Source organism: Dreissena polymorpha, chromosome 3 (genome assembly GCF_020536995.1).
Source record: "Dreissena polymorpha isolate Duluth1 chromosome 3, UMN_Dpol_1.0, whole genome shotgun sequence".
In the NCBI taxonomy this organism is placed as follows: Eukaryota; Metazoa; Mollusca; class Bivalvia; order Myida; family Dreissenidae; genus Dreissena; species Dreissena polymorpha.
This window is the reverse complement of record NC_068357.1, coordinates 58,682,219-58,939,622: the sequence shown is the minus strand read 5'-3', so window position 1 is coordinate 58,939,622 and position 257,404 is coordinate 58,682,219. Positions and strand designations below refer to the sequence as shown.

The 257,404-nt window shown below is 36.7% G+C and overlaps 11 protein-coding genes and 3 long non-coding RNA genes across 21 annotated transcripts in view; 6 read left to right on the top strand and 8 right to left on the bottom strand.

Annotated features, from left to right (window-relative positions):
- LOC127870730 (uncharacterized) overlaps window positions 1-1,732 on the bottom strand; it is an 8,349-nt gene extending 6,617 nt beyond the window's left edge. Inside the window, exons 1-2 of the mRNA XM_052413168.1 lie at window positions 1,659-1,732; window positions 1-348 (exon numbers count right to left, since the gene is read on the bottom strand). The exon at window positions 1-348 is cut by the window's left edge and continues 598 nt beyond it. Of these exons, the coding sequence (XP_052269128.1) occupies window positions 1-314 (314 nt within the window). The 5' untranslated portion in view covers window positions 315-348; window positions 1,659-1,732. The remainder of the gene's footprint in view (window positions 349-1,658) is intronic.
- A 13,573-nt stretch (window positions 1,733-15,305) lies between these two features.
- Window positions 15,306-50,573, bottom strand: LOC127874335 (cysteine-rich protein 2-binding protein-like). Of its 5 annotated transcripts, none has more exons than XM_052418582.1 (21): window positions 50,544-50,573; window positions 47,940-48,013; window positions 47,232-47,351; window positions 39,139-39,250; window positions 35,939-36,070; window positions 34,189-34,334; window positions 33,240-33,385; window positions 32,325-32,544; window positions 31,920-32,075; window positions 28,171-28,329; window positions 27,320-27,538; window positions 26,745-26,910; window positions 26,072-26,192; window positions 20,825-20,917; window positions 19,692-19,763; window positions 19,194-19,309; window positions 18,209-18,295; window positions 17,688-17,806; window positions 16,695-16,743; window positions 15,898-16,030; window positions 15,306-15,643 (listed from the first exon to the last, which is right to left on the bottom strand). In XM_052418582.1, the coding sequence occupies exons 3-21, from the start codon at window positions 47,329-47,331 to the stop codon at window positions 15,470-15,472; spliced, it is 2,520 nt and encodes an 839-aa protein (XP_052274542.1). In that variant the 5' UTR covers window positions 47,332-47,351; window positions 47,940-48,013; window positions 50,544-50,573; the 3' UTR covers window positions 15,306-15,469. The 5 variants fall into 5 exon arrangements, with proteins under 5 accessions (XP_052274542.1, XP_052274541.1, XP_052274545.1 ...); XM_052418581.1 differs by lacking the exon at window positions 50,544-50,573 and adding an exon at window positions 50,320-50,412; XM_052418585.1 differs by lacking the exon at window positions 47,940-48,013 and having other exon boundaries at window positions 50,546-50,564.
- LOC127874342 (uncharacterized) lies at window positions 29,909-30,545 on the bottom strand. The gene is made up of 2 exons (XR_008046826.1): window positions 30,413-30,545; window positions 29,909-30,085 (listed from the first exon to the last, which is right to left on the bottom strand). It is a non-coding gene; the product is annotated as an uncharacterized LOC127874342 (long non-coding RNA).
- On the top strand, window positions 50,431-56,243 carry LOC127874341 (uncharacterized). Its single transcript, XM_052418594.1, has 3 exons — window positions 50,431-50,590; window positions 53,186-53,479; window positions 55,937-56,243. Exons 1-3 carry the CDS (start codon window positions 50,438-50,440, stop codon window positions 56,027-56,029), a joined length of 540 nt encoding a protein of 179 aa, XP_052274554.1. The 5' UTR covers window positions 50,431-50,437; the 3' UTR covers window positions 56,030-56,243.
- Window positions 56,244-57,427: 1,184 nt separating this feature from the next.
- Window positions 57,428-73,554, bottom strand: LOC127874338 (prostaglandin E synthase 2-like). Its single transcript, XM_052418588.1, has 6 exons — window positions 73,254-73,554; window positions 68,702-68,923; window positions 67,157-67,356; window positions 63,523-63,735; window positions 63,083-63,197; window positions 57,428-60,539 (listed from the first exon to the last, which is right to left on the bottom strand). Exons 1-6 carry the CDS (start codon window positions 73,512-73,514, stop codon window positions 60,381-60,383), a joined length of 1,170 nt encoding a protein of 389 aa, XP_052274548.1. The 5' UTR covers window positions 73,515-73,554; the 3' UTR covers window positions 57,428-60,380.
- Window positions 73,555-73,723: 169 nt separating this feature from the next.
- On the top strand, window positions 73,724-125,686 carry LOC127874334 (valine--tRNA ligase-like). Its single transcript, XM_052418580.1, has 24 exons — window positions 73,724-74,053; window positions 82,805-82,889; window positions 85,712-85,812; window positions 90,838-90,962; window positions 93,878-94,042; window positions 95,681-95,762; window positions 98,936-99,164; window positions 99,674-99,853; window positions 101,000-101,124; window positions 101,552-101,655; window positions 102,425-102,506; window positions 103,252-103,328; window positions 105,439-105,635; window positions 110,324-110,394; window positions 112,846-112,971; window positions 113,513-113,617; window positions 115,350-115,497; window positions 119,388-119,515; window positions 120,175-120,330; window positions 120,803-121,009; window positions 121,971-122,085; window positions 122,612-122,784; window positions 124,722-124,871; window positions 125,194-125,686. Exons 1-24 carry the CDS (start codon window positions 73,874-73,876, stop codon window positions 125,260-125,262), a joined length of 3,180 nt encoding a protein of 1,059 aa, XP_052274540.1. The 5' UTR covers window positions 73,724-73,873; the 3' UTR covers window positions 125,263-125,686.
- Window positions 74,261-76,349, top strand: LOC127874343 (uncharacterized). The gene is made up of 2 exons (XR_008046827.1): window positions 74,261-76,099; window positions 76,229-76,349. It is a non-coding gene; the product is annotated as an uncharacterized LOC127874343 (long non-coding RNA).
- Window positions 125,687-132,110: 6,424 nt separating the features above from the next.
- LOC127874340 (uncharacterized) lies at window positions 132,111-134,788 on the bottom strand. The gene is made up of 3 exons (XM_052418593.1): window positions 134,559-134,788; window positions 133,250-133,428; window positions 132,111-132,773 (listed from the first exon to the last, which is right to left on the bottom strand). The coding sequence occupies exons 1-3, from the start codon at window positions 134,729-134,731 to the stop codon at window positions 132,403-132,405; spliced, it is 723 nt and encodes a 240-aa protein (XP_052274553.1). The 5' UTR covers window positions 134,732-134,788; the 3' UTR covers window positions 132,111-132,402.
- Window positions 132,912-142,381, top strand: LOC127874339 (uncharacterized). 4 transcript variants are annotated; one of them, XM_052418592.1, is made up of 6 exons: window positions 132,912-133,032; window positions 137,717-138,174; window positions 138,524-138,983; window positions 139,203-139,259; window positions 139,406-139,582; window positions 139,948-142,381. In XM_052418592.1, exons 2-4 carry the CDS (start codon window positions 137,725-137,727, stop codon window positions 139,214-139,216), a joined length of 924 nt encoding a protein of 307 aa, XP_052274552.1. In that variant the 5' UTR covers window positions 132,912-133,032; window positions 137,717-137,724; the 3' UTR covers window positions 139,217-139,259; window positions 139,406-139,582; window positions 139,948-142,381. The 4 variants fall into 4 exon arrangements, with proteins under 4 accessions (XP_052274552.1, XP_052274550.1, XP_052274551.1 ...); XM_052418590.1 differs by lacking the exon at window positions 132,912-133,032 and adding an exon at window positions 135,439-135,596; XM_052418591.1 differs by lacking the exon at window positions 132,912-133,032 and adding an exon at window positions 135,546-135,676.
- A 2,587-nt stretch (window positions 142,382-144,968) lies between these two features.
- On the bottom strand, window positions 144,969-174,770 carry LOC127874337 (lipoamide acyltransferase component of branched-chain alpha-keto acid dehydrogenase complex, mitochondrial-like). The gene is made up of 11 exons (XM_052418587.1): window positions 174,623-174,770; window positions 168,605-168,704; window positions 167,444-167,519; window positions 166,380-166,555; window positions 165,197-165,342; window positions 164,043-164,139; window positions 152,350-152,678; window positions 151,665-151,742; window positions 150,285-150,476; window positions 148,598-148,669; window positions 144,969-148,020 (listed from the first exon to the last, which is right to left on the bottom strand). The coding sequence occupies exons 1-11, from the start codon at window positions 174,704-174,706 to the stop codon at window positions 147,853-147,855; spliced, it is 1,518 nt and encodes a 505-aa protein (XP_052274547.1). The 5' UTR covers window positions 174,707-174,770; the 3' UTR covers window positions 144,969-147,852.
- Window positions 174,747-194,883, top strand: LOC127874336 (serine/threonine-protein kinase Nek8-like). Its single transcript, XM_052418586.1, has 16 exons — window positions 174,747-174,921; window positions 175,293-175,498; window positions 175,897-175,952; window positions 176,538-176,714; window positions 177,827-177,876; window positions 179,776-179,857; window positions 180,637-180,845; window positions 181,992-182,068; window positions 182,980-183,152; window positions 183,671-183,892; window positions 184,111-184,228; window positions 187,334-187,484; window positions 188,540-188,697; window positions 189,686-189,844; window positions 190,518-190,676; window positions 193,556-194,883. Exons 1-16 carry the CDS (start codon window positions 174,875-174,877, stop codon window positions 193,576-193,578), a joined length of 2,067 nt encoding a protein of 688 aa, XP_052274546.1. The 5' UTR covers window positions 174,747-174,874; the 3' UTR covers window positions 193,579-194,883.
- A 2,305-nt stretch (window positions 194,884-197,188) lies between these two features.
- LOC127874331 (uncharacterized) lies at window positions 197,189-199,342 on the bottom strand. Its single transcript, XM_052418578.1, has 2 exons — window positions 199,033-199,342; window positions 197,189-198,435 (listed from the first exon to the last, which is right to left on the bottom strand). Exons 1-2 carry the CDS (start codon window positions 199,039-199,041, stop codon window positions 197,719-197,721), a joined length of 726 nt encoding a protein of 241 aa, XP_052274538.1. The 5' UTR covers window positions 199,042-199,342; the 3' UTR covers window positions 197,189-197,718.
- On the top strand, window positions 199,264-209,535 carry LOC127874332 (uncharacterized). The gene is made up of 7 exons (XM_052418579.1): window positions 199,264-199,343; window positions 204,294-204,413; window positions 206,229-206,361; window positions 207,569-207,800; window positions 208,375-208,584; window positions 208,821-208,907; window positions 209,381-209,535. Exons 3-7 carry the CDS (start codon window positions 206,285-206,287, stop codon window positions 209,465-209,467), a joined length of 693 nt encoding a protein of 230 aa, XP_052274539.1. The 5' UTR covers window positions 199,264-199,343; window positions 204,294-204,413; window positions 206,229-206,284; the 3' UTR covers window positions 209,468-209,535.
- A 2,453-nt stretch (window positions 209,536-211,988) lies between these two features.
- On the bottom strand, window positions 211,989-215,781 carry LOC127874333 (uncharacterized). Its single transcript, XR_008046821.1, has 3 exons — window positions 214,123-215,781; window positions 212,283-212,389; window positions 211,989-212,092 (listed from the first exon to the last, which is right to left on the bottom strand). It is a non-coding gene; the product is annotated as an uncharacterized LOC127874333 (long non-coding RNA).
- Window positions 215,782-257,404: the final 41,623 nt, after the last annotated feature.

The window sequence follows — 257,404 nt, the reverse complement described above, 5'->3', positions numbered from 1 at the left end:
CATCTGGCGCATAGTGTGTCTATATGATCTGGACAGAATAAAACCAAATTTTCTGTTGTATGTCTGGCGCATTTATGAGTATGTATATCCCCAGAATTCTGTTTTAAAAACTGAAGTACATCATTCTCCGAAATACAGATATCTAGATTCTGCTTAGTTTCTTCAATTGCAAAAGCCACATGGTTCTGAAATAACTTGGTTGATTTTTTGTGCATTTGAAAACATGATCCACAAATTCTAAAATTACAGTTTTCGCAGAAAGCAACAACTGACTCCGCGGCGCAGACGCCACATTCATTTAAGGAGCATTCCATTGTGTATGATTTCTGTATCTATCGTGCCCTATTTCTGAAAAAAAATGTCAGTTACATGTAACAACACAACAATTTGGATTTAAAAATATCAAATATATTAAACATAAATATTAAAGATATATAAATATTGCAACTACGGAAAAAATATATCAGGATATACATTTTTTCCACTTATCTTTAATTTAAGACAAAATACCGATTGCTTACAGCACAACACAAGTACATAAAATGTGATATAAAATATAAAAGCATAGTTAAAGCTGGCTGACAACCGCCTAAATAATAAACCCACAAGGTAATTTAGTAATAGCGTGCATTTCGAATATTGACTTCGAAGATTTCATACTTTAATCGGGTCAGATCGACGACGTGTAGGTCACGCAAGTTGTGTATCGTGTTATTAAACACAATTTGACCCAGCATTTGTTAAAATATTGCAATATAATACATTTCCAGAAAGGAAATTCATTGTTGCGTTTAATATGACCGAGTTCATGAAAATCGCTGCAAAATTGATGACGTATAAATGGCTGTTCAAATCGATGCACCCTATTGTCGGTGAATACCTTGTTTTATTCACACACACACATTTATATGATAGTGAATTTTTTGTAGAGAAGCTGATAATTCGTTGTAATTGGATTATTTTCCATTCAAAATGATGCTTTTACTAATTAATATCAAAGCCACACGCTAATCACCTGTGCGGAAATGGGCAGGAGTACTGTTCTAGTAATGTAAATTTAAATGAATTGTTTTTACCAAATGAAATGTGCGGTAGTTTTTTGTTTTTGTTTTAATTGTCATTGTTTCGGCCAAAATAATCAACTGAAACGCACGCTTACTGTATTTGTTCCGTTCTGACAATATTCTTTTCTATAAGCCTTTGCTAAGATGTACCACTCTGGATCACGATTGTCTAATTTACGGAGGATTCCGGAGATAGTCGATGTATCACGATTGAAGATGTACATGTACAGCGAGAGCATAGAAAGACAACTCTGTTAAAACTGTAAGGTTTTGTACACGGAAATCGAAAGTTAACGTAATCATTAATTTAATAACAAAAATAAAAGTATGTATCGCTCAGACTTGTATGCATTTTATCTGTGAAAAAACTAAGTCCCACAAATATTTCGCACAGCCGTGAATATATACTGAAATAACATATACTAGACTATCGTATAAACAAGGAAACTACATAATCGTGCTGGTGTGCACAATATATTGAAACAAGAGAAGACATGTTCAATTACAGACAGGCTTGTCGCAAACAGGTTACATTGTTTATTAATGTACTAAAATTGATGAAAATTAAGACATAAAGAATGATATAAAACGTACCTACGTGCATGCCTTAATGACTTTGCAGCTTACGTATGTTACACCCCATGAACAGTGTTATCTTTAAACGTATGGCGGTAGTCTGGATTTTTGGAACGCCTTGTCTGCCTCTTGTTGACTATCGCTTGTTAATTATTGATTTATCGGCTGTTTCATTGAAATGGTGTGGGTTTCAATCATATGATATAACGCCAACTTACAGAATAGCGAATAAAAAACATCATGTTAAATAAACCCGCATGATAGTACATCAAACCATAGCAAATAAAAAAAGGACATCATGTTAAACAACCCCGAATGATAATACATAAAACGCACATCATACCATAATAAACACAAAACATACCATGGCAAACACACAGCATACCATGTCAAACACTCTTCAATCCATGACCAACACACAGGATACCATCAACAACACACAGTATACCATTATTAACACACAAACTACTATGTCAAGCACATATCATATGATTTAAACTTATATCATTTCAATGAAGCACACAGCATACCTTCGGAGAAATCAGTGACTTCCAGGAAAGACTGGATGGCAACCAGGAATAGATTGGTGACAACTGGAGAGTCAGTGGACATCCAGAAGAGACTGGAATTGGGCATCAAGGGCCGGCACCCCAAGATGATGACTCCGTAAGGAGTTACCCACAGAGCAGCTACAACAAGACACAAAGAAAGATATCCACAGGGTCTTCCGAAAGGGGGTTGTGAAAAAAAGATCCAATAGGACGGACATTACGGAATCGACACGGCTAGTACAATGGACATTGACAGGTGAGGCCTATCCAGAGACGGCTCGGTGTGTTTGCGGGAAAATCTGTAAGAATGCCAGGGGTCTCAAGATCCATCGGTCTATGAAGGGTTGTCAGCCTGATCCGGAGCAGTGCACAGACTTGTCTGGTGAGACACATGGAACCACAGCCAGGAAGAACACCACAGTGCTTAGGATCCCCACGAATCTGAGGTGGAACAGGTGGATGAGCATACAAGAACAGAACATGATCTTGGTAGCCAGGGCAGTCGTACAGACGACAGACTAGAGCCAATCAAATGGCTAGCTATGAACGATAAATCATAGAAGGAGTTTGACGAAGATGTAGATGACATCTTGGAACAGGTGTAGAGGAAATTGAGAAGTATGTCGAGATTGGTATATGCAGTCGGTAAGGAAAGGTTTGGTGTGACACCATCGGAAAGGAAGCAGACTACAGCCGCCAAGATCAGACGGCAGATAGAAATAGAGAAGCTGAGGAAGGGCTTTCGCAACTTGAGGAACCAGTACAGACAGGCATCAGAGCTGTAGAAAATTGGTCAACAGGAACTTCGAGACCACACCAGACGCAGACTGCAAGACCTGATGAAAGCGGAGAGGATACAGAAAACCAGGAGGAAGAAGGCCAGAAAAAGATCACGATTTCTTTCCAATCCCTATGGTTTAAGCAAGGAAGTTCTCGAAAAGAAGAAAGCGGGACAGCTGAATTGTTCTACAGAGGAGGTTGAAGAGCATCTGAAGAACACGCACTCTGATCAGGCGAGACATATGCAGATGGACTGTTGCATTTACTGGAGAACCAGCCTTCAAGGAGGTTCAAGAGATAATCAAGAAAGCTAGATCAAAGACAGCACCAGGCCCAAATGGAATACCTTACAACGTGTACAAGTCATGCCCAAAACTGCTGAGACGGTTGTGGAAACTATTGATGGTGGTCTGGCGTAAAGAGATGTACCTGTGGAGTGGCAGCGAGCAGAAGGCATCTTCGTCCCAAAGGAGGAGGTTTCCAATGATATTGGACAGTTCCGGACAATATCATTGTTGAAATTTGAGGGAAAGATCTTCATGTCAGTGGTTGCCATGCGTCTTACAACATTCATGACCAGTAATGGGTACATCGACACATCATCACAGAAGGGAGGTGTTCCATGATTTTCCGGCTGCATTGAACACACATGCGCTATCAGCCAGTTAATCAGGGAAGCTAAGATCAACAAGACAGATCTCACAGTTGTATGGCTGGACCTAGCAAATGCGTATGGCACGGTACCCCACCAGGTAATAGATTTTGCTCTAAAAAACACCACCACGTACCAGAACATATTCAGAGCATTGTCAGAAGCTACTCCAGAAACATCAATGTGCGCTTCACAACCAAGAACTTTACATCATCCTGGATACAGCTTCAGATGGGGATTGTAACCGGCTGCACGGTGTCAGTAGTACTTTTCATCGCCGCTATGAATCTCATCATCAAGGCAGGAGACGGGGAGTCTAGGGGACCGAAGACCCAGACAGATATCAGACCTCCACCACAGAGGGGATTTATGGATGATCTGACCATCACAACAGAGTCCGATGGATCCTATCAGCACTATAAGATGTTGTGGCATGGGCTAGAATGACTTTCAATATAAAGAAGTGAAACTCCAGCTGCTGGAGCAGTATTGAATTTTCATCAAAAACAATTAGTTGGTCCTTTATTTAAGGCAAGTGACCGATTGCCCAAACAGTACAAAACAGCACAATACAGCACAATACAAACCAACATAAACACAAAATATGAATAAAGCTGGGGTCACCGCATTGGAACGGTCAATGCAAAGCATTGGGGGTTTAAACCTGGTTATAGAGCGCTCAACCTCACACTTGGCCCAGCAATATTCATAATACATTTAAGTGTAAATAAAATTTAACGTCATAGCATTGTAACTCAAATTAAACAATAATAAAAGGGAATTAAAACGCATTCAATTTAATTACTATTTAATTTCTCAATTGCATTGAAGATACAAGAGTAACAGAATTACAACTTTTTGACGAACGATCAAATAAAACTATTAACAATTGTCAACTACATTCCTTCTTTATAGAAAAGATTTGAGAATATAGAATCATTGAGTTAATATCTCAAATAATCATCGCGCGAATACAGGAAGAAGCAGCAATAATGGGTGTAAAAATTCCATATTACATAGCTTGGTTGTTTATGTGATTGCTAAACAAAATAAAAATAATTAAATCAAACCAAGGAAGTCAACATTTCTTATCTTGAGAAGAGGCAAAGTCTGGCAGAAGGCAACACTCCGGGTACAGGGCGAGTATATCCCATCACTTATTCACAACCCCATCAAGTGCTTGGGTAAATGGTTTGACACCACACTGGGTGATAGCAGAAAAAACACAGAGCGCATCAGGCAGCAACTAAGGAATGAGCTTGCGAAGATAGAGGGAACGGGCCTACCAGGGAAGTTCAAGACATGGCTTTTTCAGCATGGCCTCCTGCCCCGTCTTCTGTGGCCGCTTATATTGTTTGAGATCCCAACATCGGTGGTTGACAGCTTGGAAAGCATGATCAACAAGAATCTGAAACGATGGTTCGGACTTCCATCATGTATGACAAGTATTGGACTCTACAACAGAACCGGAATGCTGCAGCTCCCTTTTTCATCAATCGTAGTGGAGTACAAAGTTAGTAAGGCAAGGCTCGTGCTGACCCTAAGAGACTCTAGTGACATGAGCATCAATAATGCAGGGATAGAGGTCAGAACTGGAAGAAGATGGTCAGCATCGAATGCAGTTGAGCAGGCAGAGAGTCGACTGAGACATCGAGACATAGTGGGAACAAGTTGTCAAGGTAGACAGGGACTCGGCTTGAACACTAGACAACCGTGAAGTTCAGCCACAACATCCAAAAAAGAGAACTTGTCCAGATCGAGATCCGAAAGGATGAAGAAGAGACAAGAAAGGTGAAAGCAACCCAGATGGGAAGTCAGGGAAGCTGGACAAAGTGGCAGAAACCAGAGAGGAAATTGGAATTGACAGATATCTGGAAGTACCAGTTTTTTCAACCGCAGTTCCTGATCCGGGCAGTTTATGATGTCTTGCCAACACCGGCAAATCTCCAGAGATTGGGGCTGATAGAGACAGCAGAATGCACCCTATGTGGAGGAAGAGCTACCCTGGACCACATCATGTCATCGTGTAAGGAAGCACTTGCCCAGGGGAGACCAGGTACTCCGAGAGGTAGCTGATACACTTGAGAGACATTTCTGCGTTGAATAAGACCGGGTTCATGAAAATCGCTGCAAAATTGATTAAGTAATGGCTGTTCAAAACGATGCACCCCGTTTTCGGATGATTTCGAGTTGGATACCTTGTTATTTATATATTTGATAGTGAATTTGTTTTTTCCAGAAAAGTTGATTTTTCGTTATAATATGATAATTTATCATTCAAAATGATGTTTTCACTAATTAATTTCATAGCCACACGCTAACCACCTGTGGTCAACAGGTCCTGGAGACAGACGAGGCGTTCCTTATGGATAACCTGAGTTAATCGTGCACGAAAATATCACCGAAAAAAAAACGTGTTATGGGGAATTTAAGTCGATAAATAATCTTAGTTAAAACTTAAAAGTCAGCTAATTAATATGCAAGACATTATTTGAGTTGGTAGACGTAAGCGTAATTTAATGAATTATGTTATGATCTCTATGCACATTGTTTTGATAAACTTGAAAAGATGATGTAACGATTCGCCTCACTAACATTCGGTTGGTCATTGTCGACTCCGGTTCTACTTAAAAGTGCCCCGGGTACACTTAAGTATACGAGAAAGTACCCGGGGTACGGAAACTATACTAAAAGTACCCCGGAGTATGACCAGCTGCTTTTAAGCGTATGTTCCGTACCCGGGGTACATTGTAATATGCTTAAAAGAACCCGGGTCTTTTTAAGTACTACCTGAGCCGACAACGACTTATTGAGCCTCACTAACGCATTGCCACAGTCATCTGCCCAATTAATGGTTGTGGTAGGACTCCGTAATATTTCAATAGTTTTTAATAAGCGTCAATGGTGAAATCATTGATTTATAATACTTTTACATTACCTCACAATTATATGAATAACATGAACACCAAATACATTTACAAAAATACATATAATTATAACGAGAATTAATATTACAACTGAAGTTGTTTTTTGCTTATATATTCTGCAAAGTTGTACTTCAAATTAATATTACATTGGGTATCATATTTCAATGCATTGTAGCATGACTGGAGGCAAACGACATGTTTTGACAGATTTGTGATGCAGTAACATAAACGCTTGTTGTTGTTGGAGTATATTATTATAGTGTATACGTTTGTATAAATTTTCATCAAGGTTCATCATATGTATACACATAATTGAAATCATTTCCAGTGAGTTATGTATGAATGAATATCAATGTTTAGGTGGTGTACCTGTCCTGACTGTATGGCAAGTTTCAAGTTATTACTTGAGTTAGAAAGTATATGTTATTAGTTGAATAAACCATATGACATTGTTTCTTGTTTAAAATGACACTGCAATACAGTTTTAACAGAATGTGTTCATACCACACTGTTCAATTAAGGATTTGATATTTGCGACAACTAGAGAGGTATTTTTAAAAATATAATCGAATGCATAAACAAGACGTACATCAATAAATAAAAAAGCACAAACAATGTGGAATAGCTCTAATAAGAACTTTGCCTTCTTTATTTGTTAAACGTGTGCCAAAATTGGTTATGACACTTAAACAATGTTTTAAAAATTTTCACAATACTATTCAGATATATGGCAGCTCATATTAATATGTAATACATTTTTTTTATGTCACATGCCTTTAAATCAGCCTAATAACCACGTAACCTAATAACCCAAAAGATATTTGGCTAATCGACCACGTGCAGGGCCGGTTTAAGCTGTTTTAGCGCCCAAGCTGCACACGTTACGGGGGCCCCCTTCCCTCTTGTCCCCTTCTGTATATTGCAAATCATCGTTGGTACTACAACTACAGAGACCAGTATATATATATATTGTATTCGGAGGCGGTTTCAAACCGTCACGTCCGACCGTATTGTGGAATGTGCCGGGCAATTTTTACTACGAGCCGGGTACCAGGCTACTTGAGCGATATAGCAATCGGTTATTCACAGTTATTAAAGGGGCCGTCCAACAGATAAAGCGTCGTATCGACACGATTTGATATTTTGTGAAACTACGAGGATTGCTCATATAGCTAAACAATACGTCGCCTCTTAATGTGAGCGTGGATGGTGAGTGGTCTAGGCGGGAGGCTTTTTACTCCAGGACTCAGTGGTTCGAACCCTGTTGAGGGTTACTTTTTTTCCTTTTTTTTTAAATTGTATTTTTGTTTTTTTACTGGAGATTTATAGTTCAAATGTTTAAATTCATCAATATAAAGCATTTAATGACAAGCTTCAACACATGCCAAAATCTGTTGGACGGCCCCTTTAAAATCAAGTATGTATATTAAATATACATACCTGTTAAAATTAAAGAAGTGAAACGAGTTTTATCGACGAAACCCAACAAGATAACAAATTAAGGTTCATCCTTTACGCAGCATATATGTGTATCAGCAAAATAGGAGGCTGTTTACGTTTCTAGTAGATAATAAGTAATAAATAAATGTAAAGGAGATCATTTAATTCAATTTTCATATAGACATATTTCTACTAAAAATATTACAATACCAACACCTCGAGAGTGATTATATTTATATGACATGACTTTAAATGTGTAAACGGTGTTACAACATTTGCAAAACATTATGTATATTCTACTATGTTATTTTTATAAAATGGTTGCTTATGATGTGCACTGACGCAGGGAATAATCTAGAATTTACTATCTATGGGTCCCTGAACTCGTAGATTTTAGACCAATAAGTCCCAGGCCAAAATTAATGAGTCCACCTTGAAAAAGAATGGCTCCCAAATTTTGAAAGATACCAAGTAGTGAAGAAAATGAGTCTAAATCACACTAGCTCAAAAACTATATTTTGCAATAAACTTTTAATAATCTCAAAAACATGTTGAAACCAAAAAAAGCAAATTCAGGGTCATCACTATCTTGTTTGCCTTCACATAGGCTTTAAAATTATCTGTTACATGAATGTAACCTGTTACAACATTTCAACTTGATTCAAATCGATGATAATATAATTGTTAACATCCGAATTGCGAGCTTGATAATATTATTGTTAACATCCGAATTGCGAGCCGTTGACCAACCATTATTGAAGTTTAGAGTTGTTTGTTTTGGATTTAGCTTCAACACCTTATTTCGGAGGCATTTTTCTATATTATTTATGACTAAGTTACAAAAAGTTAAAACAGGTTTTCATCCAGGGACTCTAGAAAATATCATAACACACTCTATTTAAATGGTCGATTCTAATTGGTATGTATTATATAGCAGCGGCTCGACTAGAGCCTATCAAAAGACTCATTTGGTTAAACTCAGCGTTCATCGCTACACTTTAGACTCATACCCAAGATGGTTTGTACTTAACGTGATTCGCGTATGTGTTAACGGATTTGTTTCAGCAATGCGTCTGAGTGGACGCACATATTTCAAAACTATGCGTCTATTTCGATATTTGTGCGTCATAGACGCGGGACGCACATGTAGATTATTCCCTGTGACGTAAAAAACACAACTATCAACGAATTATAAATACGACAAGAAATACGTCGCTGATAAAAAAAATATTGCATTTCGGCCGAGGTTTGCCTTTATAAGGCATACGTATGGTATCCCCACTCCTAAACAATGAAATGTATTCAAACATTGTATAAACCTATTTCTTATGCATACATTTAACAACTACAAATTCAATGATACAATCATCAATAAATATAAGAATAATATCAAGCAAGCCAACATGTTTCCTAGGTACATTCCTTCAAGCCTACATAAATCGCCTACTGCAATGAGAATTTTAATACACTACAGTCTCGTTATCGATAGTATGCACTTCTTAACTTCATGTAAATTGCATTCATGAAGATTTATGAACTGATTTTTCCGCGCCCGCTGGAAGTAGCATGACTATTTTATTGAGATTTTATGAAAACAAGATATACTGGTACATCTAAAGCATCCATTAAGTAATACTTATTATATAATATTATTAATATAAAAACAATACCTCAAAAACCGTCGATATGCCTCTTGAAATATGTTGTAGATATTTATAAGAAATTAAATCATTGATCTTTTTAATTTATCGCTATTCAGTATTTTAATATTTCCCAATTCTGCTCAGTATTATCAATGGTGTGTACATAAATATAATTTGTCATTATAAATACAGTGGAAAAATAGCCACGCGTTAAACACGGATAAATATATGTATTATTTCAACAAATATTATGTGTGTTCAGTATATAGGCAGGGTGTTTGCTACTATGTTTAATAAAAAATAAATAACAATCTTTATGGAATAAGGGTAAGGCAACGTTTATACATCAACGATCACTTTTGTAAGAAGCGAAAATTGATTCATTCATAATTAATTAACTACACTTAAACGTTCACTCTTTAATGGTTGTTAAATGAACTAATTGTTTTAACTAGTGGCAAGTTTGGCTTGTATCCCATTGAACTCATATCACTAGGCAGTGTTTTACTAATCATGACAGCCCAAACCAACAAGAACGCCGTAAAAACCACTGCCAACAGAAATAAATTTCAAAATGCTCAAGTGTACAACAAAACCTATTGCGAATTTCCCCTATAAGGCGTTATGCCATTGCCATCAAGGCCATGAAAAAATCTTATGTTTGCTATATACAAGGGCTAAAACGGGTCAAACATTTATTTGGGTCGGGCCGACGGGTCAAAATTTGTATAAAAACAAAACGCGAATTTTGCGTCATATCGGGTCAAATTGAAAATAAATTTTTACCAAAAAAAGTTGCGTTTAATTACCCGTTTCCCTTTTCAAATTAATATGTCAGACATATATATTATTAATCTATTAGAAGAAATAGGATACCTAATCAAATACTGGTGCATTATACTTTTTAGTAAGCATACACCACATTGTTGAAAATAAATGTACGGTAAGTTTTGTAAGGCACTAATTGCATTATTTAAACACGATTAACTTAAAATAACGATATATAACACGCACAAAACTACTAGCTCGTCTTTAAAAAACTCAATTATCTTCATAATTGTATGTCACTGAAATCACGATCTCACAAATGGACTCACTTACTGAGACTTAGATCGAGTAAGGACACTCCAAAATTTCAATTCGCGGTATGAACATAAAATAATATTCGCGGCGCACTTAGAAAACTAAGCTTAATGAATTTACGTCAATATAAGCATGTGCAGTCGACGACACTTTCCGCTTTGATAGAACTTTTCGTCTAAAGAAATTATTATTTTAACGAAAATCCAGTCTAGGTGAAAATAGTCGTCACTGATTAGCCTGTGTAGGCTAATATTGAACGACACTTCACGCACATGCATTTTTCCGCGTTTTCACATGGCGCGGCTAACATCTTTTTTTTTTTATTAATTCGATAAACTTCCACAAATCATAGTATACAACACAAATTGTAACCCCAACCAAATTCCTTCCTAATCGCGCTAAACTGATGCATACCCGTGTGCTTGATTATTGTAATGCAAATAGATTACGATACAACTGTCAAGAAATCATATAAATACATTGTATCAAAAATTATGATCACTTTGTTTCAGTAACTTTATCCATTTTCTTGGAATGCTGTTGGAACAGGATGATCATAAACGACCATTTATTTAAACTACAAAGTTCTATAATAACTTAAGCATCCCGTAAGATCGTTGATAAAACGTGACCCTGATAATCCAAAATTTATACCAAACAGACTTAAATGCACAAGTAAAACGTCATCTAATTCCAAACATGTAAATTCAGGTTGTATTGTATTTCAAATTGTGATACTCCTGCAGTTAAGACTTCGGTATTTGATTTTGTTTAACTGTTAATATGATAGAATATTTTAAATTCAAAGCACCGGGAGTGATTTATATGATTGCGAATATTTCTCTAATTCTTACATTGGTTGTAATCAACAAGTAAAGCAAAGTATCCAAAGAATCACTAAAATCTCGCTTACCGTCTTATTTTTTAGACTGCAATAATGGTATGTTAATAAAACTTGCAGCATGCGTTTTTTGATAAGGAACTGGAAAATTAAGCCAACGCATTATAGAAATGTGATTTGTGAATATGACCCGTGACTTTAGCCGCTGATTCATTGTTTTTTTTGTATTGCAACCAATCGCAATTTTACGTATATGTACATGCACGTTTGAAATAAATATGTACAGGTATATGCGTTTCTTTGGAATTTATATCAATTATAATATTAGTAAGCACATAAAAAGCTTCCTTCAAGTACAAAAAACAAGTCCGCTATAGTTTGTATAACAATCTTATCCAAGCTGTTTAATTATTTATTATTGCATAAGTACAAATGGTGACGCTTATATGCGGCGCGTAGAACTGTTGGCAAAATCAACATATGACGGTTTCCCAAAAAGACGACCAGGAGGAATTCGTCCAAAATGGCAGCTGATATGTGTCGTCGGCTCCATAATTTGTGTTGCGCTCTACATTTGGCCACCCTTGCAGCGAGAATGATAAACCTTCACAGAGAGTCCTGTTTGTACATCCAATGCCCACGAGGAAAGTTGATTACTACACGGAGTCAGTCGGAGTGATCTAGAACGGGGTTATTACCGCCAGAAAAAAATACGAATTATACGACGAAGATACAGCTGAAAAGAAGTTTAAGCAAAACGCAAATGCCGAAGAAAAGTAATGGGTAAATAATGATGAATACGAATTCGATCCTTACGACAATGGAATGCAAACGAACTTGTCTTAGCGCTATGAACATGAAAAAAGACTACTCCTGACGAAAATCAAAGCAAGTTCAAAAGCTTCAAACAAACCGAAAGGACATTGAGACACTTAATTTACATTAACAGAACAGATTCAAACGCGCTGTCTGCAAAGCGTTTTGAAAAGCCTACTCGCCGAATTTCAAGCCATGTTGACGGGTTTAAACATAACAAGAGCTGTCACCATAGGATGACTTATGCCCCCTATATATGCTTGATAGAAGTTATGAGCTTTTTTCGAAACCTAAACGCAGATTTCGAAACCTAATCGCGGACCCTAAGTTCAAGTTCAAGGTCACAGGGGTCAAAATTTTTGTGCGTATGGAAAGGCCTTAACCATATACACATGCATACCAAATATGAAGGTTATATCTCAAGGAACATAGAAGTTATGAGCATTTGTCGAAACCTAAACGCAGATTTCGAAACCTAAACGCGGACCCTTAGTTCAAGGTCAAGGTCACAAGGGTTAAAATTTTTGTGCGTATGGAAAGGCCTTGACCATATACACATGCATACCAAATATGAAGGTTATATCTCAAGGGACATAGAAGTTATGAGCATTTCTCAAAACCTAAACGCAGATTTTGAATCCTAAACGAGGACTCTAACTTCAAGGTCAAGGTCACAGGGGTCAACATTTTTGTGCGTATGGAAAGGCCTTGTCCATATACACATGCATACCAAATATGAAGGTTATATCTCAAGGGACATAGAAGTTATGAGCATTTTTCAAAACCTAAACGCAGATTTCGAAACCTAAATGCGGACTCTAACTTCAAGGTCAAGGTCACAGGGGTCAAAATTTTTGTGCGTATGGAAAGGCCTTGTCCATATACACATGCATACCAAATATGAAGGTTAATTCTTAAGGGACATAGAAGTTATGAGTATTTTTCGAAACCTAAACGCAGATTTCGAAAAACCTAAACGCGGACCCTAAGTTCAAGGTCAAGGTCACAGGGGTAAAAAATTGTGTGCGTATGGAAAGGCCTTGTCCATATACACATGCATACCAAATATGAAGGTTATATCTCAAGGGACATAGAAGTTATGAGCATTTTTCGAAACCTTAACGCAGATTTCGAAACCTAAACGCAGACCCGAAGTTCAAGGTCAAGGTCACAGGGGTAAAAAATTGTGTGCGTATGGAAAGGCCTTGTCCATATACACATGCATACCTAATATTAAGGTTATAACTCAAGGGACATAGAAGTTATGAGCATTTTTCGATACCTAAGCGCAAAGTGTGACGGAAAGACGGACAGACAGACAGACAGACGGACAGTCCGATCACTATATGGCCCCTTTTCTTCGAAAGGGGGCATAAAGACCTTTCAACAGAAAGACAAATTGATTCACGAACCAACATCTCTAAATGAGGCAGTTAAACATTAAATGAAACGCAAACACACACTTCAAGACAATTTTCAACAAGAAACCGTCGGAGACGGGTGATGCTCCACAAAGGTTTTTTTGTCACAATATTGCACTATATATTAAGATAAAAGGAAACGTCTTGAGGGGCATAACTTTGCACAAAATAAAAGATTAATGGTTTAGCAACTTAAAAATTTCAAAGGGTCATAACTCTCTCAATAAATAATCTAACCAGAACCCACAAATAACATGCGCATCTCCTCAAGGTAGTTAAGCTTCCCATAAAGCTTCATTGAATTCCAGTCAGTATTTGGGGGGACAAAAATTGCACTATATGTACAGTTAATGGAAAATTTCAAAGGGCCATAACTCTGTAAAAAATCATCTGACCAGAACCGGCTGATAATATGCACATCTCCTCTCGGTAGTGAAGCTTCCCATAGGGTTTAATTGAATTCCGGTCATTAATTGCTGAGAAATAGCCCGGACAAAAATTGTGCACGGACGGACACACAGACAGACGAAGCGGCGACTATATGTTCCCCCCAAAAATTTTGGGGGAGCATAAAAATCACTGACATAAAGCGTCCTGGGAAATAATACCAGCAAAGTTGCAAGAATGTAGGTTGTAAAGAAACACATGCTTGACGATGTCAGGTAATCAGATTGTGCTGTTCTGCAAGGCCAATGAAGTGAACACAAAGGGTAATACAAATACTAATCCAGATTGTACTATATGTTAATCAACCAATAAGCTATTTAAGCACAAACACATAGACGCGTATATTTATATGCCACATGTTTTGATTTATGTAGAACACATAATAATTCTTTGTTGCTTATTCCATATCATGTGTCAGAATTGTGTTTCATCGTTATTCTTATTGTTACAGACTACACCATGTTATGGAAAAATTGGGCGTAATGCATTCCTATATTCCCAATTTAGCCTGGGAAGTGCTAACAGGTTTATCAGTGAAGATACTTTCCCCCTAGACTGGATTTTTATTTAGAAAAGACTTCCTCGAAACGAAAAATTCCTCAAAAGCAGAAAGCTTTGTTCCTAATAAGCGTGAGTGGCTGCACAGGCTAATCTGAGACGATACTTTACACACATGCATTAAGCCCAGTTTTCCATACTAAGTTTATTGAACACGTTTCATGATTTAAAAAATTGTAAGTTAGTATTTTTTCTTTGATCTATTAAACAGATTCCTTAACAGAAACAAGTTCATTCAGTATAATGATACTGATATTTCATGCATTAATGTCTGTTTGGTGAGCTTTCATAAGCTTCAACCATGAATGATAAAAGACAATCTTTGAATAAGTATTTATTGCAGCGTTAAAAAAATCATTGAGCCTTGCTCTAAGAAATTTGGGCTTAATGCACGTGAGTAAAGTGTCATCCTAGATTTACCTGTGCAGTCCGCACAGGCTAATCAGAGAAGATACTTTCTGCTTAGACTGGATTTTTGTTCAGAAGATACGTCCTTTATACGAAACATTCCATATTAGCGGAAAGTACCTGGTATTGTTCCTGATTAGCCTGTGTGGACTGCACAGGCTAATCTGGGCCGAAACTTAACGTCCATGCATTAAGCCCCGTTTTTCCAGAGCTCAGCTCACTTATACGAAAACACAAAATAAGCGTTGAAAAGTCCAAAGTATCATCTGCGCAGCCTAAGAAAGAAGGCATGCTTGCAGTCTTTCGTGTCAGCTGGGAAGTATTTGTCATAGAAGTCGAGAATGAACTCCTCGGGCTTAAAACCGAACCGTTGGTACAGCAGCATGGCGTTGTTAGTAGCTGAGCAGTGGAGCGTCACGTCTTTGCCCATGCATGTCTGAAAAAGTTTATCAGTTTTTAAGATCTTCCCAAAAGACACCAACTACAGGTTCTATCCAGGAAACGGCCTAGAAAGTGCTTTAATATGCACTGGGCTCTCGAAACAATCAAACTTAAATAAATACATTTAAACTAACTTTAAAATACTAACATGAATCTATGAAATAATTGAAAAAAGCCAATAACTTAAAACACACTTAGTTGTTGAGGAATTGAGGCTGAGAAATGATAACCAATTCTTGCACCTCTCACCTGAATTAGATGGTACAGCATGAAGGTGGCAATGTTGGCCCGACGCCACTCGGGATGGGTGAAGATAAAAGAGATGTAGGCTTCATTCTGCTTCACATCAGGCACCATGAACCCAAACCCAATTACAATCTTCCTGGAAAAAATACGAGCAGCATTCTGGGAAAACAGAGCTTAATACATGTGCATTTAGTGTCGTCCCAGATAAGCCTGTGCAGTTTGCACCGACTAATCAGGGATGACACTTTTCATTTGCATTTTTTTCCTTGAAAGTCTCTTCATAGCAAACATCTTGTTAATGTACAAAGTGCCCTCCCTAATTAACATGTGAAGCCTGCACTGGCAATTCTGGGACGACAGGTTATGCACAAGCTTTAAGCCGCATTTTTTTAGAGCAAGGCTAAAGTACCAATTTAAAACCAGTGAAATTATCTGCAGATCAAACAAGCCCTTGTATCCAATAGATTTACATTGTCACAAGCTTTTTCCCTGCGTTAGGGATGTTAGGTGTCAAAGCCAAAGAAAAATACATTTAAGCAAGGTTGCTATGAGTGTTACTACAAATAAAGTTTAAAAGGTTTCATATCATTAAGAATCACTTTTTTTATGATTTAGTTGATGGTTTATATTTTATTGATTATATAACAACACATGTATCATTTTTCATTCATTTTAAGCCGAACATCAAGATAAGCTCAGAATGATCACGATCCTCAAGTTAAACCATTATTTGATGGGGAGGGGCTTTACCATAATAAACATGGTGGGCGAAAAAATGCAAAATGACAAAGACTGCAAACCTGAATAGCACCACACAGCTGAAGTCCGGATACTGCAGACACTCGGACACTGCAATACAGAGGAAATAAATTTAGCCTCTCTTTGTGGTAACTGGGTTTAATCAGCTCAGCCTTTTTCTACTTTTAAGAAATTTTTCAATTAAAGGAAGTCTCTTCTAAACAAAAATCCAGTTTATGCAGAAAGTGTGGTGCCTGATTTGCCCGTGTTGACAGCACAGACTTATCTGGGACGACAAGTCAAGCACATGCATTAAGCCCAATTTTCCCAGAGCAAGACTTCAATAATAAACCTTCAAACAGGACTCACATAAATGTTTCAATAAGAATTGGGTTTTCAAAACAATACATCTTGGCCTGCCAATTTATTGACGCATTTTTTTCAAACTCAGAATTTTTTCAAATTGTGATTATCATGTAATCAAAATTCTGTAGAAAGTTAAAGGTTAAAAAAAGGGGAATAGTTAAGCTTTATTTATCCTAGGATAATTAAAATTCCATATACATGGCTTAATGAAATAAAGACCAACGCATGCAACATATCAAGTTTGTATTTGTAAAAGGTTAGGAGTTCTTGGTAAAACAAGTTTGTGTCTACGGACAGACAAACAGATCAGCTTTTATGGTGAAAATCAATAATATTAAATGTATCCAGAACTTCATTTGCACCATGTCTGCAACATAAATGTACTGTAAAATCGTTAATATTAGTGAATATAATTTTCATTGATTTTGTAGTTTGATCAATCCAAACACAAAGACGCAAATTTCTCTTCTTTTTTTCTAAATTCAGAAATCCACAAATTTATGCGTCCACGAAAGTCTTTTTTTTTTTAACCACTCAAGTTAATGAAAACCAATATAAATGATTGTAAAGTATTTATCTTAACATAAATGTACAATTTAATAATACTTTAATAAAAGTTCAGCTAAAGTTTGCAAGAGTTTAATTGTATACGAATACATAATATCAGCTAAGTTTGATTCTATACATACGGTCTATTCCAGGCCAGAAGAACTCTCTGCACAGTGTGTTCACAGAAGGTATGTGTTGTGGTCTCACATAGCAGTAGTCTATAGGAGGACTTGGGTCAGGGGTCCATGAAGTGTCATTTCTGAAATATCAAACTATCAAGATGTAACATCAGTGTTTTGGACACAATGTGCTTTGTAAACAGTGTGATTTGGACATGGTGTGATTTGGACAGGGTGTGATTTGGAAACAGTGTGATTGGGACACAGTGGGATTTGGAATAGTGTGATTTGAACAGTGTGTTATTGGGAAACAATGTGATTTTGACACAGTGTGATTGGGACACATTGTGATTTGGACACAGTGTGATGTGGACACAGTGTGATGCTGACAAAGTTCTTTTTGAGAACAAAGTGCGATTTTGTCTAATGTATCAATTGTTAATAGAAGGACTTAAGGTCTTAATTTCAACATATTTCACCTTGATTTGCGCACCTGTGTGAACATTCCTTAATTTCAAGGTTGTTCACCTTGACATTCTCACCTGTGTGGATAGGCCTTGATTTCTTCCAAAAGTTTCAGTTTCAAGGGTCTAGATTCATAGTCACGTCTAATAAATGGCTTCAGAATTCTGGAAAAAAATTGTCAAGTTTACTTAGACTGAGTGGTTTACATGTTCAAAACATATATACATAACGCTATAGCCTTAATGAGGAATGCTGTGGCGTAGAAGATACATTGTCAGGTCTTTTATTCTCACTTATGGAGTATTCTTAAGATATTTTCATTACACACTAAGTTCTGCTATTACCTAGTATATGTAATTACGATGCAATCAAGATGTGCTTTTAGTGTTGAATATATTATTAGTCACTTGCAAACTAAACTTATTTGACAAAATATAATCAGACTTAATTTAATACCACTTTAATTCTTCTAAATGAGCATTGCTCTTAAAAAAAACAGGCTTATAATGAATGTGCATTAAGTTTGTCCCAGATTAGCATGTGCAGTCTGAACAGGCCAATGAATGTCATTCATTTCTGCTTAAAGTTTATTTTTGCTAAGCATAGGTTTCCCTTAAACAAAGAAATAACAACAGGGCCATAGGCCCTAAGGTTTCTCACCTGAAACCCAAAGAACTACACTATTCTGAAAAAGTGAGAGCTGATTCATGCAGATCGGCATGCCCAAAACAGTGACTTCTAGAGTACTAGCATGTTTGTTTTTTATTTGACCAAATGACCTCAATTTTGAACACATTACCCAGTTTCAATCTCAGCCGAGATTTCATTGGGACAAATGTTCTGGCCAAGTTTCATGATGATAGGCCAATAAATCAGGCTAATATAGCGTCAAAAAGTTTTCACTATAGACATATCACAAAAACTGCCCCACCCCCAGACAGCCAAAATGTCTTATGAAGATTTGACTAAAAATGAGACTTTTAGAGTGTTAACAACGTTTTACCATAGCCATATCATGAAAATATGCGCAGACTGCACAAGCTATTCTCAGAATCAGCAAACCTTGAAGTGTAGGGACTACAGATACTGTGCAGCTGATCATCTTCATAGCCCACGAGACGATTCAGGAATGACGGCTGATGTAGAGTCAGCACCCGTGACTTGCTGAATGTGTCCATCTAGACAATAATTGAACTTGTTGAGTCGAATGATTCTTGTGATAATATGTTGTTTTTCAAGTGATGACAATTGAAAGCTTGACATATTGTTGTTGTTGATGTATTTAAATAAATGATCAGAAAAAAATTAAACACACACCTGAGCTGGTATTTACAAAACTTGAAGAATTAAATGTAATAATTAATCGTTGTAATCTTTACATACCAGTACATTTTGATAGATATAAATGTCATGCTTATGTTTTCTTTCAACATGATGTTTTAAGATTTCATCAATTCCTAAAATAATGAACGAATAACTGATTTTATAGCAAATCAATGGACCCTAAATTTTTAAGAAACAAGAAATTGTATTCACAAAAACGAAAAACTTAGGAGATACCTGAAACTTGTCTAGGACTCTCATATCGCCATGATAATAGCTGCCCGGTAATCCTGAGCTATTGGGGAAATCCTGCAATATGCAGTCACATTCAGCAAGTCAATTAAACAAATACAGTATATGCAGGATTGTGTACACTTTTTTTTTAAATATTTATTCTGGTGAGAATATTAATTTCAAATAACAGTTTTTGTCTACAGGTCCATTTAGTGTAAATAAAATCTAGACATTACATATACATGTAATCAGTTTCAGCGTGAGTTATACACAGAGGATAGTAATTGAGGTTGCCATGTTGTAATGGATATGGTGTCTGCCTAAAGACTGAGTGGTCTCGAGTTCCATCCCCACTATGTGAGCTTTCCAATTACTAGTACTGGTTCTAGGCCAAGGAAACGGACTTGAGAGGGTTTCACACAAGTAGTAAGTACATAAATGCATTTGAGCTCAAATAAATAGGTCTAAACTATAACTAGTTATGGATTTTGTTTTATTATTTATTTATTTCCCAATAAATTAATGATAATTTTCTATGATAAAACTCAACTGCCAAAGTCAAGCATTTTTTTTAATGAAGTCAATGCTTTCTCCAGTTCACATTTCATTTGTAATGGAGAAATTTGTGGGAATCATAACGCCGTGACATCAAAAAAATGAATTGCAGCAAGTTTTTAATGACTGATATATCCCTACAAAAAACATGAAAGCATAAAATAACCATGCAGTCAAATTGAATGGCAACCATATTATTTTTACATATTCTAATTTAACTGAACATTTTTGTTTGTTGGAGAATGTATCGCTAAATTGATATAATTGTGCAATCTGTGTTCACATGTCCTCTCTGGAATACATCAGTCATACTTTAAAATGCCAAAGAAGATTCTTCTAGTCATACTATGCCTATATACACACTTCAAGTACATGACCTTCTTAGTATATATCATGCATGCATAAATACCCTTTGGTGAAAATTAATTCTTGCACAAAAAAGGCAAAAAAGGTCTTCTCAGGTTTTGAGCAAGTGGGTTATTTCATCAAGACAATTTATCAAACTCATAAACAACCAAGAACAGTACTGTAATATTGCCTGTATATTAAATAATGCCATAGAGTAATAAAACTGCACCCACATGTTTATGAGTCTGTAAACCCCAACCAACTTGGGCCAATTTGTTCATCTCAGCGTCCAAATCAAACACAGGTAGACCATTCTCCCGTTGCAACTGAAATGGTAAATTATCACAGGTAATTAAAACGCGGGTTCTACCCAGGATACAGATTCGAGAGTATTTCAATAAGCATACGGCTTTCAGTGCAATACAGCTGAAATAAAGTGGATTAAACTAAAAGCAGCAACACTATGGAAAAACTTGTTTATTATTACATAATACACTCAACTCACTACAAACAAAATACTTGCAGGTAATACGATGTAAGAACCTTTTGCTATGAAACACCGTAAAATTACACGATCTGTAAGATTTTGTTGTTTTCCGTATTACATTGAACAGTCAAAGCCAAACCAGGCAATTAAAATGGCAGCAAACACAGGACCTATCGCCTACAGAATAATATTAAAATAACCCGGTTTCGCAACTTCGATATATCTCAAGAACAAACTTCGTAATATCTCAAGAGTTCCAAACGAGAAAGTAGCCCATACCTGAAGAGTTTGAGTGCCCATGTCAGATAGTAGACTGGTCAAAACAGCCTTAACTGACAACCAGCCTTTTTCATGCCTGAACAATGACAGCCAATTTCATGACTTTGCAAATGAATATAATATTTATAATATTATTTATAATACATTTCTATTCAATTCAAAACAAAAAATGACATTTGTATCCCTTAATAATCACATAATCTTGCTAAGCAACTAGGCTATCATGGATTTGGACCGTCCTGACCCGTATTCAACAGTTATAACGATGCAAACAAGAGCACTGCATAACGGGTGCCACGCTCGGCTGCGAAAGCTTGTCAGAATTTTTTATTTTAGAGGTCACAGTGACCTTGACCTCGTGACCCAACAAGAGATGTGTTTGTCAGAAACACAAATGCCCCCTACTGCGCCACTTTGAAATAAAATTTCTATTTATCATTTGGCAGGTATAGACATCATCTCCCTTTAAAGCTTTATTACTTCCCTTGGATTTTGTCCAATCCAACCGGGGTGGGGAGGTCTGTAGACAGTCAAAAATGACCAAGTCAGACATCACTGACAACCAAGGCCTGTGGTTAATCAAAGAGATCATAGCCAGAGTTCATCATGTATGTATAGACATAAGTCCACTGGTATTTAATGAAAACTAGCATTCACAAATTAGAACAGGTAAGAAATGATAATTATATCAAGAGATGTGTTCGTCAGAAACACAATGCCCCCTATTGCGCCGCTTTGAAAAAAAATTGCTAGTTATCATTTGGCAGGTATAGAAATCATCTCCCTTTAAAGCTTCCCTTGAATTTTGTCCAATCTAACCGGGGGGGGGGGGGGGGGTATAAAAGAGATCATAGCCAGAGTTGCTCATGTATCTATTGAAATAAGTCCACAGGTATGTAATGAACATCAAAGAAATTATAATTATATCATTACAAAATACACTTTGACAAATCAATCATTTGAGTTATAAATAATCAAAATAATAAATCTGTACAGTATCTGTGAAAAGAACTTCAATTCTTGGTAATTTATAATTATATAAATTACTTCCCTTGAAAATAATTGTCTCTAACAAATCTCTATTTTTAGTAGCAAATAATTAAAAGCCACTACCGTGACTGTGATTGACACTCGAAATGTGCAGCTCCATGAGATACACATGCATACCAAATATATCAAGTGGCTATGTTCAATATTGAATAATTACCTCCCTTTTTAAAGCTTGTTACTTCCCTTAAATTTGTATTTTTTACCGTAGACCGTAATGGATGACCTTGACCTTTTACCACAATGTGCTTGTCAGAAACACAATGCCGCCTACTGTGCCGCTTTGATTTATTTACCAAAAATATATACGTTGGCAGGTCAGATAACTATGAACATTTAAAGCTTATTACTTCCCTTGACTTTGTTTTTTCGACCCTAGACCTTGAAGGATGATGTTCACCTTGAAATTTTACCACTCAAAATGTGCAGCTCCATGAGATACACATGCATGCCAAATATCAAGGTGCTATCTTCAATATTTAAAAAGTTATGGCCAATGTTAAGGTTTTAGCACGACGCCTACGGCGGACGACGAGCTGGCTATGACAATAGCTTGGGGTTTCTCCGAAAACAGCCTCGCTAAAAATGGACCAATCAGGTGCCCTCAGAAAATTCTGTCAACAACAAGTGCGCATTGGTTCAGAAAAGTGGATATTCCTATTTTTGCAACACAGAAACTTACAGACTTAAAAACTCGGCAAACCAACTAACTCACTCTCAATTTTTTACTGGACAATCAGCCCTGCAAATTGGACCAACATGCCTGAACTTATATGCCTTATTTTCAGCAGGACAGTCCTGCTTTTGGGATGGTTGTCCTTACATCAGATAATTACCCGACATTGGTCAAAAACAATGCTTGTCCTATTATATTACTATAAAAGTTGCAATATAAGCCCGGTAAGGCCAAAACGTACACAGTTATTCATTATTGCCGTGTGAATCTAAATTTAAATTCCCTTGTTGATTGGTTGTTTCAATAAAATAAGAACAGTGCCCGATGCATGCCCATCATGTAATGTTCTTACACATGATCAATAGGAAATAGCCACATCCCCATAGATGTCACATAAATAATGTCAAATCTTTCAATAGAAAATGGAATCATTATTTGCCACAATTTACTTCCTTGTTTTTTCCCCACAATTCACTTTATAGTTTACTAAAGAAAATGGAAAAACATGGTATACAGATCACCTTTTACAGGTATACAGATCACTTTAGAGAGGTATACAAATCACATATTACAGGTTTACAAATCACATTGGACAGGTATACAAATCACCTTAGACAGGTAAATAACTCACCTTGGGCAGGTAAACAAATAATCTGGAACAGGTATACAAATCATGGACAGCTATACAAATCATAAATGACAGGCATACAAATCTTATTGGACAGGTATACAAATCAACTTTGACAGGTATACCAATCATCATGGGCAGTTATACAAATAACATTTTACATGTATACAAATCACATTGGACATGTATACAAATCCCCTTAGACAGGTATATAAATCACATTGATAGGCATACACATCACCTTAGACAGATATACAAATAGTCTTGGACATTCATACATATCACTGTAAACAGGTATACAGATCACCTTGGACAGGTATACATATCATCATAGACAGGTATACAAATCACCTTGGGCAGCAGTGCCTTCCCCAGGAATTTGTTCAGGCGCCCCGGGGGTGGGTTCGGGAGGGGTGTCCCCTCCTGACGTTGATTTTTTTTTTTAATTTAACGTGTCAATTCACGTTCTGTGGTGCGTTATAACTAAAAAAAAACAGCGTCAAAAGACGTCATTTGGTGCGCTATGACTCTTCAAAAAAAATCCCCCAGTCATTTAAAAATATATTTTTTTATATTGTTTAATTGTTTTAAAACTTTTCCGCACAGATAGTAAAATCCCGACTCGAACGATTCCCCAATACATCCGTTTCAACCCGACTCTATTACTGTATACTTACTATTTTTCAAGTTTCTATTTATTACCCGATAATCTCGTTTATTCCGTTTTTATCAATCTCTTTCTGGTAAATATTTACGATAAAAGCTTTCAGTTATTTCTTTAACACAAACCTTGCCATTTTTTAAGTGACTATTTATAGATTTGATGAAATATTGCCTCTGAATATGCGTCAATCCCCTGACCTGTTGTGTGCTTGTTAAAACGCTCAATACACGCCATTTGTATGCAATAGACGCCACGTTGTACATGCTGCATAATTTTTCGCGCTCTTTTTAATTGAGAAAAAGATTCGACACAAAATAAATTTGCACTGCTAATTTGAAGCAAAATATATAACGTTGCGGTAACATTTACATTCGGAAGTGTGTTTCGGATTAAAAACGCGTTAACATCGACTTACGGTAATGGGTTTCGGATTACAAATTTAATTATTCCCATTTGAGATTTCAACAAATATTAACCGTTGCGTTATAAATTCAACGATAATTTGTTTACATACTTTACGAGTCGAATAAATGTTTTGACGGAATTATGCATGAAATTCACGTTGTCCAAGAGGATCACGGCCGGTTGCCATCATCAGTCTTCTAACTATCGATTATCGGATGAAACATTTACAAGTGTGCGTAATTAGAAAAACGAGGTGAATCAGTTCTATAAATGGACATGTTGAAATATACATATACTGGAATTAAATTAATTGTTATCACATAATTGTAACTGGGAGTCATTTGCACAACTTACTCGCTATAATAATTTATTGTTTACCACTTGCAATTAATTTCTCGTATTAATTATGAGTCATAGGTAACACTTGTTTACAGTAAAAAGGTGTGATGATGATGCCCGAAACCGTCTTTAATGTTCTGTACTGTACTAATTACCGGTTTTATATTACTCAAATGGAACAACTTCTTGCTAATCAAGCTGCGATAAACTCTTACTTCATGCCCGACGTCAATCAAAAATAATGGTCGATAGTTAACCCCGCCCTCATAAGCATTCGCGTAACCGATTGGACGATGAACTTCACAGTTTGACGACTGGAAATTTACCAGATACATCCTTGTCAGCATTTAAATGACCGTGTAATGTGGCTAGAATAATCGATACGCGCGTCATGCTATTCTCTTATCAGTGGATTATCCATTACCCCGTGTGGTGTTTATGGCGATTACTTGTGAAAGTAGGTACCGAGTGCTCTTTTAAAACAGGGAATTTTGATACACTGATAGGGAAACCTTGATTTTTTTGGAAAATCTCCACTTTCTTTTACTGAAGAATACACTGATCGGAAAATTTCAAGCGCCCCGGGGACTCTGATTTCGAAATTCAAGCGCCCCGGCAAGGGGCGCTTAAATGGCCTGGGGAAGACCCTGCTGCGGCAGGTATACATATCACTGTAAACAGGTATACAGATCGCATTATACAGGTATACAGATCATCGTAGTAAGGTTTACAAATCACTTTGGGCAAGTATACATATCACCATACACAGGTATACATATCACCTTGGACAGGTATAAAGATAGGTATACAAATCACATTTGACAGGTATACACATCACCTTGGACAGGCATACACATCATTGTAGACAAGTATACGAATCCCCTTGAGCATGAATAAATATCACAGAACACAGATATACAATTCACCTTGGACAGGCATAAAAATCAAAACGAACCTGTCGCACAATGAGCTTTCGTCGAAATCTGTTGACATGTGGTGGCAGTGTGCCTTGTCGAGACGCTGCATCAAGTTTCCGTAGCAGCAGTCGCTCCTCATAGTTGCTTAGCAGCTGATACCTGAAATACAGACCAGAAAATGTTTACATGAACCTTGCTCTGGGAAAATGGGGCTAAATGCATGTGCATAAAGTGCAGTCCCATAGGCTAATCAATGACGAAAATATCCACTTCTAGTAGACTTCTTGACCTGAGGTATACAAATATATATAGCATCTGACAAGAGTTGTCATATCATACCATATTTTATTAAACGTGTTCAGGAATTTTGTTAGTAAGCGAGCCTTTGGCGAGCTTACTAACGAATTTCCTGGACGAGTTTAATAAAAAAATGGTATGATATGACAACTCGTGTCAGATCTTTTTTATCACATGCTTTTAAATGAGCAAATTTAATAAATATTTACACAAAAATAATGATAAATCCCGAATGTTGTTTACATTTCATGACGTCAATTGATGTTGCAACGTCATTTCAGCAAATTAACAAAATGCTATTGGTCAATAAACAAAAACTAAGCCAAATGTGTAATGGTTGCATTACATGGGAAACAGGGTATAGCATGTGATAAAATGATCTATAGATTCAAGAAACAAAAAAAAGTCTCTCACGTGACGTCTGGCACATTCACGGTGACTGGTTCAGATTCGGTATTCAACTTCCTCTTCCTGCCAGCGCCGGTGGGTGGCCGTTCATCTGTGGCAGCCTGCGCATCAGAATCAGAGTCACTGTCACTCTCTGAGTCCACCACAGACCCTGCCTCATCCTCTTGTGTGTCTAGAATTAAAGCGATAGGCTTGATTTGAGACAATTGAATTGAGATAAAAGACTAGAATCAAGACAATAGAATTTGATTTGTGTACCCTTTACCACTCAATATGTCAAGGAGACTTAAGGGCATGTCCTGCGCTAAATTACATAATCAGCATCCAATCAAAGTAATACCCAAAATCTACCTTTTTCTTTCAAGATTGGGGCGTTGTTGCCAAAATTGAAGATAAACAGCTGATTACCTGCCATGTTAAAGAGGATTGCTTCTTTTGTTGCATGGAAAAAATAGCAGTAAAACTCACCTTTAAACTGACTGTCTACATTATTATCTTAATATTAAGACATTTTACCCACAAAATCAATGGAAATGAATGTCCCACAAATATAAATTACAGTAAACAGATTGCAGATGTACCTTTACTTTGTTCAGTTTCCACACTTTGACAGTCTTCTGTGCTGTAAGTCTGGAAAAAAGCGGCCTGCTCTGCGCCCTGGTTACTGTTGCTATAGCAACTGGTATTGTCCTGGATACTGGTATCCATGGAGACACTCTCCTGGTAGCTGTTGTCGTGGTAACTGCTGTCATAATTACTGCTGTCCTCATACAGAAGTTGGCTAGTTGAGGAATGTGAGTCTAAACATCAACAAATTCAACTCATGTAGTATTTGTGAAACAGGCACGACCACTACAGGTAAAATAAACCTTAAAAAAAAAGTGTTATCAGAAATAAATTCTGTTGTTTTCTTAATCTTCTTTATCTTTAAATCATCAAACAAACAAAAAAACAGAAAATCAGAAAATGACCCAAATAATCCAAAGTTGACTCCACTTGTACATTTGAGCCTAGTTCTAGGAAAACAGGGCTAAATGAAGTCTGCCTCGGCTATTCAGGGACAAAACTTTCCGCCTAAACTGGATATTTGCTAAGAGCAGACAACCTTTCAAACAAACAATAACATAACAGCACAAGCTTATCTAGGATGACACTTTAGGCACATGCATTAACCCTTTGCATGCTGGGAAATTTGTCGTCTGCAAAAATGTCATCTGCTGAATTTCTAAAATTAGCATTTTCTTCGATTTTTTTCAAAGAATACTATCAGAATAGCAAACAGTTTGGATCCTGATGAGAGGCCACGTTCTGTGGCGTCTCATCTGGATCCAAACTGTTTGCAAAGGCCTTCAAAATTCGGTTCCAGCACTGAAAGGGTTAAGCCCAATTTCCCTAGAGCAAGGCTAATTTATGAACAATACAATCTGCTCACCAATAGCAGACAACATCTCCTGGACAGTGGGAGAATCCTGCATTCTGATTGGCGAGCCCGGTGGGGGTGGAGACATAGTCCCAGGGTCGATCTCAAAGTCACTGTCGTCCATTTCCTGTCCAGAGACGTCCTCCGATAACAGAAGATTGGGAACTGTGGCTGATAAAAAATTAACCTAGTTATTTCATGAATAAGGCAGTGAAAGAAACTAAGGTTTTACGGCAGGTTGCCCAGACAACTAACCCTCTTTTGTATTTAAGTGGTGTGTGAAAAGAAAAAGAAGCCCACAATCAAGTACACGTCATAATTATCTAATCCTTACTTTTCAGAAAAAAAAATCACACAACTATATAAGAGTGCTATTATGAATCAATGCATTATCCCCTTTAATGAGATTGAATCTTCATGCTTTCTAAAAATAAAGCAATAAACTGTGGAACAAAAATATGTTCAAGCTTTTCTAAAAAGCTAGCTGCCAGGTCAGACTATCAACTTTTGAAATTTAAAAGCCCGGCTCTAAATCTACTTACCCCTGGCAAATGGGAACCAATTATTTCTATCCCTGTAAGTGCATGACTTTGTTTTAAGATTTTGAATAAACTGACACCATTATACACTGTAATCTGTATATGATGTATTTTAAATCTCATTTTATTTTCAATCAATGATATTGAATTACTACTTGATTTTTCACAACATCATAAACATATTTAAGTGTTACAAGTAGCCAAAATAGCCAAAGGCAACTGAAATCTCTATTTGTTTACTTAATCCTAAAACTGGCTAATACAAGGGCTGTTTGTAAAACATGCATGCCCCCCATATGGGCTCTCCGTTGTAGTGACAGCCATTGTGTGAATATGTTTTTTGTCACTGTGACCTTGACCTTTGACCTAGTGACCTGAAAATCAAAAGGGGTCATCTGCCAGTCATGATCAATGTACCTATGAAGTTTCAGGATCCTAGCCATCAGCGTTCTTGAGTTTTCATCCGGAAACCTTTTTACTATTTCGGGTCACCGTGACCTTGACCTTTGACCTAGTGACCTGAAAATCAATAGGGGTCATCTGCGAGTCATGATCAATCTACCTATCAAGTTTCATGATCCTAGGAATAAGCGCTCTTCAGTTATCATCCGGAAACCATTTTACTATTTCAGGTCACCGTGAACTTGACCTTTGACCTAGTGATCGCAAAATTGATAGGGGTCATCTGCGAGTCATTATCAATGTACCTATGAAGTTTCATGAGCCTAGGCTTAAGCGTTCTTGAGTTATCATCCGGAAACCATTTTACTATTTCGGGTCACCGTGACCTTGACCTTTGACCTAGTGACCTCAAAATCAATAGGGGTCATCTGCAAGTCATGATCAATGTACCTATGAAGTTTCATAATCGTAGCCATTAGCGTTCTTGAGTTATCATCCGGAAACCATTTTACTATTTTGGATCACCGTGACCTTGACCTTTGACCTAGTGACCTGAAAATCAATAGGGGTCATCTGCCAGCCATAATCAATCTACCTACGAAGTTTCATGATCCTAGGCATAAGCGTTCTTGAGTTATCATCCGGAAACCATTTTACTATTTCGGGTCACCGTGACCTTGACCTTTGATTTAGTGACCTCAAAATCAATAGGGTTATCTGCGAGTCATGATCAATCTACCTATCATGTTTCATTATCCTAGGCCTAAGCGTTCTTGAGTTATCATCCGGAAACCATTTTACTATTTCGGGTCACTGTGACCTTGACCTTTGACCTAGTGACCTGAAAATCAATAGGGGTCATCTGCGAGTCATGATCAATCTACCTATCAAGTTTCATGATCCTAGGCCTAAGCGTTCTTGAGTTATCATCCGGAAACCATTTTACTATTTCGGGTCACCGTGACCTTGACCTTTGACCTAGTGACCTCAAAATCAATAGGGGTCATCTGCGAGTCAAGATCAATGTACCTATGAAGTTTCATGATCCTAGGACCAAGCGTTCTTGAGTTATCATCCGGAAACCACCTGGTGGATGGACAGCAAACAGACAGACAGACAGACAGACCGACATGAGCAAAGCAATATACCCCCTCTTCAGATTTTAAATGAATTTAAGGGAGGCAAATGCTGTAACAAAAAGAACATGCATAAACGGTAGATGTTTCCCTTGTTTGAACCATGCTAAATCCTTAAAATGCCTATTTCCAGTAACTGTGACCTTCACCTGTGACCTTGACCTTTGACCTAGTGACCTCAAAATCAATAGGGGTCATCTGCGAGTCATGATCAATGTACCAATGAAGTTTCATGATCCTAGGCCCAAGCGTTCTTGAGTTATCATCCGGAAACCACCTGGTGGACGGACCGACGGACCGACAGACAGACAGACAGACAGACCGACATGAGCAAAGCAATATACCCCCTCTTCTTGGAAGGGGGGCATATAAATGGATAACAATAGCACCGCATAACGGGTGCCACGCTCGGCTACGGGTGCAGTTATGAATAAATGAAAGCTTGTCAGATTTTGATTTTTTTTAAGGTCACATTGACCTTGACCTTTGACCTAGTGACCCAAAAATGGGTGTGGCGTGTAGAACTCATCAATGTGCATCTACATATGAAGTTTTAAAGTTGAAGGTGGAAGCAATTTGATTTTAGAGCCAATGTTCAAAACTGTAACAAAATGTTAAGGTTTTAGCCCGACGCGGACGGCGGAAGACACGACGAGCTGGCTATGACAATACCTCAGGTTTTCTCTGAAAACGCAGAGCTAAAAATTACTTTTTATAAAGCTGATTTTCACACTTTCTGAGCTAAAATTCTAAATAACAAGCATTTTGGCTAATAATTCAGATTTCTTAGTGCCAACCTAAAAGCACAGAAACAAATGTAATGCACTGAAGATAAAATATGATGTTTTTGACTAGGGATAAGTCTGAAGTGATGATCAAGAATTCTTAATCCACAACTAGTATAATGAACCATAGTTGACAATCATTTAAGTTATGTCAATAATAATAAGCAATTGCAAAAACTAAGCATGAAATAACAACAGAAAAATCCAGTTTTTGACATAAGGACTGTTAAAAAAATAGATTCAAATCAAGTCAGACTTCCTTATATGAAAGTTTTCATAATACTTTTTGAAATATTATATGGTGGAAAAAAAAAGTAAGCCGTGTCAAGACATTTTAGTTAAATGACAATATATTCACACCTGGCCAATGAATAAACAAACAAACTACATCTTTGTCTAATGTCATATGCTGAAAGCAAAAATGCTCCAGGACAGCCTGCGCATTTCCACAGTCTGGTCAGGAGCTATGCTGGCCACAATGAGCCCAAGCAATGTTTTGTGTTCTTATTATCCCACAGGCTGGCTCTGGACAGCGTTGCTCAAGAGCTATGCTGGCCACAAATCAAATAACATACTAGTACATGTTCATATTACGTGGCTCATATTATATGAGCTGCACTCTGAGAAAACAGAGCTTAATGAAATACAGTACGCACAGGCTAATCAGGGATAACACATTCCGTCTAAACTGGATTTTCACTAAGAAGAGACTTTCTTAAACCGAAAAATAGCATAAAAGCGAAAAGTGTTGTCCCTAATAAGTCTAAGCGGACTTCACAGGCTAATCTGGGATGGCACTTTAGACACATGCATTAAACCCCGTTTTTCCTGAGCAAGTCTAATATCTTGGCATATTTTTACATGATATTGCTCAAACATTTTCTTAGCACAACACTTACGCTGCAGCTTAAGGTCTTTCTCAGTCAGGTAGCTACTCTGAGACACATTACTGTTCTCGTCGCTGTAATCATGCATCGAACTGGAGCATGGCGACACCAACATCCCCGTTGCCATGGAACCTGATGAACTGGCAAACGACGCCGAGCCGACGATTCCTTAATACATTTTATACATCCATTGTTTTGACTATACACACCGGAATTATTAAAACAAAAATCTGACATGTTTTTCCCAAAACAAAATTACATGTTTACCCCATTCAATGATGTAGCAACTTCTGAAGATGCATTTGATGTTTTATTTCATTCCTATTTGCATTACATTACTGTTTTACTTTTCATGTCAGATGAATATGTATTTGTTTGGAAAAAGGGCAAAAAATTATATAAAAAAAAGGAAATTACCTTCCCCACGTGAGAACAGACCGGTAAAAGTCAGGTTTGAGCCAACGTCAATCTTCCCAGGAGATTTCAGTATTGGGGTTGATGACATCAGGTGCTCTGCATGCTGGGATTGAGGGCACTGGCTGCTACTGCTACTGTTGCTAGGAGACAGTGACGGAGCAGATGTGGCGTGGTCAGGCTCTGTCTTTGCCATCTTGGTCTTCCTGATCTCTTTGGCTTCCTGTAATTGTTTTTTGATGCTTCTTGAAAAAGGGCAGTATAAAATGTAAGTGTTGTTGTAATTGGTCACTTGCAAAATTTAAGTGTTGTTGAAATAGGTCACTTGCAAAATTTAAGTTATGTTGAAGTAGATCTCTTTCAAAATGTAAGTGTTTTTATTTCCATTTTTGGACAAATAGTTGGTGCTTAAATTTAAATTTAATAAATTTTTGCTTTACAACTTAAAGCTCTTAAATTAACTTTCAAACTTGGTTTATATCAAAATGTTTAACTTTTTTTATTTTGCACAAAACTCAAGTGAATTTATAATAAGTTTACCAAGCACAAAACCTGTTTGAAAGTCAAAGCTGAATGCACACTTTAGGCAATGAAATACCTCATTAGAAATGTGTACAACAAAGGACCTCTTAAAAAAGAAACACCACCAAACCTTCACACAAAAACAAAAATATGTTTAAAAAATCATATCTGTTGGCGTAACATTTTGTTATTATAAATGAAAATGACTTTTTGGTGGCCACGTAAATTAATTGATTTCTGTTTTTTGGTAAAAATATGCCTCTGTTGTTTTCCATTTTATTTATATTAAATGTTGGATTGTTCAACCCACCAAATCACCAAAATTAATGTCCAATAAATTTCAATCATTTAACAATACCACACAAATCTGCAAAAAGAAGTGTAACCACAGTTTACCATAAGCGTGGCCCGTTTTGCCTTGAGCTCCATGGCTGCCTGTATGGAGCTCTGCCCTCGACGACTTCTCAGGCCCTCTTTAGGGGGCTCAGTAGGACTGGGGGTGGCTTCCTTCTTCTTGGAGGCAGGTTTACTCAAGGGGGTAGCTGAGAAAGAGAACACATTTCAGCCTCATTCTGGGAAAACTGGGCTTAATGCATGTGTCTGAAGTGTCAAGATAAGCCTGTGCAATATGCAGTCTATGGAATTTTTTATTTAAAGGAAGTCTCTCCTGACTAAGCCAAAAATCATGTTTTAGACTAAGAGTGTCTTTCAAGATTAGCCTGTGCAGACTGCACAGGCTAATCTGAGATGAATATGAACACACTTGCATTAAAACAGGTTTTTCAGAGCGAGCCTCATTCAGTCATTAAGGAACAGAACACTGAAGTACTTAAGCATTAATATAGTCATATATAAGTTCTGTCATGTCATGTCAATTATTTCAGGAAATATGTGAATAAACAAAACTGAGTATCAATTTTGGAAACAATTCATGAGTGCATTCATGTCAATAGAGTTCACAAATATTGGGTAAATGTTTCCAAGCTATACTCAAACCAATATTCAGGTGTGTTTTTTTCACAATTTTGGGAATGGGACCAGGGCCCTTTGGATTGAAAATTTTTTCGTTGTTTTGATCAAAATAGGGAAAATGATGCCCTTGTTGTTTTTGCTAACAAACACTTTAAAAGTCAGGATACAAAAGTGTCCAATATTATATTGACTAAGGTTCAACTGATATAGCTGCACTAAATGATATAAATGTTACAATTAACACACACAAAAATTAACCTCCGCTTAGGAATTTAAGGAAGTCATTTGGGAAAAAAATTACTTTTTTAGATAGGGAATGTGGCAGAATTCTGCTCAAATTTGACCCCCCAAAAAACAGACTGCAATATCTTACCAATTTTATGTGGGCTGGGTGGTTTTGTCTCTGCCAGTCTCCACCAGCCGGTCTCCTTCAACTCCTGGGCCCCGGAAAGGAATATATTGGGGCAGCCTGAGGACAGAACCCCGGCAACTGTACCGTGCCAGAGAGACGTCTTCTTCCTGGAATACATGAGGGTGCAATAACCCTTTCAGTGCCGGAACCGAATTTTGAAGGCCTGTGCAAACAGTTTGGATCCAGATGAGACGCCACAGAACGTGGCGTCTCATCAGGATCCAAACTGTTTGCTATTCTGATAGTATTCTTTGAAAAAAAAGAAGAAAATGCTAATTTTAGAAATTTAGAAGACAACATTTTAGCAGACGACAAATTTCCCAGCATGCAAAGGGTTAACATGACATGAACATGACAAAATGAGTGATGCTCTGGGAAACCGGAGCTAAATACATATGCGTAAAGTGAAATTAATTTCTCACTCTGGGAAAGTAGGGCTTAATGCATGTGTCTAAAGCTTCGTCAGAGATTAGCCTGTGCATTGAGGCCTGCTCAAGCTTCGTCAGAGATTGGCCTGTGCATTGAGACCTGTTTTCCCAGAACAAATAATGTACAATATCCATGTCTTATCAAACCCACACGAAATTTAACATGTGTTGTGATTTCCCACCTTGATGCAGAATGTAATAATTAGCCAAATAATCATGTTATGGAAATTTCAAAGATGTTACAGAGGCAAAACTTTCACATTGGATAAACACAATTGGATTTGCAAATTTTCATATTATACAAAATGATGAATTCAAATAGTCATATTGTACTACATTGCAGATGTTTGTGTCTAAGGAAATAGACATGGACAGACAGATGGATAAATGGACAAACAGATGGACAAAACAACTGACAGAAAGAACAAGAGATGTGTTCGTCAGAAACACAATGCCCCCTATTGCACTGCTTTGAAATAAAAAAATAAATATTTTTGTTGACCTTTGACCTTGAAGGATGACCTTGACCTTGAACTTCCACCACTCAAAATGTGCAGCTTCATGAGATACACATGCATGCCAAATATCAAGTTGCTGTCTTCAATATTGCAAAAGTTATGGCCAACGTTAGTTTTTTTTCGGACGGACGGACAGACTTGACATACATACTGACGGACAGTTCAACTGCTATATGCCACCCTACCGAACAGTTCAACTGCTATATGCCACCCTACCGGGGGCATAAAAACGGACCAAAAGATGGACAAACAGACAGACAAATGGACAAACAGAAAGGCAGATGGACAATTGCACAGACAGATAGACAGACATTCATGGTGTATCCAGTATACCCCCTATAATTTCCTGCATGAACTAAACTGGAATCTTCAGTATTACTACTATTAGCCAATAAATTACACACGATGAATGACACATGACATGGGACCATAAGCTATCGTCCCTTTTACCAATTGCTCAAAGCGGTATAGATGAGCTGCATTGTGGAAAAACTGGGCTTAACGCATGTGGGTATAGTGTTGCCCAAGATTAGACTGTGCAGTCTGCACAGGCTAAAAAGAGACGACACTAGCCGCCTAAACTGCATTTTCATTTAGAAAAGACTTCCTTTAAACAAAATATTCCATAAATACGGAGTGATGCCCCTGATTAGCCTGTGCCGACTGGACAGGCGAATCAGGGACGACAATTCGCGCACAAGCATAAAGCCCACTTTTCCCAGAAACAAAATGTGTTAAGTTCAGTAAGTTAAATATCAATATTACCTGTGCGAGCCAAAAAATGTTGTCCAGTGTTTGTCAATGAAGGAGCAGATGTGTTCTTTCCAGCGGAAGTACCCACACATGCCTGTACCGGCCAACTGGAGGTTATACAGAGCCAACTGTACCACCTGTATCCTGGGATTGGAAACATGTAGGATTTTATGTCAATTGACTTGTTGTGGTGAAAAGATATCCCTGATCCCAAAGTCATGAGCATAGCTTTGGGAAATTGAGTCTAAATGCATCTGTGTAAAGTGTTGTCCCATATCAGCCTGTGCATTCCGCACAGGCTAATCAGAGACAACACTTTGCGGCAAAACTGGTTTTGGGTTAGAAGGGACTTCCTTAAAACGTAAAATTCCAGAATAGGTAAGTGGCGTCCTGGATAAGCCTATGCGGAATGCAGAGGCTAATATGGGATGACACTTTGCGCACATGCATTTAGCCCTACTAAACTATGTTAACAAATGGAGTTGCCTTCCAATTGAGCTATGGCCAGTAAGAGTGTCACTGTATACCAATTTATCAGTATATCAATTAATGAAATGCTTTATGTAACAAGGGCTGTTTGTAAAACATGCATGCCCCCATATGGGCTGTCAGGTGTAGTGGCAGCCATTGTGTGAATACGTTTTTTGTCACTGTGACCTTGACCTTTGACCTAAGTTATCATCCGGAAACCATTGTACTATTTTGAGTCACTGTGACCTTGACCTTTGACCTAGTGACCTGAAAATCAATAGGGGTCATCTGCCAGTCATGATCAATGTACCTATGACGTTTCATGATCCTAGGCGTAAGCATTCTTGAGTTATCATCCGGAAACCATTTTACTATTTCGAGTCACAGTGACCTTGACTTTTGACCTTGTGACCTAACAAGATCTGTCAGACGACAGCGCGCTCGACTATTCAAGTGCTTGACAGTATAATGTAAGCCATCATGGGGAAATTGTTCATATTCAATAATTTATTAGACGATCTTTCAAAAATAAAAAAAGGGAAACAAAATAAATTAGGGGGAGGGTAGGGGGGGGGGGGGGGGTATGGGGGGTGAGAGGCGGGTATAATGTGGGGTGTGGTAATTTATTAGATGTTTAAAAAAATTTGGGGGGGGGGGGTAGGGGGGAGTGAAAAGGGGGGTATAATGTGGGGTGGGGTAATTTATTAGATGTTTTAAAAAGAATTTTTTTTTTGGGGGGGGGGGTGGGGGGGGGGTAGGGGGGGGTGGAGGGTTGAGAGGGGGTATAATGTGGGGTGTGGTAATTAATTAGATGTTTAAAAAAATTAAATTTGGAGGGGGTTGGGGGGGAGTTAGGGGGTGGGGGGTGAGAGGGGGGTATAATGTGGGTGCGGTAATTTATTAGATGTTTAAAAAAAATTGGGGGGGGGGGTGGGTAGGGGGTAGGGGGGAGTGAGAGGGGGTATAATGTGGGGTGTGGTAATTTATTAGATGTTTAAAAAATATTTTTTTTGGGGGGTTTTGGGGGGTTGAGGTTTGGGGGGGGGAGGGATTCTGGTAGGGGCGTGGGGTATTTTTTGGGTGGAATCCATTGTGGTATTCAGGTAAGTGTTGTTTTGTCAAAGTAATAATAAAATGTGATCATAAATAAAGAAGTAATGGCAATTTAAGCAAAATGTTCAATTATCTAAGTGTAAAAGGGGCCATAATTATTTCAAAATGCTTGATACAGTGGTCTGCTCTTGTTTATAGGTTGGGGTCATGTTGGTAAACAAGTATGCAACATATCAAAGCAATATGTCAAAGGATATAGGAAATATTTGGGGTAGTACGCAAACTTTAACATAAATTTATCAAATATATGCATATTCTAAGTATAAAAGGGGCAATAATTATGACAAAATGCTTGATAGAGTTGTCTGCTCTTGTTTATAGGTTGGGGTGATGTTGGTAAACAAGTATGCAAAATATAAAAGCAATATGTCAAGGGACAATCAAAAAAATAACAAATGATCTCACACTGACATGAACAAATATCCTCTATTTATTAAACATGAAATTTTAACTTACTGCATTTGTTTCCTCTGTATATAAGAAAGATATAATAGTGTATTACCTCCCCTGTCCTGCTTATATTTATATTAATCAACAAAATTAAACATTAACACAATATTTAATATACAAAATATACAAAACAAGGGACAAAATTGTCACAAAACCAGGTTTTCATTGTGAAAAAAAATCTGATAAAGGGAGAAAACTCAAACTGAACTTTTGAAATGAACAAAAAAAATTAACCCCCTTTGTAAGTTTGTTTTTAAAAAAAATCTATTTTTAGTCGTGGCGACCTTGACATTGGAGATATTGACGTGATTCTTTCGTGCGACACACCGTCCCATGATGGTGAACAAATGTGCCAAATGATTTAAAAATCTCACAATGAATGACATAGTTATGGCCAGGACAAGCTCATTTATGGCCATTTTTGACCTTTGAACTCAAAGTGTGACCTTGACCTTGGAGATATCGACGTAATTATTTCGCGCGACACACCGTCCAATGATGGTGAACAAATGTGCCAAATGATTTTAAAATCTGACAATGAACGACATAGTTATGGCCCGGACAAGCTTGTTCCGCCCGCCTGCCAGCCCGCCAGCCAGCCCGCCCGCATTCGCCAATCTAATAACCAGTTTTTTCCTTCGGAAAACCTGGTTAATTTCCTTCGGAAAACCTGGTTAAAAAACCTGGTTAAAAAAATCACATATTCTGATAATATTTTTACTGATCCACTTTATTTAACTCAAATGATGATGTTTCATTGGACTGATAATTATAGATTTAGGATTACAGACCAGTTGCTTCAGTTATATTGTTCAGAGTTCGCCCTGTTGGCCGCGTATGCGTTCTTGAGTTATCATCCAAAAACCATTTTACCATTTCGAGTCACCGTGACCTTGACCTTTGATCTAGTGACCTCACAATCAATAGGGGTCATCTGAGAATCATGATCAATGTTCCTATTAAGTTTCATGATCCTAGGCCCAAGTGTTCTTGAGTTATCATTCGGAAACCACCTGGTGGACGGATCGACGGACCGACTCACATGTGCAAAGCAATATACACCCTCTTCTTCGAAGGGGGGCATAATAAGAAAATATTTCGCCCAAAATTGGTCTCAACTATGCCAATTAAAGGCTGAAAATGGCTGACCTCCATTAAGCCAGAAATGTGATGCGTACCACTGCAGCCTCATGCGTGTAAATTCTTCCTCTCCTCCACCACACGCCTCACACTTGAAGTGATATAGGTAGTCTCCCTTTAGCAACGACACACAGCTCGTCTTCAAACATTCTACAATTGCAAATTCTTTTTCATATTTTTTTCACCATTTTTGGATTGAAACCTTCAATTGGGAATTTTAGGCACTTATTCTGGAAAAAAAATACTTTTTGAGATTGGAAATGGACCCAGATTTTGTCCAACAATAAAAACACTGTTTTTGTCAACCTCCGCACAGAGATTTGGAACCACAATAGCTGGATCAAATCCCTGCCTTTGTTAATAACAAACCAAGTGATTATAGCCTAGCAACATGGTACAATAATTTACCCATGTTATTTTTACTTTTTTTAATTAGTATAATCTATTTCTTATTATGAACCTTAACTGATTCACTATTTTTAAAACATAAAAGAAAAAGATACTAATTTTCATCAAATAATACTTAAACAACAACAAGAGATGTGTTTGTCAGAAACACAATGCCCCCTTTTGCGCTGCTTTGAAGCCATGTATTTGACCTTTGACCTTGAAGGATGACCTTGACCTTTCACCACTCAAAATGTGCAGCTCCATGAAACATACATGCATGCCAAATATCAAGTTGCTATCTTCAATATTGCAAAAGTTATTACCAAGGTTAAAGTTTAATGACAGACACACAGACAGACAGGCCAAAAACAATATACCCCTGATCATTCGATCAGGGGGCATAAAAACAAAATCCTACCAAATTTTGTAGGATTTTCTTGGGATGGCAGAGATTGTATGTGAAAGCATGGAACAACAACTCTATGTGGAGATTGTTTTGTTTTTTTTTCCATTTTTTTATAATATGTAAAAATATTTTTAAGAGATAAATTCCACTGTAAAGAAGCTGACTCAACGGCAAAACACATGCTCTAGGAATGCAGGATCAACTGACCACTGGGCGAGAAATAATGGACGGGTTCTGTCAGCCAACAGTACAGCTGTACTGACAGGTGGCTCTCTACAGGAGGCAACCATTGTCCTCCTTGCCTCTGGACTGTAGGTGTACTGGTATTCAAAATGAAGGGGGAAAAAAAGAAAAAAACAAGGGCTGTTTGTAAAACATGCATGCCCCCCATATGGGCTCTCCGTTGTAGTGACAGCCATTGTGTGAATATGTTTTTTGTCACTGTGACCTTGACCTTTGACCTAGTGACCTGAAAATCAATAGGGGTCATCTGCCAGTCATGATCAATCTACCTATCAAGTTTCATGATCCTAGGAATAAGCGTTCTTCAGTTATCATCCGGAAATCATTTTACTATTTCGGGTCACCGTGAACTTGACCTTTGACCTAGTGACCTGAAAATCAATAGGGGTCATCTGGGAGTCATGATCAATGTACCTATGAAGTTTCATGATCCTAGGCATAAGCGTTCTTGAGTTTTCATCTGGAAACCATTTAACTATTTCGGGTCACCATGACTTTGACCTAGTGACCTCACAATCAATAGGGGTCATCTGCAAGTCATGATCAATGTACCTATGAAGTTTCATGATCGTAGCCATTAGCGTTCTTGAGTTACCATCCGGAAACCATTTTACTATTTCAGGTCACCGTGACCTTGACCTTTGATATAGTGACCTGAAAATCAAAAGGGGTCAACTGCGAGTCATGATCAATCTACCTATCAAGTTTCATGATCCTAGGCATAAGCGTTCTTGAGTTATCATCCGGAAACCATTTTACTATTTTGGGTCACCGTGACCTTGACCTTTGACCTAGTGACCTGAAAATCATTAGGGGTCATCTGCGAGTCATGATCAATGTTCCTATGAAGTTTCATGATCCTAGGCATAAGTGTTCTTGAGTTATCATCCAGAAACCATTTTACTATTTCGGGTCACCATGACCTTGACCTTTGACCTAGTGACCTGAAAATCAATAGGGGTCATCTGCCAGCCATTATCAATCTACCTACAAAGTTTCATGATCCTAGGCATAAGCGTTCTTGAGTTATCATCCGGAAACCATTTTACTATTTCGGGTCACCGTGACCTTGACCTTTGACCTAGTGACCTGAAAATCAATAGGGGTCATCTGCGAGTCATGATCAATCTACCTATCAAGTTTCATGATCCTAGGCCTAAGCCTTCTTGAGTTATCATCCAGAAACCATTTTACTATTTCGGATCACTGTGACCTTGACCTTTGACCTAGTGACCTCAAAATCAATAGGGGTCATCTGCGAATCATGATCAATGTACCTATGAAGTTTCATGATCCTAGGCCCAAGCCTTCTTGAGTTATCATCCGGAAACCACCTGGTGGATGGACCGACCGACAGACCGACATGTGCAAAGCAATATACCTCCTCTTCTTCGAAGGGGGGCATAATAATAACAGGTGTAAAAAAATCATCAACGAAAAAAAATGCTAACAAGGTTATATTTATTAATTTGTAAAAAAGGTAATTATTAACATATTACAATTTCCCAAGATTACATAAAAATTAACTTCCATCAGATATGCTACTGAACAAATTAACCTGTGAGAACAAGTCTATGCTAAGTATATAAATGTATGAGGTTGTTTTTGAAAAAGCATTGTTTTTTTCCCCTAACAGTGGCACAATTGAGTATGAGATAAATACAATGCTAGCTATCTGTTGTATAAAGTTACATTTGTTTGCTCAGCACAGTTAGTTAAGATTTGTTTCTATGCTTTCCTAGTGAAACATGTGTATACCATATTGACTTGCTGCACATTCTGTATATAAAGATGAGACACATGTCTGAACCTTTAGACAAACTCTACAGCAACAGTTTTAAGCTATCAGCGTTCAATACATCAGAAACTGATAATGCAGACACAACAGTTGATTCCAAAACAATGACTTAACATATATTTATATATATATATTTATATATACATGTATATAAATATGTACATGTTTATATTACAGTAAACTTTTAAAATGTACAGTGGTTTTCAACATTCATTTTTTCTGTGAGGGAGTGTTATTTCCATGTATCGTCAATGCTACTTACAGCATTTACAAACTCAATCACAACAAATTGTGCTCTTCAAAACACATAAAATCATCATTGTATCACCGTGAGTCTTTAAAATATGCTAAATAGTTGTAAAGAACAAACAGTTTTTCATAAAATATTTTATCATAAAAATGTCTCAAGCACAAATATGTTTGTATGTTAGTTAAAAAAGTGAACACAAAAACACTAGTACAAATGTATTGCAGTCAATTAGTTGAAAGTAAAAACACACTATATATAACTATAGAAACAACAAAAAATGATACAAAAGTTTGTACACTCCCCCAAAAATGACTTGTAATCTTCCAGAGAGAAGCAGTGTTAACAGAGATATAACTACACAGCATAAATGTTGACAGATACCATCAATCTCCACGCAGAGTTGTTGTTCCTTGCTCTCTCTGCACATATCTGGAAGGATTTTTTTTTAAGTATTACATTATCAAAAGTAGTATCATTTTCTTTTATATTTTGAAAAATAGTATATAAGTTTAGGTCTATATATTTAAAAAAAAAAAAAAAAAAAAAAAAAAAAGTAAAAATAACATCAGGAAAATTATTGTACCCAGGTGGCTCAACTATCATCACGTAGTTGGTTATAACGGCAGGGCTTTGATCCAGTTATGTTAGTTCCAAATCTCTGCGCAGAGGTTGAGATATAATAACAATATGTCATCTTCCATAACAAACAGATTCGCAAAAAGATATTTCGATTGTGAGCCTCATTTGTTAAAATTCATATTGAGTTCATCTTTACAGAAAGAATTTCATGTAAATAAACAAATATCACAACCAAATCCACTGAGTTCAAATCAAATGACCATTTTAGTGATTACATTTGAATGTCTAAGATTTTCTTAAAAACAACAACAAATATCTGAAAACATAAATATTTCTTTTATAATGGACTGTTATCTACATTCAATTGTATTTAAGTTCACATTTCACAAGAAATAAGAGGACCAAATGCTGCAGATGGCTCACCTGAAACCCAAAGGAATTTGTTCTAAGCAGCTTTTGCAATGTTTTTGGAACCATTAAAACACTTGTCCAAAGTATCAATTAAACTTATTTCCTGAGCAAGTTTCAAGCTAATGAAGCCAAAAATGTGACTACTACTAAAGTTTTACTAGGTTTCACTACAGCAATATAAGGAAAACTGTGCCGCGCTCCTGGCCACAATACATTTTAATAGATCAAAACCATTTTTGAACTCAGGAAATAGTTTATGTTCTGAGCAAGTTTCTTGAAGATTGGATATAAATTGTAACTTCAAGAATGTCAACTAGCATCTTCTTTCATTTAACCTGGCAACCTAGTTTCATACATCACCTGACCTAGTTTTGAACTTGGCCAAAGGAGCAATGTTTGAACCAAGATTTATCATGATTGGGCAATAATTGTTGTGTCTAGTGTTAACAAGATGATTGTTCACAAAGGATAAATCACAAAACCTGCCCAGGTTAGCTTTAAAGATTAATACTAAGTAATTGCCATTTTCTTAAATTCTTAAACCAAAATATGTTTAATTAGTTTGCAATTAGGAATTGATAAATTACCAGTTTGAAATAAAGAAATGTATCTGAAACGCGATTTCATGTTTTACCCCTACTAAACTTTTTAATTAAAGAGGTTTGTAACATAAACTTAGAATTCATTAAAAACAATTATATTTACTTCCCTGCCAAGTTTGTATTTCACTAAATTAAAAATTTGAGCAGCATTTTAAACTAGAGCTGGTCACAGTATCAACAAATAACTCCCAGATGATGCATGTTGTCACATGCTGCAAGTTGTAACCATCATGTTATGGTTTTTTTAAGTTGGCAAAGAGGCATAACTTTAGCAAATTTTAAACATAGGGTCATAAAGAATGCATATGCATAATGTCAAATCATGAGGAACAACACATGTAAATTTAAATGGTGCACATTTTAAGTCTACTTACAGATGTCCATTGTGAATCCAGTACACATCACTCCAAAAATATGTTTTAGCTGCTATAATAAGCAATAAACAAGTCTTGAAGTAGGTTTTAAAATTCTTAGAATAACAGAGCAGCAGAGATTGTATATTAGAAACATTTGTATAAGGCAAACGTTATCAATCCACTTTACAGGTACTGCACGAAAAACAGTCAACAATATTTAACAGCGAGCAAAAAATGGTGGTACACATTTTACATAAATCTTGCGACAAGTCAATAATGCACAGTTTTGCACTGAATCTAGTTTATAGAGATTTTTCCAATGACTGTTATTATTTTCAGACAGATTGCAAAAATAAGACTCACTTCAATGACAAAAATGTAAAGGAGCAGAATGGACATATTAAAGTGATGGAAAATCCCTCTTTACAAAGTATTTTACGTAAAACATCAAAATAGCACAAAGAAAACTGTATCTGAAACTTATACTTAATTAGCCACACATAAAAATTACAAAAAGACTGTTCAATATAACAAGAGTCACATGATCTACATGCAGGCACATTTTCTCCAGAAAAGTCATATTATTTGGATGCTCAGCCGCACAACATATTCTCTTTACTTTATACATGGAACAATATGTGTGTGGACATTGGCCAGTTATTAGGAGAGCTATCTGCATACATAATATATATATATTTGACTCTTGGATGATATATTTTATTGACAATGCAGTCTGTTCTGGTTTTATTCTGTTTGCAGATCACCAGTATCTAAAGGTTGGAAATGAAGCCTTTAAAACTTAAATCTAGTAGGTCTTTAATTAAATTTAACTTTCTAAGGGACTACAAATGCGTCAAAATATGTATCTAAGTGGTAAAGGGATAAAGCAATTCAGAAAGATTGACTTTATTAAGTTAATTGCTTAACAAACAAGTCTTGTTAAAGTCCAAGGCAATGAAAGATAGTTCAAAGCATTTTAAAAGAAGACAATTGAAGAAGATACTTCATACAGCCAGGTATAGTTACATACGTTTGTTTAAAGTTCAATGAATATTTTCTTAATCAATTTCAAAAGTTTCATGCTTACCATACACTCAATTATTACTGTGGATTATTCCAGTCATATTCAAAGTCTTCTTTAGGTCAGAATGATGGTCACTGTGACAATAGTGACAATTAAAATGATGGTCACTGTGACAATAGTGACAATTAAAATGATGGTCACTGTGACAATAGTGACAATTAAAATGATGGTCACTGTGACAATAGTGACAATTAGATTAAAACTAGCGACCTGAAAATCAATAGGGGGTCATCTGCGAGTCACGATCAATGTACCTATGAAGTGTCATGATCCTAGGCCAAAGCGTTCTTGAATTATCATCCGAAAATCATTTTACTATTTCGGGTCACCGTGACCTTGACCTTTGACCTTGTGACCTCAAAATCAATAGGGGTCATCTGCGAGTCATGATCAATCTACCTGTGAAATTTCATGATCCTAGGTATATGCGTTCTTGAGTTATCATCCGAAAACCATTTTAATATTTCGGGTCACCGTGACCTTGACCTTTGAATTAGTGACCTCAAAATCACTAGAGGTCATCTGCGAGTCATGATCAATCTACCCATGAAGTTTCATGATCCTAGGCGTATGCGTTCTTGAGTTATCATCCGGAAACCATTTTACTATTTCGGGTCACCATGACCTTGACCTTTGACCTAGTGACCTCAAAATCAATAGGGGTCATCTGCAAGTCATGATCAATCTACCCATGAAGTTTCATGATCCTAGGCGTATGGGTTCTTGAGTTATCATTCAAAAACCATTTTACTATTTTGGGTCACCGTGACCTTGACCTTTGACCTAGTGACCTCAAAATCAATAGGGGTCATCTGCGAGTCATGATCAATGTACCTATGAAGTTTCATGATCCTAGGCCCAAGCGTTGTTGAGTTATCGTCTGACAACCACCTGGTGGACATACAGACCGACCGACAGACCGACATGAGCAAAGCAATATACCCCCTCTTCTTTGAAGGGGGGCAAAAAAATAAGCAGAAGAAGATGAAGAAGAAAAATATGAACAAGAGATGTGTTTGTCATAAACACAATGCCCCCTAATGCGCCGCTTTTTTGTTGTTGACCTTTGACCTTGAAGGATGACCTTGACCTTTCACCACTCAAAATGTGCAGCTCCTTGAGATACACATGCGTGCCAAATATCAAGTTGCTATGTTCAATATTTCAAAAGTTATCGCAAAACTTTAACCAAGGTTAAAGTTTTGAGACAGAATGACAGACAGACAGGCCAAAAACAATATGCCCCCGATCATTCGATTCGGGAGCATAAAAAGAAATGGTAGAAAATGAGGAAATAAAAGAAGAAGAATATTTGCATAGAGAATGCACAGTTTTATTGGTGTTTTTTAACTTCACAAAAAGTTATAAATGGTTTAAGAGACTGGTATCTTATATCACAAAAAGTTATAAATGGTTTAAAAGACTGGTATCTTATATCACTGGTGTCAATACATACATGTAGATGTACTCAGGGCCCTCACACTACTTTGGGGGAAGGGGTCCGCAGCCCTTAGGAGGGGGAATTTTCGCGGCGTTTCCCTTTTTGGGGGATTTTTTTACTTACTCTCTCATTATTTCATTTGTACATGTTTGCACTATATTCATTGCATTTTTCATAATTTAGTATGTTTGAAAAGATTAAATTGAAATAGAATTGAGATATAATAATCATGAGACACATTTTTCTATTAAAAAAAAAAAAAAAAAAAAAAATCTTTTTTTTTTTAGGGGGAATTTTTCCCCCCAAAAGGGGAAAAAAGTATACTTTTCAGGTGGGGGACTGCCGCCGAAATTCGGCGGCAGATTTGATAGATTGAGGGCCCTGATACTACTGTAAAACAAATCTTCTTTCATAAAGACAATGCACATTATAATGCAAATATGTTGAACTAAGAATAACGCTTAAAATGTTAATCTTAAAACATATAAATCTATTTATATAAACAGTAAATAATTTTTAACATTACTAAATGTTTTACTAATTAACTTATCTCTCCACCAGTCCCAATTACCTTCGTGGAATTTCCGTTTACACAGATCACACATGAAGTGATATGTTGTGGATATATCCTGAGCCCCACAGTAACAGTGTCCTCCTGACAACAGAGACATTTCACAGGGTCGGAATCACTCTGAAAAACATAACATAGACCTTAAAACAAATTATAGACTAGCATCCTTGTAAGCAAATATTGAGCTTTATTTATGTAATGAAAATATTTACTGTATATCAAATGTGAGCCCAAAAAAACACACAAATAATCGTTGTGCCTGTAAATAACACTTAGTCACAGTAAAAAAATGACACGGTCCTATTCAAACAAATTGTATTCAAATCATCAGAGATCTTTTTATTATGTCAGGTGACCCACAACTTATTTGTCTTTTCCTTACTGATCTACATTTTTGGTTTTCACTGATTGACAGAAAAAATAGGGTGTTTATGAACTACGCTAATTGTAACACTTTTCTGACATACATTACATATAGAAAATAGATATAGATCTACTTATGACTCATAAAATTTCTGCTTGCGCAATCTATTTTTGCCATGCAAAATCCTAGACCAATTTAGCAACATAGACACTTCTGCAAATACCATATTACATGTATAGGCATACCCAAACAAAAATACCACAGAAAAGTCATTATTTTGTTGCGAGTTGTTCTCTAATTTCTTGGATTATATGTTTTTCACCACACAATTTATTTATTTTTGCCTTAGTTTGTTTTGCTTCTTCTTCTTTGTTTCCCCGCCTTAGTTTGTTTTGCTTCTTCTTCTTTGTTTCCCCGCCTTAAGGAAACAAGCAATGACTTTACAGTGGAGAAAATCTATGCAGTAATTACGGGAGACAGAAGGTTACATAACCTTTGAATATAACCTTCACTTTTAAGTCAACTTGGAGCTAGGGATTTTTGCGTCCAACAGGCCATCTCACCGTACATATCACATCTACCAAGTTGTTTACAAAGTAATTAATTTTGCAGAAAGATATATCATTTGTATATTATATTTATTTTTTACCTTATATTATGACAGAGGGTCAACAAACCTGTTTCTTCTGCATAACCCTGTCTTTCTATGCCATTTTCCCCCTTGCATATTAAACAAAAAACACAGACAAAAAGTGCTCAGGATCATTTTCTTATATGTGACCTCGTATATATGATCTAAATTTTGACATTTGCCTTAGACCTGTGAGCAAATTGCCCCCTCTACAAATGTTGTCACTTCTGACAAATTATTCAAATATCCCTAATTTACATTGAAATACATTGGGCTTTTGACCTGGTAAATAATCAATTTAACATATTTTACTTTAAAAACAAATTCAAGGCAACAGATAATTTAATTGCAATATTTTTCTATTTTTCTACACTGAATCAGGTCAACTTATATAAATAAAGGCTCCCCCCAAAAAGGATATTGTTTTAGGGAAAATTTCAGTCAGATGGGAAAAATAAGTCTAGGAGAAAAGGCGGATATTCGGCGGGTCTCAAAGAAGGAAAAAAAACAACTGTTAAGTAACATTACAGACTGAGAGAAATTTTGCTATCCATTAAGATTTATGAGCTCCTTATTAATAAAATAGCACTTAAATTTATACAATTAAATTATGGAAAGCTAATTTAAACTGACTCAATAATGGTAAATACATCAAAAGCCAGCACTGACATGGCTTTTTTTAATACTGCTTTGTACCAGTGAAAGGGGCCGTCCAACAGATAAAGCAGGGCCCTCAATCTACTTTGGGGGAAGGGGTCCGCAGCCCTTAGGAGGGGGAATTTTCGCGGCGTTACCCTTTTTGGGGGATTTTTTTACTTACTCTCTCATTATTTCATTTGTACATGTTTGCACTATATTCATTGCATTTTTCATAATTTAGTATGGTTGAAAGATTAAATTGAAATAGAATTGAGATATAATAATCATGAGACACATCTTTCTATTAAAAAAAAAAAAAAAAAAAAAAAAAATTTTTTTTTTATGGGGAATTTTTCCGCCCCAAATGGGGAAAAAACTATACTTTTTAGGTGGGGGACTGCCGCCGGATTTGATAGATTGAGGGCCCTGTAAAGCGTTGTGTGACGCGAAACGATATTTTGGGAAACTACAAGGATTGCTTATATAGCTAAAAAATACATCAGCTGTAAGCATATGAGCGTGGATGATCGAGTTGTCTAGACGGGAGACTTTTTATTCCAGGATTCCAGGGGTCAGTTGTTCGAGCCCTGTTGAGGGTTACTTTTTTCCTTTTTTTTAAATTGTATTCTTGTTTTTTTACTGGAGATTTTTAGTTCAAATGTTTAAATTTATCAATATAAAGCATTGAATGAAAAGCTTCATTACATGCCAAAATCTGTTGGACGGCCCCTTTAATAGTTCCTGCTGACTTGGACACAATGTACCAATAAAATGTACCATAAATTGTTTAAGCCTAATTAAACTTTTAAGAACTATGGCTGGTACAGTCAGGTAACTTCTACATCGAGCATAGTTCTGGCTACCATAACTTTAAATGTTGCTTTTTATGATTTTTGACTGGCGCCACAGGTCTGTCAATACTAAATAAACTGTTCGCTAAAGTTTCTTTTAAATAGCTACAATGTGCACATCTTCATCTTGTATATTACAGTCGGTCGGGTAGTTCCGTAATTGTAAATTGTAAAGACTAAGACTAGATTTACGTTGATCTTCGGGCCGTAATATTAGACAAAGTCTATCGTGGCCCCTCTTCTTTAAAATGTTTATACGCGACATAGAGTGCGATACACAGTTGATTTAAATATTTTCTCTAGTAAGAGTTTTGGGGGAAACGTACAAAGAGGCCTTCTCGGAACAGCTTGTTAGTCACAACTAAGGTTTATTATAGACAAACCTTTTACTTTGACAACTGTTGCATATTGTTTTAATTATCAAATTCAATTAATGCATTATCATTAATGTAATTAATGTTATGCAAATCAATATTGGTGGCGTGTAACCTTTACATGTTGTATTTTAAGTCCAATTTCTAATAACATCGCATCAAGTAGTTAATCATGCATAAGGAATATCATGAAAGTTATTGATAATAAAACAACACGAAGCAAACTTACCAATGATAAATAACTATTGGGTCAAAAATCAAAATGAATTCAAATGCATGAAATTGAAAAAAGCACTGTTTAAATTAATCGAATAAAAAATAATTTCGGATCAAAACATATATGTATTATGCAAAATTTACACTTTAATTCTAATAATTACAAAATACTATTGAATTTTGTCCTTTTATTGCAAGAGATTTGTCTATATGCACCACATGTTAGAAAACTCTTACACCTTATTTCGTCAATCGATACGACCATCTTGTTTGACCTTAGACAGGTTTGTGTGTTTATTGATACGAGTTCCTTATCAATATCGAAAATATGTCTGAAAAGATTGCATTTCTGAAACTTAGATATTTTATCATGGTCTCTGTTTATTTCGTTAAAATGCCGCGTACATCTGTTATATTACGCTAAGAATTTTGAGACGTCAATCATTTTTGTTTTCGGAAGTAAAGATTTCGGATATAGTACTAATAGTAGACAAATTTATGGACCAGCATCTTAATAACGCCTAAGGCACGTGTCAATAACATTAAGAAATCATAATTTTGTAAAAAAAAAGATTATATATTTTATAAGCATTGTTATTGTAAATTAATATTCTATGTATTAATGCTATCCAGATCTTGTAATCGCAATTTTTGTGTGCAGGCATACTGGAAGAGGAAAGGTTTGGCTTGGGATAGGAACACCTGCAAATCATGTGTTTTTTTTCAAAGCAAATAATGTTTGGTGCATTTTGCTATTAAAAAAAACTAGTACTTCAGTTTCTTTGTTTGCACATTTACATTAGTCCATATAAGCGTACTCTTTGATAAACACAATTGCAAATCTGCGCACAGATATAGTGTGCATCACTGAACAGATGTCTTTCATTACCAATTAAGGTCAATTTAAGGAAAGCCATGAATAAACTTCATAAACACATTAAGTTTACCTGAATGGCAGCCTATGGACGTTATACTTTGCATGCAACCTAAAAAACACAACAATATTTCAACACACTATTCTTGCTGTCATTTTCATTTTGAAATTTCAAACAGTGTTAATATTCTACAACTCTCCACATCGCTTTCACCTTAGGGGTACATCAAATATCACGATGTGCAAAAGATTGGTGTAGTGACTGTGTGACCTAACCGATAACGACACTTTTTGTCGGCAACATAACAACAGTTTCCAATATGGTGGATAGAGCGTACGAAAGAATAAAACAGTAAATAAAACTAGAAATGGCGCGGCAGAGGCCGACGCGTATCCCCACGCCGAATGTTTGACCTAGGTGTGCCCCAGGGTTGGTAATGGGGCCATGCATAGCTGAGATTGACCGTATTGTCATAAGAGAAGTTCAGTATCAATTTGAAGTGAATCGGTGTAGAAATGAAGAAATTATAGTAAAAGGCAATTTTGGGTGGGTGTGGTCTATGTGGGCGGGGCGCCCCAGGGTTGGTAATGGGGCCATGCATAGTTGAGATTGACTGTATTGTCATAAGAGAAGTTCAATATCAATTTGAAGTGAATCGGTGTAGAAATGAAGAAATTATAGTAAAGGCAATTTTGGGTGGGTGCGGTCTATGTGGGCGGGGCCCCAGGGTTGGTTATGGGGCCATGCATAGTTGAGATTGACCCTAATGTCATAAGAGAAGTTCAGTATCAATTTGAAGTGAATCCGTGTAGAAATGAAAAAATTATAGTAAATGGAATTTTTTGGTGGGTGTGGCCTATGTGGGCGGGCGCCCCAGGGTTGGGATTGGGGCCATGCATAGTTGAGATTGACCCTAATGTCATAACAAAAGTTCAGTATCAATTTGAAGTGAATCCGTGTAGAAATGAAAAAATTATAGTAAATGGAAATTTTTGGTGGGTGTGGCCTATGTGGGCGGGGCGCCCCAGGGTTGGAATGGGGCCATGCATGGTTGAGATTGACCGTATTGTCATAAGAGAGGTCCAGTATCAATTTGAAGTGAATCGGTGTAGAAATAAAGAAGTAAATGTAAAATAACCTAAAAAAATGAGTGATAATTTCTGACGCGGCCCCACCCATACCGCTATAACTTTTGACCCAGGGGTCAGATCAAAATTCCAAATAGTGCAGGGTCGCACATATGCTCATAGCTACCATGTGTGTAAGTTTCAAGGTTCTAGTGCTTTTAGTGTAGGAGGAGATAGTGGCCAGGACGGACGGACAGACAGACGGACGGACGGACGGCGGAGATAACCACAATATCCCCACCTTTTTTTCAAAAAGCGTGGGGATAAAAACAAAGATTACTTGCTTTAATGGTACCATTTGCATGAGTTTGTGCTTTAGACAGGTAAACATTGATATGTTTTTGCAGTATCAGTGTTCCTAAGCCTTTGCAGTGGTGATGAAATTTTGCACCTTTGGACAATAGACGGCGCATTGCAACTCTCAGCAAAAAGGGTTATACAGCTGAGAGTTGAATTATTGCAACTAACATATACATCTTACCTTTATTTCATGATTAACATGGGTAAAAATTTACTCCCAACACACATGTTTAGGGCTTTTTTTGCTGTTTCTGGATGTGTGCACCAATATTTTATGAATTAAGCCGCTAATATGACTGCAGCTGTGTGACAAAAATCCTGTAAAAGCTTACCCTTCACAGCATAATATTCTTTTAACTCGCATGACCATACCACAGTCACCAATACAATATAAGCCCTGTGCTATTTTTAGGCGCACTAGGTATGTCCAAGCTTCAAGCGCCTGGGAGGGCCCTGCTATGTATCATTTTATAGAAGAATATCCCACAAAACAAAAGGTGATTCGGCAGGAAGATTCGACTTGAAGAAATCGTCAATTGCTTCAGAATAATGTCTTGTTTGAACATTTTTTCTTCAGAAAAACAAGATGGCAGAGACAGTAGCTTCTGCCCCTGTGGCAGAGACCCCAGCAAAACCGAAGGAAAGGGCTGGTTATGACACTGAAACTGGGAAGAAGAAATCCACGTACAGACTTCTGATGCTTCCTTCCAGGGTTCCATACATCGACTATTTTGGTCTCGGAGATCTGCGATGTGGTGACATGGAAATTGAGTGGCGCAAGTGTGCGCAGACCACTGGCCTCGTGCAGTCCAAAACTAAATGCAAAGTGGAGTGGGAGGATTTCTTTGAATGCAAGAAACAAATAAAAACGGTAATGTGTGGGTTGGATTGCTTTTGAACAATGAAAAATACAAATTAATTAAGGCAATATATAATTATGAAATTAATGTTACATTCCTTGTGATCATTCTACTGTCTACCTGAGTGTGATATGATAGTCAACAAATGGTATTGTTATATTTCAATATTTATGGGATACCAAGTATTATTTATTAACATATTAACCTTCAACATATGTGTGTCAGAAAGCTTATGACACCCTCCCAGTCTTTGTACCATTGACAGACACACAAAGCAGTGGTGTACAAATGTTTTTAAAGCCACTCCCTCCAGGGCTACCAGCTGACAAAATCATGTTGCTGTTACTTTGTGGTTGCTCTTTAATTTCGATAATCTAGTATTGTAATACATAATACATATATATAATTATTTTATCGTCTGAAGCATTTTTGTTCAAATGAATTTCTAATATCAAATTGTCTGGACATTTTGACATTTATCTTGAAAAGAATGGCATCAATGATTGTGTAAATATTACCCCCATATGTCATAGATTTTAACTGTTATCAAAAATATGATTAAAATAATCAAAAGTGTGCAACAGGGGCACAGTTTAAAGCGCTGACTGATCAGAAAATGTGAATGCCCAATCAGGGGAGTATTTTCAATTTTTGGAAATCATACATGAACACAGTAAAATTTAAATGCTAGTCCGAGCAGGTGATCAGATTTATTAAACCCCTGCAAACATTTGCCACCTTGTCACGGGTACATTCTTGCTATAAATGTATACATAAAATATTTGTTTGTGAATGAAATTTAAAAAGGTTTTGTTATTGAATTATTTTTTTTAGCCTGGGACATATTATTGGGTTATATTATTGGATTATCAGAACACCCTTGTCTGGTAGATGGCAGATCCCACTCTCTGATTTGTACAGTTTGCATAAAATCTTTACCAAACTTTCTTGAAATGTTTGTCGGCATAAATGGAAGCTTAGTTTGATAAGGCCAAACTAGATAGCCAGGCGTAATGCGCAGACACTCGAAAGCTTTTTATTTATACAAAAAATATATAATATACCATCTCAACTAACTTTCCACATATATTTTCTCCTTTAAAATGGAAGTCAAATTGGAAAACCTGCAATACAATTATGGCATCCCATAGGTTTCATTTTGTACACTGGGTGTATATTTCTTTCCATGACCTAGTGTTCCATAACGGGCATATATAATATATATATATTATATTTCTGTTTCTGGCCTAGTGTTTCTTAAATGGGCATATATTTTTGTCCATTACCTAGTGTTTCTTACATGGGCGTATATTTCTGTCTTTGGTCTAGTGTTTCTTTAATTTACTGTGATATACATATTTACATAATAATCACATAGAAAATGTTCACTGATCATAAAACTGATTTGACTTTAGTTTCCATAACAGTTATGGATCTGTTTATTATGTTCCCCCAAAATTTTTTGGGGGAGCACATAGTTGCCGCTTCGTCTGTCCGTGCGTGTGTCCCTCCGTCCGTACACAATTTTGTCCGGGCTATTTCTCAGCAAATAATGACTGGAATTCAATTAAACTTTATGGGAAGCTTCACTACCAAGAGGAGATGTGCATATTATCAGCCGGTTCTGGTCGGATGATTTTTCACAGAGTTATGGCCCTTTGAAATTTTCCATTAACTGTACATATAGTGCAATCCTTGTCCGGGCTATTTCTCAGCAACTAATGACCGGAATTCAATGAAACTTTATGGGAAGCTTCACTACCAAGAGGACATGTGCATATTATCAGCGGGTTCTAGTCAGATGATTTATCACAGAGTTATGGCCCTTTGAAATTTGCTATAAACTGTACATATAGTGCACTTCTTGTCTGGGCTATTTCTTCCCAACTACTTTCTGGAATTCAATGAAGCTTTATGGGAAGCTTAACTACCTTGAGGAGATGCACATGTTATTTGTGGGTTCTGGTTAGATGATTAATTTAAAGAGTTGTGGCCGTTTGAATTTTTTAAGTTGCTAAACCATCCATCGTATTATTTTGTCCAAAGTTATGCCCCTCAAGACGTTTCCTTTTATCTGAATATATAGTGCAATATTGTGACAATAAAAACCTTTGGGAGCATCATTTCTTGTTATTTTTGTGTTCATATTCACTAAAGGTCAAACTTTATGTGTAAAATGTCCAAGCTAGCATTACCAGAAGCCAAAATAGACTATGTAATATTAATGTACAATTTTTAATGTCTTAACATTTCTGAATATTTTGTTAAAGCACAATCTCAAACTTCCTGAGGTAATAACAAAAATGTATTTCTAAAAGGTATACTCTGGCTGTTTCTTCAGATTTCTTAGCAACAACGTAGGAAATGTACACCCTGATTTTTCATTCATCAATTGTGTGCAGGTACGTGTATGTAAACACACTTTCTGGTGGTCTGGTTCTATATTTAATTATCTCTTCAAATTTCAGCTTCACCGTCGACAGGAGATATTTAGAGCCCGTTTGAGAGAGGGCTCAGAGAAAGGCAACATTATCCATCCAGATGGCGACTTTTTCAAATAAAGGCCCTCATAAATTACAGCGGTGTGGTTACATGTAATAGTAATAAACTTAGTAGTTTAACAGGATTGACATTTTATGAATAAATAGTTTGACTGGATGGACATTTTATGAACATATTTCCATTATTATTTAATAAAAACAGCAAGTATTGTGACTTTCAGCTGTTGAAACAATAAGCATTTGTTTAGTTGCTAATTAAATCAGAGGAACATAAGATTTGGAATGTTACAAACCATCTACCCTTCAGTGTAAACCAAATGCCTTGCATTTGTTATTATGTATGTGTGGATTATTCTCAAAAGGGTGGCACATATATAAACAAGGGCTGTTTGTAAAACATGCATGCCCCAATATGGGCTGTCCGTTGTAGTGGCAGCCATTGTGTGAATACGTTTTTTGTCACTGTGACCTTGACCTTTGACCTGGTGACCTGAAAATCAATAGGGGTCATCTGCGAGTCATGATCAATGTACCTATGAAGTGTCATGATCCTAGGCAAAAGCATTCTTGAGTGATCATCCGGAAACAATTTTACTGTTTCGGGTAACTGTGACCTTGACCTTTGACCTAGTGACCTGAAAATCAATATGGGTCATCTGCGAGTCATGATCAATGTATCTATTAAGTTTCATGATCCTAGGCGTAAGTGTTCTTGAGTTATCATCCAGAAACCATTCAACTATTTCGGGTCACCGTGACCTTGACCTTTGACCTAGTGACCTCAAAATCAATAGGGGTCATCTGCGCGTCATGATCAATCTCCCCATGAAGTTTCATGATCCTATGCATGTGTTCTTGAGTTATCATCTGGAAACCATTTTACTATTTCAGGTCACCTTGACCTTTGACCTACTGACCTCAAAATCAATAGGGGTCATCTGCGAGTCATGATCTATCTACCTATGAAGTTTCATGATCCTAGGCGTATGCATTCTTGAGTTATCATCCGGAATCCATTTTACTATTTCAGGTCACCGTGACCTTGACCTAGTGACCTCAAAATCAATAGGGGTCATCTGCAAGTCATGATCAATCTACCTATGAAGTTTCATGATCCTAGGCATATGCGTTCTTGAGTTATCATCTGGAAACCATTTTACTTTTTCTGGTCACCATGACCTTGACCTTTGACCTAGTGACCTCAAAATCAATAGGGGTCATCTGCGAGTCATGATCTATCAACCTATCAAGTTTCATGATCCTAGACCTGTTTCTGAGTTATCATCCAGAAACCACCTGGTGGACGGACCGACCGACATGTGCAAAGCAATATACCCCCTCTTCTTCGAAGGGGGGCATAAACATTTGACTTGTAAAAGCATGTGTAAAGTCTTGACAGATCCCAGTAAGAGTGGTTGCAAGTCAATTTCTATGTTCAATAAAAACAAACTTGACGTGCACATTTTTAACTTTTATTCACATCAATTCAAAATAATTTAATTAAAACAAGCTTCATACTTCAAAATCACTGAATAATGTACAAACTTTGTATTTACCTTTACTACTTATACCCAGAGAATGCAATATAAACATGTAAATTCGTTCAATTCAATTGATATCCCCCGCAATTTCTTCTCATTGATATACATGTATATATATATAGAGAGAGAGTTTCTGAGATAAAGCCATCAAAAGTTTGTGAGAGACAGATGGACTGACAATGCCAATTCTATATCCCTCCACCTTTGTTGGGGGATAACAAGCAACTTTGTTGAATTAATATTCCCCGCCAAACACATTTTGTTTATCGATGGGTGCACGTCCCTTGATATACGGTATAATAAAAAACAAGAGATGTGTTTGTAAGAAACACAATGCCCCCTACAGCCCCACTTTAAAGCCATATATTTGGCCTTGAAGGATGACCTTGACCTTTCACCACTGAAAATGTGCAGCTCCATGAGATACACATGCATGCCAAATATCAAATTGCTATCTTCAATATTTAAAAAATAATGGGCAATGTAAAGGTTTTCAGACGGACAGACTGACTGACGGAGAGACAGACGGACATTTCAACTGCTATATGCCTCCCTGCCGTTAAAAGGTGTAGGGTAATTTTATGCATTGAACGTTGAAATCTTGTATGGTATCTGAGGTATAGCCCTGAAAAGTAACATAATACAAAAAGCAAAGGGCAATAAATCTTTAAAAAAGGGTGATGTATCTTAAAGGGGCCTTTTCATAGATTTTGGCATGTTCTGAAGTTATTAATTAAATGCTTTCTATTGATAAATGTAAACATTTGATCGTAAAAGCTGCAGTAAAAAATAAAGAATGAAATTAAAAAAAGGAAAAAAACCTTGCCTGGAGCAGGTTTCGAACCAGTGACCCCTGGAGTCCTGCCGAGGTCCTGAAGTAAAAACGCTTTTACCTTCTCGGCTATTCTGCCGAGTATACATAGGAGACGAATTTTATACCTTATAAAAGCAATCTTTGTAGTGTCACAAAATTAAACGACAACAACAGAACTCTCCAAATTATTCAATCGTTTAGCGTTGCAACGCTTTATAATTTTTAGGTTTTAAAATCGTCAAAAGATGCATATAATGGCTATATTAGACCATGGTAAATGTTCAGTAATACTGTTTCCTCACAAATATCATAACTAAAACGAAAATTTGCAAAGCTGAAACAATTTTTTCAATTTTGTCAATTTAACAAAACGTAAAAAGATCCCTTTAAGCATGGCATTTCTCCTCATTGATATCAATAAACCCATGAAGTTTCATGTTGAAATCTAGTATGATATATGAGATATAGCGCTCAACAGTTACAGCATTAAAAAAAACAAACAATTACTTTTATTTAAGAAAAATGTATATTGTAGGTTTATGGTTCTTGAGCATGGTACTTCTCCTGATTGATATCTATAGACCTATGAAGTTTCATGTTTATATATTATATAGTTCTGAGATATAGTCCTAAAACGTTTGTGACAGACGAACGGACAACGCCAATGCTATATGCCTCCGCCTTTGGTGGGGAATACAAAGATTTGAAAACAGTTTATTTTGTTAATCAAGAGAATAATAAAACAAGAGCTGTCACCATAGGGTGACATATGCCCCGGAAAATCGCTTTTTTCAAAACCTAAACGCAGATTTCGAAACCTAAACGCTAAGTTCAAGGTCAAAGGGGTCAAAATTTGTGTGCATATGGAAGGCCGTGTCCATATACACATGCATACCAAATATGATGGTTACATCTGAAGCGACATACAAGTAATTAGCATTTTTCGAAACCTAACCACAAAGTGTGATGGATTTTCAGACAGACGGACAGAAATGTGATCAATTTATGCCCACCTTCGGGGGCATAACAATTCTTCAATGTCTGTTTAAGAGATTGACACAAATATTTTTCAAAGTAACAACTAAATCAACAGGTATTTAAATTATTTTGGCACTATTGCAAGTTATATATGTTATGGCATTTTTTAGTAAATGTTTTACCATATCAAGTTGTAAACTCCAGTAAAAGATTACAAAATTAATTTAATTACCTGATATTACGTCACACTAATTCATTATTGGATTTCATAAATATATACACACACTGACTTACACATGATTATTTTTAAAGGAATTTCTCTGATTTCTATCTACAGCAGGGTAAGAATATCTGCTCCAAACACAAAACAAAGCTATTCTTTCTATTGCTCATCCCTTAGCGAGGAAAGTGTCTCATAAGCAACTTTAACAAGATATAAAATCCTGTTTGGCAAATATTCAAGAAAATTGAGCAATTACCTATAATTTCATGTAGATATTCAATATTTTCTAAACGAAATAAACATTTCCAGGGGGAGGGGGAGAGCAAAACAATATTTTTATTTGATCTTTACTACTTTTTGTTACAATGCTATCACAAATTACCAAAAGCAGCAAGGTACTTAATTCAACTAAAAGGTTACAAAAAGGGCTGTTCTTACTCAACTAGCAGACATGAGCAAACTGGGCTTTATTCATGTGCGTGAAGAATCGTCTCAAGATTAGCCTGTGCGATCTGCACAGGTTTATCATGGACACAACTTTACTTTTATGCCATTAGTCCTTTCACTTAAGTCTCTTCTATAATAAAATCCAGTCTAGGCCGAAAGTGTTGTTCCTGATAAGCATGGGCACATGCCTTAAGCCCCATTTTCCCAGATCAAGGCCCAGTTGATGATCAGTGAATTAATCTCAAAGTAGTGATTACTTATTCATTTTTTTGTTATTCTTTCAAAAAAAATAGTTCCCCAAATACTGGCTAAAGAACACCAATCTTGCACCAAATCCAACCAAGAGTTGTTCAAGACTTCCATACGCCCAGTGGATGGTGCACAGGCTTGCAGCCTACCAACAAGGCACTATGGATGGTGGGCAGGCTTTTTGCCTAGCAACATGGCCCCCTGGTGGGTGTCTATCTGCTCCTCAGTGCGCTCATACCAGTCCTTGACCTTGTGGCACTGCATGAGGTCCTTGAAGGCCTGACAGCCTTGAAAAGAGTGCAGGGCTCCATACACTGACTGAAAGGGGATTGTATTTGTGTAAAGATCGCTGATGAACACTTAACCACTCATATAGGCACTTTGACACATTTGTTATCCCATAGAAAATCCCTGTAATTTCAAGTACTGAATTCAATTTCCAACCCTTGAGCAGCAAACAGCATAAAATCTGAACTGACAGAGTAACTTGCAGACTGTTTGGTTTTATGCTGGTTTCATATTGCCATTTAAACTTTGCTTTTAAGCTGAAAAGTATTTACTTTCACACCAGTGAACTAGGCAATACAAAGAAACAAGAGGGCCTGAAAGGCCCAAAGTCGCTCACCTGAGATTCAAAGGAACTGACCTGTTCTGTGCAACCCAAGATGTCATTATAACCAACTTTCATGAATAGTAAACACCCTGGCGGCAACATCTTTAAACAGACTGGATACATTTTCGTAAACATCCAAAATATCATTAAATCAAATATTCTAACCAAGTTCCATGAAGATTGGACAAAAAATGTGACTTAAAGAGTATTAACAAGTTTTTACAATAGCCATATAAGGAAAAATGCCCTTTTTTTTTCAACCACCTGGAACAATTTTTCAACTCGTCCAAGATATCATTGGGACAATTCTTGTGACCAAGTTTCATGAGACCAGACAATAAATGTGGCCTCTATAGTGTTAACAAGGTTTTTTCTATAGCCATATAAGGAAAAATGCATCGCCCATTGGTGCCCATGTTTTTCAACCCACCGTCATTTTTTTCAACTCATCTAAGATATCATCAAGACAAATCTTCTGACCAAGTTTCATGATGTTCGGACAATAAATGTGACATCTAGAGTGTTATCAAGGTTTTACTATAGCTATATACGGAAAAATGCCCCGTCTCCTGGTGTACATGTTTTTCAACCAACCCGAACCATTTCCAAACTCGTCCAAGATATAATAAGGATGAATGTTCTGACCAAGTTTCATAAAGATTGGAAAATAAATGTGGCCTCTAGAGTTTTACTAAAGCTATATAGAGCCATGTAATTAAAAATGCCCCACCCCTGGTGGTCATGTTTTTCAAGCAACTGAAACCATTTTCAAACTTGTCCAAGATATCATTAGCACAAATCTTCTGACCAAGTTTCATGATGATCGCACAATAAATGTGGCCTCTAGCGTGTTAACAAGGTTTTACTATACCTATATAAGGAAAAATGCCCCGCCCCCTTGGCGGCCATGTTTTTCAACCAACCGGAACCATTTTCAAACTCATCCAAGATATAATTGGGACAAATCTTCTGACCAAGTTTCATGAAGATTGAACAATAAATGTTGCCTCTAGAGTGTTAACAAGGTTTAACTAAAGCCATATATAACCATATAAGGAAAAATGCCCCGCCCCCTGATGGCCATGTTTTTAAAGCAACCCATTCCATTTTCGAACTCATCCAAGATGTTATTGGGATGAATCTTCTGACCAAGTTTCATGAAGATCGGACAATAAATGTGGCGTCTAGAGTGTTAACAAGGTTTTACTATAGCCAGATAAGGAAAAATGCCCTGCCCCGTGGCAGCCATGTTTTTCAAGCAAACATTACCATTTTTTAACTCATTCAAGACATCGTTGAGACCAATCTTCTGACAAATTTCATGAAGATTGAAAAATAAATGTGGCATCTAGAGTGTTAACAAGGTTTTACTATAGCCATATAAGGAAAAAGGCCCCGCTCCCTGGCAGCCATGTTTTTCAACCAACTGCCATCATTTTCGAACTCATCCAAGATATTATTGGGAAGAATCTTCTGACGAAGTTTCATGAAGATCGGACAATAAATGTGGCCTCTAAAGTGTTAACAAGATTTTACTACAGCCATATAAACCCATATAAGGAAAAATGCCCCGCCCCTTGGCAGCCATGTTATTCAAGCAAACGTTACAATGTTCGAACTCATCCAAGATATCAATGAGACCAATCTTCTGACCAAATTTCACGAAGATTGGACAAAAAAAATGTGGCCTCTAGAGTGTTAACATGGCAAATGTTGACGCTGCACAACAGAAGACGGACAAAAAACGATCACAAAAGCTCACCATGAGCACATTGTGCTCAGCTGAGCTAAAAAAGGATACCAGGGAATGATTGTACATTTCATTAAATAAAGGACAGCAATTACACGGCGTTAAAGCACTTCAGTATCCAAAATGCACCCTTTCTGTTATTTATAACCCAAAATGCATCCACTCCGTGACTTTCCACCCAAAATGCATCTTCTCTGTTTTGTATAACCCAAAATGCCATTGATTTATTATTTATAACCAATTATATCCCCCTTCAATTTATTACAACCCAAAACGCCTCCTTTCTGTTATTTATAACCCAAAATGCTCCCGTTTCATTATATTTTCTTAAAGTCCACCTGTCTCTGGTCTCTGACTGTTTTGTGTTTAGATCTATATCTTGTTTACATTAAAATGTTGAAAGCTTGGAATATTGCTTCCAGGTTTGATAAAATTGATATCTGTGAATTCAAGCAGGCAAACCAATGCAACCAAGTTTCCAGTGATAACCATTCCTACCAGATCAACAAGGCCTGGTTTGTCCCCATGAAAGAACAGCCCACTCCCCACCGCCTCCATCCAGGTATCGCAGGCTTCATACAGGGATTCACGCGAATTGTCTTTGATATTATGTCTGGAAATATAGTTAAACTTCCAATGTCAACTATCCTGCCTACAAGCCACTCACCTACATAAACAAGTATAACCAAAGACTTAATGACTGGGACTAGTAATTTTACTTATTCAAAGATAAAGAATGGTGCAATACATAGATATATTGACACTAGTGGAATTATCAAGAAAATTCAATGCCTTAGACATTTATACATTGAGCTTGGTCAGATTCATGACCATTTTAAGAAAATATTCCATAAGAACTTCGAAGTGTTTCTACTCCGAGATTAAAAAGGAAATCTGCATTTAACTAACCATTTGTCATCTAAGAACTTTTATTATACCTCTTCTTCACAATTCGACCAATGAAGTACATGGCAACAGCCCCTGCGTACACCACAAAGAGTCTTGTAGGCGTGGAGAAGTTCTTTTCCCACTCACCCCAGTCCGAGAAATGATGGAAGGCCTCAAGAGATTCTCGTGGTGTCCGATACACATTTGGAGATATTGTATGCATGAGGACTTCATCCACCCATTTCCTCCACTTTCTTTCCTCACTGCAAGAGATTGCGTGAACCCCACAAAGTGAGTTTGATAGTTACCTGCATTGTCTAGATTTGAAACATGAGGGCCAAAGGCACTTAGCTGAGACCCAAATGAACTAACTGTTCTGAGCAGGTAGTGTTCACAAAATTTCAAAGCAACATTTCCTGAAAACCTGGCAGCCATGTTTATAAGAAACCTTAACCCATTTATGCCTAGTGGACTCTCCCATTCTTCTAAATTGGATAAATTTATTTTCAAATTAGGGATGTCTAGTATATTTATTTCTATATTTTAAAAAATTCGTACAGAAATTCCTTTAAGCAAACAGCGCAGACACAGATGAGACGCCGCATCATGCAGACAATATTTCATGAATATTAATCATTAAATGTTGCCTAATGAGGTTCCTCGAGATTTTTCTTTAAATTTATCTAATGACCTAGTGTTTGACACTAAGTGATACCAAGTTACAAATTTGGTTGAGATATAATTGGGACATATGTTATGACGGTGTTTCTTAAAAAAAAGTGGCATTGTGAGTGTTGGGAAGCTTTTCTAAATTTGACATAGTGATCTTGTTAATGACCCCATATGACCCAGTTATAAACCTGGTTGAGATATAATTGAGAAACATGTTCTTAGCAAGTTTCGAAAATAATGAGGCCTGAAGAGTGTTTGCGTAAAGCTTTACTTTTACTTGGACATACAAACCTAGTTTTTTTATTTCACATTACAGATTTTAAATCTCAACTGAAATATCATTGAGGACATTGCTCTTAAATTGTTTCACAAAAATTGGGCAATAAATGTGTCCTTTTGAGTTTTTTAAAAGGTTTTTCTTCCATCTGACCTAAAAAGTTGTTCGAACCCCATGAGACCCAGTTTTAAACTCGTTCAATATATTACTTAGCCAAACTTACTGACAAGGTTTCATGAAGATTGGGCAATAAACGTGGCTCCTAGAGTATTAACAAGAAATCTGTCAACTTTGACCAATTGACCTACTTTTTTTCTGCTAATGACCCAGTTTCCATTTGGACTGTGATTTAATTGGGAAAAATCTTTTAACCTATTTTCATAAAGATTTGGCAATAAATTTGGCCTCTAGAGGGTTTATTTGCTTTTTCTTTAATTTGACCTAGTGGCCTAGTTTTTGATACTGTGTGACCCAATTTTTTTTTAACTTTATTGATACATTATTGTGATAATTGGACTAAGCTTCGTGAAGATTATGCAATAAATCCAGTTTCAAACTCAGTCGATACATAATTGGGAGCAAGTCTAATGCAAATTATATGTGAAAAATAAAATTGGATATTTAATGTAACTGAAATTAAACATAGGATATTTAATGTAACTGAAATTAAACATTGGATATTTAATGTGATCTCACAACTTCACAAGTGGTCACAAAGTTTTACTAAAGGGTAACTTGCACTTGAGTAGACTTGTTTAAAGGTAAAATAAATAATAACAAGCTCTTTGATCAAAGCCAGGACTCTTAAGTGGTCACAATGTTTTACTATTGGGTAACTCTACCTTGAGTAGAACTGGTTAAAGGCAGGTACAATCATGTTCGCAATAATCTGTTGTTTTAGTAGCTTATCTGAACAGAACCTGCTTTTATTGAACTTTTGTTAATTTGTTAGCTTTTTGTCTGTTGTTTGTAGGGGTCATCTGTTGTGGGACTTTGCCTTAGAAGCCACCTTTATTGCCCAATCTTCATGAGACTTTATAAGAACATTTGAAGCTCACGTGAGTTTGAAACTGGGTCACATGGAATCAAAAACCACACCACTAGATAAAATTAAAGAAAAATCTTTTGAACACTACAGAGGCTCCATTTATTGTGCAATCTAAATCATGGCACTTCTCCTTATTGAAATCTATACACCCATGATGTTGATATATTATATTGTTTCTGAGATATAGCCCTGAAAGGTTTTGTGACAGAAGGACGGACGGATGGGTGAACTGACAATGCCAATTCTATAACCCTCGGCCTTTGGGGGGGGGCTTAAAAAATATTTTTTCAATTAAGTATTGAAAGGCCAGGATTTCAATTTCATAGATTGTAAGTTTGAATCACACATGATATGAAAGACACAACCTTAACATTTAGCTGTCACTAGCAGTAATTAAAACCATCTTTTGCACAGCCTTGAATATCAGTATTATACTTTTATTTCCAAGTATAATCTTCACAGTAGCAACATGGTTCTTGTGTGCAATTGACCATCTCATATAGCCTTGAATGTGTCCAATTTAGATATGTTTTAATGCATGGTGAAGTTATTTGGTTTATAAGCATATTTTGACAAAATGCTTGCTGTACTTTGACTTTTGATCTTAAAGTATGACCTAGACCTTGAAGGTGGCTGTATGATTCTTGTGCTCTGTATCATGTTGATTATCATTTTTGCCCAGTCATTTTAACATCTACCATTGCATTTAAAGATGTTAAATCCTCTTTCAACAAAAACTGTTTTAGATCGTCGAATTCATGGCATGTGTAGCTAAAAGTCTGGACAATTTCTGGAAATACAGACTCAACCGACTTATGGAACACAATGATTGCCATGAAACCCTAAGTCATAATAAACTTTTTATACTTCAACAAGTTTTTAATATAATTTCAAAATAGAGCTGTAACAGCTGCTACCTGGAAAGGAACGGAAACATGTGTAAACCAGTCAGGTTCAATCCTTGATTTAAATGAAATTTTAGTTGTGTCAAAACTGAAAGTTGTGAAATGAAATCAGATAAATTCTTACCAAATAATTGCAAATCAAATTTCATTTCAAATCTTGAACAATGCCAAAAAATTAAGTTTAAAAGAACCAGCCACCTCTTTACAGACATTTCCGATTTTAAGAACACACACACCTGTTTTATTATACAGATTAGCCCTAATTAGCCTGTACAGTCATCACAGGCTTATCAGGTATGACACTTTTAATGTAAACTGGACTTTCATTAAAGGGGACGTCCAACAGATTTTGGCATGTATTAAAGCTTGTCATTAACTGCTTTAAAAGCTTTATATTGATAAATTTAAACATTTGAACTAAAAATCTCCAGAAAAAAATAAGAATACAATTTAAAAAAAGAAGAAAAAATGTTAACCTCCACAGGGCTTGAACCACTGACCCCTAGAGTCATGGAAGCTTGGAGAGAAATGTCTCCCGACTTTACCACTCGACCATCCACGCTCACGTCAAATGCGGAGGTATTTTTAGCTATATAAGCAAACCACGTAGTTTCCCAAAATATCGATTCACGTCGAACGACGCTTTAATCTGTTGGACAGTCCCTTTAAGAAGAGACTTCCTTAAATACTTTACAAGCGGAAAATGTGATCCCCAATCAGCCAATTGAGCCCAGTTTTCCCAGAGCTCTGCTCAGAAACAGACAAATCTCTAAACAGCTTACCTCCTTTCTTTTTCCGATCTGTTGTCAGCTATATTGTCTCCATACATGATGAAATACTTATTGGGAAACTCCCACACCGTTTTACGACCTTTCTGTTCTTTAATTCCAGGGTAACACGCCTGTAGCTTGTTCAGTGGGGTATTTTGATCAAAAACATAACTGGCAAGGGCACTCATGATCAGGGAAGAGTCACAAAATTGCTGAAAACATTTAAAACACACTTTTTATGCTTTTCAATTCTTGTTTTCTTTGCCTTGTATACTGATTTTATACTATTACATTAAACTTCAGTCTTCAAATCTGTTACTCAGATTATTTTAATATACATATTTTTTTTCCTGGAAATTACCTTGCAGTTTAAATTACACACAGTAACCAAAAATAATTCCATTTGCAGCGAAAAAAATCATTTTATCCAATACAGTGGAACCCTTCTAAACCGGACAATCCCGGGACCGACATAAAATTCCGGTTTAGAGAGGATTCCGGTTTAGAGGGGACATCGACTATTTTACTTTCAGACAGTCAATTACATAGCCTAATGTGGAAAAAACTCTTTCAGCAAATTTTAAAAGTTTATTTACATATATCAGCAATATCAGTCACAACATAAATCAAACAGTGCACCCTGAAAAACAAACTATTTTATACATGCATGCATTTGTTATGTGAATTTACTTTTTCGCATGATATCCCCGACCGTCGATTTTCATACCCCATATTTCTCTGACAGCATCTTAAGTGTAGGTTTAAGGAACATCTCTGACTCTTTGATCAATTTGATTTTGTCTTGTAGGGACAATCCATGCGCATTCGCTTAGAAGGAGGTTTGGACATTTTCTTAGTTATCTTAGACACTAAATAAGCAATTGTGATACACAACACAAAATTAAATAGCATTAAGATTATTAAAATTTAGCATGGCTTCCAACATCAAAAACAAAACACACTAAAGAACTCTATTTCGTTATCAGTAATTATAATCCGTATTATCACCTCCATTGATCGATATGTACATCACAGGACATGAATCTTTTAATTGTTTTGCGAATTTTACAGTTAGCTATTTTTTCGACCACCTTTATTAATTTCACGCATCTTTAATCCGCTATTCACAAGTTTTTGACACTAGGTCTAAGGTGCAATAAACCGGCCCTGAGCGGTTAAGAGAGGTACAATTACGTATGGAATGACCCAATTTTGATCCAAAGAATGACCGGTATTCGGAATTGAGGGGATTCCAGTCTTGAGGAGATATTTTACGCATGGTTTTATTTGGGGAAAAAATGGGACCAGTATAGAGAGGATCCGGTTTAGAGGGTTTCCACTGTATTTGTCATCTTTCTGTATTCTGAAGTGTATATAAAAATATAGTTCAACAGACATGCAAATGAACATAAAATTAATGTTATTGAATTTGTTAATGGTCTGCATTCTACAGCAATGGTGAAAATGTATTCTGTACATGTAAATTAATGTTATTTTGTCAAAACAAGATTGTTTGCCAATCTACTGAATCTACACAACTCGGAACAAAAAAATTACCAGGCTAAAATCTGTGTCTCCTTGCTTTCCATCGACAACCAGGACCGGTACTTTCTTGTAGTCTGAGAAGTTCAGCTGGGACTTGGTGATAGAGTTCACCTCCACCACGCTGTAGGGAAACCCGAAGAAGTCCAGTGTAGCACGCACCTTACAGCAGTAGGGGCAGGATTGGAACTGGTACAAGGTGATATTCTGATCCCCAATATCTATGATACCTTTTTCCTGAATAGAATTGAAATAATTAAACATATATAAACAAGGGCTGTTTGTAAAACATGCATGCCCCCCATATGGGCTGTCCATTGTAGTGGCAGCCATTGTGTGAATACGATTTTTGTCACTGTGACCTTGACCTTTGACCTAGTGACCTGAAAATCAATAGGGGTCATCTGCAAGTCACGATCAATGTACCTAAGAAGTGTCATGATCCTAGGCAAAAGCGTTCTTGAGTTATCATCCGAAAACCATTTTATTATTTCCGGTCACCGTGACCTTGACCTTTGACCTTGTGACCTCAAAATCAATAGGGGTCATCTGCAAGTCATGATCAATCTACCTATGAAGTTTCATGATCCTAGACGTATGCGTTCTTGAGTAATCATCCGAAAACCATTTTACTATTTCGGGTCACCGTGACCTTGACCTTTGACCTAGTGACCTCAAAATCAATAGGGGTCATCTGCAAGTCATGATCAATCTACCTATGAAGTTTCATGATCCTAGGCGTATGCGTTCTTGAGTAATCATCTGAAAACCATTTTACTATTTCGGGTCACCGTGACCTTGACCTTTGACCTAGTGACCTCAAAATCAATAGGGGTCATCTGCGAGTCATGATCAATCTACCCATGAAGTTTCATGATCCTAGGCATATGCGTTCTTGAGTTATCATCCAGAAACCATTTTACTATTTCGGGTCACCGTGACCTTGACCTTTGACCTAGTGACCTCAAAATCAATAGGGGTCATCTGCAAGTCATGATCAATCTACCCATGAAGTTTCATGATCCTAGGCGTATGCGTTCTTGAGTTATCATTCAAAAACCATTTTACTATTTCTGGTCACCGTGACCTTGACCTTTGACCTAGTGACCTCAAAATCAATAGGGGTCATCTGCGAATCATGATAAATGTACCTATGAAGTTTCATGATCCTAGGCCCAAGTGTTCTTGAGTTATCGTCTGACAACCACCTGGTGGACGGACCGACAGACCGACCGACAGACTGACAGACCGACATGAGCAATATACCCCCTCTTCTTCGAAGGGGGGCATAATAAATATGCAATGTGGGACTGAAAAACTTGTTTGATTAAATAGGTAAATGTAGAGTCGTATGTTTTACAAATGAAAAATATATTTGTGGTTTGATTATTCAATAACATCAAGTTCATGAAAATCATTGATGCAAAATTTAAAACGTTATGGTAATTGAGACAGATACTTTTTCTTTGGTAATTATTGATTAATTCTATATGAAGGGAGAAGTAAGTTTTACTACAGCCAACCAGTCAGAGAATACTCCACTGACTACTGGGGCAGGATCTGAACCAACTTCTGCAACTCTCTGTGTTCAGTCTGTCAGCAAGGCTCACATACAATGAAAGGTCTGGCTGCCTATACTGTAGTGGTACAGCTTGGACAACAGACATTAGTGGGAGACATTTTCAAACAGTTTAAAGAAGTCAAAGACAAAAATGGCAGGGCTTTTTTCCAGCTTTTTGGGAAGATAGCCCATGGCTTTGAAATTGGGAATTTTATCGGCATTTTCAAGAAATTGGTAAAATAAATTGGGATTTTAAACTACAAGAATGAGTTCAGCATCTTTAATCACAAACAACACCATGATCAACAGTTTTCCACATAAAAAGCTCACACAAAGTCTTCAGTCACATCAGGCACCATTTTATTAGGAGGCGCTTCATCTTCTTCTGAAGTACTTCTGCTTTCAAGATGTTGAATATCAGTCAGCACTTTGTTTTCGGAAATCAACGATGATGCAACGATGCAAAACCATGAAAAGAGTCACTTGTTATTAAATTTCTATCATTAACAATGGAAGAAGTTTCAATGGGAAGACTTGTACTTCTTGACGATGTTTGTTTATTTAATGACGCTTACTTAACAAAATTAACAGTTTTCGTTTTGCCGCCAGGGTTTTGCTTACGAATCTTTTTCACATAATATTTCGAATTGCGCGACATATTTGTTTTCCATGCAGCCGAATCACATAACGCTTGAATTACATTGCAATTATAAGCGCCTGAACAACACGTAGAGTATTGTGCACATGAATAATGCCGAGGTTTTCCATATTGAAGTATAGTCTAAAACCCGTACAAGACCAGATCCGACTACGCTTTGCGTAAAGCGAAACAGCCGATGTCATTAGCGTATTTTTTTCCCTTTTGGGAATTTTTTAGCAAATTTTGGGAAAAAAGTATACTTTTTGTGATTGGGAATATAGCCGAATTTCGGCTATAAAATCGGGCCAAAAAAAGCCCTGGATGGCTAGGTCATGTTTTTCATTTGTCTAGGGACTTCAGGAGTTTGTATGACAAAAGGTAAAGAGCTGGGGTCTGCAACTTGGCCTCCTTTTAAATACATGAATCTTCTGTTTGTTTGGTTGCTAGACTTGGTCTGCTTAACTGACTTCTAACAGGTGTTCATGATTATGCCAATGAGCCTGCCTCTCAAATCATTGAGTAGTTTCTAACCCGTTTCTTTGGACTTCAGATAGAGATTTTTGGTCGTTTGGTTTACGAGTATCTCTTTGGCGTCTGAAGAGTTTGTTTTTCTTGCTTTGGTGATCCAAGGTTTGTGGACCTTGTTTCCAGACCTATCCAGTTGTTACACCTCCCAGATGTTACACCCCTAGTCTTTACACCCTCTAAGGCTGGACTTTACACCTCTCAAGGTGTAGTCATTACACCTCCCAAGATATTTATTAGATAAGTAAGGTGTGATCACACCTTGCAATAGATAACTTATGAACCACTGATTGGATTTGTCATGAAAGATGACATTGATGAGATTAATGGTTGCTCAAATTCATTAATTGAGCAGCCATCATCTAAAAGTGTGGCTTATTAGGTCATTGTCGACCTGAAATGGCTTGAAGTCACCCAGGGGTGACTAGAAGCCGATTCATGTCACCCTGGGGTGACTTCAAGCGGACGCTAGTCACCCCGGGTGACTAGAATCGGCTTCATGTCAACCCAGGGTAACATGAATCGGCTTCTAGTCACCCCAGGGTGACATGAATCGGCTTCTTGTCACCCCCGGGTGACTCCAAGCCATTTCAGGTCGACAATGACCCAATGAGCAAAAGTGTGCCATATTCATTACAATATAAGTTATTTATTTGTAGCTGTGATCATAATTTTAATCATATCGTAATTACTCTATTCAACTCACATGCATTGCTCACTGAAACACACATTAATATTGATTAATGTTTGAAGGGTTACATGCCAGGGCCCTCACACTACTTTGGGGGAAGGGGTCCGCAGCCTTTAGGAGGGGGGATTTTTGCGGCGTTTCCCTTTTTGGGGGAATTTTTTACTTACTCTCTCATTATTTCATTTGTACATGTTTGCACTATATTCATTGCATTTTTCACAATTTAGTATGTTTGAAAAGATTAAATTGAAATAGAATTGAGATATAATAATTATGAGGCACATCTTTCTATTAAAAAAAAAAAATTTTTTTTTTTTTTTTTTTTTTTTTTAGGGGGAATTTTTCCCCCCAAAAGGGGAAAAAAGTATACTTTTCAGGTGGGGGACTGCCACCGAAATACGGCGGCAGATTTGAAAGATTGAGGGCCCTGCATGCAGGCAGTTTGATACTTAGCACACATTGTTCAGTGTATGGTGCTTAGGATTTGTAAAAATTGCAAATGGTTGGTTTTGGTATCAACTGGAAGGTATATTTTTAAGCAATAAGAAAAAAAAGCCATTTTTGTGCTTTACTTTTTGTGTTGATGGTTCCTGGCTTTGAAAGTAGGTCATACTATTTGAGCCCAAAATGGCCGTGTGCACATCTGTCAAAACCGGTGTGCCTATTTTAAGGTAAATATTTTGAGTTACGGTGTTAAGAATTTAATGACATGCATTTTTTTCAAAAGATTGTGTATTTATCTTTCCAATGATTATGATGATATAGTGGGTATGCGCTTGATCATGTTAAAAACTGATAGCGAACTTCAACTATTTTATATGTTATAAAGAAGGAAAATAATTGCGCATGCGTAACCTAAAGCAGAAACATCATTAATCAAGTGAAGTGTGCCCCATTATAGGTGTGAACCCACCTGCATATTCTAATCAATTATGTTAATATCTTGGGAGGTGTAATGACCACTGCTTGGGAGGTGTAATGACCAGGGGTGTAACGTCTAGGAGGTGTAAACGACTTGAAATCTTTCCAGACAGTGTCTTGTCTTGAGCTGTTTAATTCACTTACTGGCATGTCCTTGGTAGCTATTGACATTAACGTTTAGGTGGAGTTACACTATAAGAAAAACAAAAGATTTCCATTAACAACTTACTGTTCTTGAAGCAGGTCGTAGCTCTGTGGTTGCCAGTGCATCTTTCATCATTTTACCCGCAAAAACAGATGAAAGTAGACCAATGCTGGCACCAATTCGTATATTTCGCCAAGATAATCCTGTGTTCCTGGTCTGGTTGTAGGCCCTACAAAAGGTTTTATTAAAAGAATGACGAATGGGCTTTGAATCATTTCCATTCCGAATGAATTTTGAAAATATTGTAATATTTGACAGCCGTGACCGACAAATGGGGGCCGCCATCTTTGTTGTTGTTGTAGTTACAAATCAAATGATGCACACCTATCTAAAACAAAATACAGTTTCAAAATGTCTTTGTTTTCAGATTATGCATGCAATTTATAGGTTTTACTATTGAAGATCATATCAAACATGTCTAACGGATGACAATCATTTCGATTTTAATTTTTGCTAAAACTGGTTCAAGTGCATTAAAAATAAAAAAAGACAATCACTTCCGGGTTAAAACCAAACCTGACCTCCCCTGACGCAACTCTGACACAACTCACATGTGTCAAATTCAACAAGCCGGTATATAATTACAGAAGTTATTGATTAAATCGTGTCAGTGCACCAGGTAGTTGTTTCTTTTTACTTAAAAAATGGCCGATTCACCAGCAACTGCCGATCAATCCGGGGCAGGGGAAGGTGCTTTGCCCAAAGTGAAAAGTGAGAAGGAACTGGCAAAGGAGCAAAAGAAGGCAGAAAAGTTGGCTAAGTTCGAGGAAAAAAAGAAGAAGAAAGCTGAGGAGGAAGCACAGAAGAAAGCAAAGGAAGCAGATGTAAGATTATGTTTAAATTGTCATTATAGATCTCTATCTATATATACTGCTAGTCGCCAACAATTAGCATTACAAGCAGGTGCGTGTCAGTGCTAGGAAATTAAGGAAGAAGTGTATAGGAGATAAAAGTAATACATAATGTATTTGTGAGACATAGAAACAAAGGTGATAGTGTTAGTTAAAAGAAGGAATATACAGATTAAAGGTTAAAAACAGCCAACCTGCTTAGAAACTGTGGTCTAGTTTGGTCACCCCCAGCCTAAACTGGTCCAGGGTAGGTGCCTGTACAATATTGGCTGGTAGAGAGTTCCATAGGACAATAGTGGCTGGATAGAAGGAGAATTTATAGTAGTTGCTTGGAGTAGGGATTTGTCTGAATGAAAGAGGGTGCAAATGTCTAGTGAGCCGGGTCGGAGGAGTGACATAGGGAGGCATTGGTACAGCAACCAGTCTGTTGACAATTTTATAGAACATCAGTAGCCGGGAGTCATACCTTCTGTTCTCAAGTGAACGCCACCCTAATTTGTCTAGCATGTGTGTGACACTGTTGTGATATGAGTAATCATTTGTAACCCATCGAGCGGCCCTGCGTTGGACCATCTCGATCTTGTTTATGTTGTGTTGTGTGTGTGGGCTCCACACTGAGCTACTATACTCAAGTTGTGGGCGGACCAGGGTTTTGAAGGCAAATTCTCTAATGCGTGGGTGTTTTATGGGAATGTTTCGTTTGATGAAGTTTAGTGTTTGACTGGCTGTTGCAGTAACCTGGTTTATGTGTTTATTCCAGCTGAGGTCAGATGTGATGCTAACACCCAAGTATTTAGCATCACTAACTGTTTCTAGAATATGACCGTGGAGTGTGTAAGTGGATTTGTAGGGACGTTTTGACCTGGTGATGTTCATAACCGTACACTTGGAAGGATTAAATTCCATATCCCAAGTGTGTTCCCATTTTTGTAGCCGATCTAGATCTTCTTGCAGGGTATTTTGTTCAGTGGGATTGTTGACCGTGATGTAGACAGCAGTGTCATCAGCAAATAACCGGACCTGTGACACTATGTTTTCTGGCAGATCGTTTATGTAGAGCAAGAAGAGGAGAGGGCCGAGAACAGAGCCCTGGGGGACACCTGATGTGACTGGAACCTCGTCTGAATTGTCACCATTTACCAAGACAGACTGAAGTCGACCTATAAGGAAAGATTTGACCCATTGTAATGTACTATCTTGGATGCCGTGTTGGTGCAGTTTGTAGAGTAACTTCATGTGATTGACCTTGTCGAACGCTTTCGAGAAATCCAGGAGTATTAGATCTGTTTGTTGACCATGAATAAGGTTCCTGGATAAGTCCTCTACAAGTCCTATGAGCTGTGTCTCGCATGACAGTTTTGACCTAAAGCCATGCTGGAGATGGAAAAGAATGTTGTTGACCTGGAAGTGTTTGGTGATGTTTGAGGCGACGATATGTTCCATGACTTTGCAAAGAACACATGTCAGTGAAATCGGCCTGTAGTTAGCAGGGTTACTTTTGTCGCCTTTTTTGAAAAGGGGGGTGACGTTCGCCTTGATCCAGTCGGAGGGGACCGTGCCTGTGTCTAGAGATTTTTGAAAGATTCTGGTAACCAAGGGGGCAATTTGTACGCTTAGATTTTTAAGGACAATAGGCTTGATATTGTCAGGGCCGCAAGCTTTGCCAGTCTGCAAGTTGGACAGAAGCTTTTGGACACCACTTACACTTATGGAGATTTCGGGCATTTTGGAGTATTTTGTCTTAGGGGTGTTTCTAAACAGGGTTTGGGCTTTCATTAAACAGAGTTGACCTAATTTTAGAGGATTCATTGGGGTGAAGACGGACTGAAATTGGCGATTGAGGAAGTTTGCTTGACCCTTGCTATCAGTGATAAGATTATCATTTTCCAGTAGAGGAGCGATACCTTGGGTATCCTGTTTAGCATTTTTGATTGTGGAGAAGAGCTTCTTACGGGAGAAATTTTGACCTATGTGGGGGGTGTCTGGATCACCGGACTGCGCTTCGAGTACGTATTCAAGGTAACTGTTGTGGGCCTGATTTATTTTATTTTTAACCTGATTTCTGAGTTTTCTATACTGTTGTTTGACCTTGGGACTGCCAGTTTTCTGTTTAACATACAATTTATTTCTTTTTCTTATTTGTCTTAGGATACTTTGGGTGATCCAGGGAAGAGAGGGTTTTGATCCTAACCTCTTTGAGGGAATAAAGAGGTTTGATCCCTCTCGGAGAAGGTCCTTGAATTCAGTCCATAGCTCTTCGATGGACTTAGATTGGTAATTTGTGAACATGGTAGGGGACCTAGAAACAATGTATTGTTGAAAGTTGACCCAATTTGCTTTATGGAATAGGTGTACAGTGCGGGGCTTTTGTTTTGTAGATCATGGAAAAGGCATGGAAACACCGAATTCCACTTTTCACCGTTTTACAACCGAATTCCACTTTTCACCGAATTACAACTGAGTACCGAATATCATTACCGAATTACACTATACTTCAACCAAAATTAACTGACATGTTTTTATTTAACTTAATAGTAAACTACATTTTTTAGGGTTGCGTCATAGTTTTGTTAATTGTGTCATGTTTCAGCTTTTTAGCTCACCTGAGCGATAGCTCGGGGTGAGCTATTGTGATCACTCTGCATCCGGCGTCCGTCCGTCTGTCTGTCTGTAAACAATTTGTAAACATCTTCTTCTACTAAACCATTGAGCCAATTTCAACTTAATTTCATGTGGAGCATCCCTAGGTCATGGGACAAAAGAATTGTTAAAAAAAATTTGATCACATAACCAAGATGGCCGCCATGACCATATATGGTAAAAACCTTAAAAAATCTTCTTGTCAGAAACCGCTCATCAGATTTTCAAAAAATTTCACAGGGATGACCTTTGAAGGCTCCCCTGAAAAAGTTGTTCAAAGAAATTTGATTCGTCAAAAAACATGGCCGCAGGAGCTCGTTGAACTTTGCATGTTTATTCGTTTTTGCCTATTTTGTGAAAACTTTCAAAAATCTTCCACATTTTTTGTCCGATCCTTTCCAAATTTGCACAGTGTCTTTATATCAATGAGGACACGAACCCTACAAAAAAATGAGCATTATTGGTCCGTGAAGTACAGAATTACCTCCCCTTGAATTGAGAAAATGGTGTTTATGCAATAAAGTCCAAATTTTTCATCCCATTCTTTCCAAACTTGAAAGGATTTAGCATGGTTCAAACAAGGGAAACAACTACGGTTTATGCATGTTCTTTTTATTACAGATTTGCCTCCCTTTAATTCATTCAAAATCTCATTTTACAGCAGAGATCCCAAATCTGACCTGTAAATGAGCCCCATATTTACTGCCAGTGCTAGGTTACCTTTTCCCATTTGATCATTCTTAAGTATTGGTCTTGTATGCTGCTACTGCTTCTGCTACTGCTACTGCTACTACTACTACTACTACTACTTCTACTACTACTACTACTACTACTACTACTACTACTTCTACTACTACTACTTCTACTACTACTACTACTGCTACTACTTCTACTACTACTACCACTACTACTTCTACTACTACTACACTACTACTACTACTACTACTACTACTACTACTACTACTACTACTACTACTACTACTACTACTTCTACTACTACTACTACTACTACTACTACTACTTCTACTACTATACTTACTACTTCTACTACTACTACTAGTACTACGACTTATATTACTAGACTACCAGCCACCACCACCACCACCACCACCACCGCACCCACCACACACACCACCGAACACCACCGAACCACCACCACGTCTACTATTACGACTTGCTACTTACTACTTGCTAACTACTACTACTAGCTTTTAAACCACTACTCTACTACTACTACTACTACTACTACTACTACTACTACTACTACTACTACTACTACTACTACTACTTCTACTACCACTACTACTACTACTACTACTTCTACTACTACTACTACTACTACTTCTACTACTACTACTACTAATACTACTACTACTACTACTACTACTACAACTACTATTACTACTACTACTACTACTACTACTACTACTACTACACCACCACCACCACCACCACCACCACCATTCACAGTGACAAAAAACGTATTCACACAATGGCTGCTACTACAACTTATAGCCCATATAGGGGGGCATGCATGTTTTACAAACAGCCCTTGTTTCTATGGGATTTTAACCACAACTGTTCATGTTTATCTCCGACACATATTTTTAGGTCACCTGTCATGAAGTGACACGGTGAGCTTATGTGATCGTGTGATGTCCGGCGTTTGTTGTGCATGCCTGCGTGTGTCCATGCGTCTGTCCGTCAACAATTTGTTTGTGTATACAGTAGAGGTCACAGTTTGCATCCAATCTTGATGAAATTTGGTCAAAATGTTTATCTTGATGGAATCCGGTTTGGGATTGTATTTGGGTCATCTGGGGTCAAAAACAAGGTCACTAGGTCAAATAATAGAACAACCTTCTGTAGACAATAGAGGTCACAGTTTTCATCCAATCTTTATGAAATTTGGTCAGAATGTTTATCTTGATGAAATCTTGGTTGGGATTTTATTTGTGTCATCTGGGGTCAAAAACTAGGTCACTAGGTCAAATAATAGAAAAACCTTGTGTAGACATTAGAGATCACAGTTTTCATCCAACCTTTATGAAATTTGGTCAGAATTCTTGATGAAATCTGGGTGGGATTGTATTTGGGTCATCTGGGGTAAAAATCTAGGTCAAATAAATAGAAAAACCTTGTGTTGACAATAGAGGTCACAGTTTTCATCCAATATTTATGAACTGTGGTCAGAATGTTTATCTTGATGAAATCTGGATTGGGATTGTATTTGGGTCATCTAGAGTCAGGAACTAGGTCAGTAGGTCAAATCATAGAAAAACATTGTGTAGACAATAGAGGTCATAGTTTTCATCTGATCTTAATGAGTCAGGTGAGCGATTCAGGGCCATCATGGCCCTCTTGTAATCTTTTAAGACGACAGTTGGAAAAGGTGAAATGTGCACATATCTTAAAACCAAATTCCACTTAAAATATTTAATTGATTCTTTTATCACAAAATGCTCAACATGTCGATTTTAATTTGATAAGAGCCTAAAGATGATAAAGAATTGCTAAGTAATTACCCAATTACACATTTTATATTTAATTGAGGACCGAATTACACTTTCACCGAATTCCAGTCCACTCCCATATTTACCCAAGAAATGAATTACACATTCAGTTTGGTGTGCGATTTGAAGGTGTAATTCAGGTAGTTGAAAGTTATAAATGGAGTAACGGAAAAAGCAATAATAGTAAAAAGCAAATGGATATTAATAATATTACATACTTTATTATAAATGAATTAAGCATCATCATCAACAAAAGCATACAAATTATATGAAATAAAAGAGGGAAATGTAAATGAACACGTACACAAAAATATTTAATGAACTTAAATGTAATAGAGTTATCCTTAATCACAATGTTTTCAATTGCTAAACATGTCGGAATTAATTTAAAAAGTGAATATAGATTACCGAATTACACATTCGTGAACTTATCGGGTAAATGTAATACTATGGAAACTGCTGTTAAATTGTATAGCACTTCCGAAGGTTAACATAACATGTAAGATGTAAAAGGTTTAAATAGTTTGACAATGTATGTAACAAGTGAACATTTACATGTACTTCAAGATTAAAATAGCATGAAATATGTGTAAGCGTAAATCCATTGTATAATTTTCTGATATCATACATATAATTTTTTGAAATTATACATTGCAAATTCTAAAATAAATAAGAAAACATTGTAAAATGTTATCTAAGCACCTATTACGTATTGAATAACAGTTTTTACTTGAAAACTTACCACCACGTATTGCATAACAGTTTTTACTTGAAAAGTTATCACCACGTGTTAACACGTGACACACAAGAGATTCGCGGCGTACTTGTCAAGCAAAAGCAAGCTTAGTCCTCCTTTTTTCTTTTGATGGTAGTAGTCTTAGCATTGACCTTTCGCTTGAGCTGATTAGGTTTTTTACCATGAGTCTTTGGTGCGACTATGGTTGTTTGTGTGTCAGTTGAGGTTATGAGACCTTTCGAATCTAAAAGAGTCGTCCGAAACCTCTTGTAGTGTTTGTCTCTCTGTCCGTCCGTCATAGAAATCCAATCAGATTTTGAAACTTTGAATGACTGGAACATTTCAGACAGTCTGTATTCTCCAGTGCCCAGCAGTGCACTCTTTAAGTCCCGATATTGTCGGTTAACTATGGATCGTAGCGTATCCACTAGTTCAGTCAAGGGCTTTGTCTTCCAGTCAATTGACTGTTTCAGAACATGATTTATTGACTCACAATTGTTGTTTATCTAGTTGTCATCCACCAAATCCAAACGGTTCGGTCTATTTACAAACTCTCTTAACTGGGGCTTCAGTTTTGATTTGAAATAATCAAGAAATTTGCTGGATACACCTGTCAACTGCTGTTCCAGACGGTGGCATCGGTGATCAAAGCAGATGTCGTCATATGCATGTATGATGCCATCATCACCGTAAATTGTATCTAAAATTTCATTCCTCAACTGTTTGTTGATGGCATCGTCGGTTAGTCGATGTTTAGTGTTTTGGCGTAAATGACGTGTGCAAAGCACATGCGTACTGTCGTGAAATACTGTCTTGGAGGCTTTGACTATTGACCTCTCGTCATCTGACCCAATTACAAGTCGATCAAGTTTTGTGTTTGTCGAGTCCAGTTTTGTCTTGAGATGAGATAGAAAATGAGAAAATGTTTCAAAGTCGCTATTGTCGCGAAGAAACATGGGACCTATGAAAATTGGTGGTTGGTCAGTCTGTGGCCGGGTTACAGAAACTTGTTTAAAGCAAGTTACTGTTATGTGCAAGTCGCAAAGGTTGAATGTTTTGTCTATCCTCAAAACCGATTTTCCAGTGCAGCAGATATTGTTTATATCCGTCAGCTGTTCGTCTGTATAAAGAACGACGAATGGTGTCTTTCCGTTCGTCCTGATGACCGAGCGAACAAAATCATCACTATAAGAAACCAGGTTTTCCAAAACGACTATTTGATTAACCTGTTTTTTTCTATGCCCTTGTCCATCTTGTCTGGCTGTATTGTTCACATATTTCTTTATGTCTTGTATCTGAGCGATACTTTTCGGTCTGGTAACCTCGTCATATTTTGACTGTAGCGCTTCGTAAATTTGTTGGGGATGCATTTTGGGCAATAAGTCCCGAACATCGTCAAGTACATAGTCAGGAGTTCTTAAGAATTCTGTTTTTTGTACCGAATTTCCATGTGCAGTCAGCCTAGGAAAGGTTCCGATATACTCAACAATAGCATACGAACTTTCTATACCGCCTTCACCTAGCCAAGTGACTCTCTTTTTGTAATTCGCGCCTGAATATTCATACGAGCTATATTGTTTTGTAAATTAATTTTATGTTTTCCTTATGTAAGAACCCACCTAAAATAATTAAATTGAAATAAAACTAGAATTAAATCACGTTTCAACATTTTCACGTGCAAAAATATAGAACCACACCTACCCCACGTGCTGAAGCGTCCAATCGTCACGGATGAATGATTTTAACGTGAGCTTGCATAGAACATAGTCATATGATCCTATGTAAAATGTTAAATCAATATCTGCCCCCCCTGAAAGTTTTAAAATTGAGCACTTGATTGCCTGCATTTTGGGCCATTTTATGGCTATTTTAGTGGTCAACCAGACACTTAAATGTGAGCATTTGTGTGTGTATTTTATGAATTTTAGCTTTTTAACTAACAAAAGATCAATGGAACAAGCTTTTTATTACTTTTGTAAAATTTTAACTTTATATGTGATGAACAAAACGTCAAAATATTTTACTGCTTTTTGACCGATTCCAATATGCGCCATTTCATTGTCGTTGTTGTAATGCGTTAAGGGAGATAATGAACCGACGTCTTTGCTAAGTAGCAAATGGGAGCAAACGTACCGAAAAGACATGCACATTTCGAAAAATCAAATTGCCGATTTTCCAAATCAAGTTTTCAACCAGCCAAAATCTGATTTCAAAAGGCCTATTTGGCCGGCAGCCGGCTCTTATTGAGAACCCTGCCCTGTCTGTTGGTTTGTGTGTTTGTTTGTTCATTTGTTTGCCCCAACTTTAACATTTGCAATAACTTTTGCAATATTGAAGATAGCAACTTGATATTTGGCATGCATGTGTATCTCATGAAGCTGCACATTTTGAGTGGTGAAAGGTTAAGGTCAAAGGTCAAATATATAGCTTCAAAGCGGCGCAAAAGGGGACATAGTGTTTCTGACAAACACATATCTTGTTGAGTATGTTCTTTACATGTTCCAGTTTTTGTGTCACATATTTAAACATGTACTTCATTATTGTCCAAAACAGATTTGAATATTGTTTTCTTAATTGTCAGAATAAAAATTAGCCACATCAAGTAAAAATGAATTTTGTTTGTCCAGAAATTCAATAATTTTACCAATCTGAACATGATTTATGACTCCTCCTGCACCACATGGAAGGTGATTATTCATTGCAAAACAAACATGCACATGCACAGAATGTGGTGGAATATTTTACCATAATGCAGTCTACCTTTGGCAGATCTTAACTTAGAATTGAGATGCTGGTCAGTGACATTTTATTTCCTTACTAATAATCTGTTTGCAGGGTGAAAGTAAGAAAAAGAAACCTGAGCCAAAAGAAAAAGCTGTTGTAAAGTATGAGAGTAATACACCTGATGGAGAGAAGAAAGGTATTCATGTTGTGTTATCATTCCGCATTATATGAACTGAATTGGAATTTAAGTGCCTCTAACTTTTCGGACATACAGATTTTTGTCCATAATTAAAGACTCTTAATTTTCGGACAGTCAATTTTACAGTGATATTTTAAGAGATTTTGGTCCTGTTTTTGCTTATCTGATGACCCCTCGATAATGTGTTTTTGCAATCAGATTGAAGTCATAAAAACTGGCAGATTAAAGCCGGAAGGGAATGCCCCATTACATTTGCATTATTGTGTAACAGATGATAAACAATGTTTTTTTCAAACAGCGTTGAAATGATACTGATTAAGAAAGCTATAAGTTTAATGTTTTTATATTTTAATGAATAATTTCAGGTAATAGATTGCAAAGATGTGAAGTTGTATTTATTTTATTGCAAAGACAGAAGAGTGTACAACAATCAAATTATTGCATGTTGATTCATTGTTTTTATTTCAATTTAATAATTGACAAACAAGCATAACACACATTCTCTAAATTTTCTGACACCTATATTTTTTTGTACTTTTTTGGGATACACATTTTTTAAATTAATTTTAAGTGTCTGAACACTTAGAGTAGTTACGGTAATTCATATTGGTGGGCAGTGCTATTTTTTGCCAAATTGAAGCTGATTTCAACCCCATTCTCAATCTCATAATGTATACAATTTCTGAAATGGATGTCTTAAATTTAGAATTTAAGATTTCACACACACACACAAACAAATCTTTTTTTTAAATAAATGTAAACGTTTAGTTCATCTTCCTGTTAAGCTGTAATAGAAACAAAAATTGTATTCTCTATTTTAAAGCATTTTTGGGGAAAAAACAACATTTTTTTCCCCAATATTGTCAATTTGACTGTGTGATTTTATAGCTCCACTGGATAGAGGCCAGCAGGGCTTATGTCATGGTCCTGTGTCTGTCGTGCGTGCGTCCGTGCTTTTACTTTTTCTTTAAACATCTTCTTCTCCTAAACTACAAGTCCAATTCTGATAGAACTTCTCACAAATGTTCCTGGGGTGAACCTCTTTCAAATGTTCAAATTATGCCCCGGGGGTCAATAAATTGAACATATGTAAAGCCTATTTTGTGCAAACTTTAAAAATATTTCTGTCCATAACCATTGGGCCTAGTGCTGCCACATTTGGTATGTAGTGACATCTAATAGTCCTCTACCAAATTTGTTCAAATTATGCCCCTGGGGTCAAATTTGACCCTGCCCCCGGGGTCACACAAATGAACATATGCTTATATAAAGCCTTTTTTGTGCAAACTTTTAAACTCTACATGTCCATAACGGTAGGGCCTAGGGCTACCAAATTCGGTATGTTGTGACATCTAATAGTTCTCTACTAAGTTTGTTCAAATTATGCCCCTGGGGTCAAATTTGACCCTGCCCCGGGGGTCACAAAAATGAACATACGCTTAAATAAGGCCTATTTTGTGCAAACTTTAAAAATCTACTTGTCCATAACCGTATGGCATAGGGCTACTAAATTTGGTATGTAGTGACATCTAATAGTCCTCTACCAAGTTTGTTCAAATTTGACCCTGCCCCTGGGTCACAAAAATGAACATATGCTTATATAAAGCCTATTTTGTGCAAACTTTTTAAATCTTTCTGTCCATAACCGTAGGGCCTAGGGCTACCAAATTTGGTATGTAGTGACGTCTCATAGTTCTCTACTTAGTTTGTGCAAATTATGCCCCTGGGGTCAAATTTGACCCTGCCCCAGTGGTAACAAAAATGAACATACTCTTAAATAAGGCCTATTTTGTGCAAACTTTGAAAATCTACTTGTCCATAACCTTATGGCATAGGGCTACCAAATTTGGTATGTAGTGACATCTAATAGTCCTCTACCAAGTTTGTTCAAATTAAGCCCCTGGGATCAACTTTGACCGTTCCCCATGGGTCACAAAATTGAACCTATGCTTATATAAATCCTATTTTGTGCAAACTTTAAAAATGTTCTTGTCTGTAACCATTGGGCCTATTTCTACCAAATTTGGTATGTATTAAAATCTTTCTCTACCAAGTTTTTTCAAATTATGCCCCTGTCCCGGGGGTCACAAAAATGAACATATGCTTACCGGTAAATAAGGCCTATTTTGTGCAAACTTTAAAAATCTTCTTGTTCATAATTATAGAGCATAGGGCTACTAAATTTGGTATGTAGTGATGTCTAATAGTCCTCTACCAAATTTGTTCAAATTATTCCCCTGGGCTCAAATTTGACCCTGTTCCATGGGTCACAAGACTGAACATATGCTTATATAAAGCCTATTTTGTGCAAACTTTAAAAATCTTCCTGTCCATAACCATTGGGCCTAGGGCTACCAAATTTGGTATGTAGTGATGTCTTATAGTTCTCTACCAAGTTTGTTCAAATTATGCCCCTGGGGCCAAATTTATTTATAAAAATGCTCACCCTTCCAACTTTAAGCGCCCAGTGGGACGAGGGATAGAAAGAGAAAGTCACATGCTTGAGTACATTTCAACCCATGCGCATTGCACGCTTTTTTCGCATAAAAACAGTGGAGCGATACAGGGCCATCATGGCCCTCTTGTTTCCCACTCCAAAGGGCTCGCCCTATTTCCAAAATGTTAGAAAAAAGCACTGTTAGGTTTTGTTTTTTCCCATCAAATGAGAAAATTTTATGTTTACATATAAATACAAAATTGTTGCTTGCCCTGGAAACTTGGACTTCTGTTAATGTTAATTCTAGTTTTTTCATTTGATAATCATTTTCAAATATTACCGGTAAATGTCAACCCTTACCCAGATATTACGTACATTCTAGACACATCATGCCCAATGCCTGAGGCCTACAGTCCTTCCTACGTGGAAGCTGCCTGGTACAAGTGGTGGGTCAAGCAGCAGTTCTTCAAACCTGAATATAATGTACGTAGTATTTAAGGAGTTCACATTGTTGGGCCATCATTTTTAAATGAGCTTTGTTCACCTCCGTTTATCACGGGCGCCACCTCTTTTTTGAAGTGCATTAAGAAATGAGCCTATGCAACTTCAGATGTGGCGCTCAGGCCCGGATGTACTGTAATTTCATTTTAAATGGCTATAACGGTTTATATGTTTTTAGCTCACCTGTCACGAAGTGACATGGTGAGCTTCAGGGGTCTAGCTAGGCTCAAAATTTAGGGAGAAGTCACTTCTTTGGGAGAAATGGTACATTTGCGTCATAGATCTTAGTTTTACGTATATTTTGCAGCAACTTAACGGATAAGTGGTTTCTGTTCAACGTGCAATCAACTCTTCACTCGTTTTATACAATAAGACATGTTAAGTGTATAAAACCAACATTTTTCTTATATTATTAATTGTTGATTATGATTGTACTTTTAATTATTTTTTCCTGAACAGGTGTATCAAATAAACTTCAATTGTAACAAGCCAGTAATGTTTAGAATCTTTTTACTTCCTTGTTAATTTTAAGCAATTCAACATTAAATCAAATTCATATTTTGTCACAAATATTTGTTTTAAATTTAAAATTCATTTAAAATCTCATTTTACAGTAGAGATTCCAAATCTGACCTGTAAATGAGCCCCATATTTATTGCCAGTGCTAGGTTACATCTTCCCATTTGATTATTCCTTAGTATTATTTTAATGGGCCATTTAACATTGCTGAAGCATAGTTATTGGTAGCCAGCACAAGGCAATTAATCAAGGCATCGTCTATTAACAATTTCAAGAAGTGTAATAGCTCCAGACTGTTCTTTTTAATGGTCAACTTTGCATGACCTGTACATGGGGCAACTTATGGCTGAGAATCCTTCTGTGTCCAATTCTCCACATCAAATTGATTTTAATCAGTCAATTTCTGGCACAAAGTAAATCATAAAAGGGAGGAGAAGTCACTTCGCCTTCATGAAATTAATGTGCGAAGTTAAGATTAATTTGGCGAAAAAATCGCCCACTCGCGAGACCCCTGGAGCTTATGTGACCATGTGATGTCCGGCATCCAAATGTGTGTGCGTGTGTGCATCCGTCCATCCGTCTGTCAACAATTTGTTTGTGTAGACAGTAGAGGTCACAGTTTTCATCCAATTTTTATGAAATTTGGTCAGAATGTTCTTGATGAAATCTGGGTTGGGATTGTATTTGGGTCATCTGGGTTAAAAAACTAGGTCACATGGTCAAAAACTAGGTCACATAATAGGTCAAATAATAGAAAAACTTTCTGTAGACAATAGAGGTCGCAGTTTTCATCCAATCTTTATGAAATTTGGTCAGAATGTTTATCTTGATGAAATCTGGGTTGGGATTGTATTTGGGTCATCTGGGGTCAAAAGCTAGGTCACTAGGTCAAAAACTAGGTCAAATAATAGAAATACCTGGTGTAGACAGTAGAGGTCACAGTTTTCATCCAGTCTTTATGAAATTTGGTCAGAATGTTTATCTTGATGAAATCTTGTTTGGGATTGTATTTGGGTCATCTGGGGTCAAAAACTAGGTCAAATAGTAGAAAAACCTTGTGTAGACAGTAGAGGTCACAGTTTTCATTCAATCTTTATGAAATTTAGTCAGAATGTTATCTTGATAAAATCTGGGTTGGGATTGTATTTGGGTCATCTGAGGTCAAAAACTAGGTCACTAGGTCGAAAACTAGGTCAAATAATAGAAAAGCCTTGTGTAGACAATCAAGGTCACAGTTTTCATCCAATCTTGATAAAATTTGATCAGAATGTTTATCTTGTTGAAATCTGGGTTGGGATTGTATTTGGGTCACCTGGGGTCAAAAACTAGATCACTAGGTCAAATAATAGAAAAACCTTGTGTAGACAATAGAGGTCACAGTTTTCATCTAATCTTTATGAAATTTGGTCAGAATGTTTATCTTGATGAAATCTGGGTTGGGGATTGTATTTGGTTAGTCAGGTGAGAGATTCAGGGCCATCATGGCCCTCTTGTTTCAGTATATATCGCTCTTTTAATTCTCCCCATATATATATATGGGGAGCATATAGTTGCCAGTTTGTACCTCCGTACTTCCTTTTGTCACACTTTTGTTACAGTTTCTCATAGCGCCTTCACTATTTTACCGATCTCTTACATATTTGGCATGTAGGTATCTTGCATGGACCTCTACCTTTTGATGATGATTGACATCACTGGGGTCAAGGTCACCGAGGCTAATAATAGATTTTCCGTCACACTTTTGTTACAGTTTCTCATAGCGCCTTCACTATTTTACCGATCTCTTACATATTTGGCATGTAGGTACCTTGCATGGACCTCTCCCTTTTGATGAGGTTTGACGTCACTGGGGTCAAGGTCAAGGTCACGAGGCTAGTAATAGATTTTCCGTCACACTTTTGTTACAGTTTCTCATAGCGCCTTCACTTTTTATGTCCCCCACTATAATAGTGGGGGACATATTGTTTTTGCCCTGTCTGTCTGTTGGTCTGTTGGTCCGTTGGTCTGTCTGTCTGTTTGCGCCAACTTTAACATTTTGCAATAACTTTTGCTATATTGAAGATAGCAACTTTATATTTGGCATGCATGTGTATCTCATGAAGCTGCACATTTTGAGTGGTGAAAGGTCAAGGTCAAGGTCATCCTTCAAGGTCAGTGGTCAAATATATGTGGCCAAAATCGCTCATTTTATGAATACTTTTGCAATATTGAAGATAGCAACTTGATATTTGGCATGCATGTGTATCTCATGGAGCTGCACATTTTGAGTGGTGAAAGGTCAAGGTCAAGGTCATCCTTCAAGGTCAGAGGTTAAATATATGTGGCCCAAATCGCTTATTTTATAAATACTTTTGCAATATTGAAGATAGCAACTTGATATTTGGCATGCATGTGCATCTCATGGAGCTGCACATTTTGAGTGGTGAAAGGCTAAGGTCAAGGTCATCCTTCAAGGTCAGAGGTCAAATATATGTGGCCCAAGTCGCTTATTTTATGAATACATTTGCAATATTGAAGATAGCAACTTGATATTTGGCATGCATGTGTATCTCATGGAGCTGCACATTTTGAGTGGTGAAAGGTCAAGGTCATCCTTCACAAGGTCAAGGTCATCCTTCAAGGTCAAACATCATATAGGGGGACATTGTGTTTCACAAACACATCTTGTTTACCAATCTCTTACATATTTGGCATGTAGGTACTTTGCATGGACCTCTACCTCTTGATGAGGTTTGAGGTCACTGGGGTCAAGGTCACCGAGGCTAATAATAGATTTTCTCAAGATCACACTTTTTCTCCACACAATTAACCCATATATCGACAAAGCATCATTGGGGAGCATCCATCAGTTTTACTGATATCCTTGTTTTAAATCGGGCAATGTTGTGCGATTGAATGAAGATTAATTCATCAAAAAATGTATAGAAACATACCTTCTCAACCCATTAAAAATGCATGTGCGTTACGTGTCCTCCAAGATAAGTTGGTGCAGTTTGCACTGCCACAGGTTAATCAGGGACGACACTTTCTTCTTAAACTGTTTATTTCCAGGGAAAAGACTTCTTTAGAAAAAAATAATAAACAAGCAGAAAAAGTGGTCCTTGATAAGCCAGTGCGGACTGCATAGGCTACTATGGGATCGCACTCATTGCAAATGCATTAAGCCAAGTTTTCCCTGAACATAAAAGCTCATACTGAGCTCTTATGGTCACCCTATGTCCACCTAAGCTCTTATGGTGACCCTATGTCCACCTAAGCTCTTATGGTCACCATTTGTCCACCTAAGCTCTTATGGTCCCATTTGTCCACCTAAGCTCTTATGGTCACCCTATGTCCGCCTAAGCTCTTATGGTCACCCATGTCCAACAAAGCTCTTATGGTCACCCTATGTCCGCCTAAGCTCTTATGGTCACCCATGTCCACCTTAGCTCTTATGGTCACCCTATGTCCACCTAAGCTCTTATGGTCACCCTATGTCCACCTAAGCTCTTATGGGTCACCCTATGTCCACCTAAGCTCTTATGGTCACCCTATGTCCACTTAAGCTCTTTATTACAATACACTCCACATACTGAGCTCTTATGGTCACCATATGTCTTCCTAAGCTCTTTATTACAATACACTCCACATACTGAGCTCTTATGGTCACCCTATGTCCACCTAAGCTCTTTATTACAATACACTCCACATACTGAGCTCCTATGGTCACCCTATGTCCACCTAAGCTCTTTATTACAATACACTCCACATACTGAGCTCTTATGGTCACCCTATGTCCACCTAAGCTCTTTATTACAATACACTCCACATACTGAGCTCCTATGGTCACCCTATGTCCACCTAAGCTCTTTATTACAATACACTCCACATATTTTATCCATTCTTGATAAAACTTGCTCAGAATATTTAATCTGAAAATATATAGGCTGAGATTGAATTTGGGTCACATGTGTCACCCAGATTTTATGACTAAATCTTAATGAAACTTGGTGAAAATATTTACCTTGACAAAATTTAAGAGAGCTTGATTCTGGGTTACATGCTGCCAAAAACTACGTTATCAGGTCAAATCTTAGGAAATTCTTGTTACCATCCTAAAAGCCACATTTAGGCACAATCTTGATGAATACTGTTCAGGTTTAATGCTGCTGCTCATCAGTATCTAAGGGTTGGAAATGAAGCCTTTCAAACTTGAAGAAAGGTCTTCAATTAAATATAATTTTCTAAGAGACTACAAACACATCAAAATACGTATCTAAGTGGGAAAGGGTTAAGATATATCCTTGGAGTGTAGCTCCAGATATTCCTTTGCATCTCTATACTCGTATGAGGAGTCATAATAAGCCCACCACACCTTGCATGAGTTTATGGTAGACATGGTAGCTCCTGCCCAGACTGCTTGAATGCACAGGCTGGTCTAGAGCTACGTTGGCGGCATGTGGCAGATTGTCAGTTTTTGCACATCACTTCTCAATTTGTTCATGATAGGATCCCGCAATGGACACGGAGAAGAGAGGCCTGTTTATGATGGTGATCCCTCCACCAAATGTCACGGGATCCTTGCATCTGGGGCATGCACTGACCAACGCTGTAGAGGACTGCCTAACAAGATGGTACGGGGGTTAAGGTCCCTCAGATTCTGTATAAACTGGTTTATTTGAGATTTTTATGCCCCCAGTAGGGTTGTATAGAGCAGTCTGACTGTCCGTCCGGCAGTCCCCCCCGGGATTTTTTTTCACGGAGGTTTTTTAGGCAACACTTTCAGATATGGAGCTGGGTTTTGGTATGTGAGTCTACCAACATGACTTACAGATGAAGTGTGAGTTTCGTTCTGCTCCATTGATTTTTGGCAAAGTTAATGGGTCTTGGACTTAAACAATTTCTGATTTCCAAGTGTTTTTTTACACAACACTTACAGATATGTACCGTAGCTGCTTTTTAGTATATGAGTCTTTATACATGACTCACAGATTAAGTGTGAGTTTAGTTCCGGTCCATTGATTTTCGGCGAATTTATTGGCTTTGGACTTCAATTTTTTTTCTAAAATAGCTGCAGTGCGGTTTTAAAGTGCAGTATGGTCATTGTGTTTTACAAACACAGGTCTTGTTATGCCCCCCCCATCGGTGGAAGGATATTGTTTTGGCGTTGTCCGTCCGTCTTTCCGTCTGTCCAGAGCCATATCTCGGAAGTGCTTTGACGGATTTCATTGAAAGGGGTATGAGTATATATATGGATACTAGGATGATGCACGCCAAATGGCATTGTACACCATCTGTAAATAACGGAGTTGTGGCCCTTTGTATCGTGAAAAAATGCTTTTTTGAGTGTCAAATATAACACTTTTGTGTCCAGAAGCATATTGGCGGGGGATATCTATTCAACGAATTTGCTTGTTTATTTAAGTTTTGTGCTCACACCTCAGGAAGAACTTAACATTTTTTTCTGGTAGCAATTTGTCTTCATAGATTATTCTCATGACATAAATAGAAACTATAACATGACTGAAGTGTTCAAATGTGTTGATTGTGCAGAGTTGTATTTCACTTTCTGGGTGAGTTGAATACATCACACAATCAACAAGTGCAAAACAAAGGATTGGAACATCACAGCCATTAAATATTCTATTCTTTTACAAATGAAAACAGCATTACCAATGCAGCTAATTATGCAAAAATTCCCCCCCCCCCTCCATCCCAAATTACACAAATTTGGGGGTAAACTACGCAAATATTTAATACAATCAGGAAGACATTATGATGTGTATATTTTTGACATCATTCAAAAGGTTTTTCCAGCCTTTGAATACTGTATTTGGTTCCACAAAAACGGGAATGTTTTTGTCAGATTATTTATAAATATATAATAAATACTGATATACTGTAGGGAAATATCTATGGTCACAAAAGGTACTAGTTGCTGCTCAAGGTGGCTATGATGTATTGGATATAATGTCTGCCGAGAGACCAGGAGGCCAAGGGTTTGATTCCCATTGTGTGGGCGTTCTTCACAAAAGAAAAGTACTGGTTATAGCCCCAGGAAAAAGACCCAAGAGCGTTTTAATAGGCCTAAAGCTTTTGATGCAATCTAGCTAAAATAAATAGGTTTAAACTAGTTGGTGCTAAAAAGGGGCAGGGTAGAAAGTCAGAGCAATCTTGTGACTTCATGTTATAAATAAATAAATTCTATTGTGACTTGTCAAATACTTGTAATTAAGGTTTAAGTTGGTATCCTTTTTATACGCCAGTTTAAAAAAAAAACGGGACGTACTAGTATTATAGTTTCACCTTGGCAGGGGGCGGGCGGGAGGCGACCACAGCAGTGTCCGCTCTCTTATTCAAATAGTTTTTATTCGATCTTCACCAAACTTGGTCAGAAGTTGTATCTAGACAATATCTAGGTCAAGTTCGAATTTGGGTCATGCCGGGTCAAAAACTAGGTAACAGGGTCACTTAGTGCATTTCAAGCATCTAGCATGGTGTCTGCTCTCTAATTGAAGTAGTTTTCATCCGATCATCACCAAACTTGGTCAGAAGATTTATCTAGACAATATCTAGGTCAAATTCGAATATGGGTCTTGCCGGGTCAAAAACTAGGTCACGGGGTCACTTAGTGCATTTCAAGCATTTAGCATGGTGTCCGCTCTCTAATAGAAGTAGTTTTCATCCAATAATCGCCAAACTTGGTCAGAAGTTGTATCTAGGCAATATTAAGGTCAAGTTCGAATATGGGTCATGCCGAGTCAAAACCTAGGTCACAGGGTCACTTAAACCATTTCAAGCATTTAGCATGGTGTCCGCTCTCTAATTGAAGTAGTTTTCATCTGATCTTCACCAAATTTGGTCAGAAGTTGTGTCTAGACAATATCTACATGTAGGTCAAGTTCAAATATGGGTCATGCCAGGTTAAAAACTAGGTCACGAGGTCACTAAGTGCATTTCAAGCATTTAGCATGGTGTCCGCTCTCTCATTGAAGTAGTTTTCATCAGATCTTCACCAATTTGTGTCAGAAGTTGTGTCTAGATGATATGTAGGTCAAGTTCAAATATGGGTCATGGTAAAGTTATCAAGTTGTCAAAAGCCTTAAAACAGGCGTATCTTGTGACAGTTTGGCACTCTTGTTTATTTGTAATTTCATATTTCCAAAAAAAATAATATAATTTCAACAGATTTCCTTTTTTGGGGGGTCCACCAACCGTAAGGGAATGGGGGGTTAAAACAAAGGAGCATGGGGCAGCATGTTTATATTTCACTGTAGATTTTCCCCTTGATAGAGATTTTTCATCTCTCAACATTTAGCCAATTAAAGCATTTGTTCAACTCCATTCAATATAATTTATTGTTATTCAGGTAAGTAAAAAAACTAATAAATAGAACACATGAATGTACACTATGTATTAAAATATTGTTTCCACAGTAATTTCAATAGAATTTAAACTAAACTGTGTCTGAAATGTAAATTCTATATTATTTATTGTTTTATGTAATTATATTCTTATACCTAATGCCTGACCTATGATATCTTCTTAGGCACAGAATGAATGGTAAGGTTACTCTATGGGTACCTGGATGTGATCACGCAGGCATAGCAACACAGGTCGTAGTGGAGAAGAAAGTCTGGCGAGAACAGAAGAAAACCAGACATGATTTGGGCAGAGAAAATTTCGTTGATGAAATATGGAAATGGAAAAGAGAGTGAGTTGTTTGATTGTTAATACTGTATTCTTAGTGAATACATGTCCTATAATTTTTCATATGAAATAACAAGTTTAACGTAATCATACCTTAGAAGGAAACATGTTTTTTTTCTGAAAGTGGTGTGATGGTTAGTCTTGTGTTGTTGAATTATTATCAATAGATTTGGTTTTGGAAGGTTTTGTCAATGTTAGAAGACCTATGTATATTAAAATGTATTCTATCTGTGGGGTTTATCTCAGGAGGATAAAACACAAGTTTATGTACATGAAGGATTGAAAAGCTAGTTAGGATAAAGCTTTACTTACTCAGTGATGTTGTTTTTTTCACCAATTTGGGAATGGGGCTGGGGCCCTTTGCCTTTGGAAAAAATTGCGTCTTTTCGACTAAAATTAGCAATTGGTGTGGGGTTTTTTGCTTAAAATACTTATACCGTAGGTTTCCACGTATAGCGCGCTCCCGTGTATAGCGCGCAGGCTGTTTTTTAAATGCAAAAATGGAGAACAAATATTTAAAGACAATGAAACCACCAAATCGGACCGAAAATGGCAGCCATTTTACTATTGCACAATCCAATAATCCGGGGCATTGGAAAGCTTAATTAAGCATTCAAAATAGAAAGCGTCATTATGATTAGGAGCATTGGTTGCATAGCACTATACTTTTCTGACAATTTTGTAATTTTCTAGCAAAAGATTGACAGTTAACGTGCATTTCGTGAAAAACGTGAGAAAATAAGAATAAGTGTACATCCTGTGATTTTTCCTCGGGGAAAGTATGGGCATTACCGGTAAATTTGAATGTCGCATGGGAGACGGGGATACAGTTGTTGAGGTACACCACTGTTGAACGTTCAATATTTATACACACAAAATGCAATTGCATATCTTCACGTTCTCAAGTGTCAATTAGTGTCTCAAATGTCAATTAGCGTCATAACAAGTCGTGGCACATATTACTCAATAACATCTGCCAATTACGAAGTGCAAAATGACCCCCTTTCACACCTACCGTTACCCGCAAAAAAGACCTCGTTGGCACATACCCTTGCCTGCTCTCTGGAATGTCGACAACAATACCCATCGGAATTCATCAATAAAGAAGTGTAAAAACACAAACAAAGAAATGTCCGCAAGTTTATTCAAACAAATTTATTTTTGACCAAAACTTCTTCTACCGTATTCATATCTACGAGTAGCGACTTCTTGTTGTTTCGACAATGGCCTCTCAGTCTATACGATTATAGGGTGGTAGTTTTCTGGAAAAAAAACATGGTGGCCATTTTGATTATTTACGATTACACAAGATATTTTTTACCAATTTAGCAGCCAGGATAGCGTTGTATCAATGTATAGCGCGCACCAGCTTTTTAATTTGAATTTTGGAGGTAAAACACTGCGCGCTTTACGTGGAAACCTACGGTAAATTGAAAATAATAGGGTTTGTAATATTATGTTTACCAAGGTTCAACGTATATAGCTGGATAGGGAAATGACCATACTGTTCAAATAAAAATTAAGAATTTTTGTTGGTGTGGTAACCTTCAATTAGGAATTTTAGGCATACATTGGGAAAAAAATCTAAAATTTAACATTGGGCACCAAATTTAAAAAAAAATGTAATCATGAATGTTTTCAGGAAGGGCGACCGAATCTATGAACAGCTGGAAAAGCTTGGCGGTTCCTATGACTGGGACAGGAAGTGTTTCACAATGGATGAGGTTAGAACCATCTGACTTCCATATATGAAACAAACATTAAAATAATATTCTGGCATTCCGATCACATTTTTATCCCTGCCGAAAAAAAAATCGGAGGTGATATAGTAATAGTCTCCGTCCGTCTTTCCATCCGAAACTTTGTCCAGAGCATAACTCCAAATCTATTCAATGGATTTACTTTAAATTTAAACAGATGGCAAATAGGAGAAGTGCAGTGGCCAAGAACCATAACTCTATCTAACCTTAGTTTTTTAATAATCTCCCTTTATATAATTTCAAAGTAAATTTTTTTGTCTGGAGCATAACTCTAAATCTATTGAAGGGATTTACTTGAAACTTTAAATATAAACAGATGGCAAGTAGTAGAAGTGCAGTGACTAAGAACCATAACTCTATCTACCTTAGTTTATGAATTATTTCCCTGTATTTAATTTCAAAGTAAATTTTTGTTCGGAGCATAACTCTAAATCTACTGAAGGGATTTACTTGAAACTAGAAATATAAACAGAAGCCAAGTAGGAGAAGTGCAGTGAACATGAACCAAAACTCTATCTACCTTAGTTTTTGAATTATTTCCTTTAATTTAATTTCAAAGTAAATTTTTGTCTGGAGCATAACTCTTAATCTACTGAAGGGATTTACTTGAAACTAGAAATATAAACAGATGGCAACTATGAGAAGTGCAGTGAACATGAACCATAACTCTTTCGGCTGTAGTTTTTTAATTATCTCCCTTTTTTATAACTAGCTCGGCTGTTATCGGAGAAAACCCGAGGTATTGTCATAGTCAGCGTGTCGTGTCTGTCGTCGTGTCCGTCGTTGTGTCCGCCGTCCAGGTTGTGCTTAAACCTTAACGTTTTGTCAAGGTTTTGAACATTGGCTCTAAAATCAAAGTGATTCAACCTACAACTGTGAAACTTCATATGTAGCTGCACCTTGATGAGTTCTACATGCCACACCCAATTTTGGGTCACTAGCTCAAATGTCAAGGTCACTGTGACCTCTTATCTATTTAAAAGAGCACCCATTATGTGGTGCTCTTGTTTTTATACGCCAGTTTTAAAAAACAACCTTGGCCGCGGGTGGCGTCCACAGCAGTGTCCGCTCTCTAATTCAAATAGTTTTCATCCAATCTTTACCAAACTTGGTCAGAAGTTTTATCTAGACAATATCTAAGTCAAGTTCGAATATGGGTCATGCTGGGCCAAAAACTAGGTCACAGGGTCACTTAGTGCATTTCAAGCATTTAGCATGGTGTCCGCTCTCTAATTGAAGTAGTTTTCATCCGATCTTCACCAAACTTGGTCAGAAGTTGAATCTGGACAATATTTTGGTCATGTTTGAATATGGGTCATGCCGGGTCAAAAACTAGGTCACAGGGTCACTTTGTGCATTTCAAGCATCTAGCATGGTGTCTGCTCTCTAATTGAAGTAGTTTTCATCCGATCATCACCAAACTTGGTCAGAAGATTTATCTGGACAATATCTAGGTCAAATTCGAATATGGGTCTTGCCGGGTCAAAAACTAGGTCACGAGGTCACTTAGTGCATTTCAAGCATTTAGTATGATGTCCGCTCTCTAATTGAAGTAGTTTTCATCTGATCTTCACCAAATTTGGTCAGAAGTTGTGTATAGACAATATCTAGGTCAAGTTCAAATATGGGTCATGCTGGGTCAAAAACTAGGTAATGAGGTTAATTAGTGCATTTCAAGCATTTAGCATAGTGTACGCTCTCTAATTGAAGTAGTTTTCATCTGATCTTCACCAAATTTAGTCAGAACTTGTGTCTAGATGATATGTAGGTAAAGTTCAAATATGGGTCATGGTAAAGTTATCAAGTTGTCCAAAGCCTTCAAATGGGCGTATCTTGTGACAGTTTGGCACTCTTGTTTATTTATAGCTCCAACACTACATAACTAATTGATCCTTGAAATATAAATATAATGACACAGGTGCCATGTTTTACAAATACTATTCTACTCTCTAAAACAAATGTTGTCATATAAGCAAACACATTTCGGCAGGGATTTGGCACTTCTGTGACAAGCTCTTGTTATTGGGGTGATATAAAATCTATGCGTCATAATTTAACATCTCGATGGGAGATTTTCAAGATTTTGTTAACGTAATTACTTGATAAACGATGATGCGTATTGGCTTTGACTCACATTAAAAGAGTTGTGGTCTTGTGTTTCATCAGCTAGACAATTGTAGCATATTGTATTTAGAAATAACTTTAACATATCATAGCTTATTGGCCACTTTAGAATGATTTGAAGCTTTGAGAAAAGAAATTAAAACATGATAGATTTAGCCCAAGTAGTAGCAACATAAATGATATTGACCAATAAACCATCGAAATGCAGGAAATATTTAAGCCACATTCTGGGAAGATCTGATTTATGCATGTGCATAAAGTGTGGTCCCAGATTAGTCTGGAACGCGACTCATTAATATATTAATGTTGCATTTAACTTCAAAGTGACTTAGATTTTTATTCTAAATTGATTATCCATGCAATAAGCCACTTATATTTTGTTATGCCCCAGAAGGAGGGCATATAGAAATCGCACTGTCCGTCTGTCCGTCCGTCACACTAAGCGTTTATGTTTTGAAAATTCTCATAACTTCTATGTCGCTTCAGATGTAACATTCATATTTGATATACATGTGTTTTTGGACAAGGCCTTTCCATACGCATACAAATTTTGGCCTTGACCTTGAACTTAGGGTCTGCGTTTAGGTTTCGAACTCTGGGCTAAGATTTATCAGGGGCATATGTCAAAGTGTTTATCAGGGGCATATGTCATCCTATGGAGACAGCTCTTGTTGTATTTCAAATGTATTTTTCCGTGCAATAAACAGTGAATACTATCTAAGATCTGGTATAAATAGAATAATAATATATTTTCTACAGTTATTATAATATAGAAAACATTATTTTCTTTAAAATAATGTTTGGCTCTGATATTTACCCATTCTCGCTCAAAAGCAAAATGAATAAGGCTATATGCGTGTTACTCGCAGTCTGTTCAGGTTTTATGCTGTTTGCTGCTCATCATTATCTTATGATTGGAAATGAAGCCTGTAAAACTCGAATCAAGGGAAAGGTCTTAATTTGATTTTTTGAGGGACTACAAACGCATATCAGAGGGTTCAATCCTTTTGCAGAAACTGAGCACAGCAGTAACAGAGGCGTTCATACAGTTGCATGAGAGGGGTCTTATATACCGCAGTGTGCGACTGGTCAACTGGTCGTGTACCCTGAACTCTGCCATATCAGACATCGAGGTCGACAAAGAGGAACTGGAGGGGAAAACCATGATTGCTGTACCAGGGTACAAGGACAAAGTAGAGTTTGGGGTGCTCATCTCATTTGCCTACAAAGTCGAGGGCTCCGGTTAGTAAATCAGAACGTTTTTTTATAAATGATATATCAGATGTTATTTTGGCTAATTTGATTGCAGTCTATTGGTCAGACAAATCTGACAAATGATAAATACAAACATTTCGGCACAATCATTTGTGTGGTGACAAGAAATTTGCAAAGACCACAGACAGAACAAAAATCTGTCAAAAGTTTTAAGTATTTTTGCCAATTTTCAATAGCAAATGAGAAGATTGTACTTATTCAAAAGTTCTAGACTAAAAAATTCTATGGATGCTGATTCATGACAAAATTTATTCAAACTTCCTGCTTCCCACCCCTTCCCCTTTCAGGCAGCATCCTCTACTTTTTGTGATCCTTGATCCCTGCCGACTGACACTATTAAGTGTCTCTGAACTAGCATAATATTCATAAAATCTCTTTTTCGGAAAGCATGACTCATAAAGAGGCAAAACAAGAACTTTAAATGCAAATTGATTCAAACTAAGGCATGGCTGCATCGTTTCTTCTCCTTTTTATAGATGATGAGATCGTTGTGGCCACAACTCGTATTGAGACAATGCTTGGAGACACTGCTGTGGCTGTACATCCAGATGATGATAGATACATGAAGTATCATGGGAAATACGTAAAACATCCCTTTGTTGATCGACGGTTGCCGATTGTGTGTGATTCCTTTGTGGAGAGAGCATTTGGAACTGGTAGGCTACTGTACTTTGTATAAATTTGTGTTTAAGGGGGCTTTATAAGAGAATCTATATTTTTTTCTTTAATTTGAATTAGCAAATTGACAGCCATTGGATCATTTGGAAACTGAGATAAGAAATTAATTGTAAGGAACGATTACAGTTATAACAAGAGATGTGTTTGTCAGAAAGACAATGCCCCCTACTGCGCCGCTTTGATACATGATTTTATTACCTTTGATCTTGAAGGATGACCTTGACCTTTCACCACTCGAAATGTGCAGCTCCATGAGATACACATGCATGCCAAATATCAAGTTGCTATGTGATAGCATTTTTCGAAACCTAAATGCGAAATCTAAATGCAAAGTGTAACGGAATGACAGACAGACAGACAGATGGTCCAATCACTATATGCCCTCCTTCGGGGCATTATTATGGATATTTCAATAATTTTTGTAATAAGTCCAAGATATGAAAGTCAAATAAATTGAATCAAAGAATGTTTTATAATATGATAAGAAAAATTAGTCCCTGTGATATGTTAGCCAAGTTTAGAACTTGATTATGTGGTGTCTAAAAGTACACATTGTCAAATATAATAATTACTCTCAAAATGTTATATGTTTTGTGCAATCTTCTTGAAACGTGTTCAGTCTTTTTTTCCCATACAAGGTGTTCTTAAAGGAGTTGTATATAACATAAAATCTGGTGAAAGTCGAGTGAGATCACATATATTCCTAATCTTCATCCTCCTGCTCCAAATTTGTTGTAATATTTCAACCAGGTTTTATAAAGGTTGCCATTAATTGACAAACCTTGTAATCAATGGACAGGGCTGTTTTCCATCTGTGGCTTGTTCAAATCTTTGTGAATGTTGTTAACACTTTATCACTCGGATACACACATTGACGCATTTGTAGTTCCTTGGAAAATGAAATTTAATTTAAGACCTTTTGTGCTATATTAAAGTCTTAAAGGCTTCTTTTCCAACCCTAAGATACTGATAGCAGCAAACAGCATAAAACTTGAACAGACTGCCAGTTATTTGCAGACTGTTCTTGTTGAATGCTGGTTGCATTAGCCATTTTCAATTTTCTTCATGTGGTAATGGGTTGAACACTCTCGAGGTCACATGGCTATTTGTCCTTTCTCCTCCAGGTGCAGTGAAGATCACCCCGGCCCATGATCACAACGACTATGAGGTCGGACTGAGACACAAGCTGCCCTTCCTCACCGTCATTGATGACAAGGGAAACATGACCGGAGATTGTGGCGTATTTTCTGTACGTATTTTATGCCTTTTCTCACTATCATTACTAACATTGAAAGCATGACCGCGGATGGTAGAGTTTTTTTCTGAACATGAGTTTGTGCCTAAGCTTAAGTCCATGTTTTTAAATACAAAGGTTGATGAATGATGTTCACATAATTGCTTATCCTTAGGATTTATGTAGTTTTTTACGTTTATGTAATTTTTCCGTTAACCATCACTATGAAGATTGTCAAAGACAATCAGGTTAACCGTTTTGTATTTTATTGAGCGTGTAGCTCTTATGACACAAATAATTAAACAGTGCTTCACATTTGACAGATAACTTATTAATGCAGAAATTAATTGAACCAAAAAATTTATAAATGTTTCTTCCTTAACAATATCAAGCACATAAAAGATAATGTGTCAAAAACTGTGAAAACTTTCTCTCATTCAAGGGAATGAAGCGATTTGATGCAAGGAGGGCCGTACTTAAGGCCCTTGAAGAGAAAGGTTTACTGCGTGGGAAGCTGGATAATCCCATGGTGGTCCCTATATGCAGGTAATATTGGTGTCTTTATATTAGCCGCGTTCTGAAGCGTTTATATATACTTAAATAACTTCAAAAATCTTCATCTCAGGGGATAAATATATGGGGTATAACATGGTATAATGATCCTCTGCTTAGTTCTCTGTCAAATCATTCCCCTGTGGTCAAAACTAATAATTGTCCTGAAGTCAAATGGTGTATATTGACTTATATAGTAAATAATAAAAAACTTTAATCTCTAAAACCACAAGGGATAGGTGTTAAATATTTGGTGTAGACATACTATGTTGGTCTGCCACTAAGTTTGTTCAAACCATAGCCTTAGGTTCGATAGTGCTTCCACCTTAGGCGTTACTTGTTTAAGCATGCCTGAGCACAATATGCTTGCGGAGAGCTAGTATGATCACCCGATATCTAGGTGCGTGTGGCAAAAACCATGTAATCTGTTCAAATCTTAGAAAAAAACATATCCCTTTAGAAGAATCATTTATGATAAATCACTGTCAGAATTATTATCTTTTCAACAATTCAAGGCCATGTTAGTATCTGGCTCAAGTAGGGTCAAACACTTTGTCACCAGGTGATATCTTTAACAATATGTTCGCCTTTCACTTTGTTGAGCGTAGTGCAAGATTGCCTTCTTGTTCAGCTGTTGGTTCTCAATTGGTATTCACTCTGCCTGTAAAGAATTAAGAACATATGTGTTCAATTTTAACAAATTCTTAACACCTATGATTGTCATTAGTTATTTCAATTCTGTATGCATCCAATCTTCCTTCAGTCGTAGCAAGGACGTGATAGAGCCGTTGTTAAAACCTCAATGGTACGTGGATACTAAGGACATGTCTGCAGACGCTGTCAAGGTATGCATGCTGCGTTAAAAAGGGCTTGTTAGTTATTGAATGCTGTTTCCCATAAGTATAGGCTAGTATTAAATCAAAATATGTTTCCTTTTTTGCCATATTTGTTTTTCTTAAACAAATACTATTTTGATAAAATTGTTAAAAAAATGTTTAATGCATGTATATTGTTCCTGCTTTTTCTAACTTAAATAAGAAATTGCACTCCTCCCTAAAAATTGCATCTTTAAACAAATGTTTTCTTATATCAGTATTTGCCCCCTTTAATTGCTTAATACGGTGTTGTTTTTATGCCTCCCGGTAGGGTGGCATATAGCAGTTGAACTGTCTGTCTGTCAGTCTGTGCGTCCGTCCGAAAACTTTAACATTGGCCATAACTTTTGCAATATTGAAGATAGCAACTTGATATTTGGCATGCATGTGTATCTCATGGAGCTGCATATTTTGAGTGTTGAAAGGTCAAGGTCATCCTTCAAGGTCGAAGGTCAAATATATGGCTTCAAAGCTGCGCAATAGGGGCATTGTGTTTTTGACAAACACAGCTCTTGTTTTTATAAGTTTTAAGACATATTTGAGCCTTTTATTCCAAAATCTTGAATAGAAATTTTTGTTGGTGGTCTGTTAACCCAGAAACTGTTACAGAAAGTTCTGTTGTTAGGGTATACTTTTATTAAGTGTAATAGATAGTTCTGTTCTAAGTCTCTTTTTACAGTCTGTTATTTTAAAAATTGTCTGTTGTCATTTTCAGGTTGTGCAGGACAAGGAATTAAAGATCATTCCTGAATCCCACGAGAAGACCTGGTTTAACTGGCTGGAGAACTGCAGGTGAGAGTTAATAACTTAATCTCTTTCAATTATTTAACATTCTAATCTAAATGTCATATTTTTAAATCACTTTTGTGCAGATACTGATATCTCTTGTTACACTAAAGGTGTCGTTGCCAGACTTTTCCTACCTCTGGTTCTAATATGGTAGTTTTCTGCCACTTGTATTATGAAGTACTTTTTTGTATGTGAACTTAGTACTGGTATAACAGCTTACTGAGGAAAAGTAGGAATCAATAGAGGTTAAGGGAACACTATTATATTACTAAAAAGTAGGGATGGCAACAGTTATTCGGTTTACCTGTTATCCGTTTCTTAAGGAGGTTAACCGGTTACAATATTAATATTCGGTTATTCTTCAGAAAACACCATTTTCGGTTTAACGCAATAAATGCTCAAATGGTTAGTTCAGTTTTACTTCATTTCACCGTATTGGCTAATCCACTTATCTTATCGCAAATAATCGGCAATTACCACCCCGTGATGCCCCATGCGGATCAAAAGCGATTAGAGTTGTAAACTATCGGGGTACAGCGGATTAATGAACATTGAGTATAAACAGGCCTTAACAACAGAGGTTAGGAAACCACAATGCCCATTGCAAAATATATTTACGCTCATTGATAATTGTGATTAATCAGCAAACTGTTAATGCACGTAATTCTTAAAGGATAATGAGTGTAAATAAAACACAACATAATTCGAATTCTGCACTAGCTTTCATTGGTCAAGGTGTAGAACAATAATTATGTGTAAATGACATGAAGGTAATATTACAACAGAGAAACATCACAGTTCACCGACAAGCATGTTAACAATGTCGGAAATGACTTTCAGAAATGACTAAGTATTGGATTCCAAATGTATATTCCCAATTTAAACGACCAACACACTTTGTAAAGAAACAGTATTTAATTGATTACATGGTTTCAGTAATTAGGTTACAAGACAATCAACAAGACAGAGTATATTTGATATACATGTGATTGTTTATAAACGTTTATGTTTTGCGGATTTTTTTTCCATATATGTGTCAATACGACATTCGGTTAACCTGTTAACCGCTCGAATATCGAAACAGGTTAACCGGTTACGGATTTGCTTAGGTTTGCCATCCGTACTAAAAAGCCCTTAAACACTTAAAATCAACAATTATTTCGTAAAATATATCGAAATATAAAGTTTACATGTAAGTCAGTGTTCCTTCTAGCAATAAGCACAATTTCAAATCTAGATGCGGTACAGTAACATAGATTTAATGCAATACAAAATGATTTTTTTTATTTTTATTTTCTGCCACAATATCCGAATATTTATGAGCAAACATGAGATTAGCTTCAGGCAGAGTTGGAGGAATGATGTTGTTCTCATAAATACGTTGTCCTTCCAAGGCTGCCTGAAGCCAATGTTACGTTTTCTCGTAAATGTTCGGATATTGTGGCTGATATTCACATGGAAAATATTGTGGCACAGAAAATAAAAACCAACAATTTCTATTTGTAAAATCTATGTTACCATACCACATCTAGCTTTGAAATCTTGGCTATAAGAAACACTGATTTTTTATGGGTCAACTTTATTTGATGAAATATTTTGCGAAATATTTGTTGATTTTGAGTATTTATGTGACTAAAAAACTGACTGTTGAGTAACCCTTATAATCTATATTTACAACACTTAAAATCTATAATTGAGCACCCCTTCCGATTTTGTTATTTTATTATGCTCCCCCAAAATTTATTTTGGGGGGAGCATAAAGTCGCCGCTTCGTCTGTCCGTCCTTGTGTCCGTCCGTACACAATTTTTGTCCGGGCTATTTCTCAGCAACTAATGACCGGAATTCAATGAAACTTTATGGAAAGCTTCACTACCAAGAGGAGATATGCATATTATCAGCGGGTTCTGGTCGGATGATTTTTCCCAGAGTTATGGCCCTTTGAAATTTTTTATAAAAAAATTATTGTGCCCTCCAACTACTGTGCCCTCAAGACGTTTCCTTTTATCTGAATATATAGTGCGATATTGGGACAAAAAAAACTTTGGGGAGCATCACCTGTTTCTGACGGTTTCTTGTTTTATTATTTCATTCCAATAAATTCTCTGTTTCCAGAGACTGGTGTATATCCCGACAGCTGTGGTGGGGTCATCGTATCCCAGCATACTTTGTTACTGTGGATGACCCGAGCGTTCCACAGGGGTCTGATATTGACGGGGAGTACTGGATCGTTGGCAAGAATGAAGAAGAGGCTAAAGAAAAAGCTGCAAAGAAGTTTAAGGTTCCGAAAGAAAAGATCACTCTTCGTCAAGGTTTTTAGCAATGTTCTAGGTTTTGTCATATAATGTTATATCTTTGTAAAATATCAAGTTTTTTTTCGGTCCTGTTTGAATGCATGTTTACCTTTTTTTCTTATTAAAGTTTTGTACCTGTCCAGTTAATAACTAAAAACTGTGTACATTGATACTTATGGTTTCCCTTCTGTTTCTTCTCAGTCAATAGCTAAATGCAATCTACATACATATGTAGTGTTTTTCCCAGGCCGTTTTAGTGTGGCGCGGCGCCATGCCCTTTTTTTTGTAGCACCACACTACCCCTTTCAAGGCCATTTAGCGCCACACCAGCCTTTCCAAAGGCCGCCACCCTGCCCTTTCATGAGCACCTGCTGTATTCCGCCCTTATTGATAACATCTTAATTTCCCCTTGACCAAACTTCTAAGCCGACTAGTATCAGATTATGGCCCCAAGGCAGCGAAGATTCGCGGGGTTGTGATTAAGTCATGCGTGAATAACCCCGTGTCAATATCAATTGATAATGTCAGAGGCTATGTTATACCAAGCGCACTTATCGGTCAGTGATGTGTTCTCCACCACGATAAAGTTGTGGACTGTTACTTCGGAGACTTTTGATAAAAAACAAGATGTTGTCCTCGTGGAAATTGTGCATTTCATGCATAATTCAGTTATATCAAAACATATATTTCTAAGCATATTTACATTTAAAAACACAAACAAATTAATTCTTTATTGTTATTGTCTTTAAGATAATTAATTTTTGAAATAATTACTGAGACTTGTACTAATTTAACAAAATGCGAATCGCATATTAGGCGGACGTATTGTACAATTTTACTTTGCTATGCGCACCTGTTGCTTACATTATTTTAACAAGATGGCGGACATACAGAATTATATTGTGATTGGCAAAAATGGCAAATAACGTCGTTAACGATCGAATTAACGATGGAGATCATACATTTAGAAGGAATTCATGAAATGTCTGTCAGGGGACAAAAATATTTATAAATTGCACTCGTCCTGCAGGACAAGTGCATTAAAATTTTCACTCGTCCTGCAAACACATGCACTTGTCCTTCAAATATGTGTGAAAGAAAGATTGCAAAGGACTGATATGACTAACAATGTTTCCTATATCACTGCTAAAATGCTGCTTACTTAGTTATTCATGCCAGCTGATCACAGAAGAAATGTTAACTTACTTTATTTATGAGGAACACAAAATAAATAAATGAAGACAAATTTGTTTTTTCCTTTTTCTAATGCTTGCGTGCTTTCCATTTCGGATGGTTGAACATCGCTTGTGCCCCCTTTAAAGAACGCTCGTATGTCAGACATTTTTCAGATGAAATTCAGACTGGTTTAAAACCGTACTTCGCAGTAAAATAATTCTTTAAAAAAATCAATACTTACAGTGAATGAAGTCAGATGGTTTCCTGTCAACATGGACGCGCAAAGTTTACACCAAAAAGCCAATATTTACTCGGGACACAGTCTCGCATAACAACGCGCACCTGCTGTATGAAATTTTCAATTACGATTTCTGGTTCATTATCGTTCTACTTTCGGAATAGATATGCTTTAAGAAATGATTTTATCTAATGAAAAAGAGTCTTACTGGTCAGAAAATACATATTTTAACATCAGTTTTTTTTCACTCGTCCTGTAGGACGAGAGCTTTAGGGAAATTCACTCGTCCTTTCAAGATTTCACTCGTCAATACGAGCGGATGAGTGGAATTTTTGTCCCCTGTCTGTGATAATCAACGATGCATAAAACTGTTTAAGATAGCAACAACATATTTATTTGTCATCTACTCAGTGGATGTATGTCACAGAAAGGAGTGTTTGCATATTGTTAGCCATCAATTTACTCGCAAGTTAAACATCTTACAAGATTATCGTTAGAAATTGGGATAAGACAAACATGGTTTTATTTATATGTTAGTGCATCTGTGTATAATCAGATTCATATGCATATATTGCTTTATTATGTTTGTCGTGCTGTACAGTGTATTGAAATAGCATGGAACTTAAATGTACATTGCAAGGTAAATATATTAATATAAATCAAAGTAAGTTAAATCCATCAATTACCATTAAATGTGCTTGTTTATATTTATTTTTTTTCCACAACTGCCTCTGATGTGATTACATGTTTCTCCCTAATTCAGGTATTCACGAAAGTTAACGTTTTTGCCCTTTTTTGCCTAAACTGCGCACTAAAATGCCCTATTTCAAAGTAATGCACCATGCCCCTTTGCCCTCCTGGGAAAAACACTACATATGTCAGACTACCCTTTTATGTCTTCTCTGTCTCTAGCTAAATACAGAGTACATACATATGTCTGACTATCCTTCTGTTTCTTCTCTGTCTACAGCTTAATACAGAGTACATTCATATGTCTGACAAACATTCTGTTTCTTCTCTGTCTCTAGCTAAATACAGAGTACATTCATATGTCTGACTATCCTTCTGTTTCTTCTCTGTCTCTAGCTAAATACAGAGTACATACATATGTCTGACTATCCTTCTGTTTCTTCTCTGTCTATAGCTAAATTCAGAGTACATACATATGTCTGACTATCCTTCTGTTTCTTCTCTGTCTCTAGCTAAATACAGAGTACATTCATATGTCTGACTATCCTTCTGTTTCTTCTCTGTCTATAGCTAAATACAGAGGACATTCATATGTCTGACTATCCTTCTGTTTCTTCTCTGTCTCTAGCTAAATACAGAGTACATTCATATGTCTGACTATCCTTCTGTTTCTTCCTGTCTCTAGCTCAATACAGAGTACATACATATGTCTGCCTATCCTTCTGTTTCTTCCTGTCTCTAGCTAAATACAGAGTACATTCATATATCTGACTATCCTTCTGTTTCTTCTCTGTCTATAGCTAAATACAGAGTACATACATATGTCTGACTATCCTTCTGTTTCTTCTCTGTCTATAGCTAAATACAGAGTACATTCATATGTCTGACTATCCTTCTGTTTCTTCTCTGTCTCTAGCTAAATACAGAGTACATACATATGTCTGACTATCCTTCTGTTTCTTCTCTGTCTCTAGGTAAATACAGAGTGCATTCATATGTCTGACAAGTATTCTGTTTCTTCTGTGTCTATAGCTAAATACATAAATACAGAGTACATACATATGTCTGACTATCCTTCTGTTTCTTCTCTGTCTCTAGCTAAATACAGAGTACATTCATATGTCTGACAATCATTCTGTTTCTTCTCTGTCTATAGCTAAAAACAGAGTACATTCATATGTCTGACTATCCTTCTGTTTCTTCTCTGTCTATAGCTAAATTCAGAGTACATGTACATACATATGTCTGACTATCCTTCTGTTTCTTCTCTGTCTCTAGCTAAATACAGAGTACATTCATATGTCTGACTATCCTTCTGTTTCTTCTCTGTCTATAGCTAAATACAGAGTACATTCATATGTCTGACTATCCTTCTGTTTCTTCCTGTCTCTAGCTGAATACAGAGTACATACATATGTCTGACTATCCTTCTGTTTCTTCTCTGTCTATAGCTAAATACAGAGTACATACATATGTCTGACTATCCTTCTGTTTCTTCTCTGTCTCTAGCTAAATACAGAGTACATTCATATGTCTGACTTTCCTTCTTTTTCTTCTCTGTCTATAGCTAAATACAGAGTACATTCATATGTCTGACTATCCTTCTGTTTCTTCCTGTCTCTAGCTGAATACAGAGTACATACATATGTCTGACTATGCTTCAGTTTCTTCTCTGTCTATAGCTAAATACAGAGTACAGTCATATGTCTGACTATCCTTCTGTTTCTTCTCAGTCTATAGCTAAATACAGAGTACATTCATATGTCTGGCTATCCTTCTGTTCCTTCTCTGTCTCTAGCTAAATACAGAGTACATACATATGTCTGACTATCCTTCTCTTTCTTCTCTGTCTATAGCTAAATACAGAGTACATACATATGTCTGACTATCCTTCTGTTTCTTCTCTGTCTCTAGCTAAATACAGAGTACATTCATATGTCTGACTATCCTTCTGTTTCTTAACTGTCTATAGCTAAATACAGAGTACATTCATATGTCTGACTATCCTTCTGTTTCTTCTCTGTCTATAGCTAAATACAGAGTACATTCATATGTCTGACTATCCTTCTGTTTCTTCTCTGTCTCTAGCTAAATACATAGGACATTCATATATCTGACTATCCTTCTGTTTCTTCTCTGTCTATAGCTAAAGACAAAGTACATTCATATGTCTGACTATCCTTCTGTTTCTTCTCTGTCTCTAGCTAAATACAGAGTACATTCATATGTCTGACTATCCTTCTGTTTCTTTTTTGTCTATAGCTAAATACAGAGTACATTCATATGTCTGACTATCCTTCTGTTTCTTCTTTGTCTTTAGCTAAATACAGAGTACATTCATATGTCTGACTATCCAGGTAACATGCAGTCCAGAAAAGTTTGATAATAATTGAAATGTTTTTTTTTTTAATTTTATTATAACCTATCAATCTGATGATTTTCATAAACATACACATTTTACCTGTGTCACGATGGCCAAGAAAAGAAAGACTTAAACAATTATTTTAATTCACATAATTTAAGAAAATTGGAAGCTGTATAAGTACCTCATGTGATTTGACATGAAACTGTCTGTCTTTTATTTCTTTTGACTTCATTTCAGACCCAGATGTGCTGGATACATGGTTCTCGTCAGCGTTGTTTCCATGCTCAGTATTAGGTTGGCCAAACAAGGTGTGTGTGGAGATATATTATTTGTACTATACGATTATAAGGCATGTAGATCTTTACAGAAAACATATCTAGTCTATAGTTTGAATCTATTTATTTCTTGATATTTTATATCAGAGCTCCAGATAAGGGTCGCATTTTCGTAATTATGAATTATTTCCAAGTCCGTTTCGTATTTATTTTAAAATCTTGTATTATTAAGAATGACAAAATCAGGATACGAATATTATTTTAACATCGGTTCGTATTAATTTTTATTGAGTTCTTTTTGCGTATTAAAGGTCTTTTCGGAGCTTATATAGAATGGTTATCAGGTTTGTTTAACAAAGCGCATTTTTTCAAATAAAAGCGGCGTGTACAGTCTATCTGTCAAAAAACAATGGCGGCGCCCAGAGAGCGTCCTAAAAAACTGCAACGCGTGCAAAAGCATATTGTACGCAAATGAGCCGAAGTTGAATGTTAAGAAAGACATTATAGAAATGATCTTATACAATGTTGTATGTTCAGTTGCCAACACAGTCGGAAAAGCTAAAAAACGCGACACGACGGGTCCAAACTTTAACAAAAAAAAACATTGAACGAGTGAAAGGGACAATTCCCTTGGCTAATTGTTGAAAAGATTGAAGGGGAGACCCATTTTAATTGTGAAATATGTAAAAATTCATCGAGGCATGCAATCTAGGCACAGTTTGGGCATATGAAGGTATTTGAAAAATAAACTTGTATTATGTAAATACTGAATAGACACTGTTGAACTCATATAAATAAAGTTGCTTGTATGTTTATTTTGATTTTTATGCCCCCCTTTGAGGAAGAGGGGGTATATTGTTTTTCACATGTCGGTCGGTCCGTCCTTCCACCAGATGGTTTCCGGATAATACTCAAGAACGCTTAGGCCTTCATAGGTACATTGATCATGACTGGCAGATGACCCCTATTGATTTTCAGGTCAAAGGTCAAGGTCACAGTGACTCGAAATAGTAAAATGATTTCCGGATGATAACTCAAGAATGCTTACGCCTAGGATCATGAAACTTCATACGTACATTGATCATGACTGGCAGATGACCCCTATTGATTTTCAGGTCACTAGGTCAAAGGTCAAGGTCACAGTGACTCGATATAGTAAAATGGTTTCCGGAAGATAACTCAAGAGTGCTTACGCCTAGGATCATGAAACTTCATTGGTACATTGATCATGACTGGCAGATGACCTGTATTAATTTTCAGGTCACTAGGTCAAAGGTCAAGGTCACAGTGACTCAAAACAGTAAAATGGTTTCCTGATGATAACTCAAGGATAATTAGGCCTAGGATCATTAAACTTTATAGGTACATTGATCATGACTGGCAGATGACCCCTATTGATTTTCAGGTCACTAGGTCAAAGGTCAAGGTCACAGTGACAAATAAAATATTCACACAATGGCTGCCACTACAACTGACAGCCCATATGGGGGGCATGCATGTTATACAAACAGCCTTTGTTTGCATGAAAATAACCATTATTATTTATTTTTATGTCATTTAGAAAAGTTAAGAATTATTTTCCAAAACTTAGTAGTAACTTTAAGAAGAAAATTTGAGAGTTAACAATTATTTTTGAAAATCTGGTAGTAACGTTAAGAATTTCACAAAACCTTATCTGGAGCTCTGTTATATGCCTCATAATGCTTTACATGAATGTCCAATACTAGTATAATAATGGTATGTTAAGATTTTATTCATGTTTATATCATGTGTTGTTTTTCTCATTTATGAATATTCATGACTGCATTAAAAATGATATTAAAAGTGAAAAAGCTTGTCATGCTTGTGCACATTTGGAATATTTTGAGTCTCTACATGCACGTGTTTCAGTTTAATATGTTTTTCATGGCACACATTAAGTCCATGTCAGAGTTCATTGTCATATCTTCAGCAATCTTGCTCTGATTCTGTTATATTATCACACAGTTTACAGTCCTTAGCTCTGTGTCGGAGACGTAAATTACCTGGCACCAACCAGCCTATGACCTCTTTAAGTTGTAATGGGCTCCTTTGTTTTCTGAGCCAACTCCTGTTAGCCTCTGTATGTTAAGTAAGACAGACCAAATGATAGAAACAATGGCCAAAATGTTCAGATAGTTTTTAATCCTTCCTATATCAATAATTGAGCGAAGCTCTGGGAAATAGAGCTTTTTTGCTTGTTCGTAAAGTGTCGTCCTAGTTTGCACAGTTGAAAGAGGGATGACACTTTCAGCTAAGTCCTTATTTTTGTTTACAAAAGACTTCCTTTAAAGAAAAAAATCAGCAGAAAATGCAAACTGCACAGGCTAATCTGGAATGAAACTTAGTGCACATGCATTAAGCCCCATTTTCCCAGAACCAGACTCAAATATTGGTAATATTGTCCAAAATGACAATTTTGAACCCTTCATTTCATTACTTGTATTTTTCCTTCTGGATGTGTAGACTCCTGATCTTGAGAAGTTCTACCCGGGCACCCTGCTGGAGACTGGACACGACATCCTGTTCTTCTGGGTGGCAAGGATGGTGATGTTTGGGCGTACACTGATGGGGAAACTGCCTTTCACGGAGGTAAATGATATAGGCAGAAACATATTCAAGAAAGTTTACAAACATAAATGATTGAAAACATCTTGAAGACTAGTATATGAGATTTTTTTCTGGAAAAGACATACTGGAGAATGAAGTGTACATAATAAACATGACGTAGATTGCAATAAATTTTCAAACAATGTTTATTTTGATGCAAAATTAAAAAATGCAATGCAAAGTCCCAACGAGAATTTTGTAATAATTACATTTTAAATAAGTAAATAACTCCAAATTTAGCTTACACCTGTTTTAAAGGCTAAGATTAATCTTTTTGTGATCCCCCCACCCGCCGAATAACAACAACAATTTCTGTTTGCGGTAAACGTTCATTTGACATTTACCACCTCAGAGCATTACACTAATGAGATCGAAACAGTCCACCACTATACCATTGCTCAGTAAGCATAGAAAAAAAGGAAGGCAGAGAAGGAAAATAGGTGGGCCACTACACAGAATGGAATACCCCATAGAGAGATAAGACATTCCTTAAACGTAGCTTCTAATTACTTTTCACTTGCAGGTATTCTTGCACGCCATGATCCGTGACGCCCACGGGCGGAAGATGAGCAAGTCACTGGGCAACGTAGTGGATCCACTGGACGTAATCCAAGGCATCACACTGGAGGTGGGTTGGGTTATCTCTTTACCACTTAGATCCATATTTTCACGCATTTGTATTCCCTTAAAAAGTTATATATTTTTATAGTTTTCGCACTGTCCGTCAGTCTGTCTGTCAGTCTGTTTGACTTTTCGTGTCCGCTCTCTAATTCAAATAGTTTTCATCCGATCTTTACGAAACTTGGTCAGAAGTTGTATCTAGACAATATCTAGGTCAAGTTTGAATATGGGTCATGCTGGCTCATAAACTAGGTCACGGGGTCGAAGAAACAAATCCAAGGGAAGTAATAAGCTTTAAATGGACATAGTTATCTGCAAGCCCACGTATATATTTTTGTTAAATAAATCAAAGCGGTGCAGTAGGCGGCATTGTGTTTCTGACAAACACATCATGGTAAAAGGTTAAGGTCTAAGGTCAAATATACAAATCCAAGGGAAGTAATAAGCTTTAAAGGGAGATAATTATTCAATATTGAACATAGCAACTTGATATTTGGCATGCATGTGTATCTCATGGAGCTGCACATTTTGAATGGTGAATCTACAGTCACGGTAGTGGCTTTTAATTATTTGCTACTAAAAATAGAGATTTGTTAGAGACAATTATTTTCAAGGAAAGTAATTTATATAATTATAAATTTCAGATTATATATTTCCTTACCAAGAATTTAAGTTCGTTTCACAGTTACTGTACAGATATTTTATTTTGATTATTTATAACTAAAATGATTGATTTGTCAAAGAGTTTTTATGTCCCCCACCACTATAGTGGGGGACATATTGTTTTTGCCCTGTCTGTTGGTTGGTTTGTTTGGGCAAACTTTAACATTTGTCATAACTTTTGCAATATTGAAGATAGCAATTTCATATTTGGCATGCATGTGTATCTCATAGAGCTGCACATTTTGAGTGGTGAAAGGTCAAGGTCATCCTTCAAGGTCAAAGGTAAAAAAAAAATCAAAGCGGCGCAGAAGGGGACATAGTGTTTCCGACAAACACATTTCTGGTTTAAATGACATAATTATCATTTCTTTCCTGTACTAATTTGTGAATGGTAGGATTCATTACATACCTGTGGACTAATGTCCATAGATACATGATGAACTCTGGCTATGATCTCTTTGATAAACCTCAGGCCTTGGTTGTCAGTGATGTTTGACTTGGTCATTTTTGACTGTCTACAGACCCCCCCCCCCCCCCCTGATAAAAAGAAATTTTATTTCAAAGCGGCGCAGTAGGGGGCATTGTGTTTCTGATGAACACATCTCTTGTTTAAGACCTTTTTTACTATATTCAAGTTTTAAAGGTTTTATTTTCAACCCTCAGATACTGATGAGCATCAAACAGCATAAAACCTGAACAGACTGTGCATTACTTGCAGGCTGTTCTGGTTTGGTGCTGTTAGCCACCCACTTTGCCTCTGAGTTGGAAAGGGTTGAGGGAATTTTAGTATTTATGATTGTTAGTGTCCATGCATGAATAGTTGTATACATCTAGACAAATGTTTCGTATAAAGCCAAACTTTTCAAAGCAGACTATGTCAGGATAGGTCAATCTTTTAGTTTTCAGGCGTTTGGTTTATGAAGATGTTACTCAATTGTATTTAATGTTATTGCCATGAGAATGTGCATTTGTTTCTTGCTAACTGCTTAGGTCTGCCGATCATTCCGAGTTGAAATGTTAGGTATGTAAAACACAAAGCAATCAATAAAAAAAAAACAATCTTCCTGTATTTACAGGATCTCCACAAACGTCTCGAGGAGGGGAACCTGGATGAGAAGGAGTACAAGACAGCGAGGGAGGGTCAGAAACAGGACTACCCGAATGGGATACCAGAGTGTGGCACAGACGCTCTACGATTTGCTCTGATTGCATACACCTCACAAGGTATACTAGTGGTTAGGATAGGTTACATTGCCTCACAATTAGCCCTCTTTGCCTATCACAAGGTACGTGTATACTAGCAGTAATCCACATTAAAGTTGTTTTACAATGCTCACTCAAAGCCTTGTCATCAGAGCAGTATTCTAGTAATAAGGATGATGATGGTAGACAGTATACTCAAACCCGGTTAACTCACGGGTCGGGTTGACTCGCGGTATTTTATTAGCGCCGTCTAGATTTTGTTTATAAACAAACCTGCGTGACCTACTTGTCAAATCTGAAAGATAATATCTCTCGCTACAGGTTGGAATCAAATTTTGGTAATTGAATGTCGTAAAACTCAGACTTTAACTATATTTGGCTTTGTATAGTTCAGTTAATTGTCGTAACGAAAAAATACGACAGTGCATGAAAATAACTTTGCTATTTATTTTATTTGATATCTTAAATTCCATATATTTAAATTGTTATAGACGTTATTGATTGTTACTTTGAATGATATGTCAGAGCTTTGATTATTCATGTTAAATTTGATATTGGTGCTGTTTAACATATTTACCGCGAATCTACCTGGAAAAGAAATAAACAATAATCGCCGACAGTGGTGTTGGATTTTTTTCTACGGCAGTTAATTTTGAAGGATTTTTGTCATAAAAAGGCATTTGTGCAATAAAGTTAAGTATAATTGTCCTTTGAATCATTTATCAGATATATGAAGATGGTTTCTAAACGCAAGTGAATATTGCTGAAGTACCGCGAGTCAGCCGTGTTGCAGTATATATATTGTTGCACTCACAGATACACTACATGTCACATGGCAAATAACTGATGATTATCGTGTCGATATGCTGTAAAAAAAAAAGTGTATGCATGCATATCAATTGATAATACTAGTAAGCAGTAAAATGTATGTTGTGACCCAACAATAAATATTGTTATAGCAATTCTCATGGGCACTTTTAACCCTTTCCCTCTTAGATACGTATTTTCACGCACTTGTAGTCCCTTAGAAAGTTATATTTAATTTAAGACTTTTCTTACAAGATTCAAGTTTTAAAGGCTTTATTTCCAACCCTTAGATACTGATGAGCAGCAAAAATCATTAAACATGAACAGACATATGTTCTGGCTTTATGCTCTTTGCACATAGCCATTTTTAGCTCATCTATTTTTTGAAAAAAAAATATGAGCTATTGTCATCACCTTGGCGTCGGCGTCCGGTTAAGTTTTGCGTTTAGGTCCACTTTTCTCAGAAAGTATCAATGCTATTGCATTCAAACTTGGTGCACTTACTTACTATCATGAGGGGACTGCGCAGGCAAAGTTAGATAACTCTGGCGTGCATTTTGACAGAATTATGTGCCCTTTTTATACTTAGAAAATTGAAAATTTTGGTTAAGTTTTGTGTTTAGGTCCATTTTATTATGCCCCCCTTCGAAGAAGAGGGGGTATATTGCTTTGCTCATGTCGGTCGGTCTGTCGGTCCGTCCACCAGGTGGTTGTCAGACGATAACTCAAGAACGCTTGGGCCTAGGATCATGAAACTTCATAGGTACATTGATCATGACTAGCAGATGACCCCTATTGATTTTGTGGTCACTAGGTCAAAGGTCAAGGTCACGGTGACCAGAAATAGTAAAATGGTTTTTGAATGATAACTCAAGAACGCATACGCCTAGGATCATGAAACTTCATGGGTAGATTGATCATGACTTGCAGATGACCCCTATTGATTTTGAGGTCACTTGGTCAAAAGTCAAGGTCACGGTGACCCGAAATAGTAAAATGGTTTCCGGATGATAACTCAAGACGCATACGCCTAGGATCATGAAACTTCATGGGTAGATTGATCATGACTCGCAGATGACCCCTATTGATTTTGAGGTCACTAGGTCAAAGGTCAAGGTCACGGTGACCCGAAATAGTAAAATGATTTTCGGATGATAACTCAAGAACGCATACGCCTAGGATCATGAAACTTCATAGGTAGATTGATCATGACTTGCAGATGACCCCTATTGATTTTGAGGTCACAAGGTCAAAGGTCAAGGTCACGGTGACCCGAAATAGTAAAATGATTTTCGGATGATAACTCAAGAACGCTTTTGCCTAGGATCATAACACTTCATAGGTACATTGATCGTGACACGCAGATGACCCCTATTGATTTTCAGGTCACTAGGTCAAAGGTCAAGGTCACAGTGACAAAAATTGTATTTACACAATGGCTGCCACTACAACGGACAGCCCATATGGGGGGCATGCATGTTTTACAAACAGCCCTTGTTCCTTAAGTATCAAAGCTTTTTCTTTCATACTTGCAACACTTACTAACTATCATAAGGGGACTGTGCAGGCAAAGTTATGTAACTCTGACTGGCATTTTGACAGAATTATGTGCCCTTTTTATACTTAGAAAATTGAAAATTTGGTTAAGTTTTGTGTTTAGGTCCACTTTATTCCTACAGTATCAAAGCTATTGCTTTCATACTTGCAACACTTATTAACTATCATAAGGGGACTGTGCAGGCAAAGTTATGTAACTCTGACTGGCATTTGGACGGAATTATGGGCCCTTTATACTTAGAAAATTGAAAAATTTGTTAAGTTTTGTGTTTTGGTCCACTTTACCCCTAAAGTATCATAGATATTGCTTTCATACTTGGAACACTCGCAAACTATTATAAGGGTACAGTAAAAGGACAAGTTGCATAACTCTGGTTGTCATTTTTACGGAATTATGGCCCTTTTTTGACTTAGTAACTTTGAATATATGGTTTAATTTTGTGTTTCAATCCACTTTACTTCTAAAGTATCAAGGCTATTGCTTTCAAACTTCAAATACTTTCATGCTATCATGAGGTTACTGTACCTGGCAAGTTGAATTTTACCTTGACCTTTGAATGACCTTGACTTTCAAGGTCAAATTATTAAATTTTGCTAAAAATGCCATAACTTCTTTATTTATGATTAGATTTGATTGATACTTTGACAAAACTACTCTTACCTGACATACCACAATAGACTCCACCCCCCCCCCCCCCCCCCCCCCGAATCATCCCCCCTCCTCCTATTTTTTTTTTTTTATTTTATTTTTTTTTTTTTTAAGATCAACTCACAAATGACCACCACACCCTCACACTATACTATACCCCCCACCCCACCCCACACCCCCAAGTTGTTTTTTTTTTAAACGGTTAAAAAACACAAATATTTATTTTTATTATTTTATGTTTGAAATACCGTCCAACCATCGCACCCAGGAACCCCCCCCCCCCCCCGACCCATCCCCCCCCCCCCCCCCCCCCCCCCCCGAATGCATTTTTGCATTTTTTCCCGCATTTTTGGAAGATAATGTAAAAAATGTCCACGCCCCCACACTATACACCCCTCTTCACTCCACCCCTCCCTTCTTTGTGATTGAAAATGAGAGTCCCTTCACCTTTAAAAAGAAAATAGATGAGCGGTCTGCACCCGCAAGGCGGTGCTCTTGTTACTTAGCTTCTGAGTGGGAAAGAGTGAACTGATCTTTTCTCCTTTTTATTAACATTTTGTTTTAGTGCCTTTATGGAAAGATTGAAAGTATATGTTGTATGGTAAAGGGCGCAATGCCTATACATAAACTTAAGGAGAGATGATCAGAAGTCTGCTTATTACTAGAATGTTTTACTAGAAGTTATTTCTAAAACTAATTCAAATACTCATTTCTAGAACCTTTTCCCTAAACTTATTACTAGAACATGGAAATTATAACTAGGACCTTTTATTAGAACTTATGATCTCTTACAATAGTTCCACTAAGCTTTCGTTCATTTTACAATTTTGAAAAAACGATATTGTGCGATACACTGATATGTTTACACCTTATTGATAGTGTTAAACGTATGATGCAGGTCGAGACATCAATCTGAACGTGCTGCGTGTACAGGGTTACCGGTTCTTCTGCAACAAGCTCTGGAATGCCACACGGTTTGCGCTCATCGCCCTGGGCCCTGATTTCAAACCAAAGCCATCTGCTCAGGTACTGATCCTTTGACTGTTCCTTTAAACCTATTTATTTGAGCTTGATTGCATCGAAAGCCTTAGGCTTATTTCAAATGCTCTCTCAAATCTGTTTCCTGGGCCTAGAACCAGTACTTTGTGTCTATGGGGGATATCTAAAGAAAGCTCCGGCATTGGGTATCGAACCATTGACCTTCTGGTCGCTAGGCGGACACTATATCCACTCATCACAGTAACTTAAAACTCGTAGGATTGTGTTGCTCATAAATAGGCAATGCTACCACTTGTTATCACTGGGGCAGTGCATGTAAATTGTTTAAATTATAATAACTTGCATGTTACTTTGCAACATATCTTATGTGAGACAGTGGGGAAAATGTCAGGCACTTGCATGTTTAGTCGTTGGATCTATTTGTATAAACTATGTTTTATTGTTACCCCATACCATTATGATGTCTAAAGGCTTCACTGAAAATAATTTAGCATTAGCAGATCATGTGACATAGACACGGTGGAGTAGTGATGTAGACATAGTGACATACTTGTGACATATGCTTGTCTGTCAAAGATCAGACTCCCAGTCCAAGAAGTTCTTGTTCATGTAAATGCGTAAAAGATGTTTCAGATTGCAAAAGAATTGATTATGGCTCTAGGTTTATTATTAGTTAATAATTACAGCTGACTGGATCTGAAAATGAGATGGAACTATGGATCCTCAGTCGACTGTCATATGCCGTAGAGAAGTGCAAGGAAGGGTTCGAGAACTACGATTTTCCACTCGCAACCAATGCACTCTACAACTTCTGGTTGTACGAACTCTGCAACTGGTACTTGGTAAATAGACCGACTGGTTTATGTTCATATTTACCATTAGAACATTGTTAACTGCTGTGATTGTTCACAGCCATTGTATAAAAAGATATGTTCTCATGGTGGATGTTGAGACACCATGATTTGCAGTCAAGTCTTCATAATATACCTGTATGCTTTTGATCATATTTAACTTTGATTATTTATGGAAACGTTTTGTTATTTGTCTTGACAGAATATTGCTAAAATGAATTTAATATAAAATATTAACTTTTAGTTTGACGCTTTCAATTGCACCTGTAATTTTCAAGTCATCTCAAATTTTTAAGCAACACAAATCAATCTTGAGCATAAAGAACAATCTCATTGTTATCTACATAAGTTTCTACTAAGATGGAAATTGAGAAATATTTCTGTCATGTTATTTCCCATTTTACATGTTTAAGCATCTCATAAGCATCTTTGTACTTCACTGTCTCCCTCATTGTTTGTTCAGGAGAACATCAAGCCGACAATATACGGAACTGACGAGAAGGCCAAGGTAGTGTGTCAAGACGTGCTGTACACGTGTCTAGATACAGGCCTGCGTCTGCTGCACCCTTTCATGCCATTTGTGACTGAAGAGCTCTTCCAGAGGTTGCCAAGGAGATCTGCATCAGAACCCCCCAGCATCTGCGTGACCCCGTATCCATTAACAAAAGACGTGAGTAGTTTTAATAAACATGCTGTAATTGACGGAAAATGTATTGATTTTACGTGATATTGTTAGAATTTAAGTTTATGCAAAGATTTTTTTTTAAAGATTTATCAAATAAGATTAATGCGTAAACTGAACCGTTTTATCTCATTTGCAAATGTATTGAGCCTCCATTATATGAATGAATGTTTGATTTTAAGCTGTAACCAGTTGAAATTTTAACTTCTTTGATAAAAAACAACACTGTTCCTCTCGTATTAAACACAAATGACAAACATGTGTATAGACATTTCAAACCATGATTAACACTTACAAATTGTATTTAAACCTCACTCTGATGAAACGGGGCTTAAATCATACAGTAGCGTGTTTTATCAGATTAGCCAGTTCAATCCGCACATGCTTAGCAGGGATGACACTTTCCGACCAAAACTGGATTTTCTTTTTTAAAAAAACTTCCTTTAAACAAACAATATCAATACAAGCTGAAAGTGTTGTCCCCGTGAAACCTGTGCAGTTTACACTGGGACGACACTACACACATTAATTAAGCCCTGTTTTTATGGCCCCGGTAGGGTGGCATATAGCATTTGAACTGTCTGTCCGTCCGTCCAAAAACTTTAAAATTGGCCATAACTTTTGCAATATTGAAGATGGCAACTTGATATTTGGCATGTATGTGTATCTCATTGAGCTGCACATTTTGAGTTGTGAAAGGTCATCCTTCAAGGTCAAATGTCAAGAAAACAAATCCACAGGAAGTAATAAGCTTTATAGGGAGATAAAAAAAAAATTTAATCATATGGCAGGTACAGATCATTTTTTCAAGGGAAGTAATATTTTGTCAAGGGGATATAATCAAAAACAAAAATAAATAAAATCAGCGCAGTAGGGGGCATTGTGTTTTTGACAAACACATTTCTTGTTGTAGTTGTATTTCTAGTTTGATTGTTTACCTTGTTTTCAGTTTACCTGGCACAATCCTGATCTTGAGCAGGAAGTAGATTTTGTGCAGAACATAGTAAAGTCTGTCCGCTCTGTACGTGGGGACTACAACATCACCAATAAGATGAAGCCAGACTGTGAGTTACTGTGAAGTCATCTTCTTTTATAATAAAGAAATAAAGTACAGTTTATACTTCTGTATAATTAATAATGGTTACAATTTTAATTACCTTCTTGGTAAGCTGATATGGTTATATATTGGTTATGGTGCATAACTGGATGGAGATGATTCTATGTTAAATAGTTAAAATTCAACGTTTTGCCAAGATTATGTACAAGTCAAAACCTGACGTAATTGCTCTTTATGTTTGGACACTATTTGTATGCAAACACGCTTACAATTAATTGTAATAATTGTGCTAATGTCTTAAAATTTCCATGTTAACTGATCTTAAATGTTGGTGCTTTTTGGTATCAATTTCCACAACTTGATAGTAATAGTACAGTGATAAGGCTTACACAAAAGTCAGGGACTTGTAAACCTTAAGCTTCTTTTGCACACACTTTTAGGATTTCTATTTCACATGGTATTTTAAAATTTTACCTCACACATTACCCATACTTAAGATATTTATGTGCAATGGCTGTTTGTATCCCCATCAGTGTTCATTCGCTGTTCTGACGAGGAGACAGCGAAACTAGTGCAAAAACACACAGACACCATCAAGGTCATTACTCTGGCCGCAGACGTTAGGGTCCTCACAGGGGAGACGCCACCGGCAGGCTGTGCTGTACAGACTGTGTCTGCAAAGTGTGAAACACACTTCATGATTAAGGTGGGTGCTATACAGACTGTGTCTGCAAAGTGTGAAACACGCTTCATGATTAAGGTGGTTGCTGTACAGACTATGTCTGCAAGGTTTAAAACACGCTTCAAGATTAAGGTGGGTGCTGTACAGACTGTGTCTGCTAAGTGTGAAACACACTTCATGATTAAGGTGGGTGCTGTACAGACTGTGTCTGCAAAGTTTGAAACACGCTTCATGATTAAGGTGGGTGCTGTACAGACTGTGTCTGCTAAGTTTGAAACACACTTTATGATTAAGGTGGGTGCTGTACAGACTGTGTCTGCTAAGTGTGAAACACACTTCATGATTAAGGTGGGTGCTGTACAGACTGTGTCTGCTAAGTGTGAAACACACTTCATGATTAAGGTGGGTGCTGTACAGACTGTGTCTGCAAAGTTTGAAACACGCTTCATAATTAAGGTAGGTGCTGTACAGACTGTGTCTGCTAAGTGTGAAACACACTTCATGATTAAGGTGGGTGCTGTACAGACTGTGTCTGCTAAGTGTGAAACTCACTTCATGATTAAGGTGGGTGCTGTACAGACTGTGTCTGCAAAGTTTGAAACACACTTCATGATTAAGGTGGGTGCTGTACAGACTGTGTCTGCAAAGTGTGAAACACACTTTATGATTAAGGTGGGTGCTGTACAGACTGTCTGCAAAGTGTGAAACACACTTCATGATCAAGGTGGGTGCTGTACAGACTGTGTCTGCGAAGTGTAAAACACACTTCATGATTAAGGTGGGTGCTGTACAGACTGTCTGCAAAGTGTGAAACACACTTCATGATTAAGGTAGGTGCTGTACAGACTGTGTCTGATAAGTGTGAAACATACTTCATGATTAAGGTGGGTGCTGTACAGACTCTGTCTGCAAGTATGAAACACACTTCATGATTAAGGTGGGTGCTGTACAGACTGTGTTTGCAAAGTGTGAAACACGCTTCATGATTAAGGTGGGTGCTGTACAGACTGTGTCTGCAAAGTTTGAAGCATACTTCATGATTAATGTGGGTGCTGTACAGACTGTGTCTGCTAAGTGTGAAACACACTTCATGATTAAGGTGGGTGCTGTACAGACTGTGTCTGCAAAGTGTGAAACACACTTCTAGATTAAGGTGGGTGCTGTACAGACTGTCTGCAAAGTGTGAAACACACTTCATGATTAAGGTGGGTGCTGTACAGACTGTGTCTGCAAAGTGTGAAACACACTTCATGATTATGGTGGGTGCTGTACAGACTGTGTCTGCAAAGTGTGAAACACTTCATTATTAAGGTGGGTGCTGTACAGACTGTGTTTGCAAAGTGTGAAACACACTTCATGATTAAGGTGGGTGCTGTACAGACTGTGTCTGCAAAGTGTGAAACACACTTCATGATAAAGGTGGGTGCTTTACAGACTGTGTCTGCAAAGTGTGAAACACACTTCATGATTAAGGTGGGTGCTGTACAGACTGTCTGCAAAGTGTGAAACACACTTAATGATTAAGGTGGGTGCTGTACAGACTGTGTCTGAAAAGTGTGAAACACACTTAATGATTAAGGTGGGTGTTGTACAGACTGTGTCTGCAAAGTGTGAAACACACTTCATGAATAAGGTGGGTGCTAAACAGACTGTGTCTGCGAAGTGTGAAACACACTTCGTGATTAAGGCAGATGCTGTACAGACTGTGTCAGCAAGTATGAAACACACCTCATGATTAAGGTGGGTACTATGTCTGCAAATAATAAAGCACTTTTTATGATTGAGGTGGGAGTCTTATCTACAAAATAGTAAACCTGTTTTATTTATTTTTTATTGATGTATTGGCAAAGTTTGAATCTCACTTCATAATTAAGATTGATGTTGTGTCTGCAAAGAGTAAATGCAATTTATATGTTTCATCCATATCATTAAACTTGACTTTTCCAATTCCACTCCCACAGGACTTCATTGACATACAGAATGAGATTGGCAAGTTGACGAGCAAGAAAGACCGTCTCCAGGGGCAACTGAAGAAGATCCAGGACTCGATGGCTCGAGACGATTACCTGACCAAGGTGCCAGAGGGCATCCAACAGGAAAACAATACCAAGGTGAGATTAACTTAGCATCGAAGATTTCTAAATGTCCATTAAAGAAATTTTACAAGTTCATAATTCGTTCTTAACTTTTAAGAGTCTGGAAAGTTTATAAGACACTTTCTGCATTTATAGAGTTTTTTGTTTAAACGTTTTTTGAACACTAACATCCAGTTTTTGCAGAAAGTGTCGTCCCTTGGTTAGCCTGTGCTGACTCCACAGGCTAATCTAGGACGACACTGTACACACAAATAAAAAAATACATCAAAGTTTACCAGAGCGCGCCTCATATAATTGTGTCTTCTGTTTATTGTTGTTGTTTGTTGTGTCTTTTAAGCAAGCTGAGTTGAATGAAGAGATAGAGAAGTTGACTGCAGCCATGAATATGTTGTCATCTATACAATAACATTCACGTTGTTAGAGAGAGAAGTTGACTGCAGCCATGAACATGTTTTCATCTATACAATAACTTTCACGTTGTAAGTTTGCTGCAGCCATGAGCATGTTGTCATCAATACAATACGGTATCATTCGAGTTGTTAGTAGACTGCAGCCATGAACATTTTGTCATCAATACAATAATTTTGACGCTGGTAGAGACCACCCATATCTGTCTGATTGTGAAGAAAATGTGTTGTTTTTGGAATGAGGTTATTTTACTGACATTATTGATATTATTTTGAATAAACATATTGTAAGGTTTTCTTGTGAAAGAATATGTTTGAATACATCACTTTTATGATTTTTGCAGAAAAATGTTCACGACTATTTATTTACACCCTCAAAGATCGGTAAGATGCGTCTAAATAAATATATAATCATGTATGAAATGATTTGTGTTTTGAATGTGGTATATGGGGCTACGTATGTCTTTAATTTATTAGTCATTGTTGTGTTATGATTGTGCACGCAATTCTGTATCTGTAGAAATTTGTGTCTGTGCATCACAGTCTATGTCATCAGCTCAACACATTTGTAAAACGAGTCATGATCAATCTACCCATGAAGTTTCATGATCCTAGGCGTATGCGTTCTTGAGTTATCATTCAAAAACCATTTTACTATTTCGGGTGACCTTGACCTTTGACCTAGTGACCTCAAAATCAATAGGGGTCATCTGCGAGTCATGATCAATGTACCTATGAAGTTTTATGATCCTAGGCCCAAGCGTTCTTGAGTTATCGTCTGACAACCACCTGGTGGACGAACCGACCGACATACCGACAGACCGACATGAGCCAAGCAATATACCCCCTCTTCTTCGAAGGGGGGCATACAAATAAAGAAGTGAAAACACAGCAGTATAGTGTTTTTTATGCCCCCGGATCGAAAGATCAGGGGCATATTGTTTTTGGCCTGTCTGTCTGTCTGTCATTCATTCATTGTGTGTCCCAAAACTTTAACCTTGGTTAAAGTTTTGCAATAACTTTTGTATTATTGAAGATAGCAGCTTGATATTTGGCATGCATGTGTATCTCATGGAGCTGCACATTTTGAGTGGTGAAAGGTCAAATATATGGCTTCAAAGCGGCGCAATAGGGGGCATTGTGTTTCTGACAACACATCTCTTGTTTTCTTTAAGCATCACAAACCACTCTAAATTTAAAGAATTTACATATTTCACCAGATTGCCTCAAAGTAGTTTGGCTGTCTTGAAAACGCAGTGTTTTCGGTAGAAGATATTTGGCCACAGAGTAACGCATTTACTTGCCCATTCTCACAAGAAGACTTGACAATAAGGAATAGGGATCCACTCCAGAAACAAACTTAACGGCTGGTATAGCAAACTCATGGGTAAACAGTAAAAATTAGATTTAAGATCAAGTAGGCAAATATCAAGAGCACTCATATGAACAAAATGGTTCTAAAAAATATTCTATATTCTAAGATTAAAGGATTTTAAGGGAATACAGGACCTGTTCGTTGTGGTTTTCTAGGACATCTCTGACATACACAAACATGTTTATGAAAATACTTTTAAGTAAGATGCTTTGTGAATACCACCATGGCTATTAATGACCGAGTCTTTTGTCTGAATAAACCATTGTCGGCAGATGTTTTAGGTCAAATGGTTTTACCGGTTGATTGGTAACTTAATCTTTGTTAAAAGCATACTTTGTTAGCTCCACTGGCCAGAGGCCAGCGGGGCTTATGTCATGGTCCTGTGTCCGTCGTGCGTGCGTCCGTGCGTTAACTTTTTCTTTAAACGTCTTCTCCTAAACTACAAGTCCAATTCTGATAAAACTTCTCACAAATGTTCTTGGGGTGAACCTCTTTCAAATTTGTTCAAATTATGCCTCTGGGGTCAAATTTGACCCCGCCCCGGGGGTCAATAAATTGAACATATGCTTATATAAAGCCTATTTTGTGCAAACTTTAAAAACTTCTTGTCCATAACTATAGGGCCTAGTGCTACCACATTTGGTATGTAGTGACATCTAATAGTCCTCTACGAAAATTTGTTCAAATTATGCCCCTGGGATCAAATTTGACCCCCCGGGGGTCACAAAAATGAACATATGCTTATATAAGGCCTATTTTGTGCAAACTTTAAAAATTCTCTTGTCCATATCCATAAGGCCTAGGGCTACCAAATTCGATATGTAGTGACATCTAATAGTTCTCTACTTAGTTTGTTCAAATTATGCCCCTGGGGTCAAATTTGACCCTGCCCCGGGGGTCACAAAAATGAACATACTCTTAAATAAGGCCTATTTTGTGCAAACTTTAAAAAATTTATTGTCCATAACCGTATGGCATAGGGCTACCAAATTTGGTATGTAGTGACATCTAATAGTCCTCTACCAATTTTTTCAAATTATGTCCCTGGGGTCAAATTTGACACTGCCCCAGGGGTCACAAAAATGAACATATGCTTATATAAAGCCCATTTTGTGCAAACTTTAAAAATCTTCCTGTCCATAACTGTAGGGCCTAGGGCTACCAAATTTGGTATGTAGTGACATCTAATAGTTCTTTACTTAGTTTGTTCAAATTATGCCCCTGGGGTCAAATTTGACCCTGCCCTGGGGGTCACAAAAATGAACATACACTTAAAAAAGGCCTATTTTGTGCAAACTTTAAAAATCTTCCTGTCCATAAATGTATTGCATAGGGCTACCAAATTTGGTATGTAGAGACATCAAATAGTCCTCTCCCAAGTTTGTTCAAATTTAGCCCCTGGGATCAAATTTGACTGTTGCCCAGGGGTCACAAAATTGAGCATATGCTTATATTGGGCCTATTTTGTGCAAACTTTAAAAAAATTCTTGTCCATAACCATTGGGCCTATTTCTACCAAATTTGGTATGTATTAAAATCTTAAAGTTCTCTACCAAGTTTTTCAAATTATGTCCCTGGGGTCAAATTTGACCATGCCCCGGGGGTCACAAAAATGAACATATGCTTAAATAAGGCCTAGTTTGTGCAAACTTTAAAAATCTTTTGTTCATAATTATAGAGCCTAGTGCTACTAAATTTGGTATGTAGTGACATCTTATAGTTCTCTACCAAATTTGCTCAAATTATTCCCCTGGGCTCAAATTTGACCCTGCCCCGGGGGTCACAAAACTGAACATATGCTTACATAAAGCCTCTTTTATGCAAACTTTAAAAATCTTCCTGTCCATAACCATTGGGCCTAGGGCTACCAAATTTGGTTTGTATTAAAATCTTAAAGTTCTCTACCAAGTTTGTTCAAATTATGCCCCTGGGGCCAAAGTCATATATAAAAATGCTTACCCTTCCCACTTTAAGCGCCCAGTGGGACGAGGGATAGAAAGAGAAAGTCACATGCTTGAGTACATTTCAACCCATGCGCATTGCACGCTTTTTTTGCCTAAATAACAGTGGAGCTATACAGGGCCATCATGGCCCTCTTGTTGTATATACTGTTGTATAATCCTCATGCTTAACTGTGATCATACAACAAAATTGACTTAAACTTCTTTGCCGCTCTGTCCAACGGTCCGTTTACACAAAAAGTATCTTCTCAGGTTACTGAAACGTAACATATACTTTTGATGTGATTGACGTTGCAACATAATAATCATACTCTTATCAAATATGTCTTCATCGTTCTCGCAGTAGAAGAAAATACAATTTAATCCGCACTTACAAAGGATGCAATAAATTGTACTGTTTTGAGACCTTAATCGACAAATTCCCCCCACCAGCGCACAGTACGCTTTCATAGTTAGAGTCACACTGGCAAGGCCTACATAGGGTTCTTTCGTCATAAGGGATCACGTGTGAGAGGTATCATTCCAATTGAAAAAGTGTTTTATAAACGTGGCTCAAAATTGATTTTCTAAAAAACTGTCTACCGGGTATTTTTTATCGGGTATCGCAATTTTACAATACATTGTTCAACAAAACGTTTAACGATAAACGGGCTCTATAAACACGTTTGGTCCACTTATATAAAACTTACCAGTAACAGCTAGTTATTTGAAAGGTTGACCGGAATACGGATGGTCGGTAGTCAAAGTTCTCTTCTTAAATTAGTATACCGATTAAAGCATCGCATCGACCATTGAGTCTCTTGTTTCTGAAAGATTTTGTCGTGCACGATTGCGCTTGATTCTTAATATGCTTCAATCCGCGAAGAATGTTTCTGAGAGACCAAGCTTCCGTGACTAAAAGTTCGATTCCCCATATTTGTCAAACTTTGTGAACTTAATGAACATGGTGAATGTCGACAGCCTGAAGGGTGTCAAACTTGGGCTTAAAACGTTTGGTAACTAATTCATGGAATATGCATTTACCGGGCTCCGTCTATGCATGATTGTCATCGGCGATACTGTTTGTTTCTGAACGAAACTGTAAAGGGCGATGATGTTTATTTCTGATTTAAACTATCATTTCCGATAATATTTGTTACTCAATAAAACTGTTATTGGCGTGCATGTTTGTTTTCACAATGAAACAGTCTCCGGCTATAATTGTTTCTGAATTCAATATATTTCATCGATAATGTTTCAACGCAAAACAGTGAACACTGACTTTGTGTAAATATTTTGCCACGACTACGAGAAACAAAATAATACTTTTAAGCTGCGATGAAAACAGCTGTTTTGCGACTTCCACAACCTCAATCTTTCGTCAGGGACCTACGGAATCCGGATAGTGCCATCTATAATCTCGCCCTTATTTCATCAAGGGCGACACTAGACACACGAAGCGACGCACGATATATTTAACACGATGTATCGTGCTTGTGTAGGTAGCCCAATTTATCGCGCAAAATATCGTTTTCGCTTCGTGTGTCTAGTGTCGCCCTTTTGAACGCGAGACACGACCCACAAAGCGATACACGATATTTTTCGCGACAGTCGCGGCGACGCACGATATTTTTCTCGACAGTCGTGGCGACTCATTATATTTTTCGCGACAGTTGCGGCGACGCACGATATATTTAACACGATATATCGCCTTTAGGGCTACCTACACAAGGGCGATATATCGTGTTAAATATATCGCGCGTCGCCGAGACTGTCGCGAAAATATCGTGCGTCGCCGCGACTGTCGCGAAAAATATCTTGTATCGCTTCGTATGTCTAGTGTCGCCATTGATGAAAGAAGGACGAGATTATAGATGGCACTATCCGGATTCCGTAGGTTCCCCACCGCTGGCACGCATGCTAGCAACGGTCTATCCAGCATGGGATTAAGAAGACAAACCATTTTTGACGATGCTGGAACAGCAGCGTCCAAGGTTTGATAACCAATAAAAAAAATCTTCACAATGGCGACCTATGTAAAAGACCGAGCCAGTCCGATTGAGATAACTCGATTTTTCAGTTACTTCCCTTGGCATTCGCCACTGCGTAGGAGATTGCTCGTTGATTTTCATTGATAACATTCTCCTAGCATGAATGCGTTCGTGTTGATAAAGGTAAATATTAATAGAACAGCATATCCTGGGGAAACAGATTCAATAAGTGTATCAGAACGTTAATTTCAAATTAGTAATTTTACATCCATTTTATTTTTATGGACCAATGAAACAACTATATATTTTTTCTATTTTGTTTGATGTTTGTTCTCGATTTAGTAAATAAATTGCGAATAAAAACATGCAAAATTAACTTTTTACGTGATCACAAAACTAAAGAATGCGAACGATTTCGAACCTGCAAATTGTAAACGCTGCACTGCTATGATATATATAGATAAAACAACATATCTTAGCGTAATTGTCCGTCCCGCTAGCGCAGTGGTAAGGACGTTCGCTTTTCACCTTTACGACACCGGTTCGATTACCGCTTCCGGCGCAATGTTATATTTTGTATGTTTTGTGGTCACCACAGTGTTTTTTTCCGGATAATCTCATCCCCCCCCCCCGCAGCATTTGACCATATACAAAATTAAAAAAGTATTTCAGTACAAAACAAATAGCTGGAAATTGCAGCTATTATTCAAAATTCGTCCCAACTGTCGTCAATCTAATCTTATTAGGTAGGAGTGCTGGACACACTCCGGGACCCAACATTATGCAGCCTCAGCGCGGAGGTAACTCATTACCTTGGAAAAACACAAATACACACACTGGGTGCAGCTTAGGCGCGTATAGACTCAAACAAGGCAACAAACTCAGGTGCGGGCACAATCATTTAAAAATTACACATTGAATACGATATTCTAACAGAAATTACACAACCACCTAAGTGTACATACCATGTTTGATATTTCGTTCGATTGTTAGATTTCAGCATATACATGTATAAGGTCATTTCGCTATTAGTTAACTTATCCATATGTTCGTGCGCGAACTCGGATAGTCAAGTGCTCATACGATTGAGCTCACATGGTCCGGCTATGTGCTCATACCTACTTTCGAGAATCATCATGAAGGTATTGCCATACTTAATGAACAAGAATGTGACCCGCCTCCCAGTTTCGCTCAAAGGGTCAAGTTACCCACGGGTACTACTTCCCCGTACCCCTAAACTTTTTTTCGTACCAAAAATGTTTCGTACGCAAATTTTTTTCGTACCAAATTTTTTTTCGTACCCAAAATTTTCGTACCCAAAATTTTTATCGTACCCGATTGTTCGTATCAACATACACAATTGTGGTGATATAGATAAACTTAAATTGATGTTTTATATCCATCCTCTTCAAAAGCATCGTCACACCAGTACTGTCAGTACTTTGATTATTCTACCGTGGTCATAAATGTAAAATGTTTAATGAGCAACTTGTTTCCACCGTTTGTGGGTTACCGGTAATGTAGTTATGACCACAATATGCTTTCAATTATCTTTTTCTTTTGTTTTAGTAAACAGCGCGTGTTATGTTTGCATAATTCAATGACTAAGTCACCTTATGTTAGTTCTCAAGTACATAAAACATCTTTTTAATTGTTAAATTTATTCTTTTAAATATAAGTCTATTAGTAACTTAAGACTATTGTCTGTATTTCTAGCTGATTCGTAGGGCGTAATAATTTGGCATCGTATTCACGCCTTGGAGAACATTACATTAATTACCTATGTTGATTGAAATTAACATTTTCAATTTTTAAAGAAAGGAACTGAAAACATCATTCCGTAGGATTGCATTGTTTCGATTTGGGCGACATGCCCGAAAAATTGAGATGATGTTCGTTCGCGCGCAGATGCTGGTCCCGGTGCTGCCGGAACATCGCCCGGTAACTCTTGGGTGTCTCGCATTTTACGGGCGGCCTCAGGGGCGAAACCTTTGCCAGCGGCTTCCTACCGCCACCGCCAGTCTTACGTGGCGACGCCACCGCTTCAATGGACGACAGGACGGCAGCGTCCTCGGCCTCCTGGTTGGTGATAAGCAACGCCTGAGAGAGCCGGATGTCCCTCGAGAGTTGCGTCAGGTGGTCGTGCGCCCGGTGGTACGCCATCGACTCGGCGTCCAGCTGCTTCTCGTACATGTTGCGCAGACCTGGAGGTGGAGGACGCCAATAGAACTGTATCATTCAAAACATGCGTTACGTAGTAAACTCGATACATAGTATATGAACGTTTAGCTCAGTCACCATTTTTTTTCAATCTAAATCACATAACAAATCGTTAGGGTTAAAAAATGTCACATACGTCCATACATATATCGTCTAGAGAATAATGAGTTGTTTGAATTACAGGTATTTTGTGTGAAAAAACGGCTGCCTACGCAATTGTAACACAATACCCGTGTTGTCGCGGTAAGTGAATCATTTTTTTTTTGCATTTTATTACTATAAATAACATGAAATATGTATGTATACCCAAGTTTTTATTTCCAATATGTATGACAATGCACATGACCATGGTTAATCGGGGTGATAATTTTTTTTTATATCACCAAACGTCGTTAGCTAGCTGAGTTAATCTTACTATAAAAATGTGTATGTAACATGTGGTAGTTTCGGAGCAACTTACTTTCCATTGACCATTTCTCAACGGTAAGCTTCTGTATTTCTGTGCGCCATTCCCCGATTGTTTTAAGACCCGGTTCTTGAAGCGTTACGTCATTTCCTTTATGAAGCATCCGTATCTCAGCACGCATGCGCTGTAGATGTCTCATCAGCATCCGGTTGTAATCCTTTTGGCACTCAAACCTACAAACGTAACATATTTAAAATCAAGTTGCATATACTCTTTTTGTTGGAAAACAAATAACACGAAAAGATGACAAGGTTAAAACGCGATGACGACAACGCTCAATCGCGAGTACTAAAACGATCTACTAACGTCCAATTGGTCGTTGTCGGCTCAGGTATATTTTCCGTACCCCGGGCACGTTGTAATATTCTTAAGAGTAACCGGGGTACATGTAAGTAGTGCCGGAGCCGACAATGGACAATTCAGTATAAGTAACATCTACAGTATGTACACGCTTGCTTTGCGATTTCGTCGACGTGTTTTTGCGCGTCTCATCGTCATCATCAGTACTTACGTTTATTTGTGCATTATATTATTTTATTCAAAGCGTAACTGGTATCGGCCATCGGATGTTGGTATGTTTGCTTATTTGATGACCACTTTGTCGCAGAAGTCTTAATAAATGTGATATCGATTATAAGAAATATGCCTAACAGAGATGCGCCGCGCTCTGGAAAAACGATTCGTAAATGCATGTCCGCACAGTGTCGTCCCAGATTTGACAGGCTAATCAGGGACGTCACTTTCAGATTGCATGGAATTTTCGTATGAAGAACGTCTGTAATAAACCAAAATCCAGTCTAGGCGAAAAGTGTCGTCCCTGATTAGCCTATGAGGAATGCACAGTCAGAGCTGGGACGACACTGTGCGGACTTGTACTTAGCCCCCTTTTCCCAGAACGAAGCTCATGTGGTTTTAGCGTACTAGCGCACTCCTTAAATCCGTCACATTTATAAGGTTTTTAATGATATTTTAAATTGAAGGAAAAATCTGATCTAGACAAAAGCTCGGATACATCAGGCTTGGTTCAATATGCATTTGCCTACATATTTTCTGAACATTCCGATCATTTGGTGTATGAAAATTAAAGGCCTAAATTGTGTAATTCAGGGTGTCGTGCGGCGAAAACAATAAATTTATTAAATTAGTTTTGTTAATGAAATCAACAGTGACAGCCAAATAATCGCATTTTTTTTCAATAATAATGAGGATGCAGTCGCACCGCACCATTAACACCATGTGAGCTATTTAATTTGAAAGTTTGTTCAAGTTGTTTTGTCACGAAAATTGTAAAGCTCTTGCTTACTTGATCTTCCACTCCGTGCTCGACCCATCGGCGTGTTCGATATCAGACGACAGTTCATCCAAGATCGTCTGCCACTTCGCAGCCGACTCTTCCAATTTATCCCACGTGCGTCTCTCGTGCCTTATGGCTTCTTCGATATCCCATATGGTGCTGTTCATTGTTAACAATGCCATCTCGTGACTTAGTCGTGGTGAGGTACAAAATCGTACTAAATCACGTGCGTTCGTGACGTCATAATAATTCACTATGACGTAAATATTTATTACGTGTTTTCGCTGTATGGAATGGATTATCTACGTCAAATGTACATGTTATGTTATTCCATGACATGACAATCTCAATAAAGTATTTATCATACAACAATACCTATTAAATTTATAAACCACGATACTCGTTAAACATTCAATGCCTTTTAAGTCGATATACATGAAAAAGAATGATTGCCTGACAAAATGAAAACAACCACGCACGTGCTAACTTTTTGGAACGTGTTTTTTGTGAAATCTTTGCGGCCAAAACAGCCACCGCACGTGTTAGCTTTTTGGAACGTGTATTGTGGAAGCTATGCGGCCATGCATATCAAAATATGAGCCTCGTTAGGGTAAATCTGAGCTTAATTCATGTGCATTAACTGTAGTCCCCGATTAGCCTGTGCAGTCTGCACTGGCTAATCAGGGGCGACACTTTCCGCCTTAACTTGATTTTTTAGAAGAGACTTCCTTTAAACCATCGTCGGATACCCACGACTAATTCATTCCGTTACTCTCAAGCATTAAATGGAGAGGAGCGGAATGGGTCGAACGTGGGTATCCGACGATGCCTTTAAACGAAAAAATCCATAAAAGCGAAAAGCATGTGCGGACGATTTTATGAATTACACCCGGGTTTCCCAGCGCGATGTTTATGTAATCAATATCAATTGCTTTTTCTAGTGGCAGAGTTGACATGATCTTGTTAACTCATACATTGATTGGTGTTGAATGAGTGTGGACGGTGGATTATTCACAGCATTAAGGATTGTTTAAATTCATTTTCTACGTGAGTTATTCGTGTATAAAGAAGTTGTTATATAGTGAAGTGCTTGACATTAATATAATACATCGTCTTAATTAAATCGGGTACTTGCGGATATGTGTTACTTAAACTTATTGTCTTAAACGTCTAACTAACGTTCATTTCAATTATTTACGTCACACTAAATTAACAGTATACTTGCATACAGTGCCAATTACTAGCATACATATGTCTTACAACACCACAAAACGCACTCAAAAAAGCTATTAAATCGTCTTCAAAACGAAATTTAAGTTTAACTGTTGGGATATAATATGTGCCCAATTTTATTCAATGTTTTGAAAAGTTCTTATAGTTCTTATTTTTTTCTGAACACAAAGTATATTTTGTGTTTATAATTATATGAGCAGCAGAACCGTTAAATATGTATATACATTTGTATTGAATCTGTTGTAGAAATACAAGCGATTCGACAATGGAAATAGTAGGGGATTTCCAAAAAAATATAAATATATATTCTCAAGAGTTCTGTTTTTGTTTAATACAATACTTAATTTATCGAACACTATAGTAATGATAAAGTAAATAAGTGTACAGTAAACAGAATATAATAATGAATCCTCGTGCGGATGGTTTCATTCGTGGGCGGATATGTTATAATAAACTACGACGGCGTATGAATCTTTTTTTTTACTGCGGTGTTTCTCTATTATTGATTGTGTGCACTTAAAATACATTCGATATTGGACACCGTTTATTTTTCATTCAATAACATACCCAACCGTCTTGAACATTAAGTTCGCTGTTTTTATAAATACCGTACGCATAGTATTAATAGATATTGGTAGTCGTGCGTTGTAGTCGTGCGTTGTTGAAACTCTCACCCATTGAATACTAACGCTTTTTTTCCAGTAAGCAAACTAAAAACTCAGTTTATTTTTATTTGTGTTTTTGATGCCCGACGCAGAGAACAGGCAATGAATATAGAGCGCAAAACCTGTATTCCAAATTGATTGCCCTTCATGTCAACATTGAGACCGCCTGTAACAAATCTCATTAAACATGTGGCAAATTATATGTGACAGATTATATGTGAAGGAGTATATTTACAGATTATATGTGGCATTATATGTGACATTTTATATATGACAGATTATATGAGAATCTGTTCGGCCAGATGCTCAAGTACACTGTTGTAAAGTATGAACATAAATGTATATAATAATAATTGTATACATATATATCTGTTTGTTTCATCAAATCGATACATGCCTCAATGTTTTATGCTGTAAACGTAAAAATCCTAAATGGGTCATATACTAGTACATTAAGTGGAACGGAAGAAAAATATGCTGACGTAATGTTCGTAAGATATTACTCAGTGGGATACCAGGACATGACCTGATATCACATATAGCAGCCAATGAGAATATAGGTTACACGCATAGTCAATCGTCTTGTTGACATCATTTCTGCGTTGAATAAGACCAAGATCGTGAAAAGTCGCTGCACAATTGATGAAGATATGGCTGTTCAAAGCGATGCACCCCGTTTTGGGGTGATTTTGAGTTGCATACCTTGTTATATATATATTTGATAGTGAATTTTTGTCAAAAAAATAATTTTTCGTTATAATATGATTATTTATCATTCAAAATGATGTTTTCACTAATTAATATCATAGCAACACGCTAACCACCTGTGGTTGACATCGGTTAAAAGACAGTTCTACTTTGCCTGTTGTATTGTTCTATATTGGTTCTGTTAACAGTACTTTTTTTAATAAATTGAGCCATCACTGTTAAAACATAAAATTAACTTTAACCACGGTGTATATGCACAATTATAACAATGTATTTATTTTTGCCGAGATGTAAAACAAAATGCCTTGCCTTCAAAACGAAAATCCAGTGTAAGCGGAAAGTGTTGTCCCGCATTGACCTGTGCGGACTGCACAGGCTAATCTAGGACGTAACTTTACGCATATGCATTAAGCCTCGATTTTCCAGTACGAGGCTCATTCGAACTTCTTTTGTCTTATATAGGCTCGCATATGTCTACCCCTCCTCAGTGACTTCTTTTGTCTTATAATTATAGGCTCGCATATGTCTACCCCTTCTCATGACTTCTTTTGTCTTATATAGGCTCGCATATGTCTACCCCTTCTCATGACGCCACTTTCCAGAAAACCTTATTCGGAGTAGGCGTACAGGAGACCAGCCGGTCCCAGGATGATTTGTTACATCCTAGACTCGAGGTAGACCTCCAATATAGTGGCAGTGGCCCTGCTGGAACAACCGGAAGTGGCGCCACGTTCCGCCTTGACAATACTGCTTTCAACCAGGACATAATAAGAGAGAGGATATTGCACCTGGAAGCGAGTGAAAACGCAAAACATGCGGAGATTCTTCGCCGCGACATTCGCGATGCGGAACGTGAACGGAAGACAGCGCAGCTTGAAGTCACGTGCGAAAACTATAGGTCGAGGATCGTGGATCTTGAACATATGCTGATTCAGCGAAATGAGGCGCTGAGCGAAAACCAGCGTCAGATGACAACTCTAAACGATGCGTTGGACGATACTCTGGTTGAACTCAATAAGGTAGCCATCAGGGTTTTATGATTAACATACGATACAAGCGTCTTCATTGCACCTTGGATATGCACATTTTGATCGACTGTGTGTGTATATATATATTTAGCTAAATCAATATATATTTAAAATCCCAGACACGTGTTTTTACTTTTATTATATAATATTCACAATCTGGATTATTACATTTTACTTATATAACTATATATATACATATATATATATATATATATATATATATATATATAGATATATATATATTCAAAATTTTAGAAAAACAGAAAAACAGAAATAATTATATATTCTATAAGACTTTACAGGCTTATATGGGACGACACTTAAAACACGTGTTTTACAGGCAAGGGTTCTACAGGCAACGGCGGAGCAGAAGAGGGACGAGTATGCCCTCGAGATTAAACACATGCACCGCGAGAGCGAAAAGTGGTCCCAGGAAAAGGCGCAGTTGGAAGCCCGCCTCCAGGACCTACAGCTGCTGAATGCGCGTCTTCAAGACACCCGAAGTACGGAGGCTGAATGGAGGCTGCAACTCTTGGAGAGGCACGCTACTCAGGCGGCGAGGATCGGGGAGCTTTGGGCATTGGTCACCAACCACGAGACGTTACGGACGCGCGACGCAGACGATATTTCGACTCAAACAGACGTCGTGTACAATGAAGCAGACGTCACTTACAATGAGGCAGGCGTTTTTACAAACAAGACAGGCATTATTTACAATGAGACAGACGTTATTTACACGGAGCTTCGAGCATTGATCGCCAATTGCGAGACGCTACAGATGAGCAGGTATTCAAGTGCCTGTATGTACGTCAGTGCGCATTTAGAATGCATATTTGCAGTACATTTATTTTAGTTGCAATAGTTGGCAGTAGGCATGTTATTGATATTAAAGTACCAAGAGATAATGCGATAGCTAGAAAATATAAAAACGAAGTATGGGGTCAACCCTTTGTTGCATCTTTGTATTCTTCTATGTGGTTCATAATTGATTAATAACATACTTTGCATATGTTTGACAGGGGTCCCAATTTAATGCCCCTGTGGCACCCAGGGTCCAGGACTTGCAGACTCCGCCGGTAAGTGTACGTTAGATCGACATTCACGAAGCGCACCATCATCACTTATCAAAAATACATTTTTAAAGGCAGCGGATAATTACTTACGTAGAGTAATGTATACTAAAGTGTTTCTAAGAAATAACAGTTTGTTGTTTTCTTTTCAGCGTCGTCCCAAAAGTTCGAACACCGGTATTCCAACAAGATCAGCGACTAGACGGACGCGTTTCACGATGACGAAGTCCGGGGCGCCCCAGTGCCGGCAGTGCGACACGGTATTTACAGACCGGGAACCATACACCGTCCCCTGCAGGTTCCACGCGCATGCGCCGGTACTCTACAAGGTGGGAGTTCGTCTGCTCCCGGCTGATATACTGTATTGGGAGAACATAATTATACTGTCTGTTTCAAGGTCCAGTCAAATTAGATTTTGCTTTGGCGTTAATGTAAAGTCGAAAAAACACCGGGGTTGTATGTACTAATTGCATAATGTTTATTAAATATCGATTTTATATTAATATTTTATGTACAAGCTTTCTTCCGTTCATACCTTTGAAATGTTTTAAATGCTCGCCAGTTTTATTTTCATTCAACATGTCATGTAGACTTCTAAAATCAGCATTTAGTTTTCGACCATGATCGTTTAATAAGCATTAACGGGCATAATCAATCAAGGACTCAAATAATTCTAGTCCTCCGATATTTTCAGATCTTGCACAAGCAAGAAGACCCCACCGATGCGGACCCACCCATGTCCGACAAACTGCTGTTCTGGCCGTGCTGTCAGAAGCGCGGGACCGTCGTACCCGTCGGCTGCCGGCAGCTCAAGTTCCACGACATTCCAGGAGAAGAAACCGATCGAGACTGACAAAGTTTCGGTATGGGCAAATGACGTACTTCTGGAATGCACCACTTGACGTAGTTCCGATATGCGCAAATGACGTACTTCCGGTATGCGTGCACGACGTAGTTCCCAAACGCGCTGAGGTGGGACGGAGTGTGAAGCGTGTTTTAATTAAGCATGATACTATACATATATATAAGAACTCGATCTTCTTAGCTCTTTTTGAATGCTCTGAGCTTTTATGAGAACATTCGTACAGATCAGTTTCTAAGAGTTGGATTATTGCAACTACCGGTAAATACTTTCTCTGAAAGTGAACCATTGTAAGTGTACTAATATAATGTAGAGGATATAAGTTTGTTTCGCTAGAATATCGATTTTAATCCTAAGATCCTGACATAATCAACAATTTCTCTGCCAAGACAAGCTCAGCCCTCCATATTTGCGTTCAGTGTGTTATTTTGGTATTTTTCAGACTTAAAGGTGAACAAGATGTTCCATAATCAAAGATATAACGTTTGGAATTACCACTATGCCGAAAAAAAATTCACTTGTGTTTCTTTATCGGCCAGCTGATATAACATTTTTCTTTATACAAACACAACTGGTATTTCCAGATTTAAGGAGTAAGGTTCTGGTTTACGAAAGCTGCCTTTAAGTAAGCAAAAACTAAACAAATGTGTACATATTGTTTTTTTGTGAATTAACAATAATAGTATTTTGATTGTTGGAAGTGAAAATGTATCAAACTTAAATATTATTTAATTGTAAGGCATTTGTTTTAAACCCGGTAAAGAAAAAATAATAAAGACACTTCTTTTTCATCGAGGAAAGCCGTCCGTATGACTCCATGAAAACGAGCGTATTAATGTAACATCTTCCTTAATTAACATACCAGTATCTTTAAAGAGGGACGATCAAAATACATCAAGCTGATATACCATAGGAAAACATAAGGTGCAAAATTAAGAGGGAATTGTATTTTTTATGAACACTTAATATAAGCCAGTTTTTAATGTCTTTCTTTGTGTACAACGTTAATTCTGCGCGTTTATTTCTGTACATAGTTTATAAATGTCATTAAAGATAGTTATCGAATAGTTCTGGAAGATGTTTGATTTTTCCGTGTACATGCGTGCAGACTTTTTTCTAATACTGATTTTGTCATAGTACAGATGTTTGTTTAATTATCACACGATTTGCTAAAGCTTAATGTAGCTTTTAACAATATGTTGTGTTATTTTTAAGGATAATTGACTACTTAAAAAAAGATTTGTGTACAAATACGATTCACGCAAAACTTTGTTATATAATTATACCGAATTAATTATGTTTTTATATCATAGCTTAGCAAATAACAGTTTGATTGTATAAAAACATAATTTTTAAATTACATTAAAAATCCAGCATCAAACTGCGGATTTTCCTTGTAAATATAAAAGGTTGCCTTATCAAGTCTTCCAATATAATGCTTAATTAACACTGATCATAACGCTATTTAAATATGCTACACTTGATGAAAGGGTAACTTAAATTTCGTGCAATCAGCATACATGTATATTGGTAATATCTCTCAGGTAACAACATTTTTCAGATATTCATATCTGTTTACCTTTGCATAATTGGTATAATTGGTCAACGAGACGCATAGCAAATGTAACATTTTATCACTTTTTTACTTGCCATTAAGGATTTGTTGTTGTATTTTGTCGCTGCTTTCAGTTTTTGTATACACTGTACTCAACAAAACACACGTATGTACGTTTCATAGTACTAATCTGAATGGTCTATACGAAGGCTTATAGAATGATAATGTCATGTACAAATTAACTTACGTTTTGTTGCCTCAAAGTTGGTAGGTGAAGAAATTCTGGATATCATCCTCGCTCTGGGGAAACGGGGTTAATGCAAGTGCGTGAAGTGTCGTCCCAGATAAGCATGTCCGCACAGGCTAATCAGGGACGACACTTTCCGTCTAAACTTGATTTTCGCTAAAACATTCACTTGCTTTAAACGAAATATACACGAATAATACAATACAGAAAGTTTTGTCCCTAATAAAGCCTGTGCGGACTGCACCGGCTAATCTGGGACGACACATTACACACATGCATTAAGCCCCATTTTCCCAGGGTGAGGCTCAGATTGTCTCCATTGTGCATCTAGCATCTGATCTTATATTTGTAGTATTATATAATGCGTAGTGTTTAAACAAAAGTTATTATAAAAGTGACCTGTTTTGTGTACAGTTGTTATTAAACGTAATACCGATTTATTATAAATGTATGTATACTTCCAACTACGGCTTTTTTATATTATCTCATTGCAAAAACATGCGTAGAAGGCAAAACATGGAACAAAGAAACATGTCCATTTCAGTTGTATGTAGTTTAATTTGGAAACCCAAGAAACAAGTCATACGCGCGTGATTTTGTTAAATCTTCTGATAAGAGAGAATATCTCAGATCCAACCAATGGAGATCCCAATGTGACCTGGCACTGTTTAGGAAGCGTACATGCGGTAGTTGTCTGGCAAGGGTTCTCTCACACAAGAGCATATTATGTTCCCAGATCAGTTGCATTCGGCTGACACTAAATTACAGATCGTATAGTTTGTTAACCAGTAATATTTATAAAACATTATTATATCCGGTATTTTCGACAACTTCTTAAATATTTTAGTGATTCAGTGTGAAGTAAGTGTATTTTCGTATACTCCAATTTAACATATATGTATATGAGATCCAACCCTTATTCGTGATAAAACAACTTTCACAGTTGTAAAGGGCCTTTGAATCGTAACGATTGATAAGTGGAACTTTCAAATTGAATTGTATCCTCCTAAGTGGAAAGATAAACATGTACCACTTAAGTTTCATTTAAAAACCTATTTCAAACAATATACTATAGCCGCATGCAGATTAAGAACACGGCGACACATGCGGTTTATGTTTATATATGTAATATAAAGGTGTACACGCATCTCTTACAGATGATATATTTTACCTAAGAAGGACGGTTTAAGAAATTTATCCTATTACCAGATGAAAATCGATAGTATAACAACGATCGTATAAACATTAGCTTTATACTATCGCTATTTTAAGATCAGATTTGGGTTTTTCCGAAATTAGAGAATCTGTTTTTGCCAACACGAGAAAAACAAAATCGTCAAAAAATGCGATATTTTACAATTATTAATCGAAAATAGGGAGGAAATAATAGGATAAATAGAATATTATGTGAATTTGGGATAAAGATCAAGTTTATCATGCTCGGCACGAACCATGATAGCGCTCGGCAAGCCTCGCGCTACATCGGTTCTAAGCCTCGCATGATAAACTTGATCTTTATCCCAAACTCACATAATATTCTGTATCTACCGGTAAGCCAAACATTTAAACACGAATCAAACATACAACGCTTGAAACAGATCAACCAAATGTAACATAGTTAAAGGTATTGATTACAAGGATTAACAAATCGTAAATGCTTGTTTTGGGGGCACGTTTGCAGTTGCGGCTTAATCTGCAAATTATAACAACCAACGTATTTTGGTAAAAGTACAATATTTCCAAAATATCTGGACAATTGAGGTCATCAGGCATGCACATAATATGTGTTTATAGGTCAAATGTTTTTTGTGTCAGATATTTGCATGACTTCACCAGGCATGCACATAATATGTATTTATAGGTCAAACGTTTTTTGTGTCAGATATTTGCATGACTTCATCAGGCATGCACATAATTCGTATTTATAGGTCAAATGTTTTTTTTTGTGTCAGATATTTGCATGACCTCATCAGGCATGCACATAGTATGTATTTATAGGTCAAATGTTTTTTGTGTGTCAGATATTTGCATGACTTCATCAAGCATGCACATGATATGTATTTATAGGTCAAATGTTTTTTTTGTGTCAGATATAGCTAATAGTATCAGCTATTAATATTAACTAGCGCACAGTGACAGTTACACTACGTTTAGCACCAACATCAATTCACAAGATGAGTTGTTGATGTACTAGTTTTTAAAGAATTTTAAATAATGTTTGATTGTGATTTTGTTAATGAATCTACCTTATTTATCGTTTTAACCCGCTTACTGGTATTCTAGCGTTTCCAAGTGTTAAATAAGCTAATACACTTGATTTTACACAGAATATATGCCTATGTCACTCGATGAAACCCATTCGAATACGACAACACTCTGTCATTGTCGGACAAAATGTCGGCGGTAAGACGCTGCTAGGGGTGTGTCGCAAATCGATATCTTGTTGGTTGATCGCGGGCTCATCAGCTCATTTGATTGACATCTGACTTATTGTCAATCAACCTATCACTGTTTGTTAATCGATCACCTTTGGTCCATTGATCTCTGTTAATATACCTCTTTAAGTTAATTTACCTCCTTTAATTAATATACATGTTTAAGCCGATTTGCTGTTCATAAATGTTGGTTAGTTTATAACGTGTTTGGCTTACTCAGACATTCTTGAGTCCGTTTGATTGAAGGAACCAGTACTTAATCCCTTTATAATGGTCCTGAGATCACTTGAGAACACCATCAAGTGGGCATTGAACCAGGGACCTCTGACCACTCTGGGTCACAAAGGGGACATAAAATCCAGTATGACCTTGGTTATAGGCGAATGCCATGATCAATAAACTTTATACAGACTAATTTACATTTTTCTGTTACAAAACAATACTGCGTACAGTATATAAATGCTTTTTAGATTTGTATGATTTGGAACATAATGTGTACATCACATACATATGTTGTCAACAGAGCATACACTATGATTTACTTACTTCCTTGTGTAGTTGTGTTGCAGGGGATCATGTGGATTCATTGTACATAGATTGCATAACCAACAACACAATATTTACTGGTGTTTTTGTGATTTAAATATTTGGCATATATCTGTACACATATTCTTTCATAAATAAATGCATCTCAAAACATTATATTTTATTGTTATTTTGTTCAAAATGCCATAGGAATTATTTTCATGCAAAAATTTTCCTCTACAATAATACACAAGTAGAACCATTGTTATGCCACAAAAACTCTAAACCATGCAATCCCAGGCAAGGTCCACATTTTAGTCACCTACACACACAATTACAGTAAAAAACTATTGAGTGAAAACTCTTTTATTCTATTTTAAGTACAGTGATCTCTATCTTTCTGGCCCCAAATGCAATCCAAATCTAGTTATGCATGTAAGCTACCTACACACACAATCGCTAATGAAATATCTCCAGTCAATAATACCCGCAAGGGGAGTTGGACAGTATAGATAGATACATCTCAAGTCAAAATCAAGTTATTGAGAGGAAACAGTTTGTTAGATACAATGTCCTTGACCCCATTAGCAGCAAATGCAATCCCCAGTAAGGTCTCTGTGCAAGCTTGCTACATCCAAAGATTCCTCAAGGTTGGTCAAAGTAAACTGAATTTAATCACTGGAACCCAGTTTACAACTCCAACCACCGGCTGCAAAACCCCAATTTATTTCATTTTATCCATTCTCATTGAAGGATTTGTATAATACGCACCAAAATTAAATTTACAGAAAGAAGCAATTATAACTTCACTTCTGGAATAAATTATAAAGACTTGTTCTGGTATGCATGAAAATAATTCCAAGATAAACAACACTTTTACACAAAAACAGTTTAAACATATTGCATGTTGTTACATAGTGAAACATTCATGAACAAACAAATTTGTTAAATTGATATCCCCGCTAAATAAACCGTTTATGGATCTGTGCAAATTGCTTGATATACAGTAGAATCATTAAGTGTCGGATAATAATAAATAGGTAACTAGTGACCTGAAAATCAATAGGGGTCATCTGCCAGTCATGATCAATGTACCTATGAAGTTTCATGATCCTAGGCGTAAGGGTTCTTGAGTTATCATCTGGAAACCATCTGGTGGACGGATAAAGACCCCACCACAACAGTACATAATATAATCTGCAAATGTGGTCCTAAACTGCATCCAAAAACGAGTCACTGTGACCTTGACCTTTGACCTAGTGACCTCAAAATCAGTAGGGGTCATATGCTAGTCATGATCAATGTACCTATGAAGTTTCATGATCCTAGACGTAAGCGTTCTTGAGTTATCATCCGGAAAACATTTGGTGGACAGACGGACTGACCGACCTTCCGACCTACTGACATGTGCAAAACAATATACCACCTCTTCTTCGAAGGGGGGCATAATAATTAAGTGTACAATATACCCCCTCTTCTTCTAAGAGGGGCATAATAATTAAGTGTATGGCAATTATTTTTTATGAATTGCAATGCTCCTTATTGATATCTGCACACACATGAAGTTTCATGTTGAAATCTTGTATCTGAGATATAGCCTTGAACAGTTACATCATACAAAAACAAGAAAGGGCACTTACTCTTAGTTAAGAAAGTGCAGGGTAATAGTTCTTGTGCATGGCACTTATTCCAATTTATTTTTTTTAACACCCACCAATGAAGTTTCATGTTAAAATTTTGTATCATCAAAGGGCAATAACTCTTATTTATGAAAGTGAAGAGCTATGGTTCTTAAACATGGCACTTCTCTTCATTAATATCAATACACCCATGAAGTTTCATGTTGAAATCTTGCATGGTATTTGAGATATAGCCAAGAATAAAATCATCATACAAAACAACAAAACGAAGGGCAACAACTCTTATTTAAGAAAGTGTACGGTTATGGATCTTGTGCATGGCACACCTATGAAGTTTTATGTTGATATCTTAATTTAGTTTCTGAGATATCGCTCTAAAAATTGTTGTGACAGACGGACTGGCAGACTGATGGACAAGACCAATTCTATATCCCTCTGCCTGTGGCCGGGGATAATAATACACCAAAATAAGAAGTTAATCAAATAATATCAAAGGAAGTCTTTAAACGATGTTGACAGACAATAATGCAGATTCTAGCAAAAGACCTTTAGCATGAAAACATGACTTTACTTACAATTGTGTCATTCCATATAACACGGTCACCAATGTGAAACATTCATGTTTAATACATCAAAATATAAAACATTTTTAGTATAACACTTATCGCATCAAATCCAAAATAATATATTATAGATTCTGCATTCTTTAATAATTGATAACCATTTTTAATCCAAAACCCGGGAAAACCAAACTTAATGCATGTGCTTAAAGTGTCGTATTGAATCTGCCTGTGCAGTTGAGGTAACAACAGCTGATCAAGAATGAAACTTTCCACTGGTATGTTGTATTTTAAATGAAAGTCTCTTCTTATCAAACTCCAGTTTAAGCCGAAAGTGTCGTCCCTAATAGGCCTTTACAGAATGCACAGGCTTATCTGGGGCCATACTTTATACACAGAAAATTAAATCCCCTTTTCCCAGAGAGAGGCTTATTTCATTATATAACACTTTGCATGCTGGGAAATTTGTCATCTGCTAAAATGTCGTCTGCTGATTTTCTAAAATTAGCATTTTCTTCGATTTTTTTCACAGAATACTATCAGAATAGCAAACAGTTTGGATCTTGATGAGACGCCACGTTCTGTGGCGTCTCATCTGGATCCAAACTGTTTGCAAAGTCCTTCAAAATTCGGTTCCCGCACTGAAAGAGTTATACAAAGAAAATTAACTCCCCTTTTCCCAGAGAGAGGCTTATTTCATTATATAATAACCTAGAAACAGTCAATGCTACAATCCTTTCATCAGAATCAGGACTCTACATAATGATACCACTTATCACTTCAAGTCTAGAATCATGGAGGTGGGATTCTCGAGGTATGCCTTCCACATGTTGGAGAATCTTGCCATGGTAGCGCCCTCTATAACGCGATGATCCGCTGACCAGCTCACCGCCATGATGTGGCGCGCCACTACGCTACCATTCTCATCAAATCTTGGAAGAGTCTAAAAATGAATTGCAAACTTTTTAAAATTGTGAAAAAAATATTGACGAACATATTTAAAATGTGAAAAGTTTGGTAGCAAACCTCTCAAAATTGTGAAAAATGTCATTCCTTAGGAGATGAATCAAGAGGATAGTTCAGATTAATTTTTTTTTTCTGTGTTATGACAAGTTCTCTTAAAGTAACCAGTATACATCAATGTATACGGTCCACATATATTCCCCTTAAACACAAAAAAATTCTCACAAGTTTCAAAAGGCCCAAAACATTTTTTTAGTGTTTCTAAAAGCTTAGCAAAGCCCCATTCTAGGAAAACTGGGCTAAATGCATGTGAGTTAAGTGTCATCCCAGATTAGCCTGTGCAATCAGCACTTGCTAATTAAGACTGACAATTTCCACTTATACAGAATTTTTGTTTAACTGTAGTCTCTTCTAAACAGAAATCAAGTTTAGGCGTAAAGTGTCATCCCTAATAAGCCTGTGTGTACTGCACAGGCTAATCTGGGAAGACACTACGCACATGCATTAAGCCCAGATTTTCCAAAATGCAACTCATAAGTAGAAACCGGGCAACATACCTGTATACGTCCAAGGGCTCCTATGGCTACTTCAGGAGGTAATATCACTGGTCGTGCATAGGTGCCACCAATCTGATGAAGAAAAGAAACAGGTTGGATTTTTATGCCCCCCTTCGAAGAAGAGGGGGTATATTGCTTTGCACATGTCGGTCGGTCGGTCGGTTGATCGGTCCGTCCACCAGGTGGTTTCCGGATGATAACTCAAGAACGCTTGGGGCTAGGATCATGAAACTTCATAGGTTCATTGATCATGACTGGCAGATGATCCCTATTGATTTTGAGGCCACTAGGTCAAAGGTCAAGGTGACCCGAAATAGTAAAATGGTTTCCGGATGATAACTCAAGAACGCTTAGGCTTGGGATCATGAAACTTGATAGGTAGATTGATCATGACTTGCAGATGACCCCTATTGATTTTGAGGTCACTAGGTCAAAGGTCAAGGTCATGGTGACCCGAAATAGTAAAATGGTTTCCGGATGATAACTCAAGAACTGCTTATGTCTAGGATCATGAAACTTCATAGGTACATTGATCATGACTCGCAGATGACCCCTACCGATTTTGAGGTCACTAGGTCAAAGGTCAAGTTCACCGGGGACCCGAAATAGTAAAATGGTTTCCGGATGATAACTGAAGAACGCTTATTCCTAGGATCATGAAACTTGATAGGTAGATTGATCATGACTCGCGGATGACCCCTATTGATTTTCAGGTCACTAGGTCAAAGGTCAAGGTCACAGTGACCCGAAATAGTTAAATGGTTTCCGGATGATAACTCAAGAACGCTTATGGCTAGGATCATGAAACTTCATAGGTACATTGATCATGACTGGCAGATGACCCCTATTGATTTTCAGGTCACAAGGTCAAAGGTCAAGTTCACAGTGACAAAAAACATATTCACACAATGGCTGTCACTACAACGGAGAGCCCATATGGGGGGCATGCATGTTTTACAAACAGCCCTTGTTGATTTACCAATCAAATGAACCTCACTCATACAAGAAGGGATACAAAATGTTACAAGCGACTTGCCATCTCTTCATGGTGAATATTAAATGCATGCTGTATAAAAATTGCAAACTTAGGTCTTCTTCGCTAAGTGGATATGATGTCCGCTTAGGGACCGGAAGGTCATGGGTTCGATCCCCACTGTGGGGTTCTTCAGATCTTCCCCATAGACACCAAGTACTGGTTCTTAGTCCCAGGAAACTGACTTAAGACGTTTCAAATAAGCCATAGGCTTTCTATGAAATTGAGCTAAAATAAATAGATTTAAACTAATGACAAACTTTCACAGTTTTGAGGTAGGAAAATGAGCATATCAGGTAACATGACCTTTAATCAAGCATAATTTTTTGAGAAAATGGATGTCAAAGCACACACGCTCATACACTCAAGCATTGTTATGTGTTATCAAGCAATACAAACTCTAACTGGTCAACATTTTCATAGTGCTTTATGACAAGACTACTAAGGATTTTAATTTAGAAGAGTTTTGGGGCTATTACTTTGTTAACAATCTACCCCAAATAGGCATGAGCACAGAATAATGAAATAAGGGCCACACACCTTTGGTCATTTTATTAGACATTGAATTGTAATTACTGATCCAATATTTGAAAGGGAGAAGGTACCTCTACTTACTGATCCAATATTTGAAAGGGAGAAGGTACCTCTACTTACTGATCCAATATTTGAAAGGGAGAAGGTCCCCCCAGTGAGTTCCTCTGTCCCAAGTTTGCCTGCATCCCCTAACACTTGCAGTCGATTAAGCTCCGATGCAATCTCAAAGATAGTCAGTGCTTGCACGTTCTTAATATTTGGCACCAGTAACCCATCTTTTGTGTCCATGGCAAGACCAATATTGTGTGAGGCCTGTAGAACATGGCATTATTGTGAGGCCTGTAGAACATGTCATTATTAATTAATTCATTATTTTCTTTAAAACTGTATACAACTTGAAAGAATTGAACAAAACCATTATTTTTTTAAAACTAATCTAAATATTCTAGAAATGGGCTTAAGGCATGTGTGTTAAATGTCGTCCCACATAAGCCTGTACAGACCAGTCCACACAGGCCAGTCCACAAAGACCAGTCCACACAGGCTAATCAGGGACAGAACTTTGCCCTTTAATGGTTTAAAAAAGTCTTCTAAAGGAAAATTCTGTCTACGCCAAAAGTGTCGTCCCTGATATGCCTGTCAACACACTAATTTGGGTAAAATTTAGGCACATGCATTAAGAGTTTTTCCATAACACAGCTCAGATAATAAATTCTGCTCTTTTAAACTGTACATTAACTTTGAAAGAATTAAACAACACCATTATTTGTCAAAAACAAGTCTGAATATGCTAAACTTCTTTATTGAAATGTTATATTGCCAATATATTTTCTTACCATGCAGGTGATATATTAACTATTTATTTGTATGTTTGTCTGTGCAATGTTGAATAGTATGCAATAATTATTTTGCAAGTGATATATGCACAACTTGCATTCCTTTCTTGTGCATGGCAGATATGTCGTTACTAAAAAATTCATACCTTGCATACGAGTTTCACAATTTTGATGTCTAACCCAGAATGGGATATCAACAGACCTTGCAATTTTTAATCTTGTTTTAAATATTTTACCACTTTAAACTTGTTATCTAGCATGCTATATTTTCACAACTTGAAATTCTCATATTGTTATTGATATTTTCATAATGTGTTTATCTAAAATTGCACATACTGATATTTTCACAACAATGAGCCTCTTTGTGGAACAAACTGTGCAAAATCCATTTCATAAAGTGGAATCACAGATTCGGTAGCTTGTGCATTCTGCACAGTCTTATCAGGATTCTGCACAGTCTTATCAGGGATGACGCTTTTTTTACTGGATTTTCATTCAAAAAGACCTCCTTTAAACAAAAAATTCCAATAAGCCAGAAAGTGTCATCCCTGACTAGCCTATGCCGACTGCACTGACTAATCTGGGATGACACTTAACGTATATGCATTAAGACCAGTTTTCCCAGAACATGACTGATTTTTTCACACAAAACTGTAGGTCTAACCTTGTATGTGATATTTTCACACTTGGCATCTACGCTGGAGTTCAGGATTGGGAAATGCCTCAATGCCATGGACACAGCCTAAAATGGTTTACAGATCAATCAATCATTAAAATGGTTCACAGTTTAATCAATCATTAAAATGGTTCACAGTTCAATCATTCATTAAAATGGTTCTCAGTTAAATCAATTATCAAAATCACCCTTGAAACAATCCATAGTAGCTTCAGAATACCTTGCAATTTATAGGAGTATTGTACACGAAACATTGTTTTCCTATGGAAAAAAAACACTAAATATATTGATATTTTTTTTTTTCAGAACTTAAATTATTTGTCAACTTGTGTGAATATGAGCCATGTGAAGGTCAAAGTCAGCTTAATTCATATGTATAGTGTCAACCCAGACTTTGCAGCTCATAAACTAATCACTGACAACAATTTCCGCTTTTATGGAATTTTTTGTTTAAAAGGAAATCTCTTCTAAATGAAAATCCAGTCTAGACGGAAAGTGTTGTCCATGAATAATCTGGGGTGACACTTTACACACATGAATTAAGCCCAGTTTTCCCAGAGCCAGGGCCATATGAAAAGAGTACTTAACTAATCAAGCAATAGCATTGACCTACCACTTGATGCAATCAAATGACCTAATTTTTTTAAACAGAAATCATTTAAAAGAAACTCACCTTTATAAATACGGGCATGTAGGAGAATTTCACACCTCTCTCAAGTGCCTTCACTTTCATATCCCTTCTAAATTTCACAAGAGCTGTCATGTCGATTTCGTCATAGTAACCGAAGGGAGGTATAGCCTGCGCAGCAGTCATCGTCTTTACCATCGCTCTCCTGATGCCCCGGATTGGCTCAGTTACGTCCTTGCCAATCACGGGCGGAGTCTGAATCTTTGGAGGCACGACAACAGGTTCTTGTGGGAGTGCAGTGGGTGGAGTTAAGGGTGAGATTTGGGGCCGGGGAGGGGCTTGGGTCTGGACAGTTGGTGGGGGTGGAACAATCTCTGGAAATGATAAAATGAGTATAATATCTTGTTTAAATTTTCATAATTTGTAGATCTTCAATTGCAAATGTTATTTTTACAACATATGAGTTGCGTTCTGTAAAAGCTGAGTTTATGCATGTGCAAAAAGTGTCATCCCTGATCAGCCTGTGCAGTTTGCACAGGCTAATCAGGGACAACACTTTCCCCTCTTAGGATTTTTTATGTTTAAAGAAAGTCTCCAAAAAACAAAATCCACTACAGGCTGAAAAAGTCGTCCATGATTAAACTGTAGGGACTGCACAGGCTAATCTGGGACAACACTTTAAGCACATATATTATGCCTAGTTTTCACAGAACAAGGCTGACATAACTCAAAATAGTGATCTTGCATTAAATATTTTGAAATAAAACCACATGAAAGCTCACAGTAAGGCTACATATTAAACAAATCTCAAAAAATATATCAACTTAAATTTTTATAAATCAAATTGAATTTTATCATATACATGGACGAGCTTCTTACAACATCAGAAACTATGCATGCTTTCATTTTTCACTTTCATATTATTATTAATACTCCTATACATTAACTAGCATTCCTTTAACACTGAATGAAAACATTGAAATGTACCAGTAATAATTACTTTTTATGCTCCCCCAATATTTATTTTGGGGGGAGCATATAGTCGCCGCTTCGTCTGTCCATGCATGTGTGTGTGCGTCTGTCTGTCCGTCCGTGCACAATTTTTGTCCGGGCTATTTCTCAGCAACTTATGACCGGAATTCAATGAAACTTAATGGGAAGCTTCACTACCAAGAGGAGATGTGCATTTTATCAGCGGGTCCTGGTCTGATGAATTTTACAGAGTTAAGGCCCTTTGAAATTTTCCATTAACTGTACATATAGTGAAATTCTTGTCCGGGCTTTTTCTCAGCAACTAATGACCGGAATTCAATGAAACTTTATGGGAAGCTTCACTACCAAGAGGACATGTGCATATTATCAGCCGGTCCTGGTCGGATGATTTTTCACAGAGTTATGGTCCTTTGAAATTTTCCATTTACTGTACATATAGTGCAATTGTTGTCCGGGCTATTTCTCAGCAATTAATGACCGGAATTCAGTGAAACTTTATGGGAAGCTTCACTACCAAAAGGAGATGTGCATATCATCAGCCGGTTCTGGTCGGACGATTTTTCACAGAGTTATGGCCCTTTGAAATTTTCCATTAACTGTACATATTGTGCAATTCTTGTTCAGGCTATTTCTCAGCAATTAATTGCCGGAATTCAATGAAACTTTATGGGAAGCTTCACTTCCAAGAGCAGATGTGCATATTATCAGCCAGTTCTTGTCAAATGATTTTTCACAGAGTTATGGCCCTTTGAAATTGTCCATTGTACATAAAGTGCAATTCTTGTCCGAGCAATTTCTCAGCAACATATATCGGGAATTCAATGAAACTTTATGGGAAGCTTCACTACCAACAGGAGATGTGCAAATCATCAGCCGATTATGGTCAGATGATTTTTCACAGAGTTATGGCCCTTTGAAATTTTCTATAAACTGTACATATAGTGCAATTCTTGTCCGGGCTATTTCTCCCCAACTACTGACTGGAATTCAAAGAGGCTTTATGGGAAGCTTAACTACCTTGAGGAGATGCGCATGTTATTTGTGGGTTCTGGTTAGATGATTTATTTAGAGAGTTATGGCCCTTTGAAATTTTTAAGTTGCTAAACCATCCATCGTATTATTTTGTTCAAAGTTATGCCCCTCAAGATGTGTGTGTATTTGAGATTTATTTACAGGTCGTCCAGCGCCTTCTCGACTACAGATGTATCGACCTGCCCCTGTGACCCTTTAGGGGAGAAAATAAGGTCATATTATACATCATAGCACGATGGCCAATGAGACCTTAATGTGACTAGAGTTTTTTTTTAATGGATTATATAGTGGTTTGCCTTTTATCGAAATGGTTTTTGCAGTATTCCTATTATCTCTAGGTTAGCATTATCCTTATTGGCATTAATGTTAATTCCTTATAGTTTGTGTGTGGTTTTTGTGCTCTCCGCCCCAAGAGGTGTTAGTGGGGGGTTCGAGCGGGATACAGAGGGCGCCCCGATTCCAGGGGCGCCCCTGGTTCTTTTAAATGCCCGGTGTACAGCACCCCCGTTTAACGTCCCTCGCGGAGGACTAGTTAGTACATAAACATAGATTAGTACAGATATTACTCTACAGCCCTGTGTCTTGGTGTAAATTCACATGGGCTCTCTCTGTTGTGCTATTGGATATTGTCAGGTGTTTTAATGGTGTTGCAAGGGTCAGAATAGTTTTGAAAGGTATTTTAGTTTAATATAGTAGAAAAGGGGCTGCGTTTGTGTGGTTGGACCGAGATGACTGGTTGGTTGTTGGGGGTACAGGGAGGACAATATCTGGTCCTATATTGGTTTGTTTTTGAGAGAGAGAGAGAGAGAGAGAGAGAGAGAGAGAGAGAGAGAGAGAGAGAGAGAGAGAGAGAGAGACAGAGAGAGAGAGACAGAGAGACAGAGAGACAGAGACAGAGAGAGAGAGAGAGAGAGAGAGAGAGAGAGAGAGAGAGAGAGAGAGAGAGAGAGAGAGAGAGAGAGAGAGCGCACGTTCTTCTTCCTGTTCATATTGCTAGTGGTTACACAGATGGTAATTATATGTATTAGTGCTTTTTGTTCAGGAGGGAATAGATCTGGGATGTTAATGCTGACCATCCCTCTTATTCGATCTGACCCTCATAGTGACAAGGGTAATACGTGCAGGTTAGCAGTACAAGGGTTACAATTCAGCGTCAAACGTAACAAGGCACAGGCATGCAAGGAAAAAACTTACACTACATTACAAGAAAACATCACCTACGCTACAGTAGGGGAAACAACAACAACAAATACCGTCACCATTCTCTTTTTATTTTTATTTTTGTCATGTTGGGTATGTCATGTCAACGGAGCCAGAGTGCACGGATGTCATGTCAACGGAGCCAGAGTGCACGGGCGAGAGATATCTCTTCAGGCGCGCCCTCTGGCCCATCCGACACGCTCTACTCAACATGTTTAAGTCTTGTACATATGGGAAAAAATGTTACATATATTTACAACAATATTTACACCCATAGGGGTTGCACTGTGGGTAAATTTGCCCACGTGTGCACTTACTGCGTCTTCCGATCCTGCGTGGAAGTATGTTGTCTGTGTGCTTTTCCCCTACCTTCGTCGTTGTTGCTGATTACAGCTTAAGAGAAGGAAAACGAGGGTCTCGCAGAACCCTGGGTTTTGTTACCTAGAGCGCTATTTGGTTGTAAAAGAAGGATTAGAGCTTATCCATAGTGGTCGAAAGGGGCCAAGTGACATATGTATTGGGGGGGGGGTACTCTTCCGTTGTTTTAGTATTATTAGTCTTTATCTATTTATTTATTGGTGTAATTTTCCTATATATCTTAAAGCGCAGACAAGGAAACCGCGAACGTTCGTTATAGACAGCTCCCTCATCTTTGCCTTGTTTATAGTATTGTTTATTTATGTATTGACGTCAACAAGGTGTTATTGGACACTGCATTATAATGTACTACCAATCCAAAGTACATTTGGACCCCAAATACAAATATAGGTTCTCGGCGTGCACATTACATGCAGTGTTTCTATATCTATTTATTGTTGATGAAAATTTCCTCTTGTCATAAGTACATAAGATAGTCATTATTAATTGGAATCTTTAAAATTACATATATCATGGATTGTTTTACGGTACAGTTTTAGAACCAAATTAATTAATAATAGTATATAAGTTCGAGCCGGGCCCAGACGAGTGGCCATATGGGCAACACCGGAGTGACCATCGTCCGAGACCCGCCCGTCATTAGTACATAAAGTTGCCATTATTGATCTGAGTTTTTATTTATTTTAATTTTCCTATAGGGCCGGGATAATATGGTTAGGTTCAGTTCGGGCCCAGACGAGTGGCCATATGGTGCACACCGAAGTGACCATCGTCCGAGTCCCGCCCGTCATTAGTACATAAGATTGCTATTATTAATTTGAATAAATGAAGCAGTATATAACTGACGGTATGTGTTGTTATTTCTATCTTTCGCTAATAGTCCAACGGAATATTATATTTTATCTAAGTAGCCCGTGTCGCGCAAAAATTTAAACACGTGCAGTCGCACAACAGGAGCGATTCCGCTTGGAGGCATCAACAGTGAGTCGCGATTAATGATAAGTGGGTTTTTGTAGGCCGCTATTACCCCTGCACTTAGTTCTAGTCTCTGTTCAGTGTGTTTAGGGCATATAAAGAAAAGATGTTCAAACGTGTTATGAATGTTGCACTGGGGGCAGAGGACAGTTTTGTAATAGTCGCCGTGCAATCTAGTCACCCTTCGGCGCATGCGCGAGTAAGCCCTGTCCTCACTTTTAATGGGACTATAGATGTTAATCTTATGGCTAGGGTTGGTTAATAGCGGTAAATTATGATCGGCGCAGTACATTGACCATTTGGGATCCTGTTCATTATACCCTTTTTGGTTAATGATCGCAATTAGTTCGCGCGCGCTAGGCTTTAAATCAGAGGGTAGACCTTCATGGGAACCTATTCTGGCAAGTTGGTCAGCGTGTTCGTTTTTGATAGATTTCTTAAGCTAAAGTATGTAGGTTCCTGAGTTTTAATGTCAATAGTCTCATAATATTTGCCTAGCTCGAGCACGTTCTGCGCGTACGGGAGACCACTCTTCTTTTTCCTTTTTTGGTAGGCCGGGTCTTCAGTAACACTAAGATTAATTGGGAGGTGTGGTCCCATAGATAGCATGCGCGCGCGGTATTTTAGTTGGTTAATTTGCCTTTGTTGACCCAGTTCTATCATTCCACATTCAGCGTGCAGCAGAATGGTGCTTGTAGATTTACGTGTACCAGTTATAATTTTAAGTGCTGTATTTTGGATTACTTGTAATTTATTGAGTAATGTTTTACTGGCTGAATTGTACGCAATGCTTCCGTAGTTTATTCTTGCCCAGATAGTGGCTTTATAGATACGCATAAGGGCTTTTTTATCCGTACCCCAGTTGTTTTTTTGGATGCATTTTAGAAAGTTGAGGTCCTTTTGGCAGCGTACAACTAGTTTAAGGATGTGGTCTTTCCATGTTAAATATTTGTCAAATGTCATACCCAAAAAAGTAATGTTGTCAAGAAGCGGAAGAGGAGCACCACATAGAGTAAGTTGTGGGGGGTTAGGGGTTTTCTTAGATCGAGTTGCTTTACGTGCATTGGCCGCTACTTTTTGTGCACTGGCAGGGAATAAGATTGCTTGGGTTTTTGTGGGATTTATTTGGAAGCCATATGATGCGCTCCAGTTTTCTATTGCAGTTAGGGCTTTTTGGATTTTAGTAATTGCTAGATTCGGCGATTTTGATGTGGTCCATATTGCACTATCGTCTACAAAAAGTGATAAATTGATTAGATCAGTGTTATTTTGTGAATTATGTGCCTTAATTTCTCTGTCTAGGGTGTTCATAGTCACGGAAAATAATATTGGAGATAGGACACTACCTTGGGGACAGCCGTTTATAGTCTCAACTGATTCTGATGTCACGTCATGCAGTCTCACTTTTATTTTACGCGTTGTAATAAAAGCTGCAAGCCAGTTGAGCATTTTACCCTCTATTCCTAACGTATTAAGTGTTTTAATGGCGTTTTCGTTCCATAGTTTATCGAATGCGGCTGTGAGGTCTAAAAATACGGCTGCTACGGTTTGACCCAGATTTTGGGCTCTTTTAATATCAGCTTCAAGGCGTACTAAATGATCTTCGCAAGAGTGGTTAGATCTACAGCCCGATTGGACTTCTGAGATTTTGTTATGTTTTTCTAGATACGCGCAGAGTCTCGGTTTTATCATTTTCTGCATTAGTTTGGTGAACGTAGAGGTTAAAGAGATCGGCCGATATGAGGCTGGAGAGTCTTTAGGCTTATTGATTTTAAGGATCGGAATTATTGTGGCCTCGTGCCATTCATCAGGAAGAGTACCTTCAGACCATGAGTTATTATAAAGGGCAAGTAATTCTTGTTTCCCCGAGAGTGGAAGTTGTTTAAGTATCTTATAATGGATGTAATCGTCGCCCGGCGCGCCGTTTTTGCATGTTAGGAGAGCTGATTCGAGCTCGAACAGGCTAAAAGGAGCATTGTACTTGTGAGTTTTTTCCTCGGTAAGAGATTGTAGCCAGACAGGAAATTCATTTTTTGTTTTTATTTTCTTTGCAATAAACGTTTCAGAGTAGCCTTCGTCCCTGCTTACTTTTTGATAATGTTGTACCAGAGCAGAAGATTTATCAGCGTTAGATACAAGAACTTCGTTGTTAACCCGAAAGATAGGTGTATTAGTAGGGGGTCTGCCTTGCATGCGCTTAACTTGATCCCATAGTTCTTTTCTAGTTGTTTTATGTGAGAGATTATTACAAAATTCGTTCCAGCTTTCTAATTTTGCCTTTTTTAATACTTGTTTAGCACTTTTGCGGGCTTCCCTATATTTGTCATACTTAGGTTCGGTTCTGATTCGGATACATTTTCTCCTACATTTTTCACGATATTTAATGGCGTCTGTGCATTCTTGATTCCACCATGGTACAGACCGTTTGAGTTTTTTAGGTGTTTTGCTTACAGGGATTGAGTTATCAAGCGCAGTTTTAAGTTTTGTTATATAGGATTTAAAGTAAGAGTTGGTGTCAGTATTATCTACATTAGGAAGGAACTCATTATTACACAGTTTTAAAGTTGTTCCATTGTTCAGGTGTGGCTTTGTGTATTTTCCATTTGTGTTGTGCGGACGGAAGGGTATTCTCTATTCTTGTCTTAATGTTTATTATGATTGGAAGATGGTCACTTCCAAACGAGTCGTCAATGACATTGAAATCGCTTATAGCTTGAAGATGGGCTGAGGTAAGGGCTAGATCGATCGCGCTGTCCGGTTGATCTTCGCGATCAGACAATCTCGTTTTTTGACCGTCGTTAAGGAAGTTTATGCTGTTATTGTTAATTAATTTTAAGAGATTTTCAGAGTTATCGTCGCATCGTGGATCACCCTCGGGGTTCCAGCAGGGGTGTTTTAGATTGAAATCGCCAACAATAATATTATTCTTTCTATGTTCAACTGAATGGAAAATTTTTGCATAATTTTTACACGTATTATCTTTAGTTTGAGCATATACGCATTGAATGCGGAATGATTGGTGCTTAGTCAAGTACAGTGTGAGGGCACACGATTCAATAGGGCAATCTTGATCAATGTTTATTTTAGTAAATGAAATGCCCGATTTTACATATATTGCTACCCCAGTGCCTATAAGTTTTTCTCTTTGTTCACCTCTCACAGGTTCTTGATATCCTTTTAAATGAACATGTCTGTGATTACTTTTGTAGTTCGTTTCCTGGAGACATACTACATGCACTTCGTTGTTATTAACATAATTTTGAAGCTCGTACATTTTTTAATTTGAGTTATGAGTAACCCCTCGGGCGTTCCACGACATAATTGTAAGACTGTTTATATTATGAGTATGAACTGTCGCAGACATTGGGGGTTTGGTGTGTTAAATTGACCTAACGTACGGGCTTAAGGCTACTGGATTAACTTAATATATTCCGTACGCGTGGCGAAAGAAGACCGGAAACGGCGGTGCAATCGCGTGTCCTTTGCGGAGGCTTTGGCGCATGATCGGGGTCGAGCTGTTACGGGCCATGCGTAGCCGGTTTCTATGTATATTGAAGGGAGAATACGCGGGGTGGTCGGATATCTTGTGTCGTTGCTGATGATGGCGTTGTTGCCTAGGTTGTTGTTGTTGCCTTGTTTGTTGCGGTGATGGTATAGGATTGAGCATTTTTTTAGGGTGATCTGAAGTTTGTGAGCTGGAGGGTAGCTTATGCTGTTGTTGTTGCTGATGGCAGAATGTATGTTCAACATTGTTTGTGGCTACATTATTTGTGGTTGATGTTGATGCCGGTTGTTCGGGCGGAGTAGGAGTGGTATGCTCAATATTATATTGCGCCTCATTTTCGGGGAATTTGTTTTTGAGTATGGACAAAATTTCTGTTTCAGATTTACCAACTAACTGTTTAGCTATTTTGGCAAGATAAGGTCGCTTATTTATAGCTTGAAGGTTATTGATGTATTGATTGGTAACCTTTAAGTTTTTGCTGTTGATAGTAGATTGGTATTTGAGATAGATCGGACACCCCTTATACGCCGCGCTGTGCCCGCCGCCACAGTTTGCGCATTTCCTAGCGTGCCTGGTATTGCACGACGCGTGCGAATGATTCCCCGCGCAATGTGGGCACTTCGCGTTATTGTTACAAACATTGGACGCATGGCCGAACATCTGGCATTTAAAGCATGGAAGAGTTGCTAGGAACGCGGGCTTAACATTGTGGCCTAGTATATTTGTTGGGGCGTTTTCCGTCTTGAATGTGACCGTAATGACATTGTTTTTAAGACCACTATGGACTGCTTCTACATTGGATTTGTTTTTTAGATCGTTTTTTTATTTGTCTATATCCGCGTTTTTGGGAACTTGGATGACACCCCTTGCAAGTTTAGTTTGAGCAATTAGCTTGAAGTCAAATCTATCAAATGAGAAATGTTTAGCTTGGTTGAGTGCGTCGTCCCTAATTTTGAAGAGGAGACCAGCTTTGGACTCTTTTAGGGGTCTTACTCTCTCAGAGCCTAGCAGTTTGATAAAGGCTTCCCCTATTGCCTTAGCCTTCTCTCGCGGGAAGATCACCGCGACAGTGGTAAGGCAAAAGGTAAGCCATATTGCCGGGGCATGTTTATGGGTTTCGGAGCATGATGGCCCGTTGGAAGGGGGAGTAGTCTGATTCGTGGTCGATGGGGTTTTGGTCATATTGTCATTAATTGTCTGGGGTGTCATCGGAAATACGCGTCGCTGAATACGGAGCCCCAGACTCGGAGTCAATTGGGATGTCCCAGGGGCGGAACATTGCGCGCTTGATTTTAGGGGTTTCCGTCATTAAGGTGTCCTTACTGGAGAACGACCTCTTCATTCTCCTGAGAACTTTCTTAAATGGCCCGGACATAGTAATGATAGGAAGTGCGGTAAGGTTTGATTAAGAATAATACGTGTACGGTAGTCGTTTTTCTTAAGTTTATCTTAATTATTATTTCCCTTGTAAAATCTCAGTCTTGTTTTCCTTAAGCTGTTTGTATGTAATGGAATGAAGCAATTGGGTACTTATGTTTGCAATTTCGCCGCTCGCGCTGTGTTTGGATTTAAGTTGATTGAGGAAAATTCTTTGTTCTTTACGTGCGAGTAGTTAATTATCTATCAATTATTTGCGGTTCGATAGGGACTTCGCGAGTAGTCTAGTAGGTCTTAATTGAGAACTAAATAGGGCCCTTTTGATCTGTTAATTAGTACAGCGGTAATTAGTAGTAAACAGATGGTCCCTGTTTTCGCGTTCTAGTTAGTTTATTTTCAGTTATTAGCGGTTTGATGAATGATTCGCGAGTAATCGAATAGTAAATGGTATCTACTTCTAATTGGTCTTAGCCTAATAGGGGTCTTTGGGGGCTTAATTGGTAGTCCGATAATTGGTAGTAAACAGAGGGTCCCTGTTTTCGCGACAATTGCAAATTGCAAGTGCTAATTGTTACGAGATCTCTAATCTTAATGAGCGTAGGTTTTTATACTGTAAAGGGTCTTTTTATATTACACAATTAAAGCGCTTATTCTGTATCTTATTTTCTTATCAAATAGCTTTTCTTGGAAAAATATTGTATGTTGATTAACTGAATACAATATTGAATTGATATAAAACCATGTATTATACTGTTTTCTTTTGTTTAAACTTTAAAAGTACACTCTAATGAAAAACTATTGAAATTGACGTGATTATCTTTTAAATGTTAAATTGGCTAGATTCTTTATGTCAGATAATTTCACAGTGCTATTACAGTAAAGACATTAAAATACTAATCGATCACTATCTTTCGCGTTCTTTTTTCAAAGGATATTACCAAAGATATATAAACTATGTATTGCTGTTATCAATTAAAAGAATCTCAGGTAATCTTAACCGAGGAAAGAATTTTATAATGTTAAAGTCACCTCTTTATTAAAGAAAAGGTTGGTAAAAAAAAAACGTACTACGCTATAGACTTACTATTTTTCCGTAGCCCTTCTTTTTCCCTGTTTCTACCGATTTTATCCACACAATTATCACTTAAATATTACCGTTCCTTCTAACACTGGAGCACTTGCTTTTAAATTAAACACTTAGATTTAATTATATTCCATTAATTAATTAAATAATTTTAATTCTTGCACTGAAGCACTTTAACGCTAATTACGTTTTTATTTAACTCCACTATTCGCCTTCAAATAGAAGATCTTATTAGACCCTAAATTCGATTTATTATTTCCAAATTAATTTAACTATTAATCCAATTTTATTTTATTAATCCAATATTTCCAAGATAATCCGCTTAATTTCACGACCTAACAGAATGCAACGAAAATGCAGAGGTGCGAAGAATACGTCCGAACACCGCGAGATGAGCGACACTAATGGGAAATTATGCCGCCCCTCAAGATGTTTCCTTTTATCTGAATATATAGCGCAATAGTGTGACAAAAAAAAACATTGGGGAGCATCACGCGTCTCCGACCGTTTCTTGTTTTACTGCTGACCCTTTTTGGAACATCTCTAGAATCCACATGTATGAGTTTTACTTGATGAAACTTGCGAGACAGTAGATCTTAATAATAAATATATCTGAGTTTAAATCTGGGCCACATGCATCCAAAAACTCTTTTTACTCAATCGAATCTTATTAAAAGCTTTTAAATACTTTAAAATCCACATTTATGACCCAATATTGATGAAATTTGTCAAAATGTTTATCTTTACAATATGTAGACTGAGTTTGAATCTGGTTCACATGTGACCACAAACTCAAGGTCAAATCATAAAAGCAACTTTTCTTACTCAGTCTTGATGCAACATGGTCAGAATGGTTATCTTGACCATATCAAGGTCATGTTTGAAAATGGGCCAAGTGGTGGCCCAGAAGCCCACATCTGAGTTCATAGCCATAGTTCATAACCAATTGTCAAAGATTTTACCAAATGACCAAGTTTTTAAATCCACTTGACCCATATACAAACATTTTATCTAGCTTAAAAAAATATAGCGAACACACAGATGAAAAATGTTTCCTCTTGAGTAGTAAAAAGAAAAAAATTAATGAGAGTCAACACAAGACACATGATTACAGAAGGCATACATTGGGGGACTACAATAGCTCACCATGAGCACTTTGTGCACAAAACAGTTAAGGACACAAACGACACATACCTGGTGTAACTTTCCTCTCACCACCAAGGTGCCGTAAGATGTCTTCTTTCAGAACTCTGCCTTCTTTACCAGAGCCTTGTACATCACTCAGTTTGATCTGAAACAGCATGGGGGTGAACATTTTAATGAGCCTTTAAAAAACTGGGCATAAAGCAGGTGCGTCAAGTGATATTCCAGATTGCAGTCTGCACAGGCTTATCAGGGAGGACACTTTCCGCTTGTATGGAATTTTTTGTTTAAAGGAAGTCTCTTCTAAACGAATATCCAGTTTAGGCGGAAAGTATACTATGATAAAAGTTGCCTGCCAAAATTTTCTTTAATGAATATTAATGAACCACCTGTAGACTGCTTAAACAACATTGACTGTTAACTTTTGTTGTTACATGTATTGCTAGATTGGCCGTTAAATTGGTTGACAAGGTTTCTAAATAGTGTTATTCTCCTTGGCCATTTTCTATGACCCAAATCTCACAACTTTATTTTCCTAGGCCATTTTCTTAGAACCAAAATCTCACAACCTTATTTTCCTGGGCCATTTTCTTAGACCCTAAATCTCACAACCTTATTTTCCTGGGCCATTTTCTTAGACCCCAAATCTCACAACCTGATTTTCCTTGGCTATTTTCTTAGACCCCAAATCTCACAACCTTATTTTCCTTGGCCATTTCTTTAGACCCCAAATCCCACAACCTTATTTTCTTTGGCCATTTTCTTACACCCCAAATCTCACAACCTTATTTTCGCGGCCATTTTCTTAGACCCCAAGTCTCGCAACCTTATTTTCCTAGGCCAATTTCTTAGACCCCAAATCTCACAACCTTATTTTCCAAGGCTATTTTCTTAGACCACAAAACCTTATTTTCTTTGGCCATTTTCTTAGACCCAAATCTCACAACCTTATTTTCCAAGGCCATTTTTTTAGACCCCAAATATCACAACCTTATTTTCCTTGGCCATGTTTTTACACCTCAAATCTCACAACCTTATTTTCCTTTGCCATTTTCTTACACCTAAAATCTCACAACCTTATTTTCCTTGGCCATTTTCTAAGACCCCAAATCTCACAACCTTATTTTCCTTGGCCATTTTCTTAGACTCCAAATCTCACAACCTTATTTTCCTTGGCCATTTGCTTAGACTCCAAATCTCACAACCTTATTTTCCTTGGCCATTTTCCTCACAGCTGGCGTGGCCAGGACCTTGTGTCCTCGGATTTCCTGCATAGAGGAAGATTCATCGTCGCTTGATGATGAATTATCGCTAGACTGACCGTCATCTGACCGCTCCTCTAGAGTCTTCCCTTAAAATTACAGCAGTGGCAATATTGACTTGATATATAACTCGGACCTTCTTTTCATGTAATAATAATGAGTTTTCCATTAAATACTGACAATTGTAAAAATGCTCCAGAATACAGATAAAAAAACTGACCACTATCAAAGCCAACATAAAAGACTGGTAAATTACTTATAATTTTACAGTAAATTGATTAAAGAAAAATATAATGAAAAATTCACCTTAAATGCAAAATGGGAAATGAAAAATTAAAATCTGCCTGTCAATCTTTCTTGCTTAGTTTGCAGAGTTTTAAAATGGAAGTATTGAAGGGATTCAAATGAAATGAATCAATAGACAGATATGAGGGGAAGTGAGGGGAGGTGCAGAGTACAAGGACCATAACTTTAACTTCAGAATTTATAGAGTTATTGCCCATTTGTAAATTGTCTAGTGTGAAGCATAATTACCTAAGTATTGAAGGCCTTTCAGACAAATATCGTAAATTGAAAGAGGACATTAAGAGTAAGTGCGTGGTACAAGAACAACAGCTCTATTGCCAGTATTGTTGAAGGTAATGACCTTTTTTTAAATTCTGGTCTTCGTCTGTCTGTCCCACTTCTACTATAACTCCGAAACGATTTCAATACAACTTCAAGTAATGAGAAAGCACTTTAATTTGCTGTATAGAGTACAAGAATAACTGTCACTTCAAATTTTTACACAGTATTATCCTTTTTGGGACAAAACTATATTTCAGGGGGATTTGGCACGTACATTTACAGTATTTTTTCTGTTTTTTAATTCATGGTTTTGAAAACATTGTGTACAGTTTGATTCACTACAAAATCCTAATTATCATTCACTAGCAGCATATGATTTCAGTGGTTTAGAACCTTTCAAGTAATCTTATCATCAATATCTCAACAAAGTACTCACGGTTTACCTATCTGAAATGAAAGAACTTAATACATAAAAAAAATTCATGCTAAATACTGATTGTTTTAACTTTATTTATGAAATCAACAAGTTGAAATATTACTACAAACATCGATACGATACCTCCAGACGTTTCAATCTCCACGAGGACCTTGCCGGTTTGGGCGATGTCATCAACGTCGTAGCACAGCTTCTTAATCGTGCCATCATAGCGACTCGTGATCGTGACGGAGGCCTTGTCACTCTGTACCTCACACAGTGCATCAAACTGCTTCACGTGGTCTCCAACCTTTACATACCTGAGACAGGTGTAAGAAATACATGTTTGACCCTTTACCGCTAAGAAACGCAATTTGACCTATTTGTTTTCCTTTAGAAAATCAAATTAAATCAAAACACTTTTAATAAATTCAAGTTTAAAAGGGTTCATTTCCAACCCAATGATACTGATGAGCAGCAAACAACATAAAACCTGAACAGACTGCGAGTTACTCCCAGTCTGTTCTGGTATTATACTGGTTGCATATAGCCATTGTCATTTTGCTACTGAGTTGTAAAGGGTTAAAGGTATAAAAGTAACTTGTTTAAAGGTGTAAAATGGACTTGTTTGCAGGTGTTTAAGAGAACTGTTTGAAGGTGTTAACAGGACTTGTCTACAGTTTGGTGAAATTACTTTTTTCAAAATAATTGTCATATATCCATAAATAAATGTTTGCATTAGGTTAAAAGAAGCGAAATTGACTAAGAAAAATGTTTAAAATATTGGTTTATTAAGGGATAATCACCATTCAAAATCAGTCAAATAATTAAGCTTTTGTAATGTTTATCCGCAATGATTTGGCATATAGAGCATCATTAATGCGGTTATGTTTTGCGCATGATGTTAAATGGCTGCGTGGTGCAGTGATAGCGGGTTCGCTTTTGCTTCCAGAGGTCCTGGTTTAAATCACCAGGATCCAATACTTTTTATTCAACTTGTTTGTGTTTAAGTGCTATATAGGTAATAATGTTTTTGCTAAATTATCAATTAAAATCTTTTTACTTTTCCTTTGTGAGCTGATTTACCAGTACTAAGTGCAAATACTTATGAAGGTAAGTGACAACAGACCTTCTTGAATCAGAGGTAGAGGGAGAATGGCCAATGGAAATATATACATTTGTAACTGTAGACCACTGACGATACTTACCATTCCTTGATCTGCACCTCTCTAATACCTTCACCAATATCAGACAGATAGAAGTTGACCAGCTCATTTAATTTGGCTGAAATGAAAAACAATAAAAATTATTGCTCTTTTCGGTAACATATCCATGTACATACATGAATGAGCTAGAGGACAATGATATTTAGCTAGAGGACTATGATATTTAGCTAAAGGACTATGAGATTAAGCTAGAGTACTATGAGAATTAGCTAAACGACTTTTAGATTTAGCTAAAAGACTATGAGATTTAGGTAAAGGACTATGGTATTTAGGTAGATAACTATGCAATTAAGCAAGAGGCCTAAAAGATTTAGCTAGAAGACAATGATATTTAGCTAGAGGAGTATGAGATTAGCTAGAGGACTATGATATTTTGCGAGAGGAGTATAATATTTTGCATGATGACTATGTGATTTATGTTGATGACTATGAGATTTAGCTAGATGACTGTGAGATTAAGCCTGAAGACTGTGAGATTAAGCTAAATGACATAAAGATTTAGCGAGAGCATTATGAGAATTGGCTAGAATACTATGAGATTTAACTAGAAGACTATGAAATTTAGCTAGAATACTATTAGATTTAGCTAGTGGAATATTAGGGAATTATGAGGTTTAGCTAGGGAACAATGATTTAAGCTAGAGGACTATGAGATTTAGCTAGTGGACTTTAAGGTTTAGCTAGAGGACTATGAGATTTAGCGTGTGTACTTTTAGGCTTAGCTAGAGGACTAAGAGATTTAGCTAGTGGACTATTAGGTTTGGCTAGAGGACTTTGAGATTTAGCTAGTTGACTATTAGGTTTAGCTAGAGGACTAAGATATTTAGGTAGTGGACTATTAAGTTTAGCTAGAGGACTATGATATTTAGCTAGGGGACTTTTAGGTTTAGCTTGATTACTAAGAGATTTAGCTAGGGGACTTACAGGTTTAGCTATAGGACTATGAGATTTCGCTATTGGACTATGAGATTTAGCTACAGAACAATGAAACTTAGAAGTGGACAACGAGATTGAGAAAGGGTACTATACTCAGAGAGCTTTCCATTTAAACATGTACATGTATTGTTAAACCTGTTATGTTAAACATGTATTGTTTAACATGTAATGTTACACATGTATTGTTCCCCTTTGCCTTATACATACCTGATGTCTGAAATCGGTGGTAGGGTAAATGCTGAGTCCCAGGAAATGACTGAGGCCCATTTCGACCAGTTAAGACAGTGTATCTACCACTCTGTCTTACCTAAAACAAGGACAATTAAAAAAAGATAATTAATGAAATTATACATATATCCTTCTAAAAAATATAACCTCCTATTAGAGCCTTTTTTGGTCATATTACAAACAATTACATAAGAAACAAAGTTACCATAAGAAAAAAAGTATATTTTTTCCCTAATTCAATCCCAAATTGCCAATTGATGGTTTGAGTTTCAGATGTTTTGTAAGCCAGCTGCTAAGTATAGAAAACAGAATTTGAAAAGTAAATTGACCCTTAAAAGCTAATATCATGCGTATAGGTATTATTCTCAAAATGTTGAGAAAAAGTCCTGAATTTTCAGCTAAAAGCAACAGTTATAGAGATGGAAATCAGAGAGCAGCCTTTTAGCCCATGGCTCCTAAAATGTGTGCAGGGTTCTAAGAAACAAAACAAATAAGTATTGAAATATGGTGTGCAACCATGGCCAATTATTACTTGAAAACCTTGCAATAACATATCATTGTCAAAACTGACAGGTTCATCATTAATTTACTTTAACGTTTATGAACATATCCTAATATTTAAGAGAAAATAACAATCTTGTCTTCCAGTGAATAAAAACATTTTAAGAAACAGGCTAAATATTTAACAGTCTAAATAATTAGATGTTTTACACAAGATGATCCTGTCATGTTCACACTTCAACTTGAAAACAAGAGCTGTCTCCATAGGATGACATATGCCTCGGATAAACGCTTTGATAGAAATAATGAGCATTTTTCGAAACCTAAACGCATTTTTCCAAACCTAAACGCGGACCCTTCGTTCAAGGTCAAGGTCAAAGAGGTAAAAATTTGTGGGCCTATGGAAAGGCCTTGTTCATTTACACATGCATACCAAATATGAATGTTACATCTGAAGCGACATAGAAGTTATGAGCATTTTTCGAAACCTAAACGCAAAGTGTGACGGACGAACAGACAGACAGACGGACGGACGGACAGACAGACAGACAGACGGACAGACAGACAGATGGACAGTGCCATCACTATATGCCCTCCTTTGAGGGCATAAAAAGTTACATTAATGATTTTTTTTAAATTAATATAAGCAATTTTTTTTATCAAAAACAAGCTAGAGGAATGTAAAGTGAAACAAATTCCATCAAGTTATAACTAATCAAATCTTTAACGGAAGAAAAATAGTATAATAATTTATATTTCTCAATATTTTTGTTGTTGTTTAAAAAGTGTTATCATCTGGAATGTTTATTTTACGCATAGTTAAAAATTAGTGCTTGATGTTCAATGAAACTTAGCCGTGTGCCTCATATTAAACCAACATCATGTTAAAAAAAATTTGGCATCCCCCATTACAAGTACATCTTGGATTTTCACAATTTCACATTTACTAATTTATATAAAAATGGTTATTCATAGAAAAAGATGCAAACAGTCCATAGGCTCAGCCTCCTGTATGAATTGCTTAGAGTAATATCATTGTTGAAAATTGTAGAGCTTAGCTTTCATTTGAATGCTATTCAATATATAACCTTACACTTATATTGTTCTTAAGTCAACTGACTATCTACATTTGTATTACAAACCACTACCCTGTGACAATACAACAATAAAACACAAAGTGGAATTGCTTGTGGATATATAACTTTGTTTGACAAAATGCATATTCTCCAAATATTCATGGTTATAGTGATTTTTAGATGCATTATAAACTAGATTTTTGGTTCTAAGTAAACTTCTCTGGGGAAAAAAACACCTTTTTCAGATTCTTTGGTTTGTACATACAGGGACTGCCATATAAAAAATGTCAAAGATACTTCCTGAGTACAATTATTCATAATTCTGTCTAATATATCTTATTGTGTTTCCCAAAAGTATTTGATAGTATGGTCTGTTTGCTATATACCCAACAGTCTCAAACAGCTTATTTCAGCATGCAATCAATTTACTATGTGAATGTTGACTATGTAAATATTCATGCCAGAAATTGTCAGGTCCAAATCCGGGCATTCCATTGAAAATGTCGTGACATTAAACAAACAAGAGGGCCATGGGCCCTAAGGCGCTAACCTGAGACCCAAAGGAACTAAACTATTTTGGGAAGGTGGAGTTCAAAATAATAAAAGTACTTCATACAGACCGGCATACATACTTAACTTGCGCTTTATAGTTCGATTATTTAGTGTAAAATCTTCAAAAGAGGACGAGTGCTGAGCAGACAGGCGGTGGTACAGACTTAGTGTGCTCTATTATTAAAATACGTTTTCACTGTTTTTGCATTCAAAGTTATTTAGAACAATGATACTCTGATTTTCAAGTAATACTGCATTTCACATATCATACATGACGTCTGTATATAAAATTAATAAGAATAATGGTATTTCTGACATTCACATAATACTGTATTTCACATATCGTCCATGTAGGTCTACATGACTTTTGTACATCAATCTGTATTTATGATTTAAAATGAAATTTCATACTTCATTTAAGAGTTATTTTTTGTTAATTATTCACATTTGTAAGTGTTGTTTGTAAACAATTCCTCTGAGCTTCTACTCTTTATTAACAACCAATGCAAAACTAAAATGCATTTTAATTGTGAAATTTATTCTCAAATACAAGCTGCATTTAATATCATAAGTATCGTAAATAGTTGGTTTTAAGTACATTTTTCTCTATCTCTTTAATTCTTGAACAAAGTATATCTGTGATATGATATGTGTACATGTAGACACGATAGTTTTTTGTCAATAAATGTTCAACAGCAAAGTTGGAGAATATTTCAATCTATTTTTTATTGATCAATATAATTGAATTTTGACAACAGTTGTTGCCTGAGCTGTAAAGGATATTTTTACGTACATATCTTTACTTTTTCTTCTTGATATTCATAATATACACTGGGACTTTGTGATAGTTATAAGTTAAATAATAGCCATATTGAGTAAGTTCAACCAGGCATCACTGTTCTTAAAGCTAAGAAATATGAAATATCATGCCCATTAAATTTATATATACATTTCTTGGAAATATATAAGTACATAATTTTGCTATTTCAAGAGCTTGCTTCGATGTTGTAATCTGTTCTTTTAATGCAGTCAGCATGCTGATTTTTATACGAGAATAAATGCCAGACAGATGTATTTATGTGTTTATCTCAATATTGATACCACTGTATAGCAATTGCTGTTCCATGCTGTTCACTGCAAAGGGCTGTAAACAAGGGGTTAGGCATCAAGCAACTGTCAGAGATAATAAGGTACCTGCTGTGGCTTATGGTTATTTCATTGGTCTGCTGTCATTAAATTACATGCAACAAAATGTGTGAAAAGTTGCCAGCACAGGAATTTGGGGCCTGACTCTAAACCGTTATATACAGTTGTTTCTCCCCTAAGTAATTTTCTGTGAAATCAATATTTCTACTTACAATTTTGAGATTATTTAATAAAGGGTTTTCAGATGGCAAAAATATGTTTGTTGCACTTCATCCCCAACCAATCATAAACATAATAATCCTCTTCAGAAAGGAACAAAAAATAAATATATAAAAAATTGGCAATTTAACTGTATATCTTATCGGAAGAATTAATATTCACATGACTGCATGGAGATCATGAATATCATAATATGCATAAATTTCATTCAACATGTAAATCTGTAATTTGATAGTAGAGTGTAAACAAGGTTACACTATAAAGCCAGTTAAAGCCATGTTTTTAAACAGACCGCAACCATAATTTAAAGGAACTCTGCCTAGATATCATAACAAGATATCCATAAAACCAATGTTTTGACCAAGTTTCATGATGATTGGACAATAAAATGTGACTTCAAGAGTGTTCACAAACTTTTTTTACTAAACAAATATAAGGAAAAAGAATCTCCCCCCCTGGCGGCCATGTTTTTTTACCGATCTGAACCATTTTTGAACTCAACCGTCGTATCAAGGAAACAAATGTTCTGACCAAGTTTCATAAAGCTTGGGCAAAAAATGTGTCTTATAGACTGTTCACATGTTTTCACTATATACATATAGAGAACACTGCCCCACCCCCTGGCGGCCATGTTTTTCAAATATTCACGACATTGGACCAATAATGTGACTTCTAGAGTGTTCACATGATTTCACTATATACATATTGAGAAAACTGCACGGCCCCCTGGCGGCCATGTTTTTTCACCAATCTGGACCATTTTCAAACTCATCTGAGATATCAATGAAACCAATGTTTTGACCAAGTTTCATGATGATTGGGCAAAAATTGTGACTTCTAGAGTGTTCACAAGGTTTCTCTATAGCCATATAAGGAATACTGCTTTGCCCCCTGGCAGCCATGTTTTTCAACGGACCGGAACAATTTTTGAACTCAACCAACACATCATTTAGACAAACATTTTGACAAAGTTACATGAAGATTGGGCATCAAATGTGACTTCAACAGTGTTCACACTGTTTTTCTTTTGTTTGACCTAGTGACCTAGTTTTTGACCCAGCATGACCCAGTTTCAAACTCAGTTGAGGTATCATTGGGACAAATGTTCTGACCAAGTTTCATGAAGATCGGACAAGAAATGTGGCCTCTAAAGTGTTCACAAGGCAAAATGATGACGACGGACGCACGACGGACGCACGGAGGATGACGGACAAAAGGCGATCCCAAAAGCTCACAATGAGCACGTTGTGCTAAGGTGAGCTAAAAAGCGGGACACCTAAAACGATCAATCATGACACCTTTACTGTAGTCAGTAATCATTATAATATTTATAAAACCTCATTATTTCTGGCAAAAATTGATGATGAATGTGTTTAAGAATTTCATGAACACGTTCTCCATTTTACGTAAGTAAACACACATGTGCTCTATGTTGATGAATCCATAACCTGAAATGTGGGGCTTGCCTCTATTTTACATCCATTTGGGACAGAGGCATGCGTATTCGTTCAAAGGGATGTTCGCACAACTAGCACTGTTTTTATTCAACCAACCATCAATTAACTCTAAATTTAGATTGATGCAATATACACAAATTACTTTCTGAAAATCAGTCAAAAACAAAAGTAAATTTATGTAAAACATCAATGTGACTTGGTCAGCCCTCAATTTGTTTGATATACCAAATTGGTGTTTTGACAGGTTTTTTAGCCTTAGGTGGTATAATACACAGAATACTATGTAATAGTATCTTAAGACTTGATTTGAGCCATGAAATACAAAAGCAGTCTGCTTTCAAGTCACTACGATGCATCTATCGCCAGCAATTAGCGACCCCTATCATAAAAACACCATGGTGTGAATGCCAAATAAAATCAATAATTTCGCGATAGATCGCTGATTTGGTGTCAAAAACCACACTGGATCACTAGACTAGTAGATATGGTTTGTAAATAGGCGGCAATAAAGGGATTAGCAATGGAAATTTAAGCCAGACGGACCTTGAATAGCGAATTTTATTGTGAACTTATAGAACGCATGTCGTTTTTTACGAATGTTGGGACCAATTGTGTCACATCCGGACACCCGGACAAACATCCAAAAAGCAGGACTTTCCTGCCAAGATCAGGACATCTGGCATGTATGTATGTAAATATATATTCAAAATAAGTGTAAAGCTGAAAATTATGGAGTTTGCTTAGTTGGCATTGTATTCATTCTTGTCATTCCTTATGTTTTGAGTTCAAACATATTGATTCAATCAGTATGGATGATCAAATAAATCCACAATCACTTAATAAACACCAGCCTTTAACATAGACAATTATCTTGCATCATCAGTTCCCCACCCTTCAAAAAATGCATTGAAGACTTGACCTTTTCACCAAAAATGTGCTTCTGCTAAGATCAATAAAGATGTCATGCAGTAAAATAGTTCACAAACGATTTAATGAATTGTCATGATATATTTTCAAGCACTAATACCAACACGTGTTTATGTCACCTGTCGCAATTTGCAAAACTGTCTCCAATGTTTAGAAAATGTTCTTGCTGCTGCCATATTTTTTGGACCCAGTATACAGTGCATGTGAGAATATGTACACAGTAAGATATGCAGGGTACCAAATTAAACCGGAAATACTGTCATGGAATGTAAACAATTAAAAACTAGTTAAAATGACGATTTTTAAGTTTTATTACAATATGTCACCGAAAATTTAAATTTAGACTTTCTAAATTACGTTTCAAATCAAACATGGACAATTATGAGAAGATCAGAGTCGTTGGAAGGGGTGCATATGGGTATGATTATTTGAAAATAATAAATTCTGTCAGTGTGTCCGGATAAATATTATATTTCGGATATTTTTCAATAGCAGACAGTGTGAATAAGTTAACATAGATGAACAATATGTTGTCACATTTTTTTTCTAAAATATTAAGCCCTTCTTATGGAGTAACAAAAAATGTTGATTCTGGTGATGCAAAGTGTATGCAATTTTAAGATAATAACACATTCAAAGTGTCTACAGTATTAAAGTTTATGTCAAGAGGCCTCAACAGTCAGATTTATTGTTTATCCGCGGTTCATAAGTTGCTGCTTAATAAGGTAACAGAATATTTTAAAATGACAATGTGCTTCTGCCATTACAGTTGTATGGTTTTCACAACAGGACCGTTCATTTATGTCTCCGCCTGAGCGACAAGAAACACGTGATCATCAAGCAGATCCCGGTGGAGCAGATGACCAAGGATGAGAGGCAAGCCGCGCTGAATGAAGTCATAGTGCTATCGATGTTGAGTCACCCAAATATCATCGAGTATTATGAGAATTTCTTAGAGGATAAGGCGCTGATGATTGTTATGGAATACGCTCAGGGTGTGTTCATTTCAAGTGAAGATGGCGTTTTAATTTGATACCAATAAATAATGTGATATATTTACCTCAGAAATCAGGAAATCCTGCCCCCCTAATTGTCATTTCAATAGTTTGTTGTATGTAAATAACACAAATGATAGAATAACATTGAAATAACTGTCTTGGTAATTTTTTGTTCAAAAAGTAAAATGCATATTTTTTTTAATTAAGAGCACAATATGACATAACTTAAATATCTTATTAAATTTATTCAAACATACTCACAAAGTGAAAGAAGGATAAATATTATTGATAGCATTTGTAAAGACTTTTATGTACGGCATTACCAAAATATTATATTAATTTTGTTTATTGATTTTAAGGTAAGTGCAAATAATAAAAATAAATTTTGTGTTTAGGTGGTACCCTTAATGACTATTTACAGTCCCAGAATGGTCGACTACTGGAGGAAGAGGTAAGTTACTTTATGAATTATTTTATTCAATAATGTAGTTGTTTACATCGGGCTGATAATTATATGGACATACTTATTTACAAATCTTTTTGTTTTTATGCCCCTGAATCGAATGATCGGGGGTATATTGTTTTGGCCTGTCGGTCTGTCATTCTGTCTGTCACCAAAACTTTAACATTGGTTAAAGTTTTGCGATAACTTTTGCAATATTGAAGATAGCAACTTGATACTTGGCATGCATGTGTATCTCATGGAGCTGCACATTTTGAGTGGTGAAAGGTCACGGTCAAAGTCATCCTTCAAGGTCAAAGGTTAAATATATGGCTTCAAAGCGGCGCAATAGGGGGCATTGTGTTTCCGACAAACACATCTCTTGTTTGCGTATATATTGAAGGGGCTTCAGTGTACCTCCTTAAAAAATACACTTTTTTATCAAAAGAGCATATTAACCATTGGTTAATGTCCCAGAGTCATCTGTGAATTTCTTGCTGTAAACTTAATACAAATATTCTGTACTAGAAATGAATATGATTCATTAGAAACTGTTTATCAAGTCAATCAGTTTTAATTTTTTTCTAATTTCAGGAAATTCTTTGCTTCTTTGCCCAGATGTTGTTATCTATACAGCATGTGCACTCAAAGCAAATCTTACACCGTGACCTAAAAACACAGAATATTCTACTGGACAAAACGAAGAAAGTCGTTAAAATTGGTGACTTTGGCATCTCCAAAGTCCTCAGCAGTAAAAGTAAAGCCTATACAGTAGGTCATAACCTTTAGTTCCCATATTATATGAGCCCCAATCTGGCAAAATGTGTCTAGCTGGTAAATGGATGTGCGTAAAGTGTTGTCCCAGATAAGCCTGTGCAGATCTGAGATGACACTTTACTCATATGCATTAAGTATGCTTTTTCCAGAGAGCTTCTCATATTAAAGTTTAAGAATTTATTTCAATCGAGAGAAGAGCGTGAAACAGTAGTATATCTATGTCTGGTAAATATATGTGTCTTGTTCTTAGAAAACTGGGCATAATGCATGTGCGTAAAGTGTCGTCCCAGATTAACCTGTACAGGCTAATCAGGGACGACACTTTTATGACATTTTTTGCTTAAATTATGTCTCTTCTTAGCAAAAATCCGATTTGGGCAGAAAGTGTCGTCCCTGATTAGCCTGTGCTGACTGCACAGGCTAATCTGGGACGACACTTTACACACATGCATTATGCCCAGTTTTTTCAGAACAAGACACATATCTACATCAGATGCAATAGTTTCACTCCCAATCCTGGAAATATTGACCATTTGTGTGCATGTTTGTAATTGTACGTTAGATAATTTTACTGGCCTGAAAACAATATTTTGAAAATATTCTATTTTGTTGATAAATATATATTATCAGGACTGCAAGTTAAGTAACCTAGTAAGTGAACATATCAATACATACTAATCCTCAATCTTAAAATGTGGTCTGAACTTTAAGAATGACCTATGAAAAACATTTTGATACAATCAACTGTGATTTATATATGAAATAGTTTTAAAAACTAAATGAAAGTAAGAGTACAAAGAAGTAAAGGTTTTGGTAAGATTGTTTTTGTTTGCAAATACAAATTGCATAGCTTATCTTTTAATTTAATAGTTCAACAATTTCTCACGGTTTGGCAATGGGTTTGATTTCATAAATTAAGGAACACCCGCAATAATAAGGTTTCATTCTTGATGGTGCTGCTTAAGTTTCACTTGGTGTGTAATATTTTAAATATGGTTAGACTAACTTACAGTCTCATATGCTCCAACTACCTGTATACAGATTGATGGAACAGTGTCAGACATTTGTTTGTTACAATGTAACGGTGTGTTTTGTTTACATTCTAGGTTGTGGGGACACCATGCTACATTTCTCCAGAGCTTTGCGAAGGAAAACCGTATCCTTACATGACATAAAAACAACTGATCCAATATCTCTAGTCCCTTGACTTCAGAATTTCTCTAACTTGATAATAATCGAAATATAAATTACATGTATTGACAAAAAATTACAATGCTTGTTACACATGAGTTATTATCTTGATCATGTTTTCATGGGATCTGGGCATTTTTATTCCCCCTTTCAAAGAAAAGGGGGTATATAGTTTTCGCACTGTCCGTCAGTCAGTCTGTCTGTCAGTCTGTCATGCTTTTCGTGTCCGCTCTGTAATTCAATTAGTTTTCATCCTATCTTTACGAAACTTGGTCAGAAGTTGTATCTAAACAATATCTAGGTCAAGTTCGAATATGGGTCATGCCTGGTCAAAAACTAGGTCAGGGGGTCCAAAAAACAAATCCAAGGGAAGTAATAAGCTTCAAATGGACATAATTATCTGACCTGCCAAATTATATATTTTTGTTAAATAAATCAAAGCGGCGCAGTAGGCGGCATTGTGTTTCTGATAAACACATCATGGTAAAAGGTCAAGGTCATCCTTCAAGGTCTAAGGTCAAAAATACAAATCCAAGGGAAGTAATAAGCTTTAAAGGGAGATGATTATTCAATATTGAACATAGAAACTTGATATTTGGCATGCATGTGTATCTCATGGAGCTGCACATTTTGAGTGGTGAATCTACAGTCACAGTAGTGGCTTTTAATTATTTGCTACCATTTGCTATTTGTTAGAGACAATTATATTCAATTATTTATATAATTATAAATCTCAGATTATATATTTCCTTCAAGAATTTAAATTCTTTTCACAGTTACTGTACTGATTTTTTATTTTGATTATTTATAACTCAAATGATTGATTTGTCAAAGGTTTTTTTTTAATGATATAATTATCATTTCTTTCCTGTACTAATTTGTGAATGGTTGGCTTCATTACATACCTGTGGACTTATGTCCATAGATACATGATGAACTTTGGCTATAATCTATTTGATAAACCACAGGCCTTGGTTGTCAGTGATGTCTGACTTGGTCATTTTTGACTGTCTACAGACCTCCCCCACCCCCCAGTTGGATTGGACAAAATCCAAAGGAAGTAATAAGCTTTAAATGGAGATGATTACTATACATGCCAAATGATAAATAGAAATTTTATTTCAAAGCGGCGCAGTAGAGGGCATTGTGTTTCTGACAAACACATCTCTTGTTTTACTAGTATTTAGTTATGGAAGTTTATTTATTAGGATGACTCCTATCGTGTTTGCATTATGGCTTACATGTATTTAAGTTTACACAGGTTATCAATGTGAATGTAAAATAAATTTGGTGCTCAGTAATAAAATTACCATTCTTAATAAACAATACTGTATATTGTAAATGAAGTAAAACTACGCAATCTCACTTTAAATAATATAATTCATACAGACAATTGTAGATTTAAATTATGTTTTAATTTTCTTAAACAGTAAAGTGAATGTATCAGTTATGTGAATGCACATTCTCACTTAAATCAACTTCTGTGTGTCTCTTCTATGCTTTGCACTAAAGGTGCATACACTCAAATTTTATTTGAGCTTTGATCTGGGAAAACAGGTCTTAATGCATGTGCGTTAAGTGTCATCTCAGATTAACTTGTGCAGGCAGCCCAGGCTAATCAGGGACAACATTGTCCTCCTAAACTAGATTTTCTTTACACATAAAATACCATTAACACACAAAGGTTCGTCCCTGAATAGCCTTTGCAGACTGCACAGGCTATTCAAGGACGATATTTTAAAGACATTTATTAAGCCTCATTATTCCGGACTCGGGAGCAAGAATCATTTTAATGAGATCAGTGCCGTCATGCCTTGAATCCAGAGATCCATTCCATGATTTGTTGTTCCTATCAAGCCTGCAGATATAACCAGAAGAGTGATATTTGGGCACTGGGCTGTGTCTTGTATGAGCTGGCCAGTCTGAAACGGGCATTTGAGGCCGCAGTGAGTATTCCAGACATACCATTTAAATTATTGGATAATCTTTAGGGTGTATTTACATTTCTGAAACAATAAAATACCTTGTAAATTAATCATTTGAAATCTGATGATTTTCTGAACATAAAAGCTGTGCATTCATGTTGACAGGCTTGGCATACCTTCAATCTGTTTTATAATAAAATCCAAAACTTGTGCATAAATATACACGGTGGGCGTGCATGTTAGTTTCATTTGGTACAAAAGTTTCTCACTGTATGATAACCAATCTATTTAGAATGTTATTTCTAAAAAACATCCAAGGGACATTTTTCACGAAAAATGATAACTACAATTTAGTTCGTGCAGATAAATATTTTGTTCTGAACAGTAATATACGAGCCTCACTCTTGGCAAACAAGGTTTAACGCATGTGCACTAAGTTGCGTCTTAGATTAGCCTGTGCAGTCCGCGTAGGCTAATCAAGGACAACACTTTCCATCTTGACTGAATTTTTTTTGAAAAGATATCTCATTTAAACAAAAAATATCATAAAAGCGGAATGCGTCGTCCCTGATTAGCCTCTGCAGACTGCACAGGTTAATCTGGGACAACATTTTATGCACATGCATCAAAGCAGGTTTTTTCAAAGGAAGAATAATATTTTCTAGAGTTTGCCAGCGTTATTTGTGAAGATCATGCAAGAAACAATTTACCTGATAAATGAGAACAAAAACACATACAAAATAGTACGTGAAGCTTAATATTTTGTCAGAACAGTTATTGTTTTTAACTATTCATTATAGAATTTGCCAGCGTTAATCCTGAAGATCATGCGCGGCACGTTCGCCCCGATATCGGAGCATTACAGCAACGAGCTGCGGTCCCTGATCCTTTCCATGCTTCACCTTGACCCTGGCAAGCGCCCTGACATCAACCAGATCATGGCCCAGCCAATCATCATCAACGCAATCATCAACATACACACTGACCTTGGGAAGATACCTTGTGCAAGGTAAACATACCCACCGACCAGGGGAAAATACCCTGTGCTAGATAAACATACACACCCACCAGGAGAAAAAAAAACAGTGTGCAAGGTACCATATCCATAACATACATACCGACCTCTGGAAAATACCTTTTGCGAGGTAACAAGCCTTATTTTGTAACTGCCCCGCCCACTGGTGGCCATGTTTTTCAACTGTTACATAACATCTACAAAACTGTTGCCTGATGAATGTCAAAACTATAACACGACGTACATAAGTACACTAGCATACAATAACTGGTCCATTGATTTCCGATCACATTGATTGGAGTAAACTCTAGAATCATTCAATTTTTAGCTCACCTGATTGCTTAGGTGAGCTTTTGTGATCAGTCTTTGTCCGTCTTATGTCCGTCTGTCCGTTGTCCACATTTGGTTTGTCAACACTCTAGAGGCCACATTTCTTGTCTGATCTTCATGAAACTTGGTCAGCAGATTTGTCCCAATGATATTTCGATCGAGTTCGAAACTGGGTATTGCTGGGTCAAAAACTAGGTCACAAATTCAAAAAAAAAATAGAAACCTTGTTAACACTGTTGATGTCACATTTTATGCCCAATCTTCATGTAACTTTGTCAATATGTTTGTCTTAATGATATGTTGGTTGAGTTCAAAAGTGGTTCTGGTCCGTTGAAAAACATGGCCGCCAATGGGCGGGGCAGTTTTCCTTATTTGACTATAGAAAAACCTTGTATACACTCTACAGGCAACATTTCTTGTCAGACCTTCAAGAAACTTGGTCAGAAGATTTGTCCCAATGATACCTCGATCAAGTTCGAAACTTGGTCGTGCTCGGTAAAAAACTAGGTCACTAGGTCAAACAAAGAAAAACCTTGTAAACACTGTAGAAGTCACATTTCATGCCCAATCTTCATGTTACTTTGTCAAAATGTTTGTCTTAATGATATGTTGGTTGAGTTCAAAAAGGTGAGCGAACTAGGGCCATCTTGGCCCTCTTGTTTAACCATAATATTTAGATCTGACAAGTCTTTTCTGGTTTACCAGGCAATTTATTTTAATTGCAGTGATTGCATAAAAAACTAGATTAGTTTGATTTTAATATCAACTGAATTCACCTAATACTTGCATATGGCATGTTTTTCTTATCAGGACATATCGGCCCATCACTCCTGCCTTGCCATCAACAGCCAGGAGCAGAGTACGGGGCAGTGCAGTCAGTGTCAGGGGTATGAAGGCGATGGTATGAGCCTTGTTCTGAGAAAACTGGGATTAATGCATGTGCGTAAAGTGTCATCCCAGATTTGACTATGCAGTCAACACAGGCTCATAAGGGAGGTCTTTTTACGCTTGTATGGAATTTTCTGTCTCTTCTTGGCAAAAATCCAGTTTAGATGGAAAATGTCTTATTAACTTGTTCAGACTGCACAGTCTAAACTGAGACAAAGCTTAATGCACATGCAATAACCCCAGTTTTCCTTGAACAAGCTCACATAATTTTAACATCTTGTATTTACTATTGAATGCTGCATTCGGATTGGATTGTCTAATTGATTCAAGGTGTAGAATTCAGCAAGGATATATTTTTAAACCAACATCTGTGAATATTAATGAACTGACTGAGAATCACAATGTAGAAGTAATATTAAGCTTATCCATATTCTAACAGTAAAGATATGGATAAGGGGCAGTAGTCACAAATAAATCTTAACAATAAGGATACTAGTTTTCCCATGATGCTATTTGAAAACCGCCCTAAGTAAATTTTTTCAAACTTCTGCTTTAATGGAGCTTTGTTTTGGGGTAACGGGACTTTATGCATGTGCATACATGTCACCCCAGATTAGAGAGGACGCTTTCTGCTTTTATGGAATTTTTCTTTAAAGGAGGTCTCTTCTATACAAAATTCAAATCTAGGCGGAAAAGGATGTCCCTGATCTGGGACGAAACTTTACTTAAATGCATCAAGTCCTATTGTCCTTAAGCGAGGCTCAAATTTATTCAGGGAAGTATTCACAAATAAATCTTAACAATTAGAATTCAAGTTTGCCTATGATTCTTTTATGAAAACCGCCCTAGCAAAAAAAATCAAACTGCAGCCTTAATGTACATGTACGTCAGGTATTTATTCTATCTATAGAGTCCATGCCGGCCAAACCCCAGTCCCTGAGTAGCGTGTATTGCTGGGGTGGGGGTATCAACTCGGCAATCAAGCTTCCCTTGCCAACCAATGACACTCAGGTCATTGAGGTGTCTGCTGGCCGGACTCAGAAAGCGGCGGTCACAAAAAATGGGAGACTCTTCAACTGGGAGGTAAACGTTGTTATTGGTAACACAGTGAAGAATGTTGTGCACAGGATTTACATGGGTTACAAATACAAATGACATGTTGTAAAGTATTTGTCATACAGACTTGTGCCCTCAAATCAGTTGTCAATATGGAAGGTTCATGTGACACAAGTTCAGAACAGTAAAAAAAAATCTTTTTTTTCTTGGGATTAAATCTAGAACCTTATAAGATATTTCCGCGTGTAGAAAGTTAGCAAAATGGAAATGAAGAATAATTAAATACCACAAATGTGTTATTATTGATTCATTTTCTCTGATAGTATGGTTTCTAGCAGGGTTGTTTTACAACTGTTTATACTTGCTATCAAACTAATAAATATGTTTTAATATAAAACCAGTGTCACAGTAAATTTCTACCTCAATTATGGGCACAATTTGGGCTGAAAGAAATTGCAGAAAATTCATTGTTTTTCGCAAAATTCCTAAGTAATTCTACGTTGCTATTTAACCACTTGTCATACAGTCTTTAAATGTCCTCACAGTCCCAAGGCGTAGGGGCTGACTCCCTAATCCCTGGAGCCTTGGATACAGGCTCACCGGGATACTTCCCGCGGTTTCTTGAAGGCCAGTCTGCGGTTGCGATCCAACATGTGGCGTGTGGAGACCTGTTTGTGGCGTGTCTCACTGATCGCGGGATCCTCATGACGTATGGGAGTGGGGCACACGGGTGCCTTGGGCATGGAAGCCTCAATGATGTCACACAGGTAGGTATAGTATTTCCAATGTCATTTTGATGTTTCGAGTCCGAATTTAGTTAAAACAACGTTCATTTTAATTTTTTCATAAGGCAGTTGTGTGTTTATCATATAAAACTATTTGTAAAATTATGGTCAGATGTTTTTAAGGCTCTATTAAATATCACGTAATTTACTTCCTAGTATGTTTGGCAGTTTAACTAAGTGTAATGTACTTTGCATTGAAGGCAAAGATCGTTGAAGCGTTGCTAGGTTACGAGGTGGTGCAGGTGTCGTGTGGGGCATCACATGTCCTGGCAGTGACCAATGAGAATCAAGTGTTTGCATGGGGGCGAGGGGATAATGGTAACAATTGTTGCTTCTTGTTTTCTTCTTTTTTAAATAAACCAAACAGTTTATATAATCCACAGATAATAATTAAATAAATATTAAAGTTAAAGATGTTAATTTTTACTGAGCAGAGTTCACTGAACAGATTTGTTCAACTTCCATGTCATCTAATGTTATTTTAGGGAAACAAATGCAAGTAACTGTTTGAATTACGACAACATATTTGAAAACAGTAATCTGTGTGCTCAAATTATGTAAACATAATTTTAATTTGCAAGTGTAGTCAAGCAGAACGGCTGGCTCAATTTTTAGTTTCGGGGCAAGGTAAACATTTGCACAGCACAACTGGGGTTTAAATGTGTTGTAATGGGCCAATTAATTAAATTAGAAGGAGTTCATAGGATGGCAGGCGAGCTTTTCCATTTCCTGATATTGGGGTATGCAGATTTGATCATCAATGAAGTGTACTTCATATTTAAATGTATGTTTCGCAACACAATTATGTATTTTAAGATAATTTTAAAATTGTTTGATATTAACTGTTGATTAAAAGATTCACCATACGTTTACAATTGAGATGAATTCAGAAATACCCCAGAGTCATGCTGCCTGTTCAAAATATTGCTTAAGTAAAACTTTATATGGCAGTGATTATCCCCACGCTTTTTGAAAAAAAGGTGGGGATATTGTGGTTATCTCCGCTGTCCGTCCGTCCGTCCGTCTGTCTGTCTGTCTGTCCGTCCGTCCTGGCCACTATCTCCTCCTACACTAAAAGCACTAGAACCTTGAAACTTACACACATGGTAGCTATGAGCATATGTGCGACCCTGCACTATTTGGAATTTTGATCTGACCCCTGGGTCAAAAGTTATAGCGGTTGGGGTGGGGCCGCGTCAGAAATTATCACTCATTTTTTTAGGTTATTTTACATTTACTTCTTTATTTCTACACCGATTCACTTCAAATTGATACTGGACCTCTCTTATGACAATACGGTCAATCTCAACCATGCATGGCCCCATTCCCAACCCTGGGGCGCCCCGCCCACATAGGCCACACCCACCAAAAATTTCCATTTACTATAATTTTTTCATTTCTACACGGATTCACTTCAAATTGATACTGAACTTTTGTTATGACATTAGGGTCAATCTCAACTATGCATGGCCCCAATCCTAACCCTGGGGCGCCCGCCCACATAGGCCACACCCACCAAAAAATTCCATTTACTATAATTTTTTCATTTCTACACGGATTCACTTCAAATTGATACTGAACTTCTCTTATGACATTAGGGTCAATCTCAACTATGCATGGCCCCATAACCAACCCTGGGGCCCCGCCCACATAGACCACACCCACCCAAAATTGCCTTTACTATAATTTCTTCATTTCTACACCGATTCACTTCAAATTGATATTGAACTTCTCTTATGACAATACAGTCAATCTCAACTATGCATGGCCCCATTACCAACCCTGGGGCGCCCCGCCCACATAGACCACACCCACCCAAAATTGCCTTTTACTATAATTTCTTCATTTTTACACCGATTCACTTCAAATTGATACTGAACCTCTCTTATGACAATACGGTCAATCTCAACTATGCATGGCCCCATTACCAACCCTTGGGCCCCGCCCACATAGACCACACCCGCCCAAAATTGCCTTTTACTATAATTTCTTCATTTCTACACCGATTCACTTCAAATTGATACTGAACTTCTCTTATGACAATACGGTCAATCTCAACTATGCATGGCACAATTACCAACCCTGGGGCGCCCTGCCCACATATGTCACACCCACCCAAAATTGCCTTTTACTATAACTTCTTCATTTCTACACCAATTCACTTTTAATTGATGATGAACTTCTCTTATGACAATACGGTCAATCTCAGCTATGCATGGCCCCATTACCAACCCTGGGGCACATCTAGGTCAAACATTCGGCGTGGGGATACGCGTCGGCCTCTGCCGCGCCATTTCTAGTTTGAATTAGTATCATGCATGATTGCATTCTTAGACACTAGCATATATTAAGTCAAGATAGATAGTGCAGGCGGATGCTGTGAAAATATATCAATTACACTGATAAAATGCTTCTCATTTATTTGTTAAAGCCCCATAAACACTAAAAATAAACAAATATTTTGTAAAATATTTCGTAAAATAAAGTGAGCCCATAATGATTAAAAATCTGTGTTTCTGATAGCAATTGCCAGAATTTCAACTCTTGATGTGGTCTGGCAAAATAGATTAAACAAAATACAAAATGCTCGTTTTTTTGTTGGACAATATATACCATTTTAATTTCCTGCAATGGTATCAGAACATTTTGCTGCATTCAATGTGTAAATGTTTTCTTTTATTCATACAGTTGGCATATATTTTAAAAAATCAGGTGGCTGTCAAGAAATTCTTTAAAATGTATACACATCTTACACACAGAAACTATGGGATTAAACATATCCAAATAAATATGAATTCACTTAATTTAGTTAATATTCCCCTCAACCATTTTTTTCCCATAAATTGATGAATTTAAAATACTAGCAACTTTTCCCAAGTGTGACCAATTGCACGACTCTTTGCGTTTAACACCTGCCTCTCTACCTCAAAGTCAAGGTTATTTTAAGAGGTCAAATGCCAAATTTGTACATAAAACAACTTGAGTAGATTGTTACTTCTTTCATTTATAATGCATTTTCAAATATCTTGCCAATAATGACCACAATAATGAGACAGCATATCGTGTGTAACATCCATCTCCCTACCTCAGGTCAAAGTCATACTTAGAGGTCCAAAGTCAAATTTGACCGTAGAAAAGCTTTTTTTTACAAAAGTGGAGTTTACTGACAAAATTGGAATGTGGGGGCATCTGTGTCTGGTTGACACATGTCTTGTTTTATTATCATTAATTTTTAAGGCCATTCTCCCTCTACCATTTAATAACGTAAGACAGTTTGTGAAAGAACTGGCAACAGTATCAGCACTTAATACTGGTTTATAACTAAGCATGCCTAGGAAACTGGCCACAAACTGACACAACAATCATTAAACACAAGACAAAATAAAAAACAAACATTAACACCATAAACTTATGTTACAACAGGCCGGCTTGGACTGGGTAACGCGGATTCACACACCACGCCTCAGGCTGTGAGTTTTCCTGAGGGGTCCAGTCCATGTTTTGTGAACTGTGGAGTAGACTGCTCCATGATTATCACCCTTGACAACAAGCTCTTCTGCTCTGGAAGCAACAGGTGAGTTAGGAATATAAGTCTATGAGCCACAATATGGGAAAATAGTGTCTAATGAATGTGAGTAAAGTGCAGCTCGCAAATTCGACTTGCAGTTCCGCCTATACAAGAGTTTCCTAAAGAGGAGACCTCCTTTAGCTGAAAAATGCCATAAAAACATAGTGTCCTCCCTTATCTGGGATGAATCATAGTGTCCTCCCTTATCTGGGATGAAGCATAGTGTCCTCCCTTATCTGGGATGACAGAGCATAGTGTCCTCCCTTATCTGGGATGAAGCATAGTGTCCTCCCTTATCTGGGATGAAGCATAGTGTCCTCCCTTATCTGGGATGAAGCAGAGTGTCCTCCCTTATCTGGGATGAAGCAGAGTGTCCTCCCTTATCTGGGATGAAGCAGAGTGTCCTCCCTTATCTGGGATGAAGCAGAGTGTCCTCCCTTATCTGGGATGAAGCAGAGTGTCCTCCCTTATCTGGGATGAAGCAGAGTGTCCTCCCTTATCTGGGATGAAGCATACTGTCCTCCCTTATCTGGGATGACATTTTAGGCACATGCAGTTTTCACAGAAAGCTTCTGATATACTTACTGGTGTGAATTTTCGTGCCCTTCTTACTTTAATAGATTATTATAAACCATATTTTAAGACCATAGATTGTGAGTTTAATCTTAACTTAGTAAGTATGGGCTGGTCACCGGGAAAAAAACCCATTAAAGTATATCAATAATTAAGCCTATTTATTAAGTATACAGATGAAATAACTTCAAATATGCTCATATTAGTGACTGAGTCCCCCTGTCTGTTGTCATTTAAGTTGTTGAAGGTGATAATTTCTTCCCTCAAATGTTCAGGACTTAAACTCTTGTTTGACATCACAATTTCTGAAGAAGAAAAAGATACTCCATACTCAGATAGCCTGCATGGTAATCATCGCAGTAATCATTTAAGTGTGTTTATTAGCTTTCTTTCTTCATTTCAGAAGCCTCCTCTGTGTTCTGAAAATGTATGTTTCTAGGGAAAGAAATTGACTAAATGTTTTTGGTTGTTGTTTTTTACTGTTACAGGTACAACAAATGTTGTTTGGATGAAAACACAAGGGAGGGAGTCACTACCAAATCAGTGGAGGAAGTGAGGACTTTCACTAGAGTAACTTCCCCTCCGATAGGAAATTCCCTTGTAAAAACAGTTGCCACTGGGACGTCTCATTCTGCAATTGTAACAGGTGAGTGATTATCAGAATGTGTATGCCATAACACAGAATATTTGAGCCTTGCTATGGAAAAACGAGGCTTAATGCAAGTCTCGTACCAGACAGATTAGCCTATGCTAGTCTGCACAGGCTAATCAGGGACGACACTTTCCACATAAAATGGATTTTTGCAAAGAGACTTTCTTTGAAGGAAAAATACTATAAAAAAGGGAGTGTCGTCCCTAACAAGGCTAATCTGGGATAACACTTAATGCACATTCATTAAACCCGGTTTTTCCAGAGTTAAAATATATGGAGATAATCATGCTAATTTCAAACTTAAGAGGTATGAAATGAAAGTTATTGCATATTTTTTTAATTGCAAAAAGTAAAATGTATCACTGAAAGATATGTTTTCAATGGACTTTCTATCAACAGAATTTGCCTTGTCTTAAGCCACAATCCACATGTACGGTAATTAAATTCAATACCTCTTCTTGAATTTTTTGTATTAAATAGCATTTTCTGTGTTTAAAACTGTTTCTCGTTTTAGAGGGACAATTTATATTGTCTTTCAATGTTAGCAATCACCTGTTATTAACGGCGTTTATATTATACTGGTACATGCTAATTCACTCCCAGCACTTTTTTTCAGCGAGTACAGTATGAACAATTTTAAAATTTTTTTTTTTTGGTTTAATTCATGTCAGTTGTTTGTGAACTTCGATCAGAAAGATGTCATATGGAACTACCAGTGCAAGTTAAAAATAATAATATTGAAAAATCATTTTTCTTTGTAGACATACATTTTTGTTGATTTCTTGGGTTGACAAATCCATGAATTTAACACAAATACATCAGAAAAGGACAGATACAAATTCCTCTTTTTTCAAAATCAGAAATCCATGACTTGACAAGTCTGTTAAAAAGTTATTTAAAAAAAAAGAACAGGACATTTTTATGTTTACAAATATAAATGATTTTACAGTAATAACCGTGTTTCTGGAATGCTGATTTTCAGTTGATGGTGAGCTATACACATGCGGTGCAAACCAGTTTGGGCAGCTTGGATATCAAACGGACTTCAACAGCAAACAAGCAGGCCTGGTATCCACTGTGAAAGACCGCAAAATCACCATGGTAGCGTGTGGGGATACCTTTACAGTGGCCGTTAGTCAAGGTATGCTTGTACTTTGTGATGTGTTCCCCAAAAGGGGGCGCATTAAGAATTCTAACTATGATTTTGTTGTGATTTTTGGGGTGAGGAACACATTCTTTAACAATTTTACCCTTCAATATCTGCTCTCCTTCCTGTACTTTGTGAAAATTCTCTGAAACTGAAAATTCGAATTTGATTAAACTTTATATGCACCATTCCCCACCATTCCTGTAGGGTAGACATGGAGTTTTTTAACATTGATTAAAAGCAGTCCAGTTTTATTGCTGTTCAAGTTCTCTGTAAATAATAACCCATTTCAAGAACATGTTACACGCCTTTCTTACTAAGGGGTTATTGTCATATTGACCAGTTGTTATGGTCCTTTGATCTTTCATGGAGTTATTGCTCCATTTTCTTGTTTCCATGGTAACAATTAACTCATCAATTTTCAACGCACATTACAGGCAAGCATCTATAAGTAAGTTTCCATAATATTCTAGTTGAATGTTTTTGAAGATAAATCAGGCCAACAACTTAAGTTTAAGGCTTCAAGTTGTGGAGCCTACTCTAGCCAATGGCTAAAGGTCAAGACCACAAGACAAATGGCAGATTATCCATCTGTTCTACCCTGAATATTTTAGTTTTTTGCTGTGCATGGATATTTATTAATATTTTTTATGTAATTGTCCTTCAGATGCTGAAGTGTTTTCATTTGGTAAAAGTGCGCGAGGTCGGCTGGGCCGGTCTGATTCAGACACAATGACTCCTAAACCAGTCAGCATACCCAGCGATGAAGTGTTCACTGTCGTCTCCATATCCTGCAGCCACGGAACAACATTACTCGCCACTAAACGTAAGTCTTACTTTTCCCTTTCTTTTGTACAGTAAACCACTTAATATGTTAAATGTTAACTGAGCATGAAAAAAAATGTCTTGAGCTTATGTCTTTTTAGCTCACCTGAGCACAACGTGCTCATGGTGAGCTTTTGTGATCACTTTTTGTCCATCGTCTGTTGTGCAGCGTCAACATTTGCCTTGTTAACTCTCTAGAGGCCACATTTATTGTCTAATCTTCATGAAATTCGGTCAGAAGATTGGTTTCAATAATATCTTGGATGAGTTCGAAAATGGTTACGTTTGCTTGAAAACCATGGCTGCCAAGGGGCGGGGCACTTTTCCTTATATGGCTATAGTTAAATCTTGTTAACACTCTAGAGGCCGCAGTTATTGTCTGATCTTCATAAAAATTGGTCAGAAGATTCATCCCAATAATATCTTGGACGAGTTTGAAAATGATGCTGTTTGGTTGAAAAACATGGCCGCCAGGGGGCGGGGCATTTTTCCTTATATGGCTATAGTAAAACCTTGTTAACACTCTAGAGGCCACATTTATTTTCCGATCTTTATGAAACTTGCTTAGAAGATTTGTCCCACTGATATCTTGGATGAGTTCAAAAATGGTAACCTTTGCTTGAAAAACATGGCTGCCAAGGGGCGGGGCATTTTTCCTTATATGGCTACAGTAAAATCTTGTTATCACTCTAGAGGCCACATTTACTGTCCAATCTTCATGAAACATGGTCAGAAGATTCATCCCAATAATATCTTGGACCAGTTCGAAAATGATGCCGGTTGGTTGAAAAACATGGCCGCCAGGGGGCAGGGCATTTTTCCTTTTATGGCTATAGTAAAACCTTGTTCACACTCTAGAGGCCACATTTATTGTCAAATCTTGATGAAATATGGTCAGAAGATTTGTCTTAATGATATCTAGGATGAGTTCAAAAATGGTTACGTTTGCTTGAAAAACATGGCCGCCAAGGGGCGGGGCATTTTTCCTTATATGGCTATATAAGGCTATCGTAAAATCTTGTTAACACTCTAGAGGCCACATTTATAATCCGATCTTAATGAAACTCTGTCAGAATATTCATCCAAATAATATCATAGATGAGTTCAAAAATGATGCCTGTTGGCTGAAAAACATGGCCGCCACGGGGGCGGGACTATTTTCCATATATGGCTTTAGTAAAACCTTGTTAAAACTCTAGAGGTCACATTTATTTTCCGATAATCATGAAACTTGGTCAGAAGATTTGTCCCAATAATATCTTGGATGAGTTCGAAAATGGTTTTGATTGCTTTAAAAACATGGCCACCAGGGACGGCGAATTTTTATGTCCCCCACTATAGTAGTGGGGGACATATTGTTTTTGCCCTGTCTGTTGGTCTGTCTGTTTGCGCCAACTTTAACATTTTGCAATAACTTTTGCTATATTGAAGATAGCAACTTCATATTTGGCATGCATGTGTATCTCATGAAGCTGCACATTGTGAGTGGTGAAAGGTCAAAGTCAAGGTCATCATTCAAGGTCAGAGGTCAAATATATGTGGCCAAAATCGCTCATTTTATGAATACTTTTGCAATATTGAAGATAGCAACTTGATATTTGGCATGCATATGTATCTCATGGAGCTGCACATTTTGAATGGTGAAAGGTCAAGGTCAAGGTCATCCTTCAAGGTCAGAGGTCAAATATATGTGGCCCAAATCGCTTATTTTATAAATACTTTTGCAATATTGAAGATAGCAACTTGATATTTGGCATGCATGTGCATCTCATGGAGCTGCACATTTTGAGTGGTGAAAGGTCAAGGTCAAGGTCATCCTTCAAGGTCAGAGGTCAAATATATGTGGCCCAAATCTCTTATTTTATGAATACTTTTGCAATATTGAAGATAGCAACTTGATATTTGGCATGCATGTGTATCTCATGGAGCTGCACATTTTGAGTGGTGAAAGGTCAAGGTCATCATTCACAAGGTCAAGGTCATTCTACAAGGTCAAACATCATATAGGGGGACATTGTGTTTCACAAACACGTCTTGTTCCTTATATGGCTATATATGGCTATAGTAAAACCTTGTTAACACTCTAGAGGCCACATTTATTGTCCAATCTTCATGAAATTTGGTCAGAAGATTGGTCTCAATGATATCTTGGATGAGTATGAAAATAATTATGTTTGCTTGAAAAAAATGGCTTCCAAGGGGCGGGGCATTTTTCCTTATATGGCTATCGTAAAATCTTGTTAACACTCTAGAGGCCACATTTACTGTCCGATCTTCAGGAAACTTGTTCAGAAGATTCATCCCAAAAATATCTGTGACGAGTTCAAAAATGATGCCGGTTGGTTGAAAAACATGGCTGTCAGGGGGGGAGGCATTTTTCCATATAAGGCTATAGTAAAACCTTGTTAACACTCTAGAGGCCACATTTATTTTCCGATCTTCGTGAAACTTGGTCAAAAGATTTGTCCCAATAATATCTTGTTATCTCAGGTGAGTGACTTTGGGCCTTTCAGGACCTCTTGTTTCAAGTTTGCAACAGTGATTGGTCAATTCAAATTTAAGTTATTGATCCGAAACCACCTGTTGCTGTTTTTGAATTTTAAGTTACAGTTTTGGCTCCTGGCATTAAAAGCCTGATAAAAAATAAGTAATGTTTACACCCATATGTGGGAACCTGCTGGCTTTTGTTTTAAACCTCATCATCATCATGTGTGTGATTTTTACTATTGTAGTCATCATCACCATAATCATTATCATTACCTGTCACAATGATCTTGATCATCATTTACTGATAATTGAATTCATGTTGTTGTTATTATAAATAGTAATAACAATAATTATTATTTTTACTACTATTAATATCATTATTGCAATTTTCAGCTACTCAGAGTGTGACAGACTGATTGAAGCTGTCATTAGAAACCAAGAGCAAGCATTATTTGATTCTGAAGCCAGATACACCGCACAAACTGCGCGGCCAAGTTGTGAAAAAACTTGATTTAGTGCAAGTGCATAAAGCGTCATACCATAAAAGCCTGTGCAGTTTGCACAGTCTAATAAGGGTGATACTTTCCGCTTTAATGTAATGACCATCCGGTATGGTCTGAAAGTGTTGTCCCTGATTAGCCTGTGATAAAACATGCTAATCTGGAACGGAATTTTATGCACATGCATTAAGCCTTTTTTTCCCAGAGCAAGACTAAATTACCAGTAAATGATTTTTACATAAAGTAATACGAAGTATTGTAGTCTTTCATTGTCAGTGATCTAAAGTAATACGAAGTATTGTAGTCTCTCATTGTCAGTGATCTAAAGTAATACAAAGTATTGTAGTCTTTCATTGTCAGTGATCTAAAGTAATATGAAGTATTGTAGTCTTTCGTTGTCAGTGATCTAAAGTAATATGAAGTATTGTAGTCTTTCATTGTCAGTGATCTAAAGTAATACGAAGTATTGTAGTATTTCATTGTCAGTGATCTAAAGTAATATGAAGTATTGTAGTCTTTCATTGTCAGTGATCTAAAGTAATACAAAGTATTGTAGTCTTTCATTGTCAGTGATCTAAAGTAATACGAAGTATTGTAGTCTTTCATTGTCAGTGATCTAAAGTAAAACGAAGTATTGTAGTCTTTCATTGTCAGTGATCTAAAGTAATAGAAGTATTGTAGTCTTTCATTGTCAGTGATCTAAAGTACTACAAAGAATTGTAGTCTTTCATTGTCAGTGATCTTAAGTAATACGAAGTATTGTAGTCTTTCATTGTCAGTGATCTAAAGTAATACGAAGTATTGTAGTCTTTCATTGTCAGTGATCTAAAGTAATACGAAGTATTGTAGTCTTTCATTGTCAGTGATCTAAAGTAATACGAAATATTGTAGTCTTTCATTGTCAGTGATCTAAAGTAACACGAAGTATTGTAGTCTTTCATTGTCAGTGATCTTCATGTGTCAGTCCGTCCTTCTTTGACAATCATATATGTTAAGTGTAAGGTTGTTATGTATTTAATCCGTTATGAGGTGAAATAAACTAAAGATCTGACTTGTCTATGCCACATGTGTTGTGTTCTCTACATTGTTTGAGTTTAACTTGTGTACATTTTATTATTGAATTTTAAATGTCCTTTTGATAACTTTTAACTTAAATTGATGTAACAAAATGTTCTCACCATAAACAAAATCATATAGATAAATTAAAATTGTACAAACATTCATGCAAGTGCCCTGTTTGTTTTGCTTTACAATCCCAGTTTTAGCTTACCTAAGCACAACCTGCTCATGGTGAGCTATTGTGATCAATTTGTATGTATCGTGCGTCATCCGTCGTCAACATTAACTTATATTGAACAAGAAATATCTTTAAAAAAGATATACGGCGTAAATAGTTTAATGAATGAGATCAAGGATAGCGAATGTCTTTTTCTGTGCAGTTCTTAGCTGCATCACACGCAGTACGGGATGTTACGGGGAGTTTTCGCGGCTTATTTTACATTATAACATATTGCTGGTCATAAACCTATAGATACAAAACAGAAAACCAAAAGAAGAATGGAAGTGAAATTTAAACATATGAGTCAACCGGCCACACGAGAAGTATCCGTATTTATAGGCGCGTTCTTCGAACAAACCTGTTTTAGTGGTTTGTCGGGCATTGCTATTTGATTCGATTATTAACAGTATCAATTATCATCGTGCTAATGCTTAAAGTGATATTATGGGCATTTTGCACTGTTGAATTGAGCTGAAAAGAATTAACAGGTCAAAATAGTTAGTTAAAATGTGGTTACTGATTAATTATCTGCAACTCACCTTGCTACCAGTTGTTTATAAAAATATATTTTATATTCGATATTCTTACGTGACCCACCCAGTCCTGTAAGCTGAAATGATCCGTAAAACAATTTCGTGTCTTTGTGTCGTATGAACAAGTCTGCACTAAAACTAAATTTAGGTTCAACTCGTAAACGCATGATCAGTTGTCAAACGAAAGTACGGTTGATATTCAAATGCATTATTTTTCTCTTTCTGGTATATTGTTTTAGTATGATGATGCTGCATTAATTAATATAAGTGTATATGAAGTAGAAACATCAAAAATAATCAACGGTTGCGATAGACACCTATAAACTGTTACATGCTCATAATATCACTTTAGTACATTAAGCAATATGGACGAATAATTATTGTTAAATTTATCAACAATAATATTTATCATTGTATTGTTGAAAACACATTACGAATCTACTATTTACATACCATAATTATATTGCTGAATATCTTTATTTAACATATTTCTGGTCTAAAGAAAATTCCAGGTCACCTAGTTCACGGATAGCGTCTTTATTATATAACGATTATTTTACTGGCCGCCAACTCCGGTGATGACCTGTATATAAACTCTGAATGTCCGCGAATTGACCCGATATACCTCGCGGGTTGAAATGCAATGCTTTAAAGTGAGGCCTCGCTTCCATTGCTCTTTATACTTTTACATGTTAACATGTTGACAGGAATAAGGAAGTAAGTACTAAATATGAGAACATAGCCTTTTAAGTATAAACGCTCTTGCGCTGGTAATACTCTGAAAATAAAAGGTGTACGCACAAACTGTATTGATGTAGAGAATTGAGTGTAAAACTGTTCTATCTATTAAGCCTTTTCATTCGAGATAAAATTGTTTCATACAGTAAAACAGTGTTACAAAGACGCGGATATGTTTCCAATGTTCTGTTGGTATACTCAAATCAGCCAATGGAATAAATGAAGTGTATTCATTCGTACCTAGCCGCGGGAAATTTTATTGGAATTTTATTGGACACTTACAAAGGTCAGGCTAAGGTGAAAAGCTGGCTTATGCAGCTTACGCCGAAAAATCTAGAGGCCACATTTATTGCCCAATCTTCATACAATTTTGTCAGAACATTTGTCCAAATGATATCTCGGCGTAGTTTGAAACTGGTTCATATGGGGCCAAACACTTGGTCAAAATATTTCTCGCAATGAAATCTCGACCTCTTAGTTTATAACTGGGGTCAAAAACTAGGTCCCTAGAGTAAATAAGTGAAACTTTGTGAACTCTCTAGAAGTAACATTTGTTTGTAAAATCTTCATGAAACTTGCTCCGTACATGATTTTTTGTTCTGATGATTTCTTTGGTTAGTAAGATATGATTCCGGCCCATTGAAATACATGGTCATCATGGTGACTGACACTTTTCCTTTTGTGGCTGAACTGTAACCATTTTAACACTTAAGAAGTCCCATTTTTTATTAGCAGGTCATTAAAATTGCTCACAACATTAAAAGATTGTGTTATTATGATTACTGGGCTTAATTAAAATATGAATAAGGTTCTTTTTGAAACATTACCTGTTTAGAACAGCTTATTTACTTGGGTTCTGAGGCGAGTGCCTTAGGGCCTATGTACTTGTATACAAGCTATGGTGGGGTGGTTGGTTGAGATTGAGAAAGTATTTGCCTTTCTCCGATATTTGTTTTGTATACAGCTTAGATCGCCGCAAGAAAACGGAACTTTTATTCAACTCAAATAATGACAATATTAACTCATTAAACATGCCCGTTCAAAATCTCACGATCAACTTACGTAGCTTCATAACATTTTATGCTTATTATAATGATAGTTGTTTTATTATATTATTTTAGTTTTTACGAAATATTAAGAAAATAACAGCATCGCTTAGAAATCTTAAGCTTTTTTCTTTTCTTAATATTGTTAGTAGTAATGAAAGTGTACGAGTTTGTAGTATTAAAGACTTCCGTATATGCTGTTATGCACCATCTTTCCTATTAAATAGATTCTCATTCCGCAAAGGCTAATCAAGAATGACATTTTCAGTCTTAACTAGATTTTTTTATACGAGACGCCATTTACACGAAAATACAGTAAAAGCGGGAAGTTCACTTTTTGAAAATGCATTAACCACGTCACATGTACAAACTGACAACTTTCAACATATTGAAACTAACGAATGTGCCGGTATACATTTTTGCTATTAGCATGATGAAACGCGAAAGCCGAAGTTTGGTTTTAAGATTTCCTTAAGGACTCCGTTTTCTTGTTTATAAGACCAGTCATCGCCAGCACACAAATGATGGCACGTGTGAAACGGCCGCCATTGATTGTCTCCGGAGCGGTCTTATAAAACGTCTCAACGTCTTCAAAAACGCCATAGTCTCTGGTCGTAAGATAATCCACACGTCCGTCGTTAACAAACTGGGCGAAGCTGTCCGTGCGTCCGTCCCAGGTATTCTGGCCGCCCTGTATTGTTCCATATCCGATAAGTCTATTTTCGGTCGTCAATCGGGCCTGAGCATTCCGAAATAGTTTACTATCTATGACGTAGCTATCCGTTTTTAGCCACTTCCCGTCTAGGTACACCTCCGCATACGCGTGGTCCACGTACTCTGACCCCGTTTTCACGAGGCCATGCAAACTGTCGCAGTGTATGGTCACAAAATGCTGACGCGCAGGAATACCCACGTTACGTAACAAAGCGACGAATAACGTGGATTTCGTGTTGCAAAACCCTTTCCCGGCGGCCAACACATCAGTGGCAGAGTCCGCCCAGAAATGTTTCGTCCAGCCAAACTGGATGTTATCTCGCACCCAATCGTGTATGGCCACCGCTTTTGCTCTGTCGTCTGCAATACCGGATGTTATAGACTGCGCCAGAGTTGTAATTGCAGGATCTTTATGGTTGATATATTTCGTCTGCTTCAGCCATTCGTTATCTTCGACGTTATCCTGTACGATATGTATACAATAATTGGTTATAGTTGTTTGTTTTTAATATATGATATATTTTAGAAGTTTTAGTTTAAATCTACTTATTTTTCGTTAGAATATATCGAAAGCATTACGCTTATTGGGCCACTCTCGAGTCTGTTTCCTGGGAAGCACCAGTACTTAGGGCCTTCACAGCTTATCTTGAGAACGCGCCCTAACAGGGTGCAGGATCACGTGACTTAATGGGGTGCACAAATGGGTGTTTATAGATGTAAACACACCGGTAAGTGGTGCTTTGTTTAAAATAACTTCGAGGCTTTATATGTACTCCGGTTCCCACCCCACAGGCCAAGAACAGACTTATACTGAATACATGTATACTCCAGTAAAAAAACAACACTAAATAGCTTGACATTGCACTTATAATTCAAAATTAGCCCCAACATAAGTCAAGTGCGCAAAAGGGTGGGAGTGCTGGGACACACTCCGGGTCCTCACAAAATACAGCCTCAGGCGCAGAAGGGCCTCATAAACTTCAAAAATACACACACAATTACACACTGTAATCGAACTAAAATAAATAGGTTAAAACTATTGTAAATAACTATAACATACCTTTTCCATTTTGTCCTGATAACTCCACGAAACGTGTGTGAATGTCAGAGTTTATTTACAGGTCTCGCTGCGTCTTCACGACTACATTATGTGCTGACCTGCCTACTCCGTGAAACGATGTTAAATAGTGTATTTTATATAACAGCGCGTTATGTAAACATGTAACGTAAAATGAACTTGATACACGCATCGTTGCACAAGCTATAGGACGTCATATGTGCCTTTTGCAGAGGCCTGTTGGTCCACGGTCGCCCAAATCATTTTGGCCAATCAGAACACTGATCTTGAATCAGGGGAGAGGATAGGCTATAGTAAGTGGTGGTGATCTCCCTTTCTGTTTTGAACTTGTTTAACAAGGGTTTTTAGAGAGTCCAGAGAATTTTATTCTCGTCAGTATTGACCAAAGCTTACATACTATAAAACAGCTGTTGTTGACCAGAGACTACGTTGCAGTTTAAGAGAACCGCGTTGCGTGACATTTAATCGTTTGAAAGTGCTCGTTTAGAATTTGTAATTTGATTTCGCGACGTTACCTATTTAAAAACTGAACGTTGTTAAACTTGTTTGGAAAATCCAGGTTCGGATTGTATTTGAATTCGGGCGTTTGTTTGTTGTCGTGTTGTATTTTGAGTTTTTAAACTTCCCCAGGGTTCGTGGAACGATGTCCTTTGTTATCCTCATACCGACAATAAATAAATTTTGATTTGATTTGATTCGGGAAGCCTTTTGTTTATTCTGGAATCCGGAGAACTGCCCCCTTATTTTAAAGGTGGCGGAGAGGTGCCCCCCCCCCCCCCCAGCAAATCGGTAGGGGCGGAGAACTGCCCCCCCTGTCAGAATTTAGTAGGCGGATATCTGCCCCCCCCCCATCAAATCTGTAGGGGCGGAGAACTGCCCCCCCCCCGGTGTCATATTAGTTATTAGTTACGTAGTGAAAACAATACTTACGGGTAATTTTACGTTATCGGCGTACACATTTTATCCGGTAACAAATTAATTTAAGTACAAGTATATTGCCATTTATCGAACTGAATAACACAAATTGTCTAGAGGCATGTGATAATACTGTTTAAGGCCCTTGGTACGCATCTTCACCACTCACTATACATGAATGCCATGTAAAAGTCGTGTTTTAATAAGAGCGCGAAACATAGTCGAGATCCACACAGGAAACGCGTGCATGTTAATACTGGCCATGTGTCGCAACTATATATAGACGTGCAACTCAGTACTTATGGAGGAAAAGTTACATCGGAATTAATTTATATATAAAGACACGGAGTGTATATTGACAGGAGATGAATCGAGTATTTGACCCTTACTTTAGTAAATTCAATCTTATGCAAAAACTATTCATCCGATTTTATTGGTTTATACGTTATCTTGTTGCTTATTAATTCCTCTTTCAAAAAAATATAACTTTTAGTATATTCCTGTTGTTATTAATGGATTTATAGCGAGTTAAACACAAGAAATACAAATTTTATGTTTTACCACCGCGCGTTTTAACGTGTCGTGGCTATCGATCTTTTACGATTAGCGTACAGCGAAGCGCCGAGGTTATACATTTTGATGTACCCACTCACGTCTTTTGTTAAATTATAGTTTCATTTCTCGGCCGATTTTGACAAATTATATATCATTAGAAAGCTTACGTTACGCAGTAAACAGATATATCAATATATATTAAGTTTTTCTTCTGATTTCGACAGCCCGGCGAGTTATAACTTTAACTTTTGCAAATATCATACCGTTTTGGAGTTTTAGAATCTAGATTTACGGTTGACATGTTCGTACTTAATACCAATTTGTAGCGTTTATATTTGGAGTTCAGTTTTAAAAATTACATCTTGCTTAGGAGAAAAGAATTCTGTATACGATAGAAAAAATTTTTGTTTAAAAACCAAAGTAATTAAGGAATGAAGGCGGGAAAATGTAGCGCGCGTTCCTAACGCACTGAACTGATGCTACGGTCTTGGCGATTATGCTTTTGTTTAGAAATCGGCCATTGAATTTCTTTTGCCATCTTATTATATTTTTTATGGAATATATTGTAGTATTTTGTTCACGAAACATATCAATAAAGCTTATTATAAATGAATCTTAATAAATTAACGATTTCAGCTCTTGTTTATAACACAGAAAGGTTGTAAAATTTATGATGAAACAGCGTATATAGCGGACCCTCTCGATATTATTCGGCTTTGCATGCATACTTGAAATAAAATGGGTGTCAAAAACATTCATCGTTTGCTGTTTATTATCAACAAGGTAATTATGTATAATTATTTGAAATGTTATTTACCTTAAATTATCAATTTATTAAAGATTCTTGAAAATCACGGTCCGTGTTACGCGGGTCATTTCGTATTTTGACATCAGGGCATCATGTCCAACTATTGAAAATCAGATTTTTTCACCGGGACGATGACGGCTTGGATTTAGACAGGCAGACAGATAGTTTATTCAGACTTAAACAACAGTACATCGTCTTCAACTCAAATATATAAATTATTTTTAGACGAATTGTTAGGTGATTACACATATAGCAGTGATGATTCTGAGAATGTTGCCATGTTTCTTATCCGTGTATTCTAGAGTCCATGGTTTGAGCATTTTTATCGCGGTGTTCAAAAAAAGATATCTCAATAATCTTGTTTATTGATAGATCTGTGGTTTTATTGCCCCTGTGTTCAGCACAAACCAATTATCTCGTTATGATCAGATACTGTGCCGACCAATACTAAATAACACTATGGTGTCATACGCCACAGCAGGGACCTATACTTGTATATTGGTCCCTAACCACAGGTGGCAATGTCTGGTCAGATTACACTTTTTATGATACCTCCATGTCTTCTCGTGGTATTAGTGGTCATTTCTTGGAGTAATGTAACGCCCAATACTCAATTTTGCGTTTATGAGATATGTAGCGTATTGAAAACATTTATAGTCATCTGCCCATACAGATTGCCATAAACTAAATACTGTATAGATGTCAGCCAGCTAAATCACAATAATTATAAGTGCTTAATACCTATACATGTACATTTTAAACATTTAAAAAATCTAATACTTAACATTTGACGTATTTAGCGGGTACCGGTAAAAAAACTCCGTCATTTCGTAGTCCTATAAAGAGTGTATGAATAATCTTTCCGAAAAATACAAATAATACAGTGTTTTAATTTAGAATTCTATATATTTATAACTCTGTTAACTTATAAAGATATTTCAATATACATGCATAGACAGTTGACCGTGATTTTCAAGAATCTTTAAATAATTTTAATTAATTTATAATTTATGGTTAATAACCTTTCATATAATTTTACATAATTACCTTTTTGATAATAAACAACAAACGATGAATGTTTTGACACCCATTATATTTGAAGTATGCAAAGCCGAAAAATATCAAGAGGGTCCGCTATACATTTGTATACGCTGTTTCATCATAAAATTAACACCCTTTCTGTGTTATAATCAAGAGCTGAAATCGTAAATTTATTAAGCTTCATTAATACTTAGCTTTATGGATATGTCTCTAGAACAAAATATTTCAATATATTTCATAAAAAATATAATAATCATGGCAAAGGAAATTCAATGGCCGGTATCTAAACAAAAGCATAATCGCCAAGACCGTAGCATCAGTTCAGAGCGTTAGGAACGCGCGCTACATTTTCCCGCCTTCATTCCTTAATTACTTTAGTTTTTAAACAATTTTTTTTTCTATCGTATACAGAATTCTATTCTCCTAAGCAAGATGTTATTTTTAAAACTGAACTCCAAATATAAACGCTACAAATCGGTATAAAGTACGAACATGTCAACCGTAAATCTAGATTCTAAAACTCCAAAACGGTATGTTATTTGCAAAAGTTAAAGTTATAACTCGCCGGGCTGCCGAAATCAGAAGAAAAACTCAATATATAATGATATATCTGAAAACTACGTTACGTTAGCTTTCTAATGATATATAATTTGTCAAAATCGGCCTAGAAATGAAACTATAATTTAACAAAATACGTGAGTGAGTACATCAAATTTATAACCTCGGCGCTTCGATAAAAGATCGATAGTTACGACACGGTCACGTGACTTAGACACGACAAGATATTTGGCGTAACGGTCCCGTTTCTTATCCGTGTAATCTAGAATCCGTGATAAAGATAGTATTGACCCATGGAAAAAAAAACGTAACTAAACGTATAAAAAAGTAAATTAATAGGCAAAGCAAAGGCAATAATTTAGCTGACTTGAAGAAAAAAGTAAAGTGAAGTCGAATTAATAATCAATTTATTTATGTTGTTTAGTTAATTCATGTGAAATACAAAATAACATACATAAATACACACATTACATGCATACATACATTCACAGTTACAATCATACATACATACATTCAGACATACATTAAAAAATATATACATGCTTACATAAACGTTCAAAACATACATTCATACATACATACAATCTGCAACAGTTAGCATTTTGAGCAGATCATGTCGACATGCCAAACAAACAAAATCGGTAACAGTTGCTTTAATTAGCAGCTAATTAGGCAGGCAGAGAACTTGTTACCGTTAACGATAAGCACCGCGATCTTTTAATTGGTAGACCGGACCGACCTTAATTGTTAAGAACTTGTTAGCTTTGAATAAAGCGGCATACGGGTTTATTATATTGAACCGTCCAAATCCGTAATTGGCGAAAACAAACAAATAAATTATTGTTTTCAGCTTGCATACGGATGGATTAAATTGCATGCTAATTGTTTGTTTTGATTACGGGGAAAATATCAAATAATTCAGCCGCGAAAACTTTTTATTAGCAAAAAGTGATTTGTTTTTCTTTGTTAACATAGACGAAAATCACGTGATTATCAAGATGGCGACGTCCATGCCGAGGCAGGTATTTTTTTGCCGTTTTATAACTTTAATACTTGTACAACTTTATATTACTTTTGAAATTTCACTCAATTTCCAGACATAATAGCAAGAAAGTTACTGGCGTTATTGTCATTATAATACTCGTTTTATATATAGCCGCGAAATTTCTTTAATTAGGGGGCACTTCTCCGGGTCATCAATTCTGACAGGGGGGCAGTTCTCCGCCCCTTATTAATCAGCAGGGGGGCAGTTCTCCGCCCTATAAAAAAAGAGTGAGGGGGCAGTTCTCCGCCCAGTGAAAAATCTTTGGGGGGGGGGGCAGTTCTCCGGGGGGCACTTCTCCTAGAGCCGTTTATTCTGTTTCAGGTGAAGAACATGTCTGGTGCAGCAGCGATGTTCGTGTTCTTATTGCCGGGGATTCCAATGTCCATCGTTTGAAGTCTGCATGTCCTCCAAATGCAAGGATTGACTTTCTGCCCGTATCTGGTGAATAATTTTTAACTGTTTATAGTTGAGTGTGAGACCCAACATGTTTCTGTGGCATGCTGCTTTATATTACCCCTTTTACTGTCTTAAATAGTCTATATAAATTGCCGCCATAATCTTTTGATGATTTTTTCGTTGGCATAATTATTTTAGCTACTGTCTTATACTGCAGTGGGGACGATTGAACTTTACCGGTACGCAACACTTAACATCAAACAGCGTACTCTAACCCTTAACACCTAACACATAACAACTTACGCAACACCTTATTATCCTTTTATCCTATATATTTCTTTAGTATCGGGGGCTACTGCCCCCAAACCCCCGCTTTGTCGATGGTTGTAAACAACTGCGTACCGGTAAAGTTCAATCTAGCCCTGCAGTGTTTGTTGCTGCCTTTGGAAAAAAGGTTGCTAATTTTAATATTTATTTGAAGCTTTGTGTACCAAATAATTGTTTTTATGCCCCCGGTAGGGTGGCATATAGCAGTTGAACTGTCAGTCTGTCCGTCCGTCCGAACACTTTAATGGTCATAACTTTTTCAATATTTAACATAGCACCGTTATATTTGGCATGCATGTGCATCTCATTGAGCTGCACATTTTGAGTGGTGAAAGGTGAAGGTCAAGGTCATCCTTCAAGGTCAAAGGTCTAATATATGGCATATGTCCATCCGTCCGAAAACTAACATTGGTCATAACTTTTTCACTATTGACGATAGCAATTTGATATTTGGCATGTATGTGTATCTCCTGAGGCTGAACATTTTGAGTGGTGAAAGGTGAAGGTCAAATGTATAATATATGGCGTCTGTCCGTCCATCCGAAAACTTTAACATTGGCCATAACTTGTTCACTATTGATGATAGCAACTTGATATTTGGCATGCATGGGTATCTCCTGGAGCTGAACATTTTGAGTGATGAAAGGTGAAGGTCAAGGTCATTCTTCAAGGTCAAATGTCAAATATTCCGTCCGTCCGAAAACTTTAACATTGGCCATAACTTTTTAAATATTGAAGATAGCAACTTGATTTTTTTTATGCATGTGTATCTCTTGGAGCTGAATATTTTGAGTGGTAAAAGGTGAAAATCAAGGTCATTCTTCAAGGTCAAATGTCAAATATTCCGTCCGTCTGAAAATTTTAACATTGGCCATAACTTTTTAAATATTGAAGATAGCAACTTGATATTTGGCATGCATGTATATCTCATGGAGCTGCACATTTTGAGTGATGAAAGGTCAAGGTCATCCTTCAAGGTCAAAGGTCAAAATTTGCAATATTGAAGATAGCAACTAGATATTTGGCATGCATGTGTATCTCATGGAGCTGCACATTTTTGAGTGGTGAAAGGTCAAGGTCATCCTTCAAGGTCAAAGTTTGAATACATGTACATGGCTTCAAAGCGGTGCAATAGGGGGCATTGTGTTTCCAACAAACGCATCTCTTGTTTTTAAAGAAATGCTTAAAACTCCACTGAATATTGCTTCAATACCCAAAAAGATATTTTACCCTAACAGTTTCATGGTATTTACATGTACACGTCATGTATATTATTACACTGATAAAACATGTATTATGGAATCAAGCAAAATACCCTTTCTGCTGTAACCAAAATGGGGAAAAAGATTGCAAATCCAGAAATTTGATGCAACATAGAACAAGTGAGATAAATATTAACAAAGATAAGCTTGCTTGTCTCGAACATAGCAATGATGACTATTTTTCATAATATTCAATAACAAATGACAACTCAAGAAAAATTATTGCAAATGAAAACCAATTCCAAATGGAAGATCTTATTTTACTATGCAGGTGCAAAGTATGTGTCTGACCGGAAGGGCTTTAGAAAGCTGCTGCATCAAGAGCTGATGTCAGGTTGTTACGACATATTGTACCTGCATCTTGGCTCTAACGATGTTTGCTGCAAGGATAGCAATTTCTACCGGTATGTTGAACAGTAATTTTTCAGTTTTAGTTTTTATTTAACCTTTTTACCTTAGCTTTATTGCAGGGAACGCACTATGCTTATTGAGACACTCGAGTCTGTTCCTGGGAAGAACCAGAACTTGGTGTTTATGGAGAAGATAATGAGAACCTCCTAACTCCCTATCACTAGGCGGACACCACATCCACTACACCATTATGCTTTTACATTGGCCTGTATTATTGAATGTCCACACCAACCCCCTAACTAGAAACCCTGGATCCGCCACTGAACAGCTTAGCAGCATGAATAAAAATGAGCTTGATCAACTTAGTATCACTTTCTTATTAGATTTTTTTGGATTGGCATTTTAATGAAATAAAATAAGTTAGTTTCTCAAATATTTTTGTAGTTGTTTGTAACTTTTTATGCCCCCGGTAGGGTTGCACATAGAAGTTGAACTGTCCGTCAGTCAGTATGTGTGTCAGTCTGTCCGTCCGTCGGGAAAAAAAACTTCAACGTTGGCCATAACTTTTGCATTATTAAAGATAGAAACTTGATATTTGGCATGCGTGTGTACCTCATGGAGCTGAACATTTTTAATTGGTGAAAGGTCATCCTTCAAGGTCAAATGTCAAATATATGGCGTCTGTCCGTCTGAAAACTTTAACATTGGCCATAACTTTTTCAATATTGAAGATAGCAACTTGATATTTGGTGTGCACGTGTATCTCATGAAGCTGCACATTTTGAGTGGTGGAGGTTCAAGGTCATCCTTCAAGGTCAAAGGTAAAAAAATAAATACAAAGCGGCGCAATATGGGGCATTGTGTTTCTGACGAACACATCTCTATTTAATAATTGTTTGTGATGGGAAGATAATACAATGAGCAACTTATACCATTACCTTATTATCCCTTGCCATAGGAGGATGGATATTGTTTTGGGGTTGTCTGTCCGTCTGTCTTTCCATCTGTCCGTCCAGCACTTTTGTGTCCAGAGCCATATCTTGGAAGTGCTTTGGCGGATTTCATTGAAACTTGGTATGAGTATATATATGGATAAGAGGATGCTGCAGGCCAAATGGCATCGTACACCATCTGTTAATAGCAGAGTTATGGCCCTTTGTTTCTTAAAAAATGCTTCTTTAGTGTCAAATATAACACTTTTTTGTCCAGAAGCATATTGGCAGGGTATATCAATTCAATGAATTTGCTTGTTATTTTTAGTTGTGTGACTGAGATCCTTGATGTTGTATTCAGTGTGTGCACTGAAATACACGTGGTGCTTTGCGTGATTCTTCCACGTGATTTTGATGTGAGAATGTTTCCCCGATGGCCACTCTCAGGGGCACAGTTGAGGAACTACTGCCAGTGGATAAGGAGCGCAAACAGCATGCTGTGGGAACTGAGTCACCATGTGCCTTCTGTGAGATACATGGACTATGCAGCAACTAAACAGGTATAGGGAAAGATCTAGAGTGAAATAGGAAGTTTCTCAGCAACTGTTGCATGGAATTTCATCATCATGAAACTTAAAATAAATATATGCATCATTATACTGCGGTGGACCAATCCCAAATTCTGTTCAGACATCCTTCTTTGCTCAAGAGATATGCCTCCTTAATTGGTGAAAATTGACTCATTGAGCAGTTTTGTTGCAATTACTGGTTTCTTAATAACTTTTACATGAAATATCATGAATTTTAAAATAGATGTATTACTTTGTGGTGGTACACTTGCACGTTTTGTTGGTTTCAGCTCTAGAAGTAAAGCCCCATAATTAAAGATATCTGTCTGTGCTGTAATATGGAAGTTAATGAAATGTATTATCATTTTTTTAGAAGTTCTTGTATAAGTTTTGTCAGGATGATCATTTTGGTCAGTTCAGAGTTGTACACTCTAATTGATTGAAACTAAAATATTTTTTCATTCGTTGAGGGAAACCAGTTCATTTAATTTGCTGCTTTAATATCTTAGTTATGTTTAAAACAAATTAGTACGGTAACTATCAATAATCAAAATTTAATTTTAAGAAGTCCCTGTACTTGTCCCATGATGGACTACATCTGAGTGCTGAAGGGGCTAGGAGGTGTTTAGCATCCATACATGACGACCTGCCAAACCAGCTGTGTGTGGAGGCTGCTGTTCAAGATCCTACAGAATGGCCAGCTCTCTCAGCCACGGAAGTACCGGTTCAGAAGCATGACAGCACCATAGCACTCTTTTCGGATATTGTGCAGACTGTGAGTTTAGTGCTACAACAAAGTGGACTGCATTTATGAGCCATAAGCAAATGTGATTTATGCACAAAACTGCAATTCTGCGTCAGGCTAAAACCTTAACATTGACTCTAAAATCAAAGCGCTTCCACCTACACATATTCATAACAATTTGATTTTGCTGTAATGTTTATATTTTTGATTAAAATAAGCCGTTTAAAAAAAGTATAATACCTGTATTATGGTTAAATAAATTGTAGGGAGCTCAACCAGAGATTCAAGACAAGGTGGATGCAAGTGAAGTACCAGTTCCCAGGGACATTAAGCCTCAGACACATAAAATAACGGTAACTTTTCTATGCATTTAATCGTACAGATATTTCATCATTCTTAATGAACATTTATAAAGTGATTGCAATCCAGTATTGATTGCTCATATGGCTTGTTACAGCCTATAAATTAATGTTATGTCTAGAGCCGTAAAGCTGGGCACCCTGTCATGTCTCTTTTTTAGCCTCGCCTTTTTGCCCCTGATCAGCACCATAATGCTCTTCATTATTGGTAGCTGTAAGGCAATAGTTGGACTGCAGGTCCTATACTTTTAAAGCAATGCCTTTAATCATCAAAGAGCATTGTTTGTCATTAAGTGGTTAACATGAAAAGTTCAACAGATGTCTTTGTGTGAAAGCCAGACCATAGAGTTGATGTCATAACCATTCAGTTATATCAGAACATAACATTCTGTAATTGTATAAAAAATAAACTAGTTAGTTTATATAATTTTGTTTTCCATATTTTCACACACACAATTCATTCTCAGGTTGTCACAGCCAGAGCTAAGAGGTCTGCAACCAGAAATGTCAAAAGATATGGAAAGAAGGTAAAAAATACTGTTAATTTCAGATAACCCTCACTGTTTCATTGTGGAAATGTCCTACTAATTCTTAAAACAAGTTTTTTTTTGTTGAAAAAAAAACCACAACCAAACCTATTTTGAAAGTAAAATATAAGTAAAAGACCATATTAGTGTTATTATTTTGAGGACATCTTTCCTTTCTGTTGTCTTCTGCATATTATTATATAATTGTTGTTATTTTTCATAATTATATAAAATAACCTGAATAGTTAAAGAAAACAAAGTCATATGATGCAACACGCATGCACTTTCGTAGAACAAATGCTGCTATACATTATAATACCACCAAAACAAGGATTACTTTATAATTAACTACCTATAACATGTAAGCATGCAAAATAGTAACATACTTATAAAGTAACCTAAGAATCAGTATTTTTTATCAGATATAAATAAACAATGCAATACAAGCATGCAGAATTAAAATGACAGCTAATTTGCATGATAATTACGTAGTTGTTATATATTAGCATGCACATACACACATTTTGCAATCAAAAATATGTGCTTGTCATTTTCATCGGCCATTAACATATTGAACAAACCAAAGTTTCCATTTCATTCAAACACAGCGGAATAAACAAATCATATCTGTGTTATATAATGGGCACTGCATAAACACAGGGTACTCATCTTCTACATTATAAACATGTCGCATAAGACAAAATTTACAGTATCTATGATCACGTATATAACATACAACAAGAATATCAGTGAAACTGATGGATGCTCCCCGATGATGCGCTATGTCAATCTATGTGTTAATAACCACCTTAAAAAATTCTATTATTAGCCTCGGTGACATTGACCCCAGTGACCTCAAACCTCATCAAAAGGAAGAGGTCATGCAAGGTACCTACGTGCCAAATATGAAAGAGATCGTTAAAGTATTGAATGTGCTATGAGAAACTGTGACAAAAGTGTGACAGAAGGAAGTCTATTATTAGCCTCGGTGACCTTGACCCCAGTGACCTCAAGCCTCATCAAAAGGTAGAGGTCCATGCAAGGTACCTACATGCCAAATATGAAAGCGATTGGTTAAGTATTGAAGGCGCTATGAGAAACGGTAGCAAAAGTGTGACAGAAGTAAGGAAGTAAGTAAGTAAGGAAAGACAAACTGGCAACTATATGCTCCACCGAAAAAGGGGCCATAATTCTGTCGCAATGCTTATTACAGTTGTCTGATCTTGTTTATAGATTGGGATCATGTTGGTAAAGAAGTACGCAAAATTTGAAAGCAATATGTCAAAGGACATAGAAAATATTTGAGGTTGTACGCAATTTTTAACATAGATTTATCAATAATATTCATATTCTAAGTGAAAAAAGGGCCATAATTCTTACAAAAATGCTTGATTCAGTTGTCTGCTCTTGTTTATAGATTGGTGTCATGTTGGTAAAGAAGTATGCAAAATATAAAAGCAATATGTCAAAGGACATAGGAAATATGTGAGGTGGTATGCAAACTTTAACATTCCAACGCTCACGGTAACGCCGACGCCGGGGTGAGTAGGATAGCTCCACTTTATATATATATATATATATATATATATAGTCAAGCTAAAAAAAGTTATCCCCACGAAACTTTTTGTGGGCGCAGGAAATCGTAGTAGTATTAACATATCCAGCTATGGGCATGCTCACTGACCATAATGAATAATGGAACAGTAGTTTTGTGTAGAAAATATTCATTAAGATTGTGAATGTTGTGGGCAAGATTTCGATCCCCATAAGCACTAAGACCATAATGTAATAATATTTTTTTGGCCCTTCACTAATCTTTTTAAAACGATTTCATCAATGTTCCTTATACATGTACATTTATTTTTCATAAAAATCGGACATGTGGAATGTTGAATATTTGCCATTGCATAGAGAAAAACCATTGACATGCCCCCTTAAATTGATTGCAGAAAAAGTTGTAAACCAAAAACAAATAATAACAAAGAGCAGTGAAAAAAATTGGCCATTATTAATTTAATTTCAAAGAACAATGAAAATTTAAGGCAACAAGAGCTGTCAGAGGACAGCGCGCTCGACTATTCGAGTGCTTGACAGTATAACGTAAGCCATCATGTAGAGGGGGTATAATGTGGGTGTGTGGTCATTTTATAGATGATATTTAAAAAAAAAAAAAAAAAAAAATTGTTGTCTTTTTTTTTTTTAGGGGGGGCGGGGGGGGGGGGGAGTTCTGGGGTGGGGCATGGGGGATGGTTTGGGTGGAGCCCATTGTGGTATGTCAGGTAAGTGTTGTTTTGTCAAAGTATGAATCAAATGTGATCATAAATCCCCTCCGATGAAACCGGTAGGGGACAATAATGAGCGGATACAAATTTAAAGGATAGAACTGAATGTTCAAACCTTTTATCTTGTTTGAACCTGATTGGTTTTGCAAATCGCATTAATTAATTGTGGTGAGCATTGGTGTTTTGTTTCTTGGTACAATAAAACGGGATATGTGATTTACTAAGAAGAATCAAAATCATAATGTGGCAAATGAATATTTATCTTCAAGTGTGAGTGATGCCAAATCCAAACTCTGCATATTGAAACAATATGGTCACCATTTGAGTGAGATTTAAAAGAAATATTTCTTAGTGGCCTAGGACCTTTGACCTGAAAGTATAAATTCAGCATATAACCTGATTGTAGCGAGTTGTTGAATGAGCTTTCTTGCATATATACTGGTATGTGAAAATTGAGTATTAAGTGTGACTTTGACCATGAGACGAGTTATTCCAAACCTAAGCTTTCCATTTTGGCTCGTTATGCATTTATACTTCACATTGCACCCTCTTTCAATTACCTTGAAGACTCTCGTCACACCTTGGGGAGGTTGCTGCTGGGAGATAATTTTTAGGTCCAGGAAGCGCTCGGAAGCAGTCAATATAGCAGTAAGCATCTTCCAGCACCCTGTTATGGAGAGAAGAGTATTGGGGTTTATGGTGAGAACTGTGAGTGTCATTCTTTTGTACAGTTGTAGTGGCAGCCATTGTGTGAATACTCATGTAATCACTCTCACTTAAGTATCAATAGCTAATTATATATATATATATATCATTCGGAAACCATTTTACTGCTTCAGGTCACTGTGACCTTGACCTTTGACCTAGAGACCTGGAAATCAAAAGGGGTCTTCTACCAGTCATGATCAATGTACCTATGAAGTTTCATGATCCTAGGCTTAAACTTTCTTGAGTTATCATCCGCAAACCATTTTACCGTTTCGAGTCACTGTGACCTTGACCTTTGACCTAGTGAACTGATAATTGAAGGGGTCATTTGCCAGTCATGATTAATGTACCTATGCGTTCTTGAGTTATCATCCGGAAACCATTTGATGGACGGTCTGACCGACATGTGCAAAACAATTAACCCCCTCTTCTTCGAAGGAGGGCATAATAAATTAATTTTGTTCAATCTATCTATTTATCCATTAAAAAGTTCACACTTTCAAAACAAATATAATACAAACTTGGTCATAAACAATAATAAAATACCCCTGCTGTCCCTGTGAATGTTAATGAGCGAGGATCAAGGAATCAAGACCATTACTCTTGGATGTGAAATCAATGCAAATAAAAATTGTGTTTTGAAAATCTTCTTTTCATGCTGATCACATATTTACAAGTTTGAATGGATAGACAAATCCACAACAGACCAACCAACATACAGACTCCAATATACCAGGAATAACCCCACATACCGCATTGACACAGAATATTTTGCATGCTGTCTTCACAAGATAAGAAAAACATATTTACATGTTTGGCGATTTTAAGAGTTATTATGCAATTGTGACCTTGACCTCAGAGATATCGACAATTCTTTGGCATGACACACCGTTCAATGATGGTAAACAAATGTGCATTTTTTTTGTTTAATCTCACAATGAATGACATAGTTATGGCCCAGATAAACTCACAACCAAACTTAGATAGATATTCAGTCACTATTTATTCCAAAAATTTGTGTTGAAAGCCTGTCGACAGGTGTCGCAAGCCAGTGTTATAGGACCTAAAGTCAAAATCAATGTGACCTAATTTTTCGGCCCGGCATGGCCCACGTTTGAAGTTGGCCTAGAGATCATCTAGATTAAACTTCTGACCAAGTTTGGAGAAGATCGGATGAAAACTACTTGAATTAGAGAGCAGATACCATACTGAATGCTAAAAAACGCACAAAGTGACCCTGTGACCTAGTTTTTAGCCCGGCATTGCCCATGTTAAAACTTGGCCTAGAGATCATCTAGATAAAATTCTAACCAAGTTTGGTGAAGATTGGATGAAAACTACTTAAATTACAGAGCGGACAGCATGATGAATGTTTTAAACGCACTAAGTGACCCCGTGACCTAGTTTTTGACCCGGCATGACCTATATTCAAACTTGACCTAGACATCATCTACATACAACTTATGACCAAGTTTGGTGAAGATCCAATAAACACCTTGAATTAGAGAGGGGACACTTAATACAGAGCCATCGACAGACAGACAAGGTCACTCCTATATACCCCACTATACTATGTTTCTGGGGATATAATAGCAAATAATCAAGAAATATAAAACAAGATAATCTTGATAATAATAATTAATACTCAAGCAACAAACATATGAACCAGGTATCGCATTGTGGAGCACTAACCAGTTTTTACTGCGGAAGACGACAAGCTTCATTCTGTGTGTGATGGGCGGTTGGGAACCATACCCTTCAATATGAAAACTTGCCAGCTTCTAAGTGTTCCACACAGAGGTCAGCACCTTCACTGTCTCCAGCTCAATCTCTAGGTACACCTACCTATATATGCAAACATCAATTGAGTGAAACCACTAGTTTGATTATCCATTAGATGCATTCTTGATCAAACATTAGAGCAGTAGTACCCGTGTGATTTACAATATGGGTATTTTTACTGGATGCTGTAAAAATAACAGTTTGCTTTTGTTCACGTCAATGACCATGATAACACATTAATGGCTATAAAAGAAATAATGAAATTAGCTGAACAAACGCGAGTTATCAACAACCTATGGCATAACTAGCAAAACCATCAGTACAGTTTACAAAAAAAAAATGCTTCTTTTAAAAAATGGGTTGTTTGTACAGTAACTGTAACACTATTTACTTACTTACAGTTTCGTTTCACATTCATATGCATTTTCTAAATTTTGGCATTTAAATTACATAAAAAATATGAGTGAAAATAGTTTCATGCATCGTCAGTTTTAAACAAGAGTGCCAAACTGTCACAAGATATGCCCTTTCGAAGGTTTTGGACACCATGCTCAATGCTTGAAATGCACTAAGTGACCTCGAGACCTAGTTATTGACCCGGCATGACCCATATTTAAACTTGACCTAGATATCATTTAGTATAACATCTGACTAAATTTGGTGAAGATCATATGAAAACTACTTCAATAAGAGAGCGGACACCATGCTAAATACTTGAAATGCAATATGTGACCTTGTGACCTCGTTTTTGACCCTGCATGACCCATATTCCAACTTGACCTACATATCATCTAGACACAACTTCTGACCAAATTTGGTGAAGATCGGGTGAAATCTACTTCAATTAGAAAGCAGACACCATGCTAAATCCTTGAAATGCACTAAGTGACCTCGTGACCTAGTTTTTGACCCGGCATGACCCATATTTTAACTTGACATAGATATTGTCTAGACACAACTTCTGACCAAGTTTGGTGAAGATCGGATGAAAACTATTTAAATTAGAGAGCGGACACTGCTGTGGACGCCGTCCGCCAAGGGTGAAACTATAATACGTCCCGTTTTTAAAAACGGGCGTATAAAAAAGGAGAGCATAAGATTTGGCTGTGTGAGAGGGTGTTTTGCTGCGTAAATGCGCGACTCTCACGCTGAATGCCCGATACTTGACAGGCGCATGAATGTTGATGCAAACTACTTCAATTAGAGAGCAGACACCATGCTAAATCCTTGAAATGCACTAAGTGACCCCGTGACCTAGTTTTTGACCCGGCATGACCCAAATTCGAACTTGACCTAGATATTGTCTAGACACAACTTCTGACCAAGTTTGGTAAAGATCGAATGAAAATTATTTGAATTAGAAAGCGGACACGAAAAGTGTGACAGACTGACAGACAGTGCGAAAACTATATACCCCCTTTTCTTCGAAAGGGGGCATAAAAATAACTTATCCATAGACATCGGATGTATTTTGTAATGGGAATGCTTTGGAGATTACCATAACATTCTGTGCACACGTAAAACCTTTATGAAGAATCCTCAACATTAAATATTTATTAATATTTTTGAAAATTAAGCAAACATTCATTTTTTTCCATGAAAGCATTACAATTATGGCTTTTTATAAGTATAATATGATGTATGAAATAGTTTTTTTCTTTTTAATTTTAAGTTAATGTTGAACCATTCAATCACTTTAAAAACATTGCAAGTTATTGCATTTCCACAAAGCAAATGAATCTTAGCAGGTAAATTCAATGAATTTATCATTGGTACCCCCAGCTGATAATTTTAAAAATCTGTATAGAAGTTCACCAGATGATGTTTTATGCAAAATATGTATGTTCGCACTGCAGTTTTTGAGAAGAATATTTTTAAGTGTTCATTATATATATATTATAGAAGGAAAACAAATTTGATCCGAGGGTGGGGCAAATATGATCCAATGATACTTGAACAATCTTGGTGAAGGTCCACAAGATGAACTTTCATGCCAAATATCTTTGCTCTAGGCCTTGTGATTTATGAGAAATTTTTTGTTTTTGAGGTTTTTTAATATACTAATAAGGAAATTACATTTCCCTCCCCAGTGGGGCAATTTTGACCCCAGGAACATAGTTTGAACAATCATGGTACAAGTCCCACCAATTAACCTTTGAACTCTTAAGTGTAATCTTGAGTTTGGAGATTTTGACGTAATTCATTCTTATGACACACCGTCGAGTGATGGTGAACAAATGTGCTTAATGATTTTAAAATCTTACAATGAATGACACAGTTATGGCCCGGACAAGCTCATTTATGGCCATTTTTTACTTTTGAACTAAAAGTGTGACCTTGACCTTCGAGATTTCGACATTATTCCTTCCCATGCAACACCGTCAAATTATGGTGACACATGATTTTAAATTGAATTTAATTCTGACAATGAATGACATAATAATGGCCCAGACAAGGTCATTTATGGCCATTTTTGACATTTGAACTCAAAGTGTGACCTTGACCTTTGAGATATTGACGTTTTCTTGAGCAGTGACCGGCCGTGTCATGATTGTGAACATTTATTGTAAGTTATTTGAAATTCCTCCAATCAATAACAGACTTACGCTCCAGACAAGCCTAACCCGGACTTTCATACTGACGGACTGATCCACATACACCAAACCGCCAACTGTGACAAATATGTCGAGCTCTCCATAAGTGGGCTCGACAAAAAATCGACTTGCCCACAGGTAAAGGTCCACCACACAATGTTTCATGCTAAATATCTCAGCCCAAGGCCTTGCAGTTTCAGAGTAGATTTTTTAAGTTTTTCCTTTTGGTTGCCAGAGCAACAAGGATTTCATGGAAAACAATTCTTGGAGCAACATTGAAGGACCTTCATGCCAGGAATATTCCTGCCAGTTTCATCAAGCTTTGTCCAAAGGTTTAGTAGGAGATATTGTTTAAGTAAAAATGTTGACATATAGACACACATCGCAAAACAGACAAAGACCAGCAACAATAACTCAAGTTGAGCTATAAAGGGTACATCTCTGAAATGACTAAATCTAAATTATGAGCTGCACATTTTGAGTGGTGAAAGGTCAAGGTCATCCTTCAAGGTCAAATATATGTGGCCCAAATCGCTTATTTTATTAATACTTTTGCAATATTGAAGATAGCAACTTGATATTTGGCATGCATGTGTATATCACATGGAGCTGCACATTTTGAGTGGTGAAAGGTCAAGGTCATCCTTCAAGGTCAAACGTCATATAGGGGGACATTTATGTTTCACAAATACATCTTGTTAAATTTACAAACTAACTGTAATACATTGTTGGAAAGGTCTTTTGAAAAGAAGATGAATGCTTTTTATTTCATCTTGATATCATGCGTTATAACAGAGTTATGGCATTTTAAAATATCCATTTTTTTTTTAATTTTTCCGGACAATAGTCTTTTACCACTTTTTAGCTCATAAGCTATAAAATTTGAATGCTAAAATGAGCAAAATTCTTTGGAAAACCAAATATTATTCATTAAAAATGATATAAATGATGCAATATATTGTTAATATTATATACAGACAATAAAACAACTACTGATGACTAGATTTGTCTGTTTAACCTAAGGCTGAAACACGGGCTGTTTGTAAAACACGCATGTTTCAAAAATGGGCTGTCAGTTGTAGTGGCAGCCATTGTGTGAATACGTTCTTGAGTTATCATCCAGAAACCATTTTACTGTTTTGAGTCACTGTGACCTAACACGCAAAAATGCGCCAGTTTTTTGCTATCTTTCTATGCCAATTACTAAATCATAAAATTGAATTTTCAACTGATTTTTTCATCTAATGCAAGATAAATTATTTATTAAGTGAACACTATTGTGTTATTGAAAGATACTCTTATAAATACCCTTTATCATTATTCTTATTTGGTATGGGCTACCGGTATATGTCTTTTAAACTTAACAGTACATTGCAACGATATATTATGTTTATTTGGAAGTCAATATTTTGCTGAAAATATAGATAGGCATAGATCTACATGTATATACCTTTATTGAGTATAGTGTTACGTATTTTAACCGTTTTTACTGTTTGATTATATTTATCTTTACTTTTCGTGTTCTGTCGTTTCTAGACAGCAATATCGGTTTACTAATCCTCACCGTAAAAATTCCAATTACCTTACAAACAATTATTAAGGATATTATTTTGACGTTATATCATGAAAATGCGCATGACTTGTGTGTTGTCTTTTCCGCCGATTTAGATTTTTTTGGCATTTACTTACTCGTAATAAAAGGCACGATTCAGACTGACAAAAACCCCGAAAATGTTCTTTTTCTTATTTACACGCCGGGTATGTGGATACTTTGATAACAGATGGCACTTCGATACCAGATAACAACAAAAGCCACGCGCGAGAGTTGATTTCTTCAGCTTTTTTGCATTTATGTTCTGTTCATTTGGTTTTCAGACACGTAACCTTGTTCGGTCGATTAATGATATAGTACTTCGTATTGCAGAGCATGAAAGTCGTGAAAAAAACAGTGAATTATAAAAAAGAGATAAAATTTCATCGATAATCGTCATAAATTCGATGGTAAGTACGTATTTCAACAAAATTAAAAGACTTGGAAATAAATCAAGAACGTGCCAGCTAATCGAAATAAAAGATCAATATGTCCATTAATGTTACAACATGTTAAATTTTAGTTGAATAACGTATTTTAGGAAATTCAAATGTTTTAAAAGTCGGATACCAAATTTTCATGGGCACTTCTATTACCGATCATCTCAAAGACAATGGCACTTCGATTCCAGATAACTCGACACTTTTTACCAGATATAACACACTCTATTTAGTTAATCAGAAATGCAGAATTCGCTGTGGAATACTGCTATAGTAAGCAGGCAATTAAAAAAAAGAAAAAACACAAACAAAACAGCCAAGAACACTCAGACATTGTCAACGAATTGAAAAACGAAATACAAGATCTCAAATGCCGCAGTATGCGGGACAATCTCTTATTCCATAATTTGCCCGAGGAAAAGGAGGTAAACTGTGAGCAAAAAGTGTTAAAATTTATTAAAGAAAAACTTAATATTGAGGAACGCGAGGTCCGGTTACAAAGAGCCCATCGTATAGGCCCGTTCAATCACAGCAAGACAAGGCCGATTGTCGCCAAATTCAGCGACTATCCAGTGCAGGAAAATGTTCGGCGAGCTGCGAGAAAATTAAAGGGAACAAACTTTGGGATCTCAGAACAATACTCAAAAAAGAGGTCGTCGAAAAGCGCAGGCAGCTGGTTCCAATAATGCTTCCAATAATGCTTCAGGCGCGGAAGGACGGGAAGGAGGCGTATCTCATTGTGGATAAACTGTACATTTACAAGCAACTCTACCGTGGACCGTGTTAGGACAAAAGTGAGAGTGTCATTAAATGCCTTTCATGGAACGTAGAAGGACTTACATCCGACAAAAAGCAGTCTATCGATTTTGTTAACTTTCTCTGTGAGTACGATATTATTTGCCTTAGTGAATCATGGACTAACATGAACTCCAACATTGATATTATTGGATACTCTAACCCTATTCATTCCTTCCGAAAATATCAAAATCGCCGCGCTAAACGATCAAGTGGTGGCCTTATTGTTTATATTAAAAATAATATAAGAAAGGGTGTAACTTTAGTCAGAAACACACTCGACTGTATTATCTGGGTTAAACTCGACAAGATCTTTTCTCATATGGATGATAATGTATATATTTGATTTACATATATTGCCCCCGAATCGTCCCCTGTCCATAACATGTATAATATAGATATTTTTTTATCCAACTGGAGCAAGATATTCTTTCTTTCAACGATCGTCGGAAATTTTTTGTAGCTGGTGACCTTAATTGTAGAACCGGTAGTAAACCGTATTATATTCAATATGATCGGAATATAGGTGTCGATGAAGTAATTACCGTCGATACTCCCACGCCTCGTATTTCTCGAGATTCTACTTCAAATCGCTTTGGTGATTGTTTACTCGTTATGTGTAAAGCGACAAATCAACTGATAGTAAATGGGCGGTGGCCGGGCGATGGGGGTAATTTCACATGCATGACCCATAACGGCACAAGCGTGGTGGACTATTTAATTACACATCGTAGTAACTTTGATTTACTTGACAATTTTTCCGTTGGCGAGTTTCAACCTTTTTCAAATCATGCTCCGCTATCATTCTCACTAAAAGCGTTCACTGTGTGTCGGAACGTCAATGGAAATGTTAAACCTAAGTATTACAAATTTGATAACAAATATAAAGAAGTGTTTACAACCGATATAACAACTAATTTAGATTCTCTAATCATAAGCATAATTTAACATTGAAATCAGCGGAAATGGAGATGATAATTGTCTAACGTCGATTTTTACCAACTTTCTATGTAAATACGGTAATAAATATTTCAAAAGAACCTGTGGTATTCGGAAATCATGTTTTCAAGACGGAAATAACTCGAAAGAGTGGTTTGACGATGAATGCAAAAATAAATATAACCTATATAAACAAGCGGTTAGAAAATTTACCAATACATTGGCGGACGCGGACAGAGCGGATCTATATAATAAAAAAAGATTACAAATATCATTGTCGAAAGTAAAAAAATTCATATAATAATTCCCGCTGTCGTAAGATGAATGATCTAAGGCGAAAGTCACCGAAAGAATTTTGGAAAATATTTAAATCGCGAAAACAATCGGCAACCGGAGATGATATTTCAAACGAAGAATTTAAAAACTATTTTAATACACTCATGCCTGGTGGCGACACGCAAACGAATGATGATTATTCAAACTTTATTAGCCAGTTTGATAATGACCAAGATATTGGATCGACATTTGAGTGCCTAGATAGCCCAATCTCGGACACTGAAATTTTAGAAGCAATTAAGAAACTTGGTGTTTATAAATCACCATCGATTGACAATGTTCTGTATGAATATTTTAAGGTATGCGCACCACAAATAGTCCGTCCGCTTAACACATTTTTTAATCACATACTGATACCAAAGTTATTTCCCCGTGCTTGGGCCTCGGGCATGATTATCCCCATTCATAATCAAAGCATTGAAAGTACTCGTTTGACGATGCTTCTGAAAAGGATGGATATATAGAGGATATTTGTTGGATTCGGCGGAATATCGATTTTCCCAGAAAAAAACCCGAAAAATATCGATATTTTCACTGTTATTTTTTACTGTTTAAAACAGTGAAATACCAATTTATTTCACTGATATTTCTGTATAAATCACCGGAAAGCATTAAATAAATAAGCATCCATTTAAGTTAATCTACATCACCGCAATTGTGTAATTTTTATTGCTTGTCATTTATCCGCAGGTCAATAGTTAATGGTTGTGGTGCAATCGTTTTCGTTCTTGGACACTGCACTCCCTTCAATGAGATTTATTTACCTAAATATCTCATATTTGAACTTACAATTCTTTTGGGAGTAATGGTCCAGACAACTGGATAAAACAGCAACAATATGCTAACCCATTATTTTTCAAGGAACATAATTGAGAATTCCTGTGCTAGCCCCCAATCACAGTATGTTGGGGTATAATAATAGTCAATTTTTTTTTCTTCTCAAAAGATTGTAGTAGATTATAAGTTGAGGAATATATCATCCAAGAAAGCCATTTTTTTCATTTATTTTTATTGATAAACAAGGTTTTGTAACAATCTATACTATACATAGATAGCTTTAACAGCACAATGTGGCTCACCTGAAACTGATTGTTTCCTAGTGGTGTTTACTAATTTTTCATGAAGATATAGAAAGAAAGGCATTGTGAGTATGAACAAACTATTTGCGTCTATCCGGTCTAGTTGAGCCTTGTTACCGAGTTCCTACTTTTATTTATTTGAACATTCTGATCAACCGCCATGCAGATCAGGTAAAAAATGTAAGTGTTAACATAGATTTTAATGATTTTAGTTATTGATCAAATGCTTGGAAGCACATGACCCACTTTGGAACGTGACCTGTTAATCACTGAGACTAGACCTTGTGACCTAAATGTTGAATATGCTACTTTCAAGCTTGACTGTGAAATCATTTAAAATAATGTTCTAACCAATTTACAAGTGGATCAGAGACAGATTGTGACCACTAAAGTATTAACAGACCTTTTCTTATATTTGACCTAGTGCCCTAATTGTTGATAGAATATGAAACCCAAAATGACATAGAAGTGACTAGTTTAATAAGAATCTGGCAAAGAGGTGACACCCAAATTTAAACATTGTAAAATGATATCTTATGTGTTCACAATAAACTTTGGATAAATACAACAGACAAAGCGTGATAAAAAAGCTCAACTTGTCACATCATAACAAGTGAGCAAAATAACCAAAACTATGACATCATATAATTGCTCAGTTACTTCCAATAACAATAAAATGTTACTTTTGAAACAAATACAATACCTTCCCTTTCTTACTACAGGCTGTTCTAAAACAAGATAGCCCTGTATCGCTCACCCAAAACTCCTTCTATAGTGTCAAAAACTTGTGTATGATTTGACTAAGTTGTAACCTAGCTTTAGCCTGCACATGACCAACTTGCAAATTCAGCTTTTGATTTGATTAAGATGGACATTGTAAGCAATTTTCATGAAAATCAGGAAGATAATGTGACCTGTAGAAAGGTAAAGGAAGTTTTCTATATTTTGACCTAATGACCTAGTTTTTGACAAACTACCAACTTTCAAACTGAAACTTTATTTCATCGAGATAACATTCTGTCCAATTTTCATGAAGATCTGGAAGAAAATGTGACCTCTGGAGTGTACACTAACCTTTTCTGTGATTTGGTTTGTTGACCTAGTTTGAACCACATATGACCTACTTTCAAACTTAACCTAGAATTGACCGAGATGAACATTAACCAACATAAGACAAACAAGGGCTGTTTGTAAAACATGCATGCCCCCATATGGGCTGTCAGTTGTAGTGGTAGCCATTTTGTGAATCAATTTTTTGTCACTGTGACCTTGACCTTTCACCTAGTGATCTGAAAATCAATAGGGATCATCTGCCAGTCATGATCAATTTACCTATGAAGTTTCATGATCCTAGGCCGTACTATTCTTGAGTTATCATCAGGAAACCTTTTTACTGTCATGAATCACTGTGACCTTTGATCAAGTGACCTGAAAATCAATAAGGGTTATATACCAGTCATGATCAATGTACCTATGCAGTTTAATGGTCCTATGCGTAAGCATTTTTGAGTTATCATCCGGATATTATTTTACTGTTTTGAGTCACTTTGACCTTGACCTTTGACCTAGTGACCTAAACATCAATAGGGGTAATCTGCAAGTCATGATCAATGTACCTATGAAGTTTCATGATCCTAGACGTAAGCATTATTGAGTTATCATCCGGAAATCATTAAACTGTTTTGACTCACTGTGACATTGACCTTTGACCTAATGACCTGAACATCAATAGGGGTCATATGCCAGTCATGATCAATGTACCTATGTAGTTTCATGAACCTAGGCCTAAGCATTCTAGTAACTGTGACCTTACCCTTTTATCTAGTGACCTGAAAATCAATAGGGTTCATCTGCCAGTCATGATCAATGTACCTATAAAGTTTCATGATCCTAGACGTAAGCATTCTTGAGTTATCATCCGGAAATCATTAAACTGTTTTGACTCACTGTGACCTTGACCTTTGACCTAATGACCTGAACATCATTAGGGGTCATATGCCAGTCATGATCAATGTACCTATGAAGTTTCATGATTCTAGGCCTAAGCACTCTAGTCACTGTGACCTTACCCTTTTATCTAGTGACCTGAAAATCAATAGGGTTCATCTGCCAGTCATGATCAATGTACCTATGAAGTTTCATGATCCTAGGCCTAAGCGTTCTTGAGTTGTCATCCGGAAACCATCTGGTGGACGGACCAACTGACGGACTGAGCGACATGTGCTTAACAATATACCCCGAACAAGCCACATAAGAAATGCAGCATAACACATTCTAAAAGTAAAAGACATCTGTGCAATCATATCTTTTCTTCAAATGGTAAGATGAACAAACAAGAGGGCCTGAAAGGCCCAAAGTCGTTCACCTGAGATAACAAGATATTATTGGGACAAATATTGTGACCAAAATTCTTGAAGATCGAAAAATAAATGTGAGCTCTCGGGTGTTTACAATGTTTTACTATAGCAATATAAGGAAAAATGCCCCACCCCCTGGCAGCCATGTTTTTCAACCATTGTAACCATTTTCGAACTGATCCAAGATATCATTGAGACTTATATTCTGGCCAAATTTTATGAAGATTGGAATATAAACGTGGCATCCACAGAGTTAACAAGGCAAATGTTGACAGCTCACGACGGTCATAAAGCGATCACAAAAGCTCACCATGAGCACGTTGTATGATTACACTCAATGCGTTCACATTTTTCTCACAGGCTTTGCCATTGACCTTTATAGTATGGATGGCTTTGTTATTATTTATTGCTATCATGTACATGCAATATTGTGTGTATGTTAACAATACACAAACCATATGACATAAATAGACTAATTGAGCTTATAATAATCTGATTACTATAGCCAGTTCAATTAAGGACTTCAAAAACATTTATGTTGTCCTGATTTCATGAAGACTTGACATATTTATGCACATAGAGTTTCAAGATATGGGATTAGCTACAAATAAAAAGTATTTTTGATCTGTGTTGTGCAGGTTCTTTTTCCATGACTGTCAAAGTGAAATTTCCATGTGAAAAGGATGTCAATTTTTTTATTCAACCATTGAGTACAGTAGACTCTGCCAATACCGGACTCTCTGAATACCGGAACTCTCCCGATTCCGGACGGTCGGGCCAGTCCCGTATTTTCTCCTTCTATTTCTTTGTTAAAAAATGTTGAATAAACCGAACTCTCTGAAAACCGGAAACCGGACGGGTATCTCCGTAAATTTGGTCATTTTCAACGTAAAATACACTGAGTATACCGGACGGTCTAAATTCTCAAGATGCTAAAGGCGTGAAAATAGCAATACCTAGTCAGCACAGCGAGTGCGGTGTCACACATTTTGCTCGCGCAATTATCGATAATCGGATTAAACATACCATAAAGGCGTCAAGTCGCTAACGCGCTATGGGAGTCCGATTAAGTAATGTAAAACAAACTGTGAATGTCTATAATAGACTCGCGGTAACACCAAAAAGTGATTGACTCGATCTTTTTATTAATTATTTATTATCGCCTATGATAAACAATTTAATTAAACAATTAATGCATGCCGTTGCGACGCTCACTTTCTTGTGATCTTCTCGGTTATTTTAAAAGATCTTATAGCCATGTTTTTAACATAAAGGAGAAATGTGCTTTCAAGCAAAGAGTGATCTTGGACTTTTTCGTGAAATCGTAAACTTCAAGAATAAGTAGGTTTTGAAATTATGAATATCTTAAAAAATATCTTAAAAAATAATTATGACGCTGTTGTTTGCTTGTGTGTATGTTTAATGATAATAAATCGTGTATCTACAACAATCTTATTTGTGTCGTCACTTGCCTTATGACAAATGCCACGTACGTACATGTATAAAGCACCACGCTCACTTTGGGATTAATCAAAACAAGTCGGTATGGATTTTTTTTTGCTTTAAATTGATTTAAAACACATTTTTTAAGAATGCTATTAACATCGTCAGTACCTGCGTACAGTTATCACATGGTACATGTAAATGTATATGGTTTGTTTTATTTTTATCTGATTCTGTACACAATGCATACCATGTATATTTCGGAAATATGCAAACTCTTGGTAAACCGGAACTCTCTGAAAACCGGACGATCAGGCCGGTCCCGAGACCGTCCGGTTTACAGAGAGTCTACTGTATAAAGAACGGTTCTTCATATAATTTGCCATTTTGATAGGAGATGACCAGGGTGACAGAGAAAAGGGATATGCATTTGAGATTTGGTCAGGACTCCATATAAAAGTGGTTATATTTAAAAATGTTTAATTACCACATGACCACGGACTCTAGATCTCCGTGACATGACTAAGGTTCTAAATTAATCCACAGGTGGTTAGCGTGTGGCTATGATATTAATTAGTGAAAACATCATTTTGAATGATAAATAATCATATTATAACGAAAAATTAACTTTTCTGAAAAAAAATATTTCACTATCAAATATATATATAACAAGGTATGCAACTCAAAATCAGCCCAAAACGGGGTGCATCGCTTTGAACAGCCATATCTTCATCAATTTTGCAGCGATTTTCACGATTTCGGTCTTATTCAACGCAGAAATGAATTTCCTTTCTGGAAATGTATATGTCTTGCAATATTTTTACAAATGCTGGGTCAACTTTTAAGAAATAACACGATACACAACACGCATGACCCAGTTGACAGTGATCATGCTGTCTTTAAGACTGAAATCTTCACGGAGTAAAGGGCAACTTCCCTATAAAGTTCGTGTAGTTCGATACCATAATTCAATAAAACGTATGAAAAAACATTATTACCGTTCTTGTCGTTACATTCTGCATCAAGACTAACTGTCCAGCGCCGTTTGAAACCTTTGTTTACATACATTTCAACTAACTGACATTTTAAACATACGAGTGATTTCATTGGTCCAATGCGGAGGTGTGTCTTTACAACTGGAGATTTCATTCATAAAGAATACATGATCACTGTCAACTGGGTCATGCGTGTTGTGTATCGTGTTATTTCTTAAAAGTTGACCCAGCATTTGTAAAAATATTGCAAGACATATACATTTCCAGAAAGGAAATTCATTTCTGCGTTGAATAAGACCGAAATCGTGAAAATCGCTGCAAAATTGATGAAGATATGGCTGTTCAAAGCGATGCACCCCGTTTTGGGCTGATTTTGAGTTGCATACCTTGTTATATATATATTTGATAGTGAAATATTTTTTTTCAGACAAGTTGATTTTTCGTTATAATATGATTATTTATCATTCAAAATGATGTTTTCACTAATTAATAGCATAGCCACACGCTAACCACCTGTGAATTAATCTAGTATGAACATTTGAACTATATCTTTTTAAAACAATTAAAAAATAATATTTGATGTACACATTTATTCTACCAATGTGTACAGATACTACTTAACATATATTTGACTGTATTGAATGTAGGAACTATTTAAAGTATCCATTAGAAAAAGAGATCAGGATATGAAATATTCATTGCCTGAAGCAAAGACCCTGGAGCTATGTTTATATATCTTTAAACACACTGATTAAAGAAGTAAAACAATACATTGATACAACAGAGGTAAAATCATCCCCTCTGAACAATATGATACATAATTATGTATCATATCTTTTTATCTGGATCTGGATAGGTACACAGAAGGATGTTTAGGTGTGCGCGCTGCGGGAGAGATATAGGAGTTACTTATATTTTGGATTTAATTTAATTCACTGAAATTCATCACTGAAGTTACAGTATGATCTCATTTGATATAGATGTACATGATTGTATTAAGCAAAATATATATAAAAATTATCTGTATTAATTCACTGTCATGATTTAAGTATCATTAAAATGATTTCAGTAAAGTCTATCATTCATATGCACCAATTTTGTAAATATCAATATAAGTATACTACATAAAAACATTTTTGAAACAAGGGCTGTTTGTAAAACATGCATGCACCCCATATGGGCTGTCAGTTGTAGTGGCAGCCATTGTGTGAATACGTTTTTTGGAACTGAGACCTTGACCTTTGACCTAGTGACCTGAAAATCAATAGGGGTCATCTGCGAGTTATGATCAATGTACCTATGAAGTTTCATGATCCTAGACGTACGCTTTTTTGTGTTATCATCCGGAAAACATTTTACTCTTTCAAGTCACCGTGACCTTGACCTTTGACCTAGTGACCTGAAAGTCAATAGGGGTCATCTTCAAGTCATGATCAATGTACCTAAGAAGTTTCATGATCATAGGCGTAAGCATTCTTGAGTTATCATCCGGAAACCATTTTTCAAAGTTGAGTCACTATGAACATGACCTTTGACCTAGTGACCTGAAAATCATTAGGGGTCATCTGCGAGTCATGATCAATGTACCTATGAAGTTTCATGATCCTAGGCATAAACGTTGTTGAGTTATCATCTGGAAACCATTTACTATTTTGGTCACCGTGACCTTGACCCTTGACCTAGTGACCTGAAATTCAATAGGGATCATCTGCGAGTCATGATCAATGTATATATGAAGTTTCATTATCCTAGGCATAAGCGTTCTTGAGTTATCATCCAGAAACCATTTTACTGTTTCGGATCACCGTGACCTTGATCTTTGACCTAGTGACCTCAAAAGGGGTTATCTGCGAGTCATGATCAATGTATCTATGAAGTTTTATGATCCTAGGCATAAGCGTTCTTGAGTTATCATCCGGAAACCATTTTACTATTCGGGGTCACCGTGACCGTGACCTCTGACCTAGTGACCTGAAAATCAATAGGGTTCTTCTGCAAGTCATGATCAATGAACCTATGAAGTTTCATGATCCTAGGCATAAGCGTTCTTGAGTTATCATCCGGAAATTGTTTTACTATTTCGGGTCACCGTGACCTTGACCTTTGACCTAGTGACCTCAAAATCAATAGTGGTCATCTGCGAGTCATAATCAATTTACACATGAAGTTTCATGATCCTAGGCATAAGCGTTCTTGAGTTATCATCAGGAAACCATTTTACGATTTCGGGTCACCGTGACCTAGCTCTTTGACCTAGTGACCTCAAAATCAATATGGGTCTTCTGCGAGTCATGATCAATGTACCTATGAAGTTTCATGATCCTAGGCATAAGCATTCTTGAGTTATCATCCGGAAACCATCTGGTGGACGGACATACGGACCGACATGTGCAAAACAATATACCCTCTCTTTTTCGAAGGGGGGCATAATAATACATTAGAATGAACCAACGAGGGAGGCAACTTGTTATGTCACAATTTGGCAGTGTATAAAAATGGTACTTAATTATCTCGCTAAACATGGGTCTAAATTACGTTTAAAAGCTATTTTCTGATTGGATGAAACAGTCCGAAATCATCCAATAAATAAAGTTGAGATATTTATCTTGCGGAACATGCACAATCTCTTGCACGACGGTTACATTACATTCACCTCTGTGTTGGGCTCAGAACGGACTATTCTTATGAAAGCGTCTCATTTATGTCATGATCATTCCAAGCGTTCATCATTGAGGTTACAGAATACTAAACAATCTCTTGAACGACGGTTACATTGCATTCACTGCATTAAAGAAAACCATCTCATACCATGATATCATATATCAGTCTTAATTCATTATTATAAAATTGATATGGTTTGTTTATGTTAAGAAACCAACATACATGCACACGTCGAAGCAATTCCTCACGTCACTAAAAAAATATGTTCAATTGTTTACATTTGTGAAGTGCGTGGAATGATTCCATCTGCGTAAATGGGCAATAAATTAGTTCACAAGAGTTGCATTAAAACTTTTTGCACGATTTATCGTCCATTTAAAAGTCATATTTCTTAATTTAATGCATGCGATCTTAAATATCCAATCAAATATACGTTGAATGCGTTAAATCGGTTTTATATATTTTATAGACAAAATGGAGGGCTGAGCCTTTCGCAGAGTTGTATGTGATAGCAAGGAACGACAACTCTCCGTGGAGATTGGAACACGCAATGCCATGCCGCATGTTTTTTACGCGGTCATAGATAGTGTTCCTGGCTGAGAACGATGCAATATTACTTTTAAATCATTCATGCATTAGTTTTTAGCAAGAAAGAGGTAGAATATTAGTGTAAAACATTTTTATTTTTTTTAAACTTGTGTCTGCTACAATTTAACGAGTGGTTACGGAAATTACCGATTGTACAGATGTATCGACAGACATATGCAAAACGAAAGAATAGCTTGCATATTTCAAGTTTATCAGCCTTGAAATTACATATTAATCAAATGAGAATCGAAATTCTTAAAATATAAACCAGTAATGTTCATTAACACCAAAATCTTTGGGCACAACCATCATTTTTTTGGAAACCGTGACGTTTTGTTTTTCAGAAACCGACGAACGGTAATTTCCATAACCATATGGAAAATTTCATCACTGACAAGTTTCGTTTCTAATGTTTTTCTCAAATATTCTACCACAAAATTATTGTATACCATTACACAAATGAATGACAAGTAATAATTCCTTGATTTTGGGGAGGGACACTGTCTATAAATGCTAAAAAAGCATAAAGGCTAAACTTAAGTGCATACAATATTGAAAAATAAATCATAATTCAAGCGTAGACAAGTGTTCGTTTTATCCGATATATTCATTCATCCACATTGCTCAGACACTCAATTATAATGGAAATTATTACGAATATCTGACAAAAACTTGCGTTATTTATTTTTATCTTTAAACTTTCATTTCATAAATGTTTTGTTTTTTTTGATAAACGTCGTCAATTATTAATTGTATATAGATTTCTCTATAGTTTGAAAAACATTTAGGCAAATATTTCTCAAGTAAGATAAAATGCAAATAATTAATAAAATATTCCCTTTTAATCAGTATGTTGGTTTATCGGTCAATAACAATATCAATTGAACATTGAATTATTTAAAAGTTATAACAAACATTAAATGTTCTCCGAACAAATGATTCATAACACATATAACAGATTGATAGGAAGATATGAACAAATCAAGGTTTTTAGGTTGCCCGCCTAGAATGGTCCTGTTAGTATGGAAGTACTTGATATATAAATTTATTAGCCAGTCGGTGTTGTAAAGACATAAAACATTTTATGAATGTCTCAAAGCGTAGAATTATTTTGCATTTAGTAAAAGAAAGGCAACATATAACCCTTAAGTGGCTGACAAGAACTTGTGGCTGAATACAACTAAAAAGAGGCATTATGCTTCTTGAAAATAAAAGTAAACATCATTATATATGAACTTTCTGATCAAAAGTGTTATTTTTAGTGAATAGGGGAAATACATTGTCATAAATAAACAATATAATTATAAATGTTTTGGCGAAGTGCATTATAGTATTATCATAGTACCAGTTTTGGTCTAAAAATCCAGTAACATTTTTTAAATTTCATAACCCCTTGTTGCAAAAAAAAAAAATCATAAAAAATAAAATTTACAGAGTAACCTATTAAAATAAAATAAAAAATACTTTATTAGACCCTAGATATTATTTTTGCAATCATTTTTCATCAATTACAAATGTTAAAGAAAAAAATGTGTTTCATGTTACTCATGGTACCCGTTTTTGTCGAAAATTAAATACATTTTTTAAAAGTGCGTTACCCCTTGTTGCCAAAAAAATCATCAAACATATAATTTTCAAAGATATCCTTTAAAACAAAAAGAAAATGCCTTCTTAAACCTTAAATATTATTCCTTCAAGCATTTTACATCAATAATTATTTATGTTTGAAAAAATCATAAGTTCATGCTAAATACTGTTTGATATTCTGTAAATAATGTAACTACATATCCAAGTAGTGAGTCCATCAAACTATTGCAACCGAAACACCTGTTGTGCCAAGGCACCAGCCGAAGTCAAATGCCTGCTGACTTAGTGCATTTTACTATTTATATTTGTATGCATTTGTATATGTTTGAAAAAATGCATAATCTTAAATGACATCTTCTGACCATGCATGTCCTAGATTTCAAAATCCAGGCCCTGGTCTGACACATTGGTAACATTAACGTTAAACTGTTACCAGGCTTCTGAATTTAATTAGCCGGGTCACAGGAAAAGGGCAGTCTAATCAGTATCCAATTAAACTAATTGTCATCGTCAGAAAACCGCTCTTAAGCAAACAGCTTTCAAGAAACTGCAGGTTGAACTGGATCTAAACTGGCCACAATCGCCTTAATGTCTCTTTTACTGGGATACAGTTCATTTCACTTTAAAGGGATCTTTTCACGTTTTGGTAAATTGATAAAAATTGAAAAACGTTGTATCGGATTCGCAAATTTTCGTTTTAGTTATGTTATTTTTAGGAAACAGTATTACTGAACATTTACCATGGTCTAATATAGTCATTATATGCATCTTTTAACGATTTAAAAATTATAAAGCGTTGCAACGCGAAACGATTGAATAATTTGGAGAGTTATGTTGTTGTTTAATTGTGTGAAACTACGAAGATTGCTTATATTATGTATAAAATACGTCAACCATTTATACTTGGCAGAAAAGTCGAGCAGGCTAATGCGTTTTTACTCTAGGACTAAGGGGGTCACGGGTTCAAGCCCTGCGGCGGACTACTTTTTTAAAAAGAATTTTATTCTGGATTTTTAACTGGAGCTTTTAAGATCCAATGTTTACATTTATCAATACAAAGCATTTAATGACTAACTTCAAAACATGTTAAAATCTGTGAAAAGGCCCCTTTAACATAATATCTACTCCTATAAATATGAGGTCCATATACATGGACTAAACGGTAAATTACGTCTAATTATTTGGACTATGATATCAACTTCTTAAATAGAAAGAAGAAAGAATTCATACACACCAGTAATTTGAGTAAAGAGTTTGTAATCAATGTTGTATTTCAGGACAGCTTGGTGATATGCAAATCCCATATGAGCTGTTGATATCGGGTATCATAGCCATTCAATAAGTCGCAAAATGCTCGAACAAAATTTATAAAGCAAAACGTGACTTAAATTGATAACTAAAAATACCAGTATCATCAGTATGCCAGTTTTACCTTGTCAATATGTCGAGATCCAGAAAGTGCTTCATTTCACATTGAATATATCCTTCGAATTCCATTTATTGTTGCATTACTAAATAGTGAAACAAGCCGATTTAAGCTGTAAGAAAGTTTTGACACGAGTGTTATCAAGTCTCTCATGGGCGAAGCCATTGTTGCAGAAAGTGATCCATTCACATCGAATATATCCTTCGAATTCCATCCATTGTTGTCATTAGCGGAGATTTAGTGAATAAATAATTCATATATCATAAATGACAGCTTCTAAATAGCGAAACAAGCCAATTTATGCAGTAAGAAAGTTTTGAATCGAGACTCTCATGGGGGCGGCCATTGTTGAATGTTGAAACACGAACGACAACTCTGCTAGGAGAATGTTATCAATGAAAATCAACGAGCAATCTCCTACGCAGTGGCGAATGCCCAAGGGTAGTAACTGAAAAATGGAGTTATCTCAATCGGACTGGCTCGGTCTTTTACATAGGTCGCCATTGTGAAGAATTTTTTGATGGTTATCATACCTTAGTTCCAGCATCGTCAAAAAAGGTGACCAATCCGACGCAAATAATTATAGGGGGATTACACTAACAAGCTGTTTTTCTAAATTGTTCACTATATAGTACTGAACGAGCGACTTAAATTATGGGCTGACTAAAACTCGGTTTTAACGGACGCTCAATTTGGATTTAAAAACAATTATGGCTGTATAGACCCAGTGTTTATTTTAAACTCGCTGATACAGAGACAAATATGTAATAAGAAAAAATTGTATTTCTGTTTTGTGGATTATCGTAAAGCAAATGACTGCATAGATAGGAATAGACTGTGGTACAAACTAATACATTAAGGAATCGACGGAAAATTATTATCCGTGCTCCGTTCTATGTACAGTGAAGTTAAACTTTGCGTGAAACATTTTGGAACATTGTCAAATTTTTTCAATAGCAACATTGGACTATTCCAGGGGGAGATCAACTTTCCGATCTGCTTTTCTTTCTTTCTAAATGATATTGAGATGCACTTACAGGAAAATATAGATGCAGGTATAAATATTGACCAAATCGCTATTTTCTTATTTTTATTCGCTGACGACGCAGTGCTCGTATCTGAATCCAAAGATGGACTGCAAAATTCTCTCAATAGTCTTTATTCATATTGTCAAAAATGGAATTTAACATTAAACATCGAAAAAAACCAATGTAATGATCTGTCGAAAATGGGGAGGGTAGGTGCTTACGATAAATGGTTTTATAATAATCAAGAGGTAGAAATTGTTAACTCCTTCAACTACTTATGGGTTGTGTTTACCAGCGGCGGGTCATTCGCTCTAGCAATGAAAACACTTGCGTGGAAAGGATTGCGATGTCCTATCAGTATTAAATTACTGCTCGGAAGTTTGGGGTTACAATCAAGGTGAAACTTTCGAAAGAGTACACAAAAAGTTTTGTAAATGGGTCCTTTATGTAAAACCCTCTACAAATACAGTACTCTTGCATTGTATAGCGAACTGGGTAGATTTCCATTGTATATCGAACGATACATTAGAATGGTTAAATGCTTTTTAAAGATACACACAGTCAAACAAGAAAATTGTATTTTAAATACCGTTTTAAACGAAAAATTAAATAACATAAATGCTAACAATGTTTCGTTCAAACTGGGCATCTCAAGTGCGTCTGATACTTCAATCGCGGGCTTTCATGAAATATAGATGTATCCGAACTCTGTTTAAATAGAAAAATTCATCCCAAAGCTAAGAGTCCGACTTCGCGATATCTATATTAGCGATTGGCAATCAGGACTAGAAAACTCAACGTCTCTAGATGTATATAGAGAAATAAAACTTAATTTTGAAAAGTCAGCATATATAAGCCAGTTGGAAAATTCAAAATACAGAAATGTATTGGCCAAATTATATTTATCATCCCACAAATTAAATATTGAAGTCGGTCGTCATAATAATGTGCCTACACAAGATAGAAAATGCACCCTCTGTAACCTAAATGATATAGAAGACGATTTTCATTTTGTCCTAAAGTGCCCCATATATATCCATATTCGGAAAGAATATATTTCAAAAAATTACTATGCTCACACGAGAATGCTTAAATATGTTCTACTTATGCAAAGCGAAAATAAAACTACTGTAAAAAAGCTTGCAACATACTGCCAAAAAGCTTTCCTACTAAGAGAAACGTTAATATCTACAGTTTAATTATACAATCGGTGATTTACACATCACTCAAAGCTTTCATACACCCAAATCGTTTTGATTATTCAGGTTTATGTATGCTTTTTACTGTATGTGTTTTATTTGCTTTTCAAATATTTAATGTATTGTATAATTGGTATGAAAGTAAGTTTGCCGCATTCAAACCCTTAGATCATGTTTGTGTATTGTTAGTGCTGCTTCTCCTTTAATTTATTTTTCAAATACTTAATGTATTGTATAATTGTTACGAAAGTAATCTTGCCGCATACATACCCCTGTATCATGTTTGTGTATGTTTGTGTGCTGTTTGTATTTTTATTTGTTTATCAAATATTTAAAGTATTGTGTAACTGCTATGAAAGTAATTTTGTCGCATACATACTCCTAGATCATCTATATTTCTTTTTTCGCATAGATGGTCGACGCTGGGGTATGATACAATTTAGATTAAATTGACTAGTGTATATAGATAGAGATTTTACTTTTAAAACTAAGATTGCCCTCTAACTGATACTTTTTTAATATTTCATAAGGAGCAATATCCCTATAGACCAGCTATAGTTTCGTTTTTCGTATAGGTGGTCAACAAAGGGGAAAGTACTATTATTAATACTAATGCATTACTTAACTACAAGTAAGCGTAACACATTTCGACATATGATTTTCATTACAAACAGCTTTAAAGTTATCAGCATTCCTATCCGATAAGTATAAATTTCATTTAACTACGAATGAAAAATAACATTCAAATATAAAGTTGGATTATGCGGTTATATATGCCCATCAAACGAATTCATATTCATGTATTTTTCCTTGTTAAAAAGACTCAAAGGTTTAAATGCATACAAAAAAACGAGTAATATCTTCCATATGAAGATTGAATCAATAATTCTATTTACTAGTGCAACTTGTTGCAGAATAATACAATTAGTGCTGCAATTATTAAACTACGTTTGAAATTATGTTATAACATTCTCACGAAAACACATTAACATGTTTACTCCTTATATTGTAAATTGATCTTTCTTCGAAATGAGTATATTTTTGTTTGTATTTACTTTATGCTGTTATTGTATACGATTGTCAATGACGATGAGCTTGTAATGCTTAAGCCTGAATAAACGATTCTGATTCTGATTCTGAATAAATAAAAATGTATGAATTGACGTTAATTAAAATTTCCGAAACATGTTCTTATCCTTTTGGAATATGATAATAAAGGGGAAGTGTAAAGCTCAATATAAAGGGAGTTTTCCGATCTCTTTTAAATTTTGTGGCTACGCATTAGTATCGTCTTCATGATGCGATTCTAATGAGCACCAATGACAAAGGTTTGTATGAGGTGTATTGGCCGCTTTAAGACCCCTTGCTCCCCTTATCTAGAGTCTTGCTATAAGTTCAATTGAACACAGTCGTGTTGATCCACATGATCCGTTGTATTTTCTATTCTCTTAATCTCAATTTACCACTTAAAACAAGTTTATTATTTAGACAATTGTTGTCGGTCGTCACTTGAAATATATTACTTCAGAAATAAGCATTTGAATCTTATTTAAAGTTGGCACTTATAATATTAATTTTATAAAATTAATAGTAATAAGAGTTTTGAAAACGAACAACGCAATTGGTTATATTTTACATGTGCATGTAATTACGTTATGCATAGATTCACAATGTGTCGGGCTTGACAATTCAAATTGATTCGTTCTTCAAAATGTTTGGTAAGAATAGCCATAATATACATAAATGCATTTCAGGTAGAAGATAAAACTCGGTTATCAGAGTGCTCAATTTGTTGAAAGTCTCTGTTATCCGAAGTGCCCTATATCGGGAATCAAAGTATCCGCAACTTCATAAATACCACCTATTAAAAATGCTCTATCTTCGTTTATATTTAATTGAATACGATCAAAATTTCAGTATTTGAAGAACAGTGATTACTATACATGCTGGAATATCGAAAAATTTCTTGCAATATTTCTAAGTAGTTTTATTTTGTTGAAATATTTACTGTTCATCCAGTTTATACTGTTTTCCGACCTATTTTTCTATTTTCTGGGGGAAAATCTACCATTCTTCCGTGATGTTTGTCTTTGCAATAGAAAAGGATACACCATTTTTAAACTCGGCCATGCGCCTTGTCTAAAAAACTAATCTTCATGATATAACTTTAAAAGAAAATGACGAACTTACCTCTCGCGCGTGACTTTTGTTGTTATCTGGTATCGAAGTGCCATCTGTTATCAAAGTATCCGCATACCCAGCGTGATTTAGGAAGGGTATTTATTGACGGAGCGGGAAATGCTCATACTGTTTACATTATCTGATATTCATGGCCATCATTTTCAGTCGATATTAATGCTCTTTGTTCTACTCATCCATTTATACTTTAATACGTAAATAGTATGTGACTGTACACTGTATATGTGCATAATTTGTAAATACAATAACACTGTCTTAAAATGTGGAAGGTTTCTTGCTGTTGAAGCATCACTATCAATTTATGTGTTTGTTTAAACATATCTTCGTTGATATTGAACAAGAATTCAACTGCACTTTTCTTAATTGTTTAATAAAATGGACCATTATCTCATAGACCAATTATCTCATATAAAGACATACAGTACTGGTACGCAAGAACAGCAACACAAGTTTCCGCATAAGCCATAGGTTTTAAGTGCAATCAGCTAAAATAACAACCTATGCGAAGATATTTAACTGGTATCAAATACTAATATAGTTCTTATTCATACACAATTACAGTTGACCTATAGGAGAGTTAGCGCAAAAAAACAACAGAAGGTATAAAGTAACATTTTTTCTTCGTTAGAATATGGAGAACGAGCGCATTGTGACATCCGCCACTCTTGCTCGGGCTCTGAATGATATTGGCGTCAATGGGGAAACGATTCAACTGAGAAGGAAGACGTGGCTTGACATCGAAGCTTTCGACGCCATCAATATCAAGGCATTTGGCGACGATGTCGATTTCTACATTTTCGGAAGCCAAACTGAAGGTACTACAACACTAGACATGAACTCAGACTTTGATTTTCTATATTGCTACAAAAAAGGTCTGTGATTCAGGATTTCACGGACTGGCAATTTGGGCGAGTGCAGTCATTTGTGGTTACGGACCTTACGACCCCGCCCCAGTGTTGCTTTCTGCAACTCGTCTGCCCTACTAATCCTGCATTGGTGACGAAGATGAAAGTTCAAGGCCATCATATGGATGCTCATGGGCGGGTGTTCCTTATAAACGGTGTGCACGAACTGACTGGCAAATGGAAATGGATCTGCGATAAATGGGGTTTTAACCATGTCAGACACGGTCCTTCGCAAACCTTCTACAAAGATTTGGTCGTAGCATTACACTGCAAAACTGCCTGAAAATTGTCAGCATATTTTCAGAAGGCCAAAGCCCGGACATTGGCCTCGACCAGAATTGTTGACACAGCTAAAGGATAGCGGGGTATTCCTTGTTTCGACTCAGCGTGTTCAGAACACGTCACACTGGGACCCTCGCCAACACCTTGGGGCATTAACAGTACAAGCCAATGACAACTTTCATGCTCTTCTTTGGGGGTTATCTACCAATTAAATGGAGCGGCTTTTGGTGTTCGACCTCAAAATAACGCAAATGAAAGTATACGTAGTTATGAAAATGATCAGAAAAGAGATTTGCAAGCCGCTCGTTGGCGACCGCTTAAGCACGTTTCACTTGAAAACTGCGTTGGTTTACAGTGTGGAAAAGTATCCGCCATGCATCTGGGACAATGGAAATCTTATCCAATGTTTAAAACTTTGTTTCACAACATTAAGGCGATGGTTAAAGGCGAGGTATTGTCCACACTACACGACGACCAATGTGAATTTATTTGCCGGTAAACTTCGATGGAACGAGTTTCCAGTATTACTAGAATTATTCACGGATATGATCCGTAACGATGTGTCTTGCTTGCGTAATGTCAAAATGGACGACCTTGGTAACCGTATATCATCGAATTCCATGGACTGTACAAGTGAGCCTCCTTGCGAAAAACTTGATATCGTTGTTGCCGTTGTGTCATTAAACTGTCTGATAACTCACACATGTGCCTTTTATCGCCTAATAGTTGCTATAATTGGATTAGTTGAAACATTAACAGTAATAAACGACCATGACCGGTTCGTTCAAAAGCCGGAGACAATTAACAAAAGTAGCACGGGAATATTTCGTTCTGCAAGTTCTATTGTATTACCATTCCATTATTCTATTCAGGTTGGAATGAAAGCATCGCTGTGTATCGGTCATAATCACAGTTTATCGCAGGAGATTTTCACCTTGTGATAAAAGTCATTGACGTCCGACGTGACCTCGAGTCGCCATAAATTTGCCTCGATATATTACTCATTAAGGCGTTTTAAAGAGGCATATGCAATTCTTAAGCAAGTGGAAGCTCTTATTTCTAACAAAGTTCAGTTTTTCAGCCCTTTCAGTATGTCTGAGTTTGATTCAGAGCTGCTGGAGTCTCTAGTCTCATTTATAAGACCCGCAAAGAATTTAGAGATACTTTTTATATGGGCTAAATTCTTTGGAACGTCTCATCGTTTAAGGACCTTTTTGTGGTGGGAACCAGAAAGTTTAAATTTTCATCAATTTGCGTAAAATTGCAAAATAACATTACCAACTCATTCAGTTTTAATTCAGAAGTCCATTTTTACATCAAATATCGTCGATTCGATGTTAGAAAGGCATACATTTTTCAGTTAAACTTCTGCTTAAATCGCAAAACAATCACTGACCTGTAGCCATGTCATGAAACTGATTTAAATATGAACCAATCAGAAGAAGGCATTACGGTGAAACATGTACGCGTAATTTTATTTAACATGAGCTTTTAACACCGACTTTTACCTAACTAGATCTAGTATGCTAATCTTTATCGATTTAATAAGCATATGTTCAAAACAGATATGGTGCAGTTTCTATTCACTGTTCTAAGTTTCAGCAAGTGTTTATGCATGTCTTTTTCGCACCTCTGTCTGTGTTGTTTTATGTACTTACATTCTACGTTACATAGGACGGTATACTGTACGATCTGTATCAATATTATTTATGTACAGTATAAAAATAAAAGATGTAATTTATTTCCGAACTTTTTAATTGTCAATTTAGAAAAAAAAACAATGCTAAATTAATCCAGAAAAGTATAATAACATCGGTTTACTATGTTACGCGTTGCACCACAACAGACGAACGCAAGCTGTATTTTACGCTGTTTATTCTTCCACTTTAAACCAGATGCTTTACATTGAGGTCGTGTTATCGATTTATATCTACACAGCGAGCGAATCGAGAGATATTGAAAAATTGAATAGTGGTTGGATTTAAATTGCTCAGGCGTGCAAAATTCAAAGTGTCATTACATATTTTTTACGGAACATTATCGAGAAATGAATTATCTACACAGGCATGTAAATATTATTGCAATCCGTTGATATTAAGTGTCTTATATCGGGACTTGAATGTTGCGCACAAAATCCTTGCGCAACAATATAGACAAAGAACGAAAAATTCCCACCATATATTTGGTCTTTCCCCCTTTGTACGCTCCAAAACAGGTCGGGCTACCGTAACCTCGTGAAGAGGCCAGTAGGACCTGTAAATAAACTCTGAAACACACACGTACGCTCCAAATATTACCCATATAAAAAGTAGCTTAATATTTGAGAGCGTCAAAAATTTGGACTACTGGAGTCTCGTAAAGAGTTCCCAGACATTTTGCAAAGCGCGATTGCCCTATGTACCATCTTAAACAGACAAGAAATTAATTGTGTTCCTGGGCAGCTTGTCGCTGAGTTCTACAGGACGATAACGGTGGAGGATGCAAAGTGTCGTCATGGAGTCGGCGATTGTTTGTGGATGGACCTTGCAGTGGTTGATTCGAGTACCTACATGTATTATCTACAGTATTTAACATTTCGGCTTTCTGGATTTATCAGCGACAAATGCACTGCGCTTCTAATTCTCCATGATCACGTGTTTACAGAAATAAGCGACATGTTTGGTCATTTCGAAACCTCACTTAATCTGCTCGGACATTGTTGGGAGCTGGAAGGTGTGTGGTCAGAAGCTTGGTCTTGCTATAAGTTGTCAGTGACTATTCAACCGCTGAATAACGCAGCTCACTGGCACATGTTTCGAATGAATGGATGGCTCATTTACGGGCCTTAAAGGGACCTATTTACGTTTTGGTAAATTGACAACATTAAACAAAATGATTCAAATTCGCAAATTTTCGTTGAAGTTATGATATTTGTGAAGAGACAGTAAAACTGAACATTGACCATTCTCTAAAATATCCATTATATGCATCTTTTAACGATTTAAAAACCTGAAAATTATAAAGCGTTGCAATGCGAAACGATTTAATTATTTGGAAATTTATGTTGTTGTTGTTTAATTGTTCAAGACACAACGAGGATTTCTTGTATTAAGTATACAATACATCACTCATTGTATGAGCACGGATGGCTGTGGTATATGCGATAGACTTTTACTCCAAGGGTCAGTGGTTCGAGCCTAGTAGAGTGATACATTTCTTTATATAATTTTATTCTTGTTTTTTTTTACTGAATCTTTTTAGATCCAGTGTTAAAGTTTATCAATATAAAGCATTTAATGAAAAAATTCAATATCTGCCAAAATCTACGAAAAGGTCCCTTTAAAATGTTAACCTGCTGACATCATGTCACTCAGTGTACAAATATGCATGAAGAGAGAGAGAGAAAATATTATCACATAGTTTATGTAATATTTACAAGAATCGCAGTAGTAATCATTTTTCGCGTTGTAGAGTTGTAAGCTTTGTCCAGTCGTGTAAAGAAAAGTCTGGTTGATTGCTTTAAACAAATGAATATTTGATTGTTGACGTGAGTTTCTCTTTTTATTGATGTCTATGAGGTTTCAATTCTCATCTATTATAAGTTAAAGCAGTTTGACAAATGCTAGCTGCGTGGATGCAGTAGAACGTATTCCTGTTTATATCTACAAGGTTGTCGCAGTTCAGTATTCAGGTGTTGTCAGCGGAAGAATTAACACTTGCCTTGTTATGAACGTAGAACCTGTTTACGGCTTTTCTGTACATAATTATTATATTTTTTATGTAGATTGCTAACTTGTTAGTTTGTTTATTGTTATTTATTTAAGATATATCAGATCTTAGGGTCTGACCAATATTATCCAACAGGACAGATGGACGCAGAGCTCTAGATAAGAGGCGTATCTGCGTATTTACGTATTGAAAACATAAAAAAACGCATTAAAAATCGGCCCAGTACGTAACAAAACGCTTTACAAATCTTGGTACGTATATTAAATCGATTAAAGTGCGTAACCGGTTTAACAATAACCCAGTTAAGTTTTTAGTGTAAGGTAACCTTTGAATCAAAAGTAAGTCAATCAAAATAAGTTTGTAATAAAAATGGCGGCCCATCATGTTTGTGGATCGAAAAGGGACGTTTTAAGCAACTTGCGGGAAGATTTTTTAAAGAAAGACTGTTCATATCGTCTTTTTAAATATATTCTGTTTGCATTTGAAAATATAAATAACAAATAATAATACTATTTCTAGATTAAACACGCCTTTTACTTTTTCCGTTTTCTATGGAAATGGAAAATACCCCTAAATATTCCTAACCCTTTATGGCTGAAACAAAGGAGTAAAATACGCATTGACAATAATATCAGGGGGTGAAATACCCTTTAGACTAAATCCTTATCTGGAGCTCTGGATGGACGAGACTATCTGTTTAGAAAAAGGTTGCAGTTCTTATAAACATATTCGTATATAACATATTATGACAGAAAGTTGAATAATACCATGTTTAACTCATCCGTAAGCTGCACTTGGCTATGCAGAACGTGAGCGTAGTGGTTGGTATCTGATCTCAATTAGGCGATCATGGTTTACAGGGACTCGTTCACAGATTTTCGAAATTTTGACAATTGTCACTAAATGAATTTAAGAACAAAACTGTAATATTGAGAATAGTTTTATACAGTTCTAAATAATTACGATAACATGGAAATAGACAAAATGAAACAAACTTGCCTGCACTTTTTTTCGCACCCGGGAACTCTTGACGCAAAAGCCCACACGCTTTATTGAAAATAATTCATAATTCTTGTATGAATCAATGATGACATGTTTTTATGCTCCCCCCAATTTTTTGGGGGGCGAGCATATAGTCGCCGCTTCGTCCGCCCGTGTGTCCGTCCGTCCGTGCACAATTTTAGTCCGGGCTATTTCTCAGCAATTAATGACCGGAATTCAATTAAACTTTATGGGAAGCTTCACTACCAAGAGGAGATGTGCATATTATCAGCTGGTTCTGGTCGGATGATTTTTCACAGAGTTATGGCCCTTTGAAATTTTCCATTAACTGTACATATAGTGCAATTCTTGTCCGGGCTATTTCTCCCGAACTACTGACTGGAATTCAACGAAGCTTTATGGGAAGCTTAACTACATGTACCTTGAGGAGATGCGCATTTTATTTGTGGGTTCTGATTAGATGATTTATTTAGAGTTATTGCCCTTTGAAATTTTTTATGTTGCTAAACCATCCATCGTATTATTTTGTCCAAAGTTATGCCCCTCGAGACGTTTCCATTTATCTGAATATATAGTGCAATATTGTGACAAAAAAAAACTTTGGGGGCATCACCCGTCTCCGACGGTTTCTTGTTTTAATTGTCGTTGTTCCAAACTGTGAACAAGTCCACGTAATTCACACTCCCGACTCACGTGAGTTGGATTCGAGTTGATGTTTTCTTCTGGTTCTAGACTCCACTCACAGCCCAATATCGCAAATTGAAAATTGACCATCATATATTTCAGATCGTGAACGTTAGTGAGGAAGGTGCGATGGGACAGACTCCGGGTCCTCTCGTTATTATCGCATTCTGAGCGAAAACTAGTAATTCATAACAAATCCTTGATGATTTGGGGAATAGACTTAACTAAACCTTGCTGATGAATCACAACCCTTTATTTTTGAGATTTTTGTTAATTGCACAGGTAAGTACAGACTTTGCATTAGCATCACTAAACGTAAATGCCATTCAGGATATTTTGATATAAAAAAAATACACCACCGGCTTGTTAGGTATTTGAACACTGACACAAAGACTGATGGTTTTATTCCTGGTATTTACTGATTTTTAAATAAATACCAATTGCATGAAGATTAAAACTGATACCTAGAAGCAGGTGTGTTTCCATGTAGACAGGTGTCATGGGTGTGGAAGAAATGAATGTTGAACTCAAATCAGGCGTGCGTCGTCCGCAATTACACTTTTCGTCTTTCGGCAGGCAAATTATGGTGGAAGCATTTACAGAAACGAAACAAAGTATGGTATGTAATTGTCAGCATCACGCCATGTTGTTAAAAACTATCAATAAAACTTGTGTTATAAACCTTAAATAATTAACCACTGACATATATCTACCGCTGTGCTTTTTCATATATGTTCACACGTTTGCAAAAACATCGATAGCTTTTGTAAATATGAGTCTTAGATAGTGTTTACCAACTTATGATTGGTTATATCATTCCTACAAAAAATGAATAAACGAAGTTATATTAATGTAGGAGCGTACTTTATTTTAGACAAATATGTAGTCCGAATTATAGGGGTTCATCTTCTCCCAGATTTTGTTCAAGTCCGAGAGTGTCTGTTGTGTGTTTTGGCGTATATTTATGAGAAATAAAGATGTTTATCGGACCATTATTATAATTAAATTTTTCTAATACTTATTTATCTCCCATCGGAAAACCATAAAACAATTCTAGTAGTAAGTCATTAAAAAAACATACTTTCTAATAACATAACGAGAGAGGGGTCATAAAGTAAACAATTAACTCTGATGTATCCTTGATAATTTTTTATAAATAACATACAGTGTAGTTTTATCGCACAAGTTCCAGCTCCACTTGCAAGGGTACTCACGTTTGAACTAATGAATATATGTCATAACCATGCTGTAAATCAGCATTTAATATGCTGCATAAATTTATGAAACATATCATGCTTATAAACAACTATCATTAAATTCTTACAAGTACAAATAACAGCAAACAGAACAAAACAATACTTTATTTCTCCGCTGTGTACATCGATACAACATTGGGAAGCATATAATTCATAGTACAGAATACATATTTCATGACCCAGTACATTATTTCTGAACAAGGGCAATCGAGTCCGGAATACTTCATATCGCTGAGTTCATATTGCTCACCAAATCAGTGATGCTCATATTCTTAGCTTAAATATGGAATACCGGTTGTTCAGTTGTGCAAACATATGTTTTAATATGCGATAAGATGGATGGTTCATAATCAGCTCGTATCGTAACAACAATATGTTTACATGATAATTACTTACACCAGGAAAGAATTACTCACCTAAGCCTTTCAATTTGAAATAAGTTTCTTCTTATCTATAGGCCACGAGAAATTTTTACTTAGGAAATAAATCGCCCCATTGGTGCAAAAAGGTGCCTTCTAATTTCAATGGAACGTGGTACCATGTGCCTTCTAATTTCAATGGAACGTGGTACCATGTGCCTTCTAATTTCAATGGAACGTGGTACCAAGTGCCTTCTAATTTCAATGGAACGTGGTATCATGTGCCTTCTAATTTCAATGTAACGTGGTACCATGTGCCTTCTAATTTCAATGGAACGTGGTACCATGTGCCTTCTTATTTCAATGGAACGTGGTACCATGTGCCTTCTAATTTCAATGGAACGTGGTACCATGTGCCTTCTAATTTCAATGAAACGTGGTACCTTGTGCCTTCAAATTTCAATGGAACGTGGTACCTTGTGCCTTCTAATTTCAATGGAACGTGGTACTATGTGCCTTCTAATTTCAATGGAACGTGGTACCTTGTGCCTTCTAATTTCAATGGAACGTGGTACCTTGTGCCTTCTAATTTCAATGGAACGTGGTACCTTTTTGCACCAAGGGGACGAAATGGTCTTTTTTCTCGCTTTATTTATTTGTTGTTTTTTTAATTGTTATTTTATGTTTTTCTTAAAAAACACTAAAATACTTGGACTAGCCTAAACTAAGTATAATAGAAAGTTCAAACGAGAAATATCTTTAAAGGCGATATTCGGCGTATATCCTGACTTTGAAATAACGGTAGAAAATTTACTTTTCTAAGTTATTAAATTAGTATAAACAGTTAAAGTATTGTTGTGTTCTTTTTTCACTTAACAGTCGCATATCCACCGCATGATGTGAAGTACAAGTATATTTAACCACATACTAGTGTTCGTAGACACAAATTTTACTGGATGTGATCACTAGGGTACCCATCACATGATATGCTACCTAACATGGCTTACTGCGAGTTTATTCTTCGTCGTCGAAACATTTGATTAAGACGCAGCTTTCTTTCCACGCATTTCACACCGTTACATCTGCGTCATGCGAAAATTTGTCGTATGGCATATGCGGCCAGCGAAGTTGAAGCCCAGCCTGCGCTATCTGGTCAGGAGCTACGCTTTCTGATATTAAAAGCTCGCAATGTTTCGTGGTATCAACTGAGTATCAGCCTCAGTATGCATATGCGGATGCGCAGGCAGGGCTGTGGCTACGTTGGCAGCATATTTCAGAAGTCCAATTTTCGCATGGCGCGGGTTTTTAAAAATCTCATGGCGTCTTTTAACCGGACATCAAACCACGATACTTTCAAATAGAAGATTGAATTAACACTGTGTTATTTATAGCAAACTGGTAAATGTCGGTAGCCTATTCTGGCCTGCAGGAAATATTTTCAGGCAGACTGACCTCGTACGTCACACATATGTAGCTAGATAATGAAATGATTTCCCTTTTATCATGAACACTCTACTATTTCGTTAGTTTTGTCTCACAATGCAAGACAAACCGCATTGACCGATAGGTTTTCATTCATTTCTTTTCCAGAAATTCGTTTTATTGACGATGCTGCGAAGCAGCTCGTCTAAGTTATCATACCATGAAAAAATTCTTCACAATGGCGACCTATGTAAAAGACCGAGCCAGTCCGATTGAGATAGCTCGATTTTTCTAATCGGCATACCTTGCTGATTATCATTGATAAAGGTATAGGAAGTTCAGCTATAAATAGGACAGCATATTCTGGGAAAAAGATTTAATAATAGTTTGAAAACGTTAATTTTAAATCAGTTATATTCAATCCATTATATGTTTATAGATCAATGAAACAACTATTTCGAACCTGCCCTTTGTTAACGTTATAGCGACTATGGCATATAAACAGCATAATAGCCGCATGACATCTGTGAAACTCGCTCTTGCGTGCTGTCTCATTTTGCATATTTAATTAATTTTTCAAACAGAAATTCGAGAGCCACATCAGTGCACATACTATGTTTGATAATTCATTCGTTTCTTGGATATCGTTTGCTGTTTTAAACACATATTAGGTCATATTGCGGAGATTTAGTTAACCTTACCATGTGTTCATGGGCGAACTCACGTATTCAAGTGCTCTTACGACTATGTGCTCATACCTTCTTTCGGGAATCATCATGAAATTATTGCCGTACTTAACGAACAAACATGCCTAAGCTTATTGAAATGGAGAAAGAAAAACAATACTCAAAAGAGAAAAATTATATGTTCATGCACATGGGCATGTGAAATCACGTCCGTACACATAGCATCATTAAATTAGGAAAGGAAAAAACGAAATATAAAGTTTGGTATGATATACATGTGAAATTAAATAGCATGGTGTAATTAAAGAGCATGTCAAGTTTTGAATTTGTATGCTGAAACGTAATGTTATAACCCACAAACGTATTACTGTAACAGAACGTTTTTTTAAGATAAGTGGTACACAAAATAACCCGGGATCTCTCGATGTAAAAGCGTGCAACTACGTATTATCTCTGCTCTACTGAGAAATTTGTTAAAAAATGCGAAATATAAATGCTTTCTTGTTTCTCATTGGACCAAATTATTGTAGTTTTACGCAGATACTCAGGATGCTTCGGGATGACGGAAATGTACGAAATAAAGCTATATTGCACGATTTCACTTCAAATTATGCCTAATCCTGACAAAACGCAACCATTGATATAACTACGTGGTATTTTTTTCGCCATAGCTTCTTTTCTCTCTATATATATATCGCTGATCCATATTGTATTCCTTCCTAAACTTAATTTTAATTGCAATTTTACTTTTTTATTATATTTTGCATTTTTGTCATTGGTGGCCTATCAGATTCTACGTCATACCCGTAGCCGGGGGGGGGGGGTGCGTTGGGTGCGTTCGCACCCAATGTTTTTTGACGAGTAAAAAAATATTTGAACTTTAAGATGCATACACAGCATTTTCGACAGACTGCGTTTTCTTTTTGTTATATCCCCGTACAACCATTTTCGGATCACCTTCGAAGGGTTTTCAGACAAAAAATATCAGTTATGCTCAAGACAGGATAATTTTTTGTTGTTGTATGGCAAGAAAACAAATCATTTCTACAAAGCACTGTAGCTTTTTTTTAGATTACCCACATCTTATGACATCTGTTCTGCTCCACATACAGAACTGCCCACAATGTTTTAATTATGTCAAACTTGACACTAGGAAATATGCCACACTCTGAAACAGTTGTTATAATGAATTTAAAACGTTATAGCATATACAAGATAAGTATTGATGCAAAGCATCAAAGGGCGTCGGGAATTTCAGTGTAAAAGGCACTCAATGAAGTTACATGGAACGATTTTTTTCTACTGTAAATATTAATATATTGGCCGATTATTTTAAACAAAATAGAAAAAGATACTGGTATAACCATTATCTATGATTTTGTGTTATAACCCCCAAATAACCATTATCTATGAGGTTGTGTTATAACCCCCAAATAACCATTATCTATGATTTTGTGTTGTAACCCTCAAATATTTCATAGTTCATTTTATTTACATTGGTTTCCTTTTTTACTGGCATCCGTGTGCAGTTTTCATTAATGGAACAGAACTGTGTAGGTTTTAAAAAATCTGCTTCATCTTGTAAGCGTAATTTCATATTTTTCTAAACTTCCAGGGGTTATGATTCTGAACGTATTCTTACGTTGCTCATTTACGATAGGGGTTGAGTACTCATTGATATGAACCACTGTAAAAGTGTTAATGTTTTTACGAACCCCTCCCCCCCCCCCCCACACACCCTCTCACACATATATTTCATGGGCATAATAAAAACAAAAAATGGTTATAATAAAACAGCATATTTATTTAAACTAAAATGTCTACATCAAAACAAAAAGTTAACTTAGAACACAAATAAAATAATTTGATTCTACTGGGGCTCGAACCTTGGGCCTCTCACATGTGAAGCGAGCGTGTAATCACTACACTACGGAACCGCTTGAAAAATCACCTTCTAACTAAGATATTAATAAGTGACTGTAGTGTATCGGTTATCAATAAAGCAATAAACCGTGTAATCGCTGTCGTCTTGTAAAATTGAGGAAAATGCGCGTTAACAAAAACTCGAACAGCAAAAGTCTGCGCTATTGTTAGAAAAACCACAAAATAAATATATTTTGATTATGTTTTGTTTTTGTACAAAACCAGAAAGTTTCACCGGTTCGCGTATTTGCCCAGTCCCTGTGATCTTTTATAATTGCACATTCCCTGTGATCAGTTATTAATTAAAAGAATTAGCTTTGTATTATTGGCAAAAAATGTTGAAGTAAATGTAATAGGCACAAATGCAGTACTTATTTACACTAATTTACACAAAAAATCACCACTATGCAAGATATTCTGACAACAAAAATATATACATTGATCCGTAAAATAACTTCTACTCCCATAAGCGAAAAAAAACGTATTACATACTAGTCGCCGCACTTCAGTGCGACGCCAATGATCAGGTTGACGTTAACGTTAAATGTTCATTAACTATGGCGGATCTTAAACATACGGGCAAATAAGTCCATATTTTTTCTTCAACGTCCTGTTATACATTTATAAGGGCTTTGAGACAATAGGACCAGTAGTTTGTGGCAAAAGAGTCTTTATGAAGCCTTAATTGTTGTACTCTGAAATTCGTTTGGAAAATGATAATTAATTTGTTAACAATAATCTAAAAAAACAACAACAAGAAAACAGTCATAACATTTTTATTTCTGTTTAGTATTGATGCAGAATAGAGAAGACCCCGTTTTGTTAATCAGTGTTTGTTGTACAAAACACTATTAGCACGTTTAGAGCAGTGCTAGGCCTCGGGTACTATCCATAGTACTAAGCAGACAAACAGATGTTTTGAAAAAAGTCAAATTTTTCATTTTAATTTGCTTGATTTAGGAATAGTAGAATTTTGGAATGATAAAATACACCAATTTTATCAAGATTCAAATAAATAATGATATTGTATACCGTTCTTAGTGTTGATTTTATATTCCATCAATGTGCTGTTGCATATGTAAACTAAGTATGTGCGCGCATACTAGCTTCGGCTATGAAATAATGTATTTCCGAGACTGATAAAAAAAGGTGGTTATTGAGAACCGGCAGTGGGGAATACATGTACATGGGGCAAGAGTCTCCCGTATATAACACATTCAATTTAGATTGGTTTGAATTATTAGAAAATGATATTTCTTATTTTTCTGAATTTGGTAAAGTTTTTGTTGCTGGCGATCTCAATAGTAGAGTTAGTAATAAATGCGATTATATTGTGCATGATAAAATTAATACTGTTAATGATGATATTGATTACTATCCAGATATTGCCTCTGTTAGGGCCTCAGTAGATAATGTTCCTAATAACCATGGTGTGAAATTACTTGATTTATGTAAATCCACATGCCCACGTATTGTTAATGGTAGAGTTGGTAATAGTTGTAAGCAAATTTTTTATTCATATAACGGTACTAGTGTCATTGATTACTTATTGACAAACGAAATATTGTTTTCGTCGTTTGAGCACGTGCGAATCAGACGAAAACTACTTTCCCTTGTCAATGTAGTGTCCGATAGGTGGCTCTGTAAGAGAGCGTTTTACTCGTGGCCGAGTAACTCTGTGCAGTCATTCAGCGTTGGGATTGACTGATCGATACATGTGTTAATTTGCACGGGGTAAACTTGCATATGAAAATGACCACGCGGTCTGGCGAAGAGTGTGCTTCTCAGGAAAACATGGACTTAAATAGTTCAATTAGGGAACTTTTAGTAGAAATGCGCGAACAGAAAAGAGAAATAAGTTCTCTAAAAGAAGAAGTTCGAGGGAATTCAATTTCCGTGCGTTCTGAAGTTAAAAAATTGAAGACGGAACATGAACTAAAATGGCGATATGAAAGCAACAAAATTCAGCACGATTTCAATTCGGAATTGCACGAGAACATTAGCCAGGTGATTTGGGCAATTGAAAACAGCAATCAAGAGTACGCTCGCGAGCTAGTTAATGACGCTTGTGAACAGTTAAAGCGACGAAACAAGCTTATCCGTATAGCAGACACGTCTGAGGGCGGATGGGAGACGGTTCGCCAATATGAGGCAAACCCCGTGGCTAGCGACTCGAGTGATGAATCAAGGATCAACAGAGCGGAGGCAAGAGCAGCAAAGAAGAAGGCGAAGTCAACGAAAAATTTTAAGCCTTCCGCTACCGTCACTTCCGGAAGCTTGCCACGTGGCGGAAACACGTTTTCGTTTCCGGTGCAACAGCAGCGCTCAGGACCCATGCAGCAACTGCATACTTTTCGTCCCCATTACTTCAAGGGCAATGCAAGAGACGGAATTGGTCCCTGTTTCGCTTGTGGAGAAACCACCCACCTCAGACGCCACTGCCCCTACACCCGGCGGTTCCCGCAGCTTGACGTCCCCACAAAACAGTAGTCACAGACCGCAGAACCCGGTTATACCAGACGTAGATTTAAAAGATGAGTATTTATCGTTTACTGATAACTTTGCTAACATTAACATGAAATATTTACTGACGACTTTTATGAGCACGAACAAGGCCAGAAAGAAATACTGGTTAAAAGTATATTAAAAAATCATGTGCAATTTTGGAAAGATATTGGAGCTAACCAATTCATTTTAGACACTATTCAAAATGGTTATAAAATTCCATTCTTTTCTTTACCAGACCATGTACATTGTCGAAACAATCGTTCAGCTTTATATGAAAATAATTTTGTGACTGAAGCTATAAAAAGTTTGTTAGATCGCGGTCTTATTGTGAAATGTACAAATGCTCCACACGTTGTTAATCCGCTGACAGTTTCTTGTAATAATAATGGTAAAAAACGGCTTATTTTAGATTTACGAAAGGTTAATCTTCATGTTTAGAAGCAATCAGTAAAGTATGAAGACTTACGTTTAGCATTGATGTATATCAAAAAAGATTGTTGGATGATTAAGTTTGATATAACGTCAGCATATCATATTGTGGATATTTTTCTGCCACACACAGATTATTTAGGTTTTGCCTGGGAAGATTATTCAGGTATTCTGGTCTATTACAAATTTTTGGTTCTTCCTTTTGGTTTGTCGTCTGCTTGTTATATCTATACAATATTAATGAGGCCATTAATTGCAAAATGGAGAGGCGAAGGTAATAAGATCATCATTTTTTTTAGATGATGGTTTTGGCACCGCAGAGACATACGATAAGACAGTAATTATGTCACGGGAAATTAAATCAGATTTAGTGTTATCCGGCTTGGTGCCTAAAGTTGATAAATCATGCTGGGAGCCAGTGCAAGAATTACAATGGCTAGGATCTCAGTTAAATACAGCTAATTTCACCGTGCGTATATCGGGGTGTAGAATCGATAAAGTTCTACAGACACTTAGATTTTTGCAAACTTCGGACTATGTTTGTGTGCGAAGAGTTGCTAGTTTTGTGGGACAAATTATATCTATGGGTATAGTATTGGGAACTGTTTCTCAAATTATGACTAGGTGTTTAAGCATTGACATACTTAAAGCAAAAACGTGGAACTCTTATATAAAGCACAGGTGGTTAGCGTGTGGCTATGATATTAATTAGTGAAAACATCATTTTGAATGATAAATAATCATATTATAACGAAAAATTAACTTTTCTGAAAAAAAAAATATTTCACTATCAAATATATATATATTTGATAGTGAAATATTTTTTTTCAGAAAAGTTAATTTTTCGTTATAATATGATTATTTATCATTCAAAATGATGTTTTCACTAATTAATATCATAGCCACACGCTAACCACCTGTGATATAAAGTTGTCTGAAGGAAGTAAGGTTCAAGTTTCGTTTTGGAATGGACATTTACAAATTGTAAATGTTAGAACATTGGCAATCAGTCATGGCTGTACTAGAATTGTTTATAGTGACGCTAGCAGCACTGGTTTAGCAGGGTATGAGGTCGAAATGCAAAGCGGTGTAGTGCACGACACGTGGTCGCCGTCGGAAGCGGCAAAATCCTACACGTGGAGAGAATTGTGTGCTGTTTATAGAGTACTGTTGTCGCTTGAGCATGTATTGGTAAATCAAAGAGTTAAGTGGTTTACTGATAACACAGGTGTATGCAGCATTGTTGCTAAGGGCTCCATGAAGCCTGAATTACAAGATTTAGCTATGAAAATATTCGGGTATTCTTTAGTTCATTCTATTCATTTGGAGGTTGAATGGATACCAAGGGGAGAGAATTATGTGGCAGACTATTTGTCCAAAAAAGTAGAAAAAGACGACTGGGGTATTTCCCCTTACATTTTGTCAATAATTCAGTCTTCATAGGGAAATTTAGAGGTCGATTTCTTTGCCTTTAAACATAACGCCAATTTACAGCGATGTTATTCTAGATTTTGGTGTAAAGAGTCTGAAGGAGTTGATGCTTTTACTTACCCATGGACGCATAGTTTTGGCTTGTTTGTACCAACTATAATATTAATACCAAGGGTATTGCTAAAAATGCAATCTTGTGGGGCAAAAGGTGTTTTGATTGTCCCAGAATGGAAGTCGGCTAATTTTTGGCCTATGATTTGGACAAGTGATGGACATTTTAAGTCGTTTGTAATAGACTGTATGGAATTACCTACGGCAATAAGTTAGTACATACCTTGTAAGAATGGTTCTGGGTTGTTTGGTGTTGAAAATCTTAAATTTCGCATGTTAGCACTTTTGATATCATTTGTGAATCATGAACATTGATATTGTTGCTTACTGTTTGTAAATATAATGTGTTAAGTAACAAACTGTGTCAACTTTAGTGCTGTTACACATTCATTTTTTCAGAGATACGGAAGTGAAGTTGATGGCTTACCAGAGGTCTTGGCGAAGAAGGTATCCTTGCTGCCCGAGTTGCTTCAAATCACCAAAGCGGAAAACACGCACCTCAGTTACAAAAGGGGCTTCAATCGATGGCGTCGTTGGGGGTATGCTAATGGGCTTTCAAGCGGGGATGCCTTGCCCGCCAAGGCTTTTCAAGTTGCGCTATATTTAGCGTCAATTATACAAACAGCTAGTAGTGCAAGTCCGATTATAAATGCGTTTTACAGTATTAAATATTATCATGATTTATTAGATTATGTGTCACCTACTGATTCAAGACTTGTTATTAATATGTTAGAAGCTGCAAAACGGCGTTTAGCGAAACCTGTGAATAAGAAAGAACCAATGACTGTTGATTTACTGCAACAAATGTACACACATATGTATGTTGGAAATAATGTTATGAACCAAAGATTTATTTGTATATGCCTTTTATCGTATGCTGGGTTTTTAAGAAGTGCAGAGGTACTAAAGTTGAGAAGGAGTGATGTTTGTATTAACAGTAGTTACTTAAGTGTATTTATTGAATCTAGCAAGACAGATAAATTCCGTGAGGGAACATGGGTGCTTATTGCTAGGACAGGCACACAGTTGTGTCCAGTAGTCAATTTACAGAAATACCTTACTTGGACAGATTTTTCTTCGGAATCTGAATGTTACTTGTTTCGTCGGTTAAGTTCAAAGAAATGTGGGCATAGGCTCAGACAGGAAACCAAGCATTTGTCATATAGTAAATTTAGAGAATTGTTTTTGATTGCGTTTAAACCGCATGTTCAAGACATAAGCAAATATTGCCTTCATTCTTTGAGAGCTGGTGGCGCAACTGCTGCGGCTAAAATGGCATTCCTGACAGGTTATTTAAACGTCATGGTAGATGGCTGAGTGAAACAGCTAAGGACGGCTATGTTAAAAGCTCCGTTGATGAGAGGTTAAGGGTTTCAATGTCACTTGGATTATAACCATCAATGCATTTTATAATAAGCCAATTATTATTAGTACTATACTTACAAGCCCGTGCTTTTAATTCAGTCGGTCATACCAATGACTTACCAAAAAATATGTTGTATTTTTGTTGTTTTTCCCTATCGGGAGCGTAGTTGTAAAGGGAAATATTGTTTTCGTCGTTTGAGCACGTGCGAATCAGACGAAAACTACTTTCCCTTGTCAATGTAGTGTCCGATAGGTGGCTCTGTAAGAGAGCGTTTTACTCGTGGCCGAGTAACTCTGTGCAGTCATTCAGCGTTGGGATTGACTGATCGATACATGTGTTAATTTTTTAATTTGTTTTGAATAACAGTAAGAGTAACATTACAAACGTTATTGTTTAAATGTGTAATCTATATGCTTTTTACCTTGGTACGAGCTAATTTTGAAATTCAGGAATATGTTTTTTACAACAGGTCATGCGTTTATCCACATTGCGTACGCATTTAATGTATTAAATTTATACATGTATACCAATATCATAATAATTATTATTTATCCCACTGGGGGATTCGGTCTCCGGAAGAGACGATAGGCATGGCTGCCTTTATAGTTGCTTACGAGGAGGGACTCGTGTAGGCATACAGTATGCCTGGTGATGTAGCAGTCTACGTTGATAGGCGTGGCTGCCTTTATAGTTGCTTACAAGGAGGGACTCGTGTAGGCATACAGTATGCCTAGTGTCGTAGTAGTCTGTTGATAGGCGTGGCTGCCTTATAAGTTGCCTACGAGGAGGGACTCGTTCCGGCATACAGTATGCCTGGCGTTGTTGTAGACTATGTTGCATGTTGTAACAAAGCTTTTGTGTGTATTCATGTTTTTATGTATGTTTGATGACTATGAAATAGTAATACACGGTATCAGTCAGTCGGTCATACCAATGACTTACCAAAAAAATATGTTGTATTTTTGTTGTTTTTCCCTATCGGGAGCGTAGTTGTAAAGGGAATACACCTTTTCATCTATAGCAGATTTTAACGTGCACGATTTTAACGTATTTAGTGATCATACCCCGTTACAGTTTACTTTATTATGTAACAATGCACCGACTCAGTATCAGTCTTACACCGATGTCAAATATAAATGGAATGATGATTTATGTGGGCAATTTCGCTCAGGGATTGTTTGTATGCTACCTGTTTTTAACAATATTGTACAACATATTGATTACTCAAGTAGAACGTCAATTAATGAAGTTTTGATAAGATTTACTGAAACTATTCGCAGTGTTGCTGACCCGTTATTTTCAAAAACATGTGTGCATAAAACAGATCCTAGTTTTCATGTTAATAGCTGTATAAAGAATGCAGAATGGTTTGATCACGAGTGCGATGATGGACAAAAATTGTACCACGACGCCTTACGTATTTTTAACTCCAGTAAAACAGATACAAACAGAGAACATTTATGTACACGATAAAAGTATTATAAAGACTTAATCCGCAAGAAGAAAGCGCGTTGTTATAGGCAAAAGATGTTAAAGATTGAAAATTTAAGAAAACAAAAACCGAGAGACTTTTGGCGTTTTTTCAAATCTAAAAATAATGTGTTATCAAATAAAATATCATTAGAAGAATTTACAATGTTTTTTTAAAAACCTCAGTAGCAATATGTCTGATTTTTGTAATAATAAAGCGGAAGAATTTTGTTTAAATAATGATTTTAATTTGGAAAATTCTTCATTCCCAGAACTTGACGTTCCTATATCTGTTGAGGAAGTTCGCAATGCGATTAAACATTTAAAACGAAATAAACCATCAGGTAGTGATTATATTTTGAACGAATATTTTCTTGAATGTAGCGATATTTT

Bases quoted from the DNA above. Each gene is read 5' to 3' on its own strand.
- LOC127874338 (XM_052418588.1), bottom strand. From the start codon at position 73,514: ATGGCGGCCCCCATTTGTCGGTCACGGCTGTCAAATATTACAATATTT. The intron at 67,357-68,701 runs GTAATTTTTTTG...AAATGTTTTCAG, and splicing joins GAGACACAGATTTTAGCCTG to CAATTTTGTGACTCTTCCCT. The intron at 63,198-63,522 runs GTATAATAAAAG...CTATATTTCCAG, and splicing joins GGTCGAATTGTGAAGAAGAG to ACATAATATCAAAGACAATT.
- LOC127874336 (XM_052418586.1), top strand. From the start codon at position 174,875: ATGGACAATTATGAGAAGATCAGAGTCGTTGGAAGGGGTGCATATGG. The intron at 175,953-176,537 runs GTAAGTTACTTT...TTCTAATTTCAG, and splicing joins GTCGACTACTGGAGGAAGAG to GAAATTCTTTGCTTCTTTGC. The intron at 183,893-184,110 runs GTAGGTATAGTA...TTTGCATTGAAG, and splicing joins GCCTCAATGATGTCACACAG to GCAAAGATCGTTGAAGCGTT.
- LOC127874337 (XM_052418587.1), bottom strand. From the start codon at position 174,706: ATGCACTGTATACTGGGTCCAAAAAATATGGCAGCAGCAAGAACATTT. The intron at 150,477-151,664 runs GTTAGACCTACA...CATGTTCTACAG, and splicing joins GTGAAAATATCACATACAAG to GCCTCACACAATATTGGTCT. The intron at 148,021-148,597 runs GTATGTTGCCCG...ATTCATTTTTAG, and splicing joins GAGCCCTTGGACGTATACAG to ACTCTTCCAAGATTTGATGA.
- LOC127874341 (XM_052418594.1), top strand. From the start codon at position 50,438: ATGCAAAATTTACACTTTAATTCTAATAATTACAAAATACTATTGAAT. The intron at 50,591-53,185 runs GTTTGTGTGTTT...TTTTTTCTTCAG, and splicing joins TCTTGTTTGACCTTAGACAG to AAAAACAAGATGGCAGAGAC. The intron at 53,480-55,936 runs GTAATGTGTGGG...TTCAAATTTCAG, and splicing joins GCAAGAAACAAATAAAAACG to CTTCACCGTCGACAGGAGAT.
- LOC127874340 (XM_052418593.1), bottom strand. From the start codon at position 134,731: ATGGCATTGTTAACAATGAACAGCACCATATGGGATATCGAAGAAGCC. The intron at 133,429-134,558 runs GTAAGCAAGAGC...TTACGTTTGTAG, and splicing joins AGCACGGAGTGGAAGATCAA to GTTTGAGTGCCAAAAGGATT. The intron at 132,774-133,249 runs GTAAGTTGCTCC...CTCCACCTCCAG, and splicing joins TGAGAAATGGTCAATGGAAA to GTCTGCGCAACATGTACGAG.
- LOC127874334 (XM_052418580.1), top strand. From the start codon at position 73,874: ATGGCCGATTCACCAGCAACTGCCGATCAATCCGGGGCAGGGGAAGGT. The intron at 99,854-100,999 runs GTAGGCTACTGT...TTTCTCCTCCAG, and splicing joins GGAGAGAGCATTTGGAACTG to GTGCAGTGAAGATCACCCCG. The intron at 119,516-120,174 runs GTACTGATCCTT...TAATAATTACAG, and splicing joins AACCAAAGCCATCTGCTCAG to CTGACTGGATCTGAAAATGA.
- LOC127874339 (XM_052418589.1), top strand. From the start codon at position 136,186: ATGAATCCTCGTGCGGATGGTTTCATTCGTGGGCGGATATGTTATAAT. The intron at 136,247-137,716 runs GTATGAATCTTT...TGTCTTATATAG, and splicing joins TTATAATAAACTACGACGGC to GCTCGCATATGTCTACCCCT. The intron at 138,175-138,523 runs GTAGCCATCAGG...CGTGTTTTACAG, and splicing joins CTCTGGTTGAACTCAATAAG to GCAAGGGTTCTACAGGCAAC.
- LOC127874335 (XM_052418582.1), bottom strand. From the start codon at position 47,331: ATGTCTCTGTTGTCAGGAGGACACTGTTACTGTGGGGCTCAGGATATA. The intron at 39,251-47,231 runs GTAATTGGGACT...TTGCAATTGTAG, and splicing joins TAAACGGAAATTCCACGAAG to AATGTTTGAAGACGAGCTGT. The intron at 27,539-28,170 runs GTGAGCAGATTG...GTTGATGTTTAG, and splicing joins GGAGATGTTGTCTGCTATTG to ACTCACATTCCTCAACTAGC.
- LOC127874332 (XM_052418579.1), top strand. From the start codon at position 206,285: ATGTCAGGTTGTTACGACATATTGTACCTGCATCTTGGCTCTAACGAT. The intron at 208,585-208,820 runs GTGAGTTTAGTG...AATAAATTGTAG, and splicing joins TTTCGGATATTGTGCAGACT to GGAGCTCAACCAGAGATTCA. The intron at 208,908-209,380 runs GTAACTTTTCTA...ATTCATTCTCAG, and splicing joins CTCAGACACATAAAATAACG to GTTGTCACAGCCAGAGCTAA.